Source organism: Meriones unguiculatus, chromosome 1 (genome assembly GCF_030254825.1).
Source record: "Meriones unguiculatus strain TT.TT164.6M chromosome 1, Bangor_MerUng_6.1, whole genome shotgun sequence".
Lineage (NCBI taxonomy): Eukaryota > Metazoa > Chordata > Mammalia > Rodentia > Muridae > Meriones > Meriones unguiculatus.
This window is the reverse complement of record NC_083349.1, coordinates 129,108,221-129,396,578: the sequence shown is the minus strand read 5'-3', so window position 1 is coordinate 129,396,578 and position 288,358 is coordinate 129,108,221. Positions and strand designations below refer to the sequence as shown.

At 42.9% G+C, this 288,358-nt stretch overlaps 1 protein-coding gene and 1 pseudogene across 5 annotated transcripts; both read left to right on the top strand.

The window, feature by feature from the left end:
- The first annotated feature begins 60,552 nt into the window (after nucleotides 1-60,552).
- On the top strand, nucleotides 60,553-276,748 carry Sntg2 (syntrophin gamma 2). Of its 5 annotated transcripts, none has more exons than XM_021643987.2 (17): nucleotides 60,553-60,770; nucleotides 131,665-131,802; nucleotides 136,024-136,080; nucleotides 136,180-136,237; nucleotides 154,176-154,219; nucleotides 154,320-154,361; nucleotides 169,489-169,576; nucleotides 178,787-178,878; nucleotides 188,049-188,176; nucleotides 200,635-200,764; nucleotides 202,514-202,552; nucleotides 210,198-210,317; nucleotides 218,036-218,107; nucleotides 220,654-220,860; nucleotides 256,175-256,267; nucleotides 263,198-263,308; nucleotides 276,005-276,748. In XM_021643987.2, the coding sequence occupies exons 1-17, from the start codon at nucleotides 60,699-60,701 to the stop codon at nucleotides 276,134-276,136; spliced, it is 1,623 nt and encodes a 540-aa protein (XP_021499662.1). In that variant the 5' UTR covers nucleotides 60,553-60,698; the 3' UTR covers nucleotides 276,137-276,748. The 5 variants fall into 5 exon arrangements, with proteins under 5 accessions (XP_021499662.1, XP_060222651.1, XP_021499663.1 ...); XM_021643988.2 differs by having other exon boundaries at nucleotides 60,639-60,770; nucleotides 136,029-136,080; XM_060366668.1 differs by lacking the exon at nucleotides 256,175-256,267 and having other exon boundaries at nucleotides 60,569-60,770.
- Nucleotides 161,831-164,244, top strand: LOC132647237 (serine/arginine repetitive matrix protein 1-like; annotated as a pseudogene).
- Nucleotides 276,749-288,358: the final 11,610 nt, after the last annotated feature.

Here is a 288,358-nt window from a genome sequence, read left to right as displayed (position 1 = left end):
CCTCGGGGGATGAGCACACCTATATACAAAGCACACCAGCACTGACTGGAAACAAGAAAGGCCTGAGAGCAGAGGAAACTCCTGTTCTCTGACATTCTGAACAGGGTGCTGGAACACAGCAGCGCATTAGAATTAAAGGAATCTAAAACAGTCTTTCAGTTCACAGCAATTTCAATGCTAATTCACTGTTGGAGCATTGTGTGTCCTGTGTTAATGCTATCAGTAATGTTAGAAACTGGGTGTTAAAGTCTGTGTGAACTCAGTACTTTTTCTCTGTAGCCCTTCTACAAATCTAAAACTATTTTAGAACATTAGAAGCTGGGTGTGATGGCACATGCCTTTAATCCCAGCACCTGGGAGGCAGAGTCAGGCTCATCTCTGAATTCGAGGCCAACCTGATCTACAAAGTGAGTTCCAGGACAGCCAGGACTATATTACACAGAGAAACTCTCTCAAAAAACCAAAGCAAAACAAACATAAAAAATAAGAAAATGCTCATTCTTAAAGATGTTTCATGACATGGCAGATTTTACAGATATAAATTGCTGTAGAGCCCACTGGAAATTATAAATCTCCCTTGTTTGTTTTACTGTAAGGTTATAAACTAGGTAGTTTCCTTCCTTAGGCTTGTCATTCTAACATGCCAGGAGAATTTGAGTTTACTGTTATTTTTCCTGTCCCTGGAGGCTGACAAGGGAAAGAGATGAATTAAAACTTTCAGTGATCTGCAAATTTCCATATATCACCATGCAATAAAAACATCAGCAAAAAATTAAGGATTGTAATTTAGTCTAGCTTTATTACTAATGCATGAGAAATGCATTTAAGCAATTTAAATTAATAGCACACACGGTACAGCAATCAAGCTGTTGCTTTTTTTTTCTAAGTCAAATGTTCATGTTATGATGGAACTGTGGGTTTTAAAAATCTCAGTGGAACTACAGATAGACTGACTGCATCTTCTTTGCTGTGCCAATACACTCATCTGTGGCATAGGTCTCTCTCTTCCTTAGACACATCCTTGTCTGGGTATCATTCTTATGAAATTTTACTCTCATGCTTTACCCTTGGGTTGAAATGCCGTAGGTTCCCTAGTGTAAAATACATTTCCTTAGCAGGTGGATAGGTCAAAGAAGAAAAGTAATTTTCCAGAGGTCTACACTGCATGCTTATGTCTACACTGAGTGCATATGTATGTGCCTATTTCCTTCTGCATGTGCTCACACACTTTTGTCTTTAGCATACCTTTCAGTTGTCACTCCATCACTCGAGCCTCAAACCCACCTGGGAGAGGTCATCCAGGACTCCTGCAAAGGACAGTTGCCACAGATAATCTCAATGGTGCCATTGACTTTTATCTGTGACTCAGGAAGCAGGCAGCTTCTACTCATTGGGACATTTCCACAAGGAAACTTGAGATGGCAAAGGGAGTGCCAAGGACAGGTGGAATAGGCACTGTCCCAGTTCCTTTGCACGACTATACTAAACGACTATACTAATCCAGAGGACCAAGGGCAAGGTGGCAGGAGGCATTATGTCCAGTAAGGACTGCTCTCTGTTTTCTAGATGGTGGATGCCTCACTGCTTTGGCCTCACATGACTAAAATGCACGAAGGTGCTAAGGACTGAGCCTCAGCCTCTTCTCTCAGGGGATCTGCCATCTTGATCTAATTGGAACTCACCTTCTGTACTGGTCATCCTTTTGTTTCTATGAGAAATATGAGAAATTCAAGAGGGAAGACTTACCTCAAAGATTACAGTTGTAGGGTCTAGGCCTGTGGTAAGGCAGACCATCAGGGTGGGCTGCATCCCCCAGAATAAATCTGTTTACCACGTGGTGTCCAGGCACCAGAGATGCAGAAATGAATGGGTCAGGTACAAAATATCTTTCAAGCATAGCCCCAGTGACCTATTTCCTCTATCTAGGTCCTACTTTCCTAAAGTTTTCTTCACCTGTTGGGCACCAAGCCTTAAACAGCCAAGCTTTTGTGGTTACCCTGATCCAGACCATAATGACGTGATTGTATTATGATTTAATGTTTAATGTAGAAGTTTTGGTGGACATATTCAACTTTAACCAATAATAACAGATTCTTCCCCATCTTTTCTCTTATATGGGACAGTGCGAGGGGATTTCCTTACTCTGCCTTTCTGGTAGGCTGATGTGAATTTCTCTGCTCTGTTTTCCTAAAGCCCACATGTTGGGTTCTAATAATCAGTGGGCTGGGGTGAGGCGGTGCGAACGAGTGGAAAATAACAGCCATGTGTGCTCCATCTTCGGAAAAGAAGGGATGTTACTCGGAGCAGAGTGAAGGGTGAACCTCTTCCCTTTTCTCAAACAGATGTAAAATGTAATTACGGTTGAGCTACTTCCACGGCTCCAAGACCAACACAGTCTGCATCTCCCCTCCTGTTTGCCCAGAGTATCCTGCCTTCGTTGATCCCTCCCTTGTCTCTGCCTAGGATGCTCTTTCCCCTGGACCTCTGCAATCTTCAATCTTCCAGAGAGACTGAAATATGCAGACGTTTTTACAAACCATTGGCAGTAGCAATGGTCTGTCTCACCTGCGCACACAGCCTGAGCAGTCGGCAGAGGAAGTCAGCTGAGACAGCAAGGAGCACAGCACTGCAGAAGCTCAGCAGGTCCTGTCAGAGTGAAGCCTCTGCTGTGCTCTGAGGCCTGCTGGCACTTGATGCACAGATAAGCAGATGGGGACAGTCACAGACCTTCGCTTGTTCCTGTCATCCCTGTCCTCCAGTTCTCTAGTGACACTTCCTACAGAAAGCATATAACGCCCTAATGCCCTTTCTATTAGAATGCAATTTCTCTCCAGGTCCCCACCCAGGCAGTGCAAATGTTTTCCTGGTAATGCACTGAATAAGGGTATCATGAAAAGAAATGTCTGAGTTGGAAACAGGCAGTGTTTTAACAGCTGACAAATCCCCACTGAGTGGAAGGACCTGAGCTCAGGGTTTCATTGTGGAAGAAAATGCAACAACTACCCTGCTCTCCTTGTGTGCACTAAATGTTCCTCACAGAAATTTGCTCCCCAAAGAATTTGCCACAAAATCAGCATCCCAGAACAGAAGACTCTGCTGCCCATATCCAATTTACCCACAAAGCCTGCAGGAAATTAAAGCATTTTCCAGAAGATTTCCCCACTTTCTGTCCAGGTTTCCAGTGGAAGGCAGTTTCCGTTTAGCCACCTTCTCACAGCACCAAGGATAAGGTTTTAAGGAGAGCATCTTCTTTGGAAATGGTAACACATGTCTTCAGCATGAGGTCTCTCTGAACAACTGGTGAAACACACAGAATGCATAGGTATATCATGCCTGTGTCTGGTTCACCGCAGCGTAGCCTGCGCACAGAGTTTCTCCTTTTCTTCTTCCATCTGTCCCCCTCTTCTTCCTTCACTTGTGTTCTTGGTTCCTCTTTTTTTCTTGCGGTCAGTGGGTCAAATGCAATATAAATATCAGGAGGGAAGATGAAGAATAAAGTGCACAAATCCAAATGCAATGGTCTGATCTGTCCACAGCATGATCCTGATGTCTACGGGTAAGTCAAGCCTCCTACATCACCTCCTCCAAAAGCTCTAGAAGTCTCTAGAAGGGAACTGGGGTCAACTGAGGCACTGCAGGGCCCAGGCCCACAGGTTTAGCAGGGGACTTCAGTGCTCCACACTCTCACTTTAGAAGTAGCAGTCTTCCTGCAGGCTGCCTCAGGGTTCAGGGTACAAGTTTACTCTAATGTGACCTCTGTATCCTATTCACCTGCTGGTGTGGGTGACCATGTCATCTGTGTCTTGCCAGAGCTGGTATTTGAGCACTAAGGGGAAGAAAATATGGGCCAATAAGTCTGTCATGGAAGCACTCCCCTCTGCAAGGGTGAGGAGGGTTTATGCATAGAAGTGTGATCCACAAAAAGGTGAGAGTTCTCCTTCTGTAGTCCCCTTAGGAGCCACACTAGCATGAGATTAGCAGGCACAGGAAGAGGTCTACAGTGGCCTGATGGGGGATAGGGACTCACCAGAGATCAGCAAGAGAAACCTTGTCACTGTGACATAAAGTGAATAACCACGAATGTGATGAATAAACAGGTGTCTCTTTAGTCAGACCACTGTAGTTTAGTTGTTTCCTGGTGTTGGGCAAGAGCACCTACACAATGAATCTGAGCAGTTGTGAGACCTGCAAGAGGTAAACTCCTTCCTGGAAGAGAGCATCATGAGTTCCAGGAGATACTCATGAGATCCTCAACAGGCCACTCTGTGGGTCATATAGAAGCAAGCAATTGCCTGGAGATGGTACTTCCATATGTTGTAGATGGCTGAGGAGTGTCCACACTCTTACAAGTCATTTCAAAAGAACGCTCTGGCTCACTGGGCTGGACCTGCATAGAAACCTTATTCTGGTCTCACTGTTCTCATTCTCTCTCTATATGGGATGATGAGACATTTCTTTAGCCCACCCCTGTAGTGAGAATTTTGGTTGCTTAAAAAATCAAGTTATATTATGTAAATATGTTTTTGTTTTAATTCCAGGTGTGGGATGTAGGGCTGCTTCAGTTGTCCACACGCATTATCTATGACTGTCTCGGTTCTAGGAGGGGCTCCAGATTTTTGCCAGCTACAGTTAGTTTAATTCTGGGGACTCTGGGAGAGCTCTGAAAGAGCCTGTGGCAGCTGCTGCTGCCCCTGCTGCTGGTCCCTGCTGCTGGTCCCTGCTGTTGCTAGTTCCTGCTAGTGTGTTTTCTGGCTTGCTGGCTTGCTGATATTCTGCCAATGAAGACTGGACTTGCTCCTAGGAACCCAACACCCTTAATCAGTAGGAAGTAGTCTAAAGAGGTCTATACCCCATTTGCCTCTAACCTTCTTTCTCTCCTACCTAGTATTGGGGAGTTGGAGAGAACTGGATTGGAATAAGAGTTGGAAGGGTGGATATAAGAACCCAATGAAATAGGTTAAAAAAAAAAGTACAGCTACAAGTGACACCCACTGTGAGGCGAGGCATAATGGTAAATCTGGTTTCTAATGACGTAGAACAGATGGCGGAGCACAAAGGAAGGGATACTTTAGAGAAATGTTTAAGGAAACACAAAGAATTCTACCTTTCTGGGGGTTACAGGTTGCTCCTGAAAAAAATACAGAAAGGAGATTCTATGAACTATTGGGTTATAAAATAAGTCAACAAAAATTGGTTAGAAAAGGTACAGATTCATAGAGATCAGTTGCAGACCCTTAATGATTTTTTTTAATTAATGGAAATATTTTGGCTGCAGCCTACAACTGGATTAATTAACTCATGAATTAAGTAATCTATTTCAAACATTATAAGGAGATTTAGACTTAAACAATCCAAGGTGGTTATCAGATGAAGCAGAGTGTTAATTCTGGTAGAACAAAGACTCCAAGATGAATATATGGATCAAATCCTAAAGCTGGTTGTATTTTGGTTATTTTGTCTTTAACTCATTCTCCCACAGGGTTCATTATACAAAGGGAAGATAGTATCATGGAATAGATTTTCTTAGCACATGAACAAGGTACAAAATTAAAGACGTACATAGAAAAGATTTCTGAATTAATCATAAAAGTTAGAATAAGACTACAACAATTGTTGGAACAGGCCTGGCCAAAATTATAGTGTTTCTTACTAATGCTGAGATTATGTCATTATAGGTAATTAATAAGGACTGTCAAAGAGCTTGTTGTAACAAATGAGAGAAATTAATAAGAAATATTCTAAAAGCAAATGTCTGCAGTTTATAAAATAAACTAACTGGATTCTCCCACATATTATAAAGTGAATGCAAATTTCATAAAATACCTGTATTCTACATTGATGGAAATAAGTTGGGAATGGCAGGCTATAAGTCAGACAAAATTAGCAAAGTGATCCAAAGCCCATATACTTCAGTTCAAAAATCAGAGTTGTATGCAATCCTTATGATATTATTAGATTTTCCTGAATCTCTTAATATAATTACTGACAATATACAGAACAACCAGTTTTGCATATGGAAACTGCTGAATTTATTCCTGATAGTTCCAAATGAACTTTGTAACATGAAATCATAAATAGAGACTATCCATTACATATTACTCATATTCAGTCTCATAGGTGTTTGCCAGGTCCATTGGAACAAGGAAATGAGGAAGTTGACCAATTATTAGTAGGAAATGTGTTAGAAACTACAAAAGCTCACAAAAAAACACCATGCTAACAGTAAAAGTTTTTTTTTTTTCAATGCAGTTTATTCAGAAACCTTGAACAATCCTCGGACCCTGGAGAAAGCCAGCCCACAGCTTAAATAGCCTCTGGGAAGCCAGCCCAGGCATGCCACGTGGGCAATGCAGATAGGTCCACATAAATGGAAGCAAGCCAGATCCTCAGCCTTAGCCAAATGTGGAATTGTTCGTGACAGAGAGCACTCACCATCGGGAAGGTGAAAGGCGGAAACCAGCTCCATCTTTAAGGCGCGGCATTACGCAGCTCTCTACAGTTCCCCCTTTTTGTTTTAGACGCATCAGGCAAGAGTAGAGGTCTGATCTCTGATATTAGAAATAAATTGGGACTTTGTACCGATGTTCGTTTAGGTGTCATCCACCCAAAGAGCATCAGACCCGTCTGATACCTTTTTCTCAGAGGCGGGACCTGGGGCATCAACCCGCATGCAACCAGACATGCTCTTCTCTGGGTCCAAAGCGGCTGACCCTGAGTGCAGTGCTTAGCCTCGCATCCTGAGTGTAACATTTTAGCTTTTTATGGTATCCAACCATGCTTGGGGAGAATGTCCTGCTTCAATGGCTGTAAAGGCCTGAATGATCAAGGCTGCATCACACTGTTGTGAGACTCTAATCTTGCATATATACCACAGGCAAACCAAGGAGACCAACACCAGAAGGCCTGCTAACGCTCCCATGCCCACCCATTCCTTCAGATGATTCATGGCTGCAGCAATCCATGATGATAATCCTGTGGCTAGTCCTGCGTCCACTCTGGTAGAATTTACTGTGACAATGGCCACTCTCAGCTGCTCCATCGTAGTATCGAATTCTCAAGTCCAATTACCTAAAATATAGCTCGACAATTGTTTAGACAGATTTGCAGCACAGGAAAAATTCTCATGTTATATGCTAGTGACTCAAAGTCCAGCATATTTTCATTGACAGCCAAGTTGAGCAATTTGCCATAGGGTATCAATTTGCTCCTGCACGAGGTCAATCCTCTGATTGAACACCATCAAGCTTCCTTTTAGTTGAGCATTAATTCCTTTATGTACAACTAAGGCATGAGTTACATTGGCTAAATGATTGTTCAATGCAGCCACTTTTGATGTGAACTGACAGACTAAGATCAGAAAGGAGAGGAGAAACTCCCCTATTAGTGGACTTGGGGAGTGGCATGCAAGCAGAGGGAGGAGGGAGGGTGGGATTGGGAGGGGAGGAGGGAGGGGCTTTTGGGGGGATGCAGAATGAATAAAGTGTAATTGATGAAAAATTTTAAAAAAAGGGAAAAATAATTTAAGAACCTTAAATGACTTCCAAAAGTGGAGGAAAACATGGAGTTAGTCAATTGGCATGGAGCATGTCTCGCCCCTGGGGGCAATGGTCTCCTGAACCTACTTAGACCTCGGACACCACCACTGCTAGTTCTAGAACTGATGCAGGATGTTCCAACGAGGGGGTTAAGGCTTCTCATAATATTTCCTATAAGCCCACACCTGTTTGTCTATATCCCCCATTTTTATTCATTATTAGCCAGATAGAGCCAAGTAATTGTGGTAATGATACTTGCTTTTTTGCCCAATGCTGGAATGCTAGTGAATTTAGGTATGCCCTGGTTACTCGCATGCCTCACTGCGTGCCTGTGCCCGTTGATGCCCCTCACGCTATGACTCTCTTCAGACAGAAAAGGGATCTTGGAACTACAGCCACCATTGTTACTACCATCTCATTGGCGGCTGTTGGAGCTACCACCAGGGCATTAGCCATGAGTCATACGGGGCAGACTGCTCAGACAGTAAAAGTTTAAAGAAAAAAATTTCTATCATTTTGCAACAAGCCAAGGAAATTGTAAGAAAATGTCCTACTTGTTCTCTGTGTAACCAAACTCCATCACCCACTGTAAGTAGCCCTAGAGGTACCAAAAGAAATTACATCTGGTAGATGGAAGTGTTTCATTTTGCTGAATTTGGAAAACTTAAGTTCTTTCACCCTGATATTGGTACATATTCAGGGTTTCAATGGGCAACTGCCCTGAGTTCTGAAAAAGCTGATTCTGTAATTTCATATTTATCAGAGAAAATAGCAATTATAGGGTATTATGGGTACTCGCACAGATTAAGGCTAATCATGTCCTGGCATTTGTATCCAGTAAGATGAAACAATTATTTTAATATTATAATATCACTCACAATATGAGTATACCACACAATCATTTAGGATAAGCAGTTGAAAAAAAATCTAATTGTGCTTATAAAAAGCTGTTCATAAAACAGAAATGAAGAGCAAAGACCTCCAGGGACAGTGAATAATGCTTTGTTAACATTAAAAAAATTTTAGTGTTATTGAAAAAGGAATAGCAGCAGCTGAGAGACATTGGGTTATGGGGAAAACCTGGAATTAAATCAACCTATATACTATAAGGATATGCTAACAAAAGCATGGAAGCCTGAAATAGTTTTGCATTGGGGATGCAGTTTTGTTTATGTTTCTACAAAGAATGAAAAAATATGTTTGGTTGCCTTCAAAACCTATAAAGGTTAGATTTGTCCAGGGAAGACCTCCTACTAGCTGAGAGATGAATGTCTCTACATAGCCAATGACTTTTTCACTGCCTGGTTCTCATGATTTAACATGTCATCCTTTCATATAGCATAGATGGATATTTATATTATATTACAGTTTGGTTTCTGCTCAAGCATAAGGCAGAAACTCATCTTTGGCTGATTTGTATACAGCACACATTCCGTACATATTTAATGGAGAAATACAGATACAATATTACCTTTAAAAGATTGTGTGTTTTCAAAGCAAAAAAGATGAGGAAGGAGCCCAGATGATCCCACCTTCCAGACTGCCTGAGTCAATTTAAAAACTGGCTAGCTCAGATGGTCCAGCCTCACAGACTGTTTCATCAAGGTCTTCAATAAGGTCCTGTACCTACCTATCCAACAGAGACAGCACAGCAACAGGTACAGCTAATTCTCCCAGGAATTGGCCAATATTCCAATGCTCTCGGGGTCCCAAAAGATGCCCAGACAGCAGGAAGTAATTTTAAGAACACGATACCCCATTCTCAAATGGGATGGGTGGTTTCTGGTTATTCAGTGGCTTATAGATGTTTCCTGTAATTTAGGAGAATTACAAGTTGTTATTGGTCATAGTCAGGAAGGAAACAAAGTAAAGGAGGTTATAATCATGGAGCATTTCTCTCTTTTTCTTTCTTTCTCTCCTATCTAGTGTTAGGCAGAAGGAGGGAAAGGAGATAGATAAAATTTAAAAGGGGGGGATATAGGGATGATATGATAAAAGGTATCTTATTGTATCTCCTTTTAGACTAGACAGCAACAAGTCTCAAATCTTTTACATCAGTATGGATTACTGTATATTGATAGAAATTTAAGGTTATTTTGTTCAACTCTTACTTAATGTATTCTACATATGCAACTCATTTAAAAATGTAATGCAAAGCCTTGTGAAAGCTATTGCAAACTGTTTAGTATAATTAAAAATACAACTTAGTAGTTATTCACCTATACATAATCTTACTTGTAGTTTTGTTAGGTACTTACTTTAGTTAATTTCAAAAATAAGCTTTATTTAGCCTCCCATGTGTTTTCAAAGTTAAGCAGATAATAAATTGCTAGAAACAAGCATGTTTGTCTATTTTGATATGCTATAGGTAGATAGGAGGTCTTCAAACACTTCAAAAATCTAAAAAAGTGATGTTTAAGATGTTTTAATGATGAAACATCTTAATAAAAATAAGAGGCTTTTCTGACAGAGAAACACATCTGTTTCTGGCAGTACCTCCCCATTTTCTTCAAAGAAGATACTGAAGAACCCCTACTTGGAGCTTGCTTCAAATGTGGCAAAGCTGGCCATTTGGCAAAAATTGTCCTTACCTCAGCTGCTGACAACAGGCTCCCCAAAGTGTGGATAGGCAGGATGCTGAGAAGTCAATTGACCCACTTTGCAGAGACAAGGTAGGCCAATCCTTCAAAATTTCTGCTACAAAGATAAGCCTGTCTGATATTCTGGGCCTTAGGCTGAAGATGGATGCCCAGTGATACAGAGGAACCTTGGGTAACTGTCCAGACAGCCAGCTGTCTCTGTCATTTCAATAGTTATAGAAGCTGCATGCTCCATTCTTTCTGTTTTCACAGGTAATATCTATCCTTCTCAGGTCTCTGATGGACTTGAAGACCAGATACTTATAAGCTCATAGTTTTCCTTATTGAAGATTAAAGATGTAAAATTTAAATTGTTTATGATTTAATAGGATAATTTAGGGTCTAAAAAGATGTCTTAAAGATGGTAAATGTATGCTATGATAAGAAAGTGATTTAGGTATAAAACTTTGGACTCACCAGGCTAAGAGAGATAGTGGAGTACTTTCGCCAAGGTTGTCAAATACTGAACATTGCAAATACAATTCTTACATGATAGTTCTTATAATTGTTCTTATTGTATATAGTTTAATAATATTAGGGGTAAAGCCATTTCTGGACTAAAAGGGGGAAAATGTAGAGAGAATTTTGGTTTCTTTAAAAAGCCAGTTATGTTATGTGAATATGTTTTGTTTTAATCACAGGTGTGGGATGTGGGGCTACTTCAGTTAGTCCACAGCCATTAACTATGATTGTCTCTTACTCTAGGATGGGTGTGATTTTTGCCATCTGCTAATATCTTAATTCTGGGGACTTGGAGAGGGTATAAATGGGAAAGCACTGAGAGCGCCCATGGGGCTGCTTCCCTGCTGTTGCTGGTTCCTGTTGCTCTGTTTGCTGTTCTATTTGCTGGATTGCTGGGTTGCTGCTATTCTGCTGATGAAGACTGGACTTGCTTCTAGGAGCCTGACAACCCTAATCTGCAGAGAGTACTCTAAAGAGATCTGTGCCCTCTTTTCCTTCCAACCTTCTTTTTCTCTTACCTTGTGTTGGAGAGGGGGTTGGAAGGTATTATGTTGGAATAAGAGTTGGAAGGGTGGCAGATATAGGAATCCGATAAAATAGCTATAAACATATGTCAATACAGCCCAGAAAATATAACCAAACAAGTACAAATTCCTTTGAACAGTATGAAAATGGGTAACCACCATGCCTGTAAACCAGGCCTGACAAGAGTGTTTCTTCAGAATAGTAGGAAATTTTTAGATGATTATACAAAAATTTATTTTCTTCAAATGCTCTAGCAGGAGGAAAGGTGACACAATGACCTTGTGTGTTGAACAGTCACAGTCCCCTTCTGAGGTAGACTCCCTGTGCTTGCATTTCTGGATCTTCAGTTCCTTTTGACACTCACCTGGTCTTGTCACATGAGTATGTTCTATTTCCTCCTCCATCACCTGTGCTAACACCTTAGCAGATGCTGGCAGTGTCACAGTCTCAGGATAGTATTATTTTTTTTCTGTCAGTCTTGCCCCAACTATGTCTAGGTTTGACCCTCAGCTTAGGTATAACCTTAGTTTGTCCCTACATGCTTTCTTAATCATACACATGATGAGTTTTAACTGTTCAATGTGCTGGTTAAGCCTTGAAAACTGCTCTTTGTTTATTTTCCACTGAAAGACTTGTGATGCAAGACAGAGGATGCTCTGGAGTGGAGGTAGGAAGTAGAATATTGGGGGCACATAGGGTGCAGCTGTCTATGCCTGCCATACCCAGGCCAGCTCAAGGGGTCCTGAGCCAGACTGAGGACCCAGAAGGTACCCATGAAAATCATGCTGAAGTCTGCTCTCTTCACTGGCTCTGCATTCACCAAGACAATTTCCTGTTTTGATGAGCAGAGGGTAGTCACTGTTCAAATGAAGGTCGAACACAGCTTTCCTGAGGTTGTCATTAAACTCCCAACATGACACACAAGGTCTACAATTCACAATTACAAGAAACCAATTTCCTCAGATGCTGGTGTAATTGAGAGAGAGAGAGAGAGAGAGAGAGAGAGAGGAGAGAGATTACCTTATTTCATTTTCTTTAAAAAAAAAAAACTGTTGATGCCAGGTATGCTATCAACACCTAAGGCAGCTACAAGCAGTGCTCCCAGACAGCTGCTCTGACTCAAATAGCAACAAGTACAATTCTGTTCTTCAGTGAAGATGAAGATAATCCACCTGCGGCAAATGTTTGGTACTCTGTGTTCTTAGGTTAGGGATAGACAAGCTCTACTCAGTCAATCTGAAAAGTCTCTCAAGAGCCTGTATTACCATAGAAAGATCACATGGTTGCCACTGTGATTTTGAAGTCAGTGACCATCCTGTTCCCATCTAAACACCAACAAGACTCGGTATTAAAAAGCTAGACCACCCCTCAGCTCCAGGTTCCTCATGGAGAAATTGAGATGGTAACATGTGAGACATGCTTGTTGAGAGGTTCAGACAGCACTGTGAGAATGGTGTTAACCAGAGTAGGTACCCCATAATAGTAATAGTCTGGGCCAGTCTCTTAACAATCTCTCTTCTCTTTCCTCTCTTCTTCCCCCATTTCCATTTCACATCATACATAATCTCCCACTCCGAGGCAGATGGATGCCTGGCAACTTATAAGTTAACATGAAGTCTGCCTCTGTATATCATAATAGCTAAGTCATTCATGAATCAGAAATAGTAAACCCAGACCCAGATGATGTTCACAGGAGACCTGACTAATCTTGAGGCCCCTTTTCAAGAAAACCAGTTGCAAAGTCATACCCTTGCCACAGAAGGAAAAAGTTGAGAAGCCATGCCTTCACTGTCGGTGGGGAAAGAGGGAGCCATATGTTTTAGTTAGGGTTATCATCTCTGTGATGAAACACCATGACCAAAGCAACTTGGAGAGGAAAGGGTTTATTTGGCTTACACTTCCACGTCATTGTTCATCCTTGAAGGAAATCACAGCAGAAACTGAAACAGGGCAGAAACATATAGGCAGGAGCTGATGCACAGACCACGGAAGAGTACTGCCTACTGGCTTGCTCCCCATGACTTTTTTAACCTGTTTTCTTATAGAACCCAGGACCACCAACCCAGGGCTGGCCACACCCACAATGGACTGGGCCTTCCCACATCAATCACTAATTAAGAAAATGCAGTACCAGGTATCCTCCAGCTCTATATTATGGAGGCATTTTCTCCGTTGAGGCTCCTTCCTTTCAGATTGCTCTAGCTTGTATTAAGTTGACATAAAACTGGCCAGCATACTATATCTTCACTGTTTTGGGGTAATGTAAGGAAGCCACACTTTTTCTGAGAGTAGGGTACAGGTGGATAGGAAACCATGTTCTCACTTGTGGAAACAGGTGTTAGATTCTCCCTTTAGATTGGAGCAGGCCTGTAGGGTAAAGGTGGGAGCCACACTCTCTATGGGCAAGGCAGTGACCACTCAACTCAAGGCCCCCTATTCTGTACCTAGAGGCTTCATGAAGACTAGATTTTCCAGTTTTTGTTAGAGAAATTTAAAAAAGACAAACCACTGTTTTTATGTGATATTTTCATCCTTTTATAATATTAAATTCCCAGATTCCTATCAAAATGTAATGCAGCAGGCAAGTTCAAAACAGCAAAATGCCATTGATCCTCAGATGTCGGGCTTCACCTTAAGGCCACTGAAGGGTATGATAACGCACACACAAAGACAGGCACCTTCTTTTGTGTTTTCTTTGTCTCTTTCTCCCAAATCAGCTTCAAGAGACATGTGAGTCGTTTGTGTATCCAGGTTTCGGCACAGGTTTCCTCAGAGGCCATGGTGAGCATGTGAGCTGCAGCAACTATTCCCGATGCTGGTCATGGTCCTGAGACACTGTCAGTCAGACCCAGGAATCTGTTCTACTTTGAATGATTGCATTGGACACTGACAGTGTGTGGGAACCAGGATCCAGGAAAGGGTGAGGGCAATGGAGTCACCAACCCAGGAAACTTCAGAGATCAGCACTGAGGAGCAGATCTATTCAATTGCACAGGAGCAAGAATTTTTTATGCAGCCTTTGAACCAATGGAGGTGGGGTTGACCAGAGCTCTGGGGTAGCCAACCCTCCCATTGGCACTATGGGGAGGTGTCAGGCTTCTAGCACCCAAGGGAACTTCTGTGAAGATGGAGGAAGCAGCCTCCGCCCTGTTCCGGGCTCATTCTGAGGTTCTTCTAGTGTGCTCGAATCCTCTATTTTGAGTCACGCTGTATGCCAGCAGACATGGGCACTGGTACTATTAGCATGGTATGGAAGCTCCCTCACCGTCCACCAGGCCCCACCCAGCAGCTGCAGTACCACATCAGTGAAGTTTGCAAACTTAACCATGGAAAGCCTTGCTGTGTACAAAACACCCACCAAAGAAACATGCCACATAATGAGGTGTCTCATTAAGTAATTTATACTCCAGGCTAGAATCCTTTGATACGAAGTAAAGTAAGAAAAAGCACTCTACTGTGCCCATGTTACAACCACGCAGAGAGACACAAATCTATTTCTTTTGCCATGTGGGGCGTCTTTCTTCTCCCGTTCAGAAATATGACCAGATGTTCATTGAGCATTCTCAGAAGACACTAAGTAAAAATGTTTTCTCAAAGAGAAAATGATTGTAAGCAAAGCTGTGATCAGCTTTTAAGGCTACCACTTCATAACTAGTTAAATGGCTTGCTGACTTACTTCTTTGTAAGTGAACAATGACAATTATTTTTTTTTTCAGTTGCATTCTAAAATTGGCATTTTTGAAGCAGTGGGTATTTGAGTGTGAAGTGGCTCAGGCTGCTGGGACACATAATGGGTCCTTGTGCAACTTTAAAACAGAAAAGTACACTGTAGTTTCATTTGATCACACACACAGGAACTTGTCAGGGAAGACAAAGTTACTGTTGCTTTGACAGTTGCCATCTTCAGCCATCATTGTAGAGAGACTTCTGTTACTCCTCAGGGCTAAGGTAACTAGTACTTATTAGAATGAGGACTATGGGCTAATTAGCAGCACTCTTGGGGTTCTTCCTCTGGATCTTTTCGGTCCTCCTCAGGCTAGGGGACATCTGCATCACCTGCTTTCCTCTCCTTGCTACCCTTCTCACAAATATTAATACTAGAATATGTGGATCCCCAGGTTTCACACATAGGTTCTCAGAAACTCCAATAGCTGAGGTAGCCAAACAGAACTGAGTGTCTTCAGAAGGATACATTAGCTGGGGAAGAAAAGGTAGAGTCATATGTTATAGACATAGACATAGCTTCCACGGATGCCGTTCTAAAAAACCAGCTAATGCCAGAGTGAGCTGTCAGGACCAGCCAGCCTTGGCTTTTGGCTTTATGCCAAGGTGTTGAGTCTGTACTGTCAAAGGGTATTCATCATGACCAAGTGCCGATTCAGGTCACCCACATTGTAGGGCTCTTCTAAAGACCAGAGGTGGTTTTGAAAGCACACAGCAAAGGCAGCGGAGCCTGCGAACAAGGCAGTGTGGTGTCACCCTGGGAACCCTTCCTGGTACACACACACTGGATCCATTTCTGCTCTGCATCTCAGCCTAGCCCACCATTCACATAAGACAGGGTTCTGCCTTGAACCTGGGCGCTGATCTCATATTCTTCTTCATATTTCACAAGATTAGCACTTGCACCTTTCACACTTTAGGTTTGGTACTCTCCAAGGGGCAGCTTGTACCCTCAAGGAGCTTCAATGCCTGAGAGGGCCAAGAGGGACCTGACCTGTATATGTAAAGAGGAGCAAGCATTGTCAGTGGCCAATGATAGTAGTTGTTACATAGGAAACCTATTAATTAACCCCAAACACCAAGATATTAGGCTCGCAACAAGATTCACATTCCAAAGTTGAGACAACATGTGTTTGAGAGGAGAGATCAAATGGAGTCAACCCAGGCCTAGCATCCTGCAATGCCATAATGCACATATTCTGACCCTGTAATGTCTGTGTATAATAATGATTCCTGTGCCTTCTCCTGAATTCAAGAAGCCAGGCTTGGGTTCCTGCCCAGTTGTGAAGTACCTCATCTCTCTGAGCCCTACTCTCCTCACCAAAGAGGTGCCTGTGAGGACATCAAGTGCAGGTGGGTGTTACCTGCAGCACCACGGTTAGATTGCAGTCCTAACTCTGACGTGTGTAGGTCTCCATCCCCACAGTGCTACTCTTCTGAGCCTGTTCACCACAGTGAAGACTGGGAGATACTGGAGAGGAGAAGAACAGAATGAGACCTCTATCCAGTATTTGTAGGTTCCTGTTTCCATCATAGAAAAAACTCAGAGAAGAGACACAGTAAGAGAGTAGGAGGAAAATGTGTTACAACAGGAAAAGCCAAGCTTAAGAGAAAGTTTGGGTTCTAAAGAGCATTACAATTTAGCAGTTTCTCTTGGGGACTTTACAGGAAACAGGAGCATGGTACAAGTGGTTCCATATGTTCATTTTTACTGGGAGTAGTTGACAAAGGTTATGTAATTTCTTTGTCAAGATGGTGAAAGTTAAAGATCAGAATACAGTATACAGTTTACAGTTACAGCTGGAGTTTTTTTTTTTCCTTAATTTTTAGTTAACATACCAAGTAATAGATTTCATTATAACATTTTCCACATATTTCTGGCTAATAGCTTAGCATAACTTTTTTTCCAGTTTCACCCATGCATCCATGTTCCTACAAATATCAGGGTTTTGTTTTCCTTTACTGATGAAGCTGCTTTTCTTCCAAGGCAAAGCCCAGCTTGACAGTGTTGATCCCACTTCCAGACACCATAAGGTTGATAGATGGGAAGTCTCTGCTCTTCACAGTAGGTGTTTTTTTCTCTTAAATTCTTCCCTCTGATCCTTTCCTGCCTGTAGGTCAGAACTAATCACAAATCCCCAAGGCAGATATCTGCCCTTGTCTCCTCTGTGCCTCTGATGAGCCATTTAATCAAACTTCACCATGCAGCTTAATCTGAGCTGTAGTGGTTGTTGCCAGTCTGTCTCTACTTGGTCAAATATTATTTAGTGAAAAGGGGTAAATTATAAGTCTTTGGCATTACTGAAGAATGCTCAATAAACAGTGACCACAACCAGGACTGGGGGGAAAGGACAGACAATGCCACATGCTCTAGGGCTAGATTATAGAGAGTGGGACAAGAGGTGTGGGTATCCGCAGGGTGAATAAGCCTAAAGATTTAAAGTGCAGCATTAATAATATTGTATTTGTAATTAAAATATGCTAAGAACGTAGATTTTGGCTGTTCTTGCCATATACCAAAAGGTAGCGGCTATACCAACTTGCTTATCTGTAGTCATTTCACTATTTATTTGTGGGTACATAAAATATATATATATACATATATATATATTAAACTCATCTGATAAAATAAAAGACAGAAAGAGATAAAGAGCAACACAGACAGGAAGATATAGAGACAAGACAGAGCCAGAGACCAGGGTAGGGGGAGCAGAGATGGGGTTGGGATTCTGGGGGGTAGGAAGAAAGGACCCAAGCACGGAATCTAATTTACAGAATTAAGAGTGAATTTAACTCTTTGTTCTTTTAAATTATCTCAAAGACATGCTGGAACAGTTCTTTTAGATCTCCCATCCTCTACCAGAAAGATAGCATCACCATCACCACATCGACACAGCAGTACACTACCAAATGTCATAAGGAACAATACTGCTTAGCAGTGAATATTAGCTGTTTGCCTACAGACATCCCACCGGAGAAGGCTTGCTGGAACTTAATGGAAATACAGAAAGGCTTTCGGGCAGAGGATCCAGAAACATAAAAATGTCTCTGCCAGCAACAAGGAAGAAAAAAATGAGCTTTAGTGGGGAGGGAGAGGAGAGACCAGACTCCACACAGAGGGGCTGGCCCACAAGCAGAACATCAACTGGAGAGAGTGGGAACATGGCCAGAGGCTGAGCAGGGTCTGCAGAAAGTATGTAAACATTTCTTCTATTCTTTCCACCTTCCTGTTGGGAGTTTCCCTGCATAAATAGTCAGGGTGCTGAGATTCGCTCCATCGAGAAGGGCAGAGTCCAGTGCCTCCAGGAAACTTAATGCATCTGATCATCACAGGGGCTCTTGGCTGCAGAGAGACAACTGGGTCCTGATGCTCCTCCTCCTGCCCTTCATTCCTTGCAGCAGTTGCAGCAGAGGGCACTTAGTATCTGTTGATCTCACCTGGGCCAAGTAGAGATGAAAGGCGGAGGAAGCCTCCAGACAGAACGCCAAGTAACATCCGGCCAGGAGGCATCACTTACTTTCCTCTGAAATCCTCTCACAGAGCCACATGATCCCCTCTCAGGCTCATGACTGAGCCACCCACACACCTGTGAATACAGTGGGGACCTTGCTTTGCTGCGCACAGCTGGAATTAGCGGAGTTAAAGTGCTGCTACCTTAAGTTGTAAAAGCTGATGTGTTACCTTCCTATCTTTTAAACTCCTACTTTATTTGTTATTTATAAGACAATTTAATTTCAGCTATAATTGCTTTATGGATTAATTATCACAATGATTATATGAATATTTAATACAAGTTTATGTGTTTACAGAGAGTATCTTGAAAATTAGTTGCCATGTATCAGTTGGCTAATCTTAATAATTTATATTCATAAATGCAGTTCACTTTCATTAGCAACAACTGCTAGAAAATAATGTGAACTGAAAATAATGTGTACTGAAAGTACTACCACTGGGAGCTGCTGAAAGTAATTATTTATGCAAATATTCAAACAGTTTAAATGTCTGAGAATTATTTAGATAAAATCTCTTTCCTTGTAAAGTTGGTATTCTAGAGTCTTGGGAGGATCCAAAAACCATTGTTGTTACCATTCAAACTCAGATTTCTGTGTGACCTGACAACACTGCTCTGGGACCTGAATGACTTCGGTCTTAGCGGCTTTCCACTTCCTACTTTGCTTTAACTTAGCATCATGATGATTTTTCCAGGAATCCAAGGAGCTTGGCTAAACATGATTCACTTCAGTAATGCTTCTCTCATAGTGTGAAGTCCAGGCTTCTCCACTCTTCTCTGGCAAGTGTCTAACATACAAAGCGATGTTGCTAACCTCTCTAGAAGGTCCATCTGCCTGAGAAGTCTGCAGTGGATGGCTTAGATCATGGCTCCATCTGGTCCAGGACGCAGCTTCTCTGTGTCTTCCAAACTGGTTTGCTCAACCCTGAGGTCTCTTAAGGTCTGTTAGTCCTTAGCCTCTGTCAGCAAAGAGGCCTGGTTTAAGTTACTTGAAGCTAAAATTCCATGTATCTTACTTAACATAATCCTGTTCATCTTACTTGACTGTTGTCCTCCTCCCAAGAGTCCAACCTGTGGGTGAGGACAGGAGGTCCAAGCCAAGGGCGTGAGAGGTGCCAGAGTCACTAGACAGTGGGAGGGCTAATGGATGCAGACTGGTTTATTCCCAGAAGAGAGAGCACAGTTATATAGCTCTGGGCAATCAATCAGGTTCCTCCACACCATCTCTGAGCCTGCTATTGGTTGTTGGTCTCTGGGTGGGCTCCCCAACGTCAGGCCATGCACCCTCTGCCCAACCACTTCTGCAGTCATATCAGCGGAAGTCATCCCAAGCCACGGATCTGAATGGTCCACTGCCGGGAATGCCCACACTTGACTACCCAAATTATTTTATTCTAAAATTTATTATAAAAAATAAGAGCATAAAAAAACTGAATGCCTAACTAGCCAGAATTAAAACAAACAAACAAACAAACAAAAAAACATATGTGTACTCAATGAACTTGTATATAGTTAGGGTAAGTATTTGAAACAGAAGCTGTGAACCTTCATATTGGATTTTGTGCTTTCATCATTGAATACAATTTTATGTACTTACCCACTACCAAGAAATGAAAAATCCTGGTTAGCTTTTGGTCAATTTGAGTCATTTAAGAAGAGGGAGTTTCAGTTGAGAAAATGCCGCACCAGACTGGCTTGTGGGTAAGCCTGTGAAACATTTTCTGGATTAATGGTCAATGTTGGAGGGCCAAATCCAATGTGGGCAGTGCCATCCCTGGACAGGTGATTCTGAGTTTGTTTTAAAAAGTACAGGCCAAGCAAGCCAGGAATAGCAAGCCAAAAGCAGCACCCTCCACAGCCTCTGCATCAGTTCCTGCCTCCATGTTCCCGCCTTAAGGTCCTCACCTGGTTTCCTTCGATGGCGGGATAGCAGCTGTAAATGGCAATAAGGCCTCTCCTCCCCAAGCTGCTCCTGATCAGAGTCTTAGTCACAGCAGTAGAGAATCTAACTAACTCATAGAATTAGAATATAGAAAATACCTTTTCATAACTTGTATTCATTGGTTGTCTTCAGTCCTCTCTCATTCCCTAATACTTATTTTCCTGTTCTGTTTTTTTTTTTTCACATGTTGCATTGCAACCATATCACATTTGTTCACATGCACTCACACACATAATGATGGATAGGAAAGGGAACACGAATGTTTTTTTTTCTTTCTGTGATTGTATGACCTTGCTTAATATTACACATTCTAAGTTCATCTGTTTTCCTACAAATTTTATGATCTAATTTTCCTTCAGAGTTGAATAGTACAAACACACACACACACACACACACACACACACACACACTTTCATTATCCATTCATCTGATTTGCTGATGGACAACAAGTTGATTCCAATCTTTGCTAGAGTGAGTAAAGAAGGCAATAAACACTGGGCTGGGAGTGCAAAGATCTGCATGGTAGGGTATGGGATTATCTGGGCATATTCCCAGGAGTGAAATAATAACAGGATTAACAACCCTAATTATGCCAACCAGGTGTTTATGCTGTTGCCTACTGGTGTGCACAGTGTATACATCAGCACCTGGACCTCAGTAAGTGTGCAACCCAAGTCCAACCTGAGATCGACTGCCCAGCCTCTCCCGCTCTCCCTCAGGCGGATGTCACTAGGTGAAAGGGACAGTTCACACGCTGGCAGGAGATAACTAAGGACTGAAATGAGGACCAGCTGTGGATGGTCTCATGTGAGTCTCAGAAGGTGCTTGGCAGCATGTAGTGTCTGATTGCCCTTTGTCCTACCCAGGGAATTATCCCAGATCGCCAGCTGCTGGCCTCCCTACTCACCCAGACCATTCTTATGGACCCCGCAGGAGTCCCCATACTCCAAGGTCTCTGCACACTTTGTGCTGTTGACTTTTCCAAATGACCTTTGCACCAGATTATCCTTTTCTGGATACCAAGCCCAAGCTATAGACTCAAACCATGACTCAACACACGTAGTCTCACACCTTTCTGAGGAAAATGAGATGCATGGGTGAAAGACCTAAAGTGGCCGATCCTTCCTATGTTCAATGGTTAGTACTTTCAGACCACTTTACTGTTAAGTAGTTACAATGTGATGTCTTATTCCGACATGGGCACAGTCGCTGCATGTGACCCCTTGTTTATTCAAGGACATCTTAGGTAGCACAACAGAAGGTATCATGGGCACTGAGCACAGACCTTTCCAGATGGAGGACATCTTTAACAAGAAGCCAAAAGAAAGGTCCTTTTTACTTTTCCCTTGAATGAAGGGTAATGGTGACACCTCCACCACAGTCTGACTGCCATTGTAGCTCCTTCCCAGCACCAGGGATCCCTCAGAGATGAAAAGTGTTTTGCATCAACCTTTCTGAGTACAAGCAGCCACAATTCTTTCACTTCCCTGTAGCTGCTTCTTTATTGGTTTCATTTTGTTTGAGTGATGAAATACATTTACATTCTCTCAAAAGAACCCCAAGGAATTTAGAAACCTTTTTATGTGTGGGAGAAAAGCAATAAAATAAATAAATAAATAAGGACTTAGGAAATTTAACAATTCTACTTCTACCATGGGAGAATCTGAGAACAATAGGGTGGCGTTTGGCTTCTTTGTAAGAAGCTGCTAATGTTTCCATTTTCATCAGGAAGATAATACCACTTGCTAAACCCTCAGGGAGGCTCTGTTTATCTTTAGCTGAAAACCTGCTTCCTTGTGCATGTTGAAGAGAGCCCTGGAACCCCATGTGTACACAAGCCGCATCATTGTTCAGGTGAAGTTAGCCCCAGAATCCTCCCTCTGACCCACCAAAAGCCCAAGTAGGTGTTCATTCAGGGAGAGGCAGTAAAACAGTACCTGCCAGCCAGGCCCAGAGAAGTGTTTGGGAATATGGGGTTCCCACCACCACACCCCGGAACAAGTGTTCTCTCCTTCTCCCCTCCTGTCCACCTCTCTTCCTCTCCCTCTTTACCTTTCTCCCTCTCTGTTTTGGGCTCCTGCTCCATTCTAGAAACTGACTTGCAGAACTGGTCCCCCTCATAGCCTCTGACCCTAGGGTATCTCTCAGGCTCTAAGCTGACCTCACAGGACCCTTGGAGCCCATGCTGGTCACTGGTTGGTGGATGTGCTGCATCAACAGAAGTTGTCACACCTCAGGATACCTGCTAGTGGAGGACTTCAAACTGTCCTCCCTCAGGTGTTTAAAACTTGTGCTCGAATGGATGGAGGCAGGTCAGCTTGGGTGTCTTTATTCCTTTTTTAACCCCTAAAGGGAAGGGAAGAATTGACTGATTTAAAAAAAATAATAATCTATGCGTTAAATTGTGTCTACATAGAGCTGAAGAGATGGTTCAGTGATTAAGAGAGCTTCCTCCTCCATCATGAGAAGCAGATTTCAGATCCAACTGCTCGTTGAGCAAGTCGGTTGTCCTTACAAATGTCCATCCCTACAAATGTCCATAAATCCAGCTCCACTCATATAAATACACAAAGGAAAAGCAAGAAAGAAAATCTTTTAAATTTGTTGTTATTGTTGCTGTTGAGGCTAGAAAGATGTTTTGGAGATTAAAAGTGTTTGCTGTTCTTTCAGGGGAACCAAATTTAATTTTGAGAACCCACATTGGGTAGTTCATGACTCCAGCTCTCAGGATACAACAATCTCTTCAGCCTCAATGAATACCTTCACATATATGATTCATTCACATAAACAAAGTCAAAGACATACATCTTGAAAAAAAAAACATTGTCTGTCTAAGTTAGAAGATAAAACAATCAAAGAACAAACAATCCACATTTACGGGTGCATGTGTGCAATCGTGTTTGCAGGGGAACATTTGTGTGCAGGTCCATGTGTATGTAGCATTCAGGGGACAACCTCAGGTGTTGTTCCTCACACACATGATTTTGTTTGGATTACAGGGCCTGCAGCTTAGGAAGAAGGTTAGGCTGGCTGAGCAGAGAGCTCCACTGATCCACCATCTGCCTCTTCGGTGCTGGTAAGGTGCGTAACCCCAACTTCATCTTTTTCTGCCCCAGCGGGTTTCAGGGACCGAACTCCATGTTCCTGTAAGAAGAGTACTTTATAAGCTGAGACTTTCCCCCATGTACATACGTGCATGACCTAGCATGTCTTATGATTGAGATTAGAAGAGAACCAGAAGCTGTGTCAGCAGCATAGACCACAATTATCCTCAAAGGCTGGGGTCGGCCAAGCACCCAAGGAGACGAGGAACATCTAGCTCCTTCTGCCTCCACGCTGGGGTCAAGGGGTGGCAGCTCCTGCTGTTCCGGATTTGATCTGTTTTCTGGCTCCCTGTGCAGAACCAGGTATACCCGTGACTCTTCATTTGGGGAGAGCGTCTGAAGTGAGCTGGAACAGCTGAGCCAAGAGCTCACACACCCTCTCACTACACCTGTACCACCACGATGGGAGTGAGTCGGTGACTCACTTCCTAGCTTTGAACTTGAGCATGCTGACTCAGTGCTGTCTCCAATAGAGAATTTTCATAGGAACAAGACAGATATCATAGAGCAATGGTCTTAGAACTCTTACCGAGCCACTAGGAACACTGGGAAACAAATAAGGAAAGGATACGTCCTGGACATCCTCCCTTGGGTCCTCTTGTTACTTAGCTTCTTTGGGACTGTGGATTGTAGCATGTACTCTATGGCTAATATCCACCTATAAGCGAGTCTATACCATGTGCCTCTTTCTGGGTCTGGGTTACCTCACTCAAGATGATATTTTCTAGTTTCACCCATTTGCCTGTAGAATTTCTTTATTTCCTTGTTTTTAATATCTGAGTAATATTCTATTTTGTAAATATAGCACAAGTAACAAGGAGGAGAATCTCACTCAAAAGGGGGAATAGAATAGACATCTGAAGTGGATGAAGAGAGGGAACTAGGTGGGAGAGGCTGTGAGGAGAAGAATGAGGGTGGCGATCAGATGTTGGGGGAGCAGGAGTGGGAGATGAGAGGGCTGGGAGAAAGAAGGGAAACTGAGGTGGGGGAGCATCTTTGAGACAAACCAGAGATCTGCAACAGGTAGGCTCCTGGAAGGATATGGGGGGACTCTAGCCGAGACTCCTAGCAGCAGGGGACATGAAGACTGAAGTGGCCACCACCTACCCTGGGAGGACTTCCAGTGGAGGGAGGGGAACAACGACCCAACAACAAAACCTTTGACCCCAAATTTACCCTGCCTTTGTCCCCTCCAGGTACTTCTAACCTTGTCTCCACTCTTCCACAGGACTCCCCTAGCTCTGTCTTATGTTTGTCTGTGAGTCTCATCATCTGTTTCAATCCACTGCTGTGTGGAGCAGGGACAAACACAGAGCAGAGATTGAGGGAATTGCCCACTAATGCCTGGCCCAACATGAAACCCACCCGGCAAGAGAGAGCCGACCTCTGACACTATTAGTGATACTCTGCTAGACTTACAGAAGGAGCCTAGCATAGCTGTCCTCTGAGAGGCTTCATCCAGCAGTGGATTGAAACAGATGATGAGACTCACAGCCAAACATAAGACAGAGATAGGGGAGTCCTGTGGAAGAGTGGGGAGAAGGTTAGAAGGACCTGAAGGGGTCAAGAACGCCACAAGAAAACCAACAGAATCAACTAACCTGGGCTCATGGGGACTTACAGAGACTGAAGCACCAACCAAAGAGCATGCATGGACTCAACCTAGGCCCCAGACACATATGTAACTGATGGGCAGCTTGGTCTTCATGTGGGTTCCCTAGCAAATAAAGTGGGGGCTGTCTTTGACATGGACTCTGTTGCCTGCTTGTGGATGACTTTACTGTAGCTGGGCTGCCTTGTCTGGCCCCAGTAGAATAGGATACTATTAACCCTAATGCAAGTTGATCTGCCAGGGTGGGTTGGTACAGGAGGAGTCTCCCCTTTTTTTCTGAGGAAAAGGGGAAGGGAAAAAAGAGGGAAGAGGGTAGGATGTTGGGACAGGAAGGAAAGGAGGGAGGGGGCTGTGATCTGGCTATAAAGGGAATAAAAATAAATTTAATTAAAAAAAACATCTTGGAAAAAATAGCTATAGCTGCAGACACAATAATCTTGGGGTGTGTAAACTCAAAAGCCAAAGAAAGATACCCTTAATCAAAGGAAAATAAACTGATGATCTCAGGGACATATTTGCTTTAAAATCTAAATATAAAAATGGACAGCAAGGTGAAGGTAGACTGGAAGACAAAGAGCTCTCCTCCAGGTCCCATGGGATTGCGTTTCCAACCACCACATAGCTATCATTTCCTACAGAGAGACTCATGCTGAGCATTTTAAAGAAATTGTATTGAAAACTCCAAATTTTGTGGAAGACATAAACCTCCAGGAACCAAAGAACCAAGCAAACTCCAGTAAGGATAAAACCTAAGAAATTCATCACAATACATCATGATCAGTAGTTTTGAAGCCAAATTCGAAGAAAAGCATCTAACATTCGGAAAAACTCAGCATGTCACCTGCTTGGCTGGAGACTTCCAGGACAGCAGGTTTGTCATGGAGCAACAAGGAACATTAAGACTTTGTCAACTGTCAAAGCAAATAACCGTAAGACCAAATTCTATAGCTAGGGACTGCTGGACTTCAGGATTTGGCCAAGGGGTCCTAAGATAGTCCCTGATGAAGTGGGAAGCCCAGGGAAGACTATTGATTAAATATTCTATCCATTAGTATTATAGGCCATACAGTCCCTTAAGCCTAACTCCACTGTACTACACTAAGCTTTGCAGCATTTTCTGTACTCTGATAAGGAGGTATCCTGTGAGGCTAACCCAGCAAGGCCAACCACAATGTGTCACCCAAACTGGATCAACAACACTCCCAGAATAATTCCACTTTCTTAAAGTTTATCAGTCATGATTTATTCCTATTGTGTTTCTATTTCTGTGCTGTATGTATGTATAAACATATAGGAGCATGCTTATGTCTCTCCACAATGTCAGAATGTATTGAATAGTAATAAATTCACAAGTCTTGGTTGTGTGTTTCAGTATCTGCAATTTGTCATATAATCCCATAAACCTTGATAACCCGGCCAAGGAATATGAGGTTCTTTTATTCCAGCTGCAATTGCTAATTTATTAACTCTCATCACATGTCGTACACCATATAGTAAATATGTGTGTGTGTGTGTATACATATATGTATGTTTTGAGGAATATATATGTATATATATATTAGGGAGTACACACACACACACGCTATGAAAATACAGGAAGGTTCAAGACTTTCAGAAGTGTGTTGAGAAAGTTTGAATTAATAAGATAATGAACCAAGTCACTACTAGGAAGGAGCTGTTGGAGTCAGGTTTTAAGATCAATATTGTTACAGCTGTGAGGTTAACAGCCAAACTTGGGTCTGAGAGAAGGAGACAGAGAGTTTCTATCCATATCCTGAAGGGTAACAAGTGGACAGGCAGACAGTCATGTGGGCTGTGTCAACAGTGGGTGACCAAAGGTTCAGGGACAGTCAGGAAGTCTCCTGTTCGTCAGTCCTTGAAGCACCCACTAGGCGTTAGATGATAGGCTGGTGTGGGGCCATGGCACTGTTAGGTATTCATCACTTAGAGGTCCAGATAGAAAAGTTACACCCTTTTCCTTGCTCTATTTATCCAGGAAGTTCTTGGACCTGGTTTCTCTAATATACCACATGCTCTGATAGTCTCAATTCAGCCCAATAAATTTATAGGGTAACCCTCTTTCTACTCATTAGTATAAGTCATTTGTTAGTCTGTGCTGGATGGGTGCCTTACACATGTTTCTGGGCCCACCCAGGGCCTTAGTTGCTTTCTTGCCCGAAATGGAACAAAAGGTTGCTTGTAACATGGAGTCTTCCCGTGTAAGGCAGAACCTGAAACAATCATTTGATACAATACAGAGTAACTAGAATAGAACATAGCCTGCTGTCAACACCTCTGCTCTTTCCACTCATCAAGGGTACTGCATTGTAGCTAGCATCTGGAAGAAGCTCTTTTCTCCAAGTGTTGCTCCTTGCTGTGTTTTGGCAAATCAAATTTCTGAAGCTTAAGTAAAGCAACAGTGGAGTGCATGACATTTAGCCAGCAGAGTGGCTTGTCAGCAGGAGCAGACCAGATGGGTGTGGATGCCTCACCACCGCAACCACCAAGCCCTCTGTTGCAGCTCTCCTGCTTTGAGCTGATGCTCCTCCCTTAAGCAGAGCTGCCAGGGCCCACAGAAATGAGAACCAAGGCATGTCCTACGGAAAACATGTAACCTAGGAGCCATCTGAGCACCACCATATGCCTGGTCCCCACTGCTGTGAACCTCATTGCCTCCCCAAACACGGCAAACAGAAAAGCATTAGTCCACGTCTTGGCCATTCCTGCCAGATTTGAAAGCCTCACCAGCCTGTTGTCTACTGACCACGGAAGACCACAAGGGATTAATGGTGGCTGTGTTCACCTCGAACAACTAGGGAAGCTCCTGAACTGGGAAAGCAGAGACTAAACATCAGACTCAGTGTAAGTACTGAGTTCATGAGGTCTTAATATTTTATAATAACAAGTCCTTAAGGCTTAGGGACTTTCACAGACAGGAGTCCCCAACCATTTTGTCACCTGAAACACCAGCACTCAAAGTACCGTGAGCCAGCCACTGTCTGCACCGAAGCAGTTCAGAATTAGAAGATTATAATGTCTACCTCCTACATAGAGAGAGACCCAGGGAAAGATAGCCAGTGCTCCCAGGCCCTCTTGGACAGCAATTTCATAGCTATTTTCAGGTGCTAGTTTGGAGGGGCAGACAGCATAAGAAACAGGGGTGGGCTCAGTCCCAGCATCCTGTGCTCCCAGTAGCTCCTCTTTGTGATGGGATCTTACAAAAAGCACTCCTGAGCCTTTCAGGACTGGCTGGCGTGAGCCCCCTCTTTGTGCTTGAAGCGAAGCGTTCCCTTCATCTCCAGTGCACAGCGCCTGTGGCAGGAGTGAGAGAGTCTTGATTTGAAGGCACCTTAAAAGCAAGGTCATTTCCAGACTCTTGAATCTGAAATGCCTCAGGTGCCTTTAGATGGAAACTCACCCTTTATATGCTAATCATGCCGTTCAAAGAATAACTCAGCTGTTTAAAGGGGAAGAATAGTTTAGAAGATTTGTATGCAGAAACTTTATGGCGTGAAACACACAAGAGCCTGCTGTAAACTCATAACCTTGGGTATCAAGCATGCCCTGGTCCTCCTAGTGGGAAGAAAAGTCAGCAGGAGGCAGAGGAACCCTCTCCATCTTCGTTACTCATGTCGTATATATACTTGAGGGTCAATGTCCAATGTCTACAGTGGAAATAGCCTTGAAACAACCACTTTGGGACTCACTCTTTGCCTGGATTTCTTTTCCTGCTGATGTGATTAAAATTCTCTGACTAATCCAAGTTAGAGAAGTTTATTGTGGCCCACAGTCCACCACAGTAGGGAAGTCACAATGGCGGGAGTTTAAGTGGTTGGTCACATTACATCCACAGCCAATAAGAAGGGGACCATGAGCAAAAGCATGTTGCTCAGTTCCCTTTCTCTGTTTTATTTAGTCTAGGATTCCCTATTCAGGAAATGGTGTCACCCACAATTACACTGGATCTTCCAAAATCGATTAATGTAATCAAGATCACCCTCCACATACGTATGTAGAGGCCTCACATTATAGTCATATTCCCTCAGCCAGAAGGATTCACTGCATGGGAATCACATTAGCATGGGGGAACGAATATGACACAGCATATTAACAGACCTGAGAGCAGTCAGGCAAAGTCAACCGAACATTTCCAGGTTCATTTACAGCCTGGAGATGGAAAGGTAATCTTCTGGAAATAAATAGTGCTACCTGTACTCAGCTCCATGCCAAACAGTATGATGCACACCACAAGCCAATGTGATGGCAAAAGTCAGCAGTTCTGTGCAGAATCAGAACTGTCAGCAATGCACTAGTGGGAGGAGAGTAGGAACAAATAATGAGCCTGTGTGCCCCAGAGACAACTGAGTACCCACATGCTCTGCAAGGCATATATGCAACTTCTTGTTGCGTTATTATTTGTGGCAGATAAGTAGTAGAACCCACATGAATGTCACCAGTACAGAAAAGATGAACGAATCTTACAGAGCCACTTGCCAGGCTCATGTACAGCTGTCCTGTGATTCTTTGCCTGGTATAGCAGCCAGTGAGAGAGGACTCCTTCTCCTGATACCTCACCCTCTAGTACAAATAAGAATTCAGAAACTAAGTGCACTGCTCTTTCTGGCTGCTGAGGAGAGAAGGATAACCTCACATACTCAGTCACCCAGCTTGATAGCCGGCTTGTTCTCCTGTTCTGCTTTGCTCTGCGGAGAGTTCTTTGACACGGAGCAGTGAATTAATCAGTCCAGGGCTAGCTAAGAGATGCTGGACTGGAGCCATGCCAGCTGCTCCTGATGTTCTATGTCCTGAGACGAGCGAAGGGTAAAGGGACTTGCTCATTGTGGGCACCAGAGCTGCAAGCTGTGGTCTCCCATGGATTTCAGTGAGACGTTAATCATGAAAGGGAAAAAAAAAAATCTATTTTTTAACACAGATGATCTGGTGGCGGAGTGCTACAAAAGAACAGAAGAAATAACTTCAGTGTTAAAAGGGAATCATTCAAAAGACTCTGAGGATTAAAAATAAAAATTTCTGATGATTCCAAAAGTACACTTTAAATTTTTTGCCACAATGAAATGTTTTTGAAGGGCATTTAAATTAATATAATAGCCATTATTGTTTTTATATTAATTTTCATTTGAACTGTGTACATTTGTCTAAAAATACTTTCTGTGAAAACTGTCTCCGTTAGCACCTTCAGATAAAAAATTTAAAGGAGTCATAATAAACGCTTTTTATCCAAGTCTAAAATGAAAATTTATATCTGGAATATTGTTATATCATTTTTCTAAAGAGCCTATATTTAGAGACATCTGTCATTTATAATGCAATAATTATTTGTTTGATTCACAGTAGAAGTTCTTTTGCAATTCATAATTTTTGGGAAATATGGACTTCTAAATGCAAGAACATTTATCTTTGTAAATTATCTATTTTTATACATAATGAAGATGCTTCATTTAGAATCTAAAATATGTGTTATATGATGGCTAACAGTCATGATGTTATTGCTTCTTGATATTTAAGTATGAACATTAATAATCCAGTAAATGAAGTCCTTGTGGAATGGTACCAGACAGGCCAGGAGGAGTGCAAAATCCTGTTTGGCTTCTGATGTTATGACAAGACCTGATGAAAACCTCACAGAAGTTGGAGGACTCTCCCATCCCTTGTTACTGTGACCCATTTACATCTCAGCTCTGCTGACTTCTTGTGGAGGACTCTCACATCTCAGCAATCCCTCTGTTTCTCTGCCTCTGACTTTCAATGATTCTGTATACTCCCCTGGTTATAGGAAATTTTACAGGCCTCATAGGACCTGGTGTTTGAGGAAGCTAAAGAAAACTAAAGGGCCTACCAATTTTGGAGCTTGTGCCCAGTTTCATATTCTAAGCTGCCCTGATTTGCTTTTCATTTAGGTGATAAAACAATCACCAAAAAAAATTTGGGGAGGAAAGTGTTGGCTTACAGGTTCATCCATGCAGGGAAACCAAAGCCAGAACCCCAGGCAGGAGCCTGAAGGAAGAAAAAGAAGAGAGGCCCTGGAGGAAAGTTGCTTATGGCTTGATCCTCACTTTTGTGTATACAAAGTGTACAACCCAGGACCATCAGTCTGGAGCTGGCACCAGTGGTGTAGGCCTTCCTTCATCAATTAGCAATCAAGAAAGTGACTGACAGACATCCCCACAAACCAACCTGATAGAGGCAATTCTCTTTCCCAGGCGTGGTAAGTTGACAACCAAAAATACTTATCACGCATGAGATATTTTGAGAAATTTCATTTCTACTAAGATAACTGGATAAAATTGTGAAGCTGGAATCAAATAACATCTTTCAGTGATATTTGCTGACAGTATAGTAAGGAAAACGGCAAAATAAACTGTAGAAAAGCCATAAAACCACATGTGCATAGAGAGAGGGTAGTTTCAGTTAGTTTGTTTTGAAATTTAGTAAAGAATTACTTATACCATCCTTCCCTGTATCAAAGAAGTGTTTATTCCCAAAGAGTGTATAGCATCAACTTCAGGCCTTGTGTGACTACCTCTCTAAGTATTCATATGTGCACAGAGAGAAGTGGAAAAGCAGTTTTAAAATCTACAAGAAAACAGGAAGACCAGAGAAGCCCAGATGGCAGAATAGAGCAGACTCTTCTGTCGGTCCCAGGGGCAGCATATTCTTCTAGGCAGGAGGCTTCTGCTGACCACCATGAGTTCCTCATTTATTTCTGTGCCAAAAGTTCTTGCAGACCCAATACCAGTACAGAGCCAGGTAAGAAAGCACAGCTTTCCTAGGGCCAAAGTATGGTCACAGCTCACTGGCTGTAGAATGTCTTCTAAACCACCATTCCTATGCTGTTTTCAAGTATTTGGTCAGTAGGCTCCATCCTCCGCCACTTACCACTTGTGTGATGAGAACCCTGCTCTCTATCTCCTGAAGCTTGCACCTTCCTCTCACACACATTGTCCTCTGTCTGTCTTCTAGTATGGGAATCATTTCTGTAGGTAGCTGACACATAAGAGCAATTGAGGTTGCATTGTGAACAGAACAAGAAGGGAAAGAGGAGAAAGCCATCGAATCACACTTGCTACGCTCACCTGTGTCTAGGACGAACTGCTGACATCCTGTTGTGCCCAGCCCAGTGTGCTCTTGCCATGCCCCCTGCAATCTTACACACAAAGACATACCAGATAATTCTACCTTGGAACTGTCCTGCTTCCACCTTGTAGGTGAAATGACAGGCTCTTCCTGTGATTTACCTGGATTGTGTCCAGTTTTTCTCCTAATATTCTTTTTTTTTTCCCATCGTGATATTATCGTGCACATTTCCATAAACTTCTCAAGGGTTTTCTCCACAATTTTTGAGGTCACTTCCTTCAGAAAAAGGCCTGAGTCATGTCAGTGCTGCATACTCTCTGGAGCCTCAGACCAAAGAACTGCCTGTAGTTGGCCAAGGAAAATATTTACTTATTTTTAACTGGTTATCCATCCATCAGCACACTTTAAAGGAATAGATTTACTTATTTTTTGATCTTTATAACATATGTTTACAAAGTGACAAGTAAATTTTAATATTCAATGGCTTCTCTTCCATAAGTGTTTCACCCACAAGGATAAACACAGTGGTATTTTCACAATTTTATTTGCATAGTAGGTTTCATGCCTAATAAATAAATAGTACTGTGAACAAACATGTCTTACCTTCAGGGTCAGAATTGTGTGACTCTATTCTGGCAGTAATTCACCTGATTTTGAAGTCAGTTTGGCAATGATTCAGAGCCCTTATCAACATGCAGTAGACTTGGGAGTGAGGAGAGGGTGTCTCCTTGAGTTGTGTCCTCATTTGTCTTTAATGTTGAATTGGTGGGAATTCACTGACACACAAACATTTGTTATTTTGTTCAAGCTTTCCAACACTCGAGAAGGCGTACCAATCAGCGAACATCCTGTGGATTTGGAAAACGCAAGGAGCCCTTGGGTGGAGCCTATCATCACGCACACACACATATACACAAACAGAACAAAACAAAACAAAACAAACAAAACAAAACATAGCTCTCACTATAGAAGAGAAATAAGAGACAGTTTGCTCTTGAGCCTGTTTGAATGACCATGAACTGGGAACAAGCTTCGGGTTACCCAAAACCTCACATTAAATGTGGAAACAGGTTCATCAAGTTTTATAATTTTACAGAACAAAGAAATCCATAATCAAGAGAAATTTAATATATATTGTTGGTTACATCATAGAGGAAGATACAGTGAGATGGGAAACACCTTTATATGGGGCTAAGACTCTATCTTAGCCCATGACATTTTTAGCTTTTGTTTTGGTGAAAGCTAGGGGTATGCTAAATTAATAGATTCCGAAGGTTCTTATCTTATTAGTCACAGGATATTAGTTCCAATACGAAGACAGGCAAGGAATGGCTATTCAAGGGCCTCAAGCTAACCCAACATATGGTAATTAGAATTTGGACCTATTATATTCCAACTCGCCATATTAGTGCATTTCTAATCAGTTAATCAGTTTTTGCAGACAAAGCTTCTTTTCAGGAATTCTTAGTCACAAATCTTATATTCTAATCCAGAAGGATTTGTAAGGTTGTAGGTTAGGCTTTTAGACTCCTTATGCTTTGTGCACAGTAGAATTCATCTCTTCTATTCTATCACTTAATATGCCAGCCACCCCAAATGGATGCATACATTCACAGATAGAAATGAACCTCATCTAAATACTTAGCCAATCACCTAAATACTGGTTAATTTGGAATAACTTCACAGTTAACTTTAAGGTCTTTAGCCATTCGTTTTCATTTCCTTCTCTCTCACAAGTACAAGCTAACAGAGACATGATCGTTACTGATACATGAACAATGTCTAGCATAGAGCAAAACTCACAGATTGTATGAGTCATGACAGTTTTTAGGCTTTTTCCATGAATCCTTTTACATTTGATCTGTGACATATGCTACCTCCCTGGAAATTCTAACAGGGGATTGCATGCATTTCTAAGAAGTTATTTCACTATCATTGCTCTGCTCTCAAGAAAATCATTATTTCTGTCTTCTTAAGACATAGGTCATGATATCCCAGAACAGTTTATAGTAGATTCTTGCAAGGAAGAATGGTCAAGGGTCCCAACTCACTCAGGGGCATAGCTAAGTGGCTTTCTCTCCAAACTCAACTTGAAATGAGATTAATGTTGGAAGGCCTATGATTTAGTACAAATCTCTTTTGCCATTTGATAATGAAATTGTAAGTGACTATCCTTAATGCCTTTTCTATTAGTGTCTTCACAAAATGTTAGATATTTTTGAATGACATCTGATTGCTAATTGTGAGCAGAATTCTAGGGGCTTAGGGCTGAATTCTTAGCTGTATGCTTCTCCAGATTGAATTTCGTGTCGTATTATTTTAAACAATACTCGTGTTGTGCTGAAACATGTATTTCAACAACTGTGGAGTTAATTTTCCCTGGAATTTTCTAAAAGATTACTTCATTCTATTGATTATTCATTAAAATATGATTAACTTGGTATATTTCTGGCTGTGGAAAAGGCAGGTTTGTAAACAGGCCCTTGGACCCTTGTTGAATGAAGCCCACAGCACTTCATGGAAAATATCCAAGGCAATGTTTTATTTGTCTATTTTTGGCCATGAATATATCCTTAATAAAATAGTGTGAGTCCTGTGTAGTTCTTGAAAGATGTTTAAAGTTTCTTCCTCTCTGGAAAGAAATTCATGAATATGAATGATCTCCTCCATTAGTGAGGTATGACATTTCTCTTTGTATATTAAGGAAGTGAATCAGCTGCAACATGTCCCCAAGGAAGGACTGCAGCCACATCCTGGGAAAACATCACTAGCCAGGACGTCAGCAACAGTAACTGAATCAGCACAGCCAATAAGAGGACACTGGACCTCATTTTCCCAGGGCAGGGTTGTAGGAAGAATTTCAGGACACTAAGGAATGCTGAGAGCAGAAGAAATTGTTTTCTCTAGGGAAGCGCACACCAATTGGTTGTCCAATACCAAATGGTCAGCCCTGAAAACATACATAATAGTAGCACTTTACAGACTGAGCAGGTTGTATTTAGGAATATATGTGCATATGCATGTTCATATATACATGTAATAACTATTTTTTTAAGCAGACGGACCACAAGCGATGAGATTGATATGGTTGTTAGATGCCTCCCCACAAAGAAAATCCCAGTGCCAAATGGATTCACTGATGAGTTCTATTAATCCTTCAAGGAATACCACATAAGAGTTCTTCTTCATTTCTTCAACAAAATATAAAGTGATAGAACACTAACAAATGTATTTTATGAAGCCAGTATTATCCTGATACCAGACACAGATACTAAAAAAAATAAATAAATAAAAAGAAAGCTACAAACAAATTTCTCTGGTGAACATTGATACAGAAATTCTCCACAAAATATAATCGAAATGAAATCAGAAACACATTACAATTTTACCTTATGGCCACATAAATAAACTTAAGGACATAAACCACATATTTAATTTCAATTGATGCTGAAAAGCCATTTGAAAACATTCAGCATGGCTTTATCATGAAAGTTCTGGACACTTTAGGAATAGCTGGGATGTGTCTCAAAATAATAAAGGCTATACACAGCGAACCTGTACCCAACATCAAATTAAATTGAGAAACATTTTGTCTAAAATCTGGAGTGAGACAATAATGCCCACTCTCTGATTTCTTACTTGCTATAATACTTGAAATCTTAGTTATAGTAATTAGACAAGAAAAATACATAAAAGGGATAAAATAGGAAAGGAACAAGTCAAACTACCCCTATTTGCAGATGACACGATTCTTCACCTAAAAGACTCTATTGCTGCTCTTAGAGCCAAAGAAGAAAATAAAGTTGCAAGATAAAAAAAAAAGTCTAAATTTTTCTTAACAATGTATGTTCAGAGAAAGGAATTAGAAACAGCATTCCTAATTAAAAATTAAGTATGTGGAAGTATAATATATAACCAAAGAAGTGAAAAACTTCTACAATGAAAACTTCAAGACTGAAGAAGGAAATCACAGAAGATACTAGACAATAGAAAGGCACCCCAATTCTCCCAGACTGGAAACATTAATATTGTAAAAATGACCATAATACCAAAGTTAAATTGTAGTTTTAATGCAACAACTATCAAAATTCTGATATGTGTTTTACAAGTTTAGGGAAAAAAATACATGAATTCATATGAAACAATAAAAGAACACAAGTAGCTAAAGCAATCCCCAGGAGTAGGAAAACAACTGAGGAAGACAACTGAGGGTATCACCATACCCAACCCCAAATTATACCACGTGAAGTTCCACAGCACCTTTTCTGAGTGGCTGCTCCAACTGTGTTCACTGAGTTGTGTAGTCTGCGGGTCTCATTAACTTGGAACAGACGATCCTTAGTGACCATTCACAGAGGACGACACAGATGATAGCTGTTACCATTTACTCTCAAATGTGGGAAAATAATGTAGGTTAGAGCACAGAGTCTCTACTGGTCCTTAAAATCTTCAAGGTTGTATCATGGTCAAAGCTTAGTGTCCTTGACGTGGACATATTGCCCAGGCTCTGGGCGTTATGACGCCTCTCAGCTATCAAAGGAAGGAAGATGTGGTTTTCTACTGTGTTCTCCGTTGTAGGCGAGGCCATGTCCTGGGAACTTGGCAGTGGCCTGCTTCTATTGGCAACACTCTTCTTGCTTCCAAGTGCAGGCAGCATGCTGTGTGGAGCCCACACTGTCTCTAGCTCCACGCCTGGAACAGGAAGCTGGGTGCACCTTCACAGTCTTTGTTGTATTTTAGTGATTTCCCTTCCCTCGCCTCACTCTGGATATGTGATGTAGGTCATATTCCAAAATGGCTAATAACGTCAGTTCACCAAGATGTAGAGTCATTAAAAATGCAAGCCTCTAGCCATGACTGTAAAAGATTGCCTAGATTAGGTTAATTGAAGTGGAAAGACGCACTCCAAACTGCGGGTGGCCCTACTGTATGGTTTGGGGATGCCAAACTGAATAAAAAGGGGGAAAAGTACTGAGCATCAACATGTATCTGTCTCCGAATCCTCACTGCAGGTACAGCATGACCTTGGAGCTCCTTCCACAGTTCTTCCCACCATGATGGGATGTGTCTTCTTGACCTGTAAGCAAAACAAAGCTATTTCTTTCTTAAGTTGCTTCCTGGGGGCTTTTTGGTCACAACTTGAAGCCCAGCTCCGGGGATCACATCTCATTAACACGCAGTATCAGGCAGCTCTGGCTTCCTGCCCTGCTGCTGTCCTGCCATGCCTGCACAGTAGGGGTATCCCCAGGTAAGACGCGGGCTCTGACCGACACCGATCCATTCTTCCACACTCAGGAAGCTCTGGGGAGTAAAAGGGCATAGCGACCCTCGTGGGTCAGCTTCGGTAGAATTCTGAGAATGGAATCTGTCTGCACGAGGAAGGGTCGTTGTTTCAACATCTATCGCTAGCATGGTCTTTGCTCACCTCAGAAATATTGCCCAGGTTGAAAGTCCCAGTTCCTACATTCCCTGGCAGTCAGTCCTTTCCCATCAGATCGCAGAACCATGAGTGACCCGAATCCTGGAGACAGATTAGGGTAGGCGCAGTGGGTCAGTGCCTGACACATGTGCTATGTCATCACCCTTACCACAGACTACACTGTTGTTTCCAGGTGTTACATGTTGAAGAACTGTAAGCATTTGTGTTGTTTTTTTTTTGTTGTTGTTGTTGTTGTTTTTTTTTTTTTTTTTTAATGTATCGCTCAACAGTCAAAATCTGTACCCTTAACTGTTTGAACTCCCAGTGAAGCAATCTGGTCAGTGTCTGTGTTTTGACAAGGTAGCTAAGGGTGAAATTGAGCTAAGGTGCCTTCTGAAGTTTCTTAGAGAAGGTTGCAAGACTGCTTTTTGGCATCTGCAGTGATCCTGCTGAAAACATGGTGACACCTTTACACAGTGTCCAAAAGGCAACAAGCAAAAAGCCTGGCTAACACAATGGCAACCTTCACCTGTGAGCACAGGGACAGTGGCCAGACATGGAGCTCTTTTGAATACAGGAAAGCCATCTTGAGGTGCCCAGCAAACACAGAAAGGCTTAGGTGGGGTGGTTTAGCTGGTGTTAACTTGACACTGCCAAACCCTGATGACTCCTCTTTCAGTCTGAAGAGCCTCTTCTGCTCCCATTGCCACTGCCCAGCCAAAAAGCCCAACAATGATGCTTTCGACAAGAAAACAAGCACAATTCTATTCATCCTCTTTCCCTGCTCTTCCAGAAATTGCCACACACGCTAACACAAAGCCAGCCTGGGAGAGGAGGCCACCTCCTGACCTCAGGGTAAGGTGTGACTCTGGTGACTTTTCCATGTGCCCATGACACACAGGCCACTGGAAATGTGCTATAATTCTATCCTCTGAGGATGGCTGCCCATGACAATGTGTTAGAGTCTCACAGCATGATTAGAGTTAACTCTTAATGAATGTTGGGATCAGAAGGGTCTGTCCTCCTGGCTCCTTGTGGAGCTCATCACAGCACTAATACATACATTAAAGCCTCCATGGTATCATCCCCTAATCTTCAAGTAGAACCATGAGTGAGTCAGTGAAGTCCTCCTACCACAGTTCTGGAGACATTATTTCTGTTCTCATGCACCTGCTCTATCTGGTCTTCTCAGTAGCTCGGGAGTCAAAGAGCTTGCCAAAAATATTTAGCTCAAGCCAATGCCAAGCCCTAAGGTCAGTAAAAGATAGACGCATTATCCTAGAAATGGCCAGTCCAGAAGAGCCAGAAACCAGAGCAAGCTCCAAGTCAGCCTGACCAGAACTGGTCCTGCAGCATAGGCAAGAGGACTAGAGGTGGGAGTATCTTAGTTTCAGTTTTATTGCTGTGAAAAGACTTCATGACCAAGGCAACTCTTACAAAGAAAAGCATTTAATTGTGGTTGGCTTATGGTTTCAGAGGTTCCATCCATTATCATCATGATGAGAAGCATGGAGACACGCAGGCAGACATGGTGCTGGAGCAGGAGCTGAAAGTTCTACATCTTGATCTGAAGACAGCCAGAAGAACATTGCTCTATACTGGGGTGGAGCTTGAGCACTAGGAGATCTCAAAGCCAACCCCAACAAGGCCATACTACACCAAGAAGGCCACACCTCCTAATAGTGCCACTACTCATGGGCCAAGCATTCAAACACATTAGTCTCTGGGGGGGGGGGGGGGCAAAGCCGTTCAAACCACCACAGGGATGAATCACAGGAGACAGGTGACTTCTTTACCATTGGCTCTGAGAGCCTCTGGACACTTGTTTAGGGCATTCTGCTTCTACTCTACTCAATACGGGGATGAATTTCCTACTATCTGCCTGAACTAGATAGATGCTAACTTCATAAAAGATTTATGGCTATCTTAACAGCCGATTTCACTAATGATTTACATGTAAACCCTAGAAGAATTGAAACTACTTAAAAGTCAGATTTTCTAAGAGTAGGTACTGTAAAAGTCTGGAAAGGAGTCCCAAGGTAAGGACTATTTTTTTTTATAATTATTTTTTTAATTTATTTATTATGTATACATTGTTCTGCCTGCATGTATACCTGCACACCAGAAGAGGGCACCAGACATCATTATAGATGGTTGTGAGCCACCATGTGGTTGCTGGGAATTGAACTCAGGACCTTTGGAAGAGCAGCCAGTGCTCTTAACCTCTGAGCCATCTCTCCAGCCCCAGTAAGGACTATTTTTGTGTAAGGTTTGGCAGTAGTGTGTACAGAAATTCAGGAGAAACCTTGCTGAGTGTGAAAGGATATGCAGGAACTCATGAAGGATGCCACTCAGATACTCCTCCACTCTTGCTAATAGAGGACAGAGGGTACAGAATTCAGCTGCTCTGATCAACTGATCCTGAACCTTCCACATCTCCTAATCAGGAGCCTGGTAGGGGAGATAAGAGACCTGAGCAAAAGAAGATTTCTGGTTACCCTAATGTGTTCTTAAGTTTGACTTCAACTGTGTTAGAGGAGATTCACAAGAATCCATTAGGAAGCAGATCCCTGGAATCCACAGAGGAAGGCAATGCAGCCACTCCTGATGCGACCTAACAGACTAAGATCAGAAGGAAGAAAGAAAAAGAAACCCTCCCCTACCAGTGGACTTGGGGAAGGGCATGCATGGAGAAGGGGGAGGAAGGGAAGCATTGGGAGGGGAGGAGGGAGGGAACTAGAGGGGGGATACAAAGTAAATAAAGTGTAAGTAAAAATAAAATAAAATAAATTACAAAGAAAAAAAGAAATTACACATATGAGTTTCTGGGGTGTTTCTTGCTTAAAATGTACAACAAGCCTCCTCCTATCAGCAGGAAGGACAGCCTCCAGACCAACTATACAGGAGCTGCTTCTCCAGCTGGATAGATCTACCGTGGGAACTGAACACCAGTTCCTCCATATGAAGCAAAGTCAGCTTCCAAAGCCGTAGAAGGCGCCCTGTTTGATGCCTCTGACTTTGACACCAAGAAAATCTATTCACTCTTTATGTCTTTCCTAACCACATTGGAAGTCTGGCATTGTAGTTGACATTTCACTTTTGAGCTTAAATTGGAGCAGAAGAAACTCTTGAGCTCCCGAGAAAGACTAGCTGTATAAGAGGGCCAATTTTAAGATTTTCTCTTTTCTCTGTCCACCTGATCATTCTACATTTGGGGCAGATGACTGATGAAAGCAAAGTTGCCTTGGTTGAAATGCAGGCCCTCCAGAAAGGAGCTGGTACTTGAATGAAGAGTAGCAGGCCAATTGGGGAGTTCCTTGTAGGCCTATCGGCTGAACCTTAAAGCTTAACAAGTCCTCTCACATCCTTGCCTTTGTACAAATAGGTCCTGGAGACACCGACAGACCTTCCTGTGGTAATTGTTATATTTGTATAGATTACGTTTCCAGAGATACTGGAATCCCCTGTGCAAGGGTTTCTGTTCAGGTGACACAAAAGCTAGTGCTATTGGGCTGCTTGCTGGCCTCTGTGCAGATAGGCCCAAGTTGGACTTTAACGTCCTTAGTTAAGCTGTGCTTCTCTCCATGTTGGGGATGCTCATGAGAACCAAGAAACTGGAAAATGCAGCTTCAAAAGTTGCATGTAGGCAGGGCCTCAAGCCCCCCACATGGGGTCTCTCAGCAGGTCTTGTACCCCTGAGCTGGCGCAGACACCCATTCTGCAGCTCTATCCTTTCCTGCCGCTCTAACACCAAGACATAGTTGCTCACTGTATCATGTTGCATTTGTGCTGTCTCAGTATCTCTTTTCACCTCAGTCTGGTAGGGGAGGACATCACAGAGGTATACACGCTGAGACCCCAAGCCCCCTGTGAACCTTCACCGTGAGGACAGCAAAACAAGGTGAGGCATGATGCATCCAACCTTCTCTTTGCCAAAAGGTTCATATAGACTCTAGCTGTGGTGGGAAGCCCATGAGAAGGCCAAGCTTTACTTTTAATATATAGTCCTCTGTCCTGCCTCTGGGCTCATCAGGAAAGGACAGGCCTCTCAGAAATATCAACCAAACATCCTGTATCAACTTGCACTAAGACTAGACACCTCCCCTCATAGTGAGACTGGATGAGGTAATCCAGCAGGAGGAAAAGGGTCCCAAAAGAAAGCAAAGGAGTCAGAGACAGCTCCTGCTTCCATTGTTAAGAGTCCTACAAGAAGACCAAGTGCATTTTTTTTTCAAGACAGGGTTTCTTTGTGTAGCCTTGGCTGTCGTGAACTCACTTTGTAGTCCAGGTTAGCCTCAAACTCACAGAGATCTGCCTATGTATGTTTCCCTGAGGACTGAGATTAAAGGTATGCAGTATCATGCCTGACTCCAAGCATATTTTAATCTGAGTCTATGTTAAGAACTACAGGAGCTGATGCTCAGTTAGTCCTGCTTGTGGGTAATCTTGACTAAGGATAGAAAAATAAATATGATGACTCAGCTGCTCTGCATGTGCATTGTGTAGTCTACCTTCTTCAAGACGGAAGTCATCCCTGGAGATGGGAGGTAAGCCAGGCCCTAAGGAGCAAACATGATCTATCATCTCAAGTGAGATATGAGGATAGCGTTGATCAGACAGACCAACCATCAAGGAGGTAAACTGTTGGAATCTACTTACATATGATCTCTGCATCTGGGCCTTCTCTTTGTTAAGGATGTGGTACTGCCTTCCACTTGGAAGAATCATGAAGAGAGAATGAAGTAAAGCTTCGATTTTCAAAAGAGCAAGCTTTGCTCCAATGCAAAGGAGTATCGGCTACCAGCAGGAGGTCTTAGGTATTTGGAATGTGGGAGAAGAGAGCAGGGTCCAAGGATTAACCAGGATCTACCATGGACATAAGCTAAAAGCTGGTCTTTTAGATGCCTCTGGAGGCTGGTTGTGGTAGTGCCTCCAAGGGCTCTGGAGTCAGGGAAGAGCTGAGCATGTCCAGTGCTGAAACCTGTCACTTAGCAAATCTCCTCATCTTCAACACTGGCAACTCCTGGAGTTCTGGTTTATTTATAATCTGGTGCATGTAACCCCTCCTGGTGCCCTGCTAATTAAGATGTAGATTCTTGTTCAGGACCAAAGCTCAGAGGAAGAGCATTTGCCTCCATTCTGAAAATAAAATTAATTTTTTCTTCTTTTCTTCAGTTTCTATTAGCTAAAGTTTTATTAATATGTTCCTATTTCATGACTTTTATTTTTGCAACACAGCTCAAATGTGCTCATCAATGCCATAAACAAAGCAAAGAACAGTAGCTTCTCTCTCTCTCTCTCTCTCTCTCTCTCTCTCTCTGTGTGTGTGTGTGTGTGTGTGTGTGTGTGTGTGTGTGTGTGTGAAGGGCTGGGTGGAGGTAATAATACTCAAAGTCAGAAAAAGAAGTGATTGAGGAAAAATAAAGCAAAAAGACAAATAAGGAACAAAAAAAAATCTCCAATTCAGTGATATCATCTGAAACTTGGTGCCAAGGGAACCTTGTTCCAGAGACTGTGGAGTCCCACAGAGAAAATAATTTTCATAAATTTCTCATGAAGTGAGCCTAGATGCTGGATATTCTGCTGGGTTCCCCCGATTCTGAATTCCAGACTAGTTGTCCTGATAATTTATCTGGCCATGGGACAGTCAGAGACCTCAGCCTGGAAGATTCACAACCGAGATGACATCAGTGGGGAGCAGTAGTACAGAGGCCACACAGCCTGCAAGCGCATGTTCAAGCCTCCTCACCACTGATTGCTGCAGAGAAAAACACAACAAGAAGCAAACAAGAACCAAACACTTTCAGATAACCAAAACCTTCACTATTTCAGCTGTCACAAGCAGTGGAGAAATCACACTAGAAAAGACATCGAAACTTACCCTGTGAATGCCTTTGATATTTTTCAGACAAACCTCCTGAGAGCTGTATTTTTGGCTCACAAGTTACTTAAAATGTGGTAACAAATAAGATGCTATTCTGTCAAGGATAAATTTATTCAAAGTGAAATAACAACTTAATTTTAAAGTAGTTCTATCTCTAGAGCTATCTCCTCAAACATAAATACCTTTTTATTTATCTTTAGTTCTATATGTCTCCTTCTTACATTTTAGAGCAGGTTCTGTTTGTCCTTTCAACAAGTGCATCTGAGCCCTCACCAGATCACTTTATTTAGCATGATGGATAAGAAAAATACAAAGATTCTCCCTTCAGGTTTCGGAATGTAGACATTCATGTTTATAAGTAATTATTAAAATAGACACAAAGGAATAAAAAAGGATCAAAGAAAGTTCCACTTGAAAGAAGGCAGAACAGAAAATGTCTTTCTGGGTAAAGTGAAATGTGGAGATTTTGCAACCTGCCCTGGGGTGGTGGAGAATGTTCTCACTGGGACACATGAACCCGAGAATCACATGAGTGGTGTGCACACAGGAAATGCATGCTGTACACAGGATAGGACCCAACACAGACAGAAATAATGAACAGCTAATAAATGAGAGTAATCCCAACCGCAACTTAAGGTTGAAACAAGTAAGTTAAAGAGAACAGACAGTGTTTGCCTACCTGTGTGAGACAGTAAGGGCACACTAGGGACAACATGGCAACATGAGGAACAGGGGTCTAGAGGGGCTGGAGGAGATCTGGACACCATCTCTACTCAAAGCATGACCCTCTGTCTCCAACCTCCAAACATACTCAGCATGGGCCAGCAAGCCCGCTGCTAGGAATCCCACCCAAGGCAATAAAGATTCTCTCTGTGGTGCTTTTTCAATTTCAAAATGATGGAAAATGTTTTAATATTTTAGTCAAAGATCACAACTAAGCAGAAACAATGAAGTGCTGAGTATCAATCTGTACCTATCTAAATATAGAGATTGGTATCTGTCTATATATTTAGAAAGAAAATAATTATATAAGTATTGTAAATATGTAAATAGAGAGAGAATTACATAAATATTATGTCTGTGTCTATTTGTGGAAATTTACTCTAAGATGTTGGCTCACATCACCGAGAAAACTTGATAAGTCCCAAGACTTTTGGGATAAGGCACGGCCTGAGGGCCAGAAGGTGGATGCTACTGCTTGTCTGACCAGCAGAATGCCCTCCTACATGGGGAGAGCTGGTTGTCTCTTTCTGTAAAGGCCTTGAACCTAATTGATAAGGTCATCAGCCTTAGAGGACAATGTTGGGATGACTCCAAGACTGAAGGCACTCTTAGCCAACCTCCCAGAAACCCTAGTAAGGTGGTTTTAATGCTAGACAACTCCTATAGTCTCAGAAATTTGAATGCTTGGTCCCTAGATGGTACCACTATTTAAAGAGATGTGGCCTTTTTGAGAAGTATGTCAGGAGGGCTGCACTTCAAGAGCTTAAAGGCTCTCACTATTCCCAATGTGACTTCCCTGTTTCCTGATTGCAGTTTAAGAAATGATCCCTTGGGTGTTTAGGCCACCAGGCCTGCTGCCTGCCACCTGCCACCACAATTCTCTGCCATGGTGTACTCTTTTTTTTTTAATTTCTTATTTTTATTAATTACACTTTATTCACTTTGTATCCCCCATAAGCCCCACCCTCCTCCCCTCCCGATCTCAACCTCCTACCCCCTTCTTCACGCATGCCCCTCCCCCAGTCCACTGATAGGGGAGGTCCTCCTCTCCTTCCTTCTGATCTTAGTCTATCAGGTCTCATCAGGAATGGCTTCATTGTCATCTTCTGTGGCCTGGCAAGGCTGCTACCCCTTCAGGGGGAGGTGATCAAAGAGCAGGCCAATCAGATTATGTCAGAGGCAGTCCCTCTTCCCATTACTATGTAACCCACTTGGACACTAAACTGCTATGGGCTACATATGTGCAGGGGTTCTAGGTTATCTCCATGCATGGTACTTGGTTGGAGTATAAGTCTCTAGGAAGACCCCTGTGTTCAAATTTCTGGTTCTGTTGCTCTCCTTGTAGAGTTCCTGTTCTCTCCAGATCTTACTATTTCCCAGTTCTTTCATAAGATTCCATGCACACTGCCCAACAGTTGGCCATAAGTCTCAACATCTGCTTTGATAGTCTGCAGGGCAGAGCCTTTCAGAGGCCCTCTGTTTCTAGATTGTTTCCTGTTTTCTTCTTCTTCCGATGTCCTTCCTCTTTGCCTTTCAGGATGGGGATTGAACATTTTAGTCAGGGTCCTCTCTCTTGATTAGTTTCTTTAGATGTACAGGTTTTAGTAGATTTATCCTATATTACACGTCTATATGAGTGAGTATATACCGTGTGTGTCTTTCTGCTTCTGGGACAGCTCTCTCAGGATGATCCTTTCCAGGTCCCACTATTTACCTGCAAATTTCATGATTTCCTTATTTTTCATTGCTGAGTAATATTCCATTGTGTAGTCTTGCCCCTCCTGAACCAAATAAACTCTGTCTTCTATAAAAAGCCTTGGTCACAGTGTTTTATCATAGAAACAGGAAGGTTCCTAACTAATGTATCTGGAGTAACCTTTGACCCAATGTCTTAGCAGCTAAAGGCTCATCCAAGTTGATAACAGTTGTTACCAACGATATAAAAAGAGTTAAAGATCTCACGCTACAGCCCAAAGAGAACTTCATAGAATGATTAAAATGATAAAAAAATACAATTATCCAGATAAAAGTTTAATATATTGCTCCCGAGAAAGCATAGCAGAGAGTAAATCACAATTCTGCCAGTCCTGTTACAAACGGGTTATGTCTATGCCAACATACTCAGACACGGGAGGAAAGAAAGAGAGCACTGTTAACACCAATAGGTTCTCTACGCAAGGGACCCTTGTGAAACGTCTCTCTAGTTTTTGTGCAAGTGTTTATGCACGTGTATGCGCATGTTTGTGCGGGTGAGCACATGTGTTCAGTTATGCACATTGGGGTGAGTGGAGAGGTATCCTCAGGAATACTGTCCACCTCTTTTGAGTTAGGAATTCTTGTTGGCCTGGATTCTCTCTTTAGTTACATATTTACAATATTTATGTAATTCTTTTCTTTCTAAACATATAGACAGCCAATCTCTCTATATTTACATAGGTACAGATAGATACTCATCATTTCATTGTTTCTGCTTAGCTGTGATCTTTGACTAAAATATTAAAACATTTTCAGTCATTTTGAAATTGAAAAAGCACCACAGAGAGAATCTTTATTGTCTTGGGTGGAATTCCTAATTAGGCTAAACTGGTTGGCCAGCAAAGCCACAGACATCCTCCCCAGGACTGGGATTTAAAGTATGCAGCATCAAATTCAGAAGTTTTATGTGGTGTTGGGGACCAAACTCAGGTCTTTGTGTAGCAAGCTTGTTTCCGACCTAGTCTTTCTCTAGATTTTAAAAAATCTGAATTTCCAAATTTCTCTTCCAATATCTTGGGGTATCTAAAAGGCAAAAATAGAGAAGGAATTTATTATCATCAATAGTAGGAAAAGGTGTAGGAAGACAAATGAGTTGTAAAGAATTCAGTTACGTTCCTGCAATAGTAGGTATAACAAATTAAAGTGTTACCCAAGGATAACCAACTAAATCCCTAAGCCCAGGCTGTTTCAAATCAAATCACCATAGACTGGCAACGTAACAACAAAGTTTATCCTTTCCTAGGTCTGCAATCCGGAAGCCTGTGACAAGGTGTGTCATGGCAACAGGCTCTCTTCCTGGAATGTAGGTGGCTGCCTCCCTGTTCTGTCCTTCTGTGGAGAGAATAGGCTCTCTGGTCTCATCTTCTCAGGGCACTAACCCCATCATCAGGTCCTCAACTTTATGACCTCATTCAATCTGATCCCTTCCCCCAAAGCTCCTGTACACTGGACTCAGAGATTCACATACTGGAGACCTACCTACTCCAGGCCGAAGTACTATGATCAGGTGGGGTTTAGGCAGCATACATCCATGAATGCTGAGCTGGAGCAGGCAGGACAATCTACCCGGATGCATACGGAAGACCGAGGAGAGCCTTGTGGCGAAGGTGCACAGGGTTTCTAGTGACCTGTGAGGAGAGCCGGGGTGAACGGAGAGCAGCACACTGGCTCTTGTGCAGATAACAAGCTGAGCAGTGTCTCTGCGAGTCCCGACCCATCCCCCTCACAAAGGATCGGAAACTCCAGCTCCTTTCCCAGCTTAGTTTTCTGAAAAGAAAAGTCTGAGTGCTCAAATACCTTGGAAGGATAGTCTAGGAAAGCTCTGCAGGACCCAGGACCCCTACACTCTGCTGTACTGCTCTGCCTCTGGTGAATCTCTCTCCCCTGCCCAATAAGATAAAGTCACCTCATCACCCCATATAGGACTTTCTGTCTGGTCTCAAAGTTTGCCAACATAGCAGAGACTTCAAAATATGTGACAAATAATATGTCATCATTTAAGTTCTGGATTTTTCTAAATATTTGAATACATCCATTTCCAGTTTCTGAGCTTAACAGGGCTTAAGAAAGTGTCCTGGAAAAATATGGGAGAAAAGAAATCTCATCTGTTTGTATTTAACAGATACTCACTGGGAGTTTTTATTGTGCCTGTACTACGCTAGGTAATATAAGTTTGAAGATGTACGTATGGGTTGAAGGCCTTATAGATTTACAGATTCCTGCAGAAATCAGCACATGATTTTTGACTCAGTCCTCAGTAAACTGTGAGCACACTGAGCAAAAGTTTTTCTCTATGCACACCCTGGGGAGGGAGCTGGAAGAAAAAACCCAAGTGTGTTCAAGGAGTGAGAGATCCTGTGACATGTGTGTGTGTGTGACACCCTGGCACTTCCGATCTTGAGTGCAAGACTATGTGGTGGTCACATTCCACTGCCCAGAATAAGAGATTAGCCCTCTTAACTGGCACATACAGGATGGCTATATCCCCAACTCAGGTCTGGTTATTGGCTTCCAGCAATAACCAGAAGAAAAAAGAAAAGAAGAAGAAAAAAGAAGCTGACGGTTCCAGAGTGAATTTTAAATAGCAGTGGATGCTAACAGTTACAAATAAGGAGTCCCAGCCTCTCATCCTGAGGATCTTAAGACAGTGTAGGTTAGCGTTCCATCAACTTGACACAAACTAGGGTCATCTGGGAAGTGGCAACTTCAGTTAAGGAATTGCTTGTGTCATGTTGACCTATAGGCATGTCGGGGAGGCATTTCTTTGATTAATAACTGATGTAGAAGGGCTCAGCCCACTGTGGGAGTGCTACCCCGAGGAGAAGGTGGTCCTGAGCTGTATAAAAGAGCAGATTGAGCAAGCTGTGGGAGCAAGCCAGTAAGGAAGAATTCCTTCATGGTCTCTGCTTCAGTTCCTGCCTCAAGATTCTTGACTTGAGTTCCTTCCTTGACTTCTTGTGATGTGGACGGCAGGAGGGGGAAGACACTCAGTGTTGATCTTTCACAGTGCCTGACTTTCACAGGCACACATACACGAGCTTCTCCTGTATTGGTTTTAGGTGATGGAAGGGTCATTGATTGCTCTCCTATAAGTAATGACAACAAAAGCCTGTTTCATCTGAATGACAATCTTTGCAATGATAGCTAGATAAACACAGGATTTGAACTCTATCAGTTAATTAAATAAAAAAACCTAAATTATCACTTAATAATCCCTTCAAAGTAAAATATATTCTCAAACTAGGAATCAGCAGTTATCAAAAGGCCTTGAAATTGTCAGTTCTGAGTAAATTCAGCCATTTGGAAAATTGTAGCCACCGAAATGGAAAACCCATCCCAGTGATTTGGAAAATTGAAGTTATTGTGTATTCTAATCGATAAAGCTGTTCCCAGGCCCAGCAAGTTATAGTGCCCACTCTACCATCTCAGACTGCCAGAGACCATCTCCTTCCTCTTGTGACAAAAGGAAATGATGCTTACCACGAAGCAGTGGGTGGTGAATTTTGACTAGAGCTCAGTATTAGTCACTGTTCTATTACAGTGAAGAGGCACCATGACGAAGACAGCTCTTACAAAAGAAAGCATTTAATTGGAGAGTTGCTTACAGTTTCAGAGGCTTAGTCCATTATCATCATGGAGCAAGCTTGGTGTCCCTCATGGTGCTGGAGTAGTAGCTGAGAGTTAAATCCTGATACACGGAGGGGTGGGGTGGGAGGGGCTAAGTCAAGTGTGGGATTTTGGAACCTCAAAGCTCCCACCCAGTGACACACTTCCTTTGCAGGGATATACCTCCTAATCCTTCACAAACAGTGCCATTCTCTAATGACAAAGCGTTCAAATATATGTGTCCATAGGGAGCATTCTCATTCTTACTGACAAGTCCTAACACCAGGGAGAAGTGTCTGGGTCACATACAACAACAATTCGTTAAGATGAGGTCATCCTAGTGCCTTTGTGTGAAGACAACCCCGTGAGAACACAGAACAAAGAGTGTCATGTAACCATGAAGGTGTAGCTTGAAGCAATGCGCCCAGAATCCCAGAAGGCACCTGAGACAGAAGGCAGTGTCCAGGAGCTCAGAGAGAACACATTGCAGACATCCAGAACCATGAGAAAACATGTTCCTGTCTCTGAGACAGCAGCCTCCACAGATAGTTCGAAAGACAGCCACTAAAACTCAGATAACTCTGTTAGAACTGGTGGTGCACACCTGCAAAATCAGCACTAGGAAATATGAGGCAGGAGGATTGCCATGAACTCAAGCCCAGCCTGTGTTTAAAATAAAATAAAATAAAATAAAATAAAATAAAATAAAATAAAATAAAATAAAATAAAACCAGCTTCTTGCTCTTCGTAAAAGGTAGCTGTGTGGTTACAGAGGTGACCCAGTGAGTAAATGCATGCTGTGAAAGATGAAGACCAGAGTTTGGATCACATAAAAAGCCAGTACTCACTTCTTTCATAAGATTTCCTGCACTCTGTCCAAAGGTTGCCCATAAGTCTCAGCATCTGCATTGATAGTCTGCAGGGCAGAGCCTTTCAGAGGTCCTCTGTGTCAGGCTCCTGACTTGTTCCCTCTTTTCTCCTTCTCGTGATGCCTTAGGAAAGAAGTGGGAAACAATAAGATCTGGAGAGGACAGGAACTCTATAAGGAGAGCAACAGAACCAAAAAATCTGAGCACAGGGGTCTTTCCTGAGACTGATACTCCAACCAAGGACTATGCATGGAGATAACCTAAGACCCCTGCACAGATGTAGCCCATGGCAGCTCAGTGTCCAAGTCGGTTCCATTGTGATAGGAACAGGGACTGTCTCTGACATGAAGTGATTGGCCTGCTCTTTAATTACCTCCCCGTGAGGGGGAAGCAGCATTACCAGGCCACAGAAGAAGACACTGCAGCCACTTCTGATGAGACCTAATTGACTAGGATCAGAAGGAAGGAAAAGAAGACCTCCCCTATCAGTAGACTTGGGGAGGGGCATGCATACAGAGGGTGGAAGAAGGGAGGGGTTGGGAGGGGAGGAGGGAGGGAACCATAGGGGGGATACAAAGTGAATAAAGTGTAATTAATAAAGAATTAAAAAAAAGCCAGTACTCTCAGCACCTAAGCATCAGATCTAGTGGGTTCCTGGCATTCACAGCATAGCCGTACTATAGGAATGGGGAGCCGGGGTTCTTTTCTCAAAAAAAAAAAAAAAAAAAAGATGGGGTATTGAGAAAGATGCCCGGTGTTGACCTCGAGTCTCAACACACATGTGCACTTGCATGTACACATATTTACATAGACACCTGAGCACATGTACACTGTAAACACACAAGTGTGCGTTTCATTTATTTATTACCTGTTATCTTATAACAGGTAAATTGGAAAATCTCTAGAAGTGATTCTGAGGGGCTCAGAATCAAAGAAAATGTCTAGCAACTCACCACCCTTCACTAGTTTAATGTCTGCCACCTCTGGGAGGGGGAGAGAGCCCTCCGCTTTTCTCACATTTGCTGTGCACGCTCCACAGGGTGTGAGTGCTTTCCCTTTGATCCACTTACTATGTTTGATTTTGCTATTTAACTAATTTATGTTCTTTTCTTTGTTCCATCCTTTCATCTAGTTATTGACTTAATTTATTCTTCCTTTTCTAACTGCCAGAGACAGATGTTTGCTTCATGAATTTTTTAACCTTTTCTTTTTGTAATTAGGACTTGAAGATTGTAAATTTTCTTCAAGGCATAATTTAATGGCGGCTAGTGAATGTTGATATAAAGGCTATAATGTTCAAATTGAGTTCAAATCATCTACTCATTTGTGCTGTCATTGTCCGGTTGTCCATGGGATTATTTAGAAATTGGTCTTTAATATCAAAACACATGAAGTTAAATAGTTAATGTTTGAAATTTTATTTTGAACTTAGTTCTGCATTTGAAGAACATTTTTGGTCTAACATACTGTATGTATGTAAGTGCTCAAAGTGCATACAAATAAAAATGTCAGTCAGTTTTGAGGTACAATGTAGTAGATTTTAAGTAGTGATTCAAGCCTATGGTCTCCTTCATTTTTAAGTGAGTACTTTATATATTAGAAAGATATTAGACATTTCACATCGAAAGTAAATTCATCGCTTTAGCACATAATTTTTCTTAGGCTATGTAGCTTAGCTCATGAATGTTGTTATGGGGTGTAAATAAACCATGACTGTGATATCACAAAGTACAGTTTGTGATAAAGCACTGTTATTGTTACAAAACAGCCTTTTGAAAGTCTACTTTGCCTAATACTGACAGAGATAGATAAGGATTCTCTCAGGTGCATCTTAAAATTCTAACCTTGCTATTTTTCACTTCAACCTTCAGCCTTGAGGCCTGTTTGCTTTTTGTAAATATTATACATCTGCTGTGCTTCTCCCCTTCCACAGAGACTGCTTTCATTGGTTATATCAATTCCATTTTAATAAAATGACTGATAAACTGCACTTAAACCAGCAAAGTTTATTTTCCTGCATATCTGACTTTCTTCTCTATATTTCTTGACTTACTTAATGCTATGATTATATGTCACTATTATTTTTTTTTTCTTCACTACCATTGCTTTCTATGGTCTTTCTTTCTTAATGATTGTTCAAAATCTGCAGTGACTCATGTTTTAGCTAGTGCCTCTGAATATTCTAGAAACATTAGACACCATAGCATTGCTAGCCTGTTGGTTCTGGGCAGATGAGTACCTGTGGCCAGGAACTGGTGGAAGAGCACATGCCTGAAGCACAGGTGTCAGAGGCCACAGCTCTGGGTCATGGGGTCAAAGACCTAGGAGACCTGAAGAATCGTGGCCTTCAGGCAGCCCTGATGAGACTTGATAGGCTAAGGCCAGACAGTAGGGGAGGAGGACTTCCCCTTTCAGTGAACTAGGGGAAAAAGATGGGGGGAAGTGGGAGGAAGGGTGGGATAGGAGAGGAGATAAAAGAGGAGGCTACAACCAGATATAAAATGAATAAATTTCAAAAAAAATTTAAAAGGAAGTGGAAGAGTCAGATGTGTGGCCCCTGATTAATATGGCAAAAGAAGCCCCATTTCCTTGGCCATGGCTGGGTGTTATGTGAAAGTACTTCTTTTCCAACCATAGTCTCTGAATTAAATGTTCCTATAAGAAAAAACAAAACAGAATCCCAATCTGCTCAAAATCCACCTACTTTAAATATTTCTAACTCTACTTATTGAGACAAGAAAGTATCAGGTCAGAAAGCAACCTTGTAATTTACTTCTATCACAGCACAGGTCAGGAAGAATTGCATCAATATTGTTCAAACATTCCTACAGATTCTGTTTCCCAGGAAAATCTAAGTGTTTGGCTGTCTATTGAGAGCCTCCATGAATGTCCCTGTCTGAGAGCAGATCCAGGGATCGAGGGTGGTCCATTGTTGCAACTAATTAAAGGAATTCCGATCGGAAAGTTCTTTCCTGCCCCTCTATCTTTTCTTTTAGCAGTTTTATAGTTTATGTTTCACATTGAAGCCTTTGATCCATTTAAGGTTGACTCCTGTGCGCGGTGACAAATAAGGGTGTAAGTCCTTTCCTTTACATGTGGACATCCAGTCTTCCCAGCAACATCTGTTGATGCTGCTTTCTTTCTTCCAGCATGTTTTTGCTGTTCCTTACAGTTCAAATTTGGGGGAGGGATATTTTGAGAGGCATTGGTTGTGATTCTTTAATTTTTTTTTTTTGAAAATTTAACTGTGAATCCATCTGGACCTGGGCTAGTTTCAGTCAGGAGACTTTTCTTATTTGTAATGAGTCTGTTGCTTCTCCTTGGTTTACTTGTGGTGGTTTGGATATTTAAAGGTTAGTATATTTCTTTTGGATTTTCAACTTTAACTGAGTATAGATTTTTTAAGTAGTCCTTATGGGTTTTTGCTGTTGTTGTTCTGAATTTCCTGGTGTATTTCATAGTGTTTCCGTATTCATATCTAATTTTATTAAACAGAGTTTCCTCTTTTGCTTAATTCAACTGAGGGTTTGTAAATCTTCCTATTGTTGTTGTTATTGTTGTTTAAAAAAAACAAACAAACAGCTCTTCTCATAACCAAACTTTGGGCAGAGTGCAGGGAATCTTATAAAAGAAGGGGGGAGATAGAAAGACCTGAAGAGGTCAGGAACTACACAAGGAGAGCAACAGACCCAAAATATCTGGGCACAAGGGTCTTTTCTGAGACTGATACTCCCACCAAGGACCATTGATATTACCTAGAACCTCTGCTTAGATGTAGCCCATAGCAGCTCAGTATCCAAGTGAGTTTCCTAGAAATGGGAGCAGGGGCTGTCTCTGACATGAACTCAGTGGCTGGTTCTTTGACCACCTCCACCCTGAGGGGGGGAGCAGCCATGCCAGGCCACAGAGGAGGACAATGCAGCCAGTCCTGATGAGACCTGATAAGCTTGGGTCAGCTGGAAGGGGAGGAGGACCTCCCCTATCAGTGGACTTGGAGAGGGGCATGGGAAGAGATGAGGGAGGTAGGATGGGATTGAGAGGGAATGAGGGAGGGGGCTACAGCTGGGATACAAAGTGAATAAACTGTAATTAATATAAACATAAATTAAAAACAGCTCTTAGATTCATTGATCCTTTGTATTGTTTTGTTGTTATTATTATTATGTTAATTTCCCATCTACTAGATTTGGACTTGATATATTTTCCTCTTTTTCCTAGGTGATCAACCCAAAATGAATGTGAATAACAGATCACTAATTGGACTCTGGTAAAAAAGTATATATGAAAGAAGAGGTCATGAATCATGAAAACAGTAATTGAAGAAGGAAAGGGGTAGGGATAATACAAATGTATGTGTACTAATGTATGAAATCTTCAAATTAAAAACAAGTCAATTAGCAGTTTTAAAGTCCAGCTGAGCACTCGGAGAATCTAAACATATGGAGAGGCATTTTTGTTGTTGTTGTTGTTGTTGCTGTTGTTAATCCCTAACTAAAACCCAACATTTCTTTTTATTACAAGCAGGAGCTGCCAGCTACAGTGACTCAAACATCTCTACAGCACTGTCATCAGAAGGTCTCCAGAAAACTCACATACTTAGAATAAATTACAGTTTGAAGTTGTTTGCCCTGGTCTCTTTCTTTCTTTCTTTCTTTCTTTCTTTCTTTCTTTCTTTCTTTCTTTCTTTCTCTTTCTTTCTTTCTTTCTCTTTCTTTCTTTCTTTCTTTCTCTCTCTCTCTCTCTCTCTCTTTCTTTCTTTCTTTCTTTCTTTCTTTCTTTGACTGTCTTGTTTTTAATTCTGTGCATTTCAAATATTATTCTTCTGATCTACCTTCCCAAGGTCTTCCCAAGAATCCCAACCTCATTATAAGGAGAATGAACAGTGAATTTAAACAAGGTCAGAGAAGGAATGAGGCCAGGAGAGAAAGGGAGACAGAGACAGGTTCAGAGAGACAGAGAAAGAGAAGGAAAGGAGCACATGCTACTGTGTGGATGAATCTCAGCAAATTTTGTGAAGGATGCACACTGTTGCTTTGTACCTAGTGAAGATAAAATACCAGTCAACAGAAGCCTATATATGCTGGAGAATGAGCTTGTTTGAAGTCTCAAAGGTCCCCACTGCATCTGGATAGTGACAGAGAAACAAGATAAAGCCACTTTGTGAAGATGAGCATCAAGAGAAATACTTGAAAAGACAAGCAAGGAGTTTTGTATAAATAACACAATTAAAAAATACACAACTAAAATATGACTAGCTCAAAAGACAACAAGATTCAAGAAAAACATTAGAGAGCCAGGAGAGAAGCAGTGAAGTGAAAGATATGAGGCTACCTATGTAGCCGCATATAAAACGTCAAGAAAGATTCCAGTTAGATTGGAAGAATGTTGGACAGGTTGAGCATGAGTGCGTAGCAACCTATGGATAAAGGAGGCTGCTGTGGACAGCAAGCCTACAATATCAAGGGAAGAAATAAATGCCCTGCGACTGCTGGACAAAGGAGTGGAGGCGTGAGCCCCTGTCCCTAAGCACACTCCTGACTTGAAGGGCGTTCTGTGTGAGCTAAAGCTAGTGTCTGTTAAAATCCTTCTTTCTTAATTTTTGAAATTATAATAGAAGCTCTTACCTGGGGAAGACCATTTTCATATTCCCAGCATTGCCCAGTTGCCTATAGTTCATTGTCAATGATTGAAAGTCCCTGAGTATTTCCTCTTTTATGTCAGCATGTTGCTGGTTTTGGGTCTTGTTTAGACAGCCATGCTGATGAGACTTCATGGGCATAGCCTCCCTGACATTTCAAGGAGACACAATCTCACTCCTTGTCCCTCTGGTTCTTACAATCTTTGTCCCACCCTCTCTTTTGCCATGAGCACTGAACCTTAGGTGCAGGAATTGCAGATTTACTAATTATAAGTAGGAATCATAGGATTTCTTTTTCCCTGCATTTTGATCAGTTGTGATTGTCTATAATGGTTTTCATCTGCTGAAAAAAAATTTTCTTTGGTAAGGGGTAAGGACTACACTTATCCGTGCATATAAGGATAAATATTTAAACTGTCGGTAGAAATTGTTCTGGTTTAGTAAGTGGTGATTGTAGGTTTTCCTCTAATATCCATGATTTCACTAGCCCTGGGTAGTTGGCTAAATTTCCAGCACCAGGCATATTTCTCTCTTGTTGAGTGAGTCCTAAGACTGATTTGAAAGTTGTTGGCTTCTGCCAAGGAATGCATGCCATTATTGCACCCTTTAGAGTTATCATGTCATGCTGGCCATCGTTCAGTTCATAGCTGTCATATCTGGGCAGGACTATTGTTTGCTTCTCGCCCTTGGAAACTTTCATGGAGCCGTCTGGTACCATGAGAACTAGTCCTAAGGAGGAGGTTGTCAGGTCAGATCAAGATCAGGTCCTTTGCCCAAAAGTCCTGTGTCCTATGTCCAAAGTACATGGTGTCTTCTGCAATAAGGATTTACTTCCAACCCCTGGGTGGCAACCAAGGGCAACAGTAGCAGCCTATAACTTGGGAGAGTCTCTTGGACAAGTCTGACCAACAAGTCAAACAGGCCTTCTCAACACTGATGTTGAGAGTTTTCTTAGTCTAAGGCTCTTGTGGTGAACATCAGCCCAGAAGTGGAAAATGCCAGTAAGGTGATATATGTGTATTTATACACTGACTATGTGCATTACTGGTATTCTTAGCTGGATCGTTAGTAGCATTGTTATGACTTTTGCAGGCAGTTGTACTGTTGTTTTACTCGCCTTTCTCCTTCTTCTTATTTACGCCCCCCAACCCCCAACTCCTAGGTAAAGCTCCACTCTGTTTTTCCCATTTACTCCTTCAGAGCACTTGTACTTGATATTTCTCTCCCTGCTGTGCCAAACCCCCCCCCCAACACCCATTTCTCTGTCTCTGCAGTCACTCTAGTTTATATACCTGCATCTGAAAACTTGGAGCTAGACACCACAAAGTCTGTCATTTACTAACTTATCTCATCCTCTTCCCCCACCATCTCTCTCAGCTTATTCTAAGATCGGCTGCCATGTACATGCATTCCTCGGAGGAAATTGGAGTAGAAGGGTTGAGATGAACATGATTCCAGGGCCACCTGAGCCCAGAAGACCTTCATGGCCAGTAACTCTTAGCCACGGATACTATGTGAGACAGTTACTCATATTGAGGTATGGGACTTTAGAAATGGGTAGCCCAGTTCATGCTTATGGTCAGAAATGTACTACTTGGTATTTACAATACGTATTACTTAATTCTATAGTGGGAAAGTCTGGTGTCACTAATTTAATGACATGATTTAGTTTAACATGATGAGGGCTGGAGCACACTTAGCATCACACCTTCTATTCTGATGTATTGTGATATTCCTAAAAGTATATATTAATGACTCAAACCAGGAAGGGAGGTCAAATGAACTCAAAACACCAAGACTGAAGCAATGCCTGGCACAGAAACGCTTGACCCCGAGAAAGACCTGAATCCAAAGAAAGCACAAGAGAAAGGGCATTATCAGGAAAAGCTGTATAATTTGAACTAGTCTTTGCTACATTAGGAAAAAAAAAAAAACCTCTGATACTGAAGCATAAGCTTCATACATGAGGAGGAGGGCAGGAATGGAACTATGGTTTGGGTGTTGAGTATTCTCTCAGGCCCATGTGTCAAAGACTTGATCCCTGGGTGGCACCACAGAACGCACTTATAGCTTAGTAGGCAGGTTGGTCTTTCAGACATTTTCTGTGCTCCTATGATGTAGGACCTAGGTCTTCTAACCTCTAGAAATGGGGTGAACATATCTTATGCTCAATACTGACTATTGACTTAGAACCATCTCTAGAAGGCACAACACTGGGTGTCACTGTTCCAGAGACTGTGGGACCTGTGAGAATAAAGCCAATAAATGAGGCGAGGTAAAGTCTCATGCAATAGCCAACTTTATTCAGAGCCTCAGACAGTTTATATTCTGAGGGTTAAGGTCACATGAGTAAAGTTCTCATGAGTTCAAGCTGTACACAATCAAAGGAACAAAATACATGAGGCAAAAACATGTTTTTCCATAGAGGCATTTAGTTGACTAGCAGCTGCAAGCCATAATAAGCAATCTGAGGTAAACCCTCTCTTGTCCGCTACACCTGGAAGGGGCAGAAACCCACTTTCCAAAAACAAGTTCTTTTGGGGAAACTGAGGTCACGAGATGCTTTTCTTGTTTCCTTGGAGTGTTCTCGTAAGCACTCAGAATTATCCTCACAGGACTCCATTCTTGGACAGTGCTCTGACATCTGGGTATGTTAGTGAGGGGAGTTATATAGTGATTTCAGTGAGATGGGAAGGCCACCCTGGATGTGGGTGGCACCAGTGCATGTGCCAGCATGCACAGTCCTGGGCTGACTACAAAGGAGAAATCGAGTTGAACACCAAGTTGTCATCTCTACCTGCTCCCCGACTGCAGATGCAATGTACCAGCTGTCCCTAAGTCCCCACTGCCAGGACTTTCCTACCACAATGGCTGATCGCTACATTGACAATGTTTCTATTAAGATGGGGTGGCACTGACTTACTTTGGGGAACATTTCAGAAGGAATTCTACTTGCACCATGGAAACTTCTGAGTCAAAACTGCAGTAAATTCACACCACACAGGTCCCCTCAGGTTTTTGGATAGTCGGTGTTTCACTGTTTACTTTTATGAGCTGGAGCCCCACTGTTTTGGAAATGAAGTAGCACAACTCTTATAAACAACACTAACATCAAGTGCACAAAATCTGAGATACTTCAGTTAGAACCTGAACTGTATCGCTCCCCAAGGCAGCCCTAGTTGCATGTCAAGTATCCTGGATCAAAGATCATGGACTGAGCACAGAACAGGGTCCAGTGAGCACCAAGAAAGATACAGAATTTACCAAATTAATAATTAGCTTGAATTTGAGCAAACGATACCCATGCAAAATTTAAAATATCCAATCTACCAGCTCTAACCTAATGAATAAGTTCATGCTTGCCTCTCCTCCAGACTATGGGATGAATCTTCCCTTTGTAATTTAGGTAAGTCTATCTTTAGACCGCTGATTTCTCAGAGATTGAAGTCATGTACTTTTCAAGATGCAACTTCAAATGAGTTGCATAATCCCATGCTTATGCTAGGTTTTTCTACAAACAAAAACGGCTAGAAGTTCCTGGTCCAGTCATCTAAGGCATGTATTTTATACTGGGTAAGCCTAAAGGGACGGTCTTAAGTTTCTTTGTCCATGGACCAAAGCTGTAGAATTGCAGGCAGAGGATAAATAAGACCCAGAAACCTGGAAAGCATTGCTCCTGCACCCCTGGGTCACAAACTCAGGCCTTTTCATGGTCCATCTGTAAAAGGTTCGTTCCACGTTTGCTTGTCCATCATGGGCCATAAGAACCACACATTAGACTTTTATGATATTTCTTTTGACACAAACCCGATCCAACAAGAGAAACTCTTAACTGAGACTGGTGACTCAGCTGGAGCCCTTTGGAAGGTATGGGAGGCTGGGTGGAACCAGGGCGCCAGCCCTCAGAGTGCCCTCGGAGTGACTGGGGATTGGGGCCTACGTAGATGCCAAGATAGAAAAAGGCAGGCACACAGGAATGGAGACCACCGGAGATGAAGGACTTGGTACTTTCACTTCCTTCCTCTCCCCCTCCCCCCTCCCCCTGGAAAGTGGATCCTGGGTGTAGCGATGCTAAGTTATGGTGTGGAAATCCGCGAAAACCAAAGAGACTCACACACTCAGAATCTAAGAAAGCTTTGCCCGTGGAAGTGGTCACAAAGCATCTGTAAGTGCCAGTGGTGGTTATCACCAGAATCCCCTGGGAAGGGCGGGCGTCCAAGTTCCCAAAGGCCCAGGGGCCCTGTTAGACTTCCAGTCCTAAGGGAGACGCGCATCTGACTGTCTCAGGAATGTACTTCGCTAGCCAAGGTGGGGAAGTGATGGTCCCCGAAAGGAGGTAGGAGCTGGCCTCACAGCTCCCACAATCCAGTCAAGCCATCCACTGACTGGAGGTGGAAGGGCAGAGCTGATAGGCGGGGTTACCGGGCATAAGGCGGGGCTTGATGGTAATGGGCGGGTCTTGGTGGGCGGTGAGCAGGGTAGTAGGGGCCGGGCTGCTGGGAGGTGGGCGGGGTTCCGAGCCTGCCCTGTTCGCTAGCGCAGTAGCTGCTGGCTCTGTCCGCCCCAGCCCGTCCAGAGAGGGGCGCGGGCGCCGTGCAGGCGCTGGACTTAGGAGCTCCGGAGCCCGAAGCGCACGCCGAGCCGCGTGGGCGGCGATGAGCGCCGAGGGATCACAGTCCCTGGCCGCCCCCCGCGGGCGTCCTAGTCACCTACTGGTGCCCGCGCGGGTGAGTGGGGTCCCCTGGAGGCCCTCTTCCTCAAACCCTGAGTCCCTTCAGTCTCCCTGCTTCCCCTCCTCTCCCAGCGCCCCCTCCTTTCTTCGAGCCCTTGTGTCCCCCTTTTCCGGGTGGCCCTTGTGGGCGGGGGTTGGCGCTGGGCCCTGGGCACAGTGGATACCACTAGCCCCTGGGCATCGCAACCTCCTCTTCGTTACATCACGGCTACCAGCGTGCAGGGTCTGATCTTCTTATCTTTAACATCTGGGTCATGGGGCACAGGTGCTTTCCTTTACTGCGTGGTAACTATGGTCTTCCAGACCGCGGGGTTTGGGCTTTGCCCAGCATTTCTTCCAAGGAGTGGTTTCTCTGGTCCCAGGCAGTGAGTGGCTCTTGCAGCAACTCAGGCCAGGCACTATGCAGGGGTTCTTGCTGTCCCCTTGATGGGGTGTGGTGCCAACTGGCTCTGCCTATGGCTTGGGCAATCAGCTCACTATCTCCAGAAACCAAGGGGACGTTGATGGGCCAACTTTGCAACATTTTCTTAAGAATCTATTCTAGCTCCTACTCACCCCCCGACGCACACCCTTAATATATATATATATATTTTAATCTAAACTATCGATTGACAAAACCCTGGAATGTTGGCTTAAACAAAAACGGAAAGTTCTTGGAAACCTTCAAGTTGCCACCCACACAGCACAACCAAGCATTCTGGAAAGGGTGTGAGACAGCAGCTGTTTATCATGGCCTTAGGAAGCTGTGCGTGTGTGTCCTGGGGTGCAGTCACGCCTCCTCTTCAACTTTGCTCAAGAGCCCAAATCTTCAGCATTACAGGAGAGCAAGGTCCTTTTAGGGTAGCAAAGGTTTCTGAGGCTACAGCCTGGAGTGGCTGCAAATTGTCCAGTCACAACGCTTCAGAAACAGCTAGTACACAATGGTATATTTAATGTGTTGAGACCAAGGCCTCTGCTTTGCAAGTTTTCCATTCTACAGATTCCCTCGACATCGTCAAGGTTTTGGGTTGAGTGTGGTGGGACTTTGTTGTTTTGTGTAATACTTTGTAATAATGTAGTAGTTACCCAAGTATAGCAGATGCGACTCAAACATTACCAAATACACTTGGATTACAGGGAACTAGTAGGAAGCAAGTGCAGAAGTTCAGGAGTCACTGTCTTTCTGTCTTATTATATCAGGACTATAATAGGATGTCCTGCCATGCTACATTTTGCATTCTTGCAACAAGTCTTGTTAGTAGCTGTTATCATTAGAGGAAGAACTGAAGTGATTTATTCTACTTTGAGGTTATTCATGAGTTTTGGCAGACATCAGTTTTAAGTGCATGCCTTACCTGGAAGCCTTCAAATAAGGTCTTTGAACTCCACGTCAATCACTAAGTTGCTAGACAGTGCAAGACCTGTCATGTGTAACAGGAGCCTTGATGATGTGAAATGATCCATCAGAACTGTACTGAAAGGGGACGTTTGCCACCTTTGAGGCCATGATCTTCAATAATCATGCAGAACATACATGCAGTTTGCTGTAATGCAGTGCTAAACCCCTGTGTTTCAGTCTTGGGTTCTTATTCAAAGTAAATCTGCCAAGTTTGACATTTACACATTCTCAGCATCCCAAGATTCTGTTAACTGTACTTCATGTTGCAGCACTTGAACCTTTGATGGATGGTGCTTAACAAATCCCTGGAGCACAGACATCTTTGAAAAATTCCTCAGTTTTGTAGCAATTACTATGCATAACGTTATTGAGCTTGCAATGCCTAACTATGCAATCGTTTCGGTTAACAGAACTTAGTGCATCTGCTTACAAAAATAATTATAAGACAAAGATGCTACTGAATCTATTGTATTCCTACTTTTATTATTTTTTTGTCTGAAGTCAAAAGTATAACGTATTGTTTATAATAGCTGCTTGTTTGAATCATGGCAATTGGCCCAGACTTGGTGTCTCACACACTTTCCTAAGTTAGCTCAGTTCCTGAAGTTCTGATCTGAGGACCAACAACCATTCCACAGATTGAGAGGCTGCCGCTCTAAGCAGGACTTGTATTTCCTTTTTTAAGTGGTCACCCTTCAGTACACAGCATGATCTGGTAAGCTGCAGATTCAAGGATGACCTGGCCTGCCCATAGGAAGTTGCAGAGATTTCTAGTCATTTTGAAGGAGCACTTGGTCATGCTGTCACTCAGCCGTCTCTCAGAGCTGCCATTGCTGCAGAACTAAGTCATGTAGCCACTGGAGACTCCTGATGTTTCCTGCTGTCATTCTATGCCCTTCTTTCTTTCAGACACTTAATCTCACCTATGAAATAGACACCATAGGCCAAATCCATGTATTTTAAGGCAGAGAGTTACCTGGTTTTACTAGGAGAATGTCTCATGGTGAACAGGACCTAATTTAGAAAACTGTATTTACCTGTCAAAAGTATTAGAAATAAACATTTTTTTCTGAAATATATGTGACAACCTCTTATATTTACTTATTTGAATAGTTTTTTTTTTTGGTTTTAATCTAGATATATATTCCAAGATGGCTCATACAACACATTTTAGAGAAGCCAGAAAAAGTGGCATTGAAGCACGAGATGAGAGGGAAGCCATTGCCTCCAGATCCCTTGCTATTAAATGGCTATGTTTTCTGGAGCCAGGGTTTTGTGCTCTGCTGTGAGCATATGTAACTAATCGCATCAGGAAGGGAACTTCACTGAAGGAGGCATCCCCCTTCCTTCTTCCCTCGCTTCTCCCTTGTGCTGTGCTACGCTGGTACCCATGGGTTGCACTGTACTTTCAGTGTAAAGAGGGGCTCACTAATTGGCATTGGGATTAGCAACAGCAGCCTCGAAGCCCATTTACGTCCTTCTCACCTGTAAATTCTCCAGAGCAATTTTTATGGCCACTTGCATTCTGATACCAGTCAGCTAATGGAAATCAACTGTCATTTAAAAATTACAATTTCCATATAATTTATTTATCAGGATAGTATATTGTGAGGTTGTGTTAATGTGCGTCCATTGTGGATACATTTGGGTAGTATAGAGCTCAGAGACTGGCTACTTAGATAGACCGAGGAATTTTGTTGCATAAAATGAAACAAAGACAGTTTCAAAAGATCTTCTAGGGAAAGAAAACATTAATAATTTCATGGAAAAGGCACTTGGGTTTTATACTGGCGAGCTCTTTCCCCTGTGGTCCAATAAATTTAGGACTGTTGTCCTGAGCTCACCATGGGATTGGAAACGCTGCATTGTTTCCTGCCGACAGGAGGTGGTGCTGTCTCCTAGGCCTTGCTGAAGTCCCATTCAGACCGTGGAAGCCGGCTTATCCCTTCTATTTCTGCGTTAAGCTCCCCTTGCGGACTTGATCCCCACTCAAGGCTGTTCCTGCCTTCCTCTGGGAGCATTGGCTGATCTCCTCCACCCCCAAGGACACACAGGGCATCTCCGCCCCGCGAAAATGACTTCCTAAAACTCTACCATCCTGCACGCTTCAACACATGCCATTAAAACATGCTGCATGGATTATGTGATTCTTTTTCAGTTTGAATTTCCTTGTTGAATACTTCTTTTTAGATCTGGTATTATTACTCATCCGTTACATTTTTATTAAGCAAATAATTAAGATTTAAGAAAAATGGCTATGCCTTTTAGCTTATTTAAGACTGTAATTGCAAAGTATAAAAATGTCAGGTTATATTTTTAACACATTAGGTATTCTAATTTCAGAGACTACTTACTCCAAAATAGCTAAATTTTCATTCTGTTTAACCTGTTTTATCTCCATTTTCTTTACTTGCCTAACATGTCATCTACCTCATTATGTATCTCCATATCATCTACAATAACGCTTGTGTGTGTGTGTGTGTGTGTGTGTGTGTGTGTGTGTGTGAACACTTATAACACTGATTCTAAACTGTCAGCATTTTGATTTATCCAGCTTGGACAGGCACCAAAATCCATTTGACATTTGGATAGATTCCACTTGATTACAGCACGGACTTGTATTACGATAAATACAATCACACGAGATATTAAAATCACTGTGTGTGTCGCTCATTGACTTTTTTTTTTTTTGGATTTATTTCTCTTATCACTGATCCTTGGACCCCAGCTCCAGGAACAGGTGTGTACCTCATTCCAGACGGTAGTTAATTCATTTAAGCACTGACCAGTGAAAAACAAATGTATCTATTTCTATCTTAATTGAAGTAGGTGGATGGCAAATCACATACCACAGCTGAATTGCATTCCTAGGACTGACTCTAATGGGCAGAGATTTAAGTGGTAGTACTTCATTACAGGTAAAAATATAACCATAAGATTACACCCGAGTGTAATCCATAACCAACAGTCCATATTTATGAAGTGTGGCATGATTGATTGTCAGTGATTCCAATAAAACTTATAATTCACTTTCCGCGAGAAACAAATATTTTGCATCTAGGACAATTTCCCGCCCTGTTGGGTGAGTCAGCTTTCAGAAGTTGAACAAAGAAATCCTCCTCCTCATGCCCTTTCCGAGATGAGTTAAAAAAGAGGGAGTGGGCCACCCCCAGCTTGTGTCCCTGATTCTCTGAGTCTTCTTGATGCAGCAACAAGTTTGCTGTGCTCCACTTGCTGAGCATGTGCTCTGTCCCACTGAGGACGGGGCTGACCCCATCACCCCAGTCCCAGATCTCTGTGCCTTTGTCTTCAGGCAGATTCTCAGCTTTGAGGTGTATTGTTGGCTGCTCCGATTGTGTTTTCACAGTAGGGTATACGGTATAGCCATTGGAAACTATTTTGCATGACCTCTTGTCTAATCCTGGCCTGGGCCTGGTCCTTCCCGAATTACACCACTGTTACATTCTGTGTACCTCAAAACTGTCTACAGCCCCTTTGGTTGGACCAGCTCTGTTTGAGGGTTCAAAGAAAATATCTTCAGGGTTTGCCTGGACTGTGTTTCCTCTCTGATGTCCACATGTCTGAGCATCATAGAGTCAACCACAGGCTTGTGTTGACTATTTAGACTGTGCCCTCTGGACTTCTGGCTGTGATTTTTCAGCCTTCATTTCGTAGTTCCATTTCCTGAACAGGTATGCCAGCCTGGCATTTCCCTAGCTTCCTTATCACTGGCTCATTATAGTTGCTGTTGCAGCCAGGACCTCCCACTAGCATCTACTGCTGTCTGTGTGCTCTGCCCACATGCTGCCCTGTGCCATTCATAGGAGTGGCGTGCCTGTGCCTGGAATTTAGGAAGGGAAACAATGGTGTCTCTAATGAGTGGCAATCATGCCCCTTTTCTTAGGAGGAGGTGGCTGGGTATCACTTATACCCCCAGGTAGTTGATTCCATTGTGTTTCTTCATAGCAGTCACTGCTGTCGATGAGTTAGAGGAGAAAGCTCCATTCATGGTTCTTGAATTGATCACTTATTTTACACTTATCATTAGCTTATTTGTGTTTCAATAAAATTATGCCATTTTATTTTTGTCATAGCTAAATTTTAATTTTACACATTAGTATAACCATTAATGGTTAAATGTAATGTATTCTGTTCCCAGTGCTGAAGATTGTCTTAGTGATTTCTTCAGGTAATTATGCTTCTCCAAATGGTTCTATCAGTTTGACTTTTTGCACTGTAATTACCTGGAGTGTTCATTATGTCCCCAGTGTTGTGAAATTACTTCTCCTACCTTAAACCTAGGGTGTTCAGACTCCACAGAGGCCAGAAACAGCCTGTTCAGAAGCACACGCTGGTGTTGACATTGTCGTCATGAGTTCCATTCTCTTATTTATTTCTAGTTATTGGGAGAAATGCCATCTTATTAACAGTTAAAAGTACACCCTGTGTTTGGTACCACTGTGTCCATTTCCACCAAGCATTGTCTTTTGGCTGGCACTGGAGATTTCAGGACATTCTACCTGCTTGTAACATTGCTTGTTTCACAGTAAAACTTCAACGAAAGCTTAAAAAAAAAAAAAAAGCTTTGTGTTCGCAACCAGATATATACTATCTTTTCATGTTGCAGTGTAATCAGAAACACTGGCTATTGTACTTCCTGTGTGGTGAGAGAATGGAGAGTGAGCATGGTCAGTAGCACCACAGTCTTTGGAGAGTGAGACTTTGTGACGCTGAGGAGAATACTATTTAGAAAATGCTGTGTGATTGCAAATGTGACATTATATATACATGTATAACTTACAGGACTGGACTGAGCTACTTATGGTGCATTCATGTGCTGGAAACTAAAAATGCCAGTACAATGGGATGCAGCTCCAGGCATGGCTTGGTACCCTGTCTGACTTCAAGGTTTCATTTGCCTTTGCTGTTGTATCAGGACACTGGCTTCTCCTTGTAGCCCGGGATGACTCTAAGCATCTGATTCTCTTCCTTATGCCTCCCAACTGTTAGGATTACAGGTGTGCCATCGTGTTTCGCTTCCTGTCAGACTGAAGATCTAAGTGAGCAGATTCCTTGCCCATGCTTGTGGCCAGTATAATCAGAGATGAAGGCAGAGGCCATTGAGAGAGATTTGCATATGAAGAAAGGAAACACAGAAGCTGTGCACGTTTCATGGCTATTGTGAGGAAAGATTTCGTGATATAGGAGCATGTCCTTTAGCTAGGTGGGTGAGCACATCCTTTAGCTAGGCATAGAGGGAGTGGTTTCACCCCAGGGAGTCTGTGAGCCAGTCAACAACTTGAGAACCAGAGGTGAAGGGATAGAAGGAGCAGCTGGTGTAGGGTTTGGAAGGGGCAGGATACAGGGCTGTAGAGGGGACAGAGAGACGTGCCTGCTCAGCCTCAGGGGCAGTCAGAGAGTTGAGGGACTTGTGTGCAGCAGGCTCCACACAGGTATATATGCATCAACATGCGCTAGTCACACATGCATGCTTTACCTGTTCTTCCCATATTTGTATGCTTCACATAATTGCACATGCTACACATTTATATAAAACACATTATATAAACATGGACACAACACATACACATGTATGTACATTACACATGTGCATATAACAGATCCATTTCTTTATATAGCACATGCACATCCATCTGTACATATGCACAAGTGTATACACTATAAAGAGCGTATCAACATTCATGTAAGTTATATATATACCCAGCACACAGAACACTCCTATACACTGTACACATGCTTGCAACTCACAGCACACCTATGTGGGTAACACATATGTGTAGCCCACATGTTTAGTCAACACATTTACCCATTCACTGTGCAGAGCACACATGTGTACCCAACACACCTGTTTTTGTGGAATTGGGGTTATTAGAGCTAACGTTTCTATTTACCTTGAATATTTATAGCAGAAGAGATTTGAGGTGCCTGCCCAGAAAGAGAGAGGACTCACAGAAGGTGACACGGGTACATCTTAGGGACCTTATAAAACTGCTCTCAGTGAAGATCGCCACTAGCCTGTCCTGATGTTTCCACAGTTTTGATTCTCACTTTTTTGGGAAGTTCCTAAGAGCATGTCTAATGCAGGTTTTTGTCCTCATTGGTTCATCTCAGTAAGAGTGGCTGCTGTCACTCCTGTGGAATTGTGTGTGAAACAATTTACATCATTTTACTGCTCTGTGAGAAACAAGTCCAGAACCTGGTGACTCCATGCACTTATGCCAACCTAGAGCCATCTCTGTTCCCTCTAAAGTCAGCTGGGTTCTGACAAACTGAGGAACGTTTTCCCTTTGAGGCTTCCTTGGCAAACTATGTAATGTGTTTTGGAAGTCTTCAGCTCTGCCTTTCCATATGTCTTCCATAGGGAGTAGAAGTATAGTCTCCTAAACTTAATCCACATCTTAACGACCCACGAAATGGTATGTAGTTAATTTTACCTTATTCTGAGGATGTGATTTGGTTATGATTTCTTTTAAACTTTTGAGTGTTTAATTGATAAAATGAGTATATATTAAAAGTATGTAGTATGATCTTCATTATATGAGTACCATGTTTACTAGTTACAAAGCCAATTTATTTAACATGCATCACCTCCCATTTTTACCATTTTGTGTATGTGAGCATGTGTCTGTGTGCTCAAGGCACTTAAGATATGTGTATATCCTCCCAGAAAATTTCAAGTAGCATAAAGCCTTTTCTTCTAGCCAGCAGGTCTCCAGTTCTTTCCTCCGGTTACTGGTACCCACCATTTCTTCTCTGAGTGCAGCTGTTCAATCTCCATAGGCAGTGGGTCTGCAGTGCTTTCCTCTAAGCTAAGATTTCTGAGAGGATCCACTTAGGGATCATATGAGTGGTGTTTAAGCAGGGGGCATGTACTCTGATGCTAGGAGGAGGGGAGCCTGAGGACTTGGGAAGCCACACTGAGGCAGAGAGGGAGGTAAGAACACAACTGTGCTCCTTAGAGTGCCTAGGACCTTCCAGAACTAAAGAAGGGAAGCAGGATCCTTGATAGGAGAGCTGAGGAGTTTGCTCTTGATATTCTGAATACAGAACTATGAAAAAACTGAGGACATATTGTCACAATAACATTGTTATAGTAACCCTAACTACACACATCCTCTTTGGTAAGGAGTACCTCCAACACCAAAATTAAAAACTAAAATAAAATATTAAGAAAGGAATGCAGTTTTCAAGGAAGTACGTACCATTGAATGTCTTTGAGCATAGAAACCTCCTTCAAAGCCATTAGAAATATTTGCAAGGTTGCCAGTGTGTTCCCAGTGCCATATTCTGAGAGCTCTTTGGAGGGCTTCATGACTTCAGTTAACACCAGCCCCTCACATGGGCATGGTTGGTGCTTACCATTTACAGATAAAATAAGGACAAACTGTCCATGACAATCCAGGCAGCTGCTGCACCAACAGGAATTTGGCTACAAAAGACACATATCTCCATCCTATGTATACCTGAGAGAAATGATACTAAATATGCCTGTTAGAGGCCACTTCCTATTAGCCAGGATCAATAGGTATAAGAAGATCAGAAACCAGCAGGGAGTGTTTGTCTTTGGGTTTAAATTGTTCCCACAGTCTCATGCTTGAATGCTTGTTTTCAGCAACTCTTGATATTTAGGGAGGTTGGGAAACCCTTAGGAAATGGCTCTAGATGAAGGAAGTAGGTCTTTGGAGGGATGTGTGTTTGATGGTGACTCTTGGATCCAATTCTGTTCCGTCTGCTTCCTGGTTCATCCTACTATTCGTAACAGCTGCCACATACTCCCAACTGTTGAGGCCAGAGCATTGCCTACCATACCTTCACTGCTACCCTGAATGAAGCCTAGAGCTGTGAGTGGAACGAAGCTCCCCCACCCTAGGTTGTTTCTGACAGGTATGTTGTTAGAGTGACACAACAGTGATGAACACACATTTGGAATTGCCTGTTTTTACTCTGGGTCACTACCACAAACCAGAGAAAGCTGGCAGGTCAGGGAAGGTGGCTAGTGGTAGGTACCCTGGTCACACTGTGTGAGACCATGTGAGGAGATATAAGAAAAGCTGTGTGTCAAATTTTCTGTTTTGCTTGTTGGCAGGATTTTATTAAAGCATCCATACACGTGTAAGAAATGTGAATGAGACTTCCAGAACTGTGGTTATCAATTTTGAGAAAGATTTTTTTCCCTCTTGAGTTTACTCTAAAATTTCTTTGTAACATGCTTTTACATGTTAGAAACTGATAAAGCATCAAAGTGATAAAAGCTATAATTCAGTTTATAATCACAAGATACTTGGTTTAATACATCTGTGAAATAGAATATCATCTTGGAGAGTTTTTCTTCTATATTAAGCTTCTGCTTATAATATATACTTTGCTGTTTATTCTGGTTTTGTTGAGGAAGGGTCTCAAGCCTCACTATTTGGCCCGGGCAGGCCTTGAATGTGAGCCCTTCCTGCCTCAGACTCCCCACTGCTGGGATTACCAGGAGTGTAATGCCAGGCCTGGAGGCTTCTGTACTTTGTCTCTTACTTTGTATTTTCTTGGTGGTTATAACTACAGAGAGCAATGTTTTCATGTGAAAATGGCATCTTAAAAGTTTTATAAAGATATGACATTTCTTTGAAGCTGAATTGGCTAAGGCTTTATAAATTTTCTATAATTGCTTTAGAAGGAAAAAAAATCTAAAGCCAACACTGTCTAAACCGGTGTTTAGGATTTGAAGTGCAGCAGAAACTGGTTTATAACTCAAAAATGTTATAACGTAAAATATGGCATTTAAAAAAATAAATTTGTTTATTTAAAACCCAGAGAGATATGAAAAAGTACTGTGAACTTCCAAAATTTCTTTTATTTGAACTCTCTTAAAGCTAGAAGAAATGTATACTTTTTTAAATCTTAAAAATATTTTGCTAGTTTAAAATATTTTTTCAGGTTTTTTTTTGTGGTTAGAACACCTAAAACCTACTTTCTTACAAATTTTCAAAATATGATACGTTGTCTTAACTACAAACAAGAAGCTACACAACAGATCTGCAGTTCTTAACTAAAACTTTGTGTCTTTTGACCAACATCTCTTAACCCCAAGTGGTTGTGACCCAGGCTTTTAATCCCAGCACTAGGGAGGCAGCGACATGGGATCCCTGTGAGTTTGAGGCCAGGGTGATCTACAATGCAAGTTCCAGGACAGCCAGGACGACAGCCAGAGAAACCCTGTCTCAAAAAACCAAGTATGTGTGTATGTGTGTGTGAGTGGGTCATAGAAATATATTGCTATTAATGTAGTCGTGATACCAAATGTGCATAACTGACATTTAAGATTTAAAGATAACAAAGTACTTTAAAATTGGAGAACTTAGATTCTAGTTCAGAATTTGCTAAAGACCAATGGCAATGAAATGATTTCTCACACAGATAGGATGGCCCCTCTTCTTAGGCAAAATTGATTATCCTGGAAGGGCATCTAGTACTATATTAAGGATGGCCATTACTCAGATTTAATGATAACAATTTCAAAGGCCGGCCTGGTGTCACTAGCTTGTAATTCCAGCAGTTTAGACAGCTGAGGCAGGAGAATTGCAAAGTTCAAAGGTAGCCTGGGCAACACAGTAAGACCCTGTCTCAAAGTAAAAATGAATAAATAAACAAGCAAATGAACAGACAAATAAATAAAAAGAGGGCTAAGGATAATGGGTCAGTAAAAGGCACTTACCTAGCTGGGGAGGGTTCCATAGGTTCTATCCCCAGCCTACAAATAAATAAGTAAAATTATAGTATTTTTAGTTTGGATAATGTTGCAACCTGGACTCATACTTTGATATGAAGACACACCACACCATACAGTAAAATCAGTTACAATGGTGTATGGGGAGCTGGTGGTTATAAACAGTGTGCGTAGGGGATAAGTTGAGGTGGGAAAGCTGTCTGATTAGGGGAAAGTAGATCGTTGACCTGGCTATCCCTGAACAAGAATGTTTTCTCACCTAGGGCAGAACAGGCCTGGCCCAAGTCTGTAAAGATTCTAAGTGCCTTGGGGGTTTCAGTCATTCTCTTCCAGCGCTTCTGCCAAATTCTGTTGTAGCCTGAGCGAATCTTGCTTTCTTATTAAGGCAGGAACAAATACTTCTGCCGTTCAGGAAGAAGACTGGATGTACGCTCAGAAGCCCCTGTGCCTTACTGTTTTTCCTTTAGACCCTTGGACCAAGAAGGAGGAAGAAGGTGGCAGGTAGGGGGTCTGAGAAGAAGCGATGTGAAGATGACCAGGCCAGCTGACCTGGGCTGGACGCTGTTCTGAGAACTGCTTTTCTGGGTAGAGTCCAAGACAGCAGCCGGTGCTGCAAGCTGTGTTTTTCTGCCACCCTCTGTGGTCGAAATGCCTTCAAGCTTCTGAGGTCTGTGTGGGCAGCACATAACAGCACCTCAATATAGAACGTGTGTGAAATGTAGGAGAGTGTTGGGAAGAAAGAGTTCCCGGGCTCCCTTTACTTGGCTTGGCTGGGGCCACAAAGTAGTTCCCAAAAGTCTACACATGCTCATCTGTTTTTATAAGTCAGGACCATTTTATTAAAATATATCTTAGTTGTTTGCTTTTAGGTTGTTATGGTTTATTTCTCTTAAATACCTGTACTTTACACAGTGGTAGTTGGCCATTTTCTGTATTGAACATAGGATAACTGATCCCTCTTTGATAAATTGACCTCCTTATGGGTCAACTGACCTACACCTTTGTTAACTGAACCACTGTAGGGCCAAGCGAGCTACTCTCAAATGAACTGAACCACTCTGGGCTTAATTGTCTCTAACAACTGGTGAACTCCGAGAGCACCGCTGAAGATGGTGTTTGGGAGGTGTTCACCCTGTCCCTTGAGTGATGGATTTCACATTGTACTCACTGTCACTAATATCCTGGCTATAACCCCTTTGTTTCTGGGTCTGTCGTGTGTGAGGGGTCAGCAGTTCAGGCCTGAGAGTGCTGACCTGAGGATGAGTTCTCAGGCTAGCCTTGGCTCATTTCTCACACACGCGTTTACTGTCCATGTGTCCCTGAGTCTACAGATGGGTGACTGGTGGAAACTCACGGTGTCCTGGGGACTCCTGCCTTTGTTCTCTGGCAATGCCGGTTGGAAGCCTCGACTACTTAGAATCTCTAGTGTGAACCAGGCTGCACGTTTTCATTTTGGAGGTTTCTCAAGACAGCAGCTTCCGGGTGTTTCCCTGCCCCCTTCAGTTGTACCCAGAAATGGAATGGTGCCTCTGTCACAGCAGCACAGAGCGACCATCTCCAAGAATCTGTTGTCCCACCTGGCTACAGGAGGTGGCAACGGCAGGCTCCACATCCCCCTGAAGTTGCCAGTGTAGGGAGGGGGACGCCAACCCACCCATAAAACCCTTGACCCAAAGTTTGTCCTGCCTGCAGGAAGTGTTGGGATGAAGATGAACGGAGACTGAGGGAATGGAAGACCAGTGACGGGCTCAACTTGAGACCCACCCCACGGGAGAGGGCCAACCCCTGACATCATTAAGGATACTCTGCAATAATATAAGTAATTTTTTAATTAAAAAAAAAAATCTGCTGTGCCTGCTGAGAAGGGTCTCTTCCCAGTGTCCCTCAAAATCTCCTCGTTCAGCAACACTCAGTGTTATACTTTCTCTTCCTGGCTCTGGTACAGGCTGTGGTCATATTAAACAGGCTTGATCATGGTAAGCTAGAACCGTTTTTAGAGCCTCTTTTAGGTGTACTGCTGTGAAAGGAATCTCTGGAGCAATAAGTTACCGTGGCATGCAAAGGGGAAATTTGTCTCCTTGTAGTAGTCTTAGCTGAGCTAAAATAGAGTTTTATCTTTTCAATTACTTTGGACACCTGTGTTTGGTTTGTTTCATAGTTCCCCATTCTTTTTTTCTCTGCCTTCTAATTCTGGCTTAAGTGGCTGTCCCTCAACTCTGAATCAGGCTTATGGGTTACAGCATGCCTGAGCGCTGGCTTAAGGTCTCTGACTCCTGACTTCTTGTAAGGAAGAGGAATCAGTCTCCTGCTCCCCTTACGAGCCACTTCCCCACAATGTCACAGTCTTTGCCATGATGGACAGAATGTCCAAGAGCCAAGAGCCTGAACAAACCCTTCCCTCCTTATGCTGCTCCAGTTTCTGATGGAGCTGGTGGCATTTGCCTCTTAACCATGACTCCAGGAGATGGTCTATTTCAATTTTTTACTCAACAGAGGATTAGCAAATAGGGTTCTGAGTTACAGCTTCCTAAAGATCTGCCACACTATCACTTCTTTTCCTTCATCCCAAGTTTTAGTTTGTGGTTGTTTGGTTTCCTCAGAGCTGTTGTGTCATCTAGAATTGTTTGCCTTGTTCTCCCTGTGAGGACATTCCCAGGGAAGCGGCATAAATCAGTGATGGCTGTTTAAGAGCTGAGCTGCAGTCCTGCGCTGGGTGTAGCAGAGGCTTAGCTGGACATCCAGCTGAGTGAGGTTGGTTTCCTTAGAAGCCCTGGCTCTGAGGGGCAGCTGGGACACACTGCTGCCTTGTAGCTGTGACTTGTTCAGACCTCACTTAATCATGACCTGTTTAACCACATCACCTTAAACTGTAGAACAGTGGGGTTTGGGTTCTGGCTTCCTGGAAACGGCATCAGCCTCTGCAACAGAAATAATCAGTTGTGATGAGTGTCTCACCTATGGCACAAAGCAGAGGTTCTGCCTCTGTGGATGGGAAGGTTGGGCTCTTTCAGTGACTTACAGTGCTAAGTATTAAAGCCAAGCTAAGAAAATCAGATAATTGTGGGAAAGAGATAGAAGGAGCTTTATCCTGACTTCTGATCTGTTTGGGAAGAGGTAAATATATTAGATAGCTAAAACTTAAATGAGAGTGAGAGGGGGCGAGAGACACAGAGAGGATAAGGTTAATCACAAATAGAGAATAAGTAAATCTTCCAGCAAACAGGACTTTCTGACCTCGTTGCTGGCCTAACTGCTTCAATAGATTTGGAAGAACAGACACAGGTGACTATTGATGACTTTGGCTTTGAACATGATTCTCATTCTTTTGTTAATATGAAACTGGGTTGAATGCCTGGTTCATGTCACTCACTCATTTAACTACCTATCTATATACCAATCTATCTATCTATCTATCTATCTATCTATCTATCTATCTATCTATCTATCTATCTATTTTGAGCTCAGAAATTTGTAAGTTGCCACTTTTACCACTCTGTAGTTTGAGAGTTTAAAATATCCACAGATAGACCTCATGATTTGAGAAGTGTTCAGCATTACCATGAGTCTAAAACTTTATTCTTTGAAAATAAAGCAAGCACTATAGAAAACGAAAAGTCGCTGAACATAAATTGGAGTAGAATGACATAAGAAATTCCAAATTGCATTAACATAGAAATAGATGCTTATCTTAAGTAGACAAGAAAGGCAGCATGCTCCAAAGAGGCATTTTTGTTGTTGTTGTTTACAGGATGTATAATTTTTTCAAGTTTGAAAATGTTAAAAAAAAATTTTTTTTAGTCAAAGTACTAATAAGGTGAGCAGGTGGCGATCACATTGCCTGAAGTAGATGAGGACTCATGTGGAAGTCATGTGATATTGGACAGCTGTGCTCACAACTGAATTAATAAAATTATTGATAATGAATGAATCTGGATCAACTTCTGGTACATGTACATTTGAAACACAAATATATTGGACTAAAAGTATTTGGAGTTATATGTTCATTTTACCAAGTGGAGCCTCCGTGTCTCTTTCCAGTGTTTTTTACTGCCTGCAACAGTGGGTGGTTTACACTAGATGCCAGGAAAGGATTTGTGGCAACAATAGTGCTAAACTATATTCTCTTCATTTGGAACTGACTTCAGAATTTTCTAAGTTATGGTGGTTAGTTACTCTTTGCTGGCTCCCATAAGTCAGCTGGAAAGTATTTTGTGACAAAGACTCACAGCCAAAAAACTCACTGCATGTTCTTAGAAACCTCACTTCATTACCTTTGTTTTATTCTAAAGATGAGTCTCATTTTCACTGGGGAAGCATCAGTTTCCTTGAATTTTGGGTGGCACACCCTGGCGGAGGCCTGACCCTCTTCCATGCAGCATTCAGAGCCACCATTGTCCCTGGACCCAGCCATTACTTGTGCATCGCCATCTCTTCATGAAGCTTTGGGCAGAGAACAACTGCATTGTGCCTATGACTTTTGAGAAATAACTTGTTCACTCCTGTAAAAGGAATCCCCATTAAAGCAAGCCTTCTTGGAATTAATTGCACACAAAGCTAATAAAGGCGCTTTTGTTACCCTTTCAAGTGTTTCAACAAGAGCAGCTCGGGGACGGTCTGAGGGACGTGGTTGTGGGCTGTGGCAAGACTTTACCTTCTCATAGCACTACTCTATCCGGAGCATCTGAAAGTTGACTTTGAGGGCCTTCTGGCTTTTTGTAGTGACTTGCCTTGGTTACTTTTTGTTTACTATGACAAAATACCTGACTGATAAAACTTAATGGAAGAAGGGTTCATTTTTATTCTTGATTTTAGAGGGGATACAATCCACTGGAGTGGGAGCTTGAGATAACTGCTGATATTACAGCTACAGCCTGGAAGTACACACACACAGAGAGAGAGAGAGAGAGAGAGACAGAGACAGAGACAGAGACAGAGACAGAGAGAGGGGAGAGAGAAGAGAGAAAGAAGAGAGAGACTGGTGGTCAGCTGGCTGGCTTGCTTCTGTGTTCCACTTCTTCCCTCTTGATCTAAATCTCTCTGGAAATACTCACAGAAATGTCTCCTAGGTAATTATAATCCTAACAAGTTGACAATGAAAACAGACCATCACAGGTTTTCCTGCATGTATATACGTATGACATATGCATACCTGGTGCCAGGGGAGGCTAGAAGCGGATGTTGGATGCCATAGAGCTGGAGTTACAGGTGATTGTGAGCTGCTATGTGGGTTCTGGGAACTAAAGTTTAAAGCGGAAAGTGAGTGAGAGGTTCAGGGCTGTCCACCCAGCTGGTCTGGATGAACCTCAGTCTCCCTCTCATTCAGTTAGCTGCTCCCCTGGCTCTGTCACCAGTGGACTCCCAGCTGCAGCTTTGAGCCTGGGGCCCTAGTCATTGTCACAGAGAATGCCATGAGCGGACTTCCCACATGTTTGGGACTCTAGGTGCTATTCTCAGAGCTCCACTGTGAAGCTCATGACTGCCTCCCTTCTAATGACCCAGCCGGTCAGCTGTAGAATGGATCTGCTCTTCACAGACAGCCCTGACTCAGGTGTGTGAGTACCAAGTTCTGCAATGCATCTGCTCAAGGAGACATCCCTGCGGCTCTTTTCTCTGGGAGCACCCCCATCTTGCACCTGCAGTGCTGTGTGAACCGTGGGTGCATGCATGAATGGCCACAGACTTCTGCTCTCTGGACTCCTTCACGTCCTAGAAACCGCTATTAAGGTACCACAGGGTACTTTTGGTGACACACACCTTTCTGTAGAAGCCAGTTCCTCCCGTTCCTGGTACACTTTTAGCTGAGTACATCATGGCGCCTGCCGGCCTTTAGCTGCTGTGTCCTCTACGTGATAAGGATGTCCCAGGTTGGATGGGCAGAGGCTGAGACACAGATTTTCTACCTGCAGTAAATGTAAGCTTCTTCCATTGTGTGTGCTGTGGCTTCCGGTAGAAATGGAGCAGACACTGTCAGTCACTGCAGCGGCATCACTCTCATCGACGGAATCCTTAGGAAGGCTGTGTTAGTTGACACTGAAGATTGAGCCAGAGCCCACACATGTTAGGTTAGGCAAACACTCCACAACTGAGCTCTGACATCCTCAGTCCTCTTTTTGAGACAACAGACCTGATCACTAGGTCCAGCTCCTTTGGGTATTTTAAAAATATTTTGGTTTTATGGCTATGAATGTTTTGCCTGCAAGTATATTTGTATAGCATATGCATGCCTGGTGCCAGAGGAGGCCAGAAGAGGATGTTGGATGCCTTAGAACTAGAGTTACAGATGGTTGTGAGCTGCTCTGCGGGTTCTGGGAACTAAACTCAGGTCTTCTGCAAGATCAACAAGAGTTCTTAACCACTAAGCCATCTCTCTTGTTCTTCTATGGACCTTTAAAAATGTAAGATCATATTACCCATGAGTAAGGTATTTGTTTCTTAGTGGATTATGCTTTTTTCTATCTTTTAAGATTTTGCTTTATTACAGTTTGTGGCACCTCAGGTGTAATACTGCCTAGACAAAGTACGAGAGATCATTTTGTCTTATTTCTGATCTTAAAGGAGAAGCATTTAGCTTTTCATTTTTAAGTGTGTATTTTTTTTAAACAATATTTTCAACTAAAGGAAATTTCCTTTTAGAACTTGCAAAAGCTGGTTCTCTGTGTCTACCATGTGTGTTCCTGGGATTGAACTGAAGCCATCAGGTCATCAGGCTTGGTAGCGAGTGTCTTTAAAATGCTGAGCTATCAAGTGTTTTCTTACATTTATTGAGATGATAGTATGGCTTTTTTATTTTTAGTCTATTAATGTAATAAATTGTATTGATTTTTGAAAATCAAAACTACTTTGCATTCAGGGGAGAAAATATCAATGACAGTAGTGTATGTGTGTGTGTGTAAAAGTATGTGTGTCTGTGATACAAATGTGCTTTGCAGATTTGTCCTTAGCAGTATTCTTCATCATGGTTCTAAAGTCCATGAGCTCTTCAGGAGTATTGTCCAGTTCCACATTCTAGAGAATCCCATCTTCTTTTCTCTTCTCTCTTCTTTCTTTCTTTCTTTCTTTCTTTCTTTCTTTCTTTCTTTCTTTCTTTCTTTCTTTCTTTCTTTCTTTCTTTCTTCCTTCCTTCCTCCCTTCCTCCCTTCCTCCCTTCCTCCCTTCCTCCCTTCCTCCCTTCCTCCCTTCCTCCCTTCCTCCCTTCCTCCCTTCCTCCCTTCCTCCCTCCCTCCCTCCCTCCCTCCCTCTTTCTTTCTTTTCTTTCTTTCTTTCTTTCTTTCTTTCTTTCTTTCTTTCTTTCTTTCCCTTTCTTTTTGTGTTGTCTTCTCTGTCATGGTTTCTCTAACTCCTTTGTATTTTTATTTCTTATTTTGAAGTTTATTGGATTTTTTTAAGCTCTTACTATTTTCTTTTTTTCTGAGCTATTGGTTTATTTATTTATTTTTTGACCATGCAACAAAATTTTATTTTACAAAATAATTCAACATATGTGTGTTTACTGTTGAGACAAAGGTTCCACAACAAATCACTTCCCCTTTCACTATGTGACATATCATGATGAGTCCATTCTCTTTGTAATTTTTTTAATTTATTACAGTTTATTCACTTTGTCTCCCAGCTGTAGCCCCCTCCCTCATTCCCTCCCAATCTTGCCCTCCCTCCCTCTTCTCTCATGCCCCTCCCCTAGTCCACTGATAGGGGAGCTCCTCCTCCCCTTCCATCTGACCCTAGCCTATCAGGTCTCATCAGGACTGGCTGCATTGTCTTCCACTGTGGCCTGGTAAGGCTACTCCCCTCCTCAGGGAGAGGTGATCAAAGAGCCAGCCCCTGAGTTCATGTCAGAGACAGTCCCTATTCTCCTTACTAGGGAACCCTCTTGGACACTGAGCTGTCATGGGCTACATCTGTGCAGGGGTTCTAAGTAATTTCCGTGAATAGTCCTTGGAGTATCAATCTCAGAAAAGACCCCTGGGCCCAGATGTTTTGGTTCTGTTGCTCTCATTGTGGAGCTTCTGTTCCCTCTAGGTCTTTCTATCTCCCCCTTCTTTCATAAGATTCCCTGCACTCTGCCCACGTTTGGCTATGAGTCTTAGTATCTGCTTTAATATCTGGCCGGGTAGAGTATTTCAGAGGCCCTCTGTGATAGGCTCCTGTCCTGTTCCCTGTTTTCTCCCTCTTCTGATGTCCATCCCATTTGTCTTTCTGAATGAGGATTGATCATCTTATCCAGGGTTCTCCTTCTTGCTTAACATTTTTAGGTGTACAGATTTTAGTATGATTATCCTATCTTATAGATCTAATATCCACTTATAGTCTTTCTGCTTCTGGGATACCTCACTCAGGATGATCTTTTCTAGTTCCCACAATTTGCCTGCAAATTTCATGATTTCCTTGTTGTTGTTGTTGTTTTGTTTTGTTTTTTTTATTTCCTTGTTTTTAATTGCTGAGTAGTAGTCCACTGTGTAAAATGTACCACATTTCTGTTCCGTTCCCCTTACTATTTTCTTATTACTGCTTATTTTGGGTCTTGCTTTTTTTTCAACTCTAGTTCATTAGATATAATGTCATAGAATTGATCCAAGCTGCTCCTTTTCTTTCTATTGTGAGCACTTGGTAGCATACATTTCTACTAGGCAGTATCTTCATTGCTTCCATCCAGAAGCCTCTCAGTTTAGTTTCTTTATTCTTTGCAAAAGCATTATCCCAGCAGAATCCAGACTTCTGTTTATTATAGAGGTCTCTTTGTAAAATTGGCCTATGGCTGGAACTGTCTCTACATTTCTCTTCCCAACAAGAAGAATGTGTGCTGTTTGCATAGATGATGTGGATTGTGCTGAGAACCCGCTTCCTCATGGGACCTGGATAAGGTCCCTGAAAGATGAGCACAGCAAAATCCTGTGCAATTTGTGTTCCAGGGAATGATCTTGGTGGGAGTGTCATCCGCATGTCACATGTTACTGTGATTCCTGGGAACAGTGGTTTCAGGAGGCCTGCCTGAGAGCTTCTATAGATTGATCCAGCATGATCCTTACTAATTTTCTAGGGTACACGTCAGCTGAGTCCCTGAATCCCCACAGTGGTTCTTCTAACATAGTGATCCATCATGGGATCTGCATAGCTGGGATTCCTGCTTTTTAATAATATGAAAGAGGGCACACTTTGTGTCAGATTAGTCCTTATGCATTTTCAGAATTGGTTTAATGGTTTTGAACATGATTTATCGTCACGAGTGTTTTAGGTGTACTTGAAAAATGTGTATTCTTCTGGGGTTGTGTGTGTGTGTGGTGTGTGTTTGTTTTCTTCAGATGTCACATGTGGCAATTGGCTCATATCTTCTGTGTCTTTGTTGATTTTTTTTTTTGGGGGGTGTCAACATTTGTTATACTAATTACTGAAAGAAAAGATGAAAATCTCCTGTAGCTCATAGATTGTGTTGTTTCTCCTTATTGTTGTTTGCTTTTTCTTTCTATGCCTTGATGTGCTATGTTAGATGCATATGCTTTGGGATTATGGTTTTTATGAATGAATTCAACCATGCCCCGAGGCTGATAGTCCAAAAGGATGTGAGATGACAACAAAATGGGTGTCTGTCCTCACTCCTACAACTGTCACACTCAACTCAGGAAATAACTGAGAACACGCTGGAAGCCAACATTTCCAGAATTAATAAAAAGTCCCTTCTGCAAGAACTGCGAAATTATTGCTTTTCTGCTTGAGTTTAATAGGTGAATGCCATCTGATTCAGGGACAATATTGAGAATGTTAATTCTTATCAATAAGTAGCTTGTCTTTAATTAAACAGAAGGAGTTCATGTGGATGCCATGAACTAAATCAAGTCTGTGTTTATTCCACCTTTTGTAATTTTCCACCTACAAATCAAAGGATATTTTATGTGACCTGCCCCCAAAGCTGGCTCATTTTTTGTGTGGTACCTCTTAGGCGGTTGGTGTTGTCAAAGTGAAGCTGAGCATCTCCTTCCCGGCCACCAGTTGTCAGAAACTCATTGAAGTGGAAGATAAATACAAGCTTTATTGTTTCCATGAGAAGTGCACGGTCACAGAAGTGGCTGCTGATGCTCTGGGTGGGGAGTGGGAGGGTGATATGGTCTCAATCAGTGGCGGGAATAAAAGACAAGGTTTTCCCACAAAGTAAGGTGCATTTCTGTCATAGACCAAGGAGAACTGGAGAAAGGAACTGTCCAAGTGTTCATAAGGGCATTCTAAGGATTCCAGTCTGAAGGTTCTCCACCTGGTTACTGAGAAGAGAGAGAGAGAGAGAGAGAGAGAGAGAGAGAGAGAGAGAGAGAGAGATATTAATTCCCAGGCTGACTGATACTACTGTGCCTCAACAGTTGGGACTCACTCCAAACAGCAGAATCTGAAAGCTTTTTCATCTCTCTAAAGAATATGATGACATCCACCAATATGTGGTGAGAAATCTTCAAACAAAGAAGGCAAGAAGTCCAGGACCAAAGCACCTCATATTCGGCATCTTCTTATTCCATGTGTCCTGTAACATGAATACTGACTTATTGCTCAGAAAAAGCAACTCACTAAGAAAAACAAGGAAGAGGCTTCAGAATATGCCAGACTTTTTTGATCAAGAGAATAAAGGATGCCCAGGAAAAACACCAGGGACAGATTTCAAGAGACTAGGCTATCCTTACCAAGAGCTGCTGCTTTTGATTCCCTGGGTCCATCCAAAAATAAGTGTTTTAGAGTAACAAATAATTAGACCTTACAAAAGAATTTAGTAGACACATTATCTTTCAACATTTCTAATAGAAGAATTCCCTTAAATGTTAGATGGTTTTATAAAACATCTGCAGCTCTCTGTGGCACTTCTGAGACTTTCGTATCTCTTGTGTTACAGTGGGTTCTTAATCCTACACCTGTTAATTATTCACATGTCAGCTCACTGAAGGACTTCTCTTTGTAGGTGGACAGGTCAGAGAAGATGGTTTCCAGTAAGCAGTAAGAGGGAGTGGCCTCCTCCAGGACATCTTTGGCATAGGAGATGAATAATTCATGGACTTCATTCTGCTTCCTACTATCTGGTATCAGCATAGGAAATACTGTATTTCCAAGACACAGAGACTGCTGGAAGCACATAGATGATAAACTTTAGATTAGAACACCCACATTTCCATCCCATTTTATATTTAAATTGAAGAGAAGGAGAGGTTTGGGTTTATCGCTTGTTTTGCTGAGAACACAATGGTTCCTACAAAGCTCACTATTTGGTATTGATTTTTATCTGCAATTGTAGCTCCACATGCTATCTAGCATGTATAATAAATGTATGGGTGTGGCATTAAAATATGTGCTTCAGAAAATGGAGAGATGATTCAGTGCATAGAGTACTTACAGTGTGAGCACAAGCGCCCGAAATGTTCAATTCCCTAAACCCACATGAGTAAGTCAAGTGTGATAGTGTGTGCTTATAATCCCAGTGCCAGAAATGCAGACACAAGTGGGTTCCTAAGGTATGCTGGCCAGAAAGCCAGAAAGCCTGGCTTACTTGCAGGTTTCAGGCCAGTGAGTGACCCTCTCTGAAAAAGAGGATGATGAAGAAGGAAGAGAGGAAGAGGAGGAGGAGGAAGAGAGCATCTGGTGAATGACTCTTGAGGTTGTCTCTGGCTCTCCATGTGTGCAAATATACACACAAATGGATATGCTCCTACATAAGCTCCAACTCACGTGAATAGTCACACAAAGAAAGTGCACACAGGGAAAGTGTATTTAATATTTGAAATCACACACACACAAAAGTGAATATACTTTGTTTTCCTTGAAATGCCTTAAGGCAATGTGAGGTATAGTGACTTCCTTTCCAAGCTTAGGGCCTCTGCAACTCTGTTACAAACATTAAAGGTTGGGGTTAGCCTTACAGATGTTAACTAGACAATCTTTGTGACCGCCCTGCTGGGGAACTGACTTACATGTGGAAAACTGAGGCCTAAGGAAACTGAGTCATCCAAGGTTAGAGAGTGGCTCTGGCTGAAATTCGAAGCTCAGCGGGCTCACTTGCAAATCTGTAACATTAATCACTCTTCTCAAATGCTGAGTTCACTGCTTCTTTTCTAATCACTTCTGTTGGAAGGAAGAGGAAAAAGCTCCATTCCCTTCCAACAGTACCACACAATGGAGAAAACAAAGCTGTTTATAGCCTCCCCTTCCAAAGTGAATAAAACCCAAGCAAGAGGAAAACCTCTAACCAGATGGAGGAATGGCGAGTGTATGGTCTTGTTCCTGAGGTATGGGCTTTGCGGCATCCTAGCTAGGGCAAGATTCCTCTGCTTAGCTGATGTCTCCACATTCAAACAAAAATCCTGCCTTATACTGGGGAAACCTCAGTCAACACCTTTTTCCTCTAATGGATGTCACCAATATGTCCCAGTTTTCCTCTTACCCTTCTGCTGGAGACTGGGACTCGACTTACTTGTCCCGTGAGGTTTCCAGCACTGGGCTGACTTTCCCTGAATCCTTGTCTTTGAGGTGCCTGACCTCTGTTAAATCGCATAATGATTCATCCTTCATCCTCATCTATGAGACTTCTGCTCTCTGCTAAGTCATGTGTTGACTAGTCCTGCATCCTTCTTTGACTTGTCCTACATTCTGGCCTATGTGACTTATGCTCTCCAGTGAACCCTGTGCTTGTACTGCATAGGCACTGATCACAGAAGGGTTGAGCGCTTCCTGTGTAGAGAGAAGCCCTAAGGGCTCATACCAGGCCTCTGTACCCACAACAGTACTGATTAAACAAGGTCTGAGCAAGGGATGTAGAGGGCGAAGAACACAGTATCACAATTGCATTAAAGTAGGAAACATCCGGAGCCACCACTTTGATTAGCAGGAAATAAAACATCCCTTTTTTCAGTTCCTGAACAGATTTGCAGTATGCAATATGCAAGAGGAATATGAAGGAATAAATTTTATTCTGTATTTTACTAAAGTAGATGTTGTTATGGTTTGTTTTAATGTCAACTTGCTACAAATTAGAATTACCGGAGTAGGCAGCATCCACTGAAAAACAGTCCTGATTGCCTTAATTGATGCAGGGAGGTTCTCCCTGACTGCAGTTGGCACCTTCTGGTAGCAGTCCAGAAAGAAAAATGTATAGCCGAGGAAGATTATTTGCCATTGGTTTGCATGGCTTTTCCTCTCACCTATGACCTGATTTACTGTTCCTGCTGCTGCAGCTGCTGGTTCCTAGCTGATTCCCGAACTAGACTTCCATCTCATAGCAAGGATCAGTGTAGCTCAAGGAACCTTGTTAGTTTTCAATGCCAGGCTGTAATGGCTAAGGCACTGAACATTGTGTGAACAGCTACCAGGTTGTTGGTCTCCCAGGTGAGACAGCCACTGTGGCCCTGCTCCATCTGGTAAGGTACCAAGCCTGGAGGACAGAACAACTACCGGGTTCTCAGCTTCTCAAGGGTGACTCAGCTGCTGTTGCTCTTTTAATGTAAAGTGATAACATATTCACACACACACACACACAAAGGTCTCTCCAATAGCACTAGAAATGATAAGGTTAGAGACTACACAATTTTCTTGGAGAGATGTGTGTGTGTGTGTGTGTGTGTGTGTGTGTGTGTGTAGAAGTATGATTTAATGTCATTTTTATTCCCAAGAACTATTTTGTTCATTTCTACTTTTTTTTCAAAAACAAGTAACTGCATTTTTGTCCAGATCAAATTCTTAAAATCACCAGCTGACTCCAGAGGACCAAGTATATAAAAATCACTTTTGTTCCTGGGCAAAATGTGGTTTCTAAAGCAAAGGCAGCAGGGAAAGCACGCCTTCTCAAGAGAGCCTCGCCAGCTTTCTTGAGTCTCATCTTCGCCAGTGAGTTTCCATCAGGAGTACTAAAGAGCCTCCTGCACACAGACCCATGCTCATTAAACACAAAAACAAACTCATCTTTGATTTTCTTTTCATTTCGCAAATGTAGAAACCATCAGAAAGCATGTCACACTGAGCAGCTTCTGTCATTAGATTCCTCCTTCCTCTGCATCTTTCCTTCCTTTAGTGGCCACCTCTTTGTGGGAAACCAGCAAAGCATCTCTGCATATGTGCTTGGGGCCTGCTGCTCCGAGCATCTCCTGCTCTGAGCCAGCTTCCTAGACCTCTCAGTGCTGGACCACTGTGGCATTAACATTAGGGCTGATGTCCTTACCCTAGGGCTATGGTGTTATAATGTTGGAGGACCTGAGTGTCATAATGTGAAGAGAGAACACAACTGCACATGTCTAATCCCAGCCCTGGGGAGGTGGAGGCAGGTGGATCCCTAGGGCTCACTGGCCATCCTAGACATAATAGGCTCCAGAATGGGTGGAAAACCCTGTCAAAAATCTAAGGTGAACAGTGGTAAGGTCGTCTGGCCCCTGAATGCACAGGCATGCATACACACGTCTATACGCAGTGTGCATAAAAACAAAGAGGAGGGAAAGAATTTCTATTTTATTCTATTAATTTGCTTTGATTATTTTTTTCCTTGTATGTAGTATGTCCTCATAGAAGGGGAGGAGGAAGAATGGTTTTCATTTTTGCCAAATGCCCTTTTTCTTCTACATGTACAGGTTGAGGTGGTATCAGAGTGTTAGCTACTGTGTGTCAGGGTCTGATTCCATCACAGGGCCTGAGAACAGCCCTCATATGGACACAGATCTCTTGGCACTAGTGGAGCTGTTGGGGTACAGTGACCCAAGTAACTTTATCCTTTGAAAAGGAGAAACCCTACCTAATGTTTGGCAGAGCTTTGGGAAGCTTGTGGAAGAGGGGGAAGAAGGATGTAAAGAGCCAAAGGAGTCAAGAATACCATATGAAAACCTACAAAATCAACTAATCTGGACCCATAAGGGCTCACAGAAACTGAACCACCAACTAGAGGCACCCACGGGATGGTTCTTGCTGCCCCACACCTATGTAACACATGTACTGCTTGGTCCTCATGTGGAACCTCTAACAGCAGGAAGAGGGGCTGTCTCTGAATCTGTTGCCTGCCTTTGGATCCCTTTCTCCTAACTGTACAGCCTTGCATAGCCTCAGTAGAAGAAGATGCACCCAGTCCTACTTGATATGGCAAGGCAGGTTGATACAGGCAATCTCCCCTTCTCTGAGAAGAAAGGGAGAAAGACATAGGAGGAAAGGAGGGGAGGTGAGAGGGAAGGACTGGGAAGAGAGGAGGGAGAAGAACTTCATACCAGTAAGCAGAATTAATTAATTAATTAATTAATTAAAAAATATAAAGCTATTTAATTTAAAGAGAAAAAAACAATAAAAAGGAAAAAAGAAAAGCAGATACTAAGAAGTCAGGTTTGTTTCCATTTTAATACTGGAGAGCCTGTCTTTTGCTTGAGTTAAACCATGCTTACCAGAATGACAGACAGTTTGAAGAGACTGTATGTCCCGTGCATAAGGGGATATCAGCATGTTATGAATGAGATGGTCATGCTTAGTTATAGTATCTCAGGCTCATTTAAGAAGGAGTCTGCCAGGCTGAACGTGAAACTGGAACCTGCTTTAAGCAGCTTTAAGATTCTCCAAGATGAGACAATTAAATCTCTAACAATCCTCAGTGTTTAGACCATTTGCTGCACTTACAGAAGAGCCAGGTTGGAGTCCCAGCACCCAAATGATGTCTCACAGATATTTCACTTGCAAGGGATCTGATGCTGTTGTATGACCTCTGTGGGCATCAGGTATGATGCACATCTGGGGAAAACATTCGTACTTATAAAATTAAGTACATCTTTAAAAAGCCTTTAAAAATATCCCCAGAATGTCTGTTTAAAACCCTGGGAAGAGTCTTCATTAGCAGGTGGAGCACGTTTGTTCTTCATGAAATAAATGATTGGCTTCTTTAGTGGCAAAGACAATATGTAGTCCTGGTCTAATTAAAGCACAAGTTGTGTTTCTTAAAGGAAATGTCCTTGGCATTCCAGAATGATGGAACATGCCAGGAAAATCACCTAGCAGTATTTTTAGAGAACAAATTTAGGGGAAGAACTTGGTAAAGTAGTCATAAACCACAATAACTTTTTGCATGGATGCATTTTATTTAAACTGAATAATAGTTTGTACAAATGAGTATTGTGTACATATATGGTGCACACACTCATATACTTAAACTCCCTGACCCACATTTTTGAGGTGATGATAACCTGTACAGCCCATGCCAAGTGCTTTGGAAGATTCAGACATCATAGTTAATATATTCCCTTCCTCCAAGTATTTACCATCTTCCTGAGCAGGAAAATACGGCAACAGAAGGGGCAGTCGAAGGTATAGGACAGGATATAGTTAGGTGCTCACTGAAGGTCTTGGTGTCTGGTTGGAGCTGAGAAGAGATGGAAACCTTGTGGAATGTAGGTCAGAAGGAAGTGAGGACACATGGCTAAATCCAACAAGATGGCTGTACATCGGCAGGCAATGGATGTAGTCACCAACAACAGAGACATGTAGGTGATGGCGCAGTTGCTATCCCTAGAGACATCCATATTCCAATCCTTCATGAAAGATAACTAATGTTTATGCTTGTTTTGGGTAGGGTTTTTTAAAGTATATAATTGCTTTTCTCTTTTTTTCAGTTGTTTTCCAATCTCAGTGAAAAACGCCTTTATAGAACACACATTTTGAAATTTCATAGCAATGCAGATTCTTCTAATCCATCCTACCCGCTTCCTCTTCTCCTTCCTTCCTCCCTCCCTTTCTTCCCTTCCCTCTTTATTTCCCCTAAACAGTTGTTAACAGTTTCTCCATGCTTCTCCAATTGTTTAAGCAGCATTTTTGAAATACCTTTTCTCCGGTGAATTCCTTTGCTACTCTTAATAAAAACCTCATTGATGTGTCCTTTTCTCGGCCCTGGGTCTCAGGTTCTCAAACATGTGACTGGCCATCTCACTCCCCACTCAGCACTGAGATTCTGTTGACCTTTAAGAGAGAGTTTTTCTGTTTAATCTGCTTTTATTGATGCCATCTTTTTTCTGCTGTTCTTTGTAAATACAAATGCCCAAAGTTCTGCCTGCTTTCAGGGAGGCTGGCCATCTTCAACAGATGTTGGAGGTCAGTTTGGCGGTGCCATTACCCTTAGCGTCTAAGGGCTTAGAAACTGACCAGTTCAATCTCTGTGATACCTGGAGGCAAGAAAATCAAGATTGGCAGGTGCTTCCTAGACCACAGAGATCCCCATCATTGTATATTTCTGAAGCAGAAAGAGAAAAGCATTCTACAGAGGCACTAAACTTAATCCTATCTTCCAGACACTATCCTCAAGACAAGTCACCTCCCAGAGGCTCCCACCTTGGCCAACATCACATGGCAGTTAGAGATAAGTCCTGGAGGACATGAGCCTTTGCCCATATCAATGGTGAACATCTTCCCACTATTAGTTTACACACCATCAATTTTGATGTGGGTATTTGTATCAAAATTAAAGATAAAAATTTTTTTTTTCAATGCAGTTTATTCAGGAACATTGAATAATCCTCGGACCCCGGGGAAAGCCAGCCCACAGCTTAAATAGCCTCTGGGTAGCCAACCCAGGCGTGCCACGGGGGCAATGCAGATAGGTCCACATACATGGAAGCAAGCCAGATCCTCAGCCTTAGCCAAATGTGGAGTTGTTCGTGACAGAGAGCACTCACCATCGGGAAGGTGGAAGGCGGAAACCAGCTCCATCTTTCAGGCACAGCATTCCGCAGCTCTCTACAGTTCCCCCTTTTTGTTTTAGACGCATCAGGCAAGAGTAGAGGTCTGATCTCTGATATTAGAAATAAATTGGGACTTTGTACAGATGTTCATTTAGGTGTCATCCACCCAAAGAGCATCAGACCCGTCCGATACCTTTTTCTCAGAGGCGGGACCTGGGGCATCAACCCGCATGCAATCAGACATGCTCTTCTCTGGGTCCAAAGCGGCTGACCCTGAGTGCAGTGCTTAGCCTCGCATCCTGAGCGTATCATTTTAGCTTTTTATGGTATCCAACCATGCTTGGGGAGAATGTCCTGCTTCCATGGCTGTAAAGGCCTGAATGATCATGGCTGCATCACACTGTTGTGAGACTCTAATCTTGCATATATACCACAGGCAAACCAAGGAGACCAACACCAGAAGGCCTGCTAACACTCCCATGCCCGCCCATTCCTTCAGATGATTCATGGCTGCAGCAATCCATGTTGATAATCCTGTGGCTAGTCCTGCGTCCACTCTGGTAGAATTTACTGTGACAATGGCCACTCTCAGCTGCTCCATCGTAGTATCGAATTCTCCAGTCTTAGGTAATTGGACTGGAGAAAGATAAAAAATTTAAAAAAATAAAGATAAAGCATATAACTAAACTCTAGTGGATCAGTGTATAGTGCTGTAACTGGAATGCCTGAGCACAAGCTCACACCTGCGAGAAGAGGCAGGAATTGAATCTTTAAACTGTGCTTTGTTTAGACAGCCCACTGGCAATCTGGGATGACAGAGGACTAAGAGCTCTAAAATTTGCCATCTCCAGTGGTAGATTTCAGCAGATGGGACTCTAGTGATTTATCATTCCAAAATTAATCTTGTCCCTCTGGCCCGGTGGTCAGCCTTGCCGCTGAGACCTATGGTATGAACCTGCCGAGTTATTTATAACATGTACTTTCAAACTTCCTTATGCAGTAGGAAGTGCAAGTGTGCCTCTGTGATGCACTGTATAAAATTGCCTCTCCTGGCTCCAATCAGTATCTCTTTTACCCAATAGCTTATTGTAAAACTAAAGGGAAAGAGTCTGTGCCCCTTTTCTAAAATATCAAAGAAGAGCTGAAAAGCTGGCTCTATGATTAAGAGCACTTGTTGTTCTTGCAGAAGACCTAGGGTTCAATTCGCAGCATCCAGGTGATGGCTCACAACTCTAGTTATAGGGTATTTGGTGCCCTTTTCCAACCTTGGCAGGCACCAGGCAGTCATGTGATACACATACACAAACAAAGACTAAACATTTCAAACACATATAAAATTAAAGTAATTTAAAAGAAAGTAAAAGTAGCCACAGGCAGATTTGTGCTGAAGTCATTGATTGGCTTTATTTTTGTAGGCTGGGAGGAAGATCATTTCAGAAGTAGCCTGACTGGTTTTCCTCCCTATTGAAATTTGCTATTCTTCTTTTCTCGCTCCCATCTACTCAATAAACATCATCCTTAGACCAACGTGTACATATCCTAGTGTGCTCATGGTGCCTTTGCACATTACCAAAGTGAGAGCTGGTGAGTTGCCTCTCTCTGTTCTAGTTCAGATGGTGCAGCTTCATTTCTCCTTAGCTGAAAAGACTTTACCTGGTTCCTCTGAAGCCATATCTCAGATGTTAATTTCTAATGAGCTTCCAGGGTGATCCTAATTCCCATGTCATGCATATCTTTAAAATAGTACGCTAATTGAAGCTGTGGGAGGTGGGATGGAGGAGGCAGAGGGCAGATATTGAGTCCTGCAATGTTGAAGGAAAACTCTAAGGCTGTGACTTGAATCCTACCATGACAAGGCACTGAAACAACAATGCATGGGCTTTCATAACAAGTCTGGCCAACTGCTGTGGTCCCATTTGAAATGAAGAACAGATGTATTTACTTAAAAATATGTAACAAGTTTCAGGAAGAGTAGCTGCTATCAGGTGGTGATTGTGAAGTGTTTTGCTCATTAAAATGCACACAGAAGAAGACAGATGAGAAATTTCCTAGGGAACCATAACATTCCTTTTGTTAAATAGAAAGTATGTAGCGCACAGGTGTGTGCTTTAACAATAGCAGGGTCCAGAATCCTGATGCCCTGTTGGGCTTGGTGTCTGGGTGCAGCTGTCTGCTTTGGAAGGGTTTCTGTTAGTGTTGCTATATGCACCAAGAAAACAGGCTTCCAAAAGGATGAGGATTTTGCAACAGAGAGGAGACATGGCAAACAGAGGCATGAATAATGCCTCTGTCTTATGATCTCATTTCCACTTTTGTCCCTGTGTTTCACACACCCCTGTCCTCAGCAGCAAACCCCAGTGAGCTTGGCTGCGACTGCTAAATGCTTAGAATGGTGAAGGGGACGTGGAATTGCCTGCTTTGAGAAGTTGCCGCCAGCTCACTCGGTCTCTATGGACTGTGCCCAAACTTGGATGTCCATCTGGGGATACAGCATTGTTTTCACTATTTTAGAGAAAACTCGGGGGGCTCTTAAGACATGAATATTGACCCAGGCGTAGTGGCATACAGCTGTTATCCCAGCACTCAAGAGACAGAGGCAGCAAGACTGACGCAAGTTCAAGGCCAGCTTGAACTACATTGTGAATCCCATGTCAGCCAGTGTTACAGGATGATGTCTTGTCTCAGGAAACATAGAAAGAAAGAACAAGACAAAACAAAAATGGCTCTGACTGTATCTCAGTGGTAAAGTCCTTATCTAACATCATAGAACCACAATAATAATAATAATAATAATAATAATAAATAATAATAATAATAAAATACAAAAGTTTCTGTTGAAGCAAATATTGTAGAGCCAGTGCTGTGTCATAGTGGCTATTTTTAAAGCTAACAAGAAGCATCTCTGAGTGGACATGTTTATGAAATTGTGGGCGAGCTGTTTATGTGTCCTCTGGGGACCTCAGATGCTAAGGCCCTTCGATTTTGGCTCATAATTATCACCTCACTCTGTACCATGAGGTAGATAATTGGAACAGCAACACTCATTCAGTTATGGAGTTTATATATAGCTGAAGCAGATGATTACTGCAAGAGTTACATTTTATGCTCTAGTAGAAGGGGAAGCCTGAAAGAAAACAGATTTTAAGATGTTGAATGGCTTGTCTTATTTGGAGCTAAGTGTTCTAAGTGACTAGTGCTATAAGGCAAAGAAGCATGTGTTTTCTGCCTCAAAGTGTGTGTGTGTGTGTGTGTGTGTGTGTGTGTGTGTGTGCAGACCCATTGACTCATTTACAAGATTTTCTTTTGAGCTTCATGAGAACACCTTTCTGACAGAGATACCTGGGGAGTTGTTTTCTTAGGATAAGGAACTCTGAAGCTATAGCCATGCTTCAAAAACCCATTTTTTTATTGAGCTGGCAGGGTCTTATCCACAGAACAGTGGTTCTTCAAGTATACAGCCCGCAGGCACCACAGGTTAATAGTGCATCTGCCAAGATTTCTAAGGAAGGCCTGTCAGGAGGGCAGACCATGAGTAGTAAGACTGGGGTCCTTGCAGGCATCCCATGAGGATGTAATAAGTAAATCAATGAAGGTGACACGGATGATGTAGTGGATCTCCTCAGCAAACCAGAGATGCCTAGAACATGAAGGGGATGACTAGAAGAGCCCAGGAAAAGGAACAGAGCTACGGAATTTAATATATTCTCATCTGGGTTTTAGTCTAATCCCCACTTTCTGCCCTCACTTGTCATTTTTCAAATAGAAACATTGATACCATCATATGCCAGAAGTATCTATCTTGCAGTTTAGGTTTAACAGGAACTTGAAGCTTAGTTTATCCCCAGTTTAAATGTAGGCTTATAGACACTGTTGGAACTGTTAAGATCATCAACTCTTATGGATGAAGTGTGCATGTTTTACATTGCATGGTGCACATGCATTTTTCAAGGCCAAGACCAGAATGTTGTGTGAAGTGGACAAGGAACAGACTTGTGTGGTTAATCTTGATTTTCAGTTCAATTGGATTGAGAAGTGTCCAGAAGATTAGTGAAGTTACCTGTGATTCTGTCCAAGGGACTTCCCAGATAATTAGTCAGGGAGAGCTGTCCAGAATGTGGGTAGCACTGTCTCAGAGGCTGAAGGCCTAGATGGAATGCAGGGTTTTGAAGAGGAGAGAGAGAGCATGAAACATGGGTGTTCTCTCTCTGCTTCATGGCCTCTGTGCTGTGAGCTGTCCTTGGCAAATCAAAGTACAGCTGTGTATCAGAAGCAGAGATTGCTCCAACCTTCAAACTCAGGCTAAGAAGTTGATTGTGATCATGTGACATGGTGACACAGTGTACTTGTTCTGGGCAGTTTGTGCTTCTAAATGCTTTATTAGGCCTAAGTCCCTGAAGAGAACCACCCATGCTGCCCTTAGCTGTGTCCTGGCTTCTCTACAAGGTCTATTGTTTTCCCATCTTTTTGGTGTCTGTGCAATAAATGAATGGATATTCGTTGTCAGTGAATTCTTCATCAAACTATAAATTTCAATAAGGAGCATCTATTGATTCCTATTTGTGATGAGTAGGTATATAATAATTCAAAATGATGAATTCACAATATTTTGAAAGCTCCAATTAAAGCTGGCTGGTTTCTGGAGTATCTTAGTAGCTTGTAAGTACTGCTTATTGAACCAAGGAGATGGTCAGCCTTGCCGAAAGAGGCAAGGAAGCCCTTGGGGGTGGGTGATTCTTAGTCAGGTCAAGCTGACAATGAAGACCATCAGAGACAGGAGCAGGAGCAGGGATGAGCAGAGATGAGAGCTGTGAACAACCACACGTTGTGGCGTAAGAGCTACATATGCAGGAAAGTGCTCATAGCTTTCACGTTGTGGAGAACTGGAGCACCATGGGTCATCAAGCACACACATGAAGACAGACCTTTGTAAGCGAGTTGGCAAAGGCCCAAGTGCAGTGTGCTTCTTTCACGATCTAATTGACTTTCCTGTCAAAGCTTTCATTCACCGGCAGCAAGGGCATGGGATAGGGGATGCACAGATAGTAGCTAAGGAGATAAGTATATTCACCATCCTGAAACTTTCCTGGCCTAGAAAAATATATATATAACTTACCTTTGTGGGGTCTACAGGACCAGTCAGCACTTTAGGAAGTCAGTCTCAGAGGAGCACTTTGCAAGGTGAGCACGGGCAAAATATTTGTGGGGGCTGCAGAGATTATTGTACACATGGCATGGTCCGACTGGTTTGTCTCAGTGCTAAGAGAGGAGGCTAAAAATGCAATTCCCAGGTCTCTAGCCTTGGAGGTTCTTGAAGAAATAGGACATAGTCTGGTCTTTCCCCAGTACTGAGCATGTATGGATCAGGGTCTAATGGTCTGAGATGCAACCTCCCAATGATTGCATGACAAAATGGAAAGGACACCAGCAGGAGTTACGTAGAAAATGAGTTTACCTGGGAATTGAGAAATAAGAAGAGGTTATCTGGGAAAAGCCACAGATATGCTAGAAAACATGGAAAAATGATTTTGTGTGTTATGATTGGAGGGTAGGGCTGGAGTGACAGGACTGCAGAGTTTATGGGGTTGATCTGGGGAGGGATAGAATAAAACATACTTGGAAGCCGATTGCACAGTCACCGACTGTTTACCATGGAGACTTCTCGGTTAATTCTTCAGGACCACACCGTAGAATCCGGCAGGCTCAGACGGGTGGTAGCTCCATGAAAGCGTGCTCTGGAGAGCTGGCCGGCGGGCAACATGCACATATCTAAGAAGACACTGTGAGCCACAGAAAGTAGTACATGTGACTGACATGTGAGTCTGGCCTCAAAACCAACCACTTGTCAGGCTCACCATCTCCATGGCTTCCTAAGTGTTGGGAGCGGAGCGGGAGGGCCAAGGCGAAGCTGGGTTATGATAGGATTCAGACAGGCAGATGCAGGGCCATTTACGGGGGTCAGAATGCTCTGAGTAGGAGGGAGTGGGGTGTGGCCCTGGCCCTTCCGAGCCCAGAGGCTGCGTCTTTTCTCCTGCACCCTCCCCCCAAGCTGACCATTTAGTGACCATCCTAGCTGAGCTGAGTGGTCACCTGCAGTACAGCCTTAGAGTGACACATCTGGGATTCCAGAGGTCCAAGAATGTCTTGACATGAGAGCTTTGCTCCAGATCTTGTAATCATCTTTAGCCACATAGTTTATGTGGAGCTGTTACTCAGTCCATACACTGGCTCCCACTATCATTCTCTCGATTTGTAGCAATGAATGTTTTAGGACACAGAAAGTAAAGAGAACAGGCCAATAAACACCCATATACCCATTACTTACATTCCCAAATTAAGCTTTTTTTTAATATATTTTAAGAAATGTATTCACTTTACATCCTGATTGCAGCCCAGCTACTCTCCTCCCAGTTTCCCTTTCAAACATCCCTTCCCTCATTCTCCCCTCTGCTTCTCCTCAGAGAAGAGGGAGGTCCTGCATGGATACCAACCCGCCCTGGCACATTAAGTCACTACAGAACCAGGGGCATCCTCTCCCACTGAGGCTGGACAAGGCAGCCCTATTAGGGGAATGGGATCCAAAGGCAGGCAACAGAGTCAGAGAGGGCCCCTGCTCCAGTCATTGGGGTATCCACATGAAGACCAACCTGAACATCTGCATATGTGCAGGGGGCATAGGATGAGTCCAAGCATGTTCTTTGGTTGATGGTTCAGTCTCTGTGAGCCCCAGTGGCACTGCCAGGTTAGTTTATTCTATAGGTCTTCTTGTGGAGTCCTTGACCCCTCTGACTTCCTCTAGCCTTCACTCTTCCACAGAGCTCTCCAAGCTTGGCCTACGGTGGGTCTCCACATCTGTTTTCAGCAGCTGCTGGATGAAACCTCTCAGAAGACATTTATGCTAGGTTCCTAACTGGAAGCATAGCAGAGTATTGTTAATAGTGTCAAGGGGCTGGTTCTTGCCCATGGGATAGGTCTCAAGTAGGGCTTGTGTCTTTGGTCGGCCATTCCCTCAATCTTTGCTTCATCTTTTCTTTTCTTTTTTTTTTTTTAGATTATCATTTATTACAATCTATTCTCTTTGTATCCTGGCTGTGTCCTCCCTCCCTCTTCTCCTCTCAATCCCACCCTCCTTCCCCCTCCTCCCTTCTATGCTCCTCCACTAATCCATTGATAGGTGAGGTCTTCCTCCCTTTCCATCTGACCCTAGCCTATTAGGGCTCATCAGGACTGGTTGCATTGTCTTCCTCTGTGGCCTGGTAAGGCTGCCCCCCCTCAGGGGGAGGTGATCAGAGAGTCTGTCACTGAGTTCATGCCAGAGAAAGCCCCTGCTCTCCTTATTAGATTTCACCTTACACCCATCTTTTCTTTATTTATGTTTTGTTCTGTTTCTGACAAACTAGGGAAAATCATGTACAAATGTTGTGAGTTTCATCTGCATCTTTCTTAGGCTGTGTTCATGGTCTCTCCTCCTCTCAGTCCTGCTTTCTCATGGCTTCCCTCTCCTTTCCATACCTCTTTGTATCCATATCTCTATCATGTATGTATAATCTATATATGTTTGTTGTTGTTTACCTGTTATCTGTCTACCACCTGTGTTAAGTAGTCCTTGTAGAGAGCATAAGTAGTGTTTATCAACATTCTTTCCTTTACCAGCCGTACTTTTTATGGCTCCTTGTGAATCAGTTATTTTACAGAATCTGACTGAAACACATTTTTTTTTCTATTATGTTTCAATAGCAATTCCTTCATCAGCTATGGATAACTGAAGTTTCTCTTTAAAGTTAAAACTTGGCACTTAATTCTATCCTTTTGGATGCACATGTGTGTTGCTGGGGATGGAACCAGGGCTCACCCAGGCTTCTGGAATGTTCCACACTGAGCTTCACCCAGATCAAGTTTTGTCTTTTAAATTATGAGTCTCCACAGCAGAATGGGGTGCTGGGACCCCTGCTGCTGTGGTAATCCTAAAGTTTGTCTCACTACCCTGCCATTTACTTTTCATGTATCAGTATGTGTATGCATTTTTAGTTTAATAAACATGTTACAATGATAATTCCTGTTGTCTTTAAGAATTAAACTGTCTAAGCATGATTGGTAAAGGTTCTACAAGCTGGCTTCTGCATCTTTCTGACCTGCCTCATGAACATCATCCCTGACAGAGAGATTTCTTTCTGGTCTTCTAGAATCTAGAAATGTTGTGTCTTTCCTTTTAGGGAGATGAGACATTTCCAAAATCTGTTGTTTAACTGTACATTTAGAAGCCAAAAGGTAATAAAGTCATTTCCCGGGCAGAACAAAAACAAGCATTTTAAAAACACTTTAAATCAATGGTACTTGTTCAATTTTTTAAAAATGATTAATGACCTGTATTAGTACCAACAATGTTTGAATTATAGCATATATTTTATTATAATTTATCTGATTTACATCCCAATCACAGCTTCCCCTTCCTCCTATCCTTCCATTCCTTCCCTCTCGCCTCCCCTTCCCCACATTCATCCCTTCCCCACATTCATCCCTCCTCCCCTTCTTCTCAGAAAAGGAGCCGCCTCCCGTAGATATCAACCAGCTTTGGCATATCAAGTTGCAGTAAGATTAGGCACATCTTCTATTGAGACTAGACAAGGCATTGCACTTAGGGGAAAGGGATATAAAGGTTGTCAGAGACAGCCCCTGCTCCTGCTTTAGGAATCTCACATGAAGACCCAGCTGCACAACAATTACATATGTGCAGAGAGCCTAGGTGCATCCCATGATGCTCTCTGGTTGACTGTTTAGTCTCTATGAGCCGCTATGGGCCCAGGTTAGTTGATTCTGTAGGCTTTATTGTGGTGTCCTTGACCCCGCTGGCTCCTTCAATCTTTCCTGCCACTCTTCCATAGGATTCCCCAAGCTCACTTAATGTTTGCCTGTGGGTCTCTGCATCAGTTTCCATCAGTTGGTAGGTGAAGTCTCTCTGCCGACATTTATGCTAGGTTCCTGTCTGCATGTGTAGCAGAATATCTGTATAGTGTCAGGGGTGGGCTCCCTCTCCTGGCATGGATCTCAAGCTGGGCTAGTCATTGGTTGGACCTTCCCTCAAATTCTGTTTCATCTTTTACCCCTGCACATCATGTAGGCAGGACAAATTGTAGGTCTAAGGTTTTGTGGTTGGAAGTCTTGCCTGGTTATAGGAGATGACCAGGCTTCTTATCGCTCACTACTAAGGGTCTTAGTTAGAGTCACCCTCATAGATCCCTGGTAGTTTCCATTGTCTTAGGTTTCTAGCTTCTCCCAGAGATGGTCCCCAGCAACCCAATTGTCTCTCCCAGTACTTTCTCTCTCCATCCTCCCCTACCGCATCCCTCCTCTTCCCATCCCCATGCCTCTCCCATTCAGTCCTTCCCTTCTATCCACCCCCAATGTCTAATCTATTTCCCCTTCTCAGTGAAATTCAAGCATCCCCTTTGGGCCCTCTTTGTTAGCTTCTTTGGGTCTGTTGTTTGTAGTATGTTTATTCCTTACTTTATGCCTAAAATCCACTTGTAAGTGGGTTCAAGCCATGTTTGTCTTTCTGGGTGTGAATTACATCACTCACAATGTTATTTTGTAGTTCTAGCCATTTGCCTATAAGCTTCATGATGTCCTCATTTTTAATAGCTGAATAATACTTCATTTTAATACCACATTTTCTTTATCTTTTCTTCAGTTGAGGGACATCTAGGCCATTTGCAGTTTCTGGCTATTACAAATAAAGCTGTTACGAACATAGTTGAGCAAGTGTCCTTGTGGTATGGTGGAACATCTTTTGGGTACATGCCCAGATATATAGCTGATCTTAAGGTAGATATTTTCCCAATTTTCTGAGAAACTACCAGATTGATTTCCAAAATGGCTGAACAGTATGCACTCCTACCAGCAATGGAGGAGGGTTCCCCCTGTTCCACATCCTCACCAGCATGAGCTGTCACCTGATATTTTAATCTTAGCCATTCTGAGAAGGTATAAGATAAAATCTAGGAGTAATTTTTATTTGCACTTTTCAATTGACTAAGGACATTGAGTATTTCTTTAAGTGCTTCTTGGCCAGTAGAGATTCCTCTGTCAAGAATTCTCCGTTTAGATCTGTACCTCATTTTTTTTTAATTGGGTTATTTGGTTTGTTGGTGTCTAGTTTCTTGAGTTATATATTTTCAATGTCAGCCTTCAATCAGATATGGAGTTGGTGAAAATCTTTTTCCAAAATTTATAATTGTTGAGTGATTTTTTTTCTTCAGTGAATAACAATTTTGACACCCCCCATCACAGTATCAACTCACCTTCTGCGTACCTTAAGTATTCTTGAGATTGTAATGAAAACAGTATCAGCAAAAAACTGCTAACTAAATATTGGCTTATTACTTCCCCTTGTCTGTAGGCTATTTTCACTAATACTGGCTTATTGTTAATCTTTTGCCTGTAGGATGTAGTCCATTCGGTAAAGAATATAAAAATTAATACCATGTCCAAATTTTTTCAAAATACTCATTTTTCTACTGTAGTTCTTATTGATTTGGTATGCCATCGGCTTACTATAATTTCTAGTAGAAATATTTTAAGGATTTTTTTATTGGACCTTAGTTTTGAAAATGTTCATTTCTGTTGATGGCTGTAAATTATTCCATGGGAAGAGTATAATTGGTATATTTTCATGGAGGAAGGGTAGTCTTATTATTGACCTTTCATAATACAAATAACCCTGGAGTTACTATCTTTGGGATATCTTTGGTTTTCGAGTAAATACATGCCTTGAGACTGGACTCTATGAAACATATTATTACAGATTAGGTCACAAGTGCAGCGGTCTGTGAGACAGTTTCTGCCCTGCAAGGAGCATTCCACTACATGCCATAGGACTCATCTTCCTTTACAGGCTGTTCCCTACAACATCCGGGACCTTTGAAATGATTAAAAACCTCAGGCCAGAGCTCCAGGGAACTGTAACCTGGTTGCAGATATTAAAATGTTCCTTATTTGTTTGTTTGTTTGCTTTGCTTTGCTCATGTGGGTGATGTGTGCTGTGATCTGACTCCCGTATGCCCTGGATTCAAGCTAGAGATGATGTCATATGCTCTCTTGTTGGCCTTTGAGGCTGTTTCAAAGGTATGTCAGAAACATTTTTAGTTGTAAGATGCCAAAGAGTTCTCTTCTACTTGGTGAAAATCTCACTCACTTGTTGGCTGCTGAGATGGGCACAGAGGGTTCAGATTACAGCAGCCATTCTGGCTTCCAAAATGGGCAGAAGGCCTCACCGAGATGCACTTTCCTGTAACCCATATACTTAATCATGTATTCCCTCATACAGAAATCAACTACACATTATCAAATTAAAGAATAAACTTCTGAGTGGGTTTAATACCATGTACTACCAAGACTGCTACAATACAAAGTCACTCCACTGCAGAAAATTAACTGAGCAACCATATGAGTAATTTACGAACACAATTTACAGTCACTAAACATAACAAGGTACACTGAAGCAATTATAGAAATCTTCCTTAAAATATTAATTTGTACTAGGTAATAACTTGTCTCTGTTAAGAAATTAGAGAAAATTAGCATAGTTCTTTTGAGCTCCATTCACTCCCTCATTATTCTAGAGACCAAATGATAATGGTAAGAAAAGATCATCTTCGTAATTAAAAATTATGATGCTTTGCTAATGCACATGCATATTCATGGGTAAATCCCATTGAATTTTGACTGAATGATTTTGGGGTTGTATAAGATAATCATTAATATACATGAAACAGCCTTCTGATGCTGGGCTTGTTTAGAAAACTGCATTGGAACACTAGGCATTTGGGAAGACCCAAGCCCCTTGCCCTGACTGTGGAGAGGATGATCTTAGCACGGAAATGTGTTTCCTAATGAAGTAATGTGCGCTTTGATTCCACATCTGCCCTTTGTGATTGAGTAGCCATCTGTTCCATTAGCAACATCTACATTCATTTCACGTTCAGTTTTGTCTGTCTGTGATCTTGACCAAGGAAAGCCACTGACAAGAAACTTGACACGAAAGAGTGAATGAATTCCCACAATCATCTATGAGCCACAAGGAGATAATCAGAGCTGCTGCTTTTCATGGCCAAGCCTCAAACTTTGAAGATGTGTTAAATAACACCTTGGTACAAGCTATTGGATAGGAAAAGTGGTTGAGTTGTGGTTCTCAAAGTCAATGTGAAAGAGGTTGGATAAAATTAGGCTTGAAAAGCAAATGTAAGCCATGTGGTGGTGGTGGTGCATGCCTGTAATCCCAGCACTCTGGGAGGCAGAGGCAGAGGCAGTTGGATTTTGGTGAGTTCAAAGCCAGCCTGGACTATAAAGTAGAAAATGAGTCCAGGACAGTCAAGGCTACACAGAGAAACCCCGTCTCAAAAGAAAAAAGAAAAGAAAAGAAAAGAAAATTAAATGTATTTTGACATGTAAATTTTCCTTAAATATAAAGAAGATGTATAGTAACTCCATAGGTTGTAGCTGCTTCTAAATATGGGAAAAGATTGTTATATGTAATGTCTCACCCAAAACAGCAGTTTTTCATGATATTTTATTCGCTTGAATTATGAGAACTTCTACTCAGTAATGATCGTGGCTGTAATCAAGAAAGTGATCTTATATTCTGAAAGTACAAAAACCACACACGTACATAGTTCATGTTCCCTTCTTTCCTTCCTTGGCTCTGTCTTTATAAACAGTTTTGTTTGCAGAGTGCTTCAGCTACCTGATGGTGACAAACTTTCACGGAAAGGACAGGATCTGTTGGTCACCTGATCTAGTGTCTGAAGATGCACCTCATGTTCCCTTGGGACCCATAGAAAGCATAAGTGTGTGTCTTGTAGGCTCTGATGGGATTAATCATCTACTTTAATCACCTGGATGATTTCTCCAGGCTGTGGGTCAGACCTGGAAGGTGAATAGTATGTGATCTTCATGGCTATTGGTCCTTGCCTGATAACCATCTAAGATGGAAGGCACTTCACTCTCTGTTTCCTTGGTGACCGGGTTCCTAGAGCACGTTAGCACTTGATACAATTTAAAGCCAGACGGGTTTGACTGTGTGACAGGTGATGTGGCATGTGGGCAAAGGGTTCTCAGAACTGTACCCAACAGCCTCAGGCAGGGAAATGGTCCTTCTCTTATTTTTCATCACTCCCAAGAGGCACTCTAGAAGAACTGCCTTCCAGCCAAGTGCATGAACTTTAGGCACAGTCTTGGTGGTGGTAGAGTTTTAGACCTTGAGAAACAAGAGATGGAAAAATGAGTGATTAATGTGCACTCAGGGAAGAGAAGAGACAAAAGATAAAAGGAGAAAGCCAAAGGTAAGAAGAAGCCAATTCAGAAACAGCAGCCACTAACAAACATAAGTCTCTGAGCTGGGCCACTGAGATGCAGGAAATGAAGTTCACTGTTTTATGTTTCTGTCTGGTTGAAATGAATCATTTTCACTTTGTATTTAAGCTGCAGCCAGACAATTTAGAAGTTTTTTGTTAGAGTCAGGGTCACAGCTCAGTGGCATGGTGCTTGCCTGGCATATGCATTGTCTAGGTTCCACCCCCAACAATGCAAAAACAAATCAGTTTTCCTTGTTTTGCTCCTGGACCTGTGTTACCAGATGCAAACTGGCTGGCTCCACATTACTTTTCTAGATGGAGACGATATAGTACCTGGACTACATGGTGGCCTCCCCTGGGCTTCTCATGGTGATGGGGAGGAGGGACCAGGGTAGTCCTCCACTTCTGCTCTAAGGCAGAAGAAAAACACAACTGTTGTGCCTGTGAGTGGCTGGATGGAATCAGTTTTCGAGGCATGCATAGACACAAGCTGTAGTCTTTCTCAAGACCAGAGAAATTAAAAAAAAAAAAAAAAAAAAAAAAAAAAACAAGAACAACAACAACAAAAAATACCTTGCTATTTTCTCCCCAAGGGAACAAGCACAACATTGAAGACAGTATTTTCTAAAAGTACAAGAACAAGTGGGCAATGGGTCATTCTTAGAAGAGCACCTATGTTCTCCTAATCTGAACATCTTTGTGTGTCCTCCTCCCTTTTGTCTTGGTGCCAGAGCTGCTGCAGACTGCACAGGCTGCACATAGACCATCATTGTCTTTACCCTCTGGACCTTTTCTGCATTGGCATGACCTAAACCTATGCAGTCTGTGGTCTTCAGTCAGACACATAACTGATGGAGTACTTAGCATGTTTCTGCTTTCCCGGGGGAGCAGTTTGCTCCTCTCTGAAACAGTGATCATGAGACCAGCTGCATCTCTGCTTCATGACCTCCTTGATAGGTGATCGGCACAGGAGAAAATGCCGTCTAGTTGTAGAGTGTGTGGAGAGGTACACAGAATAGCTTCAGGTGAGGGACAACTGTAAGTTTTATATTGGTCACTCTTGAAAGCCTTGAAAGCGGGGGATTGCTTTGGTCTGGGAAGATGGAACTGTGAATAGTACAGGCTTCATGGGTCTCTATGGAAACAGAGGAAGAGAGGGGGGAAGGGCAGAGGGGGAGGGAAGGACAGAGGGAGAGATGAACAGAGAGAGACAGAGACAGAAACAGAGAGAGAGAAAATGAATACTATATGCCACAAAGCTTCCTGTACATCATGTCAGTGGCCTGATCCATGACCACAGATGCAGAACCACATTTTAGAAAGTAAATAGGAGAAAGAACATCTCTGAAGGATTCTAATAATAAAGTGAGGAGAAAATAGAAATATCTCAATAGAGACAGTGTGACACACTAGATTAGAATCAATTTTTTTCCACAAAGGTATAGTTTAAATAGACTTCTAACAAAAACACAAAGAATATTTAAACTGAAAAATTATTTCTGAGGTTTATCTACAACAAAAAGATAAGAGTGTGCAGCCAAAGCATCTTTGAACAATAAAGTAACATGAGAACCTTCACTTTCACTAGCAAATGTTGACATTCGTCAAACATTGCATTGTCAGAGACTAAGCAGCACCAAACAATGTCAGGTAATCTTCCAGGAAAAAAGCAGCAGAGGCTAATCCTTTATGGGGGCACATTTGGTGTTTTGTTTTGCTTCACACATAGAGAATTTAAAAATGTGTCATTTGAATCCAGTCTAAAAGAAATACATCAATTTAATATAAGTCTGTGTCTGGAGAAGCAAGCAGCTCACAATTATCATTGAACCAATCTTTCTAAAATTGTGTCCAGAGTTGGAGGCAGATGGAGAGAGAGAGAGAGAGAGAGAGAGAGAGAGAGAGAAGAAAGAAAGAAAGGAAGGAAGGAAGGAAGGAAGGAAGGAAGGAAGGAAGGAAGGAAGGAAGGAAGGAAGGAAGGAAAAGCTTTATCTGGAAGTTGCAGCAGTCAGAGTAGGCCTAGTAACCTAAGCATTCCTAGTAGCGCCGTCGTCTGCAATGGACAGAGCACCCACCTTGCTCTGCCCCTGCCAGCTGCACCTGCTGGGCGGGCCTCTTCAGAAAGGCTGGTCTCCATGTAGATTCATGGCCCAGCATTAGTTGAGGGGCTGAACCACCTCTGTTGCGCCCTACATGTAGCATGTTTAGAGCACTCCATGGCTTCTCATCTAACAACTTCAGATACATCTTGGGCTCCTCTGTACCTGCTTCTCTCAGAAAATACTTCTGAATTTTAACACCAATTTGGGACATCAGAACAAACAAATCCATTGTCTCTTTTCTAAGTATCACCATACTATTAAGGGGTTCTGGTCCTGAGCTTTAAACAGGAATCCCACATTAGTGTTTACTGGCCCGTGGCTTCTGGAGAGTATCTGTGGCCACTTCTCATCAAGACTGCAGCTTCTGCATCTTGATGTTCTAACTGTGTGGTCTTCAAGGCACACTGTCCCTGGGGCACAGCTAGTCTTGGATGCCAACGATGCTGTCACAAACAAGTGAATGAGATAGGGTACCCAACCCAAATGGTTTATCCTTTTAAAATTCAGATTTCTGTTGTATTCACAGTTGTGTAACCATCACTAGAATTAAAACACTTTCATCATCCTAGAGAGAAACCTCATGCCAGTCAGAACTCAGCCCTTCTCATCTTGGAACATGTTGATGTGCTTGAAGATGACTTATTTACTCAGCCCCAAGCATGGCATCTTTCTGTCTAGATTCTTTCTTTTAGAATATTTTCATGTTTTCAGGGTCCATTTTTAATTTAATATATGTGGATACGTCGTTATTTTTATGGTCAAACAGTCTTTAATTGTTCTATTTACCGTGCACCAGAGTTTATTTACTCACCCATTACTTGACAGACATGTGGCTTATTTTCACTTGAGGGCCACATAGTGGATATGATATGAAATCTTTGTGTGGTTTGATTTTGCGTGAACCCAAAGAGCATCTGCACAGGATTTTGTTGTCTATTCAAGAGTCTGTTACTATTTTTTTTCTTTTTTTCAAACCATTTCTAAACACTGAGTCATAGAATATCTTTATTATGTATTCCTTGTAATTTGCTAGTCATATTTTGGGGGTTCTCTTTTAACATTATTGATGTGGTCCTTTATAGCACATAGGTTCTAATTTTGTTTTTCTGTTTATATTTGGCTGTTGTGCTTTGTCATTTCTGAGAAAGCAATGTCAGATCTTTGCTCCTGAGTCTTCTTAGAAAAGCTTTGTATATACTACCTGTGGTGGCTAATCTTGGTTGTCAACTTGGCCATATCTGAAACCAACTAAAACCCAAGAAGCTCGGCATTTTCTTGACTGGATCCTTTGAGGTAGAGAGACCCACCCTAAATCTGGGCCAGACCTTCTATGACAGCCCAAATAAAAGCACATGTAAGACAGAAAGCTCTAGCTTTTTGTGTGTTTACTCTCACTCTTGCTGGCAAGTCCGTCTATCCTGCTGCTGAGGCATTCCTTCACTGGTATGAGAAGTGTTAATTCTTCAGTATTCTAATGAAGGTTGAAGACCAGGTGGGAGACATTTGGCTTTGTAGACTGAACAGCTGCTGGATTCTTGGCCTTCCTGTTGAAAAGGCAGCCACTGATGGGGCCATAGCCTGTAAGCCACTCTACCACATAAATTTATTCATACTACCAGTTCTGCTCCGCTAGAGGGTCCTGACTAAATACAATGACTTTACCCTTAGTCTGCAAATTATCTTGAAGTAATCTCACTGTATGATACAATGTAGGTCACATGTACATTGTTTGCATGTGTGTCTATTTATCCTAGTATCTTTCTTATCTGCACTTATTTATTCATTATATTTTTATTCAGGGCCCCACTATATAGCCCAAGATGGTGTCATCCTCCTGCCTCAGCCTTCTGAGAAATGGGAATATAGTCACATTCCACTGTACCTTGTGTGTTTGCACCATTTCTCGAGGGCAAGGCACTCCCAAGGCCCTGGTGTCTGGGTTTTCTATTCTATTTAAGCCATCTCGTTACTTAGTGCTCATGCCTTTGCTAGTCACCACTGTGGTGTTCTGACATTAGGGACTGCTATTTCCTATTTTTTGTTCCTTTTGCCAAAGTCTTTTTGAATATCCTAGAATTTTTGATTTTCCAAATAGAACTGAGAATTGATTTGTCAGTTTCTGCCAGAAGATGCAGCTGAGATCATTTTAAAGGTTGGGTCAAATCTGGAGATGAGTTTTGAGGCTTGCTGCCATGTTAACAATCTCACTGGTCCATGAACTTGGCACAGCTGGAACAGCTAGTTGTGGAAAAGAATTGCAGTTGTAGAATGGCTGGGTCTGCATGTGAAGCAAAGCTCCTGAGACCGTGTGATGGGGTAAAGCACTGCATGAATGGCATGACTGTATCCACTAGGGACATGGTGTGAACAGGAGAACAGCAAGGACAAGGGACCGTTCTATGGACTCACTGTAGAGGTGATACTACAAGGACTGGGGTATGCTGCATAGAACAGACACTGTATGCACTTAGGGCGTCATGTGTATACTGGCTGTGTATACTGGAGTGCACTGGTGGACTGGGGAACACTCACTTGAAGCAAAGTTCTATTAGCTCTTCTGCCTCTGGTTCTATTAGGCAGTGTATTAATGAACAGTTTTTGTCATTGTCCTTTATAATATTGTAATCTGACATTCTAAATTAATTCAATGTATATGAGAAGGATCTTAACAATTAGCCAAGAAGGATTATCCTCTGAAGAACTCAACCATAAAGTATGATTAATTTCACCATTGTTTTGACACATGGCGGTTCAAGTTCAACCTTGTTAAAGGTTTGCAGGGTGTTCAAATGGATGTTGATGAGCCTGTTAAATCCAGTAACTGAAGCTGTTATTTTTTTTAAGCATTAGAAGTTTGTGTCTAATTTAATTTTACAGTCAAATGTGACATCTGTGACACACATGCATTTGGGAAACGTTGGCACCTTACATTTATTCCTCACTCTGTTTCTACCCACAGTTTATTCTTCCCAAATGAGCCGCATTTTATGTTTTTGGTCCCTCTGAAGAAGGGCATTTTACTTAAATGTGTGTGTGTATGTGTATGTGTGTTTGTGTATTTTTTTTTAAGTAAAGCGGTTCCTCTTTATGAACCTCTAAGTACCTGTGGACTATGTAAACATTTGTCCTGCCTCACTTCTAAAACCAATGCATCTGCTATACATTAAAGATCAGGAATTCTTCAGTTTTGCTCTTGTCAGTCAGTAGTAGCCCTCTAGTCAAAATATGCATTTTATGAGCAGTAGTCCTCAGAAGGCTTGACAGTTGGATTCTAGTGGAATCCATTTACTTCATTTTGATTGTGTAATTGTCTTTATAACTCTTGATTAGATGTACAGTCTTTTTTTTTTCTTAACAGTTTTTCTCATGATTAGATTGCATTTTAAAATCCATTTCAGACTGGTAGATAGATATATGTTTTAAATGATCCAGCCTCTGAGCTGGATATTGGAGAAGCCTTTGATCTCTGTCTTACTTTATTTTCTGCTTTTGTAGGAATAGAAGTTATTCAATAGCTCTAAGTCTTATCTGTTTTGCTTGGAAAACACCCCACAAGTCCAGTTACTGACAGGTTGCTGATTTTCTTTCATGCTATGCTCTGCACTAGAGATCTTAGTATATGTCATAGGGCATTGTCATTGTCTAAAGCAGTGCTTCTCAACCCAGGGGTTGAACATGCCACATATCTTGCATATAAAATATTTAAAATTCATGAAAGTAGAAAAATTACAGTTATGAAATAGCAACAAAATAATTTTATGGTTGGGGTCACCATAACTTGAGAAGCTGTATTAAAAGGTTGTTGCATTAGGAAGGCATTTCAAAAGAGAATTTTCAAGCATGTGTTTAATTTTATTTTCTCTGGATTATGGAAAAATATAAGGTCCATTTCTATTTACGCCACAGGAGACCATACCTGTGGCTTCCACTAATGATAATCAGACACAGAGTTATGTCTGTCTAGGAGCATTTGGTTGGTGGCCCAGAACACTGCAGACACTGATAATGAAATTCCTTACAACTGTTGGCTGGGAAGCTCTGGGTTTGGTTGCCTGGCCAGGACATTCAGAATTAGAACATGGTGGCTGATTGGAATCAGACCCATATTATTCTCCTCTGGAACCTGCCACTGCATTGACTGTGGCCACCTTCCCTCCTTTCTGTTTCCAGCCATGCATCCTGCAGCCTCCCACTCCTGCATCCTTGTCTTGGCTCTAACTGTTCCCTGTTTTCCCCACCAGAATCTGGAGACAGTTGTAAAATCCATAACTCTTGGTTTTTCCCAGGTGCCTGAGTCCCAGCACAAGGTGATTCCTGTGGGTACCCCAATTTGAGGATGCCTTCTTTGTCTCCAACTCTGTTCAGCCCCTCAGCCTTAAAGCCTGGCTCCTCCCATGCTGCCTCTGCTTTCTCTCCTACAATGTCCTTCTTCTCTGGCTTTGCACTCTCTTGTCCCCTCCCCCCCCCAGCTCTTTCCCCTTTCCCTGAGACTGATCTACATTTCCCAAGCCTTTCAACTTAGAGAAGATCTCAGCCTTCCCCTTAAGGTGGGTTTCCTGTTGTGCCAACCCCAAGACCAAGTGGACCTGTCCAACAAAGACAGCAGTCTACTGGTGAACAGAACACAGCATCTCCTTGAATACAAATTTCTTGATTTCATCTGCCATATAAAAACTAAGTTGGGCATTTTTCTTTGAATTCACATTAGACCTGATGGTGTATAACACTTAAAATTGAGGTGGAAAATATCATTTGTGAAGAGGCTGAGCGACAGTGGTAGTGTAGGCAGTGAAGTTCTCTCTGCCCACCACCCTTGACATTAGATGTAAATTATGCTTCAAAAATATACTTGTGTGACAGAGCCTGGGTGTGTGTCAAATGAGGGGTTTGATTTCTGAGTTTTCTTCTCATCTGTGTTGCTTGTTCTGTCTACTCTTGATCAAGTGACAAGGGTAGATTTTTAGGGAAAGTCGTCATAACTTAGGTCCAGTGGCTTGTGCAGGAAACAGCATCTTTTCTCTCTTGCAAAACTCGGAGTGGTTCATCCTATCACCCTTTTAGGGAGGATATGAAACTCCATGTCCAGTAATCATGTGAGATACATACTGTGACTCCTGCATGTGACAAGTTGCATGGAGCTGCTGCATGTATTGCTTTGGGGTTCTTAGGTGAGAACAATTAGCTGAAGATGTATGTGTTCTTTGCTCAAATGGTTTTTGCTTTTAATAATGGCAAGCCACAGCATTCAGGAAAATACTTTTGTAAAAGTTTTTTCTTGCCAGAAGTTATGGTATATACATGTAATTATAGCACTTGGCCAGCCTGGGCTACATAGAAACAACGGGTGGATCCTTTCAACTTAAATTCTTTAGTATGTCCAGCATGCCATGAGAATCTGATCTTTTTGTTTTTATCATTGTGGTTGGATTATTTGGTGCCTCTTCTTCTTCTTCTTCTTCTTCTTCTTCTTCTTCTTCTTCTTCTTCTTCTTCTTCTTCTTCTTCTTCTTCCTCTTTCCAGCTTTTTCTTCAATAAGTAACCAGTAAGCCCAGAACCAAGTTCCTGCTTGTGTTGATTGGCAGGTCCGTGATGAACAGGTTTCCAGGCTCCAGTGGGGTTACTCTGGGATCTTGGTGAATGTCTTTTGATTTTCCTCACCTTAACAACATTGGATCCCAGAGTCCTGATGATTATAACTTCATGATACATTTCCTCAATTCCAAGAAGCCATTGACAGTAACACTGTTATCATGTGACACTACAAAGAAGAAGTAGGGCTGCCTATGATCCAAGAGACAACAGCTATTGTAAAAGAGCATTTCCACTTCATGATGGTGCATTATGAAAAAAAAAATGTGTAAGAGAAACTACAGTCCAGTTTCATGGGGCAGAGGGTGCTCAAGAGGCCCCACAGCTCACTGAGTCAGTTAACAGAGGAGTAAGAGACATTTCTTTGGTGTAGCCACTGGTAACGTGCTTGTGAATAATCCTTTACCCAGGTTCCTGTAGTGAAGCTAATGAAGCTCATGGGGACACACACACTTGTAGAAGACATGAAAGAAGGGGACTAGATGACCTAGTTGGAAAGGGGAGGGGGCTCAGCAGGAGTGGGGGAGAACAAGAAAAGTAATGGAAGTAAATTTGATTTAAAAATATGTCTATAAAAATATACTGAAATTCACTCTTGCGCATAATTAACATATGTTAGCAAAAACAGATTTTTAAAAATATAAACTTCATATACTACTCTTGGAGAGGCTGAGCACTCTGTAGCTTACTTCCTTGAGTGATGCTTTGGATCTTCATGCAGGATGTCATGGCTTAATAGCCCCCAGGTTTTTAACGCGGAGTAACACCCCTTGGTCTGGGTGAAGCACATTTTACTCCTCTAGTCCATTGAGTAACATCTTGGTTGCTTCCAATGGATGAAGCTGCTGAAAATATCCAGTTTCCATGTACACACAAGTTCTGCGCACACCTATGTAAACACTGAAGAGAAAAATGTGATGGACATGCAGTGAACATACATATGGTTTTGGGAAAAACTGCCAACCTCTTTCCCAAGTGGGTGTCCCCAACATGTGTGAGTAACAGTTCCCATTGCTCCCATCCTCGTGTTTGCAGATGAGCGAATATTTCATCAATATTCACTGGTTGAGCATCTTTTCATAGCCTCATTTGCCATTTGTATCTCTTCCTGGTGAGGTGACGGTGAGATGGTAATAGTGAGATGATCCCTTGCCTGTGCTCCTCTCCCACACCTTGGGTTGTGGTAATTTTTTAAAATGCCTATTTTTTTTTAAATCTTTACCAATTTTAGCTTTTTATTCTTACTGATTTTTCCCAGTTGGCTCCAGCTGTCAGTTCCAGTTTATAGCCCAGCATTAGCTGGGGAGTTTCAGGTAGATTGGCCTGAAAGTATGCCTGTGAAACATTTTCTTAATTGCTAATTGAAGTAGGATAGCCCAGAATACAATGTGTTTCTCAGCCTGAGCTGTATTAGAAATCTATCTGTGCAAGCTGAGCCAGTAAGTATCATAGAACCATGGTTAATGTTCAAGGTTCCTGCCTTGAATTCCTGCCCCAGCTTCTTTCAGTGATGGATTGGAACCTGCAAGTATATGGTGAAATAAACTATTTATTCCCATAAGTTCTTTTTGGTCATCGTGCTTTTCATAGGAACAGAAAGAAAACAAGCACACTGATGCAGCATTTTTTTTTTACATGTCATATTTATGTGAGTCTCAGATGTGTGAGATAAAAAGAGGCCAAAACAGGAGAAGCAGAAGGAGCTGTCTGTGTGGATCTTTTCTATTCTTATAGCAGTTTCTTCTATTGAAGATAATTTCTCAATTGCAATGTAGAATAATTTATCAATGTCTAAATTACAGTTTAGAACATATTTTGTGATTCTTAAGGAATCTTTATCTGCCCCATGTTAATAAGGTTCTTTTTAAAATTTGTCTTAAATGCTTTGCTGATTTGCCTTTCACAGTTGGCTGTGCAGTTAAGATATGCTTCATTTTCTATCTCAAGCTTCATTTATTTCCACCAATTGCAAATATTTAGAATATTTTTCTTTCCATACTTCACTGTAATGACTGTCTTCTCACAATGAACAGGGGACACAAATGTGGATCCTTTCAGGGTTCTGTATTTTCTCTGTCCATTGTGGCTGTGTCCTTTCAACAAATTCTTCTTTTGAAAAATTGTCATAAGTTATCAATGGTTCTTGATACCTGCTCACATAACTCTTAAGCTTTTATTTTTTTCTTCGACATTTTCTTAGCTATAGTTGACCTTTTCCATTTAAAATTTGTAATCACTTTGTTGATTTTAAAAAATAAATTCTGAGATTGTGATTTCTATTGTTTTAAATGTACAGTTTAATTTGGAGAGGACTGAAAACTTCGAAGTATTAATTCACCTAACCCATAGGACTGAACTATAGTTTTATCCAAATCTTAAATTCTCCTCAGTAATGTTTGTAATTTTCACTGTAGAGAAGAGATATTGCAATCTTTCAGTAGACTCACAATAATGACAACATTTTGTCTTGCTGTACATTTTATCTTTTTATCTCACAAATATTTGTTACTTATATGTTCAACACATTTATTTATTTATTCTCTTTACATTCAAATTATAGCCCCTCCCCCTCCTCTCCTCCCAGACTCATTCTTCTTCCCTCTTCCCCGAATCCCTTCCTCCCTTCCCCTCAGAAAAGTGGGCCTACCCCCCCACACACCTACCAATCTCAGCGCATCAAGTCATATCAGGGCTGAGTGTAACTTCTACCTCAGTGGCCCACTTCAGTTGCCAGGGGAAAGTGATCAAAAAGCATGCAAGAGAGTCTTTGTCAGAGACAGGCTCTGCTCCCCTTACTAGGAAACCCATATGAAGACCAAGTTGTTCATTGTGTACGTAGGTGTAGGGGTCCTAGGTCCAGTCCATACATGGTCCTTGATTGGTGTTTCATCTCTGCAAGCTTCCTCGAGTCCAGGTTAGTTGACTCTGTTGGTCTTCTTATGGAGATTCTGTTTCTTCTGGGTCTTTCTATCTTTCCTCCCACTCTTCCACAAGGTTTCCTGCACTCAGCCTAATGTTTTGGCTGTGAGTCTCAGAATCTGTTTGGATCAGCTGCTGGGTGGAGCCTCTCAAAGGACAGCTATGCTAGGCTCCTGTCTGCAAACATAGCAGAGTGTCTTTAATAGTGTCAGGTATTGGCTCTCTCCCATGGTATAGCCAGGCATTGGTTGGACATTCCCTTAACCTCTGCTCTATCTTTATCCCTGCATATCTTGTAGGCAAGGTAAATTTTGGAATCAAAGTTTTTGTGGGTTGGTGTTCCCCTCCCTCTACTTGGCATCCTGTCTATTTAGAGGGTGACCTCTTCAATCTCCATGTTCCCCGCTAAGAGGAGTCTTCGCTAGAGTCATCCCCATACCCTCCCAGTAGACTACCCTGTCGTATATCTCCAGTCTGTCTCAGACATGCCCCAGGCCACAGTTTCTTTTCTTTCTGCATGCCCTCTGCCCTGCTTCCCCCATCCCCTGCTTTCCCCAGATCAGATCCCCTTATTTTCCTCAGCACTCCTTCTCCTATCCTGTTCCCTCTCTTCCAGCACTTGCTCTGTCTTTCTATTCCCCCTTCTCAGTGAAATTCATGCATCCTGCCTTGGGCCCTCCTTATTACTTAGCTTCTTTGGGTTTGAGAATTATAATATGGTTACCCTACATTATATGGCTAATATACCCTTATACCATGTGTATCTTTCTGGGTCTGGGTTACCTCACTCAGGATAGTCTTTTCTAGTTCCATTCATTTGCCTGAAAATTTCATGATTTCCTTGCTTTTAATAGCTGAGTAGTTTTCCATTGTATAAATGTACCACAGTTTCTTTATCCATTATTCAGTTGGGGGACATCTGGGTTGTTTCCAGTCTCTGGTTATTACAAATAAAGCTGAAATATACTCTTAAATATTGGCACAATATACCATTACATGATAACTTAATTCTAATAGTGAATTGATATTCTGTCTTTTTCCTGTAAACAGATACTTTTAAATGCTTACTAATATCATCTGTGAAACAGGCCAGCTTTATTTCTCACTTATAGTGTTGGTGCATGTGCCTTTTGTGTATGTTTATTATGCTGACTGGGAGCTCGCTGTGGGACCTCTCTGAAGGCCCATGCTCCTTTGTCCCTGAAAGGCCATGGAAGCACCTTCCAATTATGTTGTGTTGGGGATGAGTGATGGATGTTCACCAAGACTTTTCAGATTCAGAATGCTATAAATTCTCTGACTGTTCACACGGAGTATTTGGGGACATCTTCAGTGGCCCTGTATGCATGCTTCTGTGTAGCAGGCTGGTCTCTGACCACCGCATGAAGCATGTGGGATGATGTGCTGCCTGTAATACCATCATTATCCTCAGCTTCTACCTAGGATCAAACTCTTTCAGGCTAGTTCGTTCTTTCTGGGATCATCACATTATAAGCAAAACTTCCCTAACAGGCAAAGAGGTGCCTGCAGGGCCTTGTTGTAGAAGCTGCTCCATAGAAGCTGTACATAGGAAGCCACTGCTCTGATTGATTCCAGTCATGGGTATTCTTTTATCTGGCTAGGTAACTATTATGTGTCATGGGCTGCAATGAATTTTAAACTGAACTGTGTTTTGCTTCCATTTCTCTAAAAAAATATTACTCCTTTGGAGTAGAGGTGGGGCTGTTTTCCTTGGATTTTTACATCTTTGATCACAAGCGTGATTGGTACATGATGCTATGCATTATGTTATAGGCTGTTATAACACTCGCTTTGTTGGGCTTTGGCATCTGCTGAGGCTGATAGGGGTTCATGGTGTTTCGTGTTGTCCTGTCCTCTGGAGGAAGTTGTACCATATTCTTCCTTCCAGGAATGTTTGGGAGAATTTCCTAATAATGATATTGGGCCCTGGATTTTACTATGTGGGAGGATTATAATAGTGGCCCTTTTACCATATAGAGGAATATTAGTGTTTTCACTCCAGGTTTCAGAAGACTTTTGGCACTGGGTACTGGAGGCTATTGTTGTGTGAAAGCACTTGGCAGCTGTTGAAATCCTTGAGGGAGCTGGCTTTCAAATCTTGAAAGGCAGAATGACCAGGGTGTTTGCAACCAATTAAGGTAACCTTCATGCAAATGGAGGCCCTCTGCTGGGACACCAGGGGAAGTGATTCCCCTCTGGCTTGGCTGAAAAATGGCTACAGGCTCATTAGAATTCACCTAGGATTGTGATGGCAAAATGTCAAGCAGGAGCTGTTTTCAGTCAGCCGGTGACTGGTCCTGTGCCTCTGGGACCAGCCTTGGGCTTCAGTATCATGTTTTTCAAGGCACCCAGGAGTGTCTAAGGCAAATAGTGCTCCTGTGAGAATGGTTAAGCTGGCTGCTTGGCTGACAGACCTACACTAGGGCAGCCAGGTACTAGGGTAGGGGCTAACAGCTGTAACCCAGGGAGTGAACTCACCCTGGCCTGCAACATTCTACTTTATATAAGGGAAGAATCGACTATAAAAAGATGCTTCCAATAAAGGCTATTATCCAGAGTGACTTAGCAGCATTCATTAGTGCTCTTAATATGCTTAACTTCTGCCCTGGTCCCCTAGGGAGAGATGAGCTCCTCTGACCTGTCTGTCAGGAATTTAGAAAAAATTTGCATTCAGTACAAAATTCTACATGTGTCAGTGAACCTAAACTTGAAAATAATCAGGAATATCAAATTCACTTTTGAAAATGGGAAGTCCTCTTATTTTATTGCCCCTCTACTCTTACAGTTCAGTTGCTCCAGAAAGATGTGATGCGGCGTCACTGTTGAGTCTCACTTTCACCCTCTTGGGCTCACCTTGCCCTTCTTATGGGCACATCTCTGCTCTTATGTTTCTCTGGTATATCTATGGCCATTACTGACTCTTTACTTTGAAGATATCAGTTACAAGCTGGTTCATCCTTACCTGGCTTTTTATTTCTGTCATCCTCTCTGTGTTTTCATTTCTGTTAGGCACCAAGCTAGCTCTGCGTAGCCTGGCTTCCAATTGTGTTGTCCTTTGGCTCAGAGATATTTCGCTGTGGCTTTTATCCCAATTATTTTTGCATGCTTTTCATCTTCCTTAAACTCCCTCTGTTTCACTCTTGAGTTGTCAGTTCGTCTTTTAGGCTTTCTACTTTTATGATTTTTCCTCTCCTGAGAAATATCTACATGTAATTTTTCTGGCAATCTTTGGGGCTATTCCTCTGCTGCCAAGGATGTACTTGTTTCTTCCAGGGTTGAGCATTTTCATTGCATAGCTCTAACATGGCTGGAATTTTGAGGATAAATATAATTTTGACTGAGTTTTAATTGTGTGAGGAAAAAAATTCTCTCCTGCTTATTTTGTCTGCCTTTCTGACAGGACATAGATTCAATCCTAAGGTATTATGGTACTGATAAGTATTTGCCACCAGAGCCAGCCTGAGCCCTGCTGTGTTAGGTGGCCGTTCTGTGTACATCTAGAGGCAGACATTGCTGTGAGTCCTAATGCACAGCAAGAATTAACTGTCCCCTGAAGAAGTGAAGAAATCTTTCCAAGACAAGTAGGTAATAGTGTCTCATGTTCTCTGGTGTTACACAGAAGCATTTTTATTGATTATTCTGAGAGGTATGTTTTTAGGTTGAAGAGTCTAAATTAGGAAAGTGAAGAGGGTAAAACTGAATCGTGTGATTGTAATGATACAAAAGACTCCTAGGGAAAGTCTGTGGACTCGGTTCTAGATGAGAATGCTGTCACTGTCCTCTTCTTCCAGTATTTTCTTTTGAGGATGGCACTGTTTTATGGTCACTGTTAAATGTAGCCCAATACTTATGTTCTTTAGTTAAGCTTGTTGTATATTCAGACATACCCACAAATGACCACTGTTTTTCTCCCAGTTGGACATGGTATGGTTCTTCATGACTTGTGAGCTGGGGCATCTCATTCTAGAAAATGTATGGGCTCATACATCAGTGCAAGCATGCTTGTCTAGGGTCTCAAGTCTTCTGCACAGACTTGGTTGGGAGCATTTGAGCTTGCAGAGGCAGTAATGGAGGCTCTGTCTACACAATGGATATCACAAAGTCCAAACTTGGGTGTCATCTCTGACATATTGATGAGGTTTAAAATTAGGTCTAAAGGAGTACTCATATATTTTCATGGTCCTAGCAGTTCAAATACTTATATTTTTCCATAGGACAGTGGTTCTTTTAAAAAAATCATCTTTTTGAAATTATAAGTACTCCATTTTCCTCTTCCCTTTACTCCCTCTGAACCTTCCATTTACTCCTCATACCCCTCTTTTTTTTCTTTAAAATTCATGGCTACTTTTTACTTTGTTGTTGTTGTTGCTGCTGCTGCTGCTGCTGCTGCGTGTGTGTGTGTATGTGTGTGTGTGTGATTTTACGGATAACCATTTGATATTGGATAACCAGTTGGTACACTCTTTCCTAGGAAACACTATTTCTCCTGCTCTTGCTTTCATTGGTTGCTTGTCCTTTTTGCCTAGGGATGAGGATCATGAACTTTCCTTGTCTGTGTTCGTGTGTATATAGGTGTCAGCCTTGTTCAGCTCATGTTTAGGAGGTCATGTTGGCTAGGCCTTATGCATGTATCTTCTGGCATTCCTAAAGACACAATCTCATGCCAAATTCATATTCCTCTATCTCTTAAAATTTTCTTAACTCATTTTCTTCGATGATCTCTGAGCCTTGACATGGGAATTGTGTTGTAAATGAATCCTTTGGGATTGAGCTTCACAAGTCTGCATTTTTGATTGGTTGTGGATTTCTGTAATGGTCTCAGTCTGTTGCAAAGAGAAGTTTGCTTGATGAAGGGTAAGGGCTATTCTTATATGTAGGAATAAGGACAAATATTTGTAAGATAGTTAGGGTTTACGCTGTTTTAGTATAGTGATTTTTCTAAATCACTAAAGTGATTTAGCAGGTTCTTCTCCAAGATCTATGACTTTACTAATGCTGAGTATTTGGCTAAGTTTCCAATACCAGGCTTTCTTCCCGTGTTGAGCTGGTCTTAAGTCCAATCATAGAGCTCGATAATGGTAAAATTCCTTATGACTTTTTCAGACAACCTTATTGTTATTTGTACTGTTAACACATACCTCACTGTAGCACCACTAGGATATCCACAGAGCTGTGCCTTTTTTTGAACCTGGGAAAAGAGATGACATTTTCTTGCCTTTTCAGTTACTTTGTCCACAGCTCATTGTGAACAGAACACAAAGAAAGGCCCATGTGTACAGAATATGTTGTTATCACCCATCCTGGGTGATAGGCACAGGCAGGTGAGTGCTGCTATTGGAGGCAGTAGAAAGCAGAGAAATGGTATTAGATAATTTTCATCTCTAGAGAAATTCTTGAAAGTACAACAACAACAAAAAATAATCACCAATTATAACGAACTTGAATCAGACATGTAAGACTCATTCCACAAAGGAAGGATAGAAGTTGAGGGTGATGGAGCCCTTCTCATTCAGGAAGTGTGCAACTCAAAAAATCAGGTGCTGCACAATCAATGGGCACCCAAAATCCACCCAAGACACTGGCATTCAAGCTCACTGTCTCCCACTGATGATAATTAAAGCCAGGGAAGCACACAGGAGCAAAGCAATATCAAGCTTTTTGAATCAAGACAAAGTGAGAGAAACTCCCAAAGGTATGAGGGCCCAGGAGAGGGAGAGCCCATTTAACTGCTTATTTAGGGGGCCAAGATAATGCCTATTGATAATGGTTAATTCTCTGGGGACATTGAGTTTGAGTAAGTTGGGGTATGTGTGCCCGAACCCCATGCCTGTCCCCAAGGAGATGATCACAAGCTGTTCATGTGCTGGTCACGCAAACTGATGAGTAGTCACATATTGAAACCACCCTTCCCCATCTTTGACTTGTTAGCTGCTGATGCTGAATCATTTTGCTGAGTCCTGTCAGCCCCACTGTCAACTTTGTAGGTGTGCTCAGTCTCCACGCTTGGGCGTGTCTTCAGGCTGTTAATTAAAATATGGTCTCTTTTTATTTCTCATATTTGCATGCCAGTTTAGCTCCACCTTTTCCTTTATTGCCAATAGAGAGTTAACTCCTGTCCAAAGGAAGGAGAAAACAGAAGATTCCAACATGAAACACGGACCAACTGTGGTATACTTAAAGCAAATAATACCAGGTATTGCCTTAAAAGTCCTTAAAAAGAATGACTCTGATTAAAATTCGGGTACTTAACTCTATGGTATTTATAAGAAACATACTTCAGAGGAAGACAAAACAAAAGTCATTCCATGTCAAAACCAAGCATGAGAGCCATTCCTGGGATTTCATACAGATGACGCAGGTGGTAGGAGGAGGTCACTAAGAGAAACTGACAAACAAGGCCTGTCTTTCCAGGGATTTGATATAAAGCCTCAGGTTACCTTGGTAACACAGAGAAAACCCTCCTTTCCTGAGCTTGGGACAGTTCAATCTCATGGAAGGGCCGCCGTGTGCCTTCACCATCTGTCCACTGGGAAGTGCGAACCAGACTGCTTCCAGACAGCCTCTGACACAGCCGCGTTCCTGTCTGGATCACTGAGCAAGTGACTGTTCAAACACCCAGAGGCCAGGCTATTCGTAATCATGTTGAAACAAGACATAAGTTGGCCGTGTCCCCAGCCACAGTGAGGTGTAGTGTCCCTAGAGGTGTGCCAACATAACCTACGCAGCCATTGTATGATGGCACACAGGAAATTAGTCTTCTCCTGTCAAGCAGGGGGGCTGTGTTTGCTTAACAGTTTCCTTCCATGATATGCTTCGTCTTATGCGTTTGCCTGCAACAGATTTGTGCAGTTTAAAAATTCAAATTATTTGCAAAGAAAATATTTTTATCTCTAAATTTGGCAGTAGTTTCCAAATCATGAACCTTATAGTATATATTTCATATTCATCTCAGACGTGAGTGCTTTAATATACTTAACTCATATTCCCTGTATTCCCTGTATTGGAGGCATTTCAGACACGGTTATGAAATACAACTAGTGAGACAGCTACTACAATGAAGCAAGCTGACATTCTCATGATCTCATAGGGTAACCCATATGTTTTGTGGGAGCAGCTGGAATTTACTCTCAACAGAAATCTCAAAAGCATAGTGCTGTCAACATGGCCTCCATGCTCTCCCTTTTCTGCCCAGTCTTGCTTATCTTCTGCCCTATGCTGCCATATTTCCTCTGTCCTATTCCTGACAATTTCTAATTTCCTCCTCTCGGAGTTTCATGTGTTTGTTTTTTTTTTTTTTTTTTTTTTTTTTTTTTTTTTTTTTTTTGAGATTCCACACATAAAGGAAACCATCCCACATTTGTATTTTTGCATATACTTAATAGCATTTGGCACAATGCCTTTCACATGTGTTGAAGCAGACACAGGATCTCTTCCTTTATTAAGTTTGAATAATTTTCAGGTGTGTATAACCTGATTATTTTATCCATTCATCCATTGCTAGTAACAGGTTGTTTTTACATTTTGAGATGGATGCTTCTGTGAGCATGGGGGTGCAGCCCTCACTGCGATGTGGCGATTTCATCTAAACTTCAGTGTACAAAGTATGGGCATGGTTGGGTGACCTGGTCTGTATGATTTTGGTTTTTCTGAGACACACACTTTTCCATAATGACTATTCCAGCTATATTCTCACACTCATGACTTATTTTACCTTTCAGTATTGGGGATTGAACCTAGCGAGAGTTTTGAGCATGTTATGCAAACGCTCTACCACTGCACTGCATCCTCTGTCCTCTCTCTTGACTTTGATAGTAGCTGTCCGACTGAGCGAGACGCAACCTTTCATCCTGATTTTAACTTGAATTCCCCAGGTAAATAATGTTGAGCACCTTTCTGCATACTTCTCAGTCATGCTTCGTTCTCTTTGTAAGAAACATTTACTCATGTTTGCTTCGTATTTAGTCTGTTTATTTGTTTTTAACGATTGAGATGTATGAGTTGTATGTGAATTTCATGTTAGCTCCTCATCAGTTGTATGTCTTGCAGAATTGTTTCCAATTCTGTACCTTTATTGTTTCCTTTTGGCTATGGGATCTTTTCAGTTTACTACAATCACATTTATTATTTATTATTATTATTATTTTAATAATTTTGCTGTTACATCCTGATATGTTTTTGTGAGTATCTGATACTCCCTCCAAAAATCATTGCCAGGCCAGTATCAACTATATAAACTATATAAACTATGACTCAGTTTCCCACTAGTTGATGTTCATGGGAGGATTTTCACTAATGTTCCTATTATAGAGGGAATGTCCTTCTATATCCAGACCGCTGATATTTTTTTTAATTAAGGATATTGAATTAGATAATACTTTTCTCTGTATAGACTGGGACGATCGTGTGTCTTTCAACGTTTTGGCTATTTTGATGTAGTACAGTGAATGTCTTATATGCTGGGGATGTACCCTACTCAGCCACAACACGTATAGTTTCTGCTTTGTTGCTGAGTTTAGTTTTCTGGTATTTTGTGGTGGACACATGCATCAATGTTGAATGTATGTGTAATTTTCTTATGGTGTCTTTGTCAGTCTTTGGTGTAAGGAGATGTTAGCCTCAAAGAGTCTGTTTAAGAAGTGTTTCCTCCAGCCCTGTATTTTGAGTTTGGGAATGCTGACACGAATTCATCTTTGAACGTTTGATAGAATTCAGCTGAGAAGCCATCTGTTCCTGGGCTTTTCTTTGCTGGGAGCTTTGAATTACTGTGTCAGTGTTCTGTTTACTATTGTTCTGTTCAAGGTTCCCATTTACGCCCAATTAAATCATGTTAAGCTATATTATTCTAGGAATTTCTTCACTTCCTCTAGGGTATCCAACTTGTTGGCATGTTCTTAGCCCCTGCTGGTATTCTTAGTTCTGTGGCAGCTGGTGTGATCTCTCCACTTTCATCTATCATCAGCTTATCACCATGTCAGGAGTTCTTGATGGTTCATCCTCCCCTGCGCTGCTCAGACAAACATTTGTATGTTTTCACTCAATATTTGAATATCTCTCGTTTTCTCTTCAGTCTAGATAAAGGTTGTTTAATTTTTAAAGAAAATTAAAAATCAACTCTTAGATTTATTGATTTTTTTTCTTGTGAATTTTATAATTTCTATTTGCTTTACTTGTTCGGTTCTTCATTCTTTCTATAAAATTTAGGTTTGTTTTTTTTCTCTTTCCTATATTATTGGAGTATAACTTGAAGGTATTTATATTTTTTTCTTTTTAATAGATTTATTGCTATAAAAGTACCTTTTAAAACTGTTTTTGGTGGGCCAGTGACATTGCCCAATGGGTTTGGTTGATATCCCTGGGAAGCCTACCCTTTCCTGAAGGGAAATGAAAGAGGGGGTTGTCAGGAGTGGGAGGGGCTTGAAGGAGAGGACAGAGGGGAATTGCATTTGGGATACAATATATGAGAGTTAAAGAAAAAAAAAAAAAAAAAAGCAGCACCTAGCACCACCCTGCTGAGTTTGATCCCTGGAACCTAAGGTAGAGAGAACTTACTCCACAAACTTGTCCTCTGACTTCCACATGTGTGCCATGTGTGAACATACACCTGCACACTAATAATGGCATGATATGATTGTAAAAGTATCCTTTATTTGCCTATATAATTGTTGTCTGGGAAGCTCACTGCCTCCTTCTGCTAGCCTAGGCCTAGTCCTGGAAGCTTCTAGCCTCCATACAATTTTATCCAGGCCTAGGATGTGTGCAGCCCTGAAATTTTCTGGGGAATAAGATCACCCTTTCTAGCTCTTTCTGAACTCTGGGCGGCTGGTACAATTTGTCTGTTCTGGCTCAAACTCCTCTCCAAGCTGATGGATTCAATCAGGCCTCTCTCTCGGGCTCTGACTGAATTGTTCTGCTTGGCCTCAAACTAACTCTGGCAATCTGTTCTAATCTTCAGGCTCCCTGTCATTCTCTGGCTCCTTCTGTTTTCACCAGTGCCTAGCTTGCTCTCTCTTCACTCTGTCTCTGTAAAACTGCCTCTGAATTCCACGAACTGAACCGCCATGAACTCAGCTTCCCTATACCGCCTCTCAACTCAGTGACTCAACAGAACTGCCTAGCACTCAGGGATCTATCTGCCTGTCTCCTGAGTGCACATGGACCTAAGCTTTTCTTTTCCTGAAACTTGCTCTGTACCAGGCTGGCCTTGAACTCAGAGATCTGCTTGCCTCTGTCTCCTGGGATTAAAGGTGTGTCTGTATTCCAGCTATATCACACAGACCTAAAAGGTGTTTAGATATGATCTCTTGAGAGAGCAGTGACGTTCTGAATTAAAATTCCTCTTCATAATGATATGATATGATGATATGCTATGATAATAATGCATTTTGGGTCATATCCTATAGTTTCCTATTTGCTGTATGTACCTTGCTCTTTTTTTCTTGTGTTTATATAGTGGCTTTTTTATGGGTTGTTGAATATACAATGATGCTGAGGTCACTATTGGAAGGACCTTCAAATTCTTTGTAGGTTTCAGTCCTCCCTAGGTCTGATGGGAAGATTGGCTTGTGTTTGAATTGGTGTTCCCAGTTACTGAAGAACAAATCCTGTAAGTTATAAAAATGCTTAAATGAAATCACACATATAAACAATCTTATATTATAAAACAATATTATATATTGTGCAGTGGTCAATGACTAAGTTGCAGAAATGATGATTGTATTATAACACCAAATAGAAACAACTTCGTATGGTGACCAGCTCATCATTATGTCAGTGCTAACATGAGGGACTTCATCCTGTACACCCCGTGTTGGTTGAAATACATTTTGTGTTCTACTCATTATTTGAATATTCCTTCTTTTCACTTTTTACACACACACACACACACACACACGTTGATTTGTATATGTGTGTAAAGTGTATATATGTTTGTGCTTGTGGGTCAGCCTCTGATGTCATTCCTCTGATATTGTCCATGCTGTTTTTGTGAGACAGTGTCTCTCACTGGGACCTGGGACTCTCCAAGTACCTTAGTCTGGTTGGCCAGTAACCTGTAGCAAGCCACCTGTCTCTCCCTCCTGGGTGCTGGGATTACAAGCATCTGCCACCATGCCTTAATTTTTCACTTGAGTGGTAGGGGTCAAACTCAGTTTTAGCCTAACTGGTGAGCTCCAAGGCAATGAAAAGCCCTGTCTCAAAAAGAGGTGGGCAAAACACATGAGCAACAACACCCAAAGCTGTCCTCTGGCCTCTCCATGCACACTTACACATATGTGTGCCTACACGGATGCTAATATGCATTCATACATGTACACACATATAAGATAAAAACCAGTTTGTTGTGTCAAACACTTAGCAGGATGACCAGAGCTGGTATGTTCTCCTGGACTGGACAGCGGAGGGAGGCACAGAGGCACTCAAGCATCAGTCAGCATGTCAGTGTTCGTAAGCTGCTGCATGCCTTCACCCTGAAAGAGTGACATGAAGATTTATCTCAGCAACAAAACTGTCACTTTATTGTAAGCTGGATGTTGTGTTGATACAAAACACAGCTCTCACCTCAAAGGGAGCAAGAGATTGTTTATTTTAGAGTGAAATGTGGGTGATGACGGCCCAGGAATGCATACTCAGCTTGCCCCAAATACCATGTCCCAATGTGGTAACAGTTTCCTAATGTTTTTATAGTAATAGAACAAAAGAACATTATAAATCAAGACAGTTTTCAAACACACTGGAGGAACCATCAGGAAAGCAGGGAACACTCTGCTGAGTTTCAGATGCTGTCTGATGGCATCCTTAGCTTGAAGGTTGTGGGAGTTAGTGGGCTGTTACATTAACTGAGCTCAAAGTGTCTCACATGATAGTCAAAGGCTGGTAAGTCAGAAACAGACGTAGGCCATGGTGGCTTTTAAGGGCCCTGAAGATAGCCCAGCATAATTTGGCTCCAGATTTGCAACATCCCAACCCCTCACAATCACAGAGTTCTGATCAGTCAGTTAGCTTAGTAGTCTTTAACATAAATGTGTCTTTTCCCCCAGAAGCTTTAGTTCACAGCAAGCGAAGGCACTGTAGAATATGAGATGGAGTATTAAAGTAGCTGAAAAATTATTGTCACATCTTCTGATTTATACTCCGAAAATTGTCAAGTATGTGGGCCGCAGGCACAGCTATATCGTGGTGGGAACCCTGCTCTAAAGCAGTGGCTGTGGCCACGGGCTGTGGAAAGCTGCAGCTGGTGCCAAGAGGCAAGGGGCCAATGACCCAGCCCTAAGCTGAGAGTTCGGAGCTTCTTCACACTTTGCCAAGACCCTGAGAAAGGACTGCAGCCTGGCTGGGGCTGTGCATCTTGATGGGGGTGAAGCGGGTGAGGAAACTCCTGTCTCTTAGTCAGATGCTGTTCCTGCTGGAGTTCTTATCTCACTGTCCAGCCTTTGGTGGAAAGTGGCAGAGTCGTCAGTGAAAGGTGGCAATGGGCTACAGGTGTGGTGTGGCCATGAAGCACAGTTGCCAGAGACACGGAACACCCAGGCACTTTGCCCACGGAGGTAATGACTTAAGTAGGAGCATGGAGCCTGTGCACACAGTTGGAGGACAGCAGGCCCTTCTCACTCCATCAGTGTTGGAGTGAGCGATTCCTAGACTCTTCGCCTTTTGATTAGGTTGAGTTTGAGTGAGAAAATCACTTTACTCATTATCATTTACTGTAAATGCACCAGCCCTCCCCACAGCTACAACATGGCTCTAAGGCTGAAATCTATCAGGATGTCGGCACTGAGTGAGTCCAGAGAGCTGGGGTTTAGGCTCACAGAGAAAAGCTCCCAGATATTCTGGGTTGGTCTTCAATGGATTGTTGATACCTGGTGTTAATAATGCTATGAAAACTAACGGGAGGGCCTGGGAACAAATCATGGAACCTGGCTGGTAGTTTCATGGGGACTATGGTCTGCTCCACAGTTGGTGGTCTATAGGCCTTACACCTGCAGAAGGGATTGCTCAGACCTATGCTGTCAAGGACAGAAATGCCAGAGTCAAGTGCTTGGTACTCAAAAATGTCAAAACCTGAAGATAAACAGGACGAACTGTGGGCTGTGTGTTGCCCTGGGGTGTGTGGCTGTCGGTAGGCACACTCATTCCCCAGGCTGGCTACATGATTGGCAAGCAAGTCTTGCCCTCCATGAGGTCATGTCTTCCAGAGAGCTTTCTCAACCATGTAGATGGGACTAGGGATTGAGAATTCTCTGAAACAAGGCATCACTTGAGTTGTGTCAGTTTTTTTTCTTTTTTCTTTTTCTTTCTTTTTTGCCTTTATTAATTACACTTTACTCACTTTGTATCCCCCCCTGTGGTTCTCTCCCTCCTCCCATCCCAATCCCTCCCTTCCTCCACCCTCTGCATGCATGCCCCTCCCCAAGTCCACTGATAGTGGAAGTCTTCTTTTCCTTCCTTCTGATCTTAGTCAATTAGGTCTCATCACGAGTGGCTGCAGTGTCTTCTTCTGTGGCCTGGTAATACTGCTTCCCCCTCAGGGGGAGGTAATTAAAGAGCAGGCCAATCAGTTCATGTCAGAGACAGTCACTGTTCCTATTATAATGGAACCCACTTGGATACTGAACTGCCATGGGCTACATCTTAGTCTTAGGTTATCTCCATGCATAGTCATTGATTGGAGTATCAGTCTCAGGAAAGACCCCTGTGCTCAGATTTTTTGGTTTTGTTGCTCTCCTTGTGGAGTTCCTGTCCTCTCCAGATCTTACTGTTTCCCACTTCTTTCATAAGATTCCCTGCACTCTGCCCAAAGGTTGCCCATAAGTCTCAGCATCTGCATTGATAGTCTGCAGGGCAGAGCTTTTCAGAGGTCCTCTGTGTCAGGCTCCTGACTTGTTCCCTCTTTTCTCCTTCTTCTGATGTCCATCCTCTTTGCCTTTCTGGATAGGAATTGAGCATTTTAGCAAGAGTCCTCCCTCTTGATTAGTTTCTTTAGGTGTACAGAACACTCCTCCACTGCTGGTGGGAATGTAAACTTGTACAACCACTCTGGAAAGCAATCTGGTGCTTTCTCAGACAACTAGGAATAACGCTTCCTCAAGATCCAGCTATACCACTCCTAGGCATATATGCAAAAGATTCTCAAGTACACAATAAGGACATTTGCTCAACCATGTTTGTAGCAGCTTTGTTTGTAATAGCCAGAAGCTGGAAACAGCCCAGATGCCCCTCAGTGGAGGAATGGATGTACAAATTGTGGTATATCTACACAATGGAATATTACTCAGTAATAAAAAACAAGGAAATCATGAAATTTGCAGGTAAATGGTGGGATCTGGAAAAGATCATCCTGAGTGAGCTATCCCAGAAGCAGAAAGACACACAGGATATACACTCACTCATATAGACATATAATGTAGGATAAACCTACTACAATCTGTACAGCTAGAGTTGTGTCAGTTTTATGCTTCCAAAATCACAACTAAAGCGCTGTCTCTCCCCTGCCCCTAGCCCTGCAGAGCCTGAGAAAGTGAGCAGCTGGGTTCTTCTCCGTTCTGCCTGTTACTAACCAATTTCAAGTTTCTCTCAGCAGCTGATAGTCATTCGTTAGTTCAATTAATGCCAACAGTGCACCGAAGACACACTCAGCTCTGAACGAACCAGGAAAACCATAACTTGTGCCCATTTTCGCACTTTGAACAATGCAAAGGCCTCGTGTGCTTCTTTTAATCATGGATGTTCCAGACATCCACGGCCTCTGTCCAAATTACCAAATACTTCTGGTGCTGTTGTGACAAATAACATCCATGAGTGATCATACTCCAGAGATATACTCAGAGGCATAAATAAGTAAGAAATTTGTGGTGTGTATAATTTTTTTTTTTAATTCATGAGGCCTACCTTAAATTACTTGAAGGGAAATTGCCGTCAACAGAGTTGGGCATAATGAGCTAGCACCTGGAAGATTTAAATAGGCAGTAGCAAAAGATGCATGCTCAAAACTTCAAAAAATTTCCCACATTTATATAGACCACAGTTTCTGGAAGGCAGCTATGCTCACACTATACCACCAACGCAAGACCACAGTTTCTGGAAAACCTGTCTTTGTAAAGTTTGTGTATACCTGTCTTCACATGCAAGCTTGCATTTACACACAAAGGTGACTTTAGTATCCGTGGTTATTTGTTGCTCACTCTCTGGGAAGTTAAATTTCGTATCATTTGGAAATTGTACTTCATGTTCTTTTATCAATTTAACAGAATGCTCATTTTCTACCCTGATTAGTGAGACTAAATATACTAACCTTATTGTCTGCTGTATGTTCACATTTTTTGTATGTGGTGTTTTTGTGGTAGAAAGATTGCATATTTCCCTGCAACGAATCAATGTATTTTGGCTTTTAAGTTACGCTAGCCCACTACACTACATACACACAAAGAGGGAGGTAGGGGTACAGGTGGGGGAGCGAGAGAAGCGGGGAGAGAGATGGAGAGAGATTTTCTTCCTGGATCTCACTGGGGAGAGGAGTATTTCCCCGTCCTGGGCAATCCTGACTTCGGATGCAGAAACAGGAATCCAGTCTTGCATGGAGTGAATAGGATCCGCCTGGAATGCGGAACTCACCTTCTGCAGTTCCCTGGGAAGAAGCAGAGTAGAGAAGGGAACCCGGGCACAGGAAGCAAACATGTTATGGTGTCAAGATTTTATACCTTAGGGAGTGACCCTTCAGGAGGTGAAAGTGGGGCTGTCTGGGACTAGGAAGAACAGGTGGGCATAGGGCTGCAATGTTGATAGCCCCAGGAATCTAATGGCTGAAGTGGGAACAAAGAGTGACAGGAGAGAACCAATGCTCACACAGTGGTGCAGAATGTGGTTTTTCCTCTGAGGTGGAGACTCCTGGGTGTTCACTCTTTCTTTCTTTCCTTCTTCCTTCCTTCCTTTTCTTTCTTTCTTTCTTTCTTTCTTTCTTTCTTTCTTTCTCTTTCTTTCTTTTTTCTTTCTTTTCCTTCCTTCCTTCCTTCCTTCCTTCCTTCCTTCCTTCCTTCCTTCCTTCCTTCCTTCCTTCCTTTTTTCCAAAGAATGAGGCCATGTGGACCACCTTTTAGCAGGATCCCTGGTCATGATAGAGAATGCCTGTGGAGAATGGGTGGCACTGGAAGGCAGGGCAAGACAAGCACAGCACTGAGTCCTATGGCTACAGAAGGTTAGGTGTTCCCATATAGAAAATGCTTTAAGGGGCTTGGTGATTCAGACATGAAGGTCAGAAGGCCATCTCTACTAAGACACTGTCCATCCCAGGATGAAAAGCCATGGAAGGGATAGGGGCTTGTTTTTAATTTGGTTTTTAATTTTTTTTTTCATGAATGAGAAAATCTAAGTTTACTTTAAAGAAGCAGATTGAGGTACCTTTTCTTTTTTAGGTACTGTGTGAAGGAAAAGGTCCATAGCTATCTAGCTAAAGGACTGTAGTTGCCGAAGCCACGGTAGGGTGCTAGGTTGGAGTGGGGCAGGACGGAGGCAGATTCCTTCTCCACTCTGCCTGGACTTGGGGCCAGCTGCATTCTCCTCATAGCCTTTCACATACACTATGCTGGTGGTCTATGCTGGCTGGTTTTCTGAGGATAGTGGGGGTGTCTGTGGATGTGCAATAAGGAGCACACAGCACAGTCCTGGATGTTTCATCATATTTACACCAAAGCACACGATTATCTCTGGCAAGCTAATTGTAGCTGGGTGTAAGTGAATGTTTTCATAGGAAAAAGTGATTAGAATAAAATTATAGTTTTGACTTAGAAAGCTTAATTATCTCCAGATTGGTTTTGTCCATGACTTTCAAAAAAAATTTTTTTGACATTTGAGGTGCTGAGTTTGCTGATGTTACCTGGTTCAGATGGCAATGGAAGGTAGCAGATGGCCCGTGGCAGGTCTTTATTGAGTTCTGTTTGATCTCCTTGGCAAACATTTAAATGGATGGTATTAAATATTAAAATGTGTGCCCCTCGCTTTCTCAGTAGCTGGGAAAAAGTTCATGAAAACCCTGTGAGGCAGGAGGATTACATTGAGTCACAAGTATAGAGGTTTCCAGTCCATCGTGACATCGCTGTTGCTTCTCCAAGAAGCAGAGCATCTTGGAGGCTGCAGTATGTGGATGACCTCCTGGCATCAGGGAGCAAAGAAGAACAGGAAATGGGCAGGGCAAGATACTCCTTTCAGAGGCATACCCTCAGGGAGCCACTTCCTCCAAGGAGGCCCTGGTTTTTCACAGTCCAGTACCCAGTAGTCCAACTCCTAGATCCATCAGTAAATGAAACCACTGATCAGCTTGGAGATGATCTAATCTAGTCTGCTCCAGAAACTCCCTCAGGTACACTCCAGTCTGTTAGTAATATCCTAGGTACTTGTCCATCCAGCCAAGTTGGCCATAGAGATGAAGCATCACAATACAATTAGAATATCAGATGTTAAAAAGCCAGCACCCTCTTCATGTTCTTCATCCTAGACAACTGTTCTCTCCTCTGAATGAATTCCAGTTGTGTCCATTTCGAGAGTCTCTGGGTCCAGTGGTTTTGCACACCAGGACAACTTACTAGTACAAGCTGCTTGGCTCGGTGGACTTGTTGAAAATTAGCATCATATGTAATTGTGTGCTTGACATAATAATTTTATGTGAATTGGAACTGCAGCTTTCCATGTCGGCTGAAAGCCCTACTTGTTCTCATCAGCACAAATCTTTTCCTCAGAAAGCAGTTGCCTGATATGATTTTCTGTGGTGACCACCCCTGTGCCATGGGCTGCAGCTGCTGGACAGGTTCTTATGCTTCTGTTGTCATTGTTCTGGGTGCTGACCAGAGGGACTCTAGTGTCTGGCAGTTCCCCATCTCCAGCTGCAAACGGAGACAAGAGTTACTCAGCACCTCTGGTGTGAGGATGTAGAAGCATGTCTCAGGAAGTCAGGAAAATCCCAGGCAGCATTTGTAGGGTACCACAAAAAATCAAGCTTCCCAAAGAGATGTAGCCAAGGTCTGTCTGTAAATCCACTGAGTTTCTAACATCAATGAAGAGAAATACGTGAGCATAGATTAGAAGGTTGTAGGAAAGGAAGCGCCTATCTTCTCTCATTGCTGAGGGCTCCTGCACTCACTTGTTCATATCATGGCATTCTATCCACAGACCAAAACTGCTCTGGCCTTATTGTATGACGAAGGGTTGGAAAATGCCTATGACGTCCGGCTGAAGCTGACAAAAGAGGTGCTGACTATTCAAAAGCAAGATGTCGTCTGCATCGGGGGAGCTCCTTCTGGTGCTAATGTAAGTGCTCCTGCTTCTAGGACAGGGCTCAAACCAAGCCGGGTCCAGGAGCTTCGGAAAATGCCTTCCTGAATTGCTGTTTATGAAGGTTCCATGAGAAATTGGCAATTCACCTCTCCCTGAGTACCAGCCAGTTACATCACAAAGTTAAATATTCTTTGTGTGTTTTTATTTCATATCTTCTCCAAGTTATTGGGTTATTTTTTTTAATGTTGTATGTGGGGGTGGGAGTGGGGAGAGGTTTGGTGTATGCATGTGTGGTGTGTGTGTGTGTTATAATCACATGTATGAGTGTATGGAGGCTGAAGGTTGACATCAGTTCCTCCTCTGCTTGTCTTCATATTTCATGAGACAGGATTACTTACTGAACCCCGAGCTCCTCAGGTGGGCTCAGCGAGCTGGCTTGTGAGCATGGTGGATCCACCTATCTCTGCACGCTGCTAGGAATGGTGTTCAAACAGTGGCATCACCTCTCTTTAATCCCAGCACTTGGGATGGAGAAGCAGTCATGTGAGTCTGTGAGTTTAAGGCTAGCCTGGACTACTTATCAAGTTCAAAGGAAGCAAGGTGCACAGAGTGAAAGTCTATCTAAGGAGCCCAAAGAACAACAACAACAAAAGTGTCACTGACTTTTCTGTAAGCAGTGTATGGTTTAGAATGAACTGTTCTTCACATAGCTCATGCATCAAAGCCTGGTGGATCTAGTCATGTGGAGGAGATTGAATTTTGAGAGCCCTTGTTGCACAGATCAAGCCACTGGTGAATTCATCATTGAGGTTAAGAGTAATATTAGACTCCATTGTGGGTCAAGAGGACTCCCTCATAACTGAAAGAACTATCAGTCAAGGCCAGAGCATTCAGAGCTGGATACAGAGTTGACAGAGGCTCATGTGTACTGCGATTGGCCACTGGCTAGGTGTAGTCCAGACATTTCCCTACAAATGGGCATTCCTCCCTTTCCACACACAGGCCTTCACTCACCAATCAGAACAGATGCACAACTGAGGGGGAGATGTAACAAGGTGCTCCTTCTGGGAAGTGGCTGTGTTCTATAGGGTAATTGGGTGAATTCTAGAAGTTTGTTTCATGCCCTTCCACAGTGTTCACAAGGTAAAATGACCTTGAGAAGAGCTCGCATTCAGAACTCGGGCCAGCATTTTCCTAACAACCAGCTGGTGTTCACACCTTGGCAATAGTCTCACTTCAGCTGTGCTTGGCTCTCTCCACATTTCCTTCTAGTTACCAATATGTCAAGACAGAGCTGTCTCCTGTGACATAAATAATTCCCCCCTTTGTATCTCTCTTCATTAAGCACAAAAGTGGCTTTGAAGTCCTGGTGGCAGCTTTCCTATATAGCATTCCTCAAATTTCTGTGGAACTCGTTACCTGCCAGGATCCTCACTTCTTAAATCTTCCAGACTAAAGTTTGTTATGGCTTCAAACTTGTTTCCAGGCCTGTGCCTCTAGGCTCCTGCCTTGCCAGTACCCTCACTCCCCTGAAAGATGAACCGTGGTGTTGGAACTGCAAGCTACCATAACACTTTCCTCCCCAAGTTAATTTTGATGATGGTATGGTTATCACAATACAAACCTTAACTAAGGCCTTTTTCTCAATAGGGGATGCTCTGTCCCTACAGCAGGTTTTATTTTATCAAATCTATTAAGCTATAAATGATAACTAAAATCACACATATTTAGATACACAGTGCGATGATTTGACTCACATATCTTTTGTGAAATGATTGCTGTAAGAAGCTAATTCACATATATTACCTTGCGTATTTACATTGTGTGTGCATGTGTGTAGGTCTCAGTGGTATTGGAGTATAAGATCTGCCCTCCGAGCAAACTTGAAGTGTACAATACAATATTCTGAACTGTCACCCATATCTTATAGTCAGAGCCCCGGAACTTAACCGGTTTTGTTTGTGTTTTATTGAGACAGAGTCTCCTATGGCCCTGGCTGGCCTCAACCTCCCCCAGGTAACCAGGAGATGGACACAAAGTCCTAATCTTCCTGCCTGTATCTCCTAACTGCTAGAATTTCAGACATGTGCCACCACACCCAGCTATAAATTACCCATTTTATAACTCACACTCTGTGTTTCTGAGCAATATTGCTACATCCGTACCTTATAACCCAGGCCCCCACCACAGATCGGAGATCATGCCATCTTTTTCCTCTGCTCCTGAATTGTCTCAGTATATTAATAGTAGCGTGCAGTTTGTATATGTTGTTATAGGTTAGCAGCTTCTCCTCCTGCTCAAGGTTGGCCGGTCTTCTACTGCAGAATCTCGATTCTTTCATTCATCCTTAGGCACTCGGCTTGTTTTCAGATCCTGAATGTAGCAATTAACGCTGTGATGAATGTGGTCTAAAACTGTGCTGCTGCTGCTTCCTTGCTGCAGTGTGGATGACAACACTCTTGGCCCCTCAGATAAGTACTGCCAGCGTGTCTGAGATGGGAGCCAGGTGCGCTTGAATGTAGCCAAGATGAGGAAAATGAAAATGACGGTTCTTACACAGAAGCTTCTGAAATTCAGCCCTTTCCTTGTGTGTGCGCTAATAAAGAGTTCATTATTCCAACATATGCTCTATGCACACAATAGACTACTTCCAGTTACAATGGTGTGCAGCGCCTCCCCTCATGGCCTCTGTAAAATGTATGTATTTGCTCTCGTGAGTTTATGATGTATCAAAGGCATCGGCTATGTGGGGAGCGATGGACTCAGGCCTCTATGCCCTGCTGCTCTGGGAAGCTCTCAGAAGAACAGACATGTGGTGCCACATCCAGCTAGAATTTAGACATCTTATAAGCGACATACTCCTTAGACTCCCTTAGAGCACATTTCCAGGCTGATATGACATGCTGCAGAAGACATTGTACATGCCAAGGGCCACAGCAGCTTTTCCTCTTAACCTGCTATTTGCATCTGTGCTATTGTGGGACTCAAACCCCGGGACAAAGCAGGGTCCCTGAGTGTTCTTTCCTGTCCCTCAGCCTCTCTCCTTACTTCTCAAACATGTGTTCTCTGAAGCCCAAATGTTATTACTTTGCAGTTAAAGTGTAATGTTTATGGCTCCTATAAAATACTACAGGAAAGGAAATCTTTTCTCGGCTTATTCTTGCACCTCAGACATCTCCCCTGTTCTTTTCAACATAGTCCCTGCCTGACTTGCCCTATGCCCACATGCAGATGTGTGAACTTTTTCAGTTTAGACAACAGCAAAATGAATGCCCATGATTTCACATGTAAGAGACAATAGTTTGAGTGTTGCCAATTATAAGTGTAATATATATTATATAAGTGTAATATATATATATATATATATATCTTTTATCATCATATTGACTTAAATGTTATGAGCCATCTTTGTTCAAGAGTTAAGAAAAACCTGATGGTACCTAAGACTAGGATCAGAAGGAAGAATAAGAAACCTTCCCCTACCAGTGGACTTGGGGAGGGGCATTTGTGGATAAGGAGAAGGAAGGGAGGGATTGGGAGGGGAGGAGGGAAGGAACTAGAAGGGGGATACAAAGTAAAGAAAGTGTAAATAAAAATAAAATAAAATATTTTTTTTAAAGCTGATTCTTCTGGAATGTATCCTGTGCAGGGAAGCTGCAGAGATGTGTGCTGAGGGGCCCCTCCTGGGGCTGGTCTTAGGAGAGCAATTTTAAAAGGGAGTCAGCTTCTCCACTTGGAGAGTGGACATGGGCATTCTCCTCATGGGGCTTGGTCTTCACAGCAATGTGAGGGTGAGGCAACAAGCTAACCAGCTCTGTAGCCATTTTGTGTGGATTTCCAGTGATGCCTTCAGCAGGATCTGATTTTACCAACAACTGTGTTTCCCTATGAGCAGACCACTGGCTGAAAGGTTGGCTAGGGTACTGCTACTGCAGAGGTTGGAGAGGGCCAAATTGGAAGTCTTTTCTTAAGAATTGCTTAAGTTTTGAGCCGGGCACAGTGGTGCATGCCTGTAATCCTAGTACTCACGGAGGCAGAGGCCGGCGGATCTCTGTGATTTCGAGCCAGCCTGGTCTACAGAGTAAGTTACAGGACAGACAAGGCTATACAGAGAAACCTTTTCTCAAAAAAAAACAAGACATTGAAAAATAAATGCTTAATTTTTTTATTAGGAAGTTATAAATACATTCTTTTCTTTGTTCTCTGATAATGCATTGTAACCTAAACTTATTTTTTTCCTAAAATTTTTTAAAGCACAGAACTGTTACACTTCGCCGACAAGCTGTGGGTGGCCTGGGCCTAAGTATCAAGGTAGGAGTTTGTTTTTTTTTGCCACCTTTGCCCTTCAGGTCCTGAAGCCCTCGGTGTCAGTCCTGATAACTGTTTTCTTCTCGCATCTCTGCCTTCTAGGGAGGAGCAGAACATGGGGTCCCTGTCGTCATATCCAAAATATTCAAAGACCAAGCAGGTAAGACTGGTCCCGATGATGGACATGAACATTGTAACCATTGTAAGAAAATGGTGGAAACCAGCACACCCTTATTTGGCCTTATTCTGTAAGCTTCATTGCTGTAGCTGTATGTTTTTCAGAGGGTATGCTTGATCCCCTGATAAAGGCTGGCTTCCCTTTTAGTTTATGCTGACGCTGCCAGCCCATAAGGGATATGTCTTATATGATACGTCCTATGTGATCTGTCCTATGTGATGTGTCCAGTTCTACAGAGAGCACTTACTACTACAGGTCTGAGAGATGAGTTTCTCATAGTTGCTTTAAAGCAGAGGAAACTTAAATGTAGGTTGAAGCCCTATAGCGTCCACTGGCATCTCTGGAAAGAGGCCCTGGGCATGAAAGCAGAACTCCAGGCATGCCCAGAGTGACCCAGAAGGGAAGTGAGAATCCACTGCTTGGAACCAGGGCACGTGTCCATCATGGCATTAACTATCACATCATCCCATCACAGGAGTGCCAGCCTTGATTAGGGAAGACAGAACTAATGGTTTCTGAGAGGACACGATCACGCAGGGGAAGGTGATTCTCCGCAAGACAGGATATTTCCTGACATCACAAAATGATTTTATTCCTGGCCACACTGCCCCCAGCTTCTCATAACAGCCTCCTCTGCCCTTCCTTCAGCTTTGTCAGCCAGGAGAGCTGTGGGCTGGTATGCTGGGGTTAATATGGACAATCCCCTGCAGTCTGGTGTCCTGAGGGTCAACATGAAGCCTTAGGACTCAACTTGAAACAGAAGTATGTCAGAACACTTAGAGGTGGGGTCAGTTTGGTGAGCCTCCACACCTCAAACTGAGACCAAAGTTAGGGGTGGCCAGCCACCATGGACTTCCATGGCCTGAGCTCTGCTCCCATTAGAAACAAAGAGCATGGGGTGTAGAGAGGAGAATATGCTTGTGCTGCCTCTTAAAACTTCCTCATTTCACTGATGGTAATAGACCAACGACCCAACTTGGTCTGGTACAATTATCCTTGGCTTAGGCTACAGAATGCTGCAGGTTGAGAGCTTTAAAGGCAGAAGATGAAGGAAGTCTGTGTCATAGGACATCCACGCTTCTGGCAGAGGTCACAGAGGGCAGGGAATTGTGTGCAATGAGAGGTGAATCTTCAGAGGGACTGTGGACCCCCCGTGATACCCTTAAATACTTTTAGTTCATTTAAAAAGCTGGAATCTACATGAAATATTGCCTTCACTTGGGACATTTAGGAGTCAAGGCAGGGATGCATTTTCCTCCTTTCTTAGCAAGGTGACAAACCCCGCTTGCAGCAGGCAGGACATCTAATTAGGATTGAGAGCCAGTAAGCCTAAGAATGCAGCTTTTTGTGGCCCCCAGAGGCAGGACAGAGGATACCCCCTGTGGGTCAGGATAGAAAGAATGGAGGCACACATCTTCCTATGCATACTTTTTTTTTTTTTCCTGGTGGCACCAAGGAATTTCATTTGAACAGAAAATATGAGCTTAGTTCTAACCTCGGCAAGCAGGAAAGTGAAAGAGTTACTCAGTTCTCAGAATCAAATAAGCATTCTTTTTGAAAATTTTAAAGCATTTAGAAGCAAGCGTGGTAGTTAAATGGGACTGCAGGCTCTGTGCTGTTTATCAGATGTTGTGGAGCCGACATGCTTTGCAGAAGTGTAGGCTCTGGTGCATAGAAAGTGAAATTCTATAAGTGAAGAGTAAATCAATTCTCCTGTGTGTTAGCTGTTTAATTACTTCTGCGCCCCTGTCAACCATCTGCTTGGCTGATTAATAATTGAAGAAAGACTGCTCCTGTGTATTTCTCTCTCTATAGGTGATCTTCATAAAATTACCTGTCCTTTTTCATTGGTGCATTCTTTTACTTTTGGATATGAAACGCTTGAAAAAGTAATGAGACTAGCCAACAGATAAAAATCCGTGGAGAATTTTACACTCCATCGAGAGAGAAAATCTTGGCACAGGAGGCCACCTAAGACACCTAAGGCTGGAGAGTGGAAGTGGGGCTGTGGTTTTGAGAAAGGGCCTATGTGAGCTCACTGGAATCCCCCTCTACCTAAGTACTATAATTAGATGTGTATGGTCAGAGGGCATAGGACCTAGAAAGTTGCACACACAGCTGTCTAGAGTGTGGGCATACTGGCACAGAGTTTGTGAGGGGATTCTTTTCTTCAGCTCTCTGGAGGCTTCTCACTTAACTCCAGTCCAGCAGACTTGACATAAAGTTGGTGTCATCTCACACACCTCTTTCCATCTGACATCCACCACTATAGCAAACAGCCAAACCAGAGAATATGTTGACAATGTTACCCTTCCCCAGTCCCTTTTCTACAAGATCCTCTCAGTGTTGGATGGAGTATTTCAAAGACACCTTTCTTCAGGTCTCTATTGCGTTCATCTTCTATTTCAGATACCCTGTAGTATTTTGCATAAAACATCTGAAGGAAATATGTGTTATGATTACAGTTAGGATTAGGGATGTTCTCCTGTGTTCACGTCTTACTGTATGACACAGGCTCAGAGTCACGGGCAGAGGAGGGCTGACTCACCCCATATCTCTATGTGAGGATGACTGAAGGTTTTGCCCTCCACATGAAGAAGATGGTGGGAGTATGGTACTTAGCGCCCACTGTTGCAGGATCCCTGGGAGACTGGCCTCACAGCAGTAGGCACACCAGTCACTAATGCATGGAGGCATCAGACAAAGCTATTCCCAGACATGAGTCACAGAGCTGACGCTTCTCACCCAGATGTGGACATGCAGAACACACACTGTTATCCAATTAAGGATGGAGTCTTCAGACAGGCTAGGAATTGGGTAGGAAAAAATCAGAAACCAGGGTCAGACACTGGAGCTGAGACTAACTGCTTATTCCGAGAGAAACTGCCTGTATCCCAGCATGCCCCAAGCTGCCCATCCTGACTTGAATAGGCGTTGAGGCATCCCCAGGCAGAAGGCCTGGAGAAGAAGGGTATTCTCCTGCTCTCACTCTCTGACCACTGCTGTCCCCCAGGCTGTTTTCTTCTGTCTTGCTCTTAGCAACAAGGCTGATAGAACCTGTTGGATCAGAGAAGGATATGCAGTCAAGAGTTCTCTTATGTTTCCAAGAATTTGTCCAACGTTGTTCAACAAATGGCTCTCTTGGGTATTCAGTGAGGAAACTGAAGTCGTCTGCCGCAGGATTTGTACACAGCTAGAACATCTGGAAATGAACACACCTACCATGCATATTCGGAGAACAAGAACCATGTGGCTTATGTAAGATGTTAAGGATGAGGGAGTAAGAAAACATGGCTTTTTTTTTTAAGTTATTTTGCTGTATAGATAATGATTTTGTTTTATGATTAAGAGGCGCCACAGCCACATTAAATCTCTTGAAACATGAAGTGGTGAGGTGTGCTCTGCACTTTAAAAATGTGTGACTGATGCATGGGGAGTACAGGCAGGTGCACACTAAAGACAGCACAGCCGGGGTAAGGAGGCCCAAATGAACTTTGCAAAGGTGCCCAGCCGAGCTCGAAGGTACAGGGAGAGAGGTCAGACGCCCTTTGTAGATGGAGTGTCAGGTGGCCGAGGGTGAACTGTGTACTGGGTCTAAAACAGGTGAGTGACAATTACTTTGATAAAATGACCTGACAAGCTCTGTGGAGTTAGGGGAGAGCAGGGGCAGAGAAGCAATATCCCATGTCAATGGTGTGAGCCATGCAGGGACGTAGATGCTCGGGTTCAAAGGACAACAACAGAGATGAGGAACCAGATAAAGAAGGATTTAACTTGAACTAATGGAACTCCATAAGGACACATGTAAAGAGAGATGATGCCAAGGCTAGGGCCGGAAGTGGACACTGGAGATGAGAGGGGCAGAGCACCCGACTCAGCTCTGGCTCTCCCATCCTTCAGGAGATGATCTTCCTCACCTCCTCAGCTATGAAACATGAATCCTAGAGGCAAATTATTGGGTGTGACCAGGTTTGCAGATCCTGATGGCACCACATGAGAATGGCATAATATGGAATTCTTACCATACAACTAGGGTTCAGATGAGGACAACCCTGGCCCCACTAGGATCTCAGAGTCCCAGAGACTTACAGGTCTGTTTCCCCTGTGGCAGGGGACCAGATGCAAGTCTGAGCATATGTATCTCTAGATCTTTTTTAATATATAGTGTGATTTTGACATCATGAGGGGAAAATTTATCCTCACATATTTTATTAAAGAAATCTTGAAAATAATTTAAGAGCATTAAAACTTCATCACAAATTTCAGTTCCTTTGATTCCTTACGTATTTCAAATCAAATTTTATGCATGTCTGTTACTGGTGCATTTGTTAATTAAGAAAAACTCTATCAAACAGCAAAACATCCATGACTACTATAATTACAGCCCTCATTCATTCATTCATTCCTTACTCCCTCTTCCTTCCCTTTCTTCCTTTTTTCTTTTTTATAATTTATGTATTTATTCACTTTATATCACAAACTCTCTCCTCTCCTCCCAGTTCCACCTTCCCTCCCTCTCCTCCCTCCCCCATTTTCCTCAGTGTAGCCCCCCTCCTTATCAACCCACAACAAGGTAAATGTGTTAATCCATTTGAATCAGGACTAAGTGCATCCTCATCCCTGCATCCTCTTCCACTGAGTCCATATCAGAGTCAGCCCTTGCTCCACTTGCTAGGAGACACACGGGAAGACCAAGCTGGCCATCAGTTATGAATATGCTGGGGCTGTAGGTTCAGTCCAGGCCTGTTCTTTGGTTAGTGCTTAAGTCTCTGTAAGGCCTCATGGGACTAGGTGAGTTGACTCTGTTGGTCTTCTTGCTGAGTTCTTGTCCCCTCTGGGTCCTTCTATTTTTCCCCTGAACTCTTACACAAGACCCTCTGAGCTCCACCTAATGTTTGGCTATGGGTCTTAGCATGTTTTGATCCTCTGCTGGGTGAAGCCTCTTAGAGGACAGTTATGCTAGGCTCCTGTCTGCAAGGATAGAAAAGTAGCATTATTAGTATCAGGGGTGGCTTTCTCCTAATGGAGTGGGTTTCAGCTCTGGCAGTCAATGGTTGGCCATTCCCTCAATCAATACTCTATCTTTATCCCCACATCTCTTGTGGGTAAATTTTGGATAGAAGCTATTAGGGGTGGGTTGGTGTCCATTTCCCTCAACTGGAAATCCTGCCTGGCTATGAGGTGGCCATTTCAGTCTCCATGTCTCCCTCAGCTAGAGTCACCCCATATCCTCCCAGGAGCCTATCCTGGTGAAGGCCTCCCTTCACTGAGATGACCCCCTCAGTTTCCCTTTTCTCTCCCAGCCCTCTCATCCCTAACCCTGCTCTCCCCACATCTGATCCCCACCCTCCTTCCTCTCCCAACACTCCCAATCACCCAGTTTCCACACTTCATCCTCTGTCAGTGTCTATTCTATTTTCCATTCTGAGTGGGATTCAAGCATCCTCCCTTGAGCCCTCCTTGTTACTTAGCTTCTTTGAGTCTGTGGATTGCAGTGTAATTGTTCTGTACTATATGGCTAATAGCCACTTACAAGTGAGTACATACGGTGTCTTTCTGGGTCTGATTACCCTACTCAGGATATTTTCTAGTTCCATCTATTAGCCTACAAATTTCATGATTTTCTTGTTTTTAATAGCTGGGTAGTATTCCATTGTATAGATGTAGCACAATTTCTTTATCCATTCTTCAATTGAGGGACATCTAGATTGTTTCCAGATTCTGGCTATTATGAATAAAGCTGCTACAAACATAGTTGAGCAAATGTCCTTGTTGTATGGTGGACATTTTGGGGGTATATGTCCAGGAGTGATACAGCTGAGTCTTGAGGTAGAACTATTCCCAATTTTCTGAGAAACCTCCAGATTGATTTCCAAAGTGGTTGTCCAAGTTTCCACCAGCAATGGAGGAGGGTTCCTCTTTCTTCATATCCTTGCCAGCATGTGCTGTCACTTGAGGTTTTTATTTAACCATTCTGACAGATGTAAGGTGGAATCTCATAATCGTTTTGATTTTCATTTCCCTGAAGACTAAGGATGTTGAGCATTTTTAAGTGCTTCTCAACCATTAGAGATTCTGCTGATGAGAATTCTCTTTTAGCTCTGTACCCCATTTTTAATTGGATTATTTGGTTCCTTAATACTTAATTTCTTGAAATTTTTATATATTTTATACATTAGTTCTCTGTCTGACGTAGGATTGGAGATCTTTTCCCAATCTGTAGGCTGCCATTTTGTTTGGTTAACTGTACAGAAGTTTTTCAGTTTCATGAGGTCCTGCTTACTAATTGTTGATCTTCATGCCTGAGCTGTTTGTGTTCTGTCCAGGAGGTTGTCTCCTGTGCCATTGAATTCAAGGCTCTTCTCCATTTTCACTTCTATTAGATTTAGTGTATCTGGTTTTATGTTGAGGTCTTTGATCAACTTGGACTTTAGTTTTGCACAGGATGATAAATATGGATCTATTTGCATTCTACTACATACAGATATCCAATTAGACCAGCACCACTTGTTGAAGATGCTTTCTTTTTTCAGTTGTCTAGTTTTGGCTTCTTTGAAAAAAAATCAAGTATCTGTAGGTATGTGGGTTTATTTCCAGGTCTTCAATTTGATTACATTGATCCACCGTTCTGTTTCTATGCCAGTACTACGTAGTTTTTATTACTGTTGCTCTATAGTACAGCTTGAGATCAGGGAAGAAGATATACCCAGAGGATCTTTTAGTGTACAGAATTGTTTTTTTTTTCTCTCCTGGCTTTTTCTTTTTCTACATGTAGTTGAGAATTGCTCTTTCAAGGTCTGTAAAGAATTGTGTTGGAATTTTGATGGGAACTGCATTGAATCTGTAGATTGCTTTTGGTAAGATGGCCATTTTTACTATGTTAATCCTAAAGATCCATGAGCATGGGAGGTCTTTCCATCTACTGATACCTTCTTTACATTTCTTTTATTACAGACTTGAAGTTCTTGTCATACAGGTCTTTCACTTGCCTGGTTAGAGTTACACCAAGATATTTCATATTACTTGTGTCTATTGTAAAGGGAGTTGTTTCCCTAATTCCTCTCTGAGCCGGTTTATCATTTGTGTGAAGGGGGGCTACTGATTTTTTTTTTTAGTTAATTTTTTATCTAGCCACTTTGCTAAAGGTGCTTATCAGATGTAGGAGTTCTCTGGTCGAATTCTGGGGTCCCATACTTACACTATTACATCACCAGTGAATAGTGATACTTTGACTTCTTCCTTTCTAATTTGTGTTCCCTTGACCACCTTTAGTTTCTTTTTTTCTTTTTTTTTTTTTTTGTTTTCACTAGATACAATTTCAAGTACTATGATGGCTTGATATGGAGAGTGGACAGCCTTGTTTTGTTCCTGATTTTAGTGGAATTGCTTTAAGTTTCTCTCAATTTGATGTTGACTATTGGCTTGCTGTATATTGCCTTTATGTTTATTTTTCTTTTTTCCCTTTTTTAATATTGTTTTATTCACCCATTACCCAGACATAAAACTATGACTGTTAACAACTGGGGACACCCTTGCCTCCAAGTGTTTTAATCTTTTTTATTTTTTACAATTTATTCATTTCATATCCTGATTGTGGCCACCTCCTTCATCTCCTCCTGGTCCCATCCTCCCTCCCTCTTCTCCTCTATCTCCTTTCCCTGGTCCACTGAAAGGGAGAGTTCTCCTCCCCTGCCATCTGACCCTACCTTATCAAGTCTCATCAGGACTGACTGGATCCTCTTTCTCTGTGGCCTGACAAGGCTGAATCACCAGGGGCAACCGATCAAAGAGCAGGAACTGAGTTTATGACAGAGGCAGCCCCTGCTCCCTTTACTTGGGAACCTACATGGAGGCCTTTATTATGTTTAGGTATGGATATCGTATCTCTGATCTCTCCAAGACTTTTATCATGAAGGAGACTTTGATTTTATCAAAGGCTTTTTGAGAATCTAATGAGTGATGATGTGGGTTTTATTGATATGGTGCATTACATTGATGAATTTTTGTATGTTGAATCGTCCCTGCTTTCCTGGGATGAAGCCTAGTTGATCATAGTGAATGATGTTTTTGATGTGTTCTTGAATTTGGTTTGTATTTTATCGAATATTTTTGCTTCAATATTTATGAGGGATGTTGGTCTGAAAATTTCTTTCTTGGTTAAATCTTTTTGTGATTTAGGTATCAAGGTGACTGTATCTTCATAGAATGAGTTTGACAATGTTCCTTCGGGTTCTATTTTGTGAAATAGTTTGAGGGGTATTGGTATTAGTTCTTCTTTGAAAGCCTGGTAGAATCCTGTGCTAAAACCATCTGGCCTTGTATTTTTTTTTTTTTTGGTTGGGAGACTTTTAATGCCTGCTTTTATTTCCTTATGAGCTATAGGCCTATTTAGATTGTTAACCTGATTTTGATTTAACTTTGATAAATGGAACCTATCAAGAAAGTTGTCCATTTAATTTAGATTTTCCAGTTTTGTGGAGAACAGGCTTTTGAAGTAAGACCTCAATGTAATTTTGGACCCTTCCTTTTTGTCTTAACATTTACACTGTTTTAGGTAAGCATTGGTGTTGGTGAAGCAGTTGAAAAAGACTAATCTGCTTCCATAGCATGCATCACAAAGGGAGAGGGAAAACACCATGCGAGGTGTGTGTCTCTAGTTTGAATAAAAACATTAAAATTCAAGCTGGCACTTCTGTGTTCCACACATCATCAAGTGGCTTCTACAGACCCCATCAGTTCCTGTTAGGATCACTCCCATGTTTTAGATGGGGACACTGAAGCATAGATACCTGAGTTTCCCTTAGGATACACAGCAGCAACTGGAACAGGGCAGTCCAGGCCCTTGCTTCCATATGCATTCCTGGTTTCTGGCTTCACTGTCCTGTGCAGCCCCTTACAGCACTGTGCAGTTGGCACATCCCTAATGCTTCTTCTTTTACTCTTCTGTGTTGCTTCTGTTCTGGGTTACTACCATGTAAGTTTGGGTGATACTTAGCTTAGTAACGTCTTGTAGTATCAATAGAGAAGAGGTTTAAAAGCAGCATTTTGGATAAACTTGGTAATAAGACCAGATCCATGGATTATTCTGATTATTTGTTGTTTAAATGAATACATAATTTTATGGACTATCTCAAATTATTTTACAACTATACCACTGGTGGTTTGAATCAGAATGGCCCCTGTAGGATCATATATTTGAATGTTTGGTCCACAGTTAACAGAACTATTTAGGAAAGATTAGGAAGTGTGGAAGAGGCATGCCACTCGGGACAGACTTTGAGGATTAAAAAATACATGCCATTCCCTGTTAGCTCTCTCTGTTTTGTGGTTGTTGATCAGATGTAAGCTTTCCACTACTACCCATGTACCATGCCTGCCTGATGCCTACCACCATGCTACCCACCATGATGATCTTGGACTCTAACACCCAGATTAGACATTCTTTTCTGTAAGTTGCCTTGGTCATGGTATCTTATTACTGCAGTAGAAAAGTAGCTAAGACAATAACTTACCTCAAACATTCTTATATTTAGAGTTCCTTTTTTTAAAGATGCCAAAAGACTTTTTAATGTGCTCACATTCCCCAAAGGTTCGAGTTTTTCCCTATCATGAACATTTGGAAAAAGAGAAATGGTCCAATCACCTTGTGAGGGCAGCTTGAGCCCAGATACTTGGTCTCGATCTCCATGTCTGTGGTTCTGGGCGTAGCTTTGTGAAAGCATGCTGTCCATCCAGTAGGGAAAGGTTTGATAGTAAAATATGCTCCCTCCTCAGGGTCTTGAAGAAAGAGGATTTGCTTTTCCAACTGAGGAGGACATGCACTGTCAAATAATGTGGACATGCGTCTGCCTGCCCTAAGCTTGTAGGATTGCTTCAGGCTTTTGTCCCATGCATGCAGTAGGGCAGATGGTAAATCTGAAAGATGGTAAATCTTCATTCCAGTTCGTTCCCAAATTCACCCTCAGAGAAGCTGAGGCAACTCACTTGCCATGAGTTACTGTGACAGTTTTCTGCCTACACAGAGCTTCAGGGTATGTTTTCCTTTTAGGAGCCAAAGACTCTACCCTCCTAATGTGGAGAATATGGTAGTCTATGTGTGAGGACACAGGAGCATGCCTGACTTGTATGCATCCCCTCCAGTTACCCAAAACCTCCCTTCCTGGAGATAGGATCTGCTTTGTCCATTCAACTAGGCTTTCTAGGATACCTGACCACCCATCGGCATCACTGCCCCTATATACCGCTGAGCTATCTTCCTTTTTTTCTTTGTTCATGGGTAGTTCTTTCCATTTTGATAGACAGCCTACTTTGTTCCCAATCTTTCAAGCTCTCCCACTCTCTGGTCGTTTTTGTTCTCATGTTAACATAGAACATAGAAGACTCACAAAATGGAATGATTTTGTGCCAAGCATGAGTTAGAAGAGAAGAAAGGAACTGGGGAGCAGCTTCCAACCTCACCTTCTTCAGAATATGGCTCAGTAGGAGATGAGGGGTCTTTGTCCCCAACTGGGGACTACTGGGAACAATAAGAGAGGCAGATCTGGGAGTTGAGGATAGAGAATCAAGCAGAAGGCAAGCAAAAAAGCTGCCGACACCAGACAGGAAATGACCTCCGAGTGTCTTTCCAGGTTACTACGCTACACATTATAGCTAAGTTTTATTTTAAAAATGTGTAGTAGTAAATAAATATGTGGCAGCCCTCTGTTAACAACCATAGTTATGAGTTGTTACTAAGCAGAATGCAAATGCTATAAACAGCATTATAAAGTACTCCTTGCTTAGGCTGTAAAACTGCAGTATCTCCTGTGTGATAAACCTCTAGAAACAGAGGTTCTCAGAAGCTGCCATGGCTTGCAAGATTTTTCTTCCTTCCATATAGGAATGTCTAAGCTGACACTGGACTTTTCTAGAAAGACAGCCAATAGAAACAGCAAAGGGCAGTAGGCAGGACACATGCAACCAGAGAACCTGCAGTACTCCTGTGATCTCCTCCTGCCCAGCCTCCTTTCCTTATTTCTTTCTGTTAGTGAAATTCTTTTATGAGTGTCTAGTATCTTGCTGGCTCTCAGGACACAGAGTTAGATAGCACAAGATCCTTAGCCTAGGAAGCTCATGGTACGAAAAGCTATTCCTCAGTCATTAGATTGTTTGTGAATTCATCTTTAGTCTCTCGGTCCATCTGTCCATTTATCTTCCCATCCTCTATCTATCTGTCTACTTATTATCACCTATTAAACTAATATTTGCAGTGTCTATGTATATAACTATGCATATATACATTTTAGTATTGATTTTTATGCATACATACATATATCTACGTATGTGTTCATCTCAAAAACGTATTTTGTTAAATGGCCTCAAGCATATAATCATAGAAATATAGACTTAACAATATGGAGGAGAAAGGACACTCAGACTTGGACACTTGCTTTTCCACCCAGAAAGGCACTTGGAGCACATTTGATAAAACCCATCTGTTCAGGATTCCAGACTGCATGCTCATCGTGGTAGCTGCCTGTGAACCTATGCCAAACAAGTTTTGTTCTGGTCTCAGGTTGGCCTATCCTCATATCCAAATAAGGAATACTCTGATGTCACCCTTGAATTGGGCTACAAGTTAAAGGGAGAATATGTCACCTTTACTTCATTGTTAAGGCATCAATGAGAGATATGCCCTTAAAGCTATCAGAGTAAATAGAACTTGACAAGGGTAATCAAATTGACTGCATAGCTGAATGAGAAATGTGAAAACCTCAAAAAGAACTTCGAGATATTCCAAGAGCTCAGAAGCACATTTATCTATTGCAGTTTTAATTTAACTCCATCTCCAGTGGCTGAGTTAAGGCATAACTAAAGAAAAGCAAACAGAAACACTATAAGCTGTTGTTAATTAATGTCAGAACCAGGCCATAGGTGACAGTATGGAGCTGGTGGTTATAGCTACTTGGGTTCCTGGACAGGCCCCTCAAAGATCTGTGGACCAGTGTCCTCGATCCTTCTCAAGCCTAGCCAGGACCCAGACAGATTTCCCAAGAACACGATAGTGAAACCTCCTGGTGCTTAGCCGAGACCTGCACAGGTCCCAAGGCATGGGGTTTTGGGTCATCTGTTTCTGCTCTTGAAGTCACCTAATGCCCCTGAATCCTTGCATTATGCTTTGGGGAGGGCCTTCTGGGAAACAGAAAGTACTACTTAAGTTAAATCTGTATCACACTTCAAAGTCTAGCATCCTTTAAACTTCCATAAGAGTTTAGATGTCCTTGTTAGCAGTAAAATAAACCTTTCTAGAAAGCTCTGGCTGTAACTCTTGGGTATAGCGCTTTCTAGCATGTGGAGGGACCTGGATTCTATCACCAGAACTGAAGAAAAAAAATGTCAAGCAACAACAAACACTAAAGTATCTCTAGCCTTGGGGGCCCCCAGCATAAAGAGGAAGGCATCTCTGTAAGTAGTTGCCTCATGTGCTCAGTCCTTAAAGTACTTTGAAAGAGGTGAAATCTGTCTCCCTTGTTTTGGGTCAGATGTTGAAATTTTTCAGGCCATAAAACCTTAACAGAGGCAGGATTTGGGAAGTGAACTGAGTAGATATTGAACTCCCATGGCGAGTTCCCTAGGGTAGGTAGTAGTGAGTCACCTTCCCAACAGGAGACCTCCTGGTCCTCCCTATCCCCATCTCTGATGGAAATGGAATCATTTCCCATCTTACTTAATATTTTTTTTGAGCCAGGGTTATTGAATGCGTGACTAAATAGAAAATAATCATTGTGGTGGTTGGGTACTTACTGTAGTCCTGTGACTGCACAAAGTGTGCCGGGATTTCAGGGGCTGTAGGGAACTCCTGGGGTGGCAGACGATGAAGGGCCTAATTGGTTTCTGTCTGCGAGGCAGAGCTAGCGAGAGTCACACCACAGGAAAGGTTGCGTGGGCAGGCACACTGCTTTCCCTGATTCACCAGAACAGTGAACACGCATGAACATTTTATTGCCTGTGGCAGCCCTCAAACAAAAAGTAAGTGAAAGACTGGAGAACTGCAAGGTTAGAACAGATGTTAGGTAAGTCGAGCCATGCTGTGCTGACATGTGCAGACGTGCTGACACTCTATTCATATTGGGCTGTGGGGGTTGGGGAGGCAGCTCAGGGTTTAGCTTGAGCTTAGCATGCATGACGCCCAACACGATAAAGAACGAGAATGAAACAGAGGCTGTCTTGTATATAGGCTTATTCTGAGAAAAATTACATTTTGAAACCACAGACTGACTGTTCAACAGTTGTGGAGCTGCTTCGGTGTTTGAAAGCCTGGATTATCTCAGGGATGGTTCTTCAGCACTTATTCTAGAAACACAAAAGGGTCAAAGATTCTTAATGCTAATATACTGTTTGTTGTTTACTTTTGGCAGGATCAAATTTTAGTATTGTCTCTTTTTATTCTATTTCATAAAAAATTTATATTTAAAAAAAATAGTTGTTCTTGGATCAACAGCTGAGCCCTACAGGCCCTAAAGAGAATGATACCCCAACCAAGGACAATGCATGGAGATGAGCTAAAACACCAGCTCAGATGTAGCCCATAGACTCTGTCTCCAAGTGGGGTCCCTAATTAGGGGAGCAGGGATTTCCTCTTACATGAACTCATTGGCTGGCTCTCTGATCAGCACTCCCCTGGGGGGGGGGGGCGGGGGTTGCAGCCTTGCCAGGCTGCAAAGAGGAAGACAATGCTGAGGATGACCTTGAGCTTGAGTCTCCTCCTAACTCCCAACTGCTGGGATTATACACACATACCACCATGCCTGGCTCAAAGGTCTTAAAATAGAGACGGCATAAATAAAAACCTGAGTGCTGAAACTTGAACTATACCCAGCACAGTTGTCCTTGAGAAATAAGTAAGAAATGAAGTCTAAGACAAGAGAAGCTGCGAGTGTTCATCACCAGCAGACATACTTGCAAGAGTTGCTGTGTGGATTACAATACAGCCTGCTTAGTTTAGTACATAACGGCCTTACTCCACAAAGATGAGCTAGAACCAATTTTCAGTAATAAAATTAAAGTCACAACCAACTCTCATGTTTGTCCTTTATAACAGACCATAGCACATTCAACTTGCTTTGGTTTCTTTGTCTGTTGTTTCTGATTCAGGAAATCAAACACAGGGTTTATGATTCAAGAAATCAAACACAGGGTATTATTTATTCTAGCTAGGTGCTTAAACAGGGTCTCGCTGTGCTACTCCAGTTTTCACTGAAGTCACTCTGTGGCATAGACCGAGGCCCTGGCATCAAACATGAAATCTTCCTGTTTTAGCCTGTCTAGTAGCTGAGCTTATAGGCCTGTGCCACTACACCTGACAATTTGTTTGGTTGTTGTTTTAAGACAAATTGATCCCTCAGATGGACAATATTTTTTTAAATTTAATTGAAAAAAAAACCAAGTTTTTTAAACTTGAGGACAATTTTATTAGAGCTTAAAATATGCAGATCTTAGCAGCTACCTGGAGGAGAGTGGAGAAAAAGAAGGAAAGAAGAAGCCATGTTGAGTTAAGCTGATGTGAAGGTCAGCCATATGGACTAGAAGGGTGATTTTGAGAAAGGGTGAAGAAGTGTCAAACACTAGAAAAAAACACATGTAGGATCTGACCAGCATCTAAAGAAAGAGAGAACAGGAAAAGTTGTACCTGTCTGGGTCAGGACTCAGAAAGATGAGTAGACCCAACGGGACTCAGTGGTAGCTGGTAGGGACTGGGCTCTGAAGATTATTCCTAATCACCTTTCATTCAGCTAAGACTGGGCCATTTCCTACTTCACTGTAGTGGCCCCTGCCAAATCCCTAACAACCTCAGCTTTAACCTTGAGCTGAGAAGAGTCCTCACTTGTTTTCTTACATTACCTTTATTCTGAGATGTTATTAATGACGCTAAGTACATATAACGATAAGCCATGTAGCTTTTGCTTTTTTTATGTTCTTTTCATTTTTTTAAGCTAGAATTAAATTTATACCAAGAATCATTTGAAGTTCAATGAAATAGTGGATAACACTTTAACTAAATTGCCTTGTAACTATTTTTGCATCTGCCTATATAAGAGCCTTGATCATTCTAGAAATAAAGCTTAGCGTTCGCTTTGAATTCAGGTACTGGTGGTTTTAGTAAAGCTGGTTATTGCCACAAATAGAACAAAGTAGCAGACAACAAAGAAACAGTGTGAGAAGGGAGAATGCCTGTGCTTACATTTCCTTCCTGAAGGACAGGCAAGCGCCGCCGGCCACTTCCCTCTGTCTATTCTTCAAAAATTTCCCACCACTGCCCCTTTAACTCCCAGGGGAGGGAGAAGAACTGCCTTTTAAGGCAGGGGGAGAGAGGCCTAGGAGACATGGGATGGTCAGCAGGCACTTACCTCTGACTTCTGGTCTCCTGACCTTCCCTTAGAGGCAGGCTAGCCCATTTTCTTTAAGGATGTTAATTCCTTTTCAAAATCTTTTGAAATTTTATTCAAGTGCTTTGCTATTTACCTAGGTGGCTGCTGACATTTTAATTTTATTACTTGGGAATTTATAACAAGGTGTCTGTGTATACATCAAAATTGCACAGTAGTTTCTGATCCTCCTGTTGCCCAGCTGGCATGGAGCAAATGGACCAGCACAGCCGGCAGAACACAAGACCATCCAGTCTGGAGGATATAGGAAGTAGCTGCTTCTCCCAGATGGAAGTCCTGGTGGCCTGGGAGCTAGTGCCGAACAGGGAATAAGTTGAGTCAGACATGCAAGCCTCATAGCCTGAGAAGTTTTAATAAAGCAGGCATCTTTATTAAAGCAGGCATCAATCAGATGTTATTCTGTGAAAGATGCATTAGGAGACAATGCTTTGGTGTATAGACTGCCCAACCTAGCATTCATTGTCATCTAAGGATTCTCCAGCCCTACAGAGACTACTCTGAACCCAGAAAACGTAGCACAGGTATAGGGCATGTCATAGCAGGAAGAAACAGTTAGAGCTTAGTTTAGTGTGGGAACCCAGGTACTGATACGTCATGGCAGGAAAGGACAGGTGTAAGCATTACTCAAGTAAAAAGAATGCGGACACAGACATGGGCACAGTGTAGCACAGGGCTGCAGGTGTGTCAGGGCAGGAGGGAACAGGTAAGAGCGTGGCCACAGCACAGGACGCAGAGAATAAGGGATAGCACGTATGGAAATGCAGTTGCAAACATGGCCGGACACAGCAATAAAGGTATAGGCATGGCTGAGCATCAGCTCCTCCCTCTCTACCCACTGAGAGGATCTCTCTGTGTCACTTGATGGCTTCTGGCCATCCTGGGAGCAAAACAGACCTCCTCAATATGTATCTGGCAGAAGATATAGGCACGTGCATGCACACACACACGCACACACCCCGGAAAACTCATATTCAGCCATTTCCAGGCTTTATATGCGTAAATATGTGTGCAGTATCTTTTGATGGAGTTTGATTCCCTAAACTTTGAGGCTTTGATGCTGTTGTAGATCCAGATCTTGTTGATTCCTCCTGGGTGCCAGAGGGTCAGTGATTCTCACTGAGCCTCACCCCACTCTTCCACAGCTGAAGAGGAGTGCTGTACAAAGCCGTGAGCAGAGGGAGGCTGAGGTGTTGAGGGCTGGGGATGGCAACAGAGGTGGCAAGGATGAAGGGAAAGAGAATTTTGAGCATCTGAAGTGAGCCAAAGGGAGATGTGGTCACAGCAGGAGGTGGTCTGTGGGAGCTTGTCGGTTGTAAGCCTTAGTAGGATAAGAACCTGATTACTTAACATCCTGGCTTTAAGAGTCAGACATGCAGAAAATATACATCATTTTCTATCTTATTTAAGGTTGTCAGTGAGTGAAAATAATACTGACAGCTGCCATTATCTCATGATGTGCTTGTTTGTTTGGCTGGTTGGTTGGTTGGTTGGTTGGTTGGTTGGTTGGTTGGTTGGTTGGTGAGACAAGGTCTCACAGTATAGCTCCGGCTATCATGGAACTAATTGTGTAAACCAGGCTGGCCTCACAGAGCTCTGTCTGCCTCTGTCTCATGAGCGCTGTAATTAAAGGTGTGAACCAGCACATCCAGCTGTTCATACGGTATAAAGAGAGTTCCAGTAAGGGGGAAAAATAGATCATTCTTTTTTTAGTATTTAATGAAAGACCTTTACAAATTCAAACAAACTTGTACACAGACTTCCCTCTGATCGTATATGAAAGAAAATGCTTCGTGTGGTCTTACAGAGTCATCACTTCTTCTGTGACAGGGAAATGTGGACATGTTTGTGAAATTTCATTCACCTGTGTAATGCAGTCCTTCCCTCCTTGACCACAGCAATCTATGCACATTCAACTTAAGGAGAGCGGTACGCTGAATGGCGGCGTCTGAAATTCCTTGTGTGTTGTCTGCATCAACTTAATGGAAAGTGTGAGCCAAACACTCCACATACTTTGTTCAGATCCATTAGAGGGAGAGCTGTTTGTGTTTCACAGCGCAAGGCTCTAACATGCTTAAGATCTGTCATGCACTGAGGTCACTGGTGTCTTACATTTTCCCACAGTCCCATACAACCATGCCTACACACACACACACATATATACAAACTCTTGTGCACATACAACATACACACACATAGTAGCACAGACTGACACAATAGGCATGCACACACATGTGCACGCATGTGAATGCACATTCTACACCTACCTACAGGCATGCTCACAGCATGCACACTTTCATCACTGTTTTCCTCCCAATCACATTCATGCTGATATGCGAACACATCAGAACATACAACTTTGGGCATACATGCACAAACATAGGCAGACACACAAGCACATGGGTGCCAGCTATTAAACGCAATGTTGGCTAAAGCCTGCTGTAAAGAAAGGTTGCCGAGGTCCCCTTAACAATATCACTACTTTTGCAACCCTGCAGCTGACCAGACAGAGATGTTGTTCATAGGAGACGCTGTGCTACAGGTCAGTACCTTAAACTTTAATAACTCCATTCCACCTTTAAATCTTAAGCTGATTCCTGTCGGCCACTATCCTCAAAATTCTTCATTTGTCGTCTGTTCAGGTTAATGGCATTAATGTAGAACATGCAACCCATGAAGAAGTGGTAAGTCTTACATTTGGGAAGGGGGGGTCTCTATTTTTATGTTATTTTCCTCTAAATATATTTCTCTAGTAACCCATGTTTATCAAAGTGTGTTCATAGACACAGCCTTAGGATTGAAAAGGAAAGCTTGAATTCACTAATGACCACACACCAGGGACCTGAAGGTCTTCATGAGCTCTAAAGAAACCACATCTGATTTTGCCTATTTTAAATTCAAGGGTGCAGAAATTCAGGGAGCATTTGACTTATGTCATTGCCTAGAGGATCACCTCAGGATGAAAATCAGAATCTCCCAGGCTTTCATCAAAGTCTTTCTAGAACCACACAGACCCTCCACTGGGCAGTAGTCTTTAGTTTCTGACACATTGGCTCACTCCAGCATCATGACATGGAGGGTCAAGTGCTGGTCCCATTTGGTGGTTTCTTAAGACGAAGTGTGCCAAAGGTTTTCATGAGCAGTTCACACCAAGAAAATGGACTCCGATCATGTTGGCTTTAAAGGGCAAGAAGGATGAAAGAGACAATTCATCATGAAGCATAAAGTCTAGTGTTTGGGCAGAGAAAAAGAACCCTACTGTGCAGCCATTCAGAGTACCTGATGCCTAGTTGCCTGTGAAAAAGGGAGCATATATGGAGATGCCATTAAAGCTAGATCTTGAAAAACAAGATGCAGGAGAGGAGGGGAGTACCGGCACGACAAGCCCTTAGGTCTCATTCTACATTGCAGTGAAATTCAAATAGGCTCTTAATTAGTTAGCATTCCCCAGTGGACATTCTTTCACTCATCCTCTCACTCACCCCTGCCTTTTTGGAAAGTCAGCTCTATCCTAGTGAAGGAAAAGCCCCCACCCCCCTATCCCTACCCCACCCAGTGCTCAATTCACATGAGGAACCCAAATGGAGTGTTCGCAGTGATTTGTGCCCAAATGAAGACCTGCTCAGCACAAGCAGCTCATTTATTTATTAATATCACCACACAGGGAATATTTTTTGCTGTTTTTTGTGTGCCAGGCTACAGGGAGATTCACAAATGGGCAGATCATAGTTTCTTGGTCCCTAGAGATGTACAGTTGGAGGTTATGATAAGCTGGGGGAAGCATGCTTGTTATTGGCATTCCAGACTTAGTGATAAATACTGCTGTTTGTCTTCTGCAAAGTATGATTTTTTTAAATAATGAGAAAACATAATTGAAAGGAAGGCTATTCACTTTTTAACACTAGTAGTTTGTAAATAAAATTAAAAGCATTTATCCAAGAACCAATTTCTTGAGTGAATGGCATCTAGATTTTGAAAACATTGTTATACCAAGATTTATTTGACATTATTATTCTTTTATCAAATCTTAGGTATGCATTATTCTGTGTTACAGAATAAATTATCGAAGCACTGTTAACTATATATGTAGACTTAATTTGTCAGGATCATAACCTTCGTAGAGGTATTCCATTTGTAAAATACCTCATACATTGCCCAGATTTGCCTTATCAATCTTACAATAAATTCTGGTTTTAGTTCTTAAAGAAAAATCATCGGTTATGCTCAGGGAAGAATCTTTCTAACATAAATCTATCTTCAAGGTGACATACTTGCAAGGTGAATCTTTCTGCTGATTTGAAAAAAAAATCTATGAGTTTGAGGTTGATGAAAAGGCTTAAGCATGCAAACATATGATTTAACAGGTAGTTCCTCTTTTTAGCACAACTGTGAGCTTATTTCATAGTACTGTAGAGTTTTATAGTGACTGTGGGAGACAGTGAATTGTGCATACAACTCATACAGAGAAAGGAAATTGAGGGTTGTCACCATTTGGTCTTGCATCCATTCCAAAGCATTTTGTTACCTGTGATAGTTACATAGTTTTAATTTATCAATTAACAATAAGTTTTAAAGAATTATAATAAAATGAGCAGCCGTTTTCCTGAAGAAGTAAGCAGAAGAAAAATAAAGAACAAAAACGGAAGCAAAAGCTACTGAAATGAAACACAAGAAATAATGAGAGTTAAAAAAGACAAGCCTGTGTGCAGGAGCTGTCCGTCACACAGCCATGCTTCTCACCGTTCCTCCGGCTGTAATTAAGATAACTGGCTGCTTTAAATGTCTTACAGCTGCTCAGGGAGACTTGGATCTAGACACAGATGCTCCAAGACAGCTAGTAACATGAAAGAGACTTCAGTCACAGATGTTTCGGATAAAGCACAGTTCACAGCGTTGTTCCAGGAGACTCTGCTCAAGTCATGGCTACTTTAAATAACCTGCCAGGGCTACTTGATTTAGGCATAACCATTTCAGAAGACCCAGAGACAGCTCAGCCACCCACCCATCCATCCAGTGACTTCTCTGTAGCTGTTCCCAGTCTGGAGGAATTAGAACTCCTCCACAACTCGTGACTGCTAATGGACATGTGTGTTTGGCTATGTAAACAGTTATCCTCTCCCCTCTAGTGGTAGCAGTCCAACAGACCTCCCCATGAGCACACCGACCATCCTAACCTCGCTAGAGACTTTGTGATTGGAAGGCCAAGCTGAGCTGGAATCATGAAGGACAGACAGTTGCTCCAGCTTCCAGCCCAGCCGTGGCAGTAGCGGCTAGAGGCTAGAGGGAATCATGAAGGACATACAGTTGCTCCAGCTTCCAGCCCAGCCGTGGCAGTAGCGGCTAGAGGGTAGGTGAAGAGTTTCTGAGTAGTTAGATTTCAGAGAGCTGTGATTTCAAACTTGGGCTGCTGAGACTATAAATACCACAAAAGTGCTGAGAAGGGAAGAGAACCTTCAAGGCTGATCATACAGAAGGCCAACAGCTGTAGAAAGCCAAGACCACAGTGAGCTGCAGGCCCCAGCACCGGAAGAACTCTAGAAAACACTGAGATTTAACTTCCTTTGGCTGCCAAGGAGATGTAACACTGAGTGTGGAGGACCCTGAAACACTGAGCTCAGACTTGGATGAGCTTCTCTCTGCATATCTCTGATTTCAATCTGAAAAACAAACAAACAAAAAAATCCCCAGTTCATGATTCACAGTACCACTGTCACTCCAAGCATGTGCTGCTACTCAGTGATGCATTTGATTTTCCTAGAGGACAAGGAGAGGAGAACACATGTAGACACAGGTTTACCTGTGTGTAAGCATGTGATATGTGTGCATGTGTGTGACATGTGAAATCAGTAGCAGAGGGCCTGTGTTTGAAACTCTGGCAGAAGTCAACCAGCAAGACTGACTCAAGAAACCAGCGATTCCAGCCAGTTATAAACTTCTGTACTATGTGATTGATGGCTGTGTGAAAAACATGCAAAGGAAAATAGCCCACACTTGAACACGTTCTCATCTTTGTTTGAATGACACAGAAGAGGATCTGCTTCTTTGAGTTGTAAAGAAAACATAAAATTGTTTAAAAAAATATAAATCCAAATATAAAAAGGCACAAATGGAACTATTTCATGCCTGAAAATGATGAATACTCCAAAGGATGTCTTCTTAGACAGTTAAAATTTAATTGTCTAAGTACGTGGGTAGATGAAAAATGTGTGATTTAAAGAAAATAAGAAGGTAGAAACCATTTCAAAGTTTCTAATTATTCATTGAAGACATTTGATTTTCCTGTGGCTAGAACTGGTTCATGTTTTACTTATAATTTATTTAAACACAGTAACTGAATCAAGCAGTAAAATGTGCCCGATTGAAAGCAACAACCTCTAGTGGATGCTAAAATTGCATCTGTTTCCAATGCAAATGACTAAAGATTCAGAATCACAGTAAAGCACGCTGGACCCAACGCCTGCAGGAGCTAACCTGAAGTTGGCACCTGCTAAAACAAGGACTTAGCTGTAGCATGCATACAGCTTCTAATAAGCCAGGGTGAAAAGTCTGCATGAATGCTGAAAACTAGTTATGGAAACGTATATCTTGGCTCTGTTATGGTATCATTCAAGGTAATTTTTTTAATACTCCTTACTTATTTAAACAAACCCAGAAAATATTCACAGTTGGAGAGGTTCTTGTTAGATACACTGTGCGAACCAGTGGGGTGGGGAGGTGCTGAATCCACAGGAACCACAATGGAAAACGCAGGACAGGGCGGCGTATGGCGTATTTTTTTTTCGTTTGTTTTATTTTCCTTTGTTTTTTGGGGGGTGGGGTGGGGGCAGAGTGGTGGAGACAGACATCTATTCATTTCAGCCGTGACATATCAAAGAAATTATTTCACCTGTCTGGTTGATGCGCCAATGAATTTCTTGGGGTTACACAGAAGAACAAGGGTGACTCAGGGAAAGCTGCATCTGTGCCATGTAAGGCCCACCTCAGCATGGGTGATGACTCATAAACACAGATGCCCTCAGGCAGCTCCTCCAGAGAGAGTTTCTCCTCCCTCTGCTGCTTTCAGAAGAGGGCTCGTGAGTCTTCTCTCTTTCTGAACTTGCCAGGCCTTTTATGTTTCCTAAGTCCTAGAGCTTTTTTCTTCACCCAGAAGAGAGTAGTTCCCTTAAAAGAAATAGCTCCAAAACAGTAGGATGTGTAGAAGGGTACCTGAAAATCAGGCAGCATCAGCCAGTCCAGAATTGATAACATACAGAGCAGCAACAGGCAACCACACTGCCCAGAACAAGCAGCAGGAGGTGCAAAGCTTGGCAGGATTTTGTAATGATGGGAAGGAAAGTAAGTGTCCCAGATAGATAGATAGATAGATGGATGGAAGGGTGGATGAGTGGGAGGATGGATGGACAGGTAGGTGGATATATATGGACGTGAACTTATATTCATCATATATATCTGGGTATAGCATCACACACCTTTAATCCCAGCACTCAAGTAGCAGAGGCAGGTGGATCTCTGAGTGTGAAGTCAGCCTGGTCTACAGAGCAAGTTCCAAGAAGGCCAGGGCTACACAGAGAAACCCTGTCTTGAAAACCCAAAAATTAAAATATAAAAAATCATACAGAGTTAAATTAGAAAACTAGATAATAAACATTAACTTCTACAAATATATTGAAACATATTGCTGTGAATATAAAGTTAAGGGAGTCACTAAAACAAACAAATCATACAAAATAAGCAAAGATGGTTTATGACACTTTGGTCAATCTAACACTTCATCAAAATTAAAATACTGGAGCACTAAGTGAAAATTAGATTACTTCTCCCTGTATAAAACAAATGGATTTCCCTATTTTCTCAGAAGCTTAATGCTGCCTCCTTTCTTCCTGCCAACACACTGCACAACTCCCTCTCAAACCAAACTCACATGTACGTGCACACACACAGACACACACTACAGACACACACACAGACACACACTACAGACACACAGACACACACACAGACACACACTGATATACACTACTCCTACATGTTCACAAGAAACTTTTAAGATAGAAGGTCCAAAAGTTAGTAATTTAAGGACAGGGTAACTTTCTGGGTAACAGATACTGGCTGAGAGCACTGAGTTCCAGTGTGAGTGCCAACCAACTTCCACAGTTTGTGCTCTCTGGCTACAGTAGTGCAAATGGATCTCTCAACCATATCCAGTTTTTAATTGCTGCTGGGCTGGGCCACGGGGAGATATCCATATGACTAAAGTTTGTCTATGAGGAGAGGGCTTTGTTGAGGTATATTGCTTTGAGATGAGAAATAGAAGCATTTGTGTATTTGGTTTTGAAATGAGAGCTTGACAGTGAATATTTGAAAAGTGAAGTGTACTAGGGCAAGGGACTGAAGGATTTCTCCTTCCGGATGCAAGCATTCAGAAATCAGCAAGGACAGCAGGGGTAGACAGATGGGAAGACAGGTACTGGAATACATGGGAAAAGATTGATGAAAAGGACCTTGGATCAGCCAGGTTGAAGGTGTCTGGGAGGTCAAGTCACACGAGCTAAAAGATAGGAATTCTGCTTTGCTAGGCTGGATACAGTGAGGAGAGCTGAGATAGGCAGACATGGGGGGGGGAGTTGGGGGGAAGCCAAATTTTATCAGCCTTTTGCTGTGGTCCAAGAAGTAGAAATGCCGCAGGGGTGCACACAGCACAGCTGGGAGACTGTCCCTCCGTCTCACAGTACGTTGACACAGTGCTGGTCCATGTGGAGCTGCTCAGCACAGATCGGCTGTGATGCATTGTGGGGCACATTCTGAAGAAGGCTGAATGGTGAGTCAGGCTGAGACAAAGCAAAGGCAGCTCCTCTCCTGAGAGCGAGGGGCGGACTCAGAGTGAAGCCAGGCTGTAAGGTAGTGTCTGTTGGTGGGGATACAGGGCACACCGTTCACATAGGCCCTGCATGGAGATCTCTGTTTCAGCAGATGAGTGAAAAGGAGGGCGTGGTGTCGGAAATGCTGGGGGAGAGGGGAGAGATGTCTTCTCGGGAAAGAGGAGAGGCTAGATTCTGAAGGGTCTTCATTTATGAGAGTGCAGACACTCACAGCTACTGGGGTGAACCCGAGGCATTTTCTCTGGCTGGGTTACACAGCCTGGGTCACTCCAGTGTCTCAATTAGGAGTCAGAGGTTGAAGTCATTTACATCATCGAATCTCAATTGGTGTGAATCAGCTTGGGAAGTGGGATCACTTAGAGACCCTGTGGCCAGTTCCCAGGGTCACACACTCAGGTGTACAGGGTGGAGATGTGGTGAAGCTCTATGAACAGAGCTTGACAGTCAGCTGGAGTCCAGGCTAGCCTGCTGCCCTCACTTTCACAGGCTGCTCACTCTTGGTCTCTATGCTCAAAGAACACTGATAACTGGAAACGGGGAAATGCTCAAATTAAGTAAAATCGACTGGGCTCTCCTACCAGGAGCATGATGTGTTTACAAGGAAGTGAGCTAGGGTGTTTGCCATGGAGGCTCCATGAAGCTTTGTCTCCCTGGCGATGATCTCCCTGACTTTGCAGAATCTGGGCTTGTGCTCAGAATGAAGAGAATATATCACGGCTCCCCCTTCTGCCTCTTCTCCAGGTGTTGAACTGTGTGGCAATGCTAGGGAGGATTGAGAAGTGGAAGAGGCTCAAAGTTTAGTTCTTTTAGTTAGTCAGACTTTCTACGTGTCATTTAGTGAGAGAGAATGCAGATCTTTAAAAAATCCTCACATGTAAACTGATGTCCTGATGTTTCAATTAAACCTGAGTATTGAAAACTAAACTTCTATTTAGTTACGTTTGTATGAAGAAAGCAATTGAAAAGATATGTGTAAAACAGGTAAATTAAATTTATAAAAACCAGTGTATGTGATGTGTATTGGTGTGTATTATGGTAAGTGTATGCACAAGTTTAAATGTGTAAACATGTAGATGTGTAAGTGTGTATTTATTCACCATAAAACTCACATTCTTGCAAGAATACATGGAATGTTTGAAGTAGTTTAAGCCACAAGGGAAGCGTAGCATAGATTTTGCCCTGTCAACAAAATGAACCTTGTTTGAAAGGTTTTCATGGTGGCAAGGCACAGTACACACTGAGATAGGGAACAAATCTCTGAGCAAGACAGCAAGATGAACTCAAGATTCTTCCACTGAACAAGTACAGAGCAAGATAATTGGTTCAGCAACAAACAGGAGAAACTCTTCAAGCAGATGAAATTCACAAAGTACTAGATAAAAAAAAAGTAAACACGAGCAAAGTAAATTTGGAGGTTGTAAAGCCTTGGATAACAAAGAGTAGCTGAAATCCTTGGATTTGAAGATGATGTTGATTGAATTTATATTCAACCAGCTGGACGTGAAGAATCCAGATTTCAAAATGATGCTTATCAACCTGACTGAATTTTTTGAATGGGGAAAATGCTAGAGAATTCATGGGAGAATTGTGGCCCTTGCTGTTAAGTGCACAAGAAAATATCTCCAGGACCCCTTCCATTTTCCTAGGATTGAGGAAGGAAGAAATAAAACAGAGACAAATTGAACAAGAAAAATTGGTATCTCTGAAAAAAAACACACTGAAGATAAAGATAAGAGGGATAAGGATGAAGAATAAAGCAGCAGAGAAAAAAAGGGAGCTGTCTCCAAGCCTGAGAAGATACAAATCCAGATCTCCTTCCCCTAGAAGATGATCTTCCCCTGTCAGAAGAGAGTGAAAGCACTCACCGTTACTCTTGACCTACCTGTCACAGGACCAAGAGCCAGAGCCCTTTCCCTTCCCCAGAAGAGAAATCTTCAGAGCTCCCAGAACCATCAGTGAGAGCGAAAGACTCTTCAGTCCAGGAGGCCATGTCAACAAGTAACATCCTGAAAGCTCCCAAGCCCGAGCCTATGCCAGAGCCCATGCCAGAGCCCAAAGACCCTTCTCCAGTAAAAAGGAAAAGATTGACTAAGATCTTAGTCACGTTCTCAATCACCTTCTCATACTAGACCAAGGTGGCAACTCAGATGCAAATCAAGATTGTACCCTCCTACAGGGTGGCCAAGCCCAAGAAGGTGACGACCATCTGGAAGAGTTCCAAGACAGATGCCTCTGCCACCAAGGCAAAGGAGGAGTAGGTCTCCTGGGAGACAAGGCAGCATTCTTCCGCATCTCTGTCTGAGAGTAGTCTGTCATCCTCTTCATCTCGTTCCCAAAGAGGCGACAGTACAGAGGACAGAACCAGCAGTCTTCATCTGGCTCTGGCTCCTCTTCCACCTCAGAAGATGAGAGGCCCAGGAGAGCCCATGTCAAGAATGGTAAGGTAGGCAGGCTGCAGAGACATTCTCCTTTTTGGAGTGCCTCTCTGTCACCTCAAAAGTCCAAAAAGAGACTTCCTCTCGGGGTAGAAGGAGAAGTCCCTCCCCACCACCTGCCAAAAGGCAAGATCTCCATCTCCAACTCCTCTTACCCCTCCTCTTCTCCCCCCTTGCTCACTTCTTCCAGATCTACCACCCCACCGCCAAGACAAAGGACTTCCTTTCCTCTCCCACATGCTGCTCCTTTTCTCCAAAGAAAAGAACTGCCCCGCCCCCATGTTTGCCCAAGTGAAGGGCATCACCATCTCCATCACCAAAGCACATTCTCCCACTCCCACTCTCCCACCTCCACCTCAGTAACCAAAAGATGCTCACCCTCCATATCTTCAAAGCATAAAAAAGGATCTTGCCCAGGCCGATCCACCCAGGAAGTCGGGTCACCACAACCAAACAAAGGTCATTCTCCTTCACCATGGGCAGCCGTGGGCTCCTCAGACCTCAAGTCCTCCTCCTGTTTGAAGGGGAGCATGAGCATCACCCCAAGGAAGGCAGTCCTCATCTCCAAGTACTAGTCCTATTAGGAGATTATCCAGGACTCCTCTGGGCCTAAAAAGATTTTAAAACAAACAAACAAAACAAAACAAAAAAAGACTGCATCACCAAACCCTCAGTCTGTAAGAGGGGTTACATCTTCCCTACCTTGTCTCTGGATCTCATGAGCCAAAGCTAAAAAGTCTCCAGTACCTCCATCTCCTGTGCAGTCTCAGTCACCCCCACAACAAACTGGTCACCCACCGTACCAGCTCCTACCATACCAGCTCCCACCATACTAGCCCCCACCATACCAGCCAAAAAGGCTAAAAGCCCAACACCAAGGCTGTCCCCTGCCAGGAATTCTGTTCAAGAAGGATGGGGGGGGGGGGAAGAAGAAAGATAAGAAACACAAAAAGGATAAGAAAACAAAATAATCGAGCACACACACAAACAAACACAATCACACAAAATAAAAGGGAGAAGGTGTGGCTGTAGCCCCCGAAGCTCCTGCAACCCCTGCAGCCTTTTCTGCCATGGCAGCAACCACAGGAAGAGCCTGTGGCCACACCAGAGCCCAGGAGGAGACTGAAAGCGAAGCTGAAGCCCACGGCCTTGATGACTTAGAAAGACGCCTGAAAGGGGGAAAGCCCCTGGAATCCACACGGAAGGCTCAAGCATCCCCATGGTCCTCGGTGGACATGTTTGTTACATTGTAAATTTTATTTGGTTTGTACTCAACTCAGTTTCAAAATTGCTAAAATGTGTTTGAGCTTTAGACTATAACATTTGTAATCACTGCTAGGTTGAAGTTCAACGAGTTTTAAAAAAAAAGGGGGGGCGGAATAGATTTACATTACAAAGGTGTTCAAGGTATATTAGTGACATTTTTCCAGTAACATTTAGATTGAAGTATGTTAAGCCAAAAAAGCAATATCTTTTCTTAAGAAGGGAGAGGGCTACATATGGTTGGCTAAATCTTGTGATTCATTGAAATGCCCTTGCCTCTCTGCAGAGGTTTTTTTTTTTTTTTTTTTTTTTTCCCTCCTTTCCCCTTTCTGTTGAACCTTAGCACACATGTAAATTGTGCTTCCAGCCTTTTATAGCTTGCCTAGAAATGAGACCACTGTTGAAGAGCCACAAAGGTGTGAGCATGTGTTTCAATGCTGCAAACACTCCTGTTGCCTTCAGAGTCTGCTGACACGTCAGAGTCTGAGAGAGTGGAGGTGCTGCTCATGGCCCTGGAGATTCTGTCCCTGTGTGACAGGTTCATTAGTTGATTTGAAATTCTGGAATCTCATCTTTGAGTTGTTTTGTTTTGTTTGCTTCTCCCCCCTTTTCCTTCTCTTTTGTTAAGGCAATTCACTAAACCCAGGAAGGACCTTTCAGTTATATAAATGTGTTCAATGGACCTCCGTGGCTCCCACTCCTAGCTTTTCCTTCCTTGTCCAGTCGGCACACACTGAGGAGCTCTTGCATTTGGCCGTCTGGACTTGGACATAGTGACTGGTTTCACTTGTTTTATTTTATTTTTTAACTAAAGCTATATAAAGCTTGTGATTAAACAGAATAAATCTCTAAATTTAAGAGAAAAAAGAAAAGTTTTCACATTTCTATAATATAAACTGTTAACCAAGTTGAAACACATAATTTTTTTTTAAAGCATGAACTAACACAAATATATCTTATGTCAGAACATAGAAGATATAACTAAGCTACACCTCGAGATTAGGTAGCTGCTTTTAAACATGCAAGAATCTAAAAAAAAAAGAAATCCATTTTCCGCATCAGGGATTTAAAGCAGAATTAACAAGGAATTTAAACAAAGGTGTGACAAAGATGGAGAAGCAAGTTTATAAAAGAAGAACCATGGGAGGGTAGGGTGGGCAGCACACAGTTAATTACAGCAGTTGTTAGCCGGTTTCCTGCTAAAATGACTCCAGGCAAGGCCTGTGAACCCCGTATCACCAAATCCCAGCGCCGGACCCACTCTGCAAGCCTAAATCAGGATGCTTCTGAATCAGATGCTGGAGTCCAAGAGGAGCCAGAAAATCATGAACCTGTGATATTTGTTTTAGGCAAAGAAGGCAACTGGCCAGAGTTCAGGGCGTGTATCTGTTATTGTGAAACAGAGGCATTGCAGTGAATAGCCTCACTCTTGCATACCACAGGTACTGACGCACTTGTGCGGTCACTGGGCAAATGGGTACCTGTGAAATTTTACAGATAAAGCCAAATTGTCCTTGAATTCAGAGACAAGCTTTTCTGAGACTATTTCTGGATAGACACAAACTTCCTCACAGTGGCCTGGAAGGTTGAAAGAGCAGTGAAAGGTATGCATTCTTTCATTGTATTTCAAATCCTTTTTGTATCCAGAATTGTGCAGTGACTCTTCTGAGACTGCCTCATGTCTACCTGTGTTCCCATGAGTAGGGTGCCCACTCATGTCCCCAGGAGTCTAGGGGACTCTGTAGAACACTACACTGAGATCCCAGAGCTCTTGCTTGGGTCATCATCAGTCCTCACCTATAGGCCGAGTGTTCGTGTCCCTTTGGAGGAGGGGCCCTTGGGGGGTGACTGTAGGATCATGAGGGTGCCTCTCTCCACGGGTGGACAAGCAGTCTTCCCACTGCAGGACGGTGTGTCACTGGAATCAACCCTGCTGACAGTGCTAACTCCAGGACCCAGACCCTGAGAGGGAAATGTCTGGTGTTTGTTTGCCGTGGGTCTGGATAAGCTGAGAAGATAGCTTTGGGTGATCACATGTGGGGGAAAAAAGAAAACGTGGAATCCTCTTTAAGAAGGCTTACCCGTGAGGATGTGGTTAGAAATTAGAGTTGCAAACAGCAGCCTGTACCCAATGGGCCCAGATGGGTATGCACTACAATCAGGGATGTGGCCCAAAGCAACAGTCTCCAGGGAACAGCAGCAATTACAAAAGGCAACTGTGGTTACTGTTGGCAGACGCAGCTGCTTCCATCCCCTGTCAGTACAAGGCAGTGATCTGCCAAGGGAGAAAAAGCTGCAGGTCATTGCAAACATGGCAACATCTGTGGCCAATACTGAAACCTCTCTGCCCCCCCCCCCCCACCACCACCACCCCACCACTGCCCTGCTCCACACACAGGCTTTGACCTAGAAGAGAAGGATTGTTAGTGAGTCAAGACCTGGGTCTCACTCATATATTATCCTGAATTATCAGGGCAATGTGAGCATTTTGAGATTTGAGAAATAGAAAAAATGTCACTAACCTTTAATTAAAATAAAGTTCTTGAATATTTCAGGCCACATTGCCACAGTCTTCCAGATGGCTCTGTTACTCAGACAGGATTATCTATCAAGATACGTATAAACTCATATAAATATGTGATCACAGATTTTAATGCTTCAAACCACACTTGCTTTGCTGAAGGGCTCTAGAATTCATTAAAGAGATTTAAATTTCATTTTATTTAATAATTCAACAGGGACACACACATAACACACACATGCGCACACACACACACAAACATGCAAAGCAAACCAGCCAGGGTGCAGATCCACAGGACCACTGTAACCTGGTTGTGCTGTGTGGGGAGTAGAGAGAGCTGTTCAAGGCTGTGACAATCTGGGTTTCACAGGTCTCAACAGGTCCTGTCTCTGTTCTTTGGAACTACCCTGCACTGGGCTCTCAGGACCAGGGTATCACAATGGATGCCCACTTTTGAGCCTTTGTGGCCATCCCCTGACCAGAGATAAGACATGCTGAGGTGAGACTCATAAGGCAAGCCCTTTGCTGCAGCCAGAGGATGCAGCCACACTGTACTCTTCCTACCCTCTCCTGGATGTCACCTGCCAGGGAAAGACAGTCACGATTTCCTGGACTGGTCAAGGAGTAAGCACTGACGGGTCATCTCCTGAGAGAGGTACCAAGCAGGGAGGAGCCTCTTCCCTGTTCACTTCAATAGAATCCTTGCTTGGTGTGAGGCTCACCTCTTCTGTTTGTACAAGTAGTGCTTGAAGGCAGGGGCTGGACGTTTAGGGGCTGGTACCTATTTTAGGGGGTGAGGTGGGTTTAGTGATGTGTCTCTCCTTTTAAGCTGTTTGTGTACCTTTATCTGAGCAGCAGGTAAAGGAATGTGGTGGAGATAGGGACATAGGATTAGGTTGGCTCAGCCTGGGAATCTTGGAACATATGAGGCAAGTTAATAGGACCACGTGGATGCAAGGAGAATATACACCTGATATATCTGCAGCATCGAAACTATAAATACCTGGTCACTAGTGAAAACTGTAAGGGGAGGGACATCCAAATTCTTAACAAGTGTGGACAGGGGTGGTGTGGGGCTTCGGCAATTCCAGTGGAAAAGAAAGAAGGTGTGAGGCCATGGTCCAAGAAGGCCTAAAGATATGGCAGGACAGTCATGTCATGGAAGAAGTCTAGAGCAGGCTCTATTCAGCACAGAGAATCTGGTGGGCACAGAATATCTGGTCAGTTTAGAAGGTCTGGCCAACTCAGGATTTGGTCAGCCCAGAGGGTGTGGTCAGACAGTGCTGAGTTGGGTAGCCATGCCCACGAAAGACAAAAGAATATTGATGCTAGAGGCCAAAGAACCTTCAACTGTCTCTGTTCACTCTTCAGCCCGTCACCCCTGCCTCACCAAGGAGTTTAAACCAATATTCCATGCTGTCACTGTCCAAATAAGAACTGCTGAGGGTGATGTAAAAAGAAATCGGAGAATAGAAAGATTACAGAAGTTTTGTCAGAAACAGGTGAATGAATGTTCAAGCAGACAGTGGATGAGCCTTTGATTGGTGAAACTTTGTGGCCACAGACATTGTTGGGTTCCAGTCAGTCCTAGTAAATAGATTTATAGCATTCAAACCAGTACTGTTTTACTTTTGCTTGTTTTGTTCTGTTTTTCAAGACAGGGTTTTTCTGTTTAGTCATGGCTGTCCTGGAACTCATTCTGTAGATGAGGCTGGCCTTGAACTCAGAAATCCCCCTGACCACACCTCTCAAGTACTGGGATTAAAGGTGTGCACCATCACTGCCTGGCTAAAGTGTTTTAATAAAATCAACTTAGGCAACAAATACATTGTGTACAAAAAAACTGACTTTTAGGCTCTCTCAGTGATGGATATGAGATGTGTAGTAAAACCAAACCCACATGAATAGTTTGAGGTTTCAGTGCAGTATCACATCACACTTTAAAGACACCTATCCTGAATTGGGGATTGAGCATCTTAGCCAGAGTCCTCCTTCTTGATTAGCTTCCTTAGGTGTACGGATTTTAGTATGTTTATCCTATATTATACACAGAGGAAGACAATGCAGCCACTCCTGATGAGACCTGATAGACTAGGATCAGAGGAAAGGGGAGGAGGACCTCCCATATCAATGGGATGGGAGAGGGGCACGGGTGGGGAAGAGGAAGGGAGGGTGGGATTGGGAGGGGAGGAAGGAGGGAAGTACAGGGGGGATACAAAGTGAATAAACTGTAATTAATAAAAATAAAAATAACTAAAATAGTACATCTGGAAAAAAACAACAATAAATAAAGACACCTATCCTGTTCTGAAGTTAAGGTGATGTCTGACCTTTGAAATTACATGGTGATGTCACAGTCACTTAGCTGGTTTATCTTTTGCCAGTGTCTGACATTTGGCTATTTGTATCAACAAACTGACTTCTCATGCATAGGACTTTACTTTCTGGTAGGTTAAATCACCAATCATGCAAGCACCCTGTGGATAAACATGGCTGCTTTTGATGTCCACACATTCATAGACAAAGCACAAAGGCTGTACACTCTTACGGATACATAGCCACCATCTTTAGCCTCGTTTAGTCCTATAGAGTTTCAGGATCTCAAAGATAATCCTGAAACAAATTCTTAAAAAGCAAGACATATCCATACAGACGATTTTCCACGTGTGTCTGGTTCTTCTGTAATAGTGAAGTGCTGTTCTCTCCTGAACAGGTGCATCTTCTGAGAAATGCTGGCGATGAAGTCACCATCACTGTTGAGTATCTCAGGGAAGCACCCTCATTTCTGAAGCTGCCCTTAGGTAAGCGGGAAGGGGCGGCTCTTAGAATATTGTGGAATTTTCTTACTTCCCACATCATTTATCCACATGTCTTGGTATAAATCACTTCCCGAGCACACGTTTAGAGAGAAGAATGATTCAGACTGGCAGAGGAGCGCAACAGGTTCCTAAGGCACTCCAGACATCAAAGTCAGAAGCAACTCTGTCCTCCTTCATGTGAATTCTCTGCTACTGTGTTTATGTACTCTTTCTCTCTCTCTCTCTCTCTCTCTCTCTCTCTCTCTCTCTCTCTCTCTCATGGGCACACACATAGACACTAAGACACACACATTCACAGACTCACACACACTAGCACACAATTACACACTCACACACAATCATACAGACTCACACATGCACACACAGTTATCTTCACATACATTCATGTGCATATATGTAGGATGATTTATAGTCATGTCTAGGTTGACCTCGTATTAAGTATACAGCCCTGTCATGCAAATGTACCTTTCAGAGTGCCGACCATGATGGGGCAGAGCTTGTGATACTCTGATGTACTTCATCCAGGAAGGTCATGATAAATATCAAACCTAGAAAGAGCCCTTTACTGAGCACTGTTTGTGACTTTAACTTTTTCTCTATAGCTGTTTACATTTAACAAAAAGCCCTGCCCTTTCTTTGGGGGGCAGTGCAGGTATGGGCTTTCTGTTGGATGCTGTCTTCTACTTCTAGGAAAGATATCAAACACAAGGCTCAGCCTCCATCAAGCTGACTTTTTGCTCCTGCAAGTCGGGGAACAGCTGCTGATAGCGGCAAGAACCTGTCTTCCTTTCCACCCTGGCTTACTCTCCCCTCCATCTTCTTGCAGGAAAGGGTGACTCCTTCTCCCTGGTCAATAGTGCATGCTCACTCACTCTCTTTCTCTTCCATCACAATAACCATGTTGTCAGCATCTCCCTTATTTGGTGTGTAAGTGGCCTGGTGCTGCTCCTGAGGCCTGGTCAGCTGTAGGGTCTGACCATGCTATACCCATTTCATACTCTGTCAGAAAACCCATTAGACTCAGACCTTCTTTCTAGCCTCATTTCCCTGGGATCATTGAGGCTGTCATCTTCAAGAGACTGCAGGGAGTCGCCATGGTATTTCCTATTCGTGGAGAAATTGGTACCTCACTCCTGTACAGACTCATGGTTAGGAGTTGCTACCTGCCCTGTATCCATGAGGATTACACCCTTGTGAAATGGAGAAGAAGCTACAGGTAACACGTTCTTGAGGATCCAAGGGTAACATGGAAGGGCTTCATCTGTAGATGGGAGGATCCCAGAGTAAGAAGAGTAGATACCAGCAACAGAGCAAAGACGAAAGGGAAGATCATAGCTCTCATTGTGGAATGCACTGAGGGATGCTAGGAATGCTCCCGTGTGCACAGAGACAGGGGTGTGGCGATGCCTATCGTCAGTCACTCAGAGACACTGGGGGACTGCAGCTTCCCTGTGTTACCACACATCAGGATAAGGATTCTGATGGTGTGGGCAGGACATGAGGAGGTGATGCAGGACTCAGTACTTTATCAGTGTTACCAGGGAGGTTTGAAATGAAAGAAACAAGAGTGATAAAATGAGGGCAGGATGATGGGCACTATTCCCGGTTGGGTCAGCCATTACAATTCAATCTGCCCTTCCTTGCTCGATGGCCACTCAACTTATAGGGTACACCAGGGACAGAGTGGATTGAAGTACAGAAACCAAGGCAAGAGACAAGCCCTCAAATCTGCCTCCACTGATCTGGGGACAGCAGATGTTGTGCTGGGAAGGGTGCTGGAGGTGACAGATCTCCCTGAAGGAATCGCCTGTACCCAGGCAGCCAAACTCTTCACCCAGATTGTCATGTCTGGTGCCAAGATCCAGTGGCTTAAGGATGCTCAGGGGCTGCCTGGAGCAGGCAGTGGGGGTTGGGGGAACAACAGCGGGACTGCTGAGAATAGCCGCCACTCGGACCTTGCTGCCTTGTCCACTATAGTGGCTGTGTTCCCCAGCCCCTAGCTGCCCAGAATGCCTCCCTCCACCTCAACCACTCTGTGAGTCACTTCAAACTGCAAGCGGCTAACAAGAACTAAGACCTGAGGATTCTGGGGAGAGCTAGCTCCCAGTATATGGAGGAGGGGAGAGACTGGCATGGTAGGAGTGGGGGCTGAGCTGAGGGAGCCAAGAGAGAAGGACTAAGCCAGAGCCTGCCTCAGTGGCCAAAGAGTGAAGCAGATAGATTCTCACACCAGCATGGGACTCCTTTGCCATGGCTCCCCCTTTTCCACTTACTTGGTCCCTTTCTGTCTCCCTCTCCTTCCCATCCTCTTCTGTCACTTTTTTAAATCTCTTCTCCCACCATGAAATTAATTTCTGTCATATTTTTTTGGTCAAATATAATTAAGAGAGTCTCACATTCCCTTCTTCTCCTGTTTTGTCACCATCCCAACCTTTCTTTCCTTTTTTGGTCTTCATGAATATATTTATACGGACAGAATTAAGAAAAATAAATTGATTTCCCCATTCTCTCACTTTCCCCATCTTATCTCCCCAAACACCACAGAATTAAAACTTGAGAGTCCCCCCCATCCCCAGAACACGTATATATTGTTTATTTGAGATTTGTGCCATAGTAACAGACACAGCATTTAATTGCACATACAGATGTTTGCTGGGTTCACTGCAAATTTTATTTAATCTGGTCTTGTTTGGAGAATTATTTGGGGGGAGGTTGGTTTTGTTTATAAATATAAAAAAAGCAAAAACATGTTGCTGGACATCAAAAAATGAGGGCAGGACACACAGAGAGAACAAGAACACAGTAGAGTGATAAAAGAGGGCAAATATGAAAAAACGAGGGAAGAATTATAAATAATACTTTTCAGCATTTCCTCTTCTTGGCCGTCAACTCAGAGAATGAAGTCAGGGGCAGGTCTTGGTAGTTGGGAAGCTGAGTCAGGAAATATGCCTGTTGGATGTAGACAGAGGTTCCTTAGCAGGATGTGAAGTAGCCGTGTGCCTAACAGAATAGGGTACAGTGGTGGGCAATCCTATTGCTGTGGATGTGGTGACACGTGGACCATGAAGAACAGAAAATGTCTGCCCTCTCTGAAATTCCAGGGGAGGACTGGGTTTAAAGAAGAGGTGTGCATTTCTCAATGGCCCAGCAAAACACTGGAGAGAGCCCAATAGCAACCCCACATGGGGGAAAGAATCCCAGGGTCAGGCACAAGAGTCAGGGCCCCACTTGTTCATGCACTCAGGAGTCCCACAAAAATATTAAGCTAAGTGCTCTAATATGCATGCTGAGGACCGGGTGCAGGCCCTTGTAGGCCCTGTGCTTGCTTCTTCATGCTCTGTGAGTAAGTGCATTTGCACCTTGCATGGTTGGTTTAGAGGACCTTGTTCTCCTGGTGTCCTCCATTCCTCTGGCTTTTACACTCTTTCTGTTTCTTCTTCCATGGGGTTCTCTGAGCTCTGTGGGGAGGGATTTGATGTAGCTGTCTCACTTAGACTCTCTCTCTCTCTCTCTCTAAGCATCACTCCTAACAGATCCTCTACCTACCAGACTGATACCAAGCCTTTAAGCACATGGTCTTGGAGGCACATGTATCCAAACCACATAATGATGGTGGAAATTTCTGAACTGGAAGTGATGGAGGGGGTTTAAGGCTGTGTACAGGAGAGGCTGTATCCACCCCCAGCACTGTTGCCCACAATGTAGGAGGTTGATAATGGTGCTGGACATTTGTTTCCATCTCTTTCTTGCACAAGTAGAGTGCATAGCAGCCTACCCCCAGGCAAGTGTCTTTCACCTACTGTGTGGACCTAACTGTGTGCTCTGAATGCACCTGTGTGCTGAGACTGAACTTGAGGAATAGGTAGAACCTGGCCAAATGGACAGCAGGAACCACATAGATGACAGGACACGTACATAGCATTTCTTACCTCCTATTAGAGGTTGGTAACCTTTCTGGCTAGAGAGAGATGATGAGTGTTTGGTGGCTGCCAACACTGGTGGAATGGGAAGAGTAGACCTGAGAGCACAAAGATTTCAACACCTGTTTCTTGAAAAGGAAAGGTCACCATTTCCCGTGAAGGATACAAGAGCCCCTCATACCCAGGAACTTTAAAGTAGCTTCCATTCAAGGCTTGGCTGGAATCTAACGGCTTGTCCCCTAGCCTTTAGTTAGCTAGGAACTCATTGGACCCCCTTCTTGAGGACCTGTGCAGAGCTCAGCCTCTGTGAATGGACCCTCTTGGAACTCCTAGACACACCACTGCTCAGGCCAATGCCGAGCTCCAGGGATAGATGGCAATTTTTCCATTAATTCTATAAATGTCCATTCCCCTTTTATTTTGTTCTTTACAACCTAAAGCTGTTAAATCTTAGTATCTATAAAACTTTAAACACAAGGGCCATAATCATTCCATAAATCCATGCAAAATGGCCTCTGGTGAATATGGGTCTCTGAGGTAAAATTGCTTCTCCCTGAGCAGACTCTGTTGGGGTGCTTGTTTGTCTGAAGCCAACATCTGTGCTCTAAAGTGGTGATTGCTGATGTAGAAAAATTTCCAACGTACTTGTAAAGAAAATGTCCATTTCAGCATTTCTTAAAATGATATTAATTAAAAAATAAATACCCAATGAGACTTAGTGAACAGACCTGTGTATTTTTTCCAGACTCTCGGACACTTGATGTTTTTACACAGATAGACTTTGCATATTGCTTAGTATTTCACTGTGTCATATGCCATCACCACTGATTAAATGTCTTAACGCTCTACTGCCCAAAAAGGTCCCAGCCACTAAAAGTCACTGCTTTCTGCCTCTGTGGGTTTGCCTTTTCTGGAAATGTATATCAATGTTGTCATACAATTTGTGACCTTGGCCTTCAGTTCCTTCCACTTAGCGTGATGTTTTTGAAGTTCATTGGTGAGATAGTATGCATCTGCTAGGGATACATAGCTCTGCTTTATATGGATGTAGGGCATTGCTCCATCCACTCTTCAGCTAATGTTTCTATTTCTGGGCTGTTATGAATTATGCTGCTGTGAACATTCATCAACAGGCTTTGTTTGGACATCTTTGTTAATAGTCTACCTAGAGAAGGGGATTCTGGGTCCTGTGGTAATGCTATGTTTGGCTTAGAGCATCTGCCAAAATGCTTCCCTCCATGGCCCTGAAGCTTTGTGTCTAATCAGTGCAGTCATGGAACTTTTGACAGAATATAGCTCAGTCCCTAAAGGAAGAAATTTTAGAACTATTGATTATAAATATTTTTCTTTGTTTTTTATAATAACTATTTATAGAATTAATAATTGCAAATACCAGGCTAGGGTGATAGTTCAGTCAGTAAAGTGTTTGTCTTGAAACCATCCTCTAACAGCTGAGTACTATTCCATTGCCTGAATGTGCCACAATTTCTGTATTCACTCTTCAGCTGAGGGACATCTAAGTTGTTTCCAGATTCTGGCTATTACAAATAAAGCTGCTATGAATATAGTTGAGCAAAAATTTTAGGCAAATGGATGGAGCTAGAAAAGATCATCCTGAGTGAGGTATCCCAGAACCAGAAAGACACATGTAGTATATACTCACTTATAAGTGGATATTAGCCATATAATTTAGGCTGAACATACTAAAATCTACAGACCTAAAGAAGCTAAACAACAAGGAGGACCCTAAGGAGGATGCTTAAATCTTACTCAGAAAAAAAAAAAAAAAAAAACAGGATAGACAACAGATGTAGAAGAAAGGGAACAAGACTGGAGCCCACCATAGAGGTCCTCTGAAAGACTCCACCCCACAGGTTATCAAAGCAGATTCTGAGACTCACAGCCAAACTTTGGGCAGAGCACAGGGAATCTTTTGGAAGAATGTGGAATATAAGGACCCAGAGGGACAGGAGCTCCACAATAAGATCAACAAAGCCAAAAATTTGGGCCCAAGGGAGCCTGCAGAGACTGATAGACCAATCAAGGACCATGCATGGAGAGGACCTAGACCCCCTGCTCAGATGTAGCTGATAGGCAGCTCAGTCTCTGTGGATCTCCAAGTAAGGGGAACAGGGGCTGTCTCTGTCATGAACTTAATTGCCTTCTCTTTGATCACTTCCCCCTGATAATGCGGCCTTGCCAGGCCACAGAGAAAAAGGATCCAGGCAGACCTGATAAGACTTGATAAGCTAGGGGCAGATGTCATGGGAGGAGAAGTAGACTATGGTAAAGGCATAGAGGGGAAGAGGGAGAGAGTGTGGGACTGGGAGGAAATGAGTGAGGAGGCTAAAATCAGGATGTAAAATGAATAAATTAAAAAAAATAAATATTAAAAAATATTTTAAAAAGAAAGAAAACATCCTTAGAACCTAGATTAAAACAGCCAGGTATGGGGAGACACAGTTGTAACTCTAGTTCAGGAGAGGCAGAGACATGGGGCTTCCTGGGGTTCTGGAGAGGCCCTGGTTTAAAATACAAGGTGGACAGCACCTGGAGAAGGACAGATGAAGTTGTCCTCAATCTTCAACACACATGTGCACACACATGCGTATGTACCCTTCCACACCCATACGTCTGCTCACAAATAGACATGTTCTCCCTGCACACATACAAGATACACACACACACACACATACATCACAATTGCTAACACTGATATGCTGGTAGTAAACAAAACAATATTGGCACTCTTCAAATTTTTCTTTGGGGATACAGAAGAAGAGATGACAGTCACTGAGAAATTAATTACTAGGAATCCACTGTATACAAAGGACTATCAATTTCAAGTTTCCTCTCTCACTACCCATAGCCTCCTCAGGCACACACTTCCAGTGGCATTTGTTGCACGTCTCCCAGAACAACAGCAACACCCTTTGGGTTTTAGGGAGGTATAGACAGTTTAAAGTGTTTTCATCATTCTCTCAAATAATCAAATAATGACAGGTTGGTTCTGGACATAAATGAAAGATTTTGAAAAGCATCGCATGGACTGCCCTAAAGTGTGACTATAAATGTAAATTATAACAACAATAACAACAAAACCAACTATGGGCTACTGCAAAAGCAGCACTCTGTAACGGGCTGGGGTAGACTGCACGAGGCAGCAACTGTGTGCACCTGGGGGAGCAAATGAACAGCTACGCTTAGTTGTTTGTATGGTTTGTGTTTAAGGAGGTAAACAGTTCTCACGCCTCCCAGCACATGTAGGAATACGGTGAAGTGTTTTTGTCATACCCGTCCTTACAGATACGATGTAGGCCGGAAAGGCGCACTGGGCTGTGTGTGTTCCGAGGAGCAGAGGTGGACTGGGGAGGAGCAGTCAGCCTCAGAGCCTCCTTGCCACCTGTGTGCTCCCAGGAGGACTGACAATTCACCGCAGTCCTAGGAATGAGATGGCATAGTCAGGTGCTGAGCTGCGGGATGGGGTCCTGCTTCTCTGTTCCCTTCTCACTGTCTTTTCCTGGGGGTGGAAGGGTGGGGAGAGGACCTGCCTTCCTGTTTCACTCTTGGCAGCATTGCATGCTCACCATCGTTTGCAGCTAGTCGGTAATAAGCAAGCCACGGTGCTGTCCTCTGCACTTCTGCCTGCTCTCCAAGGGCTCAGAAGGCCCAGTCTCAGGGCTGTCTCTCTGCTCATGGTTTCTAGAGGGCTTCTTATGTGCTGCCAGATGTTCAGCCTCTCTGGGGGTCTGTCAGGAAGGCAGTGGTGCTCAACCATCTGCCTCTATGAGATAGCACCACGAAAATGGAAGAGCTGACCCATAGGATCTGCCCACAGTGTTTCTATGCAGGAAATAACGGTGCTGGGAGCAGTCAGAGAATACAATCTTTCTCTTGGTGCTGCCTTTGAGAGCTTGAATGAATAGCCCAAATAACCTTGGGAATGGCCCCAAGTTTCCTGAGCAGTTCTTTCTTTCTTTTTTTTTTTTTTTCATTTTCTTTGTTTTAATTGTTTTTATTAATTACAGTTTATTCACTTTGTATCCCCCCTGTAGCTCCCTCTCTCCTCCCCTCCCATTCCCATTCTCCCTCCCTCTTTCCCACCCGTCCCCCTCCCCGAGTCCACTGATAAGGGAGGTCCTCCTCCCCTTCCCTCTGATCCTATCCCATCAGGTCTCATCAGGAATGGCTGCGTTGTCTTCTTCTGTGGGCTGGTAAGGCTGCTCCCAGCTCAGGGGGAGGTGATCAAAGAGCAGGCCAATCAGTTCCTGTCAGAGACATTCCCTGTTCCCATTACTATGAACCCACTTGGACACTGAACTGTCATAGGCTACCTCTGTGCAGGGGTTCTAGGCCATGTCCATGAGTAGTCCTTGGCTGCAGGATCAGTCTGCTGCAGGAAAGACCCCTGTGCCCAGATCCAAGAAGTCCTGAGCAGTTCTTAATGGATTTACAAGTCTAACTTGATTGTTGAACTGTGTTGTCTCAGGGTTGTTCTTAAAGGGGGTTGGGCTTATTAGACACATGTAGCCTCTGGACTAGGTCAGACACACTGTGGGTGAGCCTTTCTGTGTTAGCCCTGGGGAAATCTTTGTGAATCAGATCATCTCCCATAATAGTGGGACACTTAGCTGTTAAAAGACACAGTGGGAAGATCTCAGTACCCCAACTTGTGAAACTATGATGGTTATAAATAATAATCATGCCACATTTTTTTTGCTGTTTATACAAGTAAATTCACTGCAAGTGTAAACAATATTCAAATGAACTTTAACTTAGTTCTTCATAGATGATGATGGTGATGGTGGTGGTGGTGGTGGTGGTGGTGGTGGTGGTGGTGTGACTGGTGCAGGGTTACCCTTCCTGTGACTGCATTGTCCACATTCTCAAACTGCCTGTCTGCAGCAATGAGAGGCCCAAGAGTCACCCACCAGTCAGCAGCTCTGAGGAACTATGCCATAATAGTGGAATGGGATGAGCATCTGCCAAAAGGCTTATGGTCCTATTGTACGCACAACCCTGCTCTGACCCTGATAGTGACTTATGACATGACAGGCAATTAATTGCTCTAAGGAGTGTTGATGGGGAAACCAGGTCCTAGGAAAGAGATGGCAGCCCAGAGAACCACCCCCCTGCTGTTCCCCATCCCTGAGATGGACCTAGCAATGGACAGCTGGCTCTAGCTGTGTGCTCAGCCATTTTACGGTCATATGGTCATAGGTGATGGGGTTGAAAACTACATCTGGAATGAATACCTCTCATTTTGTTTCAGGGTCCCCGGGGCCATCCAGTGACCACAGCAGCAGGGCCTCGTCACCTCTCTTTGACAGTGGCCTGCACCTGAATGGACACTGCAGCCACACAGTAAGCTCGTGCAATCCCCTGACCTCATAACTTGGGAACCCCAATCCCAAGGGCCCTTGGTTGCGGGGAAAACTGTTCATGATCCAACAGAGGCACCTGTAGATGTTCTGGGAGAAACGATGAAAATGGGAATTCGAGTCGTTTCTGTTGGCATTTATTTCCATGAGGGTCTTTGGCCTTATGTCCACTGAGACACCATAAACCAGTAGTTCATACTTGCATGGAAAGCAAACACTATTCTTCATTTTGAGATATAAAATGAAGATTTCAGGTGATCTTCACAAGAGTCTCAAGTTTTTTTCAGGAGACTTCCAGAAGACTTGCATGAAAGGGGAACAGTGAGAGTTTATTCCCAAATTCATAGAAAACACCAAGGAGGCATGAACACTCTAGATTTGCCAAGAGGCCTAACCCTGTGTCCTCTCTTCCCCTATCCTAAGACCCTAGAACGGAGCAAAGGAAAGCAATATCACAAGCACCAGTGCCTGCTGCTCTGAGCGTGCCTCCTAATGCTGAGGCCAGCTTCCCTCTGGGCAGGTGGGCTTATTCTCCACGACAATCTTGGTGCAAAAGTAGAATCGTAGCATCCCACAGTTGGTTTAATAGTTTGCCACTTTAATAGCAGATCCTAACCACGCTCCCACATCCAGGTAGAACCCAGTCTGGGTTACATGTGGACAGCTGGCTGCGGGAAGTTAGCAGAGAGAGGCAAATGGCTCTGGCGGCTGTTGTTCTGTGTTACCCTGGACTCAGGAGTACTTGGTGAACCAGGACGCTCACAGAGTCAGCTCTGTATCTCTAACATCTCCGAGGAGCCAGCATAACCTCGGCTTTCACAGTTGAAACTCTGCTAAGGTTCACAAAGCATTTGTACCGTAGACTGCACTTTGGTGCTTGCAAACTGCGCTGTGACAAAGAACCCGAGGTAGAAATGTTAGTCCTGCTTCTTGCAAGATGCACCTGAAGCTAGAAAAGACACCTAGCTAGGAGCATGCTCTCTGTATGGGAAGACATGGTTGATGACCGTTTCGGGGACCAATTTGGATCACAAAAGTAGGGAAGGAGAGGTGAAATATGGCTGACAGTGGCATTCTCCTTACATTCGACAAGACAATAAAACCAGAAGGTGAATAATCACTGTTGTAAAACTTACCATAACATAGACAGTAAGGAAGCTGAGAGATAAATGGCAAGATTGACAGAGCGGTGGCACGCCCCTTCCCTGAAGTGAAGCTGGGAATATCTGTTTTCCAAATAAGAAATATGTAAGGTGTACTATGAATAGTGCTTAAAGGGGGCTGGAGTGCTTCCATCAAAATAACCCATCATCTCTGACATCAGGTAGTTACCTTAAATTACATACTGACAGCAATCTTCGTTACCTGGTTATTAAAAAACGCTTCTTAAAAAAAATCACTCCTCCTAAACTGGGGGAATTCAGTGCAAACTGTTAAGTCTGGCTTGTACTCATCTCTCACTCTTAAACTCCTGATTCCTGAAAACCCTTAGTTTGTAATTCCTTTCTTGGAGAGTTCGAAGTTCAGAGGCCCATGTTGTATTTGGACTGAGATACAACCTATAATTTGACTATACCTTATCCATATTTGGATCTTACAGGAAAAAAGTTGTGCATTAGAATCTGGTTTTGTTTTCTTTTTAAACACAGTACAGATAATATGTATCATTTTCTCCATAAAGTGAGACTGATTTCTAAAAGTCATATAAACAATTATATTCAAGCAATTTTATTACTTTTCTCTTCACTGAGACAAAATGCCTCAGAGAAATAACTTCCAAGAAGGGAAAGTTTATTTGACTCGTGGTTTCAGAGGGATTTCAGCCCATCATGATGGAAAGGCAGGGAGGGGTTTGTGGTAGATGTGCATGCTGGGGGGTGGGGGTGAAGGGGGTACCTCTCACCACAGCAGACCAGAGACCAGAAACTGCAGGCCCACACCTGGGTTGCAACCTTTAGATATTTCCTTATTTACCCTCTTAGCCAGCAAGACCCCGCTTCCCGAAGATCCCAGATTCTTCATAGCGCCCCACAGGCCAGGGACTCAGAGCTCAAGGCAGAGTACACATTCAACCTTCAGCATCCATTCACATTTAAAATGACTGTGTTTTTTTTAAAAGCCTATATTTGAATGAGATAAGGATGGCTTCCAAAATCTGTGTTTGGAAGAGCAGAGTGCAGATGTCCAGATAAAGCTGCTGAGCAGAAGGCACATTCCTTTTCCAGTCATTCTCTGCATTTTTAGTGTCCGCCAGGCATCACAGGAGGGGCCAGCTTCCTGCTTTCTCATCTCTGTGTGAGTACGTGGGTGCAATTATGTTTGAATTGATTCCAGTGCCTCCAGCTGTTAAAATCACCTTTATCAATATAGCCCTTGAACTTGCTTCCTGTTCTGGATGGTTTTCCCCAGATTAATAATGGGTGCTGGGGTGGTTAGGAGTTGGGGAGCAGGCTGGTTACCTGACATGGTAATTCAGAATGAAATTTTATTTCTTGACACAGAGTATCCTAGCCTAGCTGTTGTCTGTCCAGTTGTTCCTCTCCAGAGGAGAAAAATCACAAAGTCACTGTTCACAGGAATTCTGGGAGGAACTATCAGACTTATCTCTCCTGTATCCTCACTACTGCACAGAAGCAGAGGCTGGAGGTCTGTGCTTGCTGCCTGTCTTGCAGCAGAGGTACCCTTGAGCACTGTTTGCTAACTTAGCAGCTTCTTGTTGTTCGGGACAGCTCAGGGTCTGCACACTGTTCTTTGGCAGAATTGCCATGGCACTGGTGCCAGGCAATCTTCTGTGATGGTCCATCTGAAGTAACACTTCATGGAGGCTGGGGTAGGTGCCCATCTAAAAGAGGCCTGTATCATAAGGAGGCTGCTGTAGGCTGATACAGAAGCACAAAGAATTGGGGCTCATCTCACGAGGACCCCACAGAGAAGGGAGTGTGACTGTTCAAAGTTAGACTGGAACCAAGTTTGGGATCCAGATCCTAGAAATAGTGCAAGAAAGTGAGAGTCTTAGTGGGTCAATAGTATTGACTTTCACATGCTATCTGCAGGAGCCCCCAGACCCATCTACAATGGCTCAGTCAACTGCCTTGCTATCACACAGAGCATGATGCTAACAAGTTAAGATAGAACAGATGTGTTTTTGCTCCCTGCTTCAGAGGTTTCAGTCTTCATCCTAGCAGGAAGCTTGTGCTAGGATAGAACTAAGTTTCTCATATCATGCTGGCAGGATGCAGAGCCAACACCTGGCTTTCTACTTTCTACACTGACTTTCTACTTTCACCTTATTATGCCATCTCTACCTTGCCTATGTGTTGGAGCTACTCACATTCAGAACATCCTCCCTTTAGGTAGCCCTCACTGGGAAACACACACACACACACACAAAAACACACACACACTGTGGTATGTTTTATTTATCTCAGACCTTTTCAATTAATTTAACAGTCAAGATTAGCCATCATTCCAGGTGACGTCAGAGCTGTGTTTTCAGGTCTGTAAAGGAAGAAAGGTGATAGGTGAGCAAGCCATTGCCCTATCCTGACACCCCATGGGTTTTCCTAGAAGGTACCAGGACTATTAGGAAAGCTGCAGAAGGCAGAGATCCGCTGTCAGCAAAGTGTTAGGCAGCATAGACCTGCACCATCTTGTAGGACCTGAGGGCCCATCTGTGACTTGCTTCCTTATGTGCACAGAATGTGCTTTAAGTACTGGTTCTCTGTCATGAAACGTGAACTGTGGCAAGCACTCCATGCTAGTTGCCACTGGAGAGCTGCTGTGGAGTTGTTTTGAGTTAGTGGAAGCTCCTGCCCAGTATAAAAAGCAAGGAATTAGCTTATTTTATACACTGCATTTAGAAGTGGGCTTCAGTTATCAGTTATCAGTTTTCTGTTATCTGTTGGGGAAGTTGCAGACCCTCTTTTTTACATCGATGGCAGGCACAGGTTTCTGGAGCTCTGGCCAAAGTTCCATCTAGATGCAATGGACCTACTGCTCCAATGGCAAGCCGTGCCTGCCACTGTGCTCTCTCCGCCATCATGGACTGTGCTCCTAACTGTGACCCCAAATAAATCTGCCCTCCCTTAAGTTGTCAGGTGTTATTCACAGTTACAACACCACAGTCTTCCCCTGTAACATTTCAGGTCCCCCACCCCTCCCAGCATCCCTCCCCACCTTTCAGACCCAAAGCAATGGAGCCAGCCGTGAACCATAAGCCCTGAAAAGAGCCAAGATAAATTATTTCTTCTTTTTCCTGGGTATTTCATCACAGCAACAAAACAACTGACACACCTCTCAGCCATGAGGAAGAAAGCCCTGAGCATTTTGTGTGCCTCCTCAGTCCTCTCCTGCAGCAGAGCATAATAACACTTTGCTAAGGCAGGTGGAGATGGTAGCAAATCCACCATTCACAGCATGGTTCCAATTCAACATGGTTTACAGTTTAAACCCCTGTTCACAAAAAACACCTCTGTGGGCATGAGAGCAGAACAGCTCTATGCCTTTATGAAGGCCTTGGCTTTGCAGTCACTCTGTTTTGTTTTTCTGCAGCCAAAGCTCAAGACCACAGGTGTGGGAACACAGAGTCAAGGGGGGTAGGCAGAGCCAGATGTCCAAGGATCCAGGCATGCAAAGGGCCAGTGTTGGTGGAGCCAGATGTAACTGCCAAGGTGTATACATGGTCAGGTGTGCACAGGCTTGATGTCCACAGCCCATTGTGTACAGAGCTTGTATTGACAAGATGGGAGTCCTAGCAGCTACCTCTTCCATGTCAGTGAGTATTTTTGAAGTTTTTTTTTTTTTTTCAAGCTTAGCAGAATAGGGCTGCCACACTTTGCATTGTTTTTCTTTTAATCAGCTGTTATTCTCTCTGTGTCAGATGCTAGAGCCCAGACAAATAGATGTGGTAAAGCTAGCATGGGCTGTGAACACGTGAGGTAAAGGAAGTATCTGAGAAAGCAGTGGGCATCTCTCTCTCTGCTTTCTGAGGGGTTCCCAGACAGACCTGGACACTGTCGCCTGTAATCTCGCACAGATATAAGGTATAGCAGTAGTTGGGAGTTCTCACAGAAATCTCTTTTTAATACTTCTCAGGTGCTTATAGATGACAGCCCCCTCTACGGACGGAGTCCCCATGGGAATGGTACTGACTGCACAATCAGAGTGTCTTACAGCTTTCACTTTCAACCAGGGCTTTCCCGGGGTCATCATTTTCTCTCCGCTGTGGCCAAATATTGCTCTTTTTTTATCATGTTTGCGCAGTTTTGTTCTCTAAAATCTCATTACCAAGGGCCCACAGCCCCAGCAGGATTTGTGAGGATGGAAATGGCAAGCTGAGACCCACAGGCAGGTTTCTGACTGCCGAGCAGCCATTATTATTTGAAATTGAACATAAACTGTCTGCACAGCTAGAGACAGACTCTTATCCTAGGGTTTAGTGATTATTTTATTGATCAAAACGTCCTTTAAAAACTGAAATCATTCCATGGTTACCTGAAAACAGCATTGAGATATAGTGCTCCATAATAAACTTCACGTAAGAAGTATACACACCATGTCAAAAGCCATGTTGGGGCATTCTGTTTGTGTGTTCAGACTGATGCTTATTTTGTTTGTGTTCAGACTGACACTTCAAATGTACTCTTCTTGGTAGTCGCTACTGAGGAATGAATTTTAAAAACGTTATGTCAGGATATCCATAAACCATACCTTTGGCAAGTCCTCACTCAGGTGCCGAGTTGGTGCTTTTAAATGTTGATTTTTATGGGGAAAAAGCATTATGAGAGAAATTGTGGAGCTTCACCTGTGTGCTGAGTGGTTTTTTGTTTGTTTGTTGTTTTGTTTTGTGGGGTGTTGTTGTTGTTGTTGTTGTTGTTTTTTCCAACATCTGAGTGTGGCAGGAAGTCACAAACTGCATTCAGGTGAAGTAAGACAGGACAGGGCTTACTGGCAAACTGCTAGATGTCATCTGGCTCTATTCGCTTGTGGCTTTTCCAGCCAGACCTCAGGAAATAGCACCTGATGCTCATCTCCAAGATGAAATCATTTTAAATGTTGTTAAGAATTGCATTTTATTCTAATGAATGGAGCAATGAGTTAAAATTTATTTACGGAATCATGCTAATGGCACACTAAAGGGTGCTTATGCAACTCACAAACATGGGAAGATGGAGGTAAATGTCTTTCTTGAAACAGAGCAAAGTACAAAAGGAGTAGAGGTTGCCACTCAGAGTGACAACTGCTACCAAGGCAGCATCCCACGTGCTGGACTAAACTGCAGTGTCAAGGTAACGTAGCTAGTTAAAGCAGAGTCCAGGGTCACAGTCAGTATCAATAAACTGAATGTCAGTGAAGCTGGCCTGAGGGCTTGTCTCTGAGAAATTGCCTATGTGGTGTATAGGCACAGTGAGGTTCTCAAGTCTATATACTACATGCTGTCAGACATAGACATGGATTTAAGTGGCCAACCCAGGCTTCCTGTGCCGTGCTATTCTCAGACAGGAAGATTCCAAATGACAGGAGGTGGCAGTTTAAAAAGCATCAAGCTGCACAAGGAAAGGCATTTGCTTTCAAGCAACAGGAACCAGGTGGTTGAAGACTGCCAGCCCTCACAGCAAGGCAGGTGACAGGAAAGCACCCCCCAAGGGGGTCTGTGTTGGGACAATGGAAGAGAAACAATGTCCTATTCTGCTGATGTCAAAAGGCAAGGGGACAGGTGCAGATTTCTGATTCAGCTGGACTGTGTGACAGAGCGGAAATAACCTACCAGGGTGTCAAGACAGACAGAGTCAGGAGAGACAGGATCTCTGTTACCTAGCTGAATCCTCAGACACAAGTGCATAGGGAGAAGGCTGCTTGGGGCAAATGTAGAGGAGAGAACCAAGGGATCAGGGACAGAGATGTAGCTGTCAAGTGGACAGCTTTGAGGTTTCTCTGTGCTTGGAGCAGAGGAACAGTTGACTCTCTGGGCATACAGCTGAGTACCCAGAGAGATGACGCCTTAGAGGTTTACCTTTCCCATTACAGTTGCCGAATACGTCAGGAGTTCTCATGCTGTCACATCTTCTGTCATGATGCTTTGATGTCAGCATCCTGGTAGATAAATGTCTCTAAATTGCTCATAGAAGCCACTGTCTCAAAGTGAAGAATATGCTTTTGTCAGCAAGGAGGCAGGCTCAGGGTACCATCTCATCTAATATGGGTGAGTGTCACTGGTTCGCCCTGATGTAGTTGGACATGAGATTTGTACAAATTTAGCCTAAAGAATCATAATTATGAACCTAGTGTTCAGTCTTCTGGATTCCCAGGGTGAGAAGAAAGTCTAATATATTTTAGTTAATCCCTATGTGCTATGAAGAAAAGCACATTTCCAACAGTTACTATTCTTGCTATCACATTCGTCTTTTCACCAACAAAACCTGTTTCCTGCTTCCTGCATAATTATTAGAGCCTGGTAGCTGATTGAGAATGCAGAACAGGAAGTCTGGCAGGGCCCCTCTGGTGTGTGACCCTTTCAGTTACAATGCAAGGAAGCAAATCCAATTGTTCCTTTGTAATTATTGTATCACAGCTGCTGTGCCTGGTGTTTGTGGATTTGTACCTCATTCTGGTCCTCGCTTCCCTAATAAAGTGCTTTATTTCATTAAGCAATCTGCAAATTGGGGCGGGCTGGAGGGCTACATCTGTCTGCTTAGTGTGGCTGGCCCCAGAGGCTCTTCAGAGCCTGTTTTGGAGGGTGCCCACTCTGCCAACGTCTCTCCACACCAAGTCCCTCAGTTTTCTTAGAGCTTCCTTGTGCCTATTAACAGTGCCCAAGGGTGAGCTTCCAAAAAAGTTAGTGCCATTTCAAAGTCTATGAGTCTCCCCCACCCCAGCTGCCATGCCCAAGTCCTAGCCCACATGGGAGGGTACATAGGTCTATGCACAGCCCAGGGTAATGAAGCTTTTCCACAAGCTCATAGCCTACCTTCTTCCTGTTGTCAGAACACTTGACTTCTCTCTACAGCCGCAAAGACAGATAGATCTCTTTGGTCTCAGGCCCAGGCAAGTAACTTCACTAAAACCAGACCTGAGTGGTGAGGCTCCTGGCTCAGGTTCCCAGGGTGACCCTCAAGGCTTATCTTCATCTAGACATCTGAGACCAAATGGAGAAGACACAGAATCTGGGCCAGATTGATCTCAAGGAACCCTCTCTCGAGAAGGGAGATGGGGAGAAGGCAGAATGTTCCCCACTCCACAGTGACTCTCAAAGGGAGAGGCATAAATGATCAGGTCCTGGGTTAAGAGTGAGGGAGTTCTGTTCTGTGGGCTTCAGATCTGTCCCTGGACCCCCTTCTCTCTCATCAGAAGCGCCTTATACTCACAGCTAAGTGGCTTGTCTGGCTCCCTAACCCCTGCCGATCTAGGGACTTGATTAGTTTGTTGTTTAGTCTCATTATGCCAGGTTTCACAATTCTTTTAAGACGTGAATTATAAGGATATTTTATGAGGCAACTTTTACCCATTCTATTAGACAAAGTTCTGCCACAGTTTCCTTTAAAGGTACCTATTGTCTGAGGCAGAAAGCCATGACTTTGAGTATTTCCAAATACTGAAAATTAAATGAGAAGAACTAGTCACTCCCTTAGGGACTGTGTCCCTTTCAGGTCAAGGAGCGGTATGACTTCACAACTTTCTGAATGTCTAACAAAGAAAATCAAAACCCTCCATGCCTGACATTGGCCTAGAAGTATGTCTCATGACTGGAATTCATTTGATATTGGTGGAAGCAATTTCATTTTTGCCCATGTTACAGGATCTCTGACAGCCATCAGCTCACCTCGTTTTGACCGACTTCCTCCTAGGGTTCCACAATTTTAAGTTAAGGAAGATCTGTCACGGTATGAGCTCCTCCTCCAAATAGTTCTCTCTCCCCTCCCCTTTAGCCTCATTCCTTTTTACACAAAATGTTTTTTAAAACACATTTTAAAAGCTTTTATATTTAAGCACAAGTGCCGTTTCTCAACCTCTGAGAAGTTATCTTGAATGCCTTCATCAGTGGAAGTTGGCTGACCTGAGATTTGTGGGAGGGATGCCTCAGCTGCTTGCAAGCCTCTCCAGAGGACAGCGTGGTGCCTGGACCCGTGAAGACTGACTCTTGCTTATTTTGCGCAGGCTCCATCATCACCTTCCTCACCCATAGCTAATGAACCAAAATATGAGAAGCGTTGGCTAGACACCTTGTCAGTCCCTTTGTCCATGGCTCGGATCTCCAGATACAAAGCTGGGACAGAAAAGCTCAGGTATGTGACCCACTTTGGAGCTGGGGAAAACATGAACCTGACAGTGGGGGGGGGGGGGCGGCGGCGGCATTGAGCTCAATGCTGTGGGGAAATCTGGCAAACCCCATGTTGTGCCCCTTCCATCACTGCTTTAACGTCTGACAATACTGTCCGCAAGCACAGGGGCTGTCACCACAGGGCGACATTTGTGGAAGTATTGAAGGCCAAGAGAAAAGAGATACAGAAGCAGTTGGAGTGGCTGGTGTTATTAAAACAAACAAGCAAAAACTGTTTTCTCTCTCCTAGCAAGAGCGATTTGTCAATGATCAAGAAATACTCTAAGAAGAAACAATGTCTTCAGCTTTAAATATCAACAGGATAGGCTCAATTATAAAAGACTGTAAGCTTTTCTAAATTACAAGTAGATATTGCAAAGCCATATAAACCCAGGGACCCTCATTTTCTTCATTAATAAAGTAAGAGGCTTAGGCCAGCTCTGGGGTTCAGTAAATGCTCCTAGTTTGGAAGCCCTGTTAATTATGTAGTTTCAAGATGCATCCATGAAGGCTCATGTGGCCTTCTGGGTGAGCTGAGAGGCCAGGGCCCATGGCTTAAGTTTAGAGACAAACCAGGTACAGGACAGTGACCATCTTCAGTCAGCAAAGGCAGAAACATACTGTTGAAAATTGGGCCTTGTCTATCACGAAGTTTGTGTGTGGTTCTGTTTGATAATGGTGTGAGTATAGTGTAGGTATGGAACTGTACCACGTGATGAGGGGCGTGAGCATACATGTGTTTCTGGGCTTCTTCTTTTTTTATTGACACATAATGATCTATGTATTGGTGGGGCTCAATGTGGTATTCCAATACACACAATATTGATGATAAAGTTGGGGCAATTACATCAAGACTGTTTGGTTAGGGGTGGAGAGATGGCTCAGTGGCTAAGAACTTATACTGTTCATCCAGAGAACTTAGGTTTGACCCCCGCACCCACATTGAGTATTTTATAGCTGCAGCAATTGGGAATCCAGCACTGTCTTCTGGCTTCCACAGGCAACTGTGCTCACATGCACGCGCCCCCACAGACTCTCCATACACATATGCAATATTTTAAAATGAAAACAAATCTTATTTGGGAAATGTGGGAGGAAATGGGTGTAGGTACCCACAGAGGTCAAAAGAGGGCACCAGATCATCTGAAAGAGGCATTATAGGCAGTTTTTAGCACCCAGTGTAGTGTGTACATTTGATAATATTAATCCATGAAAACTCAATTTGCTTTTTTAATTTCCTTTATCAGTGTTTTATAGGTTTCAATAACTACATCCTGAACTTCCTTAAATTTATTCCTATGTTATTATTTTGCAAAGGGCATTATGACAAAGGGGATTGTTTCTTTTAATTTCATTTCATCCAGTTTGTTCCTAGGGTTCACAAGCACTACTGGTTTATGTATATTGATTTTGTATCTTCTAGCTATAGTGAATTCACGTGTTCGTTTGAATGGTTTGTATGTACGTGTGTGTATGCATATGTAAAGTTACTGTGGTGTCTCTGTATATGAGATCAAATAATCAGCAGAGACAATTCCATTTCTTCTTTCCTTTATGTATGTGTCGATTTCCCTTTTGTCTTGCCTACTTGCTGTCTAGTACTTCCAATACTGTGCCAAAGAGCAGCAGTGAGAATAGAATGCTTCTCTTGTTCCCAACTATAAGGAAATTTTCATCATTTCATCCCTGAGTATGACATGTGCTGTGAGTCTTTCACACTCCTTGGTGTTGTTGAGGTAAAAATCCATGCTCACATTTTTGAGAATTTCTTTTTCTTATGAGATGGTTTTGAATTTTGCCAAATGTTTCTTCTGTATCCATTAAAACGGTCATGCATTTTTACCCTTCAATTCTTTTGGCCTGGTGTGTCATATTTATTGTGTGTGCTTCACTCTCCTTTCATCCCAAGGACAAATTCCAGCTGGCTACATAAATGGTCATTTATTATCCTACTGAAGTTATTAATGTGCATGCGTTCCTCATAGTTGTGTTCTTTTAGAGTCTTTGTCTGGCTTTGGAGTCAGACAAATGGTAATGATAGTCATTTGAAATTACCATTGACATGTTCTGTCTTTTTCAGTTTTTGAAAGAGTTTGAGAAGTGTTGTTGGTGTTTCTTTTTGAAAGTTTTATAGCACTTACTAATGCCACCAGGTTCTCACATTTTCTTTGATGAAAATTAAAACTGTTTTTTTGTTTTTACTTTTTAATTTTTTATTGTAATTTATTGCAATTTATTCACCCACTCCACATCTCAGCTGCAGCTCCCTCCTTCATCTCTTCTCAGTCCCAGAGAATTAAAACTCCCGATCCCTCCTCCCTCATGGCTCACTAAGATTTTCTGTCTCACTGTGATTCAGTCTTGGTCATTTGTGTGTTTCTAGGAACTTATCTTCTAGATTATTTTAACATTCTAGATCACCCAAATAGTTGGTATAAATTGTTTCCAGTTGCTGCATATGGTCCTTTGTGTTTCTATAGCTCGTTTATAATATCTTCCTGTTCATTTCTGATTTGAGGCTTCTCCTTTTTATAATACTTCTAAATTTTCATTACTTCTATCTTTTCAAAGAACCAACATCTAATTTTATTATATTTTCAGTTACCTTTCCTTTATTTATTTCTTGTGTGTTTTTATTGTTCTTATTTGTTTAGGAGGAGAAATACATACATACAAATATACACACATGCACACCCACACACAAGTGCTAGTTTTAGTTTTTCTTCTATGTAAACTGAGACATGTCTGTCTGCACAAGAAATTGTAGGGAAAATGACCCACAGAGCCCCTGCAGGTTCACTTGTTGCTACTATAGATCTTAATATATTATACATGGTGTGTGTGTGTGTGTGTGTGTGTGTGTGTGTGTGTGTGTATGTGTGTGTGTGTGTTTTATAACAGAGATTTATTATGTTGACTTTCACACTGGGGACAGGGTAGTCCAGTGCCTTTCTGCACACTAGAGAGTCATAGGACCTGAGGCCTCAGAAGTCTCAGCCAGCCTCAAAACGAGGCATTCCTTGAAGAGTCACTGGTGTTTAACTTACATGAATAGAATGAAGAAGCTGGAGTTTGATGGCAGCAGAGATAAACATACACATACAGGAGAAAGTGAAGGCAGGCATTTGCGTCTTTTTTCTCAAACCTTTTTTATCAGGGCCATATGCTGGCAGGCACCATCAATCCTGAGGCAAAGCTGGTGAGCTTTCACATTCATACATTTTTGTGCATTATTTAGCATTTTGTTCCTAACAGATTAACGAATCCTTTTAGCACTACTATGATTGTCATGGTGATAGAATCCTTCAGCCTTTAGTCTAAAGGACAACCTTGCCAGGCATTGTATTCCCACTTGGCATTTCTGTTCCTTCTACAAATGCATATTCCAACTCCCTCCTGGCATGTGTGGCTTCTCCTGAGAATTTGACCAGGAATTTTAGGGCTGTTCCTTTATATATGATGCTTTTGTTCTCTTTTGCTGCTTCAGAATTCTCTCTTTTGAGAATTTAATTAACATGGCTGCCTTGTTGTTTTGAATTGATTACTCTCGGAGTATTTCAAGCTTTCTGGATCTGGATTTCTGTATGTCTCCCAAGATTCAGGATGCTTCCAGACATTGTTTATTGCCTGTTGCTTCTTTCCTTTCTATCTGAAACTCCCATCAGTATGTATCTGAAGACATCCCTTCAGTCTGCCATGATTTATTTACTCTTTTTGTTGTTGATTTTTTGCTTTTCCCTCTTTTGTCATATTAAAAAATAATCTGCATTTGACTTCACTAATTTTGTCTTTTGCACAATTAAGCCAGCTGTTTAAACTGTGTCTGCTTTGGAAGACAAAGTTGATGGACATCAAGTTCTAGGTAGTATGTATCCTATTTTACCCTGAATTAAAGGGGCTGCCCCTGAACTGAGTTTTCTGGGGCTGGTGATGGGGATTTTATACTGCAAACCTGAGATTGGATTCTTTGAATGAGATCTCTTCTCTTCCTTTGGTTTCTAGGTGACAATGATGAAATGCTAGCAGGATTCTTGGGTGGGCCATGCTGCTCTGGTCTGTGGCTGAAGGGAACTAAAACCTAAGTGTAGGGCCATCTCAAGATTCTGCAGAGCACTGTGGGAAACATCTTCCAGTCTTGCAGAGGCAAGCCTTTCTCAGGGTATGGGCAAGAAGAACTGGAACGAAAAGATCCAAGTCTATGAATCCAAGTCAATGATTTACTATAGGACAGTGGCAGAGAAGTCTGCCCTAGACATATCTCCCTATGGAACTTTGGCTGAATACAAATGTTCCCAGACTAGATAGGAGTTATTTAGCTGAGCTTCAGACCTGTCAAGATCTACTGGGAACTAAGAACAGGCATGACCCAGTGTCAAAAGTAGGTGGGTCTCCCATGAGGATTGCTTTGTTCCTGGGTCATAGTCCCGTGGGTTTTATGGATACTCAGGGGCCATTCAGCATCTGCTATGAGAAAGCTCTGGCACAGTTGCCATGTCTCCCTCTAGGTCCATGTGTTTGTAGGACAAAGCTGGACTAACAGCTAAGGGACTACCACTGAATTATGGAGAAACCCTAAGGTGATCAGACCTTTTTCTATGGCTCTGTTATGAGACTCTTCTCTTACTGGATAGTTTCAGAAACAGGCTCTGAGTCGGATACTGATGTGACCAACCCATTTGGAGAATACGACTGTTTTCAAATCATACCACAGAAAACAGAAATAAATTGTTCAGTGAGGATTCGAGGGCAGAATATGTTGATAGGAAACTAATATGTAGCAACAGCCAGCATGTTCTCAGAGGGTCTCAGCAGAGGGCAGAGCAGGAACGTGCAGGAAGATGCCTATGACATCGTGGCCATGTGGCCTTTCAGGCCTCTCAGCCCATGATGCAACTTTGCATCCTGGCTTAGCTACCAAGATGCCTCTCTCACAGGCACAGCTTGACTACTGGTGCTATAAAGAAGGCAAGCTATTTGTGGAGTGAATGAGGCTAACCTTTCTCTTAGCTCTACCACACTGGTTTTGTACTGTGGACCAAATCAATGAAAGCATGGCAGCTGACACATGACAGTCACTGTCTCTTAGAGCTCTTCGGTTAGGAGCCATTCTGGTTTAGATGGTCACTGTTTTTTTGTTTTGTTTTTATTTATTTAAGTTTATTTACTTTACATCCCAAGGGTGCCCCCTCCCTCCTCTCCTTCCAGTCCTTCTTCTTCCTTCTTTTCCCCTTTCCTGCTCCATCCAGAAAAGAGGAGCCCTCCTCCACCTCCTGTATCAACCCTCCTCAGAACACCAAGTCACATCAGGACTGAGCATATCTTCATCCACTGAAGCTAGGCAAGGCAGCCTTGCCAGGGAGGAGTGAACCAAACGCAGACAATAGAGTCCATGTTAGAAACAGCACCCCCCTCCACTCGCCAGGCGACCCATGTGACCCAGGGGCCATGTATGTGCAGGGGGTTAGGTCTAGACCATGCATGCTCCTTAGCTGGTCTCTCAGTCTCTGTAAGCCCCAGTGGGTCTGGGCTGCAAGTCCCAGCATCTGTCTTGATCCACTGCTGTCTGGAGTCTCCCAGAGGACAGTCATGTTAGGCTCCTGTCTGAAAGCATAGAAAAGTATCACAAATAGTGTCAGGGGCTGGCTCTCTACCATGGGGTGGTCTCAGGTTGGGCCAGGCATTGTTTGTACATGCCTTCAATTTCTGCTTCTTCTTTATCCCGCACTTCTTGTAGGCAGGGCAATCTTCAGATCAATGGTTTTGTCGGTGGGTTGTTGTTCCACAAAACCTTTGATAGTCACTGTTTGTTTTTGTGCCAGGCTAAGATCAGTCTGGCCGCTCCATCATCGAGGCAAAAAAGCAAGAGCAATAGGTGTGCCAGCAGACCATTGCTAATCTTCCCAACAGTGAAGAAGCTGTGGAGCTGAGCAGAGGAGCTGTAAAACCCAGGGGTAGTTGCTGTGCCAAGAGAGCTCTGAACTGTCTTGTGAGACAGCTGTGAGAAGAGAGGCATGCAGGACTGAGGCCTGGGGTTGTTCCCAGGTACCCTCTGGGGGCTGTAATGAGGCTACTTGGGGTTGCTCCCACCTGCGTTACTCCTGAACAAAGAAAATGAGAGGCAAGATGAACACTTCACTGCTCCCTGAGATGGTTTTATGACAGCGACATAACTGTAGGTACCAAGGAACCTTGAGCAGATGAGGAACTTAAGACCACAATGAAGGAAGAAAGTTCAAATCTGAGTGACTGTCGCCAAAAAAAGAACAGTTATCCTTCATTGTCAACTTGACTGGATATATCACCTATACGTCTATAAAGAAACAGGCCTCGGGAAGGTCCATAACACACCAGGAAAAAAGGCATCTATCTTTATGAACTAAGTAGCTACTGGGTCCTGAGCCTCTCCTGAGTGCAGCCATTACTGGAGATACTTTGAGAGGGAATCTAATAAATCCCCTTGTTAGTAATAGATATATTTTAATAGTACACGAATGTGCGCACACACACACGCATGCCCACACACACATTGCTTTTGTTGGTTCTGTTTTTCCAAAGAAACCCTAATGCACAAATCTCAACAGTGCAGGAGCCCACATTCATCCACCAACCTGTGTTATATGAACCTTTCCAGGAGGCATAGTATTCTCCCATACAGAGGACCCATTTCCACAGCTCTATTTTATGCTGGCCTTGAAAGAGATAAGGAATCATTGACCTTGTTCTTTCTGCACTTTGGGAAGGAAGGGGTGGGAGAGGGCAGAAAGGAAAGGAGGAAAGAGTGGGAGGGAGTAAAGACTACAACTGTGGGTCCTGTTGCCCATCTGCTCAGATTCTGAAAATAACAATGAAGTTTTGCTTCATAACTTAGAGAGGGACCCCATTTGTTTCGAAGTGCTCACCTTACCTAAGAAGAACCGGTGAGGACCAGATGGGCTCTGTGAAGAATTAGGCATGTTTCAGATAGAGCACATTTTGCAAAGTGATAGTGAAGTCACCGTTCTCCTGATAAATGCTTTGATCTGTTTTGCAAAAGATGATGCCATGTTTAAACACTCATTCCAAAAATAAAAATGCTTCTCTATAGAATGTGTCAGGCAGTCAAGGCCTCCCACAGTACAGTGTTCTCAACGCCTGTGAGCCTCAGGGAACAGCTTCAGGTAGGGTGCAGGAGCAGAGCCCCGGCACCACACAGCTCAGTAGGAAGAAGGACCAGCTGTGAGATTAAGGACTGTATTGGATGACAGCAAAGGTCAAGTCTGCATGGGGAGTTGTCAGTACCGGGGTCCAGTGGTCGTCCTCCAGCAGGGTGTTTATTCTGGAGGTTCGTGATGAGACTAGAGAAGCAGCAGGCTTTGTCTTTCCTAAGACCACGGAATCTTCTGCTGTTACCAGGTAGCTGTGTTGGAAACCGTGGCGGGGAGGCAGCTGCTTTGCTGATGCTCCCCTTCCATTCTATCCAGGAAGGGCTCCTCTCTGCCTGCAGACCTCCCAACCTTGCCAGCAGCAAACGGGTGACAGGATTCCGATTTCCTTCTCAGTGAACTGTCTATAAACCCACAGAGAACTTCACTTTATAGACAGAAGACTGACAGAGAGAGAGAGAGAATGCCTTGCTACATGGGTTCCTGACACCCACCATGCTGCAGCTGCTTCAGTGGGCACGTAAAGAAATCAGTATTCTGCAGAAGCCACAAAGACTCTTCTGATGGACTCTGGTCACTACTGCCTTGGCTGGCGACCATCTTACACAAGTCCTGAGATGAGTCTTTGCAGACTTGAGGGTACTGCCATCCCCACACACCTGCCCGGCTGCCCCAACCAGACATCTTTCTTCCAGATGTGACTCATACATGATACTTTCAGTTACTCCTCTGTGACTGACCCCTCAAACCCTCTGTCTGCCTCCCCCCTTGCATCACATGCCAGCTTCTCTGTAGAATCTTTCATTTCTATCTCTGGGGAATACTCAGCTTGACTGTATGGGATTAGTACCCTGTGCCTTGATGGATACTGAGGCCTCCACTTTCAGACACAAAGATCGCTTTTTAGCTGAGCAAGATAAACTCATCACAAGTCTTCCCATTTGAACGCTAAGTTGATTCTCGTTTCCTTTGTGTGTAGAGATTTAATAGGCTCTCAAGATCTGAAATGAAAATAAATAGGAAGAGGTTTTAAAGTTGGAAGAATTGAATCATAATAGATGAAAGAAGCATAACAATGCTCATGACTCTCTCCCCAGAGCGTGCTCCTGCTGCTCGCTGTGCTCACAAATCTTTCATCTCCATCAGGGGCACAGGCCTCTGACTTCTCTGCTCCTGACTCACTGCCGTAGGCAAAGTCATTTCATCTTGACTGTCTGTCCTCAGTTTACCAGCAATCGTTATCTTTGCGATAAAAAGAAGAAACCACTGAGTCAGGGGGTTTTCACAGAGGTAAAGGAAAGAACCCAGCCAGTGGTTCTGATCCAGGAAAATTAGTATCAGATCCAGAGCCTTGGTTGAGAGTGGAGATGGTGAAGCTTCTAGAGACACCGACTCTCCCAGTGTGGGTAGATCTGGCTCATTAAATGTAGTCTGAACCCTGGGGGCTGCTGTGACAAACCTACACAGCCCAGGGGCCTGACAGCATCAGTAACTTGCTTCTTGCCATGGAGTGTGGACTCCCAGGTCAGGTGTAAAGAGACTGGCCCTCACTGCTCTCTGATGGATTGCCACTGTTGCACTTCCATCTCACGTGTAGAATGTGGTAATGGAGCTCCTTCTGGGGTCTTTAAAAGGACACTGATGTTGACAGACCTCTGGCCTGTCACCCACGAAGACCAAGTCTCTCTCAAGGATCTTCTACCCAAATGTCTTCTTTAGAGTGAACTGTCTTCCGTGTGTGGAGTTAGGAGGAGACTCCTCAAGCTATGCCTTACAAATGCACTGTGCTTCTTGTTCAGTGTAGAGATAGTCCTAAAATGGTAAAGGGTTTTCCCAGCCAAGCAATTTTCTGGCATCAAAGGTTTTTTGTTTGTTTGTTTGTTTGTTTTTGTTTTGCTTTTCTTTACTTAGATAAGGCCCCCTCAATGCCAGTTTTCCCAGGTAGCAGCACGACTCCCGTGCATCTATGCTGTGGTCCTGTCCCAGAAGAAAGGAGTGAAATGACAGCCATCATCGCCAATGTAGTATTACCAAACTCAAACCAGAAATCAGGTTCAAATGAATAGTGAGTTCTGGGAAGAATGAACAATGTGCTCCTGGAAACAGCAGTTGCCATGGTTTCAGAGCACAGGGATCTTACAGTTTCTCCAGAGCAGATGTCTTTAATATCAGGCACAAAGAGAGGGCTGGAGTCAGAAGGCCCTCCTGTCTCCTGGTAGTGACTGTAGGTTCTTGTCTTTGCTAGCCTAGCCTTATGGGTAAACTTGGGCAAGTGCTTAACGTATATAAGCTCAGTTTCTGAATCTCAGTAATTACAGCACCTTCCTCTTAGGATGAAGATAACAGCATTGCAGTATTTGAAAACTGACCCACAGTATTTATGACAGAGGAAGGGTGTCTGCCAGCTGGCTCTCCTTGTTGTTTACTTTAAATACCATTTTTTGCAAGATGTGTAAAGTATCTTTAATTGTCCTTCCCATATTATTAAATATTTTACTTCAAAGGCTTACAGAGAAAATGCAAAGAGAATCAACATACTTTCAGTTGAAAAGCATAAGAATTATTTGTACATTGTTGATGTGTTTGAAAATAAACATCAAAAGGGAAGAAATCCCAACCGAACACCCCCGTCTAGCCTTTAGGGGAACCCACCCACACATGTGCATGAGCACATGTACACACCCAAAAAACCTTTTATCATTTTTAAAAGGCAGAAATAGGAGAGGGGCATAGAATGTTATATTCTAGCCTTTTTTTTCCCCAACTACTGGGGGATTCCCTCGAGACAGGGCCTCACACAGCAATAGCTGAGACTGGCCTTGAACTGATTCCCCAGCCTCTGCTTACTGCACCCAGTGAAATTCTTTACTCATTTTCTCAGCTCTATAAAAATCAGAAAACATTGCTCAAGGCTCCTGGAGCAGAATTTAAGCACCACATGGACTAAGAACTTGTTTTCAGTTTCTGCCATTATCCAAATAAAACAGAAAGGCACAAGTGACCAGAGGATTTGTTCCTATGTTGAGCCAAGTGTATGGCATGGATGAATCATAGCTTATCCCAGCTCTGTGAGCATCCAGACAGAGCAGTTCCCTGGTACATGAGGCCCTTTAGGAAGCCAATATATTTGTTGATGAAGTTTTCTTATGAAACACTTGGGACATCATTTAGTATTTGATCTTGCAATGAAAAGAAGGCTTATAGAGGAACAAGGTATAGAAAGGCAGGGGCCGGTCTCCATTTCAGATGAGAGCTCAACTTCCATATCCTTAATCAGTTTTTCTCTGATGTATTTTACATAGTACTTTCATAAAACATAATCAAATCCTCTCAAAATTTCTTTTGGTCCCATTACCACTGTTTCCTGAGAGTCCACTCAGACACAGACAGAGGGCTGGACTTCACTCCATCGTCATAGGGCTCCAATCATCACCCTCGGAGGATGGTAGCCTCCTCACTGACAAATGAGGACCAGAGCCCTGGAGTCTGCTTCTTTTCCTGTTTGTCTGAAAGATGAATACAGTCCAGGCCCATTTTCTTCTGTTCTTGATTGAATTTATCACCACCTCTGTATCCACTTTAAGGCTCTTGATCATTTTTACCAGAAAGCTTTAGGATATTGGACTGATTTTTTGCTTATTTTAATATGTGTGTTTAGTAGTTGAGGCATTTTGGTCTTTTGGAAGAGCCCTGTTGCCTTGCTTCTCCGTGTTTCTTGTGTTCTTGTGCTATGACTTGCACATCTGTTGGTTTGGGTATCTTTTCTATTTTGGGGGGCAGTAGGAGTCTTCACATCTGGTGTACAGAGAACATCAGCACACCAATACTTGCTTCTGTTGCAGAAACCTTCCTTTGGGGGCTGGATTTGGGGGAAGCATGCCAGGTTAGCATCTCCCGCTTTGCCACTCAGTCCTGTCTTTCTGCTGCTTGCTCCTTTTCCCAGCTGCTTAGCTGCACAAATCACTCCTTGGTGAGCTGTGTCCTTCTCACAGCCTGACCCTGCACAGTGGACAGCTCACATTTTCTATTTCTAGACAGGACATGTCCCCAGTGCCCACACTTGACTGTTCCACCACCCACTCCCAGCTCTACTGGGAAAGAATCACAGGCAAACAGATGGCCCAAACTGTGTCCCTGCTCTGGCCTTTCCCACATGCTGGGTCCAGTTACTCCAGCACAGCTGCTAAACAGCACAGCTATACTTCTGTGCATTCGGCCAAACCTTGCATTCACTGTTGGTTCCTTTGTCCTGTGATTTAATTATCTAAGTCTAATCTCTAGACTTAATTCCCCTCCTCAGTCGCCTACCTAGGCTGGCTTCTCTAAGCACTCTCCTTGCCTCGTTACTCCAAGGGTCAAGTCTCCTCTCATCTTCCACAATGTCCCCTTGGCCTATTTACACCACAATTTTTGTTTTTGTTTTTGAAAATTTATCACCCACTTCTCATCATACCATTTCTTTGCTCAGGGCCTCTCAGTGACTTTCTAGTGCAGTTAAAATAAAGGCCATGACCTTGCAATGTCCAAAATAAACACAAGGATGGATTTTTGATGCTGTCCAGTGCCACAGAAAGTAATAATTTGTCATGCAGAACGTACAGGTCTAAGGAAGCTGTACAGGGGACAAGAAACTTCAAGATAAAGGAGTTAGAGACAAATGGCTCCACCAAGAAGACACAGTGGAAAGAAGCAACTAGAAAGAGGGAAGGCAGGGACAAGCATGCCTGGCCCCTTCCTGAAGCCATCCTGTCGGCAGCCTGCACCTTCACTCTAAACTCACCTTCACCTTAGGCTCATCCTCTGGTAAAGCTTTCAAAAATACACTCATTACCCTTCTTGGTCCATCAGGCTGAAAAATCAGCTGGAAATAATTAAATGTTTCCTTCTCATTCAAGAAGTACTAATTAAGTGGGGGGGGCAGTCAAGGTTATCTTCATTTTTGAAAAGAGAGTACTCACTCACTAGAAGCTGGTAAGTCTCAGTAGTCCAACTCCCCCAAGTCCTCCCCTGCTTTTTTTTTTTTTTTTTTTTTTTTTTTTTTTTTTTTTTTTTTTTTTTGGTGCCTACTGAATTAGAAATGGTTCGCAGTGAGCAAATATAGCATGGGTTTTCATTTTGGTAAGGCTAGCCAACTGTACCTGTTGACTAGAAGATTAAGACCATCTGCTTTTTCCCTAGCACAGCAGGGGCTGGAAGCACCTGGCCCCTGCTGGATGGATGGGGAGCAGTGTCTTTCTCCTCCCAGCTGACTGCTTCCCTGATGTCTTCTCTCCTGCTGCAGGTCCACTGCATTGGAAGTGCTGGCCCTGGATGGCACCAGCACAGGAGTCCTTCAGTTTTCCACTGCCCAGGACTGTGCTGACTGGTTGCGTGCAATCTCAGCCAACATCAGTGACCTGACACTTCAACACGTGAGCATAAGGCCCAGGGCTTGCTCCCACTCTTGTTTGCGTTAGCAGTAATGATGAAAATCTTCCAAGTGTAAATAACCCCCTGCACGGTTTGGTCTGCGTGCAGAACAAACACTTGTTCAACAGATCAAATATCCAACTCAAATAACTAAAACTTGAGCTATTAAAACGTGTCCGGATACAAACACTTGGAAACTTTCAGATCAGTTCCCTCCATCTCTTTCTCTCCATCCCTTCCCTCTCATTCTCTGTCTTGCCACACACATACATAGGAATGTGTGTGTGTGTGTGTGTGCCCGCGTGCACATGTATTCAAATGTCTTAATACAATGTGCCATTTTTATTTGGATAAACTAGCTGAAATAAAAGTATGATACACACACACACACACCCTGGTTTTCCTCTGGCCTCTTCAAGTATGTGCACACATACACATGAGCACAAGCATTTACACACACACACACACACACACACACACACACACACCATGAACATTTAATTTTTCTTAAATTTTAAAAAGGGCATACCTAACCAAAAAAACATGTACTGTGTCTCACTGAAGACATCTGGGCCAGAAAGATGCATTCTGCACCTTGGGTGATGTGTTTAGTGTTCAAAGTCAGTAAGGTTGGTAAAAGAAAGAATAAATACAGATGGGTTGGAGAGGAGAACATTAACCCCTTGTTAAGTCTCTCATGAAGTGCAGAAAGCTATAGCCATTTAGTGATGGCAGGATTGACCAATAGCCAAAGGCTTGGCTCACTTCCCAGAAGTCTTTACTCCCTCCCAAGACCCATGCTGTATGTTTGTTCTACATGCCTATATCTGCTTTTGCCAGCCTGATGCAACCTGTAATACCCTGTATCACACAGCCTAGTGGCCGTCGTTCCCTTGTTCCTCATCTCCTGCCTTGTCCTGGACATTGCTGGACGAAAGTTAGCTGAATAACCTGAGACATTTGGGGATGAAGTGATATATGAGCTTTCTACTCGGAAGACATGAGAGCCATCTTTCTTCTATTGTATAAACAAACACCTGCCTACATTCTCAGTTTTAATATTCAATGCTTTGAATCACTGTGTGGTCTAAAAGGATAGAATTTGTTCTTTGTTTAAATTAAATAAATAAATAAATAAATAAATAAATAAGCAAACAAAAGGAGACAGGTGGGGCTGGATTGACATCTGAAGAAAGTCCAGTGAGTACAGGGTTCTCCTGACTGGACAACTTTCCCAGGTGACCCCTGGGCAGCCTGGCAGGGCAGACATGTGGATTCACAGTCATGGGTGTGGGTTTAGCTTCCTCTGAACTTGCATTTTTTTTTCACTGGTAAAATTACTGAAGGTGACATCTGCAGTGTTTGGAGAAATAAGCAAAGAATGGACTACCCACTGTGGGCATTGGTCAGTGTTGTTTGCTAATGTGACACAGAGTAGAGGCCACATGCCTCATTTTTTTTTCCCTATATAGTAAAGTTTAGGCAGCTGTCACCTCACATTGCCCTCACTTCAAGGGCTTTGGAAACAGCAATTTTTAGTGTGCCCTTTGTTTTGTTTCATTGTTTTCCCTCTTTAAGGATTATTGTGATAAATTTGTGTTTGCTCTGATTCGAAGAGAGGCACAGTGTAAAGAAAACTCATTTCCAAGGAAGTTTCCTGGGCTGATGAATTTCAGCTGCCATTTAGACAAGCTGAAAAATGAAGGCATTAATGCGCATCACGCTGACCTCTTGCTGTCTTCCCTCTGCAGATGAAAATGGCAAATAAATGCTGCTCTCCCTGTGATCAGGTAGGTGTGTGCCCTTGGCTCAGTAAAATAGCAATCCCTAAAAGTGGCTGCTTCCTCTTATGAAATTTAGATAGGAAAATGCTAATGAGAATCATACTAAATTTGGTAGACTCTACCCTATATGTAAACTCAAAGTTCCTTTTTATTTATTTGGGAACACGTTGGGGATGGTTCTGATCACCTGTGTTTACTGAGATAAATGTTGTCTGTGGGTTGTATTCAGTAGAGGATGTGATCTGAACAAGGTTTTGAGAGGACTGTGTGAGCCCAGAAGGGATTTAGGGTACAGAAAGGCCAGTGTACCTTGGGATCATTTTGTTATGTGATGCTGTTGATTCAACAGCATAGTTCTTGAAGGGAATACGGGAGTTTATTCTGGAGCCAAATTTCAGTAACCATGGTCCACAACACACAGGTGGAAGCCACCCCCAAATATTATATTCCAGTTTTGTACCAGTTTCATGAAGTTTTAATTAATAGAACAGAGAAATTCATAAGTCAAGATTCTTTTCAAATACAATGACATGAATATCAGGCCGTTTTTTTATAGCAAAGTGAGAAAATCAATACTGTAGGTTTCACAGGTTGTTTGGTGGCCTTCGTAGCTGTGGAGGTGGTGGCAGCTAGTGGTCTGCTAACACATCCTGAAAGATCTACCTGATAGTAACGAGGATGGTAGGTCAGACATGGAGGGAGCCGTGACTGGTTATGAAGGGAGCTAAAGATAAATTAAGATAAGTTAGCTCTGGGACTGCAATATCCCTACTCTCTCTGACCAAATTGTCCTTGTAGGGTCCTCAGCACTGAGGTGGAGCTCAGTTAACAACATCCTTGTCTGTACATTGCTACGAGGAGGCACTGACCTGGCAGTGAGATGGTGGGTGAGATCCTGTCACCCGATTCCAGGCAATGCCCTCACGTGGTGCATTACCTGGGACAAGGCTTCCCGTGACACGCCCCTTGCCAGCATCAGCTCTCCTGAGAGCCCCTGCCTCTCTCCATCATAGAATGCTTATAGTCATTTATTAGGCTGAGCATATGGGAGGACACTTATTTACACTCCATTGGTTGCTGTACCACATCTTTAGTAGGCTTTCAGAAGCATGTGCTATAGCCTCAAGAAAACTAATACCAACGAATTCCTCTCATTTTAATCGGTGCTTATGAATGCTCTTTAAAGAGTGCTTAGCATCAGAATCCAAAATCAAGGCAACAACACCCACGAGAACATTCCTCTGTCAATTCAATGTTGACCGAGATAGACAATAAATTCAGTCAGCAATTTAATTAGGTCTTTTCATCAGCGTTTTTATAGTGATAATAATTCCTCTAAATATAACTTATTACTTTCAATATTTTATAAATTAATCATCAACTGTTTTGTTTTATATAGCTTAATGAGGGGTTAGCTACTTTATGAGTAATACTTCCATAAGTGTCTTCAAACTAGAAGAGCATTCATTCTACATCTTCCAACATTAAAAAATTTTATTCCTGCTAAACTCTGCAGTTTGAAAATAAAGTTCCTACAAATTTTTCTACTAAGACTTCTCTTGTTTCACACATAATCAGTTTTCTCAATTTATCTGTTGCTGCTGAGATGTGGAACTGAGTTTGTCTTTTTTTTTTTTCCACAAATGATTTACCATTTTTGAAATTGAATTCTATTAGATACCAGAACCTGGAAGCATCTCTAAGATTCTATACTTCCGGAGTCAGCCCCTTCAAACATGGCAAGGAGTGAGATGCTCCTTGCCCTAGGCTTCCCCACCCAATCCAGTGGGGGTCACAGTGCTTCTGCCTTCCAGAGTCCCTTAACTACAGGAGAGATTGTTCATGATACACAAGGTGGAAATGACTGGTCTCCTGGAGATGAGAGACTAGTGGGTTCCAGTGTGCCACTGGAAAGTGGAGTCTTTGGGACGTGAGTCTGGATTGCTTCAGATAATGGTGGAAAGTGGAGTCTTTGGGGCGTGAGTCTGGATTGCTTCAGAGAATGGCGGGTTTGTGGGTGTATGGAAACAACTTGCCTACGCGGAAGGAGCACTGTCCGAGACAAGAACGTGTTTCCTTTGCTTTGGAATTCACCTCTTCCTGTCACTGAATATCAAGGGCCCACAGTGAGATGACGCCTCTGGGGACTGCAGGCTCTTTGAAGAGCCCACGGGTGCTACAAGAATCACCTTTCACACCGGCGACATCAGCTTCATCTGGTGAATTCTGCCACACATCACACCTGGCTGACATGACATTACACACGCCCTGCTGATGAAAGCCTGACCTCTAAGGCCAGCTGTGTCCTCTGGCAGCAACGTAGGAAAAACAAAAACAAAAACTGGCATCTGGGCCTTAATTTCTTCACCTGTACAGCAAAACAAACTCATGTTGGGCAATCCAAATCTGAAGTTTTGTCCTCTGGGATTTTATTTATTGATATATTTATTTCTGGACTTAAAATTTGCCCAGGATCTTCATTAGAATTCTTACATTGGACATTGACATTGGACATAGCATCCACACCATGCTATGCTGGTGGCTTTCAAATCACCCCTGACATCCTGAAGGTCTGGGGGTGCACCTGTAGAAGGTGGTATATATTTGTTCCAAACTACACACACACACACACACACACACACAATATTTTGTGTCCTTAGGAGTCCTAAAATTGAAAAGCAGTATTTTCCCACTTTAAACAATCATTGATTATTGGTATATAACAAATAATAAGTGAACAAATGTGAAAAAAAATAAACCAAAGGCATCTGTCTTAGTTAGGGTTGTCATTGCTATGATGAAAGACGAGACCAAAAGCTTGGAGAGGAAGGGAAATTATTTGTCCAATACTCCCATATCACTGTTCATCATCAAAGGAAGTCAGGACAGGGCTTAAACTGGATAGGAATGCAAACAGCAGGAACCTGGAGGCAGGAGCTGATGCAGAGGCCATGGAGAAGCACTACTTACTGGCTTGCTCCTCATGGCTTGCTCAGCCTTATGTATTATGCATCCCAGGACCAGTTCTTATAGAACCAGCCTAGGGATGGCACCACCCACAGTGGGCAGCACCCCTCTCCCCCATCAATAACAAATTAGGAAAGTGCTCTACAAGCTTTCCTACAGCCTGTTTTTTTTAATGAGGTTCCCTCCCCTCAGATGACTTTAGCCCCTGTCAAGTTGGCATGAACCTACCCAGCACAGCTTCTGACAAAAAGAAGAAGAGAAGTCTAGAAGCTCATATAGAAAGCAAAGAGCATAGGTTCTTACTCCTGGCATTTAACCTTATAAATTGTTGCTCAAACTAGAGAACTCTTATCTAAAACAAAGACCACGGTGGGTTGAAGAGATAGCTTAGTTTGTGAAGTGCTTGTCTTGCAGGCATAAAGACCTGAGTTTGGTCCCCAGAATCCACATAAAAAAAATATCCAAGTGTGGTGGTGTGTGTTTATAATTCCAGCATTAAGGAGGCAGAGACAGGAAGACCCCTGTGGCTCACTGGCCAGTAAGTCCAGTCTTGGTGAATTCCAGGCCAATAAGAGACTTGGTCTTCTTATCGGTTCCTAATAAGGGGAGCAGGGGCTGTTTCTGACATGGACGCTATTGCTGTTGTATGCTTTTGGATCACATCTCCCTGGTGGGGCTGCTTTGCCAGTCTACCATGAAAGAGGATCTGCTCAGTCCTGAGGCAACTTGAAGTACTGAGGTGGGTTCCCAGGGTCCCCTCTTTCCTGAGGGGCAGGGGACTGTGATTGGGATGTAAAATGAACAACTAATTAAACAGTTAAAAGTTTCAAAAAATAGAATGGACAGCCCTGAAGAAGGAATGAAATCTATTGTTGATCTCTGACCTGCACACACGCACACAGCCAACACAAACCTAATGGCAATAAGCACAAACTAAGAACTCTCACCAAACTGAGAACCAAAGTGTGTTCACCCTAATAAAACTACAAACAGCTTTATTTATTTCTGCAATTTCTATCTTGGGATTTCAATTCAGGGAGATGATGATGCCTTGATTAACATTCCAATGATAATGTGAGCAGCACAGGAAACTGGCTTTTCAAGCAAAAGGGAAAACAGGTGTGGAGTCACAATCTGGTGTAGGCTTAACCAGTATCAACACTGACCCAGCAAGGAACAGGACTTTCCACAGAATCAATACCAGAACAGATAGATGAAATTCTACTCCTCTGTGGTGATGGTGATGGTGATGGTGATGGTGATGGTGATGGTGATGGTGATGGTGATGGTGATGGTGATGGTGATGGTGAGGCTCTGGGTCCCCCTTTAATTATGTTACATGATACCATCCGGTCAGTATTCATGAAAGTGTGATATACACTTCCTACAGCATGCAGTGAATCATTAAAAACTTCATAATGTAAGAGGTAAGATTAGCTTCCTGTAGATTATTTATGAACTAGCTATACATGCATTTAAAAAAAAATGAATTCACAAGGAAGTCAATGTTCCGAATAACAGCCCAGCTGTAACTTCTGTGTTATCCGGGCAGAATTAAATTACACGTGGGATGTAATTAAGTTCATATACAGCTAATTGGTGATTCACATTCTTACTGTCGCTGTGGCTAGAGCAGCAGCCTCGTGGCCACTCCTCAGTATGGAGATTTATATGGGAGGCATGGTATTGGCCAAGTGTAAAGAGACCAGCGTCACCCAGACACTGATGAAGTGAAGGGCAGAGCACACAAGAAGAGCCAAATGCTCGTCACAGCACTTTCAGAGCTGGCACTGGGTTCCCAGCTAATACCTGTAGCCCTGACAAGCCATAGTGGCCCTCAAGTGAACTGGAGTCCAGGGGTGGTCCATCCTTGTTTGGATTCTGCTGCTATGGGAAGAAAAAGCTCACAGCATCTCTGTTTCAGCCAGGAATCCAGAACTCTCACCTTCAGCTCTGGCTCACCTTCCAACTATCTACAGTGGCTGTCCATCATCTCCTGTGCACTCATATTTCTCTACACCCAAGGCTGAACGTCGTCATCTTTTCTGTGGATGCACATCACATTCCTACTCAAAACTCAGCACATTGAATATGGCTGTGCAAAGAGAAGGAAATATGAATATGGCTGTGCCAAATCCAGGAGACAGCCAGGAAGGACTTAACTTTCAGCAGTCTTCTCATAGTACAAGCATCATTTTGCTTCTGTCTGTGGACACTGCGCCAGGGGTTTTTCTGAAACACAGCACTAAATTCCTGTGGCTCTCCTGTGGAATTGTGGATTCTAGCCCCATTCCTAATAAAAGCTGAACTGTGTTGAAGACATCCAAGTCACACGTGCCATTTTTGAAATACCATTGTCACTTTATCAAATCACATTGATCTGACTCACCTAGTTGAAACACCTGTAACAGCTCAGCCGGTGAAGGGCTTGCCTTACGGACATTTAGAGTTTCATTCGTGTAGCTGGTAAGAAATAAACTAGACATGTGCTACATGCTGATAACCCACTGGGCTGCAGAGACAGGGAGAATCCGAGAGCTTGCAGGCCAGTCAGCCTACCAGACTTGACAAGTTCAAAGCCAGTGTGAGACACTGTCAAAAAAAAAAAAATAGGACAGTGCCTGAAAAAAGATAAGTCTTTTGGACTTTACATCCATGTACAAACACATGCAAGACACACCATTGAATATCTGCATACATTGCTTACACATGTATATGCAAATTCTAATAAAGGACACAGTTACAGATTTGAGTGGCAGTCATTTGTATTCAGTACATGTTATAATGGTGATTATATTCAGCCATGACTGCTATTTTCCACAGAGTGTGTCTTGCCTGTATTTTAACTGTCAACTGACATCTTGACCTCAATGACAGGTCTATTGTGCTAGAGTGAATAGTTTCAGGAGTTCTGGGTAAAAGTTGATGCAGGGCTGTTCTATTTCGGGCCATAAAGATTGCTAATGAGCACTCTGCTTCTGCTCAAAAACTCTGGACAGGAGATCCTCAGTCCTGAAGGACTCTGGATAATGCTTGAAATGGTGCATATAATTTCTCATTTAAAGTTCTGAGAAGGCAGACCTGGTGGTGCACGCCTTCAGTTACAGCACTGGGGAGGCAGAAGCAGGCAGATCTCCATGAGGTTGAGGCCAGGATAGTCTACATAGCAAGTACTGGAACAGCCAGGGCTACATTGTACTGGCCAGCCTAAAAAATAGAGAAAGAAGTGAGGCAATTGGGAACTCTGTCTTATTTTAGGTGTGTTTTTTTTCCTTAATTGGTTTTCCTCGAAATGGCAAAATGTGGAGATGGGAAAATTAAGCTGAAGTTACTCATACTATTTACTACAAAGTATTTGTCATATATAAGTTTAGGTAATATGAGAATTGTTCTTTAACATGGCTGAAGTCATTCACCAAATTCTCAAATTGTATTAGTATTTTAATTATATACCTAAACCACATTCTGATTCTGTAGTTTGTATTTCATGATAAGAGACTGGAATTAGCTGAGTTGTAGGAATCTTGTTTTATATTCTTTTCACTGTTAGAGAGTTAAACTCTAAATAAAGCATTAATAATTTTTCTCATTGTATGATGCTATATGATTACTGTAAACAATGCAAAAATAGCTCATTATGTTTTTACACAAGAGAATCAGAAGGGCTAACCCCTAGTAGAGCATAACTTAACTCTGCATGTGTGCCCTTTCGGCTGTGGTCCTTTGCCTTTAATAGTTCAGCCATCCCTCCATCCCTTTTTTAAGAAATACAGGAATTTCATGACTTCTTTTTTTTATTGCTGAGTAATATTCCATTGTGTAGATGTACCACAATTTCTGTATCCATTCATTCATTGAGGGGCATCTGGGCTGTTTCCAGCTTCTGGCTATTACAAATAAGGCTGCTACAAACATGGTTGAGCAAATGTCCTTATTGGATTTGGGTATATGCCAAGGAGTGGTATAGCTGGGTCTTGAGGAAGCGCTATTCCTAGTTGTCTATCTGCGTACAGGGGTCTTTCCTGAGACTGATACTCCAACCAAGGACTACGCATGGAGATAACCTAAGACCCCTGCACAGATGTAGCCCATGGCAGTTCAGTATCCAAGTGGGTTCCATTGTAATAGGAAACAAGGACTGTCTCTGACATGAACTGATTGGCCTGCTCTTTAATTACCTCCCCCTGAAGGGGAAGCAGCATTACCAGGCCACAGAAGAAGACAATGCAGCCACTCCTGATGAGATCTAATTGACTAGGATCAGAAGGAAGGAAAAGAAGACCTCCCCTATCAGTGGACTTGGGGAGGGGCATGCATGCAGAGGGTGGAGGAAGGGAGGGATTGGGACGGGAGGAGGGAGGGAACCACAGGGGGGATACAAAGTGGATAAAGTGTAATTAATAAAGAATAAAAAAAAAAAGAAATACAGGAAACCCACAACTCAGCTGCTGTGTAGCACCTTACCCTACAAGGCTGAGTGTTTGCCCCAAATTGCCCTATGCTTCTATCCTGTCTACTTGCATTAGAACATGAAGATTAACCCAGGCTTATTCGATTTCCCGCCTTTTCTGGGCATGCTGTGTTGAAGTCAGGGAGCATAGCATGTTGAGTGTGGGCAGCATCCTGCTCTCAGGACATTCTCATTAAGGCTTGGCTTTTAATTTTCCAAGGTTTCCCTCTGCAGGTGGTGCACATGGGCTGGGTAAATGAGAGGCTGCAAGGCGCTGATGACAACTCTCAGAGCTTCAGATCCAAGTTCTTGGCCCTGAAAGGCTCCTCATTCTACGTTTTCAACACTCCTCCGGTAAGGATGGCTTTGCATCTTGTGGGTGCGGGGGCCTGTGGCTATAGTTATTCATATGAGGTGGATCGCAGATAGATTGGACCCTGGAAGGAGGCAGAGACAGATGGGTATTCATGGCCCTCTCCAGGCCTCGGTGGTGCTGCTTATGGATTCACCACAAGTGGCTTACCTCAAACTCATAGAGTTTCAGTCTTTCAGTCCACTCAGCCAGTTAGATGCCGCCGTAGCATTTCTCTGCTTCAAAATATCAGCCGGTGTGGAGGTAGGATGCAGCCAGCTGCTTGGTTGAATTATATGGGTGGAGAATCCAAAATGTAATGAAAGCAAAGCACAGCCCCTCTCTTTAGATATTCCTAACTAAAGGTCTGAGTACTGAAATTTCCACAGCTACTCTTTCCCACATAACCTCCAGATTTGATTAAAGTGAACAGCCTGCTTTAGCGGGACTCATCAAATAAATGTGAGGATGGATGCTGCCATCCTGTAGTTCTGTTTTCCAGTTCCTACCCACACTGTTCTCAGATTGACTACGTGTTCTGCCTAAAAGCTCATCCTTTTTGTTTTTATTTTATTTTACTTTTGGGAATCTGACCACCAGAATTACAAACAAGCTAGTTTCACATCTCTGAAGAGTCAGAATCCATACAAATAGTGACATACATTCTACCGCTAAAAGGAGATAAGTAACACAAATGATGTTTGGGACAATTTCATATTTTCAGAACCTGCCTTCTTCATTCAGGGTGTGTGTGCTACATAAAATTAAAACCTAAGGGTAGGAAATGGACTCACTAAGAGCACAATAGCTCCACTGGTTTCCCCACTAATGTGCCTTTCCTTCCTCAGGATCAGATTAGGACAGCAATGTATCTAGTCACAAGTTTATTTTTTTGTTTTAAAAAAAAATTATGTTGTAAATTTACTCACGTTACAATCACCTGCAAATTTGCATAAGCACCGATTAAAATCTCCTGAAAGTAAACTAATTAATGTCCCTTAAAGTTAATCGCTGTGGTTTTGCCCAGCAGAGTGAGTGGATATTTTTGAGTAGCATTAGAGCCTTCCCTCATACTCAGATATGACACGTGGATAGTGATATCAGCAGCATGTAGGAAATATTAGCACCGGGGACCACATGAGCGTGTTGTTTATCTGTCTGGATCTTTGATCATGATGGGTAAAAAGAGCTACACGTTTCCCCTAGGCCTGGGAGTCTCCTTCATTCCTGTGGGAATTATGCTGAAAGAAACAAAATGGTAAAAGCAGAGTGGCACGTGGATGAATATTTAGTCCAAAGTCAGACTGAAGTAGCAGGTTTCATTTGTATAGTCCCTGCGTCTTCATATAGTTCTCAATTCTCTGGTGACATAGCTGTCATTGCTGTCCCCGTGAAATGATGATAAAGCCACTGCTAGTTGGGAGGTGAAGTGACTTACATAGACTCTCTGATAGCTGAATGGTCACTGGCTGGGTAATCTCTTCTGTCGGAAGGTGGGGAAACTCTACAGCTGTGTTCAGTGAATTGGAAATATCAGAAAACTCTCCAAATGTGATATAAAGGGAAAAAATATCAACCCTTTGGGTATTTTTTTTGGGGGGGGGAGGCTAGCAAGTCTCAAAAGCATTTTGTGCTTTAAGCCCTCCAATTAACATGAAACAATTTCCAGGAGGAAACAGAAAATGTGCTACTGCAAAGTGTTCCCAAATGTTCGATTCTAAGACAAGGAAAGAGGATGTATGGAGGAAGCCCGTCCAATCACTTTCCTAAGTCAGCTGGTCCCACTGGACAAGCACTCCATATAGCAGGGACATCCAGAACAAGGGTCTTCATAGTGTAGGGCAGTGGGATGCCGGCCACAGTGCCCAGCCACATCAGTGAAAGTAGACCTAACAGCTGTTTCCACTTCTGATTAAGGACAACAAAGGAAAGAGGTTATAATTAGTTTGTGAGTAATTTGAAAGCCTTGATTATGTATTGTACAGCATCATCAAGAAGGCACAAAGACAAAAGTACAAAACACAACAGCTTAGAAGCCAGACCATGAAAAGAGGATTTTCATATTTGTTGGGTTTTATACCACTGACATAGTTCAACACCTATCCATTTCCAGTGACAAACAGGTGAGGTTCATTCACTTGCAGTGGGCTCTAACACAGCCAGCCAGCCTTTCATTAAATAAAAATGTAAAAAACTGAAAGTAGCCTAGACAACATGTTAAATAGAAAGATAAAAATTTACCTTACATAATAGAATAGTGTTGGGCAAAATGAAATGTTTCAAACAATCCATCTTTTGTCCACAATAACCAAAGCTTATTTTAAATCGAGATAGGAGAGATTGTGTAGGACAATGAAAAGAATTACTCCATGTCTCAGTGGAATGGGCTGCAGGTTAATAACTTGAAGCTACAAGTTCTCTTCATAATTGTCCTGCTTACCAGCCAGGGACATGGAACAATTTATTTACCTTCTTTACCCAACGATTTCTCCAGTTATATGTCAGAGATAATAAATCCTGACTGAAACATCCCACCGGGCTCCAGTAAACACAGGATGGCTTTCTTAGAGAAGTGAATTTGAATACTCTGAAGCACATAAAATTTAAAAGATATAAAATCGTGCTTTAAATATTAGACAGCTTTTTGTTGTCATAGCAATGTACACAATATGGTAAGTGAATTTATACCTAAATATTTATATGTGTTCCCTGGGCCTGGGATTTATATCTTGGCATTGCTAGCAATTTCCAATAACAGTTTTTGCTTTGCCCAAATCTAAAACATTATGTTAAGTTTTAATAAATGTGTATTATCACTTATTTAACCATGCACGAGGCTTAAAGTTCCTGAAATTAATGACTTGCAGAGCATCCAGTGTTGGGTTCCCCAGTGCATGGGCCCAGCAGTGCTCATGATGCCCCTCCTATGCAGGAGCAGGAGCTCCAGATGGGGGCTCCCACGTTACTACTCTGTTTAAGTGGTGCGCACACCAATCCCTCCATTGGATGGACTTCATCTCAGTAAAGTCAGCATGTCACATGGAAGAAGCTGAGGTCTCCTCTGCTAGGAATCTGAAGCTACATAAGTGGCTTCTGGGGAAGAGAAACTGTAAATATTCCTAACTGATTGTCACTAGCTTCCCTGAAGTGGTTACAGCACAACCAGCCCTCAACCCAGGGGCCAGTTACAAGCATTTAGGAAAGCTTGACAATGCAGGAAAGTCAAAATAGTCACTAAGCTGTAGTTCCCAACATAATGTCCAAAATTTGAAACAGAATCTGGAAGGACCTAAAGATTCTTATTACAGAAAATTTAGGAAGAGCTAAAAAAAAAATAATAATAATAATGTCTTTCATTCAAAGGACAGTTTGTTTCTGAGTTCCTTCAGAGAGAGGGGGGAGTAGGGGAGGTATGGGGACCAGTGGTCTTTGCAGTGAGGTGTCCTGCTAAGGAAGAAGCAGGCCCCAGTGTGAAAAGAATGTCACCATCCATTCTCTACCCTCCCTCAGCCTACCCTGCACTACCCTACCCTACCCTACCTTACCCTACCCTACCCTACCCAAGACCCTCAGCCCTGTACCTCACCGTGCTCAACCTTCATTGATAGAATATTTATTTCTGACTTGCAAATAAGAATCTAAAAGGTGATGCTTCAGTTATCCGTGTTTTCAAACACCATTAAAATGTGTTAAAATTAAAGTTGTGAAACCATTTTAACAGCATCACATGGCATTAGTGTATAAATTATGTGGTGAAGGCCCTTGTGCCCGCAGGAAGTGTTAGCAGTCATTTTAAGAATGTCAATTAGGCAGATATTTTCTATCATTTGTAAAGGATAAACCAATGAAAGAGCTGAACTAAGTCAAGTCTGCAGATGAGGATGAGTCCAATGTAGAATTGCTGCATCATCCTGATATGACCTGTATCCCACAGTAACCCTAAAAGATACCAATATAGCGTAGCTTATAGTCCAAAATGCCTGCTCTACCAAAAGCCACCTATGGCCAGATAGGTCGGAAAGTCATCAAGCGCCGTGGTTTGGAGGAACAAGAGCAATGTGTGATTTAGAACTCTTTAGCCTCTTCTCACACGAATGCCTGTTTGTTGCCCTCTCTGCAATGTGTCTTTGAGGAGGTGTGAAATCAGTAAGCTTAGTCTCTGCTTGTTTGGATTCTGCACCACCAGGTGAAGCTACTGTCGGGGCCAGTGACTGACATGTTAAGCCACTTTCTAGAGAAGCTAGCTAGGTGATGGCTCAGAGTGCTGACCTGCTTGCTCCTTCTCTGCTCGCAGTCTCGTCCCTTCCACGAGAGAAACACCATGAAAGCTTCATAGCAGAAAATAAGCTGTGCTTGAAGCACGAGGGACACTTCCACTTAAAAAAAAATGAGATCACAGAGAACCTGGTTTGCAAAGTCAGCAATTCTTTTTAAGAAGCATAATTAATAAGTGCATATCTACACTGTAGATACAGTGCTTTATCCAAAATCCCTTCTTTCCCCTGCAGTCTTTCTTCCTTTCCTTCTCAAAAGCTTGGGGGGTCTCAATGTTTCCTCACAAATCCAGAAGACAAGGGGAATGGTGTGGCCAGGTAACCTTTCAGCAGTGCTGTCTCCTGAGACTCCGTTGTTCACAAGTGTCAAAAGAAGCTGAGGTGGCCACCTCACTTACCCCACTAGAGTTTTTCATGGTGCACCAATGTCACTTTGCTAAAAAATTAAAACTGAGGTCACTGAGCTTCATGTGAAACACAGATGGGGGCCAAGGACCTCTGTCTTGGTAAGCTTGGAAGTTACAGTAGCTATACTCAGGCTTCAACCCTGAGCACTTAAGGCAGGGGTCTTCAGAGCTCCACAAACCTTTACTTTTGTCACAACGCAGTTGACCAGGCAGACCTGAGATTCTGAACTTTGCATTTATATTCTGGTTTTGAATATGTAAATACAAGTCAAATAGCTGCTCATGTCAACTGTTTCCTACATGAGCTATGTGGATATCAAGATATGTGCCTGAAAGATTGTTATGTTCCAAATTCAGAATCCACAGCCAGGCTCTAGAGCTATATATAACTAATAAAAGGAAAAAAAAAAAAAAGAAACCTTCAGAATATGACAGATGTTTTGCTGATAATTTCCTGCAAGGAGAAACTCAAAGACTCCTCCTGTTTGCCTTTCTACTGGATTAGAAGTATCCACACCACAGACATGCAGGGAAGGGCTGCTGTGCAGCTAGAACCAGACTGGCTGCAGGCTATCAAGTCTGACTCTACTGGCTCAGTACACATGCTCCTTTCTGAGCAGATTGCCCGTACCCTCTCTCAGGGCCTGCTGGGTGGCAGATCAGGATACACTATGTGAGCAAAACCTGACAGGGATGCAGGGTTAGGTGAGTGAAAGATGAGGGTCTAGGTACATGGCTACTGAGTCTCTTCTCCGGATATGAAGAGAGACTTCAGGTCTTGGTCTCTGCTAAGCCTGTAAGAAGACATAGACTTCAGGAATCCTGGAGGAAAGAGGACAAAGAGAAAGAGCTGTTGTTTTAGATTTTAGAGAGTTTTTGACTTGCAGAAAAAAAAAAAAAAAAAAAAAACAGAAGATAGAAGGTAACCACCTCGCTCCTGACTCCCCCTCCCTGATTCAGGTCACTTTGCATCTGTGCAGCATGTTGAACCAGTGTCATGACATCATCAGTAACCAAATTCATTGAGGCCTAGTGAAACTTCCAGGTGATGACTTTGCCTCAAGAACAATGAAGAGTCTCTTCTCAGAAGTCTGAGCATCTTCTATCTCCTCTTTCTCGGGGATGAGGTCTCTTCCCTGAATCCATCTCAGTGACTGAGATGAGGAGGGCCAGGGCATGATCTGTGTACAACACAAGCTGGAAGTCACTTTCAGCCACTCAGGGGCTAGAGTGGAGATATAGTCATTCCTACTGGATAGGAACATTTAGACAGAAGAAAATCAGATGCCTAGAAAACACCCTGAATACAGCAGAGGAAGGTTCTGAGTTTGCAAATAAGAAATGCCGCCTCCTCCCATCCTTACGTTAGAACATAGAAGTCAGGCTATTCTGCAATACACTGATGATAAGCTAATGATGAAGATGCATCAGAAACAACAAAATACCAGAGCATCGTGTCCACAAAGTGATAATTCATGGCACTGTTAGAATGATTAAAATGTAACCACCCATCTAAAATGTCCAACATAAAGGTCATGCTTACAAAAATGGTGACTGAAATTCTGAGCTAACATTGATATTTTGTTTCTGAAAAAGTAATGATGTGGGAAAATGCTTCTATTACAAACTGCATTTTGAAATGGCAAAATTATGAATATGTATAATGCATATTTAAAGATCACATCAGCTATTGAGGGAGCATTCTCTGAGTAGTGTGTTTAATCATTTTTTTTTGTTTTTATTTTAATTCTCTCATAATATTCAGCACTTCTCTAATGGGAAAGTTGGGCATGGTGCCCACCCATGTGTGATTTATTTCTGTCCAGTAGTACCGATGGCCCTGGGGCTCTGCCTCAAGGGGCAGCTGCATCTCCCTTGCCCAGGTAAACAGGACTATAAGGCAGGAGGGCAGGAGCAGCTTCAGGCTCAGTCTTTGAGTTAGGACAGTTCCGTCTTGGGAACCCTCGGCACCTTGGCATTCAGGAGGGGTGCAAAAGTCTTAGACATATCAAATCTGAAAGATGCAGCAAAGACTATCATCTGCTGATTCTAGACAAAATGCTAGGTGCAAGTGTTGACCCAAAGCCAAGCTGCACGTTAACACTTTCATCCTACGTGCTTTCTACTGAGGTTTAATTTTCCAGTATCTTTTGTTGTTCAATTCCAGTAGCACAGAGCTGGCCCAGGAGCAGCAACAGGTTAAATGGTAATGCATCAGTGTTGTCTCCACATCAAACTCACCATTAGCCAGTGCTCTGGCTTCAGTGGCTTGGCATCTAGGTACCTTGGCAGCATTTTGTGTGGTGGGACAGTTGCAAGGAAGCCACTGGCTGATTAAATGTGTGTGGATTCCTTGTCTCAAAGACAGCACAGAAAACCCCTGTTCAAGTGTATGACTGAAAGACATAACGCATGCCAGCACAAAGGACCCAGATCTGATACTGCTGGGAATTTTATACACTTTTATTAGAGACATTTTAACTCAGAGATTATACATGTGAGTGTAAATTATAGAGCAGAACATATCATTCAAAAGTTAATATTGATGAGCTACAATATGCCGAACCAACAAAAAACATATCCAAGTAAATTGATTAGGTAAATTTTCTATTCATTTCTAAAGGAGCAAAGTCCAGGAAGTTTAGTCCTGAGGAACAGAGGTCAACAGTGTGTCTGTTTGGTTGTCACGCTGACCCATCTCACATTCATGTCCACCTTACATTTTCTCTATTTAAACTGGAATTTAATGGAGTTGAATGTTCATTTAAACTGAAATTATTCCCAGGGCTATAAATTTCTCATATTACTAGTGTGTATCTCAACAAAGTGTTCTTTTTATTCATGAGTTCATGTTGCACACAAAAAGAGGACACAGAATCAGAACTCACAGCAGACTATAAGGTCCACTGTCACCCAGGGCAAGGGAAGGTTAGCATCTAATTCAAGATACGTGGACTCATTCCATGATGGTAAGCACTTCAGTTCTTAGCTGAAGCAGCTTTCTCTTCCCACACAAATGTGTCTGTTTGTTTCCTACAGCTAAGCACACTGGACTGGGGACGAGCAGAACGTGCCTATAACCTCTGTGAGGTGCTGTTTAAAGTTCACAAGGTGGGTCTTCTTGGCATCCAGATGCTTCATAGAGATAAAATGTCATTCAGAATGGGAGGGGCGATGTGGTTGTTGAGGGATATTTTGAGGTCATAAGAAGGCTTGAAACTTTCTTATTCTACCCGCCATTCCAGGCCATTGATGTTGCCATGCTATTGCCTACTGAAGTGGGTGGATGGATGGTGGCTGAATGATAAAAGGGTGGGTAGGTGCTTGGATGGATGGATGGATGGATGGATGGATGGATGGATGGATGGATGAGTGGTGACAGTGGTGGTGGTGGTGGTGGTGTGTGTCTGTGTTTGTGTGTGTGTGTGTGTGTGTAAATACACACACCCTTGAATATGCAAAGGCATGAAGAGTATGCTACATGTCTCATTCCTTCCACCTTATTCCCTTAAACCAGGGTCTCTCACTGACCATCCAGGGAGACTGATAGCAAGCTCCAGCAGTCCCCCTCTCTCTTCCCCTAACCACTCTGGGATTCCTGATAGACAGGGTCATCCTGGCTTTTCTACACGTATAGGGGATTTGAACTCAGGTCCTCATGCTTGTTCATCAAGCATCTGACTTGCTAAGCCACCATCTCAACCCTGTGGAGAATTATGTTAGTAATTAAATTCAAATTTGTGACCTGGAATGGACAGACCAGCAAAACAAGGAAGGCAATTCCATATGATTAGAAGAAAATATTCAAAGATAATGATGAGGGTCACATAAAGCTGTCAGAACTGTCCAACATACATAACAGTTCTGATGTAGTGGATCTATAGCCAGGAAGTCAGCCTCCCCAAATAGGAAGGTGTCATTACTGACAAAGACTCAGTGTAGGGGTCTGTTTGCACTGCAATACTGACATGCTGGGAATAATAGATGGAAACCATAAATATGGAGACTACCAGGCTGAGCCACACAACACACAGAGTTTCACTGAGATCCCGGGGTCTCAGTTTCAGAAGGAATTTGTTTTAGTTATGTCATTGGAAGTTTTGGTTGGTTGGTTGGTCTGTCTAGCTCTGTTTTGTTTTCTCATGCAGCCTCATGCATCCCAAGCTGGTCTCAAATTCATTCTATAGTCTAGGGTGGCTTTGGAGTAACCCTCCTGCCTCTGCTGGCCAAGGGCTGGCATAATGATGGCAGGCCCCTGGAGTGGGGAAAAGCTTACGAGATGTGCCACCACCTCATCCTTCTTGTCTCCTATAACATGAGCTGTAGTCTCCAATTGTCAAGGCCCAGGCAGGAAACTGCACAGATTCTCCACCTTCTCTGTGGTCATCTGGAGGAAGCTTCCCCAAAGGCAAAGGGTCTAATTTTACCTGGTGTGAGACGTGATTCAGGCTTCAGAGCTCCCTTTATGTAAATATTCCCGGGAATGTTGCTGTGTGGCCAGATCAGTAAATGACCGCTCCATACTTCATCATCTATTTGGAGGCAATTCTTTATAAATAAGTTATATTTTATTGCACCCATTATTAAGAATCATTAGATATTAAGCTAGATGTGTTGTGTCTTGGTGATCAGAGTTCCTGTCATTTTTATGGTTAGCAAGACAGTACAAATTCATAGTTACTTTGATGAATCCATTCATGAAGATGATAGTCGTCTCCATTTATACCTCTTGGATCAGTTTCTTCTTTAGATACCATATCTTCCTTGTCTCCTCCAGTTCAGGTCCTTTATTATTATTATTATTATTATTATTATTATTCAGTTATGAACTCCTTCACTACAACTTGTGGTTGAAAAGAGAAAGAATGAGAGTACCCTTTTGACTCTGAGAGATATCATTGGATAAAATTCGCCTTGAACCTCAGGAGTTACAACAGCAGAGTTACAATTCTGCAGCCCTGGATCTGAACTCCTTCAAAATGCTGAAGCCAGTCCCTCTGAGGAATCAGTGTAGCCAAGAAGTTCCTGTGTGTTTTCCTTGCTTCATTAGGTTTACACTAAACAAGTCTCAAAAGATTTGGTTTTATTTTGTTTTTTATCTTTAAAAGAATATAAAAAAATAGTAGTTAGCAAAGTTCTCAGAGAAAGGCCAACCTCCAATGTTCAGAGCCTAGGTTTAGCTTATGTACAATGGTTTGTGAGTCATTTTTATATCTGCGTATGAGGGGAGACTGTTCCAGAAGTCTCCTTTCAGCATTCCCTGTTGCCTGCTTCTATACCTTCATCTGGAAATGGTGACATCCAGGTCCCTGTAGCTAACCTTGGCAGGAGCGGTCTCAAAGTGGACGTGGCTGCTCCCAAACAAGCACATGGGAGACACATTTGAGGATATGGCTGCCAGTTGTTGGGTGGGGGCAGGGCAGCCTGTGAGCCTGTGGATCATCTGGCTATATCCAATGTATCCCTTCCCTTTTGTTTGCCTTAGCTGCTGTTCTGAAAACATCTCCAGAGCACTTTTCCCATCTGGTGGTACTGAGGAAGTTGTAACCTCTACAATATCAGGCAAACGCAGCCCTCTTCCCAAGTGGTGGGCTGCCTTCTGTAGTCTGGGCTCAACTTTCCACCCCTGTCCAAAATCAATCCATACTGTTTTTCAGTTCTGGCTTTCAGACAACTACTGGCTTCAGGCAAACTTGTATCTTGGTCTCCAAGATTTTGACTGTGAAGATCCCAGGCAATACTGCTTCAGCATTCTGGCCAGCCATGGGAAGAGCCATGTCTTCAGTGTGGAGCTGGGCAGTGAGCTGGCTGTATGGGAGAAGTCATTCCAAAGAGCAACTTTCATGGAAGTTCAGAGAACTGGGGTGAGTATGTCCTAGGACTCACACTTTTATCACTGTTAGCTTGTGGCAATATCTGACACCTAGAGGTTGGAGGATAAATAAGGCTTTGCTTTAGAAAAGTGAATTGTGAGAGATGAGTGGTTTTCATCTGAGTCGCCGTGTCAAAGCAATCCTCCACGCTGAGCAGGGCTTTCATTCGGTAAAGAGAGCCGCTGTCATGGGGTCCTGCGTCTAGGTTCTTGTCTATATTCATATTTACTGTGAGGAATCTCCACTGTGGAGATTCACCTGCCACTATGAGAGAAGTTTGCAGGCTGCAGAGCAGTCGACTTGGAGACAGCGATAGCCTGCACTGTATCACCTGGATGTGCAATATTTTAAGATACTTAATGGCTTTTTCCTCTCAGACTTAATGGCCCAAAGGAGAATATGATACAGCAATGTGTCTGAATTGCTTCTCCGTTCTTGAAGATACCAAATAAATCATCCACAAATGTAAATGTGTGTCCACCGAGAGGATAAGGAAGGATGCATTATGGTTTCTGTTATCATAAATATGGGGCTCTTCACAGGACATGTCCTGCTGGAGAAAAGAATGACAGAAAATAAATGAAATGATGCATCAGCCAAGGTCTGTCTTTGCCAAACTTCTGGGTTCATGACTAGCCTGGTGATGACACTAAGAGTGTGAACATAGAAACTAAAGATAATTGCTTCATCTCCAGCATGAAAAGAATCATTTACTTGTCACTTGGCTGCCAACGTGCACATGGCCTCTTTGATGTGCTGAGCCATCACTGGGCACTCATTAGCCGTGATTATTCCTTACATGTGAAGTCTCTCAGGCCACCAAATGCCCTAACATCTAGACGTCCTCAGAAGCTGAGATCGTCCCCTGTCCTGGCCATCACTCATGGTATGGGGTAACTGGCCCCTGATTCTTATTAGCATCTCAGAGCTAGACACCAACCTGGTATCCCACTTCCTACACAAAATGATATTGGAAGGAACATCCACAATATTTGGTCTCCTTCCTCAAGCACTTACTAGATGTGGTAACTTTGTAGCCACTGAGAAATCACATATATACAGATAGTCCTTGCCACCAGAAGGCAACTTTGAGATGCCCCTGGCAGGGAGGGAACTTGGTGACCACTTTTGCATTGATGACAGCAGGACACATTCTATTTTCAACATGGATGGTGCCTGTCTGGCCACTGCTCTACAGAGCTTCATGACAGGGATCTGAGACAACAGTCAGGTGGATGCAATCTCTCCAAAGGACAAGTGACAGTCAAGCAGAAGATGTGCAGAGATGGAGGGAGCTCAGTCATAGAACTCAGTGTTGGAGGAAAGGTGGTGGCCACTGGGAGATATTCAGTCTGATGGAGGGGTGCAACTGCAGTATTGTTAGAAAGGAGGACTTCTTACAAAAGGACAACAAGTCCTTCCTTATGTTCAGAACTGTCATTTTCTTCAAGAGGGTGGTGGCAACTGAGGGACTGGAGCCCTCACAGACACAGCACCTACTCTCCAGAAGTTTGACAGTGTTCAGAAAAAAAGCACAGGAGGTGTCCTTCTTTGTAAGGAGATTTGGAGAATCAAGATGTGAGCTAATGGAGAAAGACAGACACAGAGACAGAGATGCTGATGAAAATACTGTCAGCATCTAGCACTGAGCTTGTATAGGTCTTTCATGGTTGGTGAAGAAAGGAGTGAACATGTCTCTGAAACTGTGGAGCATCTCAAGGTTCCATTTCCACTTGTCACTCCCTTCTAGAAACCTAGGAATGGCCCTGAAGCTGTTTCCAACAGTACTCTATCTAGGAAGTGATATACAGTCCCTGCACTCCTGTGTTCCCTCTGGAAAAGAGGTGGACAGGAAAATGGATGCCTTTCTGATTTTCCAGCAAGCTCAACCCTAAACTTGCACTTCCTCCTTTGGTGACTAGTTAAAAGTCATTCTCTAAGCTACAGCGTGATTCCTGAAAATGATGTAGAGGCATCACAGACTGGCCTAGGAGTCCATACATGCTTTATGCCAGTCCTCCTGCTTTCCACACACCATTCTTGGCTTTTAAACATACTGAGAGGGCAACATTGATTTCCTTCCTGCTCCTTTTCATAAGCACATAAGGGCTCTATGGATTTTTCACGGCCACCTAGAAATTAAATTATAGGGGCATACCCTAAGAGTGTCTGTGCTATATGCCCTGTTCTAATCAGGCACACAGCCTCCCTAGAGACAAAATGAAATTATAGGAAAGTACCCTGTGACTGCTGTATTTCAGACACAATAAATACCAGTCTTCTTTGTTGATTAGCAAAGGTCTATTTATTTCATCCACATCCCATCTCTGCGTTCTCTTGTTTCGCTGGTTTTATGTTTACTAACTTGGATCTTGTCCCAACTTGAGATTTGCCTTTTTAAATCTGGATGCTGTGCATAATCGTAACGTTGATGGCATCGGTTCTTCTTGCCTGTGGTGGCTATGAGCTTATGTTCCTGCATGCAATAGCTAATTGATCACCTCTATAGAAAGTCTTCTTGGGGATGCCCTTTCGTGCCTCATGCACTCAGGACACCTTTCTACGGACGAGATCCTCCATATGTGTTGCCCATGTGGACCAGGCATCATGCAGAAAACCAAAGGTGTCATAGCAGCAAGTCAGAGCTTCTCACAGCACAGTCTCCTTGAGCTATGTTGTCTTATGCAATATTTTTCAAATAATATTCATATTACAGATATAGAAAATTGCTAAAGATCCATTGTCACTCAGAGACATCTAACATTTTCCTTGGGTCCTCTTTCTCCATTACTGCCTTCCAAATTCACATGAAGATACCTGCATTATAGCGGATAGCCTTCAAACTACCTTAATAGAATATTTTTATTAAAATATATATCCATCATTTGGGGCATACTATTCTACAGCATGAAACATTTTTATGCATTTTCTACATCAATTCCTCCAAAGTTTTGTTTATAGCACCAATATTCTGTTAGCAATTAAAATGGAAATAAAATACCTTTTTTATAATAACACTGAGCCAGCAAGTGTAAAATATCTAATAGGTTACTATCGGCTACACGTAGTAGGACTCACACTCCCAACGACAGTGAAAGAAAAGGTGGCCCTAGGAACTCCACACAGCTAGGCTTTAGACTGGGTTGTATTTGTTGGGTAACTATCCTCCTGGCTACAGATCACCTTTCAGAAGCAAAAGGTTTCCTATTTTTTAAAATTTTTATTTATTCATTCACTTTACATCCTGATTGCAGCCCCTTCCCCTCCTCCCAGTCTCACCCTCACACACTACTTCCCGCATCCTCCCCTCTCCTTCTCCTCAGAAAAGGGGGAGGTCCCCCATGGGTACAAACCTGTTCTCACACATTAAGTTACTGAAGCACTAAGTACATCTCCTGCCATTGGGGTCAGACAAGGCAGCACAGTTAGGTGAATGGAACCCGAGGGAGGCATCAGAGTCAGAGAGGGCCCCCGCTCCAGTTGTTGGGGGATCCACATGAAGACCAGGCTGTGCAGGTGCTACATATGTGCAGGGGGTCTAGGACCAGTCCGTGCATGCTCTGCTTGATGGTTCAGTCTCTGTGAGCCCCCACAGACCCAGCTGAGTTGACTCTGTAGGTCTTCTTTTGGAGTCCTTGACCCTTCTGGATCCCTTAGTCATTCCCCCAACTCTTCCATAGGACTCCCCGAGCTCTGACTAATGTTTGGGTATGGGTCTCTGCATTTGTTTCCATCAGCTGCTGGGTGAAGCCTAATAACTGACCCCAAAAATTCTACCAAAGAACTCCTACAGCTGATAAACACCTTCAGCAAAGTAGCTGGATACAAAATTAACTCAAAAAAAAAAAAAATAGTAGCCCTCCTTTATACAAATAATAAATGGGCTGAGAAAGAACTTAGGGAAACAACGACCTTCACAATAACTACAAATAATATAAAGTATCTTGGTGTAACTTTAACCAAGCAAGTGAAAGAATTTGAAGTCACTGAAGAAAAAAATTGAAGAAGATATCAGAAGATAGAGAGATCTGTCATGCTTATGGATAAGTAGGATCAACATATTGAAAATGACCATTTTTACCAAAAGCATATGTAATGCAATCCACATAAAAATACCAATACCAGAAGAGGCCACCAGATCTCATTGTAGATGGTTGTGAGCCACCACCATGTGGTTGCCACTCTTGCCTGAGGCGTCTAAAACAAAAAGGGGGAACTGTAGAGAGCTGCGGAATGCTGTGCCTTAAAGATGGAGCTGGTTTCCGCCTTCCACCTTCCTGATGGTGAGTGCTCTCTGTCACGAACAATTCCACATTTGGCTAAGGCTGAGGATCTGGCTTGCTTCCATGTATGTGGACCTATCTGCATTGCCCACGTGGCACGCTGGGGTTGGCTACCCAGAGGCTATTTAAGCTGTGGGCTGGCTTTCCCCAGGGTCAGATGATTGTTCAAGGTTCCTGAATAAACTGCATTGAAAAATAGATTTAAAAAAAGACCCCTGTGCCCAGATATATTTGCTTCTTGTGGAGCTCCTATACTCTCTATGTCATACTAACTCCCCCTTCTTTCACATGATTCCCTACACTCTGCTGAAGGCTTGGTTGAGTCTTAGTATCTGCTTTGATATACTGTGAGAACAAGCTTATTACTTGATTTACAAGTCATCTTCCAGGAGTACCTTAGTTAGGGTTTACTGCTGTGAGGAAATGCCAGCACCAAAGGCAACTTGATGAGGAAAGTGTTTATTTTGCTTACTCTTCCACGTCATAGGCTATCATCAGTGGAACTTAGGGCAAGAATTCAAGGCAGAAACTTGGAGGCGGGAACTGAAGCAGAGGCTAAGGAAGAGTGTAATTTCCTGGTCTCCTTATCATGGCCCCAAAACAGGGAGCTGTTGTGAAAGAATGTTGTTTAGTGACTTTCTTATAATGCTTGCCCAGCCTGCTTTCTTATAGTACCAAAGACCGCCTGCCCATCAGAGGCGCAGTATATGAATCAACAATCAAAAAATGTGCCGCAGATTTTCTTTTTTTTTTTTCTTTCTTTTTTTTTATTTTTTTTTATTTTTTTTTATCACTTACATTTTATTAACTCTGTATCCCGGCCGTGTCCCGATCCCTCATTCCCTCCCAGTCCCTCTCTCCCTCCCTCCCTCATCTCCACCATGCCCCTTTCCAAGTCCACTGATGGGGGGGACCTCCTCCCCATTCATCTGATCCTGATTTATCAGGTATCTTCAGGACTGGCTGCAAAGCCCTCCTCTGTGGCCTAACAGGACTGCTCCTCCCTTCGGGGGTGGGGAGACCAAAGAGCCAGTCATCGAGTTCCTGTTAGAAATAGTCCCTGTTCCCCTCACTTTGGGAAACCAATTGGTTACTGAGCTACCACAGGCTACATCTGAGTGGAGGTTCTAGGTTATATCCATACATGGTCCTTGGTTGAATGTCAGTCTCAGAAAAGACCCTGTGCCCAGATATATTTGGTCCTTGTGGAGCTCCTATCCTTTCCCCATCAGACTAACTCCCCTTCTTTCTTATGATTCCCTGTACTCTGCCAAAGGTTTGGTCATGAGTCTTTGCTTTGAAAACACTGCTAGTTAGAGTCTTTCAGATGCGCTCAGTAGACTCCTGTCATACGTTCAATGCACATCCCATCTGTCTTTCTAAATGAGGATTGATCATCTTACCCCATGTCCGCTCAATTGATTATCTTTTTTAGGTGTATAGATTTCATACAGACTAATTTTGGGAAGCGTTTTCTCAACTAGGATCCCCTCTTCCCAGATATGCTTGAATCGAGCTGACACAAACTAGCCAGCAGGAGGCACTGGTAGCTTATTTACACTTGGTTCTTCTCGGTTTATTTTGACATAGAACCCAATCCATATGCTCAGTCAAGAAAGGGAGGAGCAGCCCTGCTAGGCCACAGGGGAGGACTTTGCAGCCAGTCCTGAAGATACTTGATAAAATAGGGCCAGACGAAAGGGGAGGAGGTCCTCCCCAATCCGTGGACTTGGAAAGGGGTAGGGAGAAATTGAGAGAGGGAGGGTGGGATTGGGAGGGAATAGGGAGAGGGATACAGCTGGGATACAGAGTTAATAAAATGTAACTAATAATAACAAACAATAAAAAAAGAAAGAAAAAAAATACCAATACAATTCTTTACAGACCTTGAAAAGACAATTCTCAACTTCATATGGAAAAAAACATAATCAAAAATAAGAACAGCTAAGACAATCCTGAACAATAAAAGAACTTCTGGAGGTACTACCATCCCTGATTTCAAGCTGTACTACAGAGCAATAGTAATAAAAGCTGCATGGTATTGGCATGAAAACAGATAGGTTAATCAATGGAATAGAATCAAAGACCCAGAAATAAACCCACATACTTACAAACCCGTGATTCTTGACTAAGAAGCCAAAACCATACAATGGAAAAAAAGAAAGCATTTTTAGCAAATGATGCTGGTCTAACTGGAGGTCTGTAGGTAAAACGTTTTCTTCTGAATATTTAGTGGACAAGGAAGCATAACCAATTATTACATTCAGGTCTCTTCTTCAGACTGGTTCTGCTACCTTGAAACGGGAACTCAGCCGACCACACAGCTATATAGGGAACACCATTAGCCTCCACTGTGGGGACTGGGAAGACATCAGCTTCCCCAAAGCATAGTGGGAGAGGGCTGAAAGCATCTCAGTTATGAGAGCCCTATGGGAAAAGAGGGCGTTGGCATGACTGTCACACAGACAGCCTGAGCACTGTAGACTTCCTATAGGACAAGGGAATCTGAGTTCAAGTACCCAGAGATCATTAAAGCACATGGCATCTCAGACTGACTGGGAAAACAATATCGTGTCTTCATTTCTACATCTCCTGTACCTTCGAGCTGTCTGGTCATGTTTCTCAGTGGATACCAAAAATCTTGGATGTATTGAATACTGCGCACAATGTTTATTTGTATATGGCTACCTATATTAAGGTATAATTCACGGAGATTAGCAACGCCATGAACACAAGGACAATATAGCAATGATAGTGTAGTAAGTTATGTGAAGGAAACCCTCCTATGTCTCCCTGTCCACATGACTCTCCTAGTGATGACGTATGATGATGCAATGCATACTTGATGAAATGAAAGGGGCCAACGGAGGAATTGTAATATGTGATGTAGGCCCAGGCTACTATAAAAGAACTGTAAAAACAAGACTTGTCAACAGTGATGGGAGGATCGTGATGATTTCTAAGTCATTAATTGGAGGGAAGCACACCCTGTGTGGACAGGCTGGACAAGGAGAGGATTCACAGCCTATGTTGACCTGAGGGAGATGAGGCAGGAACTCTCACTATACTGCTCAAAATAGAACAGAATTCAAACTCATGATTTTTTTTTCAGGTATTTTTCATTTAATATTTTCCAACCACAGGTTCCATAGCCAACAACCAAGGCTATGGAAAAGAAAATGGGAGAAAAGAAGGCAATTGTTTCTAAATTGCATGTGATAAAATTAAGAGCAAACGGGTTGGATACGTGTGAGTTGACTAGCCAGTAAAGGTGATGTTTCATTGAGTGCGCAGTGACTGTAGGTGAGAAGCATGGTACATGGTACGGAGACTCAGGCCCAAGAGATTTGTCTGAGCAGTATTGCTCACACCTAGCTGCAGGCTTTCACTCATAGTTTGGAGACACCTGTATGCACATCCTGCCTCCTCCGCATCAGAGCCCTCGTGATGGAATTTGTTTTCTGCACCACTGCCATCACCACCCCACCTGAGCAGATGAAACAGGCTAACCCCCAGCTCTCTGTGCTAGAGATTACCTTGCACCTTTAAATGAACAGAGGGTAGCTGGGTTCTCTGTGACGCCTTTGCTGGACAGTGAGCAGCAAGGCTGAGTGCCACATGATTGAGGCTTTGGCTTTGACATCTGATGCTTTGATACCACTGTTCTTGTGTTTCACATCAAAGGCCCTCCGCTACACATAGGAACTGACTGCATGATGTCTCTAGGACTGAAAGACGATTTTCCGGAAGAGGCATTGCATGCCTACCTGATCTCCAGTGCTTTTCAAACCCTTACTTGCCTGAAGCTTGGTTTGTCTTTCAGTTTGTTTATATGATGAATTACACTGATGGATTTCTGTATATTGACCCACCCCAGCATGCCTGGGATGAAGCCTACTTGGTCGTGGTGGATGATATCTTTGATGTGTTCTTGGATGTGTTCTGCTCAGACAAACCTCATGGACATTTTGTTATTTTTGCGTTAAGCATGAAGCTTGGTATATGTGGAAGGGTTGCCACAGCAGGGCTGGTGTGGTTGGTGGGGGTATTTAGGTGCACGTGGCCAATGCCAATGCTCCCATATAAAGGAGGAAGAAAATAAATAGCCACACAGGAAAGGGGTGTAGCCTGTGATTACCATCATCCAAGGTCACATATTTTCCAGAGCTACTCAGCCTCCTCTGAAGATCTACCTGACTGTTGCTTCCCAGGCTGTCTGCTGATGGATAGAGAATCTGGAATGACATAGAGACCAGGAAGCCCCTTAGTATCCAGGAGATGCTTTGTGGTGGTTTCCTTTATAAATTGTGGCCCTGGTTGGGTGTGGTGAGATTACACCTGTAATCTCAGCACTCCTCCAGGAGGCAGAGGAGGTGGATCTCTGTGAGTTCAAGGCCAGCCTGATCTACAGCATAAGTCCAGGACAGCCAAGGCTAAGCAGAGAAACCTTGTCATGAAAAACAAACAAACAAACAAATAAGCTGGCCCTGTGTAGCCAGGGTGACATTCATGGACAGTCTAGAGATGAGTGAGATACTTGCCCTAATTTATTCTTGTATAAGCAGAACACAGGACAGAGCCAAACCATTGTGGCCAAACCATGACAAGATGTGTCTTCTAACTCTAGAGTTATTCAAAAGCAGGGAAGGCTGATTTGGAATAGCAATCACCAGATCTCTTATCAGGAATGCTTAGAGGAGAGTGTGTGGCAAATGGCTGACTCAAGAAGAAGCAGATGAGTCTACCCATAAGACTGAAGAAGCTGGAGTCACCACTTCATTAGCAAGTTGGAATATGTCACAGGCTTGTCAGGATCTTCAGTGTGGACTAATAGCTAGCATAGTCAGTGGTGCTCTGCTCACCTAGACGTTCAGGAAAATGCAACACAGCTGCATTTATAGCAACTGAAATCTGCAACAAATCCAAATTCATGTTAATCAAATAAAATCTGCATTCAAGGATGAAAGGGGATTCATCTGTTGGATGGTGTGTGACCACAAAGACAGCAGCTAGTCCCTCATGTGGGCTCTATGAGGATACCAGTCACTTCCCTTCCAGGAAAGAGATGGTGATAACTTTCATGTTGGGTGCCACAGCATGCATTTTGCAGGGACACTGGCTACAGCTACATCGCAGAGTCCTGTAGGAGGGTGCCCCTCCCCAAAGACATGAATCAGGAGCTCAGCACCAAGAAAAGCACTTGGTGATCTCCTGAGGATATGTGACTGGCCCACTTTAAGACTTCTGACTGGAAAGAGACAGAGCTAATCCTGGCATGGCTTCTCAGGTAGCAGAATCCTCTCCAACACCAAGGCATGCATTAAGTCATTAAACCATTACCATGACCAAATATATCTGGGCACAGGGTCTTTTCTGAGACTGACATTCAACCAAGGACCATGTATGGATATAACCTAGAACCTCTGCTCATATATAGCCTGTGGTAGCTCAGTAACCAATTGGTTTCGCAAAGTGAGGGGAACAAGGACTATTTCTAACAGGAACTCAATGACTGGCTCTTTGGCCTCCCCACCCCCCAAGGGAGGAGCCGTCATGTTAGGCCACAGAGGAGGGCTTTGCAGCCAGTCCTGAAGATACCTGATAAAACAGGATCGGATCAATGGGGAGAAGGTCCCCCCCATCAGTGGACTTAGAAAGGGGCATGGTGGAGATGAGGGAGGGAGGGAGGGACTGGGAGGGAATGAGGGAGCGGGACACGGCTGGGATACAGAGTTAATAAAATGTAACTGCTAAGAAAAAAATAAAATTAAAAAATAAATAAATAAATAAAAACCCATTACCATGAGTTCACTTATCAAATGTCATCTGTTGACCATCAAAACTTTCTGAAAACTGGAGGGCACATGTCTGGGTTCTGAACAAACCCAGAAGGACATTTTATGGATAAGTTTACAACTGTCATTGGTTATTCATCCCTTTACAACACTCTAGGTAACATCAACTAGGGCAAATTCCACAAAATAAGTAGAGTATCACAGAATAGGGATGTTCACCGGGCAGACTGGAGAGACCCACTCTTACCTAAAACTGAATGTCTTATCCACTCTATCCCTTCATTTCTTGGATTTTCTAGGTCCTCATTCATCCTTCAAGCATTAGTTGTTCTTTCTTGCTTACACACTCTTCTTCCAAATATGCTGACCATATCTTTTGTCACCTGAGAAAACAAACACTAACAGCCATCAGTGTTCTTCAGCAATGAGCAAAACCCAAGTGAAGATCTGAGTGTGGATGACGTACAGGGATTAGACTTTAGTGTGTGAGCGATTCTGCTATCTCTAGGCTCTCCTCTAGTTTCCATTGTCTTAGGTACTGTGGTAAATCTTTGTTCTTTTCTGTCTGATGGGTTCTCTGATGACCTACCCATCGTTTAAGATACCAGTGAGCAGCAGCTGACTAGGACCATCTCCTCTGGAAGGTATTCCCACCTTATAGGCAAAAGGTGTAGACAGGACAGGGCTGGTTCTGACCACCATAGATACCATGAGGTTACAGAGCAACATAGTTTCTGCACATTATAACTGTGTATGTGAGAGAGTGTGTTTTGGAGGTATGTGGGGGAAATGGATATTTGCTGACCTTACTTTGTTTATTTAAGCTAGCCAAATAATGGAAAAACAAATTTGCCTTTCCTTTTGCATGTTGTTTCTAAAGCGGTTACATTTTTATCTCTTGAGTGATACCACTAATTTAACTAATTAATGTTTAAAATACATGCAACATTCAAAAATGCAAAATACAATTCCCTAAGTGCTTCAGCTAATTTTCTAGACAATTTTTAGAGAAATATCAATCTTGGAGTTATTTCAAAAACCACTGTCAGTCAGAGAATTCCAATACCATGTGACTGCTACAGATATGTTTTATTTTTTCTTCTGAAAGGAAAGAAAACCTATAAGACATCAAATGAAATACTAAATAGTGGTTGGGGTAGATTAATGGGGTGATTTAAAGATTGTCACCACCTTAATACCAAAAGCAATTAAGTTTTAGCTTCTTTTAATTTTGTACACAAAGCAAAGTACCACAGTGCTGGTTTACTGTGCTATTTCCAGAAGCAGCTTATTAGCTGGCTTTCTTTTAATTTAAAACTACCAATGTAGTGCCCAATAGTCTTGAAATGATATCTTGTTCCTCTCTAGAATTCTCATGTCGCCTCTCAGAGCACAGAATAGACATTTGGCTTGCCTCCTTCTTGAAGTTCCATATAAATTCAGGTTAACCAGGGCCTTTCCTGTGGTTCACTTGCTTGAACATTCTCTGTGGGAATCTCTTAGCCATTAAGGGCCTATTGACTTTCAATAAATTCACAGGTATCTTCATGTGGATGTTATTCAATACAGTCACTTAAATTTTTCTTTAATGTCTGTGCTGGCTAGGTGGCTCAGAAAATAAAGAACATGCTATGCAAAGCTTGAGGACATGAGTTCATTTCCCAAAACTTACCCAAAGGTGAAAGGAGAGAACTTGCTATATAAACATGTTCTCTGGTCTCTACATGTAAACCTTTGCACACGCTCTTTCACACACACATCATGGAGACGTACAAATTATAATTAAACACAAATAACAAATTTTAATTTAAAAATCAAATTGAATTCTATCATTTTAGAATTAGCACTTAGTTCTCATAAGCATATTGCAGTATCATATAACCTATCAAACTCAGAGATTCACAACTCACGGCTATCTACCACTGCTTGCCTGTAGAGGCAAAGCCTCTCAAGAACGTGGAGGTGTGCAGGAGGTCAAGTTCCCCACACCGTTAGCACTAGCACTACCCACCTGTTCTCTTAATTGTGACTTCCAGTGGTGTCATCCAATATGGTGGACACTAAAGTTTCCTGAAAGGAGACCAGAGGAGAGGCGAGTCCAGCCCCAACTCCTCCTGTCAGGGTTGGTGAGCAATGCAGGAATACGGATCTATGAAGACATTTAGCAGGGGCTCCCCTTCTTGATGTTTGCATGTAGGATTTAGACTTGAATTGTGTTTATGTTTGCCCAACACAAACACCTTCCAGGGAACTATTTGGAAAAGGCAAATAGGAAATGTAAAGCAGCAGAGATCGAGGCCAGGAGGCACCGTATTTTTGGTGAACCTCGAAAGTGAAATAAGATAATGGATTCGCTAACAATCACAGGGAAGTGGTAATATCCTGACAGGCTAGGCATGGGGGCTTCGGTATGGGTGCCATGAGAGTGACCATATGTTTTGGAGCTTACCTGACACTAGGTTGGAGGTCTGGGGTGGGTTTATGGAGCCACATCCAGCTATTGGCAGAGAAGCTCCACCATATACCTCTGGCCTGGCTCTGCTCTATCTGTAAAGCCAGATAGGTCAGTTCTGGCATAAAGTTCTCTGTGGTGCAAGCTCATGAGGTTTGACCGCTGACGCTGACCCAGATTCATTCTTTTCCTGATCTCAATGTCTGGGTTTTTTGTTGTTGTTGTTGTTGTTGTTGTTGTTGTTGTTGTTTGACTCATACCTGTAGAACGCCTTTGGCTGCTTAAGGAAAGGACCCAAAGTCCTAGCATTACTACAGATGTTTGGAGGTCACGATTTTGCTGACCATGGCCTCTGCGTCTTCAGAAGCTAGGCTATCATTGTATGTAGAGTTTGGGGCTTGTCTGAACTTAACCAGTGTGTATGTGTGTGCATGTGCAAAGCAGGTGTATAGTGTCCAAGTTTGGCTCCAGTTGCCAGGAAGCAGCTGTTTGCAGCATGTCTTCTCTCTCTCTCTCTCTCTCTCTCTCTCTCTCTCTCTCTCTCTCTCTCTCTCTCTCTCTCTTTCGACTTTGAAGAGTAGCAAAGTTAGTCATTTCAAGAAGACCTTGGCCGGAACAAAGTTGCTTTGTTAGAATATCGATTGGTGTGGATGTTGCAGTCCCATGGGAATCCGAGCCAGGTAAAAAGAAAGAAATATGTAACAGTTGTAACTATTCTAAAACAATCTGCTTGTACACTGGTTCACTAACTCTGCTTAAGTTTCTGTTGTCTCCAGGCAGGAACTTACAGAGTAGACTAAAAGCTTAGCTGCCCCTTCCATCTCTCATCTACTCCATGTGGCCATGCTCTACACACAGAGCAAAAGGCAGCAGAGAGAGAGACTCCCCTGCAACGAGCTAGTTGGTGACTATCCTACGTGCACTCCATCCCCGGCTTTCCTCGCCTCCTCTGGAGCCTGCCCCATGACTGGCCACAGCCAGTACGAGCTCAAACTCCTCACACTCTAGCAAGAGTCTGAACAACCCCTGAGTGCTGTGGTTAGAGCAGTTAAAGGTACTTGAGCCCCCTTGTCTCAGGTCTAGGATCCCTTATACCTCGTCCCCTCTAGTCACTGATGCCTTAGCCCTTCTGCATGCCTCCTCTGCCTGCACGAGTACTACCACCACCACCACCACTGCGCCTCCACTCTTTCTGCACAGAGCCCTGTTGAACTTCCTTGTCTTCCCCTAGACTACCGATGCCCAGCCTCTCCCTGGACGCTGGCCCAGTACTCTTCGCCCCAGCAGCTTCTGTCTGTACAGCAGGTGACCTGATTCACCTCTTGACCCCGCTGTCCCACTTCCCCATGCATCAGAATTGTAGTCACATCGAACATCACCTCAGTGCCATAGGGCGGGTCCACAGTCAAGCTTCATCAAATGAATGACTGCATTTAAAGAGAGTGAGAGGAGCACATGGGGAGGAAAGCATCGGAACCACATCCTTGCTGACCTTCTTGCAAGCCTTCTCAGGGAGCACCATGGCAGTACTCTGTGAATAGCTTGAAGCTGACTTCAGTTGTCCTTCAAGAACAGTTGACAGGAGGATGTCATTGTCGTTTACATGAGAAGTTAGAGCCTAATGACAGGAACTTCTGAGAGGCACTTCATCCCAGGAGGGCAAATCTGGGAATTTAAGAGTTGCTTTCAGATGCCCCGGGTGAGCAAGGACATCTGATCAAGTAGTTTGACATGACAGTTGGTGAAAACGCATGGCCGCAATCAGACTGTCTCAGGATGGCACTTCACCAACCAATAGTCCTTAGGGAAATAGGGAAGCTTATCTGCTTTTACCAACATGTGACACTCATAAGCTTCAGAGGTTGGCAGGGCGCCCTTGGCCATTTGCTACTACTAAATAGCCTAAAAGAGCACTGAAGTCTATACTGACTCAGACATGTTCTGCAGGCTCTTACAGATCCTGGGCACAGATCAATCAAGAAAGACACACTAGGCTGCCCTCATCCTCCACCATCTCATTAGCGTGTCCCTGCAGGTGGAGGCCCCTAGGAGATCCATTCAGACAAGGGGTATGGAGAGATGCCAGCTGGGAGCAGAGAAGAGAGTAACCAGTGGCTTCTACAGCCTGAGGGAGGACAGTGTGCCTGTTTCTTCTTTGCTGTGTTTGAAAATAATTTGATTTTTCCCTTCACTGTCTTCTGTCTATTTTTCTAGTTGCACAAAATTCACCTCCTTCTAAGAGATAACAGGGTGTTTTTTGGTGGAGCATGCTTTTCCTTACAGCAGACACTGACTGAATTATCACCTCTCACAGTGGGGTCTACATTCCTCAGTGGGCACATTTCAGGTTGAAGTCAGAGAGCACAATGTGAGGCCCAGGATAGCACCCAAGCTGGAGAATTTGCCTATGACCCTTGACCCTTGCTCTTCTCTGCTGCATACAAACATGAAATCATTGTTGGGGTATTTAAATGTTTGCATCCGAGTGCTGTCACACATGGTCAGATTACAAAAGCACAGGTATGTTAGGGACACTGCTGCCGGCTGCCTTATCATGTATCTATGAGGGCGTGGGATGACAGTACTGTGCACAATAGTTGTTTGAGGACCCCAGACGGTGCCCCTAGGCTTCCCCAGTACTCACAGCATGGAAGCTGGTGCCGTGTTCTGAGTACTATCAGTCTGTATTTACATAGGAGAAAATTGCACCTTAGGGAAGAGTGTTTGTTTTAAGTGGAGATTTAGTGCTGAGGCCCAAACCCTGAACATGCCAGGCTCTTTGCTTACCCAGAAGGCTTTACCTTCCTGAGCAGGTGTGTGGACAACATGAAGTGATGTCATGTGGCAGATGCGCAGCACTTCATTTCTCTGCAGCCACCATGTGCAACTGCCAGCACAGGATGGCTCGGCCTTCCGGCTTCGCTGTCATTTCTCATAGTGTTTCTCCAGGAGAAAGATTTCTGTCCACTGTACATCAGACCTGCATACACACTTCATGTCTTATACTCTTCCGGAAACTTCTTGCTTCTGGATTGTGGCTGCAGTTGAAAATTTATCTTGAATATAGTCCCTTTGGCAGGTGTTAAGAAGGCAGACCAAACAGGACATTTAAAAGATGACTGAGTCACAAGGATGCTGCTCTAATTGGTAGATTAATTTGTGGATTAATAAATCGATAGGTTGGCATGTTTATGAATTATTTAGAGTTGTGTCTATTGGGAAAACCAGTTAGACGGTCTCAATGCCTTGTATGCTATTATGGGGCTCTGTGGCATCCATATCACTGAGGTAACCTTCGTCCCTGGATCAGCAGATCTCCAAAACTATAATCTGAATAATAACCTTTCTGGGTTGAGGAGATGGCTCTGTGTGGAAAGTTCCTGCACTGAAAGCATGAGGACTGAGTTAGATACTTAGAACCCACATTTTAAAAAGGTAGGTATGGTAACTTGCCCTTGGGAGACAGACAAGTAGATCCTTGGGGCTCCCTGACAGCAAGGGAGCTTGCCACTAAGAATGCTTTGTCAGCTCCAAGCCAGTAAGACCCTGTCTTACTGTCTATGAAGAAGGCTGACAGACCTGAGGACTATCAGCTGAAGTTGTCCTCTGGCCTCCGTATACACACGCACATGAATGTATACACATATGCACACATAAACAGGAAATAAAAAGAAAAAAACAAATACGTAAATTTTTCTTTGTTAGTTACCCCATCTGCAGCATTTAGCTAAGACAATGAAAAATGCACCATAGCAATTACCTAAGTATAATGAATATGATTATAACAGGTACGCGCACTAGAGTCATGTACCCCCCAACTTACTGGACTTAATGTGCCCTCAGTAAATTTTCTCCATACCCCATTTTAGGCACTAGAGAGCAGCCTGGGATCCTCTTTAACAAAGACATAAATGTGGACCTAATACTTTTTTTTTCAAGACAGTTTCTCTGAATGTCCTGGACTCACTTTGTAGACCAGGCTGGCCTCAAACTCACAGAGATCTGCCTGCCTCTTCCCCCCTGAATGTTGGGATTACAGGCATGCAACACCACACCCAGCTCTGGATCTATTTTTTAATAAAAGTTTTGGTGTGCCTAAATTACATTCAAATATAAAAACCTGATTTTCCACCGAAAACTTCTATAGCACTATATACTTCTATATTTGTCTTCTCTTATAACCCTTTTGGATGAAACAGCTCCAATTTATCATTCATTCATCATTCTTGACCTACTGACTCTTTGGGTTGGAAGTGGTGTTTGAGAGTGCCATATGCTTTGAGCTCAGAAATCTATCCGAGTTCTTAGAATGTTCAGCTTCAAGCTTACTCAAGGCCTCAAGCTTTTCCTCTCGTCCATAAGCAATGTGAGCACTCAACTCTCCTTTCCACCCACCATGCCATCCACCCGTGCTCTGCCATCATGGACTCAAACCCTCTGCAACCTGAAGCCCTCAACCATAAATGCTTCCGTTTTTAATTGCCTTGGTCATTGTGCTTCATCATAGCAATAGACAAGCTAATGCAGCCAACATGAGGGTCCATCCGTTTGTCTTATGATCCTTTCCCTTTGTGGTATGCACCCTCAGGAGCATCTCTTGCCCTTCACACCAGATCAACACATTCTTCTCAACACTATTCCTCCACCCTTGCTTCAAGAGTATTGTCCTCTTCATGTTTAATGCCATTGACAGAGCCAGATGGAGTTCTGCATTTCCCATGCTCACAGTGTTCTGCTTTGCTGAAGCCATTTGAGTTCTTCTTGTAAGTTATAGAATACTATGACAACAACAAAAAAGGACATATACCCTCTGTGTTAAGTTCTAAACATTGCCAGAAGGCATAGAACACAGGCATAGAGACAAGAGCAGTTACTGAGGTCAGCTTCTAAGCCAACAAGCACCATTCACTATGGAGCCCACATTCTCAGGAAGGAAGGAGAGTTTCTGAGTGTCCTCTCAAGCTGCTGATATCCTGCTTTGCCAAGGAGGGACAAGTCTGAACTTTTATCACTGCTTAATTCTGACATACTCCAGCTGCTGTCGTGGATCTTGTCCTGTCCAATGTGATTTGCCTATGTCCATCAGCATTGATGAACAATGTCTAGGAACCTTTTTTTATATATCTCTGTCTACTCCACACTGAGCTGCAATGGTCCATGTCCTATATCCAAGAACCAGGATTCCTGGAGAGCAGCAGAGCATCCTTCCATGAGGTTCTCTTCTGGGATCAAAGCCAGGCCTGAAGAGCATGTTCTGTACCATGATGCCACTGGTATGCTATCTGTCCTGTGCTCCAGCAGGCTAGACTCATCATACTTTCATTACAACAGTCTCCTTCATTTGTCCAGACCCCTGCTGGGCTTCCTGACAAGGTACCAATGCCAAGGAACATGATATGATGCTTTCCCTCTCCAGGAACCTACAGCTATTGTGTGCTGTTCACTAAGTTGAGGTCAGTCCAGGGTAAAGTCATGGCATGGGGGCTCAGTTGTTAAATCCAGAATATATGGAGGATGTGTGGTGATGAAAACTCTTACTTACTGTTGTTCTTGGCACAATTACTTCTCTGAATATTATCCAAAAATCTGTTGGAGCATAGATTCCATTAGAGCTGGCAAGGCGTTTCTCTAAAGCCCATCATAGCTTAATTTAATTAGATTACTGGTGGTACTATTTTTATTTCTGTGACTTAATATATTTTAGGGTTTAATTCACCCTTCAATTAACATTCTGATCTCCAGAAGAGCTTGCCAAATTACTTTTATTAATTGCTTTCATCTTGAAGATTCTGCCTTCCATGTTTTAGCATTCCCATCCAGGTGGATGGTGTGGAAAAGGATGACCATTGACCTAGTCATGTGTCTTAATAGTCAAAACCAGATGGCTTTCCAGAACAAGCACTCAGAGTAACCAGCATCCTGTTTTCCCTGTCACTAGAAAACCAAATCTTCAAGTAACTCTCTCACAGATCAGGTACTTCCAAAATTTACAAAGCAACCTAAAAAATGGGTTACATATTCTAATATATTCCAAACCATTGCATTTTATAGTTTGCATATTCGTTTTTAAAAATATGCCATGTATTCTCTGAATAAACCAAAAGAATATTAGTTTGCTTTTAAATTTCTACTTAAAAGAATATTTTCACATAACAAGTACAATATTATCTTTATTAATTCTAGCTTGTGTCAAGTTGGCAATAACAATAACAACAACAGAAAAACAACCAGGAAAACCAACTTAAAAGAAAATTGGTCAACAAATGGCCTTTAGTGTTGCTATTGTTCTTCCTTTTTCTTTCTTCATGAGCCTGTCCACCAGGGTTCTCTCCTCCCTCAGAGCCAGGGGCTGCAGAGACAAATGGGCCCTGGGGAAACCACAGAAGTCATGCCTCCAAGAGGATATCCTCACTGCCCCACACCCAAATTATAAAGACCCACTGATACTGGTCATAGAAGCAATATGGAAAACCACACTTGGGATGAGGGAACATTGAAGCCACTATGAGCCTTTCATGCTGAGGAAACGTGGGAGAGCCCAGAGCCTTTGATTTCCAGCTCTTCATCTACAGACAAGCCTCTCTGTTCTCTACATTTCTAAGACACTACGAAGGCTTAAACTTGTAAAAATTTTCTAACTTTTCATTTCTTAAGACTACTAGTTAGAATAGATAGCAGAGTTCCAGGAAGTGAGGGTCTCTGCAGGCACAGGATCTAGTCACTGAGACAGCAGCAACAAAAGTTAGAGATCAGCGATGTGCCTTGCCCTCTGGATTCCTCAGGAGACATGGTGATTATGATACAGTCACAGCAATGTTGTTTGCTGGGAGATGAGTACTAGAACATTCAACTCTGTCCATGAAGTTTAGACTCCTAGTAACCACGGTGCCAGTAGGCCCAGGCAGCAGGACAGGAGCAAGCATCCCTGGACTGAGCAATCAGTGTGGGATGGAAAAATTGAAGCCACAAAATCCTGTTGATTGGAAAGCTAAATGAGAACACTATTAATAGCACCATCCTTGCAGACACCACTTAGAATACTCAACAGAAGGCCCAAGGTTACAATGAGCAACACCATACATACACTGATAGTACCAACCTATTGTTCTGAGCCTCAAAGGCGAGGCTGAAACATCTGGGAAGAAAGGGCCCCCATGACATTTCCACCAGGGGAGGAAGGAAGCAGGTGTTTTCTTTGCTGGGATTTTACAGCTGCCTCCAGGAAAAACAGAGGTGGCCTTAACAAAGTATCCTTTCAGTAGTCCTGCGTTGCTCATCCTATCAGCAGGCACCATCCTGAGATGGATGGCCTTGATGAAGGACATCAGGCCTGGATGCTGGGTTCACTATGCACCAGCTGGAAAACTGTGACCAAGTTTTTAATGATGTCTTTGCCTTCATGTATGTATCTATAAAATGGAATCAAAAGAATTGATCCCTGAGTATTGTTTCACTGTTGGTGAATGGTTGGAAACTAGAAAGTTTAAAACAGTTCCTAGAATGTGTCAGTGGGTGGTGGGTAAGTTCATAAGCAAGGAGCACAAGCCTCCTGCCTCTTTATTTACACTCAAGTTGGAATGAAATGCTGGTTTTGACATGGAGCATCTTTAAAGCAGGCAGGGTTTCTCTCCCAGGAGGCAACTGGTTTATACAATTGGAAGAACTAAGAGTGTAGACTGATCGAAACAGTTTTCATAATCTTATGAAAATCTCTTTGGAGTTGTTACGGGGTTTGCAATCAGTTCATTGGTAACTCTGAGTAGAATTAACACATTGGATCAACATATTAAATCTCCTGCTGTAGGAACACAAGATGACTTTTCAAGTTTTACGTATATGACGTTTTTAATTCCTTAGTTAAATAATTTATTTTAAATACTTGATACATTTTGTTGATTAGTTGCCTACTTCTAGGTATTTTACTTTTGTGATGGAATCATAAATGAGATTATTTCCTTAGCACCCTTTTGAGGCGGTTCATGATTGGCATATAGGAGTATAATTGGTTTTCATTGATTATTTTCTATTCACCAATACTGTTCAATCTTGTTGAATTTTTAAGACTTTATGCATATAAGTTCATGTCATTTGTGAGCTAAGATCTTTTTATGTTTTCCTCTATTTCCAATTGGTATGCTTTTTGTTTCTTTTGGAGACAAGACCTTCATAGTCCTTTACCACCAATGTTAGCTGTGGGCTTTTACATGCAGCCTTTCTTTCATGTGGATGCTGCATAATACTTTTATTTATTTTATTTATTACAATTTATTCACTTTGTATCCCAGCTGTAGCTCCCTCTCTTGTCCCCTCCCAATCCTTCCCTCCCTCCCTCTTCTCCTCCCATGACACTCCCCCACTCTATTAATAGGGAGGTCCTCCTCTCCTTCCATCTGACCCTAGCCTATCAGGTGTCATCAGGACTGACTGCATTGTCTTCCTCTGTGGCCTGGAAAGGCTAGCCGCCCCCCTCCTTCCTGGAGAGGTGAACAAAGAGCTAGCCACTGAGATCATGTCAGAGACAGTCCCCGTTCCTCTTACTAGGGCACCCACTTGGTCACTGAGCTGCCATGGGCTACATCTGTGCAGGGGTTCTAGGTTATCTCCATGAATGGTCCTTTGATGGAGTATCAGTCTCACAAAACACACTAATGCTGAGATTTTTTTTGGTTCTGTTGCTCTCCTTGTGGAGCTCCTGTCCCCTCCAGGTCTTTGTAGCTCCCCCTACTTTCATAAGCTTTCCTGCACTCTGCCCAAAGTTTGGCTATGATTCTCAGCATCTGTTTTACTACCTTGCTGGGTAGAGTCTTTCAGAGGCCCTCTGTAGAAGGCTCCTGTCCTGTTTCCCGTTTTCTCCCTCTTCCAATGTCTATCTTGATTGTCTTTCTGAATGAGGATTGAGCACCTTACCCAGGGTGCTCCTTCTTGCTTAGCTTCTTTAGGTGTACAGATTTTAGTATGTTTATCCTATATTATAGGTCTAATATCAACTTATAAGTGGAGTATATAGCATGTGTGTCTTTCTGCTTCTGGGATACCTCACTCAGGATGAGTGAGGTATTTAATAGATCCCACCATTTGCCTGCAAATTTCATGAGTTCCCTGTTTGTTTGTTTGTTTGTTTGTTTGTTATTTTTTATTTGTTACACTTTATTGAGTTCCCTGTTTTTACTTGCTGAGTAGTACTTCACTGTGTAAATGTACCTCAATTTCTGTATTTATTCCTGAACTGAGGGGCATCTGGGTTGTTTCCAGATTCTGACTATTAAAAATAAAGCTGCTACATACATGGTTGAACAAATGTCCTTGTTGTGTACTTGAGCATAGATTTGGATATATGCCTAGGAGTGGTATAGCTGGATCTTGAGAAAGCACTATTCCTAATTGTCTGAGAAAGTGTCAGATTGATTTCCAAAATGGTTGTACAAGTTTACATTCCCACCAGCAATGGAAGAGGGTTCCCCTTTCTCTACATCCTCTCCAGCATGTGTTGTCACTTCAGTTTTTGATCTTAGCCATGCTGATGGGTGTAAGATGAAATCTCAGGATCATTTTGATTTACATCTCCCTGATGACTAATGATGTTGTACACTTCTTTAAGTGTTTCTCTGCCACTTGACATTCCTCTATTGAGAATTCTCTGTTTAGCTTTGTACCCCATTTTATAATTGCATTGCTTGATTTGTTGCTTTTTAACTTCTTTAGTTCTTTATATATTCTGGACATTAGCCCTCTGTCAGATATAGGGTTGGTGAAGATCCTTTCCCACTCTCTAGGCTGTCGTTTTATTCTGATGACAGTGTCCTTTGCTTTATAGAAGCTTTTCAGTTTCATGAGGTCCCATGTATTAATTGTTGGTCTTAGAGTCTGTGCTGTTGGTGTTCTGTTCAGGAAATTATCTCCTGTGCCATTGAATTCAAGGCTCTTCTCCACTTTTTCTTCTAACAGGTTTAGTGTGTCTGTTTTTATGTTGAGGTCTTTGATCCACTTAGACTTTAGTTTTTGCAGGGTGATAAGTATGCATCTATTTGCATTTTTCTACATGTAGATATCCAGTTGGACCAGCACCATTTGTTGAAGATGCTATCTTTTTTTCCATTGTATAGTTTTGACATATTTGTTAAAAAATCAGGTGTCCATAAGTGTGTGGGTTTATTTCTGGGTCTTCTATTGAATTCTATTGATCCACCAGTGTTTCTATGCCAGTACCATGCAGTTTTTATTACTGAGGATGTATAGTACAGCTTGAGATCAAAGATGGAGATACCTGCAGAAGATCTTTTATTGTAGAGGATTGTGTTCGTGATTCTGGGTTTCTTCTTTTTCCATGTGAGATTGAGAATTTTTCTTTCAAGGTCTGTAAAGAATTGTGTTGGTAATTTTATGGGAATTGCATTGAATCTGTAGATTGCTTTTGGTTAGATAGCCATTTTTTACTATGTTAATCCTTCCAAGCCATGAGTATAGGAGATCTTTCCATCTCCGGATATCATCTTCTATCTCTTTTTTCAGAGACTGGAAGGTTTTTTTCATACAAGTCTTTGACTTGCTTGGTTAGAGTCACACCAATGTACTTTATGTCCTTTGTGGCTATTTCCCTAATTTCTTTCTCGGCCCTTTGTCTTTCATATATAAGAGGGCTACTGATTTTTGTGAGTTAATTTTGTATCCAGCCACTTTGCTGACAGTGTTATCAGCTTTAAGAGTTCCCTGGTAGAATTTTTGGGGTCACTCATGTATACTAGTATATTATCTGCATATAGTGATACTTTGACTTCTTCCTTTCTAATCTGAATCCCTTTGATCTCCTTTAATTGTCTCATTGCTCTAGCAAGGACTTCAAGAACTATGTTGAAGAGATATGGAGAGAATGAGCAGCTTTGCCTTGTCCCTGATTTCAGTGGAATTGATTTAAGTTTCTCTCTGTTATTTTGATGCTGGCTATAGGCTTGCTGTATATTGCCTTTTATATTTTTAGGTACGTGCCTGGTATCTCTGATCTCTCCAGAATTTTAAACATAAGCAAGTGTTGGATTTTATCAAATTCTTTTTCGGCATCTAAGGAGATTATCATGTGTTTTTTCTAAGGCTTTCAGGTGAGCCATTAAATTGCTTGCATGAGATGTCTCGAATTTCTCCTTGAAGGCACTTAGTGCTATCAACTTTCCTCTTAGCACTGCTTTCATTGTGTCCCATAAGTTTGGTTATATTGTGCCTTCATTTTAATTGAATTCTGGGAAGTCTTTAATTTATTTCTTTATTTCTTCCCTGATCCTGCTGTCATTCAGTAGTGAGTCATTCAGTTTCCATGTATATGTAGGCCTTTGTTATTTCTGTTATTGTTGAGGTCTAGTTTTAGGAAATGGTAGTCTGATAGGATACAAGGGGTTATTTCAATCTTCTTGTATTTGTTGAGGCTTTCTTTGTGCCTGATTATATGGTCTATTTGGGAAAAGGTTCCATGAGGTGCGAGAAGAAGGTAAATTCTTTTGTGTGGAAGGTTCTATAGATGTCTGTTAGGTCCATTTGATTCATGACATCTCTTATAGTCATTGTTTCTTTGTTTAATTTCTGTTTTGTTGACCTATCCTTTGTTGAGAGTTGGGTCTTGAAGTCTCCCACTATTAATGTGTGGGGATCTATGTGTGGTTTAAGTTTTATTAATGTTTCTTTTACAAATGTGGATACCCTTGTATTTGGGGCATAGATGTTCAGAATTGTGATGTCTTCTTTGTGGAATTTTCCTTTGATGTGTATGAAGTGATCTTTCCCATCTCTTTTGATTAATTTTGGTTGAAAATCTATTTTATTAGATATTAGAATGGCTATTCTTGCTTGCTTCTTAAGTCCATTTTCTTGGAAAACCATCTTCTGGCCCTTTACTCTCAAGTAATGTCTATATTTGTGACGTAGGTGTGTTTCTTGTATGCAACAGATTGTTGGGTCTTGTTTACACATCCATTTTGTTAGTCTGTGTCTTTTTATTGGAGAATTGAGTCCATTGATATTGAGAAAGATTAATGACCAGTAGCTGTTACATCCTTCTATTTTGATGTTGGTTGTGGTAGTGTGTTTGTGTGCTTGGCTACTTTTAGTTTTGCTCTAGTAAGGTTATTTATTTCCTGTGTTTTCTTGAATGTAGTTAGCTTTCTTGGGTTGTGTTTTTCCTTCTAAAATCTCTATGGGTATGTAGTATATAAATTTCTTTTTGTTGTTAAATATTCTGTTTTCTCCATTTATGATGATTGAGAGTTTTGCTGGGTATAGAAGCCTGTGCTGTCATCTGTGTTCTATTAGGGTCTGCATAATATCCATCCAGGCCCTTCTGTCTTTCATAGTCTCTGTTGAGAAGTCAGGTGTGATCTGATGAGTTTGCCGTTATATGTTACGTGGCCTTTTTCCCTTGCAGCTTTTAGTATTTTTTTCTTTGTTCTGTATACTTACTGTTTTGATTATTTGTGGCAGGAGGATTTTCTGTTCTGGTCTAACTTATTAAGTGTTCTGTTGGTCTCTTGTGTGCTTATCGGCATCTCCTTTAAATTGGGGAAATTTTCTTCTATGACTTTGTTGAAAATATTTTCTGGGTCTTGGAGACAAGAATCTTCTTTTTTCCTCTATTCCTATTATTCTTAGTTTTTGTCTTTTCATGTTGTCTTGGATTTCTTGGATGCTTTGTATCAGGAATTTTTAGATTTAACATTTTCTTTGACGGATACATCAATTTCTTCCATTGTATCTTCCAAACCTGAGATTCTTTGTTCCATTTGTCATAGTCTGTTGGTTATGCTTACTTCTGTAGTTCCTGTTTGTGTCCCTAAGTTCTTCTTCTCTGTGATTTCCTCCTTTTGTGTTTTCTTTAATTTTTTCCAATTCCATCTTCAGATCTTGATCTATTTTGTTGATTTCCTTCACTTGTCTGACTGTATTTTCCTGCTTGTCCTTCAATTCCTTCAGCTGTTTGTTTGAACATTCCTCTGTTTCTTTCATTTCTTTCAGTGATTTAATTATTTTTCTCTCCAAAGACCACAAACTGTTTGACTGCATCTTCCTGCATTTCATTACAATGGTCATAATCTGTTTGACTTTATCTTCCTCTATTTCTTTATGCATTTTATTTGTTTCCTCCATTATCCTCTTCATAAGCATAGATGTAAAGTCATCTTCTTGAATTTCACTTATGATAGGGTGTCCAGGGCTACTTAGCCCTGGATAACTGGGTTCTGGAGATGGCTTTTGTTGGTTGTACTTTTACGCTGGCCTCTACCCATCTGGCTGTCTCAAGTGTTGGCTGTTAGTTTCTGGTACCTGCTGGAATCCTGGAGTAGGACAATCCCCTTGGCAGGAAGATGGTTGTTGCTGAAGGAGGTCCCCTCAGCTTTTTGGGTAAGGTTACTGGATGGCCGGTCCTTCTTGGAATTGCCACAGCTCAGCTTATGTGTATGGACCTGTGTGGTAACTGTGGTCATTGGTAGTCAGGGGGAGCTCTCCTCTCAGCAGGAGAAGTCCTGGAGACAGCTGCCCTCCTGCTGGGTTTCTTGCTCTGAATTTAGTGCATAGTGCTGCTCTTACACTGTGTTTGCTAGGCACAGTCCTCTTGAAGAACCAGGGAGCTCCATGGTTTGGTCAGTTTAGTTAGTGAGACAGGTTGCACCTGTCTCAGGGATTATCCCATGGATCCCAGGCTTCTGTAGGTCGGAAGTTGGAGCTTTGGGCCCTATTCAAGTGGTAATCAGTGGCAGGTAAGCACAGCACCCCATGCATGCGGCAGGAGGCTACAGCCCAGAACCTGTGGGATCCCAGGGACTTTTCCAGGGATTAGCTGGGTGTCCTAAGGTTGGACCTGATGTTTCCCCCACAGTGGGGTTTCCTCCCAACAGGGAAACCCAGTCTCTGGTACTATGGGGTCCACAGTTCTGTCTAAAATGGTGAGTAGGGTGCACAGTTGGGTCTCTGGGCTGGTGGCTGAGCACCTGCTAGAACCTGGGACCTTTTCCAGTGATTGTCTGGGTGACCTGAGGTTGGTCCCAATTGCTTCATTTACCCATGGGGTTTTCTCTTGACTGGAACCCCAGTCTCTGGTGTTGTGGGACCCACAATTCAGTCTGGGATGGTGATCAGAGCATGCAGGCATGTGGCTTTGGGCTGGTGACCAAGCACCTGCCAGGACCCGGAAACTCTTCAGTGGTTTAACTGGGTGACCTGAGAATGGACCAGATTGATTCCCACAGCATGGGGTTTCCCCTCACCTGGGAAAAACAATCACTGGTGTTTACAGCCCAGAGTTTGATCTGTTGATCACTGTGTAGTCACTGCTGTCCTGCCCATCCAACACACTGTCCTCTTGGCACTGCCGTCTTGGATCCACATATTATTTATCTCAGTGTTTTCTTTGCTTTAATCACAGAATGGTGTTGGATTTTGCCAACACCTTTTTCATATCAATTGAAATAATAATGTTCCCACTCCTCTTGTAATATGATGCAAGGCATTGATTGACTTTCAAATGTCATGCCATCTTTCCTTTATAGAGATAAATACCACTGTGTCATGGTATAGAATGGTCTTAATGCATTGTTGCATTCTGGTTGTTCTTGTTTTGTGGTGAACTTGTGCCTCAGTATCCAACAGAAACTCTGATCTTTACTTTTCTTCTCCTGGTGGGTCTTTGGTTTGTCACCAAGATAACGAAGATTTTGGAGGACATGTCTGAAAACACCAAATTTTAAGTGTTTAAGAGAGTTTCATTTCTTCTTTATATATTTAGTAGGATTCACCAGTGAAGCTGTGTGGCTTGTTGTTTTCCTTTGGATTGGGCTATTAGCTTTGACTCACTAATAACTAAATAAATGTTCCCACTTTCTGCCTCATAGTGATCCAGAACTAGAAGACTGTGTGTTTCAAGAACACATTCATTACATTTAATTTATTCATGTAAAATTGTTAGTACCTTCTTCCAATATCAGTAACCATATGCCCTATTTCATTCCTGACTTTGGCTATTTGAGTCTTCTTTGTATTTCATCAATATAGCTAAAATTGGGTTTTTTTTAAATCTTTTTTTAAGGTTACATTTTAAGTCTGTAAATATTCTCTGCTTCTTTTTTCTATTTTCTTCTTTACTTACATTTCTTCTTTTATCTTGTTTATCTTCTTCCTTTTTCTAGATCTTGATTCTATTTTTTTCTAGTTCATCAAAGCCCAATATTGAGTTGCTATCTGTATTCCTTATTTAACATTCACATTTATCACTGTAAACCTCCCATTTAGCACTGCGTTCACTTGATTTGAAGTCACAGCACACTTTCCAGGGAAGCACATTATAATCCATAAGGGTTAGGCTGACCAGTTAAGACTGCAGCTCTAATCTCTTGTGGCACAGGAAACAGCATGGTTAGAAGTCTGCCATACAACAAGGAGATTGAGCACCTCCTTTTGCTTTGGCAAGCTGTGCACTTTAAAGGGGATTAAGGTGCCCACCTTCTTGGCTACTGAGAGGGAGTGATCTGCAGAACTTAGCTTAGTTTTCTCACTACAACTAAGAGGTAAAGTGAGCCCAGGCTTGAAAGCTGGCCTCTGTCTGTTCTACCCACAGAAGAAGGGCTTCTGCTGCAGCTGCTCTTCAATCTTTTCCCTACCCTCGTGTCTCCAAACAGCCCCAGGCTTCCTGCTCCTCTCAATGAAAAGGACTGCTTTCCCCAGCTCCTTTGGTATTTATCAGCCTCTATTTAAACATTCTGCCATGTTCTCTATGATATTTCAAAAGCTAATATTCATGCCTTTGTTTATTTAATGGTACCAGAGTGTGAATATTTTTAATATGTGAAAATGAACCGAAATGTGCTATTTAAAACTACATTTTAGCGCAGTCTGATTTAGCTCACAAGCCAACATCGTACAAAGAGCTATTTTAATCTTAATTATCTTGATTTTCCTACTACTACCACACATGTAATTTTCTGGAGTGGTGTTCGGAGATGAAAGCAAAGGTAGGTATTCAGAATCTCTCTGATTGAGCCTTCTCTGCTCCTGGAAGTCTTGATTAGCAACAGGCACACCATGCCAAAAGCAGCTAGTGGATGAAGCCCGCGGCTCTGCGCAGTGGGCAGTTCAAGATCTGCGTTTCTTGTCATGATCCAGTTGTACTGTCTGTGGAAAGCCACCCATACACTGGGTCCTCCACAGTCTTGGCAAGCGATCCACACTTAGTAAAGATGCAGCGTCTGAGGACACAGGCCAGCTCTAAACCTAATCTTTGCATTTTATTTTATTTTATTTTATTTATTTTTTTAGGACAGGGCCTGCGTACATCCTTCACTAATAAGTAAGGTATACGCTTGAGAAATGGAAGGGGGAAAAGGCCTCGCTCATTCCTCAGGGGTAGGTGGAAGAGGTTGGGATGGTCCCTGAATGTAGCTCAGACAGAAGCACACAGAGCCGGCTGCTCCACAGCCCACTTTGTGCTCATCTGTGTTCCTGTGTGCACTTGCAGTAGACAGGGCCACTGGGGTTACCAGGAAGGTGCTTGTTCTCTATTCTAAATAAAACCGTATGGAGAACTAATAATCCTGGGGACTGACATAGAAAAATTACACTGGAATAACAGTAAATTTCAATAGCAGTAAATTTGTTTTTAAATGTTTTTTTTTATTAAATCAGTACATTATGATATGACCAAAAAATAGAAATAAAATTTTTGGGAATACTACTATGAAGCTGTTACTTCTAAAAAGTATCATAGGGCCCCTTTTTGTTTCCACTAAGTGGAGTAAAACCCTAGGCATTACACATATGTACAGGGCATCTCTGAGAGGAAGAAAATGGGAAAGCGTTGGTAATTTCTGTGTGACTACTACAGAACAACTGCCAGAGCCATAGAAGGGAAATGTTCTTTAGCTCTCAGTTTCAGACTGTTTCGTCTATAATCACTTGTTCCTGGCCAGCTGTGAGGCAGAATGTCATCGGAGGGTCTGCAGGCAAAGCTGCTCAGCTTATAGCCACAGGGAAGATAGAAAGACTAGAAGCGAAAAGGACAAAAGTCACCTCCAAAGAGTCACCTCTAGTGATCAGCCTCCTCTAGCTACCTCGTACCCTCCCAAAATAGTGCCACCAGCAAGGGACCAACTGCTCAATGTATCCATCTTTTCTAACAACAGCGGTAGCAGAAACTGACTAGCCAAAGGCCATGGGACAGAAAGAACCAAGTGGGTGATTCCTGGGTTTCCTTCTGCCTCACTTTCCCAGACTTGGAACTGAGGAAGCCATGACCAGGAAACCCAGGAACTACCCACAGGCAGACTCAGAAGAGCCCTACACAAAAGTTGCAACCTAGTGAACAGGAAATCATTTACATAGTGACTATTCGTCTTAAAAGAGCTAGAACAGTCTTATTGGTCTAAGAGGTTGGCAACCACAGACCAGTAGCTCAGTATCTGAGGGTGCAGGGAAATGGGCAGTGCAGGATCTGAGAATCAGTTCTTATCGTAGAGAATAGGGCCATGGAGGACCTAGGTTTACCAGGCCCAGAAATTGTTTTCATTATTATTATTATTATTACATATATAAATTTTTTTCAAGGTGAGAGATAGACCATGACTTTTTGCAACCCCTGGCTCCAGGCATATAATGAGTATTACCTGCTTATGAGTATTCCATGGGCCACAAGGTTCTTGAAGCTCTGGGCCTGTTTTATGGTTCTGGTTTTGAGGTAGGGAATTTTCTTAAGCCAGATTTCCACTTTTACTAGCCATGGGGAAACCTGAACATCCCTCCCAGGTGGGTTCATAGAAGACAAGTAGAGGACCAGAATTTCTGAAACAAGGAAGGCAGAGCATACTTAGAAGCCTTGATGCCCCCTCCCCTGATGGAACATTGTCAAGAAATTGGTTAAAACAGAAGGTTTACCTAAGAAGTCTCATAATACAAAACTTCCCACATTGCAAAAGAAAACCACCTGTCATGCCAAGAACCAGGAAGATCTCAGCGACTGCCAGATAGTCCTCAGGTGCTAGCATTGAAGTTGAGAAATTCTAAAAGAATTCTAAAAGATATATATATATATATAATAAGATATATGTATATATATATATATATATATATATCTTATTTGGGAAAGATTTGAGGGCAGCTGTGCTTTTAAAATATATGCTTCAAAAAGCCAGTATGAATGCATTCTAACAAACGGAAGTATCTTAAGCACAGACAATGAGATCTAACACAATGGAAGAGAGAAATAAAGAAGAAAATGGAAGATGTAGATGTGGTACCTATTATGACTGAATTAAAAGCTTAGCCAATGAGGTAAAATAAAGGCAGAGGGAGGGGCTAGGGCTAAATCGGTGCCAACAAAAACTGTCTGAATAACAGAGAGAAAAAAGATTGGAGGGAAAGTAGCTTCAAGATGCAGGCTGGGCTGCAGTGCCTGTGACTGGATTCCTGAGAGGAAGAAGCAAGAAAGACAAATGTACTCATAGAAAATATGAATCAAACATTCAAAGACAGAAGCCTGTGACTGAAGAAATGAGCAGACTCCAAATGGAGATACCCCAAGAATTCCACACCAAGACCTGCCATGGTTAAATCTCAGAATATCAGATTATATATATATATATATATATATATATATATATATATATATATATATCTTAAAGTCAGCCAGAGAGAAGTAATAGAAGGTTGCAGGGTAAGATAATTCAGATTACATGAAATTTCTTATGAAAAATTGTGGCAGAAGTAAGGGCTCCAATATTTGTCAGAACAAAGACATTGTCTTACAGACTCTCATAGCCATTTAAAATACCTTTCAGAAATGAAAAATGTCTTTCAAGCCATTTCCTAATCAAGGGGAATTAAGATAAATTGTCTTTGGCAGACATATCTAAGAGGAATAGATGGAGAATTTCTCTAAACAGAAAAGTAAATGACAAAGGCAGAAACCCAGAGTGTTGGAGAAAGGGGAAGAGATGGGTCTTGGCTGAGGCAAAAACCATTCCACTGTCCAGTCTGAGTAGATACCCTGTGCGTAGATACCCTGCTTAAACCGAGTGAGCGCCAGTGGAGAGGGGAGGCCATGTGAATGAAGGTGAGGCTTCTGCAAGTCTCTGGGGCGAGCACAGCCATGACAAAACTCAAAACCCATCAGACAACTAAGAACAGGTTGCTAACATTTTTCCCAGCTAACATGGCATTAAGGAGGAAAAGGAGGCCAACAGGAGGTAAGAAATGACTGCTGAAACCTGAGCTATCAAAGATCCCATCAATTGGAAGCTGTATGAGTGAGTAAACAAACAAATGAGTTACACAGACAGCAAGTACCATCCAACCATATGATGTCTACAGAAAGGCTACTACAAATATCACCGTACAGTTTGAAGTGAAAAGACAGAAAAGGCTAAACCACCCTGGCTCATGTCAAAGGAAAAGCAAGAGTAGCTGACAAGTAGACTTCAAAGCAGAGACTGCTATAGCAGGAGGGTTTGTGGAAGCATGATCAGGCACTCTCTGGCCAAGGAGACTTGACTAAGTATGTGTGTTCACCAGACACAGAACTATAAAATACATGAGGTAAAAGCTGATGGAGCAGAGGGAAACAAACCAACAACCAAGCACAAGAGGCATGGATGGAGCATCCCACAGAACAGGAACTTACCATAACCAGACCATGAAGCAAGTACTGAGCAAGCTGATCCGAACCGACAACATTCCAAGTGTGTTCTCCAGTGACATCGGAAACAGTAATCAATAACTCAAAGATGACGGAAACATATTCAGATACTTGAAAACAATAATGTGTCAGAGAGGTGTTAAGGCAGATCATAAAGCTGGCTCTCTGTAAATATCGTTAACTTTGACAAGCCTGAACAAAGACTCATAAGAAGGAAAGAGAGGAAAGACATAAATTGCCAGAACCAAGAAAGAAAAAGACCGTGTCAGACTTCTTGTAGAAGGGCCCTGTGGAGTGCTGGCTGCACAGAGTAGGTGATGAAAATCAAGGGGAATTCTCTCAAGGTGAAGCAGATTATCTTTTCCAAGAAAGAGATAGTTGGACCAGATGCTTCCACTGGAAAATTCCACCAAATACTTAGAAGGAAATTGAAAGCATTTCCCCATTATCAAGGGGAGAAGAAGGGGAAGAGAGGAAGGAAAGAGGAAGGGGGAGACATACAGATGTACACACACACACACACACACACACCATGGGGTGATGGCCGGAGAACATTGGAAAGAACACTACAGACCACATTCTTCATGAACACAGACAAGCTCTGCAAGGTGGATAAGATCAGACCTGTTCCTTACTTTTCGGAGTCCGAGTCCAGAGTTTTTCAACCTGCTTGTGTTGATGTCTGTATCATAGTCATCAGTAGCATCGACATTTTTTTGTTGCTGTTATCATAGACAGGGTCTGACTGTATGGGCTAAGCTAGCCCAGACTAACAGTCTTCCTGCACCAGCCTCCTGAAAACTGTCATTACAGGCAAGTACTCAATCTAACTGACTGACTCTCCTTTTAACATAGTTTCCTTCTTGGACATGAGCAATTACACAGGGTTGATTTTTCACCATCTCTAGGCAACACGGCTCTTTATCCAGAACAAAGTTGAGAAGGCATTTTTGATCACTAGTATTCTCGCTTGTTTTTTGTCTTGGGATTTTTTTTTTTAAATACACTCCCCAGGTGATTCTGTGCTTGAGGTTTTTGAATTTTTCTTAAACATCAGTTGCTCTTTGTTGCTGCTTTTGCTTTTGTTCTGAAGCTGACCTTCACAGCCATATATTTTGAGCTATTATTAAGGCCTCTCTGACATTTTCATATAATATGTTCTAAAACGCTCTGGAAACTTGTTCTAAAGTCTGGGCATTTGTAGTGGGAGGCATTTAGTACATCTCTCCTGAGCACAGTAATTTATTCAGAAAGCTTTGTTAGGTGTCCGATGCCATAGCCAACCGCTAAGCATTGCTTCGTGGGTCGTTGTATGACACGCTGCAAACAGAGTCCCTTAAGACAATGCACGTCTTCTCTGCTCAGCCAGTCAGTGTTCTGTGGGTAACCTTTCCCCATGTTCTTACCAGTAGATCTGTAGCTATTAAGCTATTCAGTCTTATAGCCTCCACGTCTTGAATAATTCTAAACGTGCCTTAAAAATTCTCCCCGCCAGTTACATTAAAATGTTCAAGCTTCTGATATTATTTTTTTTTAATGGAAGCAGTCCACAAGGCTACCTTTAAAGTGGTCATGCTCATGGGTGCTTCCCTGACACCCTTTGTCCCACTGAATGGACCACGAGGCCAGCTCTCCTCAGAGGACTGGGAAACAGGTATCAAGTTGAGTTTTTTTTTCCCCAGCACATTCAGGAAAGGGAGTAAACACACAACACAATGGGGATCCATGTACACATGTACACACATACAAAACAGGGCAGATTCTGAAGATTTGAATGGGGAGAGGCCCAGTGTCTGGTAGCCACAGGATGACTCTGCGGTGAGGTACCGCAGGACTCGGGTTCTGCACCCATCTTCCATTCCATGGCCTATCCTACCTGAGCCTTCCAGGGGCTGGCTAAGCCCATGAGTGTGTAACATTCTGCAACAATGTTTTTCCTGCCAGCCAAAGAGCAGGCTGTTTCCGCTGGGGTTCACAGTTCTGCTGCTCTCATGATGTCTGAGGCTTAGGCTCCAAGAATGCGGTGGTCCCCTAGAAATGTTTTTCTCACGGTTTGTAATCACCACTTTTAAATTCTAGAAGCTTAGGAAGTCCTAAACTATGAGACTATAAGTTGCCGTGGACTTGCAAAAGGAAGTCCAGCACTTATTGTGGTCTGGGTCAAATAAGGGAAGGTGAGCAAGGGGAAGCACCAGGGTTGTGCTGGGGCTTCCGCTTCCTACCAGCGTCAAAGCACTAGTGGCCTGCAGAGTGTGCAGTGGGAACCTGCTGTGCGCATGATTTTGGTGAGCACCTGTGGACACCTGACAGCGTTAGGAAGGGTTGTCAAACCATGTCAACCAGGGTCCTAGCTTCATGGATCTGTTCTCTGTCCTCCTGTGAGAGGTGAGGGGAGAGAATGGAACCAGCATGCAGTTATACCCTCACCAGGGATCTTTGACATGTTTTAATGCTATTCAGAGCATTTGTCTGGTTACCAACAAAAGAATGTAGTGTAACAGGATCTAAGTGACGAGCAGTAACAATGTAGAGAATCCCAGGATCAGTGCAGATGGGAGCTGGGCTCCTCCTGGCTTCCCAGGGGTAGACATGTGAGTACAAACGTCAGCGAGACAAAATCAAGTCCTGGCCCCATCATCATCACTAAGCCAGATCCTCATCCCTATCCTGTGAAAAGTACCCTGATTTTCCCAGCACAAGTGATGGCTTCCGATCTTCTGTGGACTGGGGTTACTTTACCTGCAGATTGATTACTGAAGTTGACCAAAAACACATTTCCAATTTTAGGACTGTTCCTTTCTATATGTCCTTTCTATGCCCTAGAATACTGTGGAACATTTGAAGCACACATATATTGCAGTGAGTGTTTTTTAAAATACCTTGGAGAACAAATATCTGTTGAAATGTTTTAATGATTTGGTTTGTTTTTTTGATGCCTTTAAGGATATCCTTTGCCTGTAAAAACAAAAGCAAGAAAGATCTTCTTGCCTTCAGGTGTCTCTACAGTTCAGACTTAAAACAGTGTACTCTGGCTACAGTAGCTAATGTGCCAACTACCTTTCTATAGTTACCCAGAACTATTGCAGAGGGCTCACTCAAAATTAATACTCTTTTCTAGTCAAAAACATATCTGTGCAGCTGGCAAGGAGAAATGCTGTGCTTCACGGTGGATTTTGCTCTGGGATTCACCTGCTTTGACGGTAAAACAAAGGTAAGATGCCGGGGAACGCCTGTGGATACTATGTTACAGTGCACTTACTCGGAGATGTCTGAGAGCAGACAGCTCCCACCAGCTGTGCTTTGAGCCCATGATCTGCCTATATAACCTGCCTTCCTTCTTGCTAGTTTGGGGGCCCTGGGTGTTCACAAGCCCTGGAACCCATGCAGCAAATACTCCAACGAAATGGTGTTTGACAACTATGTTTCAGAGAGAGAGAAATAGAGAGGGGGAAGGAGAGAGTGGAAACCACAGGATGGGGTTTCTTGATCCCTTTGAAGGAAAACCACACACACACACACACACACACACACAAACACACCAATAAAACACAGTGATAAGAATCCCAACATTGCTTAAGGCCTGAGTAGCCTTAGTGACAGTAAGCTCCACATTTTGGTAGACTGAATCGAGGGATGGAAAGCTACCCTAGGTTCCAGCCCTATTGATTAAAGCTGCCTGTGTAAGCAGTGGAAATCACTGGATTATTTCCATCATCATCCAAGGGCTCTCCTAATTACATAAGTGTTAAGAAAATGTTTGCCAAAGTGAAGAGCCAATGCTTTATCTTGCAATATTTGTAAAAATTTACTCTGCTGATTAAGAATGAGTGAAGACTGAGAAAGCATGCCTATGATGACTGCTGCTATGAACGCGGGATGCCAGTAGGTTTCGTTTAGAGAGCTCACTGGCAAGGACAAAGCATGACAGCACACTGCAGACTTACAGGGCAGATGTGTAGTTTCTGTGGGTGGCTTAAGCAGGCTAAAGGGGCTCAAGCCAGGGAACCCCATGGCTCACAGGGAGCTGCTTTCTGTCGCTTCTCTTGCAGAACAAAGCAGAAAAGATGTCCTTTATTGTCCATCCAGGCTAGCTTTGTCCTTCAGGTTGGCTGCTGCTGATCTGCCCTCGGGAACGTTGGGGATTTTCCTGTTGTATAAAGCTTCGGTTTGATGATGTATTACTTGACAGGAGTGATGCCAATCTGGTCTGGTCTTTGAGGTCTCATGCTTGAGCCCCCCCCCATACTCATGAATTCTCCCAGATCATGTCTTCATTTCTGTCACTAACCATAATCAGATTTCCAGAAACCTGCTTTTCACATAGGTCGTACAGGCTCAACTTCAGTCTTCCATTGCTCCCAAAGCCCACACTGAAGAAGTGAAGGTTCATCGAAGGCCCCTGGACACCATTTTCTTGTAGTTATTTCCAAATTGCCACATCTGAACCTCCCTCTTGGGCTATGCTCTTCTGTGATCCAGTCTCTGCAACCAGTTGATAAGGGCTCACAGACAGTAGCCTTGCCTAGATTTCTTTCCCTGGCTTTCTTCCCACCAGAACCAAGATTTCAGCCAGGACAAGCCTGCCCTCTAGGGGACATGTCTGGATGTCTGGAGAAGGTTTTTCATTACCAGTGCCTCGAAGGGCATTTCTGCCACTTAGGGGATGTCCAGCACCTGCCGTGAACAGGCTAGAGCACCATATAGAATCAGCATATCCAAGCAGTCTGTGTGCAGAGGTGGAGAAATCCTGACAAAGAGAAGGAAGCTGCTTCCGTTAACTCCTGGCACCTGAAAACTCACAATAAACACTGTCGCCTCACTTCCTCCCAGGGAAATTATCAGGATAGTTACCAGTAAGGACCCACACGGTGGTTGCAGTAATAACAAAATGTAGTTGCATAAAAATTTAATATCAAGAATGGATTTCAATTTTGTGTCCAACATCAAAGGCCACCTATGCTTAAAGCACAGAGTCAGTGAGCAAATGACTTCCTGGTCCTTCTCAAGGGTCACTGTCCCCTCCTGTTTTCTATGGTACCTGCACAGGTAGAGGACCTGTACTTGCTACTAATATGATTAAGAAGCCAAACCTGAATACTCTTGCTATATGTGTCTGGGATGTGTGTGGTGTTACAGCATCAGTCCTGGAGGTAGGAGAGCACGCCGTGTGGTTTCTGCTTCTTCCTGTCTGACACACACAGTATCACACCAAATCTAAGGCCTTCTGGATTCTACTGTAAGAGCGGGTTTCCATGGCTTGCCTCTACACAGTCTGACGGATTCTCTGTGTGTCTTTTCTGCTGCACTTGGCAATACCCTAGAATGCATCCTGGCCAAGGCTAGGAAGAGCAAAACAGCAGACTGGTCCTGCTGCCTGCTGGGGATTCCAGCGAAGGTTCGCTTGTGCTCCTGTCTTCGGCTTCCTCATCCTCGGCCAGTCTTCCTGCCAGTCCAGGGGTCAGCACAGTCCACACGAGATTCTGCACAAAGCCTTTGGTGAGGATCTTGCCACATCTCCTCCTCACTGTCCCGGGTGCAGCCAGGACGAGGCAACACTGCCAGGGGAGATCTTCTTGACGTGGACTCTGCTTTCTCGTGACCTGGAAGATGGGTCTAGTATACTGCAGCTCCCTCCCTGTCTTTGTAAGGATCTGTGTGAAGTTTCTGAGCTGGTCTGCAAAGGCTACAAGTGGCATGTGCAGCGTCATGGCTGCATGGCTCCTTGCTTTCATGTGGGGCTTTATCCCACAGTACACAAACTGTCCCTCCAGGGTGTTGAACACTGTGGACAGTTATAATTGATTTTGGTATATTATCAACCCAGTCATGCATCAGCCATTTTTCTTCACTTTTGAATCCCTCCCTTACCCCGCCTTCCTTTTCAGCAGGCTATGTCCCTAATTCCTATGGTAGGTCTCAAGTGGGGTTTTGAGGACACCTCTTACCATTTAATCTAGCATCCTTCCCTTAAAATTAACCTAAAAGGGATTTAAATTGTATCATTTATTTCATAATGCTGTACACTGCACGACTTCCGTGAGCCCTTAGGAACTGGACTCCCTGGTGACAGACTCTCTAACAAACCTAAACTTTAGCCATTAAACATTAGAATTTATGTCAGCCCTCTAATGCTTCCTTGGGCTAGACAATGTGGGCTGTCCCTTACCCAGAATGCTCTGGATAACGATAGGGTGGTAGCCTGTGGTTTCCCATGGAGACCCAACAGGTCCTTTTCTAAGCTCAGTTCTCCCAGGTTCTCTGCTCTCCACCACTACTGTGAGCCTCACACCTGAGTACTGCCTCATCTAGTCTACGGCAAGTTTTCCTGAGAACACAGTTACGGTGTGCTCTGCTCATCTGAAGCTGAGCTTAGGCCACAGCCTCTTGACTGTGCCACCTTTAAGGGGAGCTCTTACTTCCTTGCCTTTGTGTCTTTTTCATGGTCACTTCTTCAATTCTATACTGAGACAAGTTTCCCCAACTCAGCTGTGAGAGGTAGACAGGGTCCTGAGTCCACAGGATGTTAATGACAAGTTTAATTCCCTAAACAAGTGCAGCAGTTGTAAGCCCTATGTAAGGAGGTTTAAGTTGTTCCTGTAAGCTCTGAAGTTATTGTGAATCTAAATAACAAATAATCATGAAATATTTATAGACAGTTGTGCTTTTTGTCCAAGTCTTTATGGGAAAAATAAATAAATAGACTAACGGGCTAGCATGTTGAGATCTGGGTGTGTAAAACTTAGACTCACTGGAGCTTAGGAGATAGCTCAGTCAATACAGTGCTTGCCTTGAACACATGGAGTTCAGCTGCAGAACCCACAAAAGGAAGCCAGAGGATGCAAAGACAAGTCAATCCCAGGAGCTTATTGGCTGACCAGCTTTACATATTTAGTGAGCTCCAAGCTAATGACATGCCTGCCTCAAAAAATAAAGTGGATGGCACCTGAGAAACTACTGCGGTTAACCCTCTGGCCTGTGTATGCACACATACAAGTAGGCATATACCAGCATAGACATAGGTACCCCCCCACAGAGAGAGAGGGAGAGAGAGAGAGAGAGAATGTAATGAGGAGACTCCTTTAAATCTTCACACAGCTGAACCAGTCCATTTCTGTATCATTGCTGAGCCACGGGGAGATCCACGCCTCGGGCTCTCCTTATCAAAAGCCTAAGAAAACTTAATTTGAGAGTGGAATATGATTTGGTAGGAGAGTATGCTAGCATACACAAGGCCTTAGGTTCTATCCCCAGCGACACACACACACACTCTCTCTCTCTCTCTCTCTCTCTCTCTCTCTCTCTCTCTCTCTGCTAAGATTCTGACAACTCGTGTTTTAGTGGCTGTCCCCACAGGCATCCCTCATACACTAATGGTTCAGTTGTGTGGTCCTCACTTCTCTTTAGCAGGGTGAGAGAAGCAGTTGTCTCTAAGCATCGATCCATTCTTATCAACTATCTGTTTCACCAACATAAGGAGTCATTAAGAAGGGCAGGAAACATAGCCAAAAGTGTTTCCTTTCCTGATGCTGAGTGAGAAGATTGTAGCCTACTATATTTGCTCATTTCTAGAGGGACATTTTAAAACCATCAAAAGCGAGAATAAACTGGAACACCATTCTAGGTATATGGGGCTAGCTCTAGTCCTGACATGTCTACAGGCTAGCGGGCATTACATTGACATTTCCTGCTCTGTGGCTTAACTGATGCCCTGGTCTTGTCATGGCACCTGAAAGCAGGAGAAGAGCTGGAAATAAAGCGGTCAAGTGGAGAGGGACTGCCGCTCTTTACTCGCTGAGCTCCAGGCACACACGTGTGGAATAAAGAACAGGTACCCAAAGGAGACCTTCCCCCTTCACCTGCTATGGTGAACAGTGACTGCCTAGCCTTGCCTCTGTTGGGATTACAGCAGCAACACGGGGCCTAGGACACCGGGGTTTGTGCCATCCAGATTTCCAGCAACAGCAAGGCTTTTATTCCTCTGTGAAATAATCCACACTCTGGAATTTTCTGCCCCTCAAGATTGGAGGGGGTGGTCAGATATTTCTGGTGCCACTAACTGGAGAATTCCTGGAATGGTGGGATTCTGCTTTTCTCATTTCATGGATGCTCCTTGCTCACAGCAGTATACCAATTTACTCAGTGCCAATCTTCTGGTTGTTCAGTGCTGTGCTGGTGGTGATGAAGCCCGATCTCCAGGCTGGAATCCTGTAATTCTATAAAATTAAGACTAGAGGGGGTGGAAGCACAGAAAGACCAAATTCAAAAGACGAAAGGAAGTGACGTAGGTATGGAGATCTTTCTGCTAGAAGCAAAACACCACCATTCCCGTGCCACAGACTCTGTGGACTCCACCTGGCATCCTAAACAGTGTCACTTTCTACCCTCAATACCTTGAAATCCAAAGTTCCTTTGAAGGAGTGAGCAGTGACTATCAACAAAACTGTCAATGATGAAAGCAGAGCAAAACGTTCAATGTGACATATATACATGTCATGTAACTAGAGACCTGTGCTTTGGTTGCTAAAAACTGCAAAGACACCTTTTCCTGCTCCGTGATTGAGAGCTGAGTGTTGAGATGCCCTTGGCCTTTATTACTCCAGTGGGACCCTATGTCCTTTCAAACCTATCTCCTGACGTCTAAACTAAAGTGAGCACTATTTATGCCATGCTCTCCAAGCAGCCAATGTGGGCTCCGAGGTTCCAGCTTGCAAACCCAGACTCAATCATATATTTAAGAAGAGCTCCGAGTCTAGAAATTAAGTAGCTCGCTTAGACCACAGGCAGAAATAGCATTCATGGTTCTCAGAAATAGTTTTCTTTTAAAAAAAAAAAAAAGTTACATTTTAAGTACACAAGACAAAGCTTGAGAAGCTTGAGATAAACGACTGTTAGTCATTAAAGACAACTAGCAATCTGTCAGCCATCCAAAGGTGCTCACGGCAGCACCATGCTGAGGCCATAAGGCTCAAACAAGAAGAAAGGGAATAAGCTGCTGACTACCTCACTCAGCATGTGGGCCTGGATGTGAGGTAGAAGAACAGCGCTGTCTTACAACACCCCACACAAGGACTACATGAAAAAAACTGGCAATCTTCGCAGTGACTGGGTTGAGACTTTTCTTGTTCTCAATCTGAACTCATGTTCCCATCCCTTGACTCTGGTAATTCCTGTTCTGAAAACACCCTGGAACCTGGATCTGCCAGAACAGGCAGAGGCTCGGCCTCAGCACAAAGGAAATGCAAGATATCTTGGAATATAGATGAAGCCTAAGCTTTGAGACTTTTCCATTGGCCCATGTCCTCAACTCAACATGAAGAATATCACAAGGAATCCTGTGAGGATGGTGTGGCTGGCGTGACACGCAGCCTGCCATCTGAAGGGACAAATGCATTTCAAGACTTTCCATTCCCCTGCTCCTTTTCTGGCTGACAGGGAAAATGCTTTGTTCATCATTTAGAAAAAGGCGTTTGTGATAGAAACTTAACCTGGAGGTTGCTAAAACATTCCTAATTCCCACTAGTATTTTTCTGGGATGATATGGACTGTTTTCTTCTTTCGTGAGGCAGGTTCTCCTTTGGTAGCCCTTGCTGGTTTGAAGCTCACTGTGTGAGCCAGACTAGCCTCAGACTACGGTTATCCTCCTGCCTCAGCTTTCTGAGAACGGAGATTGCATTTCACCTCTGAAGCACCTGAGCAAGTGCTAAGGAAACCTGAAACAGTAGTGGAAGGCAACTCTGCCCATGTTACTCTGTTGGCTCTTGGGAACCTGAGGCTGAACAACCAAATGTAGCACTGGTGCGGTGATGTAGGCCAGGACCCAAACTCTCATGTTCACTGCACTGTGGTGGGTATCTTCCAGGTCAGGAGACCGACTTTATAGTTCTGGGCACAAAGAAGGAAGCAAAGGTCTTAGGAAAGATCCAGGGTAGGTAAACCCGGGGAGAGGATTAGAGAGGCTAGTATGTGACCTGACCTGGCTGGGCTTGGGTTCAGCATCTGCACACTGAAGGTGGACATATCATAACGAATGGCATTCACCCAGATTAGGGGCTTCAAGTTATTAACAGATACTAACTAAATGAATGAACGAATTAAATGTAATCCTGCTTAAGGATGGCTCATCCATTTCATTTCTTTGCAGAATGTGCTCTGGAGATTCAAGTTCTCTCAGCTTAAGGGATCTTCAGATGACGGGAAAACTCGAGTGAAGCTGCTGTTCCAGAATCTGGACACCAAACAGATTGAAACGAAGGTAGTGCCAGTGCATCCTGCACCCAAAACACGCAGGGCAGGGCCTCAGCAGGTAAAAGGGGTGGCGTGGGAAGGGAGCAAGCTCACCCCAAAGGTGGAAGCTAACTGAACAAACCCAGGGCAGACATTTTTCTGCTGAGAGTTTATGACTTGAAATTCTGACAGATGAAACAAAGTGTTTAATTCTATCAAAATCCACACATAGCTTAGTAAATAGCAGCAGGGAGTCAGCACTTTAAAATGCTCTAGAGGCCAGAATCTAATTGAAGAGTTTTGCAAGCTCCCGTCATCTAACAGAATGTCTGTAGTGCTGAATGTAAGAAAAGGTCCCTTGTCCCTTTCAAAAGCACTACGCTGAGATGTCTCTTTATTAGTAATATTGGACTTTCTTCATGTTTTTACAGAACTGTATCATCAACAAACTAGCTTTAATACAGACTAAAGTCAAATGAAAGTATAAATTTAGTGCGTTAAAAGATTTATGTGTGCATGTATGTGTAACACACATACATTGTTTACAAACAGTGTGTCACCTCTTCCTTTTCATTTCTTTCTTTTTTTGATATTTCTTCTTTTCATCATCATCATCATCATCATCATTATTATTAATTACAATTTATTCACTTTGAATTCTGGCCATAGTTCCCTCCCTCATCTTCTCCTGGTCCCACCCTCCCTCCCTCTCCCCTAGTCCACTGATCGGGGAGGTCCTCCTCCCCTACTATCTGCCCCTAGCCTGTCAGGCCTCATCAGGACTGGTTAGTGTGTGACCTGAACTGGCTGGGCTTGGGGTCAGCCTCTATAGTACACTGAAGGTAGAGGGAACAAGCTCACCCAAATTTGAAAGTCAACTTAACAAACCCAGGGCAGATAAGAGGTAAGAGGCCACATCTTCCTATAAAATTAATCTGAGCAACACAACCCACCTGACATTGTTATATGTGAAGGCTTAGGGTCCGTTTTTATTTTGCCCTTGTCTCCATGGAAGAATGTTTCAGAACTGCATTCTACAAAGAAGATAAACTGTGTAGAATCACTTCTACGTAGAGAATCAGCCAAAGCCAGTGGTAGAAGGACATACTGAGTGGGCAGTGGATGGTTCAGGGTGCAGAGGCCTGAACTGTAGGATGGGTGTGAAGAGCTGGAGGGCATGGGGACAGCCTGTGATGCCATAAGGTGGGGTAAACTGTGGGCTCCCTTGTTGAGGCTAGAAGTGGGGGGGGGAATGAGACTCTGGGTACATTGGACTGCCTGGAGAGGTTGCACCCTGCCCCTCTACTATACTATGAGCCGAATCCTGTGGTCTGAGAGGGAATTACTGAATGGGGAGAGTGGGGCAGACAGTGACTTGCAGCATTTTCATGTCAGGGTTTCTTCTTTCCTCTGCTCTGTTTGTGGATGGGCCACCCATGGCAGGGAAGGGCCCGGCACCTTTCCCTGCACCCATCTTGTCACTCCTTCAGCTGGGGCAGGGAGGGGCCTGTCACCTCTTCTTGTATTATTAGTCCTGTCACTTCTTCAGCCTGGGAGTCACAGGGCTGGAGGATTCTGGCTCGTGGTATACCTGAGGCACAGTTGTTCCCTGGAACACAGCTGGAGGAACAGTGCATGCTTACCTGGTGACTGAAATGCCCCTCAGTGGGTGGGAATGTGGAATTTAAAGCTGTAATTTCCTGTCTTATAACTATCAGGCAGTTGACCGAAGGTTAGCTGTTGTGATAAAGGGAGGATGTGTCCGCATGACACGAATATGAATTGCTGTGTAGCAGTTTGAAATGAATGTTAACCTCTCTGTGGTCCTTAGCTTGATTATGCAGGTTTCCATCCTAGTTGGTACATTAGAGAAAGGCCTATTATTTATAGAGGCCATGGAGATGAATATTGGGAAAATAAAGCTAAAATTTTAAGCAACCTAGAGGCAGTTTTTTAGGGAAAAAATGAGATATTTTATGAACACACATAAAATGTCTGAGAGGTGTATGGATAATCTCAACAAATTCAAATGCACGAGCTTTCAATCCAACCCTGATCCTTCACAGATCTCAGACTATCAGGACTTTTCTTGGGACACAAGCAGGGAAAAACATAAAAAGACTGAGGCTTTAACTGAAGTGAAGCAAGAACCTGGGGCATCTTCTGGGCTTGGAGGCTTCTTCAGGTACAGTCCAGAGCTCACCAGGCTAAGGGAAAGATGCAAGAGGGATGTTTCACTTCTCATAACCCTGCTCACTGCAGAAATTCCCTCCCCTGCTGCATCCGCTATAGCTTATAAAGTAGGAAAAGATCAGACCTCCATGTGGTTTTGGAGTTAGCACACAGCCTTGATCAATCAATCAATCAATTTCTCTTTCTGTGAGTGTGTGTGTGTGTGTGTGTGTGTGTGTGTGTGTGTGTGTGTGTTTGGGTGCATGTGTGTGTGTGTGTGTGTAGTATGTGTGTGTTCATATAGGTTTTGCACATGTACATATGGGTCCATATACATGTATGTATACTGGGTGGAGAGGTCAAAGGTTGATGTTTGATGTCTTTCTCAATTCCTTTCTGCCTGATTTTCTGAGGCATAGACTTTCTCTGGACTGGGGGCTCACTACTCACTAATTCAGCTAGGCTGGCTGGCCAGTGAGCTCCAGGCATCCACCTCTCTGCCTAGTTCTGGGTTAGCAAGTGCTGACTTTACGTGGTAGTTGAGTGTCTGAATTCAGGTCTTCATTAACTGAGCCATCTCCCCATTTCTGCAGTCTTTATAAATGAAAGACTGATGTCCCTGGAGTTCTGTTTAGCTGATGAGTTATATGACTTACCATGAGATTATGAGGAGACTCATTATGGGGTAGTGGTGGGAGAACTGCCCTCCCCTCCACAGCTAGCTCCTGCTGTGATGTGACCCCGCACCAGCCTTATTTCTGGGTGCACTGGCTATATTTAAATCTTTTATGATTTCCTCTGTAAGACTAAGCTTTGCAGGGCAGGTTTAGATAGCTTATTTTTGCAGCATGAAATTCACTGTGCGTGTGTTTAATGAATGTATTTTAAATTAATATGTTAACACTGAAAGAAAGAGAAACTTCATAGAGAAAGCACTGTAAAATGTTGGGTGTGGGGATACGTGCCTGTAATCCCAGCAGCTAAGAAGGAGAGATAGGAAGATCACAGATTGAAAGTCAACCTTGCCTATAAGTTCAAGGCCACCCTGAAATACATGAGTCCCTGTACCAAGGAAGAGAAAGAGGGAGAGGATAAGAGAAAAGGAGGTGGGGGGAAGAAGAGGAGGCCTCACTGAGAATTTTGCAGTTTCTCAGGAGAAAATTATTCCCATTATTAAAATGAAATATTTTCATCACTGCAAGCCAGTACAGTCATCTCACTGCTAATATTCCCATCTGTATCCCTGTAACAAAAGCACAGTCTAATGAAGAATAATTCTGTCTTTGGAGGAAACAATAGCACATAATTTTCACTCTGTAAGAGCGATCGCTTATTATCAGGAAGTCAGTGAAGCCTGTCAGATGCAGAGAGGGGGACTGAGTGTGGGCCACCGTGAGGCAAGAGCAGGCAGCAGAGAGAGCCCCACTGTTGAGACCCCCGCAGAGGCCAATGCCACGCATGCATTGCTGATGCTGCTCAGTTAGTCACACTGAAGAAACCATTTCAGGAAGTCAGAGGGAACAAACGGGACTGGACAGCCCAACCCAACCATTAGACAGATTGTTGTTACATTGCTCATGAAGAGGAGCCAGGGACAGCTGAATGACCTCTGCAGCAGAAAGAGTAGAGACAGAAATGCAATGCCCCTCAGGTGCAGCACCCAGTGACAGGGGTCCTCAGAGTCATTTGAGAGTCTGCTCCCACACAAGCTTGATCACACAACTTAGTCATCACACAATAAATAGTAGGTGGCTTTGTTCTGTTTTGTTTTACAGTGGTGTCTTGACTGTTTGGGAATTTGGATTACCATGTCCTGTCTGACCATGGAATTAGAATTACCTCATTAACAGAAACACATAGCTAAATAGAATCTCTAAGCACGTGTGTAACTGTTCTTGCATTAAGAAAATTAAGAAATCACTCGATGTGGTGGCTTGATGATAAAGTTAGCCCACGTAGGATGTCACTGGCCTGGGCCTGGTTTCTGAGTTGTCTCTGGCAATTCATTCCCTAAGCTTCCTGAATAAGCCGCTCCTTGAGGGAAGTGAAGCAAGCAGGTGTGCATTCAGTTCCCTAAAACAATCTCTGAAGCTTTTGTTACCAAGTCCTCTTAGGCTAGAAAAAGGAAGGAAAAAGAGCCCAAGGCAGAAGAAAATCAGCATAACTAGACATGCTCCTTCTACATGCTCTTTCTAGAGTGAGTCAGGAAGACACCAGGTGGACACTACCCTGGAGGACAGGTTTGAGGACAGGTCTGTTCATAGTCCTGGAAGCTTCAAATCCTACGTCCAGCCAGACCTGGTCTCTGGCATCTGAGACTTCTTCCTGGTTCACAAATGCCACCTTCTCTGTGCCCTCCTTAGTGGAAGGGGCTTTTAAACGAGAGCACAAACCCAGAACATGTTTTCCACTCACGTGACCCCACCATCTCCAAAAGGTTCTTTCCTCCCTGGAGACTAGGTTGTGACATAGTTGAAGGTGTGCACAGAATCTCAGCTGATAGCACTGTTTTCTACCTTCATAGCACTCTTCACACTCTTGCTGAGTGTGCCTGTCTTCCACACTCAGCAAGGCTTGTCCAGACACTTCTACCTGTGAGCAGGCAGAGAGTGTGCTCCTGAATCATCACCATCAGTTAAACCCATGTTGGCACGCATACAATGTGCTTCAAGGACAGCTCACCCCAACCTTAAAAAAAAAAAAACTATTAGTTTTTTTAAGGTAATAATAAATCATAGTGTTTGTTTAAAAATTAATTTTTAATTAAAATTTAAAGATTTTATTAGTGACAAGTAAATTCTACCCAGTTCGATGACCAGAAAGTCCCAAGAGCTCCACTAACCACATCCTAAGTCCTAGGTCCCTTCTACAGCACATATAGCACTCTCTAGATGTCACTTAGATTTGGGGAAAGGCAGAGGACCCCAATCCCTGGAAGTGAGCATGTTCTGAAGCATCACGGGGGTAAGGCTGTATCTGGAAAGATGAGCTATCTAGATAGGAAGATCACAGATTGAAAGTCAACCTTGCCTATAAGTTCAAGGCCACTAGATAGCTATCAAGCTATCTAGATAGCTCATAGAAACTAATTGAGTTCCTAGGAACTTTGACAAAGGGTTATCTCCACATAGGAAGAGGACACTGACCCCACAGCCAAACATCACATGAGTGTTGGACACCCTGAAGCATGGCTGGCCTAGCTGCCCCTGTTGTAAACTCATTTTCTGTGTATCCAAGGGTACTGCCTAGATTGTATCTTCTGCTCCCCATCCCTTCCATTCATCCCTTTGCTTCTAATTATAGTTTGTTAAGTAACAGATTCTATAAGCAGAGACAGCTGGACCCGATTTCCATCTACATTTTGGAATGTGAGTGTACTCCCATTATTTACTCCCAGTATGTTGCTTCTGGAGATGAGGGAAGGCTGAAGATTTGGAATCAAAGAAACATAACTCATGTTAATGATGGAATGAAAAGTAAATCTGAGCACTGTATATTCAAAAGGGGAAACAGAAGCACAAGTGTGGGTATGCCCCCCTAAAAAGGTAAATGGAAGTTATCATCCTGCTGTCCTCACTGGGACAGGAAGAACAGCCAGGCAGCTACACTGGGCAACCTTGTAGAGGTGAATGATACTCCAGGTGGCAAAGTACAATCTGGTGTGAGCCAGCGCCAGTCTCATGCATTTGCAAATTATTTGTACACCAGAATAATGTGAAGGTATCTTTCCAATGCATCACCATCAATATTTTGCCCTTCAGCATTAAATTAAAAATGAGGGAAATTCTATACTGTCCTTTAGATATTCAGCTTGGTTGAGTAAAATGTGTAGAGTTTATTTATCTTTGTCAGAACATGGAAATTTCCACAATAAAATATTTACCAGCACAGGAGAAAAAAAAAAAGTGAAACCACACAGGCATTCTTTATTCCTGGCTTCTTTGCTCTCAGTGTGTGTGTGTGTGTGTGTGTGTGTGTGTGTGTGTGTGTGTGTGAATTACCCTAGAGCCAGTGAAAATTACAGAAGCTGAATTAGTTAAAACAGCTTTGCCAAAAGTTGCTGTTAATCTTAAAACATGTGGAAACAGCAGGAGTGTCAGGATCAGGGTCGTTTGGAGAAGTCAGGCTTATTTTTTTTTTCTTAACATCCTACCAAAGTCAATAAAATGCATCAATTTGTGATTCTGTTATTTACTGAAGGAGAAAGAATAAGAATGTGAACCAGAGGTTCTGGAGAGATGGGTTAGTGGTTAAAAAGCACATAGTGCTCTCGTAAAAGAGCCAAGGTACATTTACAGTCCCCAGACCCTGCAGCTTGGAATGCCTACAACTCAATTCAAGGGGATCTGATGCCTTGTTTTGGCCTCCAGAGGCACCTGTAGTCACATGTACATACCTAAAAGAGACATATAACCACACATAATTTAAAAATAAAAATAAATTCTTCTTTGAAAAAAAAAATGTGAACCAGAAAAAAACAAAAAACATAGATCTCATCACCTAACCCAGACCACAGCCTAGTGACAGATTCCAAAGCCAAGTCTGAGAGTGACACCAAACATCATAAAACAAAGGACATATACCTTCAAATCCTGCCAAACACTGTGGTGGTCTGAGTAAGTATGGCACCTATGCCCATTTATTTGAATACCTTTGGAAAACTGTAAGGAAGCCTCCAATTAAATGCCTTCTTTTGTAAGAGTTGCCTTTATCACAGTCTCTCTTCACAGCAGTAGAACACAGACTAAGACAAACATGAAGTTGATGGAAAAGATGACATGGTTTCCGTTTCCAGAGGGCAAGTTTGTAAACACCCCTGACCCAGTGGCTAGCAAAAGCCACAGATAGTACCTGTTTTCAGTTGAATCTGAAATGTTCTGCACATGTTTGAACTCTTGGTCCCCAGCTGGTGCTGGTACTGATCTTAGAGGCTGTAGAAATTTTAGTGCTGGGGTCCGGCTAGCACACCTGAGCAGTTGGGTAGGACCTGAGGTTATATATCTGCCTCTGATTCTGGTCTAAGGTCTCTGCTGCTTGATCTGTCAAGATGTGAGGAGCTGCCACCCCCAAATGCTCCATACCACACACCATCATGAGCAGCTCCCACCTGCCTACCATACTGAACTGCCATCTCCTTCTGCCGGATGTTTTGTCAAAATGATAAAAAAGTTACTGACTTAACACTGAACCCTGTGAGTCTATGCCCCCTCCAGTGAGTGCCATACAAACATTTCTATACAGGTTTATGATAAACTTAACTGTTTGCTAAGAGAAGCACTTCTCATTGTCATGTCTCAATTGCCAATATAAATATTCTACTTTGGGGCCATCATTAAGTAAAATAAAGGTCACTGTGGTGCCCAGACGGTTGATCTGGTAACAGATGGCTCCTAAATGACTGCCTGTCTGTCTCTATCTCCGACTGGTTTCTTCACCATTCCTGGTGAGCTCACCCATCATGGATGTGGCCCTAATGCTTCTGGGAGGCTCTTATCTGGGTTGTATCAAGAAGACCAGTCCTGCTCTTGAATATATCTGTACTCTCTCAAAGATGACATTGCCTTCCCTTCTACTCTGGCTCAAGCCCTCATCTTTTCTCACAAACGCTTGTCCTTTCCTGAAGGGACTTTCTTATCCATAGGCCTTTCCGTTCTGCCTCATGCTGGACAGGTATCCTTGCCCCACAGATACAACTGTCTCTTTCCTACCCACATTCCATCCATGGCTCTCTGCACTTCCTGAAGGGCTGTTCTTAGAGTGATGTTTGTGGCTCTGTCAGAACCTACTGAGCATAGTTCCTCCCTAATGGTACCCATTCACAGCTACCAACTGCTTTCTACTTTTGGTCCTTGCCTCCTGCTCCTTTCTGGAATGCTTCTATGCCTACCCCTCCCCTCCCAAAAAAAAAAGGTTTATTCAAGGATTGATACACATGGGAGAAAGAAGCCATCAAAATTACCTTCTCCCCCATTTCTTGACACTTAACTGTGAGGTTGCTGGTCATGCTCCTCCAGTGTGATGGCATCTGCCTTCACTGGCTGCCCCTTCAACAGTACTCCCAGCTGTCCAGGACAAAGACAGCTAGATAGTCAGGAGGCTGGGTAAAGCTGAAATTGTACACTTCAGGGAAGCTCAGAAATCCTGATGATGCAGGATTGCTCAGGGTAACTCTGTAGACAGCTTGCAACTTGGTGACACTATTGTACCAGGTTCCTAAGACTCTAGCAGGGGGAGCAGGGAAACCCTGGGCGGGGGGGAGTTCTTGGGTCCCTGACTTCAAGTGACATTTCTGCAACTAATTGGCCTTGTCACTTTGGAAGATCACTTTGAACTCCATTTCCTCATTTTAAAACTGGAAATGGCAGCCTCTGACTTTTTGTCTTACATTGTAACTTTGAGGCTGAGGAAATGTTAATTTGACAAAGCTGTGTTGATAGAGAATAATACCCATCTCACACTGATGTTGCTCCAGTGACTGTTCCCTGTCCCCTGCTCTCAGCCACCTTAATTAATCACATGGGAATGCTGAGGGATCTGCAGTGAGGTTATAGTTTCACTGGCAAAGAAACCATCTCCAAGATCTGCAGTCTCCTGGCCTCCCAGCTCAGCCCTTCACAGTACTTAAATCAGAACCACACCAGACTGATGCAGTGAATTTTCAGAAAGTTGACTAAGCCATTAAGCAATTCAAGGAAAATCCTTGCAGGACTGTTGACATCAGAGCACGTAACAAACGTTAAACAAATTGGGGATGGCGGGCAGTTGACCATGTCCCACTACCGGGCTGCAAAGCCAATACATGGAGGAATCAGAGCATGAATTGCAGGGTGATATCTCTGTATCAAAGACATAACCATCGACTCAGTTCCAACCTGCCCTGGCACTGGGTCAGTGTTTCTCTCCATGTTTGCCTTCTTCACTGAACTGAGGCTCCAATGACAATATGCCATGATTAAATGTAGAAATACCTTTTTTTTTTTAAAAAAAAAAAAAAAAGCAGGATAATACATCACACTCCACCAAGAATGAGGACATTTTTATCATAACCTGGGCTTCTTATGGCTCCACTGTGCCTGTGGCCAGTGGCCATCTGAAGGCCCCCATTCTCAAAATGTCAAATATGCTTGAAAAACCTAGCACATACATCACTCCTAGAGAAGACAGCCCAGTTTGCATGGAAAAGAGGCAGCAACAGTCTTCAGTCACACGCACACTACATACCTTTCTCGGCTTTTCTCCATACTTGTTTTAAAGAGAATTATCTTTATTAAATAAACCTCAGTTCTGTCAGAAAAATTTGGAGGAGGTTGCTGTGTCTCTGCCGTATGAATTCCTACTCAGGTGTATAGATCCTCTTTCTCAGCAGGTAGGAGTTGGCAACCCACCTCTGCCTATGACACATGTTTGAGGGGCCAGCGAGGAGTGTCAGGCACAGACTCAGCCCTGCAATCACAATGCATATCCTGCTCCAACAGAGGCCAAACATGTCTTCAGTTCACAACACTTGCAAGGGTGCAATTCGGGATGTCCCTGTTGGCAGCATCTGCTGAGGAGCTAAGCGGAGCAGCAGGTGCCATGATTTCTCCCTTAGCCGAACAAAGATGTTCTATGAAATGTTGAGATTCTGTATCCGGATGGAACCGTCTCCTGCTTCAGAAGCTTACACTGCCCACCCTTGGCTGAGACTTTACATGGAGTGACTGTCTTGTGATAGTCTTTTCAGAAAGAATTTTTTTTTTGATGTGTCTTCAAATTACCATGCCAGGAAATACCAGTGCTGCTTTGAGATGCGTGCCTCAATGCCAGTGGCCATCTGGCTTCTTCCAGTGTGGCGTGCTGCTATTGAATAAATCGTAGGAATTTGTAAAGCAGTTTTCAGCTTTTATACATAAAGCACAGCTGCCGAAGACACATGGTGTCGGCTCTGTGACTTTGTTCTTCCACTTGTCCCCTTGAGAAGGTGATTACTGCCAGGAACATATACTGACTGACTGAGTTTTGTTAAGCTTGCAAGAACCTTGTGTTTGTTCTATAGTATTGCTTGGTCTTCCTCTCTTCTGGAGAAAAATATTGTAACTAATCAAATGCCCTGTCTCATCTCATGGTGTGCAGAAAACAAGTGGATCCTGCATGGGTTGACATCCAATCCAGCAGAGTAGCTAAGTAACTCAGCTTGTGGATTCTACAAACAACAGGGACAGGGGTGTCTGGGTAGCAAGTAGAGAGCTTCACAGTTAAATCCCTTTAGCAGTCTGAAGAGAACCCTGAGCACCTTGTTCGTTACTCAGACAAATAAAAGAAATCAAAGCAACATATTCTTTCATGCAGGTAAAATCAAGGTTAAGCTTCCCTTGCATGCAAAGGAGGATCTTACATTTGGTCACAGGCATGAGGAGGTGGAGGACAGCTTCCAAGTGCAAGGGATCCCATCCCCATGTCTTTTCTATTTCCAGCCAGGTAGGACTTCGTGGGATTCATTTTCCAGATGGCTCACTCTTTCTACCATCAGCGACACTTCTTTGTCATTTCAAAGTGAAATCTCCTGTCCCCTTCCTGTGTCACCCTCCCATGGTTGGTCCAAGGTCCTGAGCCCCAATACAGGTGGAGCTAATAAGAGACTAAGAGAGGCTTTTGGGTGCATCTTCTGCAAAGAAAGTTAGAAGATAGCTTTGTAGTATGGAATCCTTTTTGCTTCAGAAGAAAAGTGCCTTAGTAAAGCCAACAAGGGTTCAGGAGGGCTTTAGCGCCTATGGAGAGCTGCCACCCCTGCTGAAGGCAGGTGGGCTGACTTCTCATCCCAGAGGTCCTGCCTGGCCAGCTTCAAGGAGCACAACTGGGGACTGACACGCCTGAGTAGGCTGTCCTAAAAACGATGACGTTTTCCCTGTGGTGTTGTCTCAGCAGTTTGGAATGTGATAGAATTTTGCTCAGCTTGAATAAATGGGGTGTACACTGAATGAACAGTCACCTTAAAAGAAACTGTGCTGTTCTTTGCCATATTGGAACTTCACTGTACTGAAACAACACAGAGAAGAAAGAAATCGTTAGTGATGCCCTTAGGTCCCCTGAACTGCATGTTGGATGGGTAGCAGATTGGGGTGGATTTGAACTTACAGACTTCCAGGTCTGGATAGCCTTTCTGAGCCCAGGGCTAGATGGAGGACTCCCTGTCCCTAGCAGGGCCTCCTACTCTCTGCCTGACCTGGAGAGTGTTTTTACCATAGATGCCTCTAAGTATATCTGGAATATGACCTTTGGCACAGTTCCCTACTAGCGCTCCCCTCTCTGTGCCTGTAGGATAATTAGGTACTGGGTTCTCATTCATATGATTAAAGCCTTGCTGCCAAATGCAAATAAAACATCCCTGGAGTTCCTGGCCCCAAACAGTTGTGTACACCTCTCCTGTGAATGCCCCACCCACTCCCCAAGGACTGTAGCCTTTGTTTACCCCAAATAAAGTTGAGCTATCTCACTGAAGTGGCTCCCAGAGGTCATTCCATTGTACTTGTGGGCCATCTGAATCCTCAGTTCGTCCCTGGTTCCTGAGGAAAGGTGGCCCAGGAACAAGAGAGAGCCACAGCACCTGAGGCCAGAATTTGATCCAAGAACCCATGGCAGAAGAAGAGAATTGAGACTACCAAATTGCCCTCTGATCTCCACATGTGTAAGGTGGCATGTGGATGCCTGTACTCACAAGATCTAGAGTAGAAGTAGTAGTAAATTGTTAATTGTGAAAGAGTTATTACAGCTTGTGCAGGTTTTATTCTTAAACATTAGTGCTTGAGGGACTTGAGAAGGAGAGGTAAGGACCCAAGAATTTATGCTGTTTTATTTCCTATCATCTGTGGTGGTGGAGCCTCCCATCTTTCTAAAGAATCTTGTTCTTGAGCATCATTTCTTCCTTTTGTTGACCTGACAACTGGATGAGGAGAAACCAAGTATCTCTCTCTCTCTCAGTCTCTCTGTCTGTGTCTGTGTCTCTGTCTATCTGACTCTGTGTGTGTGTGTATGTGTGTGTGTGTGTGTGTGTGTATGTATGTGTATGTGCGTGTGCGCGAGCATGTGCTGCTCACATAGTAGGATGCTGGCTATCCTTCCAAAAGTGCTCATTATAAGCCACACATGGAAGAGTACACACATATAACCAGGATAACCAGCTCCACTGCCATGAGACCCTTATCTCAATGTCATCTTTAGTCCTGGCATCTTGGCTTGTGGTGATGACATAAAACATATCTTTGATCTTCAGCCCTGACTAAGACCTAGCACAAACTAAGGAGGAATGACAAAAAAAGGGCATGCATGTCATCCTGTGTGGAGATCAAGGAATCACAACCTGCATTGTCTGGGTATCAATGTAAACAGCAATCTACCCCTCTTTATAAATACATGGTGATTGTGCCCAACTGCCTTTATTTTAATATTACCAGTTTCAATGTGAATTTGTACTAACTTAGAGAAAAACTCTTGGATTACACAAAGAACTGAATTTACTAAAAGCTGCCAAAGAGCCTCTTCCCAGTGACCTCAGTCCTGTTCCATTTCCCCTCAGGAGCTGGAGTTCCAGGACCTGACGGCTGTCCTCCACTGCATCCACTCCTTCATTGCTGCCAAGGTGGCCTCCCTGGACCCCGTGTTCATGGACAGCCAGAGCATGGCAAGAAGATACATGTGCAGCAGCTAAAGCAAGTCTGGAGAGTGCCGAAAGCAATGAAATTATTTTCTTAAGAAACAAATCTTTCCTGCACAATGTTGCAACTTTGTGTGGTTTTATAATGAGCCTATAGTTGTGATACCAATAAAGACATCACTAGTTTCACAGACGGGTCAGGCTGCTGAATCTGGCAACGGGGTATATATCTGAGCAGGTGCAGTGGTGGTGGGAACTCAGGGTCTTCTGAAACCATCTAGCCCCAGCCTGTCTCAAACAGCCAGTGAGGCAAGACCACAATCTACTGCTAGCATCCGTGAAATCCAGATTTTATTTTTGCAAATTACTGGGTAGGAGAGTGAGAAGTCACCATTTATCCCTTCTCAGGAGAAATGGGCTTCCCATGGGCAGGTTGACAGTTCCCTTTTGTGTCACAGGTGGGACTGGCATTTGGGTTGTGAAGTGAATGGGGGATAAATGGACAGGGAGATGAATTTTAATTATTTAGTTTTATATTAAATGCTTACATGTTTATTATGTAATTGAATTAAATATCATTTAAATGTGAATTCTATTTTTTCCTAATTAATCAAATACAGCACATGCTTTAGTTTCCTTGTCTTTCATATTGTTTATAACTTCTAATCTGGGACTTTTCTATTTTTCTTATTAAAAGCAATTTAATGGAATTCTTGAGTTTCCTTTCAGAAATTCAGGCTGCGGTTAGGAAAAGGTATGGTCATGTTCTCATTTCTCAAGGCTTCTAGAAAAGGATGAACATAAACCATTAGACTGCAGAGCACAGGAGCCTAAGGAAACTCGGGGCCCTGTGGGAAGCAGAGCGAAACACTGCTGGGGTTAGCCATCCTTCAGACCTTGACGCAGTGAAGGTTTTGACAGTCAGCCACACCTCCTTGACCGCCATCCGCTCATGCTTATCTGCTGTCTGGGAGGAAAGTTATAGCTTTAACATATCAAATCTAGTTTGTGCTTCTGTTGAAATCACAACCTCCTCCTTACACAATGTTTATCCATGATGTATATAGAATATCTGTTACCTGTGACACCCCTCTGAACACTCACAGTTCCCCTCAGACCCCAGTGGGAGTGGAGTGGCCCTCCCATTCTACCCTACCAATGGTGTCCATGGAGGAGCAGACAGCATTGTCTGTGTCATGTTTCTGCCCTGACTTCCTGTTAGTGTGACTGTCTGTAGCAACAGGTCAGAGTTCTGTGAACATTCACTCAGGAAAATAAAAGGACAGATGATAAAATTCCCTCTTTCCAAATCCTCTTTTGGGACATATTGGAAGATGTTTTGGACTAGAGCTGAGGAAATGGGGAAACTTTTCATTTTGTCTTCATGAAAAAGCTCAGTATCAAATATAAACCTTACTGGAGACCAGAGAAGGTTGCAGCATTTCTCCATAAAATTTAACCTACAGTTTATTCTCCCATTTGTGTGAATGCACAGCTCCTTGCAGAAGGTGCACATTTTTAAAATAGCCAGATGACCACTGCCTTCTGCACACTGCACAGGTGTCAAGTGTTACACCCTGAATTGGTCACAAGCACGTGGTAAGCCCAGGCTCCTCCAGGTGCTAAATACTTCACCACGCCTTCAGGATCTCAGCATCCGTTCCTGCTAAGTCCTTCACAATGTCGGGATTGGGTCCAAGTTGTTTTGTTTTATTTGGGGATATACAGTTAATCTTAAGCTTGCATCAGTTCTATATTGCTATTAGAAAATAACCAAAATTGGCTGTGGTCTCTGTAGAGGCCATTTTTGGGTTCCCACATGGTCCTTGCAGCTCACAGCTCACTTAGGTAAAGCTAAGACCCTAAGGCTTATGCCCATTTGGTGTTTGTAGGTCTATCAAACAACCTGTAGACTCAGAGATCATAGGGGCGATTATTTTATAAGCATGAACATTGATGTATATTATGTCTCATTTAAATACTAAGAACAGAAAGTTTTCTATTAGTGAAGTGTGAGTAATGGTGAAGAATCTCATTTTGGAAATTATTTTAATCCAAGTTACCAACCCTCATTTAATTTACAATTCAAATATGGGTAGAGGATTATTTCAAGTAGGTAATTCCCATCAGTTGGCCTTTCTTGATAATTGTTTCTCTTGATATTTTATTCACAACCTTTATGAAGAAGACTAGGGATACTACTGACCCTAAAAGGCAAAGAAGAGAGGTCATAAGGATTTCACTGTGTGTGTCATGGGGTAGTACTCATTTGTATGTCTGTCTTCAGAGTGGGCTGCCATGGCTCATGAAGAGCACCTTGGATTTTAACAAAGAGAAGCTAGCAGATATGAATGAACTCTTTTGAGGGTGGGAGGGCGAACACCACCTCTTTTAGAAAAAGATCCGTTGATACATAATTTCAGCTTAACACTATGGTCTCAAGCCAAGGGGTGAAAACATGTTTCAAAGAACGTAAGCTAGATTTGGAAAAAGAGAAACATATTGATTTCATAGTGGGTTTTGATAGCTAGCTAACACTGGCATGTCCAGGTTAAACTTCAGTAAGGTTGAGATGCACAGTGCATGGTTTTGAACACCGGGAATTTTACAGGGCAGCGGGGAATACTCAGGATGGAACCCAGTGCCTTGCTCATGCTAGGAAAGTGCTCCACAATTGAGCATATCTTCAGCTCTCCTTTTGCTTCTTATTTTGAAGCAAACCTTACTGACTTTCCCAAACTGGACTTGAACTTACACTGAAGTCCTGGTGGGATACAGTCTTCCTGCCTCAACTTCTCAAAAAGCTGAGTTTACAGTCCTGCACTATTAGACTTGACTTAGAGATAGATTTTAAAGATACACATGTGATCTGAATTCCTGTGACCTTTAGGGTCATTTTGGTATCTCCACTCCATTTGATTACAGAAAATAAGAAAATCATCTTGAAAGTACTGGCAAGTCACTCAGAATCTCCTTTAATATTGATTTTGACTCTTTTAGTATGGCACTGGGTCAACTAATAACTTTCAGTGAGCTTTGAGTTCTGACTTACTGACATACTGTTTCAGTGTTTAAGCTTCATTTGTTTTCTTTCTAGCTATTTTGGTCCTGCTTTATTCCCTTCTCCATTCCAGTTTTCTCCATAAGGTTGGCTTGGTGAACATGACTTTTTTAGCCCGTTTGTGGCAGGGAAAGTTGTTTCTTTCTCCTTCAACTATGGCAGACAGTTTTAGTTGTTACGGTTGAGTCATTACAGCCTAAGCCAGGAGGCATGACCCCTTTGGACCTGGAATGCATTAGGAGAGGTTCCTACGGCTTTCAGAGTTTCTATTGAGAAATCAGCTATTCTGATAGATTTTTCCTTACATGTGACTCCTCTTTTCCTCTTGCAGCTTTCAATATGTTTTCTTTGTTCTGTATACTTAGTATTTTGACTATGATATGCTTTGGAGAATTTAGTTTATGATCCTGTCTGTTTGGGGCTCTGTGTGCCTCTTTTATCTGTGTGGGTGTGTCTTTCCTAAATCTGGGTACTTTTTTCCCCCTACTATCTTGTTAAAGATCTGGTCTATGCCATTGTCCTAGGATTCTTCTCTCTCATCTATACCTATAATCAGATATTTTTTTCCATGGTGTCTCCATTTTTGCATCTTCTATTCCTGCATTTTTTTCATACTTTTGGCTTATGTGGTCTAATCCCTCTGCTTTACCTTTGAGACTTAATAGTCTGTCTTCTACTTGATCCTCTCTCCTATGTTTCTAATTGGGTTATCGAATTTTTCAGTAGTATGTTCATTTCAGCTTGAGGTCTCTTCAATGTTTCTGCTGAATTCGGTTTTCTACCTATAGGTTGTTTTTCTAATTTCATTCAAACTTACAGTTGTTTTCTTGGGCATCACTCAGATACTCCTTGAGTTCATTCTCTGTAAGTTTGTTTGTTGAGTTATCTATGTGCTCTTTAAACTCCTTTGATGAAGTTTGTGACTGTTTTAATATTTCTGCTCTCTGATTCAGGTAATTTTCACTGAAGGCCATTTCTATAGAACTGATAGATTGGGGGAGGGGCATTATGTATTTGAAATGAGACCTAGGCATATGGATGTTTTTGTTGGTTATCTGTCTCATGTAGGCACACCAGACTGGATTGTCTCACAGGGTATGAAAACTGACCCAGACTTGAATCTTCCAAAAGAAAGGCAAAGCTTCTCAGACTGAACCAAAGCACTGTACTCCTGGGCTTTACCTGAGGATTGGGGTGGGTACAGGGACCTTAGGGATAGGACAGAGAACTCACCAGACTTGGCCAGAGCACAGGAATTATGAGCTGAACTGGCCTGGAAGATGAATATAATGTAGGAGTTACCAGGGTGACATCTGGCTGACAGAGTGTTGTAGGTTGGATGCAGGATGCATCTGAGACTAAGAAGGCTCAGGCACCAGCAGAGCTTCTTAAACTAGCTTAAAGCACTGAGTGTGGGACCACATTTTTACAGAGTCATCAATATACACCTACTGTGGAAGCCTTTTTGCTCCTCAAAAGGGAAGATGGTGTTTGAAAACTTGTAAATGGGGGATGGAGAGATGGCTTGGCAGTTAAGAGTTCTTGTTGCTCTTCCAAAGGACCAGCATTCGGTTCCCAATACCCAACTGCCTGTAACTGTAATTGTAGGAATCCAACATCCTCTTCTGATCTCTGTTGACAGCTAAATGGATACATGTGTACTTACACAGGCACACACACGCACAAACACACACACACACACACACACACACACGTAAGTTCTTTGTCTTATTTAAGCCTGATTTTTTTACTTATTTATCATCACGATTTTATCAGCAGCTAAGTCCAGGAACTTGTCTGAATCCTGGAGGAAACATTTCTCCCCAGTCAACAAAGACAGAAATACAGAGAAGGACAAAACAAACAAAACCTATTTGGACCCATCATCCTGACATGAAACTCTGAGGAACAAATGAAACCTATTTGGACCCATCATCCTGACAGTAAACTCTGAGGAATCATTTCTGTACAGTCACTGCTAACCTTTGCTCACATCGAAACCCTGGACTGAAGACCAGTGGCTTTTTGGAATCTTCCAGTCCTTTGGGCCAGATTGGTACTGATGAGGCACCAGACTCATGAGACTCCTGGACTGAGAAGCTACTGGGTTCTCAGCCTCTCCAACATGCAGAATGTCATTGATGACCTAGCCAGCCCTGCGTAAGTCAAGCTAATAAATCCCGTTTGTAGCATGTACATGTTCTGATACTTGTTTCCCTCTAGAGAACCCTGACCAATCCAGCAGTGAAGACATCTAACAGAAAAAATGGCATCTCTTGACAGAACAGCATCGTTCTAAAAGCTGAAGAAACTTAAGTGATTCTGGAAGTGAGTGGAAAGCCAAATTCATATCTCTAAATTTAAAAATAAATCCCCCAACAGCTTTGGCAGTATGACAGCAGTATTAAAAGAACAGTGCATGGGGAGGCAGTGGAGACAGCTTTAGTGAACACTTGACTTAAAAAAAAAAAAAGAACTATTTTATATTTGTAAGTGGCAAAATAGATTCCACAGGATTTGGCTGGATGAAGGGTAGATATTTTATTGGTTCCTAACTCTTACATTTTCACCAGAGTATCAGCTAGAAAACTTAAACAACATATATTTACCACCAAGAAAAATGTTTCTCTTGTGGTAAACTGTTCATTTAAAAACTGGAATTCAGAGCAAATGTAAGGCTTGGCATATAGAGTGGAGAAGAAAGACACTTCCCTGTTGGGTAGATTTGTGGCTGTTCTTCAGCTCAACCTTCAGATCCAGCATGGACATGGCTACACACAGAAGCAAGCATTCTGTTCAGGTTGTTTTGGGGAAGATTTATAGGTCCTAGCAGAATCCCAGTGCAGGAAGACAAGGATAGTGACTTTTGCGGAGCTATGACCAAAACGCTAGATGTAAATATTACACAGGCAGGTCCTTGCTCCTGATTCTGCCACTGCTGTGTGAAGCCTTCCCTGGAGTTTCCATGAAAATGTCCATCGCTAAGGGCCCTTTCTGTTGGTGTGTTTCTCACTCTGTTAATACTGTGATGTCTGAAATATTGAGCCTGGAAAACAACTTACTTATGTTAAACAGGCTATGACTTTGTCCATAAGAAGACTTTGACCTTGTTACATATTCATTATTCTGTTCAACTTGCAGAAATATTTTCTCCTGGCGCCTTAAAAAAACTAATTTTTGAAACCAGGCATGGTGGTGCCTGGTAATCCCACGACTCAGGGTGCTGAATCAGAAGATTTGCAAATTTGAAGCCAGCCGCGGCCATTTAGTGAGGCCCTGTCTTAAGAAATAAAAATTGTTTCTACCTCAATTGGTTGTGTATTTCATAGACACGATGCTAACATAATAGACATTGATTTCTTTTTAGGAACATGTGTCATCTGTCTTCTTATATCATTCTGCTTTGACAAGTACTCAGCAAAAAATAAATAAATAAAAACAAATCTAAATAAAAAAGAAATCTATTTATTATGTTATCTAATAACTTAACAAATTAGTTTTCCCAATGTAAACCTCATTTATCCCATTATTTTCTTAGGAAAACTTGACCCTGGGATGCGTTATCAGGCTGGTCATCACATGACACAGTGTTGTAGCATCATCATCCTCGGGGTTGAAACTCTGAGTCTCTTGAATGAAGAAATGGTAACCAGTGAGCATAGTAAGGACTGAGAATTTCTGGCTTTTTGTGTCTATTTCGAAGAATTAAAAAGTACGCATAAATAGCAAATTAAGAATAGATTTTGTTCAAAGGAAAAATGAAAAAAAATGGAGATACAGTGCTACAGGGCTGTAAGCACTCTGGATTGCATTGTAGGGCTTCTTTTCATGGACCCTGGAGGAGTCGGTCACAAGAAACAGGGGTTTTGATTGACAAGTTACATAAGCCTTTATTCTCATGCTCATAGTCTCTCCCATGATGCATTTGGTTATAATAATGTGCATGGCCAGTCATGCATGGGCATAAGACGGTAAATAGAGGATTTACTTTCCCCTGAAAGTTTATTTTAGTACATTGTTTACCTTACTGTGCACAAACAAGTCTAGGTTAGATGGTATACCAATGTTAGGATGCGGCTGAGCATGTATTTAGATGGATGGATGGATGGATAGATAGGCAGACAGAGATAGATAGATAGATAGACAGACAGACAGACAGATAGATAGATAGAGATAGGGTGGAGAGGTTCTGGTGGAATGCTAGGAAGGTGCTATGGAGGAATGACCAATTGCTTTGTTTGGACAGGTGTGTGTATGTGATGATAGGGGTTCCAGGTTGCTAAGCTGTCACTGTTCAAAAGCTACCTGATTCAAAATTAACGTATCATGAAATTTGTCCATGAACATAAAATCAATTGTTAATTCTCAACACAAAACAATTGGACTCTCAAAGAGCTTATTTAAGTAGAATAATTTCTTTTGCAGATTAGACCTTGTCTCTCAGAACTGTCTCCTATATCTCCATGAGTAAATGCCGTGTGGGTCATCTGTTCCAACCTTGCTGTATTACCTGAGTGTTTAGATAAGGTGCTGAAAGCTGTGTGTCCAATGCTGGAGCAGTCATGCAGAGTTTAAGGTGTAAGCCTCTTAAACATGTTTTGACCTTAACCTCTAAGAAGAGGCCTATCAGGGCCATGCACAGATTCAGACCTTTACACTCCCTAAGTCTTGGGAATGGTGGTCGTGCTTAGACAAACAGCCCCAAATGGAAAGGGTGCATAGTTGTTGTCATTTGGATAGCTACTCACGTTCTTCTCTTCCTGACAATTCATGTACATTTCCCTTGTCTAGCATGTCAGCAGCTCCCACGCATATCATTATTGAGTCAAAGGTGTAGTATGTATCCATATCCCACTGGTAAAAGATCTCACTTTTGTCTGAACCTAAGCCCAGAAACTGTCTCTATGTGCCCATCAGAGAATCAGCATACTCTTTTCACAGAGCACCATCCTGGCAACAGGTACGGAAATTGCTAAAGTTGGTTGAAACAAGGCTTATAGGCAGGTAGGCTGCTCTGTGGCTTTTGAAGACCATTTTTTACTTAATGAGATATGATGGGAAATTCTGGGGAGAGAGAGGCTATCTGCCTTAGAGAGAGGCTTAGAGAGAGGCTATCTGGGGAGAGAGAGGCTATCTGCCTTAGTGTTACCTAGAAAGCCAACAACTGGGGTTGGAAGGATGGCTCAGTCATTAAGAGAGTGTGCTTCTCTTCCGGAGGATTCAAGTTCAGTCTCCAGAACCCGCAGCTCTTGGCTCACAGCCTGTGACTCCAGCTCCAGGAGACCTGATGCCCTCTTCTGGCCCCTTTAGGTACCTTTACTCATGTATATATATCCACAGACAAACACTGACTGACTGACTGAGACACATGTACATACACACACACACACTTAAAAAGTAAAATAAAGCTTAAAAAATTATATATTACTAATATTGTATATTATATATTATCTATGTAAAGAAAAGTAGACAGAATCATAGAGAAATATGTGTTCACAATCTTAGCTACAGAGATTTTAATATCTCTTTTAATTACCTTAAAATAAATAAATATAAAGTCTGAAAAAATGTATTTATTTCATGCACATGACTGTTTTGATTGAATGTATGTCTGTGCACCCCATGCATGCTTGGTGCCCAGCAAGCAGAGGGCAGAAGAGGATGTCAGGTCCCCTGGACCTTGAGTTATAGAAAGATTGTAAGCCTGGAAAATAAACCCAGGTTCTCTGCAGGAGCAACAAGTACTCCTAACCACTGAACCATCTCTCCAAACCAGAAAAAAACCAAACCAAACAAACAAATAAAACAAAGCCAACAACTAACCCATTGCAGAATCTTGAGGGAGAGAGAGGAACTCCTTGCCTATGTTAAGACTGCATTCCTAGCAAGTTACCAACTCCCACTGGGAAAGGTCAGAAGAACACTTAGAAGTGTAAATGCAAGGAATCTATGTCAACATGAGTTAGCTGCTGTGTTGTTTTGAGAAGCGTGAAAATGAAACTTAGCTGCTCAGCATCCTCAACCCAGAAGAGATCTGCAGCATCTGTTATGCTTCTTGTGAAGATGCCCAGCCTTATCTTAGCTCTTGTACCCAAGAATCACTTTGAACCCCTATCAAGAAGTAAAGCCACTCCCATGAGTCTTCATGCTTGATCTGCGGCCTTGTGATGCCTGTACATCTGTTCATTCCAGGTCCTGAAGCCAACACCAGAAGAAATGAGTCAGGCCCATTGTCTGACATGTGCAAATGAACTTAATATGACCCTATTCTCCTTAGTCTCTAGATTTGAGGAAGAGCCCCTTTCATAAGCAGGACTGAATGACCCTGTGTACTCTCCCACATCCGCTCTAACATACTCATCAGCATCCTTCTGCCTTTAGCAGAAAGCTGTTTAAGAGCAGGAGATTAAAACCATCTGGAGTCACAACGCCTAACATTCATAAAGTCTCTCTTCAAGTATCTTAGAGCATACTAGGAATGGTGTCAATCAAATCAAGTTCTGTGGGAAGGTACAAGCTTTCCTACGAGGCTGTGGGGAGGCCAACCATTTCTCAGGAGCTATGCTGGATGCACATTTGTTATGCAAGTAACAAAAACTTCTTTCTATGTGCAGAAGTGTTAGATCTTTATAGAGCTTGAGTCTTCATAATTTGTATGTCACGCCATAGAACTGAGCCCTCCCATCCCCTGTCCCCATTCCCTGTCCCCAACCCACACAGGCCGAAAGCAGTGCCAGAGGAGTTTTATCCCTGAACTCTTTTCATGTGCACTGCTTTGACCTAACATCCACTGGGGACAGCAGCTGCCCAGGAAACACTGGCGTGAGGATACCAGGTCTCCCTACCTTGAACGAAGCGCCACCTATGCATCCTGTCTCCCTAAGAGATGAAGACTTTGCATAGCTCACTCAGTGCAGAGGTAGTAACTCTAATCTCAAAGCCACCTTCCTGAAGGACATTGCCCCACCTCTGTCCTAGTCACGCTCCTGTAGCCACTCCCCCCACCAGCAGCCAGGAAATGTGTGGTCCTTTGAACCCAAGTGCTGAGCTCTTGGGCGTGAGATGAGGTGTGCCCTTAAACTTGTACTTATGTCTCTCCTGCCTCCTGGCTTCCACTCCCATTTGCAGGAGAATCAAGGAGGTACAGGGAAAAATATTCTTTCCCTATATCATGTACAGTCTATCTGTTCATTGCCAGAAATGACGGAAATGATGAAGGAAGTGGATTGAAAGAGAGTGAATTAGTACTTAACTGCATGGTGTGTGTGTGTGTGCTGTGTCTCAATACCCCATGGGCTCATCCTCACTCTGTGATGTGGTTCATTATTCCCATTTTAAGGAAGGGACAGCTGAGATCCACAGTGACTGTTATGTGTTGTTCAATACAGATTCAGAAACCCCAAAAGTATTGGAACCTTGGATTGCCAACAAGAAGATAGGGTTAGAGGGCTATGGATTGCAGTTCCAGCAAAGGAAGGTAGAAAAAGAACTCACATGGGTTTTTGAATGATGAGGACAGAGGGGCCTAAAGGAAAATGGTAGCTAAAGGAAAACAGCCCATAAACAAAATGGAAATTAACTCGCCCACACACCGTCCTGAGCTCTGTTCTCACTCTAGTCTTCCTATCCTGCCTCACCGCGCCATGTGCCTCGTGGTCTTCTGAAGGCCTGCACATGTGAGATTCATGCTCCATGAACTCTTCTTTCAAGGGACTGTCTCTGATCATTCTCTTTATGTTTTGACAAGCAGTTTTATCTCCTCGTCTTGAGTTTTATGGAATGCTCAGCTCAGTATGTCTCTCTCTCCATCCCAGACCCTTGTGATATAAGGATGAGCAGAGATCACCACTGGCTCTGAGAAAATAAATTTAATGTGCCAATTCCAGCCCTACTGGAAGAGGTTTGGAAATGAGATCTGGGGGCACTAAGTGGGCAGAGCTTGGGCAGGCCTCCAGCTGCTGTTATGGTGGAAGCAAGTTTTGATCTTCATCTTTGACCCTAAAAAAGTGGATACATAAAAAGCAAAAAGAGCCCCTAGCCCTAAAGTCTGATTGAAGTCTCCACCTCTCTCCAGCTAAGAATCAAAAATCACAGCACAGTTAACAAAATTTGCTGTGGAAAAGAGCACTAAAATGGCAAGGCAACCAACTTAAGGCCTAAAGCCTATGCAACCAACATAAAGGGTTTCCTTTACTTTTTTGCCCATCTCAAAAACAAGACTAAACCTTGTTTGTACTAAAAACATCTTGACTTCCCTGCAACCCTCGTGACCCAAGGTTTTACTTAATCAGCTGTGATCCAGCAGTCCTGTGCCATGGTCATCAGGAATAAGCCTAAGGTCTTCTTTACACCAAAAGATGTTTTGAGACTCGTGGCTACTCTGGAGGTGCTTAACCCTGACCAGTGATCTCAGATGTGTCTTTCTTCCACAGCACCTCTCTTCCTATCACCTCTCACCTAAGTCTATGTTAAAGGGGCTGAAGAGATGGCTCATAGGTTCAGAGCACTGTCTGCTCTCCCAGGGGACCCCAGGTCAATTCCCAGCACCCACAAAGCAGCTCACAACTGTTTGTAACTCCAGATCCAGGAAATCTGAGGACTTCGTACAGACATATGTGCAGGTAAAACACCAATGTTCATGAGCTACAAAAATCCGTTGTTTTTTTTTTTTTTTTAAATCTTTGTTTAAAATGTCGTTGGGTAAATTTCAACTGTGCTTCCTAATCACTGGCTTTATCAAAGTAGAGGTCCCTAGGCTCGTGGGATTCTCAGGCTGCTCCTGGAGGCCATGCAGAGCTGAGTCTCAGTCCCCTCTGCTGCTGGGAACCCAGGATTACAGGATGGCATCACAGACTAAGTAGACCCTCCGTTATAGAGCCCCTGCCCAGGCATGGGGCAATGCTATTAAAAAAACACCTGAGCTGTGGGCATCTGTGTTCAAACCAGGGATCTCTGCAGCAGGTCTGCTTTTCTTTGGTCCATTGGCTTCTGCTGGAGATGAACCCCCTATGTCTGTCCTGAGAGTGTGACAGACAGGGAGGAAGCCACAGAGCTGCAGGAATGCCCTGCGAACGCCCTCAAATGCTTTCTCTCACTCACCTCCATAATGTGCCTACCCAAGATGCCAAAGGTGGAACACTTCTGAGAAGTTTTCTTACAAGGAACAGAATGTGCTGGAATGCAGTGCTGGCCTAAACATAAGTAAATTGTGTTTT

Coding starts and splice junctions, on each gene's coding strand:
- Sntg2 (XM_021643987.2), top strand. CDS start 60,699: ATGAGCGCCGAGGGATCACAGTCCCTGGCCGCCCCCCGCGGGCGTCCT. Junction 169,577..178,786: donor ATTTCTGAAGCTGCCCTTAG/GTAAGCGGGAAG, acceptor ATTTTGTTTCAG/GGTCCCCGGGGCCATCCAGT. Junction 200,765..202,513: donor GTGACCTGACACTTCAACAC/GTGAGCATAAGG, acceptor TTCCCTCTGCAG/ATGAAAATGGCAAATAAATG.